The sequence below is a fragment of the Heloderma suspectum genome, chromosome 1 (genome assembly GCF_057233095.1).
Source record: "Heloderma suspectum isolate Gila_16-S chromosome 1, 16-S_ref, whole genome shotgun sequence".
Lineage (NCBI taxonomy): Eukaryota > Metazoa > Chordata > Lepidosauria > Squamata > Helodermatidae > Heloderma > Heloderma suspectum.
In genome coordinates, this window is record NC_139458.1 from 134142080 (window position 1) to 134430437 (window position 288358).

At 47.8% G+C, this 288358-nt stretch overlaps 5 protein-coding genes and 2 long non-coding RNA genes across 18 annotated transcripts; all 7 read left to right on the forward strand.

Annotated features, from left to right (window-relative positions):
• The first annotated feature begins 4579 nt into the window (after positions 1-4579).
• Positions 4580-32856, forward strand: LOC146357925 (acyl-CoA (8-3)-desaturase-like). Its single transcript, XM_084809502.1, has 12 exons — positions 4580-5181; positions 10124-10234; positions 11054-11251; positions 12016-12117; positions 12608-12736; positions 16782-16842; positions 18846-18919; positions 22771-22868; positions 23924-24020; positions 25925-26004; positions 26162-26287; positions 29794-32856. The coding sequence occupies exons 1-12, from the start codon at positions 4906-4908 to the stop codon at positions 29843-29845; spliced, it is 1404 nt and encodes a 467-aa protein (XP_084665628.1). The 5' UTR covers positions 4580-4905; the 3' UTR covers positions 29846-32856.
• A 24302-nt stretch (positions 32857-57158) lies between these two features.
• On the forward strand, positions 57159-62526 carry LOC146357926 (uncharacterized). Its single transcript, XR_014786705.1, has 3 exons — positions 57159-58807; positions 59009-59099; positions 62500-62526. It is a non-coding gene; the product is annotated as an uncharacterized LOC146357926 (long non-coding RNA).
• A 4025-nt stretch (positions 62527-66551) lies between these two features.
• Positions 66552-67988, forward strand: LOC146357927 (uncharacterized). The gene has a single exon (XM_084826914.1). It carries the CDS (start codon positions 67626-67628, stop codon positions 67986-67988), a length of 363 nt encoding a protein of 120 aa, XP_084683040.1. The 5' UTR covers positions 66552-67625.
• Positions 67755-150911, forward strand: LOC146357928 (acyl-CoA (8-3)-desaturase-like). Of its 7 annotated transcripts, none has more exons than XR_014783876.1 (13): positions 67755-68201; positions 72804-72914; positions 73734-73931; positions 74692-74793; positions 75275-75403; positions 86038-86098; positions 87605-87678; positions 91781-91878; positions 94238-94334; positions 96251-96330; positions 96488-96613; positions 147844-147974; positions 148199-150911. XR_014783876.1 is itself a non-coding variant. In XM_084860092.1 (12 exons), exons 2-12 carry the CDS (start codon positions 72852-72854, stop codon positions 147911-147913), a joined length of 1098 nt encoding a protein of 365 aa, XP_084716218.1. In that variant the 5' UTR covers positions 67755-67895; positions 72804-72851; the 3' UTR covers positions 147914-150911. The 7 variants fall into 7 exon arrangements, 5 of the variants coding, with proteins under 5 accessions (XP_084716218.1, XP_084661785.1, XP_084659581.1 ...); XR_014792492.1 differs by having other exon boundaries at positions 67755-67895; XM_084860092.1 differs by having other exon boundaries at positions 67755-67895; positions 147844-150911.
• A 30787-nt stretch (positions 150912-181698) lies between these two features.
• Positions 181699-208888, forward strand: LOC146357929 (acyl-CoA (8-3)-desaturase-like). Of its 2 annotated transcripts, XM_084807660.1 has the most exons (12): positions 181699-182045; positions 186987-187097; positions 187916-188113; positions 188879-188980; positions 189471-189599; positions 193631-193691; positions 195564-195637; positions 199294-199391; positions 201730-201826; positions 203727-203806; positions 203964-204089; positions 207592-208888. In XM_084807660.1, the coding sequence occupies exons 1-12, from the start codon at positions 181758-181760 to the stop codon at positions 207641-207643; spliced, it is 1416 nt and encodes a 471-aa protein (XP_084663786.1). In that variant the 5' UTR covers positions 181699-181757; the 3' UTR covers positions 207644-208888. The 2 variants fall into 2 exon arrangements, with proteins under 2 accessions (XP_084663786.1, XP_084664452.1); XM_084808326.1 differs by lacking the exon at positions 203964-204089.
• A 26848-nt stretch (positions 208889-235736) lies between these two features.
• Positions 235737-239753, forward strand: LOC146357930 (uncharacterized). The gene is made up of 3 exons (XR_014786691.1): positions 235737-235960; positions 236162-236252; positions 239727-239753. It is a non-coding gene; the product is annotated as an uncharacterized LOC146357930 (long non-coding RNA).
• Positions 239754-244839: 5086 nt separating this feature from the next.
• Positions 244840-284472, forward strand: LOC146357931 (acyl-CoA (8-3)-desaturase-like). Of its 5 annotated transcripts, XM_084854401.1 has the most exons (13): positions 244840-245145; positions 250086-250196; positions 251017-251214; positions 251975-252076; positions 252558-252686; positions 263321-263381; positions 264889-264962; positions 269077-269174; positions 271535-271631; positions 273162-273241; positions 273400-273525; positions 281896-281981; positions 283177-284472. In XM_084854401.1, the coding sequence occupies exons 1-13, from the start codon at positions 244852-244854 to the stop codon at positions 283182-283184; spliced, it is 1464 nt and encodes a 487-aa protein (XP_084710527.1). In that variant the 5' UTR covers positions 244840-244851; the 3' UTR covers positions 283185-284472. The 5 variants fall into 5 exon arrangements, with proteins under 5 accessions (XP_084710527.1, XP_084711142.1, XP_084712237.1 ...); XM_084855016.1 differs by lacking the exon at positions 281896-281981; XM_084856111.1 differs by lacking the exons at positions 273400-273525; positions 281896-281981.
• The last annotated feature ends 3886 nt before the right edge of the window (positions 284473-288358 follow it).

A 288358-nucleotide genomic window follows, 5' to 3' on the forward strand; every position in this document is an offset into this window, starting at 1 on the left:
GTGTAACCATTTTTTTTCCTGTGACTAAACTCAGAATGTGTTTTTGGTGAGGGTCAATATATAGGGGTAACATAGCAGATTGTGTTCTCTATGCCATTTTACAGAGCACATAGAAATGCTATTCCAAAGCCCACTTCTGCACGGACATACGCAGCCGGGGTAACCTGGTTCATATGCCTACCAGCCTGTGATCCTCTTTGCATGGTGGTGGTGCACGTTCCCCCTCCCCTTCACCTTTTGCATAATACAACACACATGGTGGACATTCTGCATGGAGGACCATATGTCCGTAAGTACAATCCCTCCCCTTTTTTGAGGTGAAACCATCATGCAAATCAGGTTTGTCCATGCTTGGAAACAACCCATCCATGAATTGGCTAGGCCATGTGGGAACATGCCCACATGCTGCCTCCTACCTAGAGTTTTAACCCAGAATTTTAACCCAGAGCTTTAACCCAACAACAAACCATGGTTCAAATTCTGGGTTGTTTAACCCTCAACAATCCAGTGTGCCAGGCCTGGTTGTCACAAGCAGCAACCCAGGAATGGGGCATTCCGGGTTTGTTTAGCAATGCAGATGCAAACCAGAAGCAGTGAATGGGCGGAAGGCAGCTCTCTTGTGCTCAGCCCCGACAACCCAGGGGTTAAACAACTTAGCGGTTGTCATTATGTGTCATCAGAGGAAAGGGCTTTCTTGGCTGTGGTGCCCTAAGGCTCCCCTGGCACCCATGTTACAGTCTTTCTGGTGTCGGGCTTTTGCTGAGAAATAAAGTTAACTACATAAAGGCAACAGAAGGAAGAAGAACATACAGAGTAAAAACACACAGTGAGCCTGCAGCCTGGTTTGCACATAATGACAACCCATCGGTTAAACAACCCGTGGATTGTCGTGCATGAGCAGGGGGGAAAGAGACAGTGCTCCTGCATGCCCACCACTTCTGCTCTTACTCCACATCTCACAACTGGCTCCTTCATAGGTTGTTGAGCATGACATATGAACCCATACTGATGGGCTGTTTAGGGGCTAAACAACCCTTGGTTAATTCATGGTTTGTTGGGTTAACGCTAAACAACCCATCAGACCGGGTTTGGACATCACACTCAGCAACCTTCGAAGGAGCCACTTCCGCTTTTAATCAATAACCTACCGTTGGTGCCCACTCCCTACCAAGACAGCTTTTGGATTCGCATTTCAAAAATGCAATCAAACATAGCTGAAAAAGCGTTAAAAATTCTTCAGCAGTTTTCTGCTACATACATTTGTGAAGTATCCTTTTCAGCGATGGCAAACTTAAAGACACTGAAACGTGGAAGCTTAAAAATGCTTGATGACGAAATGTAAGTGTCTTTATCTAATATTCCACCAAATATTGAAAAGCTGTGTTCATCCCATCAAACTCATACATCCCATTAAAATGGTAAGTAGTTATTGGTGTTATTCAGCTTTTTAAAATTCTTGCACATATTTACATACTGTTACTCATAAATGACAATAATGTATGTTATCTTACAAATCATATATTTTAAAAAATATAAATGAAAGGTTTTCATGAGATACGTTGTATCCCCATACATTTTTTTATTACAATTTATGTATGTGCCCGTATCTCTTGTAATGGGTTAGTTTAACCTCCGGTTTGCTAGTAAAACTGAATTACTGTGTCGTGAAATGATGCATGTCTAAAAAGTGTGTCACCAACATGAAAAGTTTGGAAAGCTCTGGGCTAGAGACTTGCTTAAGAGAAAGAAAGAAAGAAAGAAAGAAAGAGAGAGAGAGAGAGAGAGAGAAAGAAAGAAAGAAAGAAAGAAAGAAAGAAAGAAAGAAAGAGAAACCTTGCAATCTGGAAATTATGGCTCATCCCCAGGGGTCAATTGCCCCTCCTTGCCCCTTCCTGTGGATGCCCATGAGTGCAGATGACATTTGGAATGGCTGTCCTCATAATGTGACAGCCATCTCTCCCTTTCCCTCATGCTCCCTTTCAGCACCTTCCCAGCCTTTGTAGGAGAAAGGATAGCGTTGTAAGCTTTCACATGCAAACATTAACAGCCCGATCCTATGCATTTTTAGGGCGAGGCGGGTAAGTCACAAAAAGCCAGTGTACATAAGGAGTGTAGCTTCCCTTGCGACTCTGGGATTGTCCTTACAAGCAACACCCATGCCCACCGCCCCCACCTTCTCAGATTGGCACCTCACCGCATCTGTGAGCTGGACACAAGCTATTCCCCACTTAAAGTGAACAGACGCAGCCAGGGGCCCGTGCCAGGTAGAACAGGATGGGGAGTCAGTGATTTGCACAGTCAGAGTCAGTGAGGGAGCCTTTACAAGGCAGGCGCTCCCACAGGCTAGCGGACTGAAGGCCAACAGGCCATGGTGCTGCCTGGCGGGGCCTGCCTGAAAGCCATCCTCACCACCCCTCCCCAGCCCACATTCTACCACTTGCACTGCAGCCGCTCTCAGCTGAGCGCAGTGGAATCTCACCCCCTCTCCCCCAGGTTTATTTGACTGACCCCTCCTGGCTGGGCCTCGCCCTCCCGTGCTGCGGGGAACTAGAGAGAAGAGATGGCTGGGGCAGGCGTGCGCAGCACGAGGCGCTGTTGCCGCGCTCAGAATGGAGCAGCTTTGTCACGGAGGAGCCTGGTTGTGCTGCTGCCTGCTACTGTTACAAAAACTGTGTTGTATCCCTGGTAGACTCATTCAGTTTGTTTACCAAGAACGAGAGGAGGCAGCAACAACACGATTTTATTCTGCAGAATAAGGCAATCTTTGGGGCTTGTGCACCAACAAAGACGGCAACCAACTAATGTAATCCAGAAGCTTATATGCACAAAGTCTTTGGGGATTGTCTGACGCCTGCTCAGGTGTACGAAACACTTACCTGGTTCTGCTGGACGGAGCGTCCCCCCACACACACTGGAATCCTCCCCGGCCGGCTCCGCTCGGCGGCAACTCCACGGAGCCAGCGGCCGGGGCCGCTCGCAGCCAGACCTCCGACCGCTGCTGGGCTATGGCCGCAAATGGCAGCCACCATAGCAGCTGCCATTTGCGTCCCTGCCATAGCTATGATAGGCTACGTATATATTTACATAACCTATCACGGCAAAAGGCAGGGATGCAAATGGCAGCCAGTATGCCATTTGCATCCCTGCCTTTCGCTGTGATAGGCTAAGTAAATATATACGTAGCCTATCACGGCTACCGCAGGGACGCAAATGGCGGCCACTATGCCATTTGCGTCCCTGCATTAGCCATGATAGGCTACGTAGATACTTACGTAGCCTATCACGGCTTGGCAGGGATGCAAATGGCGGCCAGTGTGGCTGCCGCCATTTGTGGCCACAGCCCAGCAGTGGCCAGAAGACCACCCGGAGCCGCCACCACCGCTGGAGCCACCGCTGGAGCCAGGTAGGCTCCGTCCCGGGGGAATTCCGCGGGGTGGCGGGCGGGATTGCCCCGTTCTGCCATGGACTCGGGGGGGGGGGCTGGATTCTAAAGAATCTGGCCTCACTGGAGTCCATGGCGGAATTCTCCAACATCCCTACTCTCTACTAAGTTCTTTATCTAGCTGGCACAAACAACAGCCCGCAGCACTCAAGCATGCGTAGAGAGACAGCAGAGAGAGAGTCATGGCCTCTTGGACATTCTTGACATTCTCAAGTCTCTGATCAGGCACTATATCTTTGCCAACATGGCAGTTTATACAGAGGTAGAACACACACAAAAATCGATTCTAGCTACATAGAACAGCTTAAGCTAAACTAAACATATTAAAGCTGAAATTTCTATGACACTACCACCTCTTTGCCTGATGAGGAAGTGCTCCCGCGGCACTTGCGCAACTCGAGGGCACCCGCCCTGCCGCCACGTTCAGTCCACTGATCTTCTGCACTGTCCTGAGCCTTGCCCATGCAGCTGGAAACGGAAAGGAGAGACAGGCGGCACAGGTGCAGCACAAGCAGCCGCCACCGTCGCTCTCAGAATGACGTCAGCGTTGGAATCCAGCGAGGGGGGCGCAGTCACACACCCTCGCCCTCATGTGCGGACGCCCATGAGCCACAGGGCCCTGACTTTACACCTCCCCTCTTCATCCCTGCACATCCAGGGGCATGCACGAGCAGCGTGCCGGCATTCCAGAGTAGGGGCGAATGGCGAATTTGCTTCCCTTTGCTTCAGGTCAGAATTTACCCAGTTCAAACCTCCAAGGCTTGAGCTTGGACAGGAACACAAACTGCAGTCAAAGGTCATCTATTTCTGAGCTTGTGATGCGATTCACAGACCAAAGCAAAACGAGTTTGAACATGTGTCCTTTTGAAAAATGAGCATGAACTGCTCAGGCTGCTGGGCAGCATAGAAATGTAATAAATACAAAAATGAGAAAGTGTGCACTTTTGAAAAATGCACCTGAAACTGCGCGTGCTTTTGCAAAGTGCGCACAAACACACTTTAATCAATGGGAGAAAATGCATGCCTTTCAGAAATGTGCACAACTGGGGCATACATTTGGGGAACGTACACGGAAATACACATGCAGTTTTGTGTGAACAACAACAACCACAAGCTTGCAGTCCGATAGGGGCGTGAGTCAAAACGGGTTTCGAGGCGGAATTCAGAGAACCGCGCCGACCTCCTCCTGCTGGCGAGGAACGCGGGGCCGCGTCACGCCGCCCGGCCTTTCCCGAGGCCGGGACTTCTGGGGAGCGACAGCAGCCGGCGGGCCGCGCCGACCCTCCTCCCTTCCGGGGCGCGCCGCGCGGGGCTCCGCCGCCCGGCGGGAGCGCAGGGCGCCCTTCCACCGCCCCGGCCAGCGCAGCCCGAGGGCGCGTCCCGCCCGCCCGGCGCCTTCGCCCCGCCCTCGGCGCGAGGCTGAAAAGGGCGGGCGGCGCGGCCGCTTGCTCAGGCGGCGGGAGATGGCCTCGCCGCGCGCAGCCGAGGAGGCCGGGCGAGGCCCCGGCCCCGACCCTGACCCCGGCCCCGGCCCCGGCCCTGACCCCGCCGCCGCCCGCCGCAGCCGCCCGCCGCGGCCGCTCCGCTGGGAAGAGATCGGGCTGCGCGCGGGCCAGGGGCGCCCGCCGCGGGAGCGCTGGCTGGTGATCGACAGGCGGGTCTACGACATCAGCCAGTTCCACAGGCGGCACCCGGGGGGCTCCCGCGTGATCTGCGCCTATGCGGGCCAGGACGCCACGGTGAGGCGAGGGGCGGTCGCGGGGGCGGGCGGGCTCGCTCGTCCGCTGCGCGCCGAAAGCGGCCCGGCCCGGCCCGCCTCCCGGAGGGCGTGAAATCTCCGGGAGCGGGGCGCGCCGTGCACGAGGGTGGATTGGGCCAGGGGCGCTTGCTGCAGCTCTCTTTCGGCCGGTCAGCGGAGAAGGCGCGCTTCCTTCCCTTCCCTTTCTCCAGTCAGGCACTCACCAGTACCGCCCTTCTCACGCATCGGTGAATCCGGCGGTTCTCCGCATCGCCGTGTGTACACAGCTCAAAACAATGCTTTCTTCGTAAGGTTCCATCATTTTTGCGTGTTGTTAATACATATTTGCATTACCATTTTGGAAGAAATAGACACTTTGTATTTAAACTGGTCGCATTTCTTTTGTTAAACAAAAACGGAGACTGGATCCGCTGCACACACATATGCAAATAAGTTTAAATGTATGGCTGCATCTTTTGTGGGTGGTAACTATCCCAGGATTTAGTAAAAGCAAACCACGATTCTACAAGAAGGTTGGTTTTCTGTTCACCTGCTTTAATTTGTACACAGCAGCTCTGTTTAGTCACAGTGGCATACTCCAGCAATCTTTGTTGCTAGTTTTTCGGATTTGTCCGGTTATATCAGATTTTGCTCACAATATTCATGCTACGGTCACCATATGAGCGTCGAATTATTTATTTTATATTTACTTATGCAGTTACTTAAATCCCACACTTTTCATCCTGAATGAGACCTTCAGGACAATTGCCTACCCTTTATCTTTTATGTAAGAAGAAAGAACAAGTAGCTCAGATTCAGTCTGTCTCACACAGCAGAGATAACTCTCAGTCCGGGGAGGGAAGTCATTCTGGCTGATCGAGTTAAGTTGTCATCTGATTCCTGTCCAGTAAGTAATTGCAGGAGAATATATTCAAGCCCCACGGTGTTGATCCTCAATATATGAGAAAGGCAGAAACCCCTGAGGCTTAGACGACATTGACTAGTGGGGTCTCAATGAAAGACAGCCCGGAAGCAATTGTGGGAAACAAAGGACAGCGGAGGCTGGTGGCTGCAATGTCGGTGAGGCAGTGAATGCGCTCTGGGTTTCAGTCAGAGCTAGTCAGGACTCTAAAGGAGCTATCCAAAGTGTGGCACACCTTGGATAGCTCTTTTAGAGTTCTGACAAACCTGGAATGGATCCCCGCCCCACTGACATCAGAGCCCCCGCCACCCCGATAAAAGATGACAGTTCAAAATGGCAACCTGTTAGGTGGGGAGCACTTGGCATCTGGCGTTTACTAAGCGAGGCATGGGCTTGAAATGTCATTTTGAAGGTGAACATGTTCTAAACGGTAATCCACACGTGCTAAAACAACGTAGTATATCTTTCCTTTTACGCACCCCCTTTGGGCTGAGCACTGTGCCTGCAGATGGGAGCTGCACAGTGTCGTTCCCAGCTGCGTCCATATTCTGCAGTCTGGGAGTCTAGGCGAATACCGCAAAGGGTTGTCCAGAGAGAACTGGGCTGCACGTAAACGGCTGGCTTGCTTGCTTGCTTGCTTACTTTATTTCCCGGCGCCTGGTGGGGACCCATGGCCACAGCCAGCTTTCCTCTAAGCTAGCTCAGACAAAATTGGGCTTCAATGCTGGGCACTGTGGCAAGTGAGGAGTGAAGAGTTAACCCAAATTACAGAGGCAGCGCTCAACAGCACCTTGCCTCAGAGGCAGCCAGGAAAACAATAACAAAGACTTTAGCACCAGAACGGAAGAAAATTGGGCTGACTCAAAGTTCCCTGAAACCACAAAACACTGGAGGCAGCGTTCTCTTCCCTGCGTCCTTTTAACCAAAAGGGTTTGGATTCCTTGGAACAGAGGCCGGGAGAGGGCTAGGCCGGTTTCCCCCAGAAAGGAAGCATCAGGGCTGCGGTCACCTCTGAATCCTGATGCTGTATCCACCAGCTAGACTGGGAAGGCCTCAGCTCAGCACATGCGGGCTTGGTCTCTTCCCTCTCCCCCTGCCACTCCATGCTGCTGACACCGCTTTGCTCTCTTTCATCCCTTTCATATCCCCTTTGTCTCCCCTGGATGGGGCATTGGGCTGTTCCCCCCCACCTGGGTCTTACTGGCAGCTGTGGCTATTGCTTAAGAAGCTCAGCTGCGTAGCAGCCACCTGAGGTGGGCTTCAGTGGGGCAGGGGTCGGTTGGTAAACTCAGGAGCACCTCAGAGTCATCTCCCCAGGAGGCGAGGAAAGCTGAAGGGGCTGAGCTAAAGGGGGGCTTGAGACCCCTCCCCACCCCACCACAGCCAGCATCTCGGGCTGGAAAACTGCAAGCCAGCCCCACTCAAGAAAGGTCTGACAGCTCTGAATGGTACATCCGTCTTATGGTTCGCATTTACACATTGTGATAAGCTATTAAAGATACGGCCTCTCTCTCAGATAGTTTAGTCTCTCTCAGTCCTTGAGAAAGGCAAGTTAAATATTTTTTCCAGCTGGGCCTTAAACAAGAGATAGCTGGCTCATCACAGAGGTGGATGGTTGTTTTCATGGATAGTCCTAGTCTCAGTTAGTCTCTCAAAACAAAAGCTGCCTGTCGGTTGTACGGCTTCACACACAGGACTCCTTTCCTTCCCCCACCCCTTTCTTCTGTCTTTGCTCCGTTTGTTGCTTGGGCTCATTAGCTGCGCATGGCAGCCAGCGCCCACCTCCTTTGGGAATGCCGCAATTACTTTCGCGTGGGGTAGAGAGGCTAGCCGGACTGTCACCCCCACACGGCCTCTCACACACATTTACTTCAATATGGATGTGTTCGCTTTCCGGACTATATCCACTGCTGCACTGTGTGCATTTCAGAATTTGGGGAGGGGTGTGTGTGTAAAAATGGATCGGTAAAGCCTCCTGGCTAAACCAGAAATGGAACAGAAATTGAATAAATTGCATCCGGACCCTGGTTAGTAAGCATTGATATGTCTGCAGTTTACCTCTTTAGAACTCTCGCATTATTTATTCATTATTTATTCAGCTCTTCATTTATTTGAACTCTGTTTATGCCACTGCTCAGTCAAAAGGACTCCCAGAGCAGCGTACGTATAATCAATTAAACAAGATAGTCCCCCAGGCGTACAATCGGAAAAGACACGACACAGAAGGAAAGCGGAATGGGCAGGGAAGAGCGGGGGAATAGCCCTGCTCTCCTTCTCATCTCAGCTGCTGCAATGGCTGCTGGAGGTGGCAGCTGAGGGTGGAGGAGCCTTCATGAGGGAGGCCTTCAGCGGGGCTGGTGGCATGGCCCTGCTCCCTCTCTCATCTCAGCCTCCCGTTAAGCCTTTAATCTCTTGATCTTCTTAAGAAACTGCTACTACAGACACTTCAACTCAACATGGGATAACCTGTCGCCTGAAGAAACATAGCTTATACTCAGGTCTTTACTGGAGACAGGTGTCATGGGGGATTTGTTGGAGCTGCCACGGGGTGAGGCCTGGCGTTGGCAAGCTGATTTGCTGGGTACTGGTGGGGCCAAGGGGCAAGGATACTGGCTGGCAACCTGGAGAGTTCAGGGCTAGTTGTCCGGGAAGATGTCGCTTCCCTAAGCTAGGCGTGCATCTGCTGAGTAGTCCGGGGAAAAGAGAGCCAGAAGCAGTTCTCACTAGTTGGGAGACAGTTTCACCCTCTTAGAAAAGGCCTTGGGGAGGAGGTACTGCTGGGCGCATCTCCAGTCTCCCAGACTGACATTCATACCAAGCCAGGGAACCCCCCCAACTTCTATTCCCTTCTCCCATTCCTGTCTCCCTCCCTCTTGATCTCGGCTCTTTGGCCATCTAAGCATAGGTTACTAACCCAGGAAGCCCAGCAGTTCAGATATTCTCATGCACCCATCAGCTGTTGCGTGTGCCATGCCAGGGGGTTCCAGTGTGCTGTGAGCTCCGGCACCAGGGTGATTTGAATTTCCTTGTATGAGGATTTTTAGAAGGGTGGGTGCCCAGTGGGACCTCTGCATTCCACTGGACAGTGTTGTAGATGCAGTCATGAGCCCACATCTCAACAGATGCACAGTCATGAACCCACATCTCAACAGCTGTAACATCCTCAGTTACCTTCCTCTGAAATGTGTCCGGCATTCTTGGGTGTGACTCATGTGTTAGAGGAGTCTCTGCAGTCTTCTAATACATTTGAAAAATATTCTTTCTATTCACTTTCAAGTCTCTTTATCTAATTTAAACCACTGCCGGTCTTCTTCCTTTGATGCTAGTGCATTTTAATTTGGCTGGGGGTGAGAGACTGTGAGTGATATCAAAAGATTTCCCACCTGCTCTATCCACTGTATTACGTTAAATCAGGGGAGCACAACCTTTTGAGGGGCTTTTATGGCCCCAAGGGCCACATCAGCCATGCTGGCTGGGAAGTATGGGAGTTGTAGTCCAATACATCTGGAGGGCACCAGGTTGGGGAATGCCGGTATAATGTAAAGCGCTGAGAAACAGTACTCTTCCCTCTTTGAAAGTGCACCAGTTAGTTCCGTCCAGTCAGCTGAGTCTCAATTAAAGTTCCTAGGACCAGCGGGTGGGGCAAGGTATGTGGAAAAGATCAGCCCTTAGTGTTACTCATATTCTTTCCCTCCAAGCCAGCATTTGGTTTTGGCCTGGAGAAAACAGATACAATTTCTCCAGTTCCATTCTCCACTTCAGCTTGCAAAACTCCAGAAAGTGTAGTTTTCATCTCTGATCCTAGATTGCTTTACTTGGAATTTAGTTCTATTGATTTCAATAGCTGAAGCTAAGCAGCTTTGGTACCGGGTGGAAGATCTCTGGGGACCTCTGTCTATGCTGCCTTGAGTTACATTGAAGAAAGGCAAGATATAAATGTAATAATCTCTTCAGTTTCTCTTTCTCTGAATCATCATCATCTCCGCTACTACTACTAGTATTGTGGTATTTTTTGCTTTAGGATCCTTTCACAGCATTTCACGTTGACAAAACTCTGGTAAGGAAGCACATGAAACCACTTCTGATTGGGGAACTGGCACCCGATCAACCCAGCTTAGAACCCAACAAAAACGTAAGTTTGTCTTAAAATCCACAAATGAAAACAAACTTGTGTAGTAGTGTAGGGCAAAAGATGAACCAAATTTTCATTTAATTATAGCATTGCAGGATCTCCCACCCATGGGCTTCCAGTAATATCACAATGACCTACATCAAGTTCCAGCAGCACTACACAGGAGGGATGGGAAGATGTTACAGTTTGGTAAAAAGCCAAACTGTATGGTTCTGAAATGCTTTATTTCAGAATTTAAAAAATCATGCCAAAAAAGGCCCTGCCTACAGCCATGAAGACTAGCCCAGAAGGTGGTATATGTCAACATAATTTCTCTGATTTCTATTTGTACGTATTTACTTTATTGTGGGTGGCATTCAGTTAACTCCCTACAGAATGGCTTCAATTAGTGAAATGAGGAAGCAGCAATTCCCCCCTCCCCCTGCGCCGCCCCCCCCCCCCACACACACCCATGAAATCTTCTCTGGAGGATCGGGGAACCTTCAGAACAGATTCAGGGGGCTGAAGGGGAGAGGAAAGTGCCATTGCACAAGTGGACTTATTTTTCCCTTTCCTTGTATAGTGCATTCAACTATCATGATTCTCAAAGTGGTTGACAATCAGATTTATCTAGTGCTGCTGATGGTATTGTGTGGTTTCTGGCTGTGTTCCCTTGAAAGGGGGCAGCAGCAAGGGGGATACTGCGGCGGGAGTGGAAACGCTATTTTGAAGACCTCTCTCCCAGTTCATCATGTGCTCTTACTGTTATTATGGTTGCCGCAAGACAAGTTCGTGGCATCCTTAGAGCAAACAGAGCTGCAGTGTTGGATCTTTTCATAGAAAGTGCTAGTAGAAGATTTCCAGGAGCTGCGGTCCACTGTGAAGAAACTGGGACTCTTCGTGCCAAACCAACTCTTCTTCTTTCTGATGCTTCTGCAAATCCTAATGCTGGAGGCTGCTGGCTGGTTTGTGTTGTGGTACTTCGGGACATCTGTAATGACTTTCCTTATTGCCACAACACTGCTTACCATTTCACAGGTAATTTTCATCAATCCTCTGTCTATGCCCAGATTCCTGTAGGCACCGTTACATATCCCTGTTGCATTGTCCTCCTGTAGCAAACTATCTTTCGGCCAGACTAACAGAACAGACTTTCTGCACCAGGGACATAAGAATTTGGCCCACAGGTTCCGCTGCCATGGGCCTTCATGACGAAGCCTCTGTGCTGCCTGAAGAAACCATGGGTTGCTGGAGGGCCACAAGTAGCTAGGGGCAATCCGACAGCAAACCGACGAACCCTGCAGTAGGAACATTAGATCAAGGGACCAGAAGTCCCTGTTTCGTCTGGCTGATCGGTCCCCAGAAAAAGTAGAAATGAAAGGTGTCATCTTAAGTCTCAGTTATGTCCCATACAAAAAAACAAAAACAAAACACTGCTAATGGAACTGAAGTAGAGCATTAAGGAACACCCATGTAATTTCACCTGTAATACTGTATATCTCACAGGAAGTCAGATAAATTCACGGAGAACAGACCTATCCTTGATTATGTGCCAGAATAGCTATCTTCGGTGACAGTATGCTTTTGATTACCTGAGATGCTGAGGGAAAACAATCCACCCTGGCAATTCTTATACACGTCCAACAAATACCATTGGGTGTATTGACTATACCCAGACTTAAGAGACCTGTGGTCCTAAGGAGTAACAAAGAAGGTTGGGCATGATCCTGGCTTCATTCTGATGCAGCTAACAGTAAGACGAGGCCCTTCTTTTCTGAGTTCTCATTTCTTCTCCTTTTTAGTCCCAAGCATTTTTTCTCCAGCATGACTTGGGGCACCTTTCAGTCTTCAGCAATCCGAAATGGAACCACATTCTTCATGAGTTTGTGGCGTGCCATCTCAAGGTAAGTGTATTATTCTGGGTATGTTCTGTGGAACGGGGTGAACAGATGGAGAAAGTAGATGTCCAAATGTTTGGGACTTCAGCTCCCAGCATTCCTGATCATTGGCAATGCTGGTAGCGATGTGTGGGAGTTGAAGTCCCAAACATCTGGAGATCTACCTTCTGACCACCCCTGTTCTATACAACTGGCCAGAACGGAGTTTGAAATATGGTAGTATGCTTGAAAAGGGTTCATTAAATTTCAAATATGCAAGTTTATTTCTAGCAGCAAATGGCAAATATGATATTGGGTCTGTGTTTCTCTAAGAACATGGGAAGCTACTTTATGCCAGGTCAAACTATTTGTCCATCTAGCCCAGTATTATCTAGATGCCAGGAGTGAACCCGGGGCATTCATCATGCAAAGCATGTGGTCCACCTCTAGGCTCTGGTCCCTCGCCATGTTGAAGAGTGTTGTAGCCTAACTTCTCTGCTCTTCTCTTTGTCTCTAGGGGCTTTCAGCCAACTGGTGGACTTTTCACCATTCCCAACATCATGCCAAACCCAACTGTTTCCTGAAGGACCCAGATCTTTCAATTCATCCCATCATGTTTTCTTTAGGGAAACCTCTCTCTTTAGAGGTAAGAAGCAATGGCAACTTCAAGACCGCTTGGACGAGATGGGTTTTGTGACATGTACCAATCAAGGTTCAGAACAGAAACTGCTTTGGCTGGACAGAAGGAGTGTGATTCTTCTGGACCGCTCAGCAGTGTTTGATACAACAGATCACCAAGTCCTTGTGGATGGCCTGAGACAGTTGGTGGTACTGCTTGGCACTGGTTCTGTCACTATATCTAATGGGTCAGTGTCAGAGGATAGCGCCAGGTGACTGCTGCTCTGCATCACAGGAGCTATCCGGTGGGGTACTGCAAGGTTCCATCTGGCCCACAGAGCGCTTTTCAGATAAACATGCAACCAGAAGGAGGAACTCATGGGGCAATTTGGAGTGTGATGTCATCAACACAGACACTCAGCTCTGTTTTTTGTTTCCATCAGATCCTGGAGCAGTAGTCTGAATGAATACCTGAACATGGTTATGGGCTGGATGGGGGCTAGCAAGTCAAAGCTTCAGACAAGACAGAGTTTATGGATAACAGCAAACAAAAACAAGACAGAGTTTATGGACCAGCTTAGAGCCAGAGGGTTGTCCCAGGGCAGGGACAGCCGGCCTTTTTCAGCCAAGGGCTGAATTCCCTCTTGGAGAAGCATTCAGGGGCAGCATTCCAGGGGTGGGCAGGCTGGATTTGGCCCCTGAGCCTGTGGTTCTGTACCCCTAAAAAAGAGTTGATAAATAGGGAAGAATCCAACACACGTCCTATTTAGAGTGGACCCACTGAAATGAAGGCAACTTAAGTTAGACATAACTAGCAAGTCCCATTCATTTCAATAGGCCTACTCTAAGTAGAGTTTATGTTTTGGTCTTACCCATTGTCTGGTCAGTTTGCACAACTATGCATACTGACCAGGCAATGTCCAACATTCCCTGTAAAGCTATTAATTTGTGCACATTCTCCATGCTTTCATTGTTCACATTCAGTGGTTGGGGGAAAGGGGGTGGGGCCAGGGGAAGGGGGTGTGGCTATCTGGCAAACCCCAGCAGACAGATTGGGACCCCAGGAGGGACAGATTGGGCCCCCAATCTTGAGGTTCTGCATCTGTGATTGCTTGCCTCAGACAACATATTGCCCTTGGTCATAAAAAGTGGTAAACTCTTATACTGACCATTGCAACATTCTCTGTGTGCAACTGCCTGAGAATAAAGTTTGGAAACTTCAGCTAACGGGGCCATAGGGATAATTTCTCCAATTAAATCTAGATTGGATTACTGCAATGAGCTCTCCGTGCAGCTGCCTCCAGAAACCTCCGTGGTTTCTGGTACAGACTGCGGTGGAAAGGATATTAGTGGGTGTAATGAGCGAGTTTATACTTTATTTACACTCCCTTAGCATGAAAGAGTTGGTCATTTGAGGACTCGCCCTAAAGTCACAAATGGCCTAGGCAGTTCCAGAGGCCTGTTGGTTGTAGTACAAGACATTCTCAGATCCTCCTTAAAATAAAGTTATGTGTTAAGTTATTCCTCATCCTTTAGTCTGTTTTGGACCCAGAAACATTACCTGGTGTCAAAAGAGGAGAATGAGGAGTACACTGAATTAACCGGCAGCAGTTTTCTGACTGTACTGCTACAAAGAGAAGAGAAGTGGCTTTGGGAGCCACACCCAGGGAAGGAAATAAGGCCTGTGTGTAAGTGCTTATTAAACCGGAGGGATCTTTATGAATACGGATGTGTTACCACCCCCATCAAGACTGCAGTTATCAGGGATACAGCAGATAACTGGAAAAGGTTTCGACAAAGATTTGAACTCTACCTGGCAGCAATAGGACCAGAAGTAAATACTGATAAGATCAACCCCCCACCACCACCCTTCTTCTTCATGTGGTGGGGGAGGAGGCTTTGGATATTTATAATAACGTTGCGCTTGCTGAAGGAGAAAATGTGAAACAGGAAGTAATGCTTCATAAGTTTGAAGAATACTACATGCCTAAAAAGCATGAAACTTTTGAAAGAGATGAGTGCTTCACATGCATGCACAAAACAGATCAAACCCTGGATCAATATGTAACAGAATTAAGAAGGCTGAGTAAGAATTGTGGTTGTGGTGACTTGAAAGAGACTCTGATCAGGGACAGAATTAGGGCGCGGCTGCTACATGAGGGAGATTTGTCCCTGGACAAAGCTCTTCAGATTTTCAGGGCCTCAGAAACTGTGAAAGCACAAGCCAAAGATCTGAATTCAGCAGAAGGTGTTGTCTGTGCTCCGAATGTCAGGTGAATGAGACATTTATCACATTTAAATTGGATAGTGGTACTCGTGTTAATATTTCATCTGAAAAGGATTATGAAAGTCTGCTAGTAAGGCAAAAACTAGGACCCACAAATGTCAAAGTTACCGGTTATTATGGAACAAATATCTCAGTACTGGGGAGATGTATTGCCACCATCAGGTACAAAAACGCCACATACCAGCTTCTGTTCCTTCTTGTACCCAAGAATGTGACACCCATTCTGGGTCTAGCACCCTGTGAAAAATTAAATCTGGTAAAACATGTATCTGCATTACAGGACCATACTGACCAAAGGCATGCACCACTCATAGAGGAATAGAGGATTAGTTTGTAGGGCTGGGCTGTTTGCCAGGAGAGCACTGAGCTAGGCAGGATAGTGGACTTACAAGTAATTAAGAAAATAGATGAACCATCTGACTGGGTACGCTCATGGTCCTGGTGGAAAAACACAATGGCCAGTTGCGCATATGTTTGGATCCAAGGGACCACAAGAAGGCAATCAAAAGAGAGCACTTCAAATAACCAACTAGAGAGGAAATAATGGCTCAATTTGCAAATGCACACTTTTTTCTTTCTTTTTTTAGCAAACTAGATGCTTCTTCGGGATTCTGGCAATTGAGGTTAAGCAAGGAAATTGTGTACATTCAATACTCCATTTGGACGTTATAGATTTTTGTGCCTACTGTTCAGTATTGCGTCTACCCCCAAAGTCTATCATTAAGGGCGTAATCTTATGGAGGTAGACATTCAATGAAAGAACAGCATCATCAATGACTATGGCAAGTCCTGAATGCTACTAGAGCTGCAAACCTGAAACTGAACAGGCAGAAATGTGTTTTTGCTGTTACAGAACTGACATTTGTGGGAGACATTATTTGTGCTGAAGGTGTGAAACCAGACACGAAGAAAGTAATGGCTATAAACATGATTCTATGTCCACATGCAGAGAAGGATGTTCAGTGATTTTGGGGGGTAGTGAATTATCTTGGGAAAATTATCCCTAACTTGTCCGCAGCAGCAGCCCCTCTTCAGAAGCTTCTTGAACAGAAAAATGAATGGTGCTGGGATGCTTCCTGGGAAGTTTTAAAGCAACACTTTAAAAAAAAACAGACAGTGTTAAAGTTCTGCTCCTCAACCTGACCTATCAAGATTTTGGTGGATGCCTCAAAATTGGTGGATGCCTCTTCCTCCATCTCACCACCCACGCTGTCTAGGCCAGAGCGAGGGGCAGGCGAACAAGCAGGTTGCCATGGTGAAGAGGAAGCGCAGGTCTCGGGGGCTCTTGTCAGTGGGCCCCTGCTGGGCCCCTTGGCAGGTGCCCAGCCATGCCCACCTTTGATGCCGGCCCTGCAAGCTAGCGAAGCTCCTCTTGGCTAGCAGAGGAGCACCCACCCGGTCCTAACCCCTGCAGCCAGCTGCTCTGGATTTAGCCAGACTACTCCAGTCAGTAGAACTGACGGTATAGAACTGCCCTGTCTTTCTCACATCTTTATATTTTAACATAATGTTCAAACGCTGGATGCTTCCCATGTGTCCTCTGTGTGTGTGTGTGTGTACATATATATATATATTTTAAAAAGAAGTGCAGCATCAGTGCCTGAGTCCAGCACAGTGATACCTTTTAAGTGCACAGGTTTTCCTGCTTTTCCCCCGTCATCCAACGTATTTATTTCATGGGGAGACCAGCTGCAGGGTACTCATGGAAATATGTTTCTGACAATGCATAATTACTCAGTAATGGATTAATTATTTGATTTCCACGACCTTCCTCTTTCTTTTACAGTTAGGGATGCAAAAGAAGAAGCACATGCCGTACAATTATCAGCACATATACTTTTCCATCTGTGAGTATATCTGATTTTCTCACACATCCCTTTGACCAATGACATATTGGGCAGTATCCAATAGTGTGATTCTGCAAACCCACATAGCGTCAGCAAAGCTGCTCCGAATATTTCCATTGTGCAAGCGATTGCCTGTTATGGTTGTGCAACGGGTTGCGCAAGCAGCTATGCATAACGCGTAACCACTTGCACAAGTGCGCTTGTGCAAATGTCACTTCAGCTGGATCCCCCTCTTGCACATAGTTTAAAACCTGGTTTCTGCTCGTGCAACATCGTTTGTGCTAACAGAATGGCACTGTTGAATGCTACCCACTGTTTATTTGCCAAATAACCTTCTCATGTCTCCCCCGCGCTCACCCTCATCAAAAAGCCCTGTGTCATTCTTGGCCTTTGTCTTATCCGTCTCGCTTATATTGTGGCCCTTTTGGAGAATTATGTCCTATACGACGCCTGGCACATAGTGATGAGCAGCTTATTTATGAAACACTTGTATTAATGGTAGAAAAGCAAGCGGCGGCAGCAGCAAATGATCAGACGATTTCAGAGCATGAAGAAAATCCTTTCTCAGGACAATTCCGACAACCAGTTCAGCCAGTGCTTAAAGGCAGAAAGAGCTGTGCCGGTGCCAGACCCGTATCTTCAGAGCTGGGTAGGCCAAAACACGGCAGAGCAGAGGTGAAGGTCCATTTCACGCAGATGCGGGGCAAGCAGGGTAAGGGGCTGGGCTTTCCCCCTCCAGCTCCTCCACCATTTCTTTTCTATAGCTGAAGCCCAAGGCCCTAAAGAAGCCTGACCAAGAGATAATAGGCTGGGGGAGGGATTGTGGCAGTGGGAGAGGAGCGTCTCTACCACTAGCCGCCGCTTCTACCACTTGAAATTGCCGCATCCGTCTTGCTTAGCAACTGTGCGGAGATGACCCCGCAGTTCAGGATCCGTTCTGCTGCCATCATGTCTCCTTCTGCCTCACTGCACAAAGTTCATGTCTGGCCATGACAAAGCGTTGTATGCGTTAGACTGCAAGGCACTCCAGGTGTTTTGGGCTACAACTCCCATCAGCCCAAGCCGGCATAGCCAAACGTCAGGGGATATGGAAGCTGTAGCCCAAAAGGTCTGGTTTTGGACTACAGCTTGGAGATTTCAAAGATGCCAAAGCCTCTGCTCTACCTGTCCAAGGCTGCAGTCCTGTGCATACTTAGTTTGGATCTACACTTGCAGTAGAATGAGACAGGAATCAGCTAGAGCGCAAGCAGTTACACAACCCGTTGTACAACCTGTTGCACAGTGGGTTGCACGAGTATAATGCATGCCCACCCCTGTTCTACCACCTAGCAGACAAGGGTGACACCACCGCACTCTGTGCAGTTACAACTGTATTGGCACAAGTATGTTAGGACAGCAGTGTAAGAGGTCAAATGCAGGGGTGTACAAAGCCCCCTTGCCTTGGGTCCATGGGGGTCCGCAGGGGGGAGGCAACCCGTTCCTCCCCCCCAGAGTCCTCACCAGTCCCGGCCAGCTCCGCTCCGCAGTGAGTCCGCAGAGCTGCCGGCCGGCTCCGGCCGCTGGGACACAAATGGCGTCCACGTAGCAGGCGCCATTTGCGTCCCTGTTCTTTGCAGTAATAGGCTACGTAAAGATTTACGTAGCCTATCATAGCAAACGGCAGGGACGCAAATGGCGCCCGCTATGCCGGACGCCATTCGCATCTGAAGACCGGCAGGAGCAGGCGGGACAGGCAGCAGTGGCCGGCCGGCAGAAGGTAGGTTCCAGCCCTGCGCGGATTCCCCCAGGTGGCAGGGGTTAGTCTTTCGTTCCGCCGCGGACTCGGGGGGGGGGGCGGATTCTTAGAATCGGGCCTCATTGGAGTCCGTGGCGGAATTCTCCGCCATCCCTAGTCAAATGGTTTGAGGAGAAAAGCAGATAACAGAAAATTCCCTGTTGCTTGTCGCTTGTGATCACCGTTGTGTTTAAATGAATGGATGTGCTCTTCTTGTCTCCTTCTACAGTGTTGCCCCCAATTACAATGCCCATCTTGAAGGCCTATTCGTTGTATTTCATGTTCAAACGCAAACTGTGGAGGGTGAGTGTGCCTAGAATTACCATAACACTTTCCAGCTTTAAGATGCTGAGTTGTTGCTGTTTTCCAGTGAGGGGTTTTCTAGTGTTAGAATTTCGCCCATCCAAGGTGATAGGACAAATGACGGCCCACGTTCGGGAGCATGCGTTTTCTGTCACAGTGGCACAGGCCAGCTCGGTGCAGCGAGGGTGGGAATGGCGAGAGATGGAATCCCATGGGATTTTGAATAGCAGAGTGATTTATGCTGCCGTCTGTGCAAACAAGCGATGCAAGATGAAATAGAGGAAACAGCATATGCCGACTAAGGGCTTATCCCTGGAAAGTATTATGCTACAACTGCATTTTTTTCCTTTGTAGGGTCCTCTTTCAAGACTATCATGATTTCTATATCCAGTCCTCATACTACAGGGTACACATACAGATGATGCCCGCACAATCTGTGACCTTCCAAGCTGAACACAGCCTGTCCGCCTTGCTTTGCAGTCTGCCAGCTGCTTGACAACCACTGTGTTTTTGCAGTTCAGGCACAAACAGGAGCTGGATCAAGCCACTGGCTGGCTAGCAGCTATGGCTGGGGGGTTGCATTCAGCTTGGTGGGTCAAACGTTCTGAAGTCTAATCCAGGTGAGAGCCAGTGTGGAGTGCTGGATTGGGACTCTGGAGCCCCAGGCTCTAGTGCCCACTTGACCAGGAAGCTCGCTGGGTGACTTTGGGTCAGTCACTGACTCGCAGCCTAACCTGCCTCACAAGGTTGTTGTGAGGGTCACATGGAGAAGAACAGGATCATGTACTCCACCTTGGGTTCCTTACAAAGAGCGGGAAAGGTGAGATATAAATGTAAGAAACAAACCAGTAGGCGATGCCCTTGCAGTAGAGTTTTGTCCGTGCCACCAGCTGGGCAGGTGAAATTGACAGTGGTCTGTGGCTTTAATGTTAGGAGGGGATGTGTGCTGTGGCATGTCGGAAAGGGGAAGCACACGTTCTCTGACGTATATTTTAAAGAAAAGGGGAAAAGGTCTGTAAATGGAGGGTACGGTGATGCAGAGCAAAGGGGTAGCTTTGCTGGTGCTTGCTATTTATTAATGAATTTGCATTTGTCTAAAGTGCTAGATCAGCCTTCCGCAACCTCCAAATGTGTTGAATTACACTGGCCATCCTTCCCAACCAGCATGACTGGCAGGGGCATGCTGGGAGTTGTAGTCCAACACATCTGGAGGGCACCATGGGGGGAAAACAGTGCTAGGTCAGCACTTCTGCCACTTTCCAGATTCTGCAGGGAAGTGCTCAGCCTCAAAAGATATTAAAATCTTAAGGGAAAAACCAAAGCTCTTTAACAGAACAACAAAAATACTTGCCATGGGAGTGGAGCTGTTGCTAGTAATGTCTTTGTTGACGTCACCGGAAATCACATGACCTCTACCCAGTCCTCTGGCACTCAGCCATAGGCCATGCCAGGGATGCTGAAGAAATTTGAGACGGACTAAAATGAGCTGCTTAGAAATGAGGATTTCTAAGAATCCGACCTGCGGAATCGACTGCGGAGTGCCCCCCTCAGGCCACTTGGAGTCCATGGACTGCCAGATGATTTTTTTACTTTCCCAAAATGTATGCATATAAATTTGTAAGAAAATACGTAAGTTTCTGCTGAAACGTTGAATGGAATAGGGGACAATACGCTAAATGTGATGTACTAAGGTAAATTATGTAAATAATTATGTAAATACTTACATAAATAATTACGTATCTTTCAGCGTAACGAAAAAAAATGTCCGCATCTGCCTGTGAGCAGACGATGCAATGAAGGGCACCTGACAATCCGCGAAACACAGACAGAGCGGATTCTGCACCGTCTGTACATCCCTAGTCCATGCAGCACTGATCTCACTGGAAGTGCGAGCTGAAGGGAAGGGGGCAGGCAGGGAGTTACACTTTCCCACACAATGAAATATTTTGGCTTGTTGCTGGGAGAAGTATACAATTTCTCAGCAATGTAAGTGCTCCTCTGAGGAAAGATGTCTGGAACAGATCCCCCTCAAAGACTGGGGCAATGTGCATTTGTGTTTTAAAGTGATGAGCTGGAAAAGCCCTGAAAGGCAGTTTAGATGATGCAGTTTTCTAGGTGCATTTTCAGGTCCACATTGGCAGACGAATGTGCATTTTTACAAAACCTTTGTATTTGCAACACAATGATAACAACAACAAACTTTTTTTAAAAAGCCCCCCCACCGCCCCACGCCAAACACCTTCATATCAAAAAACATATCAATATACAGTCATCATTGACTATAGGGAAGAGGGGGAGGGGAGAAAAAGAAAAAAGAAAACACAAGGAGGGGGAGAAAAAGATTAACATTTCCATTTCAAATATAGACGTTAATATAAGTAGTCCGTATATCTAAATAAGCATCCATACGACTTTGATGGTTGTAGGAAATGTGCTCAAGCATAGCAAGAGCAGTAAGATCTTCAGTGCGTTGAGTGGTAGGTGGTGGGTATTGTTCCTTCCGAGCTTGAAGTAGAAGTCTCTGTGCAACTGTAACGGCTCCCAGTATCCACTTTTGCTGTCCATCTGTTAATCCCCACTTCGCAGGGATGTCGTTTAAAAGTGTGTGTACATCCTCTATTATGACAGATTTTTCCAGAACAAAAATTATACAACTAATGACTTCCAGCCAAAAAGAAGCCACTACAGGACATGCCCACATCATACGCTTCAGTGAGGCATTGTCTGCATTACATCGCCAGCATCGAGCAGAGCTGGCCAGCGTCTTCTTTACAAGCCTCTCTGGTGTCCAGTATACATGAAACGTTGGTTTTGGTTGAATCAATCTCAATTTGAAATCTACAGAAATAGCACGTATGGAAGCTAAGGCAACTTTCCATTGATTAAACTGCAAAGAGCATCCCAGTTCCTTATTCCTAATTTGCACGTGGCCAAACAGCCCTTCTCCACAAGCACATATCACTGGCAATTTTATGATGCTCAAGGTGGCGGTTTTGCACACAGGTCCTCACAGGATGACGAACTATAGGAACCCCTAGAGCAGCCTTCCCCATCTTGGCGCCCTCCGGATGTGTTGGACTACAACTCCCATAATCCTCAGCCAGCATTGCCCCTGTCCAAGTTGGCTGGGCATGGTGGGAGTTGAAGTCCAACACATCTGAAGGGTGCCAGATAGGGAAAGAGTGCTCTAGGTCAAGAACTGCTCTGAGGAATGGTCATCATGCACAAAGTGGCTCGATGGTTTCTGTGACCCGCTGAAAACAAAATGGGTCTGCTCAGGTAGCATGAACAGGGCCTCCGGACAGACAAGGGGCTGCGTGGAACCTCTTGTGCTTCAGGGTTGGTTCTTTAACTCTGAGCTGGGCTCATGGGAAGAAATCTCCCCCTTGGAAGTGGGTAGGTAGGAGTCATAGACCAGTGGAGGCTGGTCACCCCAATGTCAGGGGGCAACGACTCCGCTCTGGGTTTCAGTCAGAACTCTGAAGGAGCTATGCAAGGTGTGAACCCTGTCCCCAAACTAGGTTCAGCACCTCGGATAGCTCCGTTAGAGTTCTGACTGGAGCCCAGAGCAGATTCGCTGCTCCGCGACATCGGAGCAACCAGCCTCCGCTGTTATGGGCCACAATGCTGTGCCAAGGTTGGACTTGCTGGGAATACAGACAACGTGCCCTTCCCTGCAGATGGGCCAGTGCAGAGGCTGGTTGGTTTTCAAGAGTACAGAGTACCCCCACCTACTCTGTACGTGACAAGATATGTGGGCATTGTGTTCACCTTCCTTGGAAATATATGTTTACCTGGGTCAAGGGGAGGTGATACTGTAACGGATCCATTCCTTTCATTCTCTTTTCTAGGAAGCTGCATGGACCGTGGCATACTTTGTCCGATTCTTTCTTGCCTTTGTGCCAATTCTGGGAGTGAGAGGCGCCTTCGGATTATTTCTCCTGTTCAAGTACTGCGCATTGGATTTCCTTGCTCTCTTTGTCTGGTCTCATCACGTGCCTGGTCCCCAAATTACCCTTTCTCAGGATTAGTTTGGGGGCCCACACACCCCTTATCATCTCCTCTGCTGAGGGCTGGTACACACACATCCACCTCTTGGTGATTGTGGCATCCAGCGACAACTTCCCTGTGTGAATGAGCCATCATCGATGCAGCACCACAGATACTCGTGGTCAGAGGGACAGAGAAATCACAGGATACGTGTACATGCATGTGTGACCCTGCCCTCAGTCACTATTTTGACTTTGAAATCATACATTTTTGCTTTCTCTTTCTTGTCTGCATCTTTGTATCTAACCTGAGTAGGCTCTTCACAATATTGAAAATGAAAGCAATGGGTTGGATACAGACAAATTTAAGGAAACAATTATATGGTCCCTAGAAGACAATCCCAGGGGCCATAGAATGTGTTAGATTTGTCTCTCAATGAGGGTGGAGAAAGAGGTCTACCCTTGCAGAGGGGCACCTGTCCTAGCAAGCCTCCTCCATGAGGCTGCGGAAAGGTCTGCAGCCTGTACTACACTGATGTTCAAACTCCTGTGTAGTTCATGGGCATCAACGGGAAAGAAACTGTTCAAGAAAGAAAAAGGGGAGGGGAAGAAAAATATGGCTCATCTCTCTCTTCAACCCTGTGGAAATGTAGCGGGGCTTTGGATTTGTCACAGCCTCCAGCATCAGTGCTCCCAACCTGATCAGTAGGGTTGTTCTTAGTTTAGTCACAGTTTAGTCCCATTGAAATCAATGGGGGATTATGTCAATCACAAGTAACTTGCCCCATTTATTTGAATGGGACTAAAGCATGATTAACTTAGTCTGGGTCCAACCTAATGTGTGTGTTTGTTCAGCTGGACGGATACCGGTTTAGACAAGAAGGCATTGATCCGGTGGACTTGGCTGCCCTTCCAAAGCTAGCAAATAAAGACCGGGTCAGGGAAGTGACCCACTCTTCAGCTTGTGGGTGGGGCTTCCTTTACGCCCTGAGTTTTTGTCATTTCTGTCTCTCAGCGTTACAGACAGTATCTTATTTACATGGATAACACAGCTGAACCATATTCCTATGCACATTGATTATGATACAAACATGGACTGGGTCTCTACCCAGGTAAGAAATAACCCCTTGTTTTTTTCATTTTCCCCCTCTCCCCAGAAAAAGCGGGGGCATGTGGGATTAGACTCCTTACTGGAGGCTGTGTGTGTTTTGTGTGTCCTTGTATGTGTGAGCTGGTTCACACATACACAATTGTCGAATTACCATAGCATCAAGCTACAATTTGCTTGTGTGAAAGTTGTGTTAGTTTTTGTATGTTGTTTTTATTTGTATTTCATTGGGTAATGATTGTTTCTCTATATTTTATAAACCGCCCCACGTAAGTAAGTAAATGTCAGTGACAAAGAGCTTCCAGGGAGAACCTTGCCTGAACACACATGGTTTTATATGCCTTTATTATCCTAGTTCTTCTCTAGCCGTTATATGGTACTTTAAAAAACACACACACCAAACCACATCAGATGAGCAGAGCAGTAATATTTTGATCTCACTTCAGGACAGGAGCGTTAAACAAACAAGAACCTGGCCGAGGCAGAACTTAAGTATCTCATTTCCCAGCATTCCTTTTCCACCCAAGGATTTTTTGGAAAAACCATCCCTTTTTAGGAAGAGAGGCCTATCATTCCCAACATTCCCCGGTGTCCTGGTGCAGTCTGAAAGAAGGCCAAACTGAATCAGAACTGAAAAGAAATACTGCACAAATTGAAAATTTAAGCATCTTTTCAGAATTCAGTTTGGGGTTCCTGAATTTTGGAATCACTAAAATCATGCGTTTCAAATTTGACTTTGAGAGAAAGATTGTCCAGAAGGGTTTTGTGATGAACCTTTAGGACAGGGGTGGGAAACTGGGATGTGCCAAATGTTGTTGGACTCCAACTCCCATCAGCCACAAACAGGATGGGCCATGGTCAGGGATGATAAGAGTTGCAATCCAACAACATATGGGGCAGTATCCAATAGAGACTGCCCGCGAGCAGCCAGTCCCACCAATCCCCTTCTGCAAGCAGTGCCCACCACTTGTGGAACGGAGAGTTAGTGCTTCTGGGGACAACTGGAGTGGGGAATTCTAGAACAGGGCAGGCCAGCAGAACTCACAGAAGGCACTTCTGCCAACCTGCCCCATTCCAGAAACGGGCATTGCCACTGATTTCGGGGCTTGCCCCCAGAAGCAATAAATCTCCATTACTCAAGTGGTGAGTGCCGCTTGCGGAAGGGAATTGATGGGGCTGGCCGCTCATGGAATGGAAGCGGCAGTGAGCCCTGCTGGTGGACAGGCAGCACTGGATACTGCCCATGGAAGGCCACAGGTTTCCCTGGTTAGGCAAAACTCTTAAAACCTTCCAAAACTGGAATGCAACTCATGCTGTCCATGGCACAATCTACCTCAAAGAGAAAAGGACATCCTGGATTCTCTGGCCAGTAACTCCAGCGTCATTATTAAACAGCAGACAAGGGCGGGCTCATAGTACTTCTGGACAAAAAAGATGATTGCCGGGAAGTACAATGTCATTACGATGATTCCAGTAATCATCTACCTTTAAGTGTAGATCCCCCTGCTAATACCAATTCATTATCAAGGTTGCAGCGCCGGAGGATCACCTTTAGGCTACGTAGATGCAAGTATCCATACATTTCTTGTGAAAGGGTCTCCCAGAACACCCATGTTCCATATTCTCCCTGAAATCCACAAAGAAGGCTTTCCGCCTCCTGGCAGACCAGTCATTTCAAGATCAGGCTCCTTGTTGGAACCATTAGCCACACACGCACGCACACGCACACACACGCACACAATTGGTAGTGCTGGAGAGGGAAAAATAAAAGAGGAGAATCTGTGTTAGAATTCTGAATTCGAAATACTTGCTTAAGAATTTGCTCCCATAATGCATCCCAGCTGTCTTGGCCTGATGGAGCGTCCGTGGACCCACCGCACTCCTGTTTCTCTCTTCGTTTTTCACCAGGTGCAGGCAACGTGCAATGTGAGCCAATCTTTTTTCAACGACTGGGTGACAGGGCACCTGAATTTCCAAATCGAGCACCAGTGAGTACAGATGTAGGGCAGTGGGAAAGATCCCTAAAAACACCATGGGAAATTGCCCTGTCTGTGGTGGGCAGGTGCTCCAGCAGAGTCACAGGCCCTGTGAGAAGAAAGGGGGCCTAATATCACCTCCTCACCTTTCTCTCTCTCGCTGTCTCAGCCTTTTCCCTACAATGCCGCGACACAATTTCTGGAAGGTGGCCCCTTTGGTTAAGTCTCTGTGTGCCAAGCATGGCATTGAGTACCAAAGCAAGCCCCTGCTCGCTGGCTTTGCCGACATCTTGCGGTAAGTATCCCGTGACAAGCTGTATCGAGGTAGGGAGATGTGCTGAGGAATGGAGATGGAGAAAGCATCTGGGACTTGGGGATGCACACGGATATGAAAGTCAACAGAATTCTGAATAGAATACATTTATGTCATGAAGGGTAACGGAGGGAGAATCAGTGAGATGACACTTTCTCTTGGACATACATACAGGGGGCTGGTTTCCCATCCCTGTCTTTCCCAGCAAAAACGTGTGTGTCTACTTAGAAGTAACTCCCATCGTGGTCAATGAGGCTTGTTCCCGAAATGCACGCTCCAGAAGTTACTGAGATTCCCATGCATTGAAATAACATTTAGGAGCCTCAGTGTCAAAGCTGTGTGTCTTTGATGTTTGCTTCCTTGCTTTTCGAAAGTAATTAATTTGCAGCTTCAGTCCTTTGCAGCATCAGGAGCTTTAGTGGAAAGGAGAAAGGGGTTAAAATGGGGGCTGGTTGGAGCCACGGTGCTTTCAGTATTCAGAGGGCTAGCTCTCCTAAAGGCTGTGAAGCCCTATGTCGAAGCTGTTTTCTCAGCTGTAAGGGGGTAATTAATGCGAAGCTTCGATCCTTCACAGCGTTGTCAGCTGTAAGGAAGGACAGGGTAAGCCTCTCACATTGGTGGACCAGCCCCTGCCAGTCTGATGACGTTCAGTCCAACCCCCCTACCCCACCTGGAAGTATGGTCCTGTGGATGGACTTAGAATGGTGCAGTGCACTAGTTTGCGGAGCCCTGCGCAGACCAATGCCGGCTGCTTGAAAAATCTGGGTAAGCCACCATGGGCTTCTCCTTCCATTGTCATGGAGACGGGCTGCTAAACAGTCCCTATTAAATCACAAGTCACAGAACACGTCACCCATTTCCCCAGGACTTTTTTTCATATGCTGTCCCCAGCATGTTGATGCTGATGATGGGAGAAGGAGAGGAGGCAGAAGCCACAGACTTGTTGGATCAGATTAAGGATCTACCGTGGCCCGCATTCCACTTCCAACCAGATTTGGGACGCTTTCAAGAAGTCATAATTTCTGGCACAATAACTGTACCCTGCTGTTAGCAAGGAATGTACATACAATCACAACAGAAGCACAGCATCATAACTAGAGATGAAAAAAGCACCAGGAACAAAATTCATGCCCAATGCCTGCTAACTCCATTGGGTCATGATATCAACAGAGAAGCCCATGCATGTCAGTGGATATATTCTGCCAGAGGGTTTTGGAATCCAGTTGTGCTCATAAATCTCCTGGGCCAAACTAACCTCTTTATATATGAGACTGAGGATGAGAGGGCAGTGATCCAGCAATAGTAATAAAATCTTGTTAGCTGTTGTAATAATGGGGAGGGTTCAGAACTGGCCAGTTATTATCTGAAGCCCTGAGGAAATGAAGATTTAGGCTGCAACCCTATGTACATTTACCTGACCACAGTGGGACTGATTTCTGAGTGAGCATGCCTAGGATTGCATGGCAAGAGTCTATCTGCTCTTGCATCTGCATCATCATCATTGCCATGACTTGTTCTGCAAAAGCACGGCTCTGTCTAAAGCAGGAAATGTGATGGAGGATGGCCCTGCATCCGCACTTCGTGTGGTCTAGCGTAGACACGGGGTTAACCCTACTCAGAGGAGACTGGTGGCTCTGATTTCATTGGGGCTGTGGATCCACTCTGGGTTTCAGTCAGAACCAGCCAGAATTCTAAAGGAGCTATTCAGTGTGCTGAACCTATTTGTGGCATAGGGTTTAGCCCCATGGATAGCTTAGAGTTCTGGCTGGTTCTGACTGAACCCCACAATGGATGCACAGCCCCACCAAAATCGGAGCCCCTGGCCTCCACTGGTCCTACCAGTGACTGAAATGAATGAGACTTGCGTTAGACTAACATTGAATACAACACATTGGATACAACCCACTGCTACTAAAATTGGCTGCAATCAGGTCGTGTATCCAATGAACAAGAGTTTCACAAATTTGTGAAAGAAACACTGGGAGTTGCTGCCTTGCCAGAATAATTTTTGTTCTCTACCAACAACACTACCAAGACTTTGTTTTGTATGGGCTTCTTTTGTACATGGCTGGTGAGCTGTGTTTGGCTTGGCAAGTCACAAATTGTGGTTAATAGGGAGTCAAGAACGCTAAAACGATCGCTATTATAGCTGTGTTTACATATGTCTCTTGCAATCTGCCCGATGTACACGGACACAGTATAAAGAGCACCATCCCAGTTATATTGGGAAATATAGTATTAATTGCTGGCTGGCAGATTCTTCACATTTGTGCAGTTACACACAATAACGAGCTTCCTGATCACACATCTTAACGCGATTGCGATAAAAACTAGCATTTGCAGGCAATTTTGAACAACTTGTTAATGCTGGCAAAAACACTTGGAATAACAGGAAGATGCCCAGTATTTAGAATTTATTTAGGCTCGTTCACAACAGATTGACTCCAGAGCAATCCAATTCAAGTCAATGGGAGTGCTTCAGAGGAGGCAGGGTGTGGATTGTGGCCACTCAGACCTGTCTGGAACGTAACTGCAGAAAAAGAATGAGTGCCACATAAATAAATCATAGAGCTGTAGGGCAGCCTGTCCATCCACCCTGTCCAGCTTCTGCTTGAAGGCCTCCAACGAGGGAGAGCCCACCACCCTTCCAGGCAATTGGCTCCATTGCTGAACTGCTCTTACGTTTTGTCCAAGGACAACATGGACGCGTGAATCAGGAAGTCAAGTTCCCTGCACCAAAGCAATTGAGTTATCCCAAGCTCTTCTTCTGTTGAAAAGAAAATATGAAAGGCGTGGGGCTAGACACCACTGCTCCTGAACTTGCCACAACCTGCTACAAGGGGACATTCATTCAGATATTTGCATCGTCGCCTCAGTGCCATTGGCTGTTTCAGCTGAAGGCTCTGACCACAAAATGCATGCTTAACATGCAAAGCTTCCGATACCTATACCGAGTCAGACCATAGACCAGGGGTGGGCAGCATCCCTCACCGGTGGCTATGCTGGCAGGGTGGATGGGAATCGTAGGCCAAAGCATCTGGAGGGCCACAGGTTGCCCACCCCTGTTCTAGACCAGTACAGACTGGGATTCCAACTCGTAGCAGCCCCCCAAGACCTCTGAGATCCTTTTTTAACTGGAAATGCCAGCGACTGCCCTGGAGACCTTCTACGTGCCTACCGTGTGCTCCACCGCTGGGCCAGGGCTTCTCTCTCTCAAAAGAGCACCTGCCCTCCGCACCAGGTTTGGTTGCTCTGACAACATAGTGCCATTGAACCGTGGCCCTGTTGGTCAGAAAACATCAAGGTGTGGAAGATCTGGGAGGAGAAGCAGCGTGTAGAGACAGTTGACACCGAAAGCGGCCTGCTGCCCCCTCTCCTCTAAATTCACTGCTTGATACCTCTCCTTTTCTTGAATCAAACGCATGTGCTTTCCGTGTCTTCTGTCCCATAGCCATCAACCAGGCTCTTTTTTCCCCTCTTCTTTGCAGTTCCTTGAAGGAGTCAGGCAAGATCTGGCTCGAAGCATACAATCATGGATAAGAAGCATACCCTCCCCAAGTGCATCACCGCAGGAAGCATATAAAGCTAGAGGGCAGACGGAGATGGGACTGAGCTAGCCTTCTGGGATATGAAAGCTAAGGTCATTCACAGCGGGGAAGAGGATGCGGGAATAGATACGCCTTTGCTCTGATCCAGGGGGACTCTTACGATGTCCTTATGAATGTCTATGAATATGAGGATAATACAGTCATATACTCTGTTTTGCCTTTCTGGGGCTTGGGTGCAGCATTAATATGGGTATGGCAAGATTTCTCAGAATTGCTCTTTAAAATGATAAGGGGGCTTTTAGCCATAGCCTCCCCCCCCCCCCGTTGATAACTCTCTTACTGTGGTTATGGAAATGAACTTTCTCTCTCTTACTCTCTGACTGGGCGGGCGGGGGCAGGATGCTACACCATTTCTTCGTAACGTGGTAGCTAGAAGTAGTGTATGGAAAATAACGAAGAATACTAGGAGAAAGGGGAAGAATCAAGACAAGCTCCAAAGGAGTAGCTGAATTAAAGAAACCCGGTTACGGTTTGAGGACAAGACTAAAGATAAAGCAGAAGAAGAGTATGGAGCATAGACCGCAGGGAGCAAACCACTGAGATACAAGCAGGAGCAGAGAGGTTGTAAGTACCATGTTGTGGAGCTCGCTCTGAGAACAGGCAGCTTGATACAGGTAATACCTGTGACTAGCTGGACAATGTGAACCAAGAAAAATAGGGGTGGGGAACGCCTACTGACATGATACGCAGTTCTGAAAGGAGGCTGGGGAAATCAGCTAAGTTTGAATAAACATGTTTCACAAATAGACCATCGCTGCAATCTAGGTGTGTTTACTCAAAACGTCCCACTATATTCAGCGGGCTTCCTCCCAGGTAAGTGTGTATCAGGGTGGAACCTTCGGTTTCCTTTCGAAGCACACTTACTAGGGGGTAAGTCCCATTGAACCAGGGGGCTTTTGTGAGTAAACAGGCTTGGGATTGTGCTGCACATGTAGTATTGTCATTGCCACTGTTTCCTCCTTCTTCAAACCTTTCTAAACTGTTAGTAATTTTACTGTTAAGGTGTTACTAAGCTCTGCCTGGTTCCTCATAGTACCAAGATATCAGAACTTTTGGGGAAAGGATCTGATTCATTTTGGTAGGGATGAGTGTGTGTGTGAGAGAGAGAGAGAGTAGGGCATGTATGTTCTAGGCTTAAATTGTACTAACCTGAATAAACCCTATAATGAGAGCACGCTTGAGTCTGCCTGTTTGTCTGTCGGTCAGTGCCATGGCACCAAGACCGTGGAACCTAGACACTGCAGGCTTGGCACCCAGACGAAGGGGATCCTCGGGGTGTGCTCCTCTGGTCATTTTGCTGTTACAACGCACGAATTGCTAAGGTGGCCCCCTTGGTTTTGAAGCCTGCAGTGCCCCTGTTGGTCACTAGGTGGCAGATGCCCCTCACCTTCGCCTAGCTTTGCAGGCAACGCAGGTCGAGGCCAGGGGCGTCCAAGGAGCTGAGCGACACTCCTGCCCCGTCCCCCCTGCTCAGGGCAACGTGGTGGCCGGAGCCCTCCGCTGGGGCTATAGGGACACACCACGGCAGGGGCTTTGCCTAGGGGTGCTAGCAGGCAGGGGTTCCCTCAGACAGGGTGGGCACAATCCAGCAGCTGCATAGGCTTGGTCCATACCCCAGCCGGAGAGGGAAGAGCTGCAGGGAGCTCGCTCCACCCCCCTGCTGGGAAGAACACGCAGCTCCACCTGGCAGCTGCCTGGGCCTGCAGACTGGCCTCGTCCCTCAGCCAGAGAACCAAGGGCCGCTGGGAGGCTGCACCCCCCGCCTCCCGGGAAGAACACCTTGACCAGCGGGAGGCCAAGCTGGCCCGGTACATCGGCCAGCGGTGCATGTGCTTTCTTTCCCCTCCTCCCTCCCTCCCCCTTTTCCTTTTGTGTCGTGTCTTTTAGACTGTGAGCCTGAGGGCAGGGACTCCCTTTAAAGATTAGCCTTTGTAAGCCACTCTGGGAGCCTTTTAAGAGCGGGGTAAAAATGCTCAAAATAAATAAAATAAATAAGGCTTTGCTGTTTCAAAGTACGGGACATTCCGTTTTTTCTCCTGTTTTTTTGTCGAAGCAATAAAACTAAGAGCTATTCCACCCCGTGCAACGCCAGGTTCGACGCTATATAATACAAGAGTTTGTAGACATGAGGGTTTCACCTTTAAAACAGCACCACGTTCAAGGAGGTGTTGGATTCCAATGTGCGATGTCCCACGTGCGTATCTGAGCTGGTGGCCAGGTGCAAAAGAGGACAGGGCTTCTGCACCTGTAATAGTTGTGTGGAAATGGAATTTCAGCCATGTATCCAATTCTAGCAAAAGTGGATACATTTAAGAAATGGCTCTGGTCCCAAAGCACGAATAGCGCATTTCTGAAATCTGTTTTTTTAAAGAACTTTTACATGGAACTACTTCTTTTAAGGAACGTCTGAAGTGAGGTTTATCCTTGGATTGACGGACAGGAACCGTAATCCAGCATTGCACTGGTGGTTTAATTCTTTTTTAAACAAAGTCGGTTCCCTACATTGGACACACGAGGGCGGCAAAAACCCCATGATTGCTGTATAGTCATATTGTGGGGTCCCTCTGGAAACACGAACTCAATACTTCTCAAAGCCCAAAACAACCAGGAGAGATTATTCCAGTTCTGTACATGCAATCAGGGACACAGAGGGGACTCCTCAAGCAAGTTCAAAAATAGTCTCTGTTGATTATAATCATCACTGGCACCTTGTGAATTTTGGATGTGTGTCCTATATTATTTGCACACATAGTTCATGCCACTTCAGCACATCTGTGCCTTTTTCTTGTGCCTTTTTATGCCTCTGTCCAGGGAATAATCATAGCCATCCCCCACCCCCAGCCCTCAGGGATTGTATGGACCAAATCTCTGCCTGCATCAGCATTACCTGGCACATGCAGATATGCCATACCTGTCCTTGCTCAAGGTTGAGAGGACACCAATGAGAAGAACAACTTGATTGGTTAATGGAGTAAATACCCTTCTTTGAGTGTGCAGCCTTGTGAAGCCAAAATGGTACCATCCATACACAAGAGGGAGATAGCAGGCTTGGGGAACCCCAAGATTTGAAGAAGTACAAAAATCTTTAGGGGGAAAAAGCCTAAAGGGGAGGGGTAACCAGATGAGGACTGAGTATTTCCAGTGGGCATTGAATGCTGACTGGCTGTTGGGGAGGGGAGGTGGAGGAGAGAAGGGAAGGGAAGGGAAGGGAATGGAATGGAATGGAATGGGATCGAGTCTCCTTGACAAGGGCATGGCTGGCTGAATTCTCCAACAGGCAAGCTCCCGGTTGTAATATATTGTTGGAGGCCTGCTTGTAATATTTGATCCCCTCCTTGCTAGAGTCTGAAAAAGAGGCAGCACAGCAGTAGGGGGGGCAGGGGAGCCTTCGGTTAAGGATATGTTAACAGAAGACTCTTTAAGGGCACAATCCTATGCATGCCATCAGATGAAGTGGACAGTGTCCATGAAAGCTCTTGCCAGAATAAGGGCGCAATCCTATGGGGATAGGCGCCCGCCTCCAAACTTGGAGGCAACCAACCGCCTATCCAATGCAGGGCAGAGCAGCGCGGAGGGGATCTTGCCCTCCACGCTTCAGGCGCCCTGCATTTGTGGCTAGACAGCCGAGGCAGCCAGGAAGTCAGAGCGGTAGTCGACACCAGACGACACATAGGAAGCATCGGAACGGCACATCTGCGCTCCCATCCCGGCCCCCGGAGCGCCCTGTTTTTGCAGAGTACAGGGCTATCCGCGCTGCCTATGAGGCAGGGGGTGGAGGTCAGCTCTCCGGGAACCGACCTCAGAGCGTGGGCTCCGAGGTCGGTTCCCAGAAACCAACCTATCCTATGGCCGTCTAGACGCTGACTAGCAGCCATAGGATTGCACTCTAAATTTGTTAGTCTTTGAGGTGCACGAGACTCGCCAAAGAAGTTGACAGTGTTGATACCACTTTCCACAAGAGAGAGCTCCAGCCACACTAGTCCTGCTGTATCTTACTTGCCATAGTTGTGTCGTGGATGTCCCTCATTCAGGTCCTAATCCAGGGAGGGCACCACACACTTACAATAAAGTTCTTAAAAAGGTAGTAGCAGCTCACTGTAGTTGAGCCTGCAAGCACCCTCCAAGCAAAGAGTGCTTTTGTCTCCAACTGGGGTGAGAATGAACCTGTTCTAAACCTTGGTGGGCAGCAGCTTTTGTCATTTCTGAGCAGCACCCAGTCCAACTTTAAAGGGAAACACTGTTCTGCTGGTTTCCACCCAAAAGATGCTGATTGGAAAAGGGGGTGGGTGGGAAGGAGAAGCCCCCAGACGTGCCTCTGCCTCGACAAGTAAGAGCAGGTTTCTGCCCTTGGTTGAACAGAGGGTGGGTGACTGGAAAAGTGCCCCAGCTTTGTAAAACATATCAACACCTCCCCCACACGACTTTACATGGCTTGCCTTCCTCCACAGAACCAGCCCTACCCATTATCCCCAGCATAAACTCTTCCTGGGTCCTTGCTGCTGGCAGCTACGCGTGAAGAGGCAAGGGGACCAGGGAGAAAGAAATTTCCCAGAGCGCAGCTAACATCTTGTGCAAGCCTGGGTGTGTTCCTGACCTCACAGAGCACGGTAAAGGGCTTTGTCCTGCTTCTCTATTACGTTTTCCAGTAATGGGAATTGTTGCAGACCCCACCTTGCCGGGATGCCCACGACATTCTCACATAACGCAAAGCTGCCATGGATGAATTTCCCTGCGGCGTTTCTTGTTGTGGTAGCCGCCACCATTTTGAATATTCGGGGCATGGTGGGGTGTGTGGCAGAGGCACGCTGTAGCTTCTCGTTATGTGCGAACCTGGGGAAGGTGGATTGTTGGAGTGGTTGACAAGCCACCTAGAATCCATGGGATGTTTTAGGGTTGCAGATGGCTTGTCAACCACCCCAACAACCCACCCTCACCAGGTTCGCACAGAATGAGAAGCTATGCCACATTACAACATTGGAAGTACAAACGCTCACCTCCTGTAATACAATGGATTGAGGACCTAACAGTGTTATCAACATTTGAACAGGTGATTTATCGCCACCACTCACGGGTAGACAAATATATGGATATTTGAAGCTTTTCTTGAGCTTACACATAATTTCTTGTCTTTTTTTAGATGGTTGTATTTCATAGAATATTGATATTTTTATGTATGGAATTTCTTGTGCCCCCCCCTTTTTCTTCTTTTATTTCTTTTCACGATTTGTTTTCTTAAAATCACAACAAAAGATTAATTTTTAAGAAGAAGCTACGCTGCGGCCCTGCCATGCCCGAAATATTCAAAACGGCCACCACCAACACAACAAGAAGCCCTGTGGGGAAATTCACCCATGGTGGCTTCTCATTACATGTGAAGCAGGTCAGTGACTTGTGTTAAACCAAAGCCAAACCTCCATTAAGAGTCAAGATCTGTTTTCTGATATGCTACAGTTGGGAAATCACCCCTCCCGCCCCGCAGCTCATCCCAGCCTTCCTCATCTGCACGTTCACAGGCAAGCAACTTCCTGAGACGCCATCTCCTAACAATAAACTATCTGTCATTTACAAATAGACCTTCTTCATCTGAGCCACCAAACAGGACTATGAGTAACTGATTTTATTCACAATGAATCACTTTTATCCCACCCCAGCAATCAGCGACCTCTGTGTGAGGAAGCACAACCCAGCCTTAGCACTGGCAGCTCCCTCTTCGCGGATCCCGGGACAAAGGCTGATTTTGCAGTGAGGTTCTCAGTCTGCTTCCTGGCAAAGGGAGCACCTCAAGGGACATATTCCAGCAACACAGATGCTGCTGCCGCCGCTCTCCTGCAGGTGTGGGGTTTTCTTTTTAAAATTGAGAATTTCACATGTCTGATTTTTAGCAATATGAATACTCATTATGGAAAGAACCAGTGATACGGGGCAGAAAAGATCTGCTTCATTTTTCTATGGAAAATTTTCCGTTGCATAAGTTAATTCATTCATAAAAATGAACAGATGCCAACTGTGAATGCAGTATTGGACAACAGTTAATCACTGTTCAACGATTCACTGCGAAAGGGCGCGAAGGGAGGGGCTTGTGTGTGCAGGCCACAGAGCCAGTCCTCCTTTTTTGTTCCTTCCCGGTGAATTTACTTGGAAGTCATTCCCATTGAACCCGGGGACTTGCTTCGGAGTGAACATGCACGGGCTCGGTTGCAATAACCCCAGGTGGAGGCGGCGGAGGGGCCGCTAGAGCTCAACGTCTGGAGGTCGAAGCGAAGGCGTTACCGTAGGCCTGGCAGGCCGGGCCGGGCCGGGGGACGGCCACGGTTTAGCAGGAGCCAAAGGGGAGGCTCCCGCTGGCCCACCGCCGCCTGGCCAGCGCTTGCGCCACCTCGCTCCCCGCCAGCCCCACCGCCAGTCCCTTCAGCTTCCCGAGCCGCGCTCCCCCAGAGAGGGGCTCCGGCAGAGCCGCTCCGTGCTCCACCCCGGCGCGGCGCTCCTGCACTGCCTCCTCCTCTCGCTCCGCCGCCGCATTCCCGTCCTCCAGCCAGCAGCGCTCCCCGCCTCTCCCACGGGCAGCCGGAGCTCAGTGGGGCTGCGCGCGGACCGGGCGGCCTCCTGGGTCCAGGCCACGTCTGCGGCGCAAGAGGAGAGGCTGAGCTGCGGGCTGCTGCAGGGGCGCAGCACGCAGCCGCTTCCTCTGAACCACGCTGAGCGTCAGTCCGGCTCAGGGGTCACCGCGCGGAGCCGTTACCCTGCTGTGGAGAAGGCTCCCTCACGGCGCTTTGCGGGCGCTTTGGATGATGCGTTGCCGCCAGGGTGCCTCCCGCCATTTCCCCCAGCCCTTCCCGTCTTTTCCCCAAAGGCGAAAAATGTGGTATCTTTCCCAGCCCACGGAACATTAGCGCCGTGACCCTCCCCGTGAAATTCTCCCATAGCGGGAGAAACCGCTGTGTCTGCCTGCTGCGGGTGCGGTCAGGATGAGGATGGCATCAAGGACGGGGAAAGGTTGCAGCCTGCCAGGAGGGAGATTTGTAGGGATGTACGAAAGTCACTTACCTTTTCACAGATTCTGTTCATGGGGGGGGGGAGGTGTTCCGTCCCTCCCCCCGGAATCCTCGACGGGGGGGTATGCGATCCGGTCCTCCCCCCTGGAATCCTCGACGGCCGGCTGTACTCCATGGCGGCTCCGCAGAGCAGCCAGCCAGGCCCAGGCCAGGGCCGTCTGCAGCCAGATTTCCGGCCACGGAGGGCTCTGGGCAAAAAAAAAAAATGTGTATGCAAATGGCGGCGACTATGGCCGCCGCCATTTGCGTTCCTTATTTTTCGCAGTCTTAGTCTACGTAAATACTTAAGTATTTACGTAGACTAAGATGAAGAAAAGAAAGGGGAACGCAAATAGCGTACTGGGCGCTATTTGCGTTCCCCTTTCTTGTCTTCGTCTTAGTTTAGATAAATATTTATGTAGACTAAGACGGCAAAAAATAAGGAATGCAAATGGCAGCGGCCGTAGCCGCCACCATTTGCATACGCATGTTTTTTTGTGGTTTTTTTTTTTACCCAGACGTGATAGGTTACGTAAGTCTTTACGTAGCCTATCACATCTATGCGGGGGAGGGAAAGAAAAAAACACAAACTGCAAATGGCGGTGGCGGCAGCCAGTCGGAAGATCAGCCGCCACCGCTGTCGAAGCTACCGCTGGAGCCGCCGCCGTCCGAAACATCCGCCCCAGGTAAGTCTCGTCCAGGGGGGGATCTGCGGGGGGCAGGGTGTGGCAGGCCGTTCCGCGATGGATTTCGGGGGGCCGAATGCACTGGCATTCGGCCTCACCGAGATCCGTCGCGGAATTCTCTGACATCCCTAGAGATTTGACAGGCACCAGGGCAAGAATCGCCTGCCGATTGCGTCTCCTGCCTCAGTCGGAGGGAGAAGAGGGTAAAGTGCCTCCCTGCAATGAAGGGAGACACATCTGATCCCCCAGCACCCCCCCCCCAAGCTCAGGAGCAATGTCCTCTGTTGTTTCAGAGCACCCTATTAACTTAAGTTCAATGGGGCTTACTCCCAAGTAAATGTGCCGAGGGTTACAGACTTGTACCGTGGCATTATCTCTACTCAGAAGTCAGGCTGCGAGAAAGCAATACAGCGGAAGTTGAGCTATGAAAACAAGACTCCCCACCCCCTTGCACACATGCCAGGGAGGGGGAAGGCATTCCCTCAGTTCAAACCGCATGGCTGCTGTGTAAAGAAGCCCTTGCTAATCCCGCAAAGAAACAAAGCAGGAACCTCCAGAAAGGATGTGGGGGTTTTGCAGGGGGGTTCTTATCGTAGAAACACCCTGAGATAAAGCAGCTAGCCAGCCAAGAGTTTCCAAACCGGACAGCGAATGGGCTTCTTTTTTCTTGGAATGAAAACGCAGTGTGCTTCAAAAACCCCAGTTAAACCCCAGACACTGGGCGGGGTGGCTGCTCTCTCTTCAGAAGGTTCCCGCTTTCTCTTGGGTGGGGATGGCAGCAGTGGTGAGCCAGAAGGGAACCAGTAGCCCTCTGGAGTCCTGGGGTAGGGGGAAGAGTGATGGCCCAACATGGTGGTTCCATGCAGTTCTAAGAGCGGAGAGGGTCACCCCTCCTCATCACCAGCCGCGGCTTTCTCACGGGTCAGGGGGCAGTGGCAGACAGCCGCACAATGAGTTGAAGAGGCTAGGCCGGGCTGGGTGGCAGGGTGGCTAGCCAAGGGGGGCAAGAACAGCAGTAGTAAAGGAGGGGGGTTCACATCAACCTCTAAACCACGCCCCATTTTCGATGGTGACTGTTGTGCCACCCCCTGTTGAGATGGGAAGTCCCGCCCTAGCCGGAAGCCCCACATATGCGATCAGCTGACCCTGTCATATGACCTTCAGGGTCACCTGACGAGGGTCAAGTGACCCCTCTACGAACTCATCACGCTGCTGTGGACCAATAGGAATTGGTTTTAGAGCCCTAGTGGGTACAGGCGCGGAGATGGCCCGCGGGGCCTTTTCCAAGCCGCGCCCGGATTGGTCCTGCGGGGTCATGTGACCCCTCTATGGACTCGTCACCCCACTATGGACCAATAGGAATTGGTTTTAGAGCCCTAGCAGGTATGGGTGTGGAGACGGCCCATGGGGCCTTTTCCAAGCCACGCCTGGATTGGTCCAGTGGGGTCATGTGACCCCTCTACGAACTCACCATGCCACCACAGCCCAATAGGATGAGGTCTTAGAGCCTAGCCCTGTAAGGTCACTCCCCACAACCCCACTGACCGATAGGGACAGCCTTGCCCCCAGAAAAACAGCCTTTCATCATGTCCAGACACATTTTCTGCACAGAGAATGTGGCACGGCCAACAGTGACTAAAGGACCTTCGGGTTTTACTCATCCCCCAGTACCCTTGTGCATTCAGCCCAGAAAGATGGAAACTGCACCTATGACACCTGGAGTCATAAACATTAAACCAGGGAAGGGCGCTGTTGTCACAGCGACTGTAACAGAGAGCTTACCTTTAGCTGTATTTCCCATGGGGCAAAGAACTTTTCCTGAAACCGAGTTACATGCCGCTTGGAGTATGGATAGCACTGAGGTAGGGATGTACGAAAGTCACTTACCTGGTCTCACAGCTTGCTTCGCGGTGGGGGGGAGGCGCTTCGCTTCTCCCCCCGAAGTTCAGGCGAAGGGGGGAGCTGTCCCGCCTCTCCCGGCCGAAATTCAGGCCAGGGGGGGAGGCTTCCCGCCTCGCCCGGCCGAAATTCAGCCTGGGAGAAGCGCCCCGTCTCCCCGGCCGCGAACTACGAAAGTAAAAAAAAAAGACCCCGTGATAGGCTATGTAACGATTAACGTAGCCTATCATGGCTAGATTTGCAAAGTCAGCCGTGATAGGCTACGTTAATTGTTACGTAGCCTATCACGGGTGACTTTGGAAAAAAAAAAAAAGCACGTACGCAAATGGCGGCCCCCATGGGGCGCCGCCATTTGAGTTCCTTATTTGGTCCCGGTAGTCTACGTAAAGATTTACGTAGACTATGGCAAAAATAAGGGCAACGCCTCACAAGTTGTGAGAGGAAAGAGGTGTCAGAAGCAACGTGTTGTAAGAAAGAAGAGACGTCCAGCTGCGTTAAAAAGAGATATATTTTAGACTCAATCATGGCTTTTATCCACTGCGGCTGTGAAGAATGCACTAAATCTGAATTGGATCTATTCAGCATTGGTCCTACGCAGACCAGTATTGAGAGAAGTTTGTTTATCGAAGTACCCCGCTTGTCAGCCCTGACAGAATCTGCACCCCTAGACTTCTTAATCGCAGGAAATGAAGATATGGATCTAAATAACACCTTGCTCTATGTGTGCTGCAAAACTGTCAATGAAGATGGAAGCAACATTGCTGCAGATGCGGCAGTAGGCCTGGTGAATTACCCCATAGCATCCATCTTTAGTCAACTGGATGTAACGGTGGGGGATCGACTTATAAGTCAGAGTAATAATTCTTACCCTTATCGTGCTTTCATTGAATCTGTGCTGAACTATAGTGAGGATACTCTAGCAACACAATTCTCAGCAGGCCTATTTTACAAAGATACAGCTGGGGAACACAAAACTGCGGGTCTGGACGGAAACAATCAAGGCTTCATTAAAAGAGCAAACCTAGCAGCTCAAAGCCGAAAAATAGAGCTAGTGGGACATCTTCACACTGATCTGTTTTTTCAGGAAAAACTGCTGTTAAATGGAGTTGATGTGAAAATTGAACTTACACGCAGCAAAGATGCTTTCTGCTTAATGACAGAAAGCGCAGCAAGACTGCAAGTTTTGTCAGCCTCCCTTTTTGTGAAAAAAGTGAGGGTGGCCCCTGGTGTTCACTTAGGCCATGCAGAGGCTCTGTTGACAGCCAATGCCAAATACCCCGTGGATCGTGTGAGTATGAAAGTGTTTAGCATTCCAAGAGGAAGCCGCATTGCCAATCAGGAAAACCTGTTTTGGGGGCAACTGCCTAAACAGGTTGTTATAGGCCTAGTGGATAATGATTCCTTCAGCGGAGCTTTCAATAAAAATCCATTTAATTTTCAGCATTATGATATTAATTTCGCAGCTCTTTACCTGGATGGAGAGCAAATCCCCACGAAGCCACTCCAACCCAATTTTGAAGATGGAAACTGTGTAAGAGAATACATGAGTCTGGTACAAACAGCCGGCAAACATATGAAAGATAGGGCCCTTTTAATTAACCGTGAGGAGTATGCGAACGGTTACACACTTTTTGCATTCGACCTGACGCCAGACCAAGAATGCGGAGATCACTATTCTTTGATTAAAACTGGGAACCTGAGAGCAGAATCCCGTTTTGCTAAAGCCCTGGCTGCCACGGTCAACATGACTGTGTACGGTGTTTTTGACAATGTGACAGAAATAAATCACAGGAGAAATGTCCTGTTTGACTATATGTAACATGGACAACGTGCGGCTAACTTGTGTGCTGTCTTCAAGCTCCTACACCAGAAAGATTTTCTATGGCGTGTTTCCTTGTGACATGCTTCCCAGTGGGAGGGTACACCAAAGGCCTGTGGGGTTAGTAGTCAATACCCACCCCCACAACCTACCTGGAGAGCGCTGGCTGGCCATCTACTTGAGAGAGGATAAAAGTGGAGAGTTTTTTGATTCCTATGGGCACCTGCCCAACCACCGCCTCTTCCCTAAAACCGTCATGAATTTGTTAAGAAAAAATGCCAGGAAGACTGTGTTTCAACCCAGGCAACTCCAAGCTGATGAGTCCGTGGTTTGTGGCTACCACTGTGTATTCTTCCTGCAGCAGCGTTGTAAAGGGCTAACATTAAAACAGATTCAAGAACTGTATTCTCACAATTTAGAAAGAAATTGTCAAATGGTGGAACATTTTGTGAAAAACAAGAACACGTCCAGGCATGCCTTAGACATGTTCCAACCTGCCCAACGCTGTAGCTCATGCCGTGATTTTCATAGCCGCATTTCCCAATAAAGCACCCTCTATTGGGGTTTTTTAAAACAAAGGATTTCTTGTCTGTATGTTTTCTAACTATTTACCCTATTCTTACAATTTAGAAAGAAATGATCAAATGGTGGATCATTTTGTAAAAAACAAGAAGAACATGCCCAGGCATGCCTTAGACATGCTCCAACCTGCCCAGGCATGCCTTAGACATGTTCCAACTTGCCCAACGCTGTAGATCATACCGTGATTTTCATAGCCGCATTTCCCAATAAAGCATCCTCTACTGGGTTTAAAAGAAGAAGAAAAAATCTTATCTGTATGTTTTCTAACCATTTACCCTTAAAGTAGACAGGCACAGCACAGATTAAGTTTTTTTATAAATACTAATTTATTTTTAGTCCTGATAAAACAAAAACCACAAAAGGTTATTTCATAAGCTGAACCAGGTAAGAGCATCAGAACGCTTTTGTTTTTTAGCACTCATAGAGGTGTGCAACAACATTGGCGTCGTGCCTTTGGGGGTCTTTAGGTAGTCCAAGGTTTCTCTGTGGGTAGGATTACCCACTACAGATGCTGGGACATTTACTTCAGCCAGAGCACTCATAAAAACATCCCATCCTTTTGGGGCACACTTGGTTTTCAGGGTCTGTGTGATCCCCTTCACCAAATCCAGAATATTGGAACCAGGTACAGCCACCCCCTTGTACACAAAGGCTCCTTTCTCATCCCACCAAGAAATGTCTCTGTTTTGCTGCATTTTGATCAATAGGAGCCTTGCATTGTTCTTATATAATCTGGCAGGAAGACTGTCCAGTACTTCTTGGAAGACATTGTCAGAGTTTACTGATGCTTTTCCACAGAGGCTTGTTGTGGCTGAGGTAGAAACAGGTTTAGGTTTTCTTTCTCCGCCTCCCTCTGTCTTACATGGGTTAGATATTTTTGAAGCAAAGAAGCATAACGTTTAACTTTTTCATATTCTGTTAAGTCAAATATGCAAATGCCTCCATGAAGAATTGACTGTTTTGTGGGTACATTTGACGAGCTACAATCACAATTTGTAATTTATCCCTGGGGTTTTTGAACAGCACCATATATTTTGCATTTAGGCTGATGGTGCGGTTGCTTGTTCCCTTGCAGAAAATATTCTGCATGATGAAAAAAATACTCAAGTTCCTGTGGTGTACATACTGAGTAAAGGCCTTTTCGACTTCACAGCTCTCAGATGCTGACAACATCAGATCGTCTATCACGAAAAAAATTACTTTATTGAGGGGTAACAAATCATTATCATCAAATTTTGCAGGCAAACCCTCCACAAACTGAATAAATGGGTATTTACATAGCAGATCTTTGTACAGAGGCTGGCAGCAACCATAACACCACACAATATTTTCAGGTACAACCGAGAACACACTGTGAGCATTGTCCAGCATATTTTTGATGAAAAAGCTTTTCCCACAGTTGCTAGGCCCCGCTAGAATGGCTGAAAAGGGGTGTTGCCAGCGTGTATTCATAGTCAAAATCCGTAAGGCAGTGTGTTAAACCCTTCAGTAATAACTCTTTTATCATATACCACCTTTTGAGTTTTCCTGAGAGTCTTAGTTTCCAGAGTCCAATGGCTTTTGTTCCTTACAATACCTGGCTGCTGTACGACAATCTCACAAGGCGGTCTGCGCTCCCTGTCTGAGACGTAGGCAAAAACTAAGTCTTTGAGACTGTTGAAATTAATTTTTTCACAGTTAGTGAAGTTCAATGTAATGCCTTTGTCCTTCAAAAAAACCTTTCCCTTCTCCTGAAAGTTTAAAACCATAAGACTTAGGACCAGCCGACACAAACTCTGTGATAAATTCATCTGCGGGGATTTCGCTTGTGAGGTCTCCTAAGTAATCTCTGAGAGGGGGCATCCACTGCCCCTTCCTACTCACAAATATCACAGAATCTGTATCGTGATATAAACAGCGCTCTTGCAAGCCGTCTAGCAAAGCGTAGAGCTTCAGCCGAGCATATGCTGTTGGAAAGGCAGCTATGAACACATTCTTCCTACCTAGATTTATCATGCGGATTAATGAATCCGTTCCCCATTTCAGGTTTTTCATACAGACAGACCGCATTAGTACGCCCCCCAAAGAGAGCGTCTCTAGGTTCTAGAGGGTCTGGAAAATGAGCACCAGCAAGAAAACTCTTGAGGTCCTCATCTGTTTTTAACATATGCCTCCACTCGTGTTCTTTAGGCAGCGGCCCACATAGTCCCAATTCTCAGGTCTGTTAAAATAATGTGGGAAGTAGCCCTTGGTGCCGGTAAAACCCAAGGCTTTTGGTAGCTTTGAGAGGGCCATGGGTAGATGACACAGTGAATCGATAAATTTCATATCTAGCCCCTTCACTGTGATACACAGCAATTTTTCCCCTTGAGTAATAAGATCTACACTCAGTTTCTCTTTTATCAGCTGGCTGAGAATAAAGTAACCATCATACCCCTTTGAGTTATGGGCTATAAAAGTGCACCCTTTGAACTGCGCACTGTCTGTGAAGGTCTTGATTAATTCAGAGAGACAGGAATCACCCTTAAACGCCCACGTTTTGCCAGCCATGGCCCACAGGCTTACATCCCCATGTGCTTTCGCACGCCGCTTTCTCTTCTTCTTGCCCTCACCTGGTTTATCCTTAAAGTTTCACCCGCGAACACTTTTGCAAAACAGAATTGGGAACATGAAATCCTGAAGACTGGTGTGCTTCAAAGCCATAAAGCACATATTTCACAGACACTTCGGGCTCCTTAAGACACCCCATATAGCACTCATGCTTATCACCACATATGATAAACCCCCAACAGACAGCGCACCGCCTTCCTGGACAACGCTCAAAGTCACGATCACCTTTCTGGAAAGTCTGACAGTATTCACAATAGTCTCTGAAGACACATTTTACTTTACCCTCTAAGGCCAATTCTCTATGTCTATTTAAGCAGGCGCTGGATCTGCAGTTCATCTGACAATGTCCGCACCTCTTCATTTTACCGACATTTACAGCACAATCTGCACTCAAGCAGAGCCTGCACATATATAGACAGCTGTGACTGTGGGTAAAGATTGTACTGCATATTTCACAAAATGGTGGCTGCCATTTGCGTGGCTGCCTTTGCCATGATAGGCTACGTAAATACTTACGTAGCCTATCATGGCAGCCTGGCAGGACGCAAATGGCGGCCGCTACAGCGGCCGCCATTTGCATCCGCAGCAGCCTGCCAAAAGACCAGCCGCCGCCGCCAGAACATCCACCCCAGGTAAGCTTCGTCCCGGGGGAGATTCCGCGGGGGGGGGGCGGGGGGGCTGTTCCACCACGGGTTTCAGGGGGGTGAATGCCAGTGCATTCAGCCTCACTGAAATCCATGGCGGAATTCTCCGCCATCCCTAACTTGGACTCCCACCACCCTGTGGAGCCCTCACAATTGTAACAATCAGCCTCAGCGTAACATCCCCATGTATTTCAGTACGGCTTTGCAGGAGATTACTGATATGGGATAGAAAATCTTCGACATGTAAAACATCCCTATGTCTTTTAACTAGGGATGGCCGTGAATTTCTCTACGAATCTCGGGGAGGCCAAATGCCAACGCATTCAGCCGCCCGAAATTGTTGGTGAAATTCTCCGCCACCCCCCCCGGGATGGGACTTACCTCCCTCGAATGTCCCTCTCGGCGGCGGGTCCCGGCGGCGTTTCGGCGGCGTTTTGGCAGCGTTTCGGCGGGGGCGGTGGCCGGTCTTCCGACTGGCTGCCGCCGCCGCCATTACAAAATAAAGTAAAAAAAAACAAAACACCCGTGATAGTCTACGTAACGATTAACATAGCCTATCACAGCTAGATTTCCAAAGTCAGCCGTGATAGGCTACATTAAGTTACATAGCCTATCACGGGTGACTTTGGGGGGGGTAAAAAAGCGCGTACGCAAATGGCGGCACCCATGGGCGCCGCCATTTGCATTCCTTATTTGGGCCCGGGTAGTCTACGTAAAGATTTACGTAGACTACAGCGAAAATAAGGGCAACGCTATTTGTGTTGTATTAAAAACGCCATTACAAAGTGTAAAAAAACAAACAAACCCCGTGACGAAATCTTTACGTAGACTACCGGGACCAAATAAGGAACGCAAATGGCAGCGCCCATAGGCCGCCGCCATTTGCGTACGCGCTTTTTTTTTTCAAAGTCACCCGTGATAGGCTACGTAACGATTAACGTAGCCTATCACGGCTGACTTTGGAAATCTAGCCGTGATAGGCTACGTTAATCGTTACGTAGCCTATCACGGGGTGTGTTTTTTTGTTTTTGTTTTTTACACTTTGTTTCGCAGCCGGGGAGACGGGGCGCTTCTCCCCGGCCTGAATTTCGGCCGGGCGAGTCAGGAAGCCTCCCCCCCCAGCCTGAATTTCGGCCGGGTGAGGCAGGACGGCTCCCCCCCCCTCGCCTGAACTTCAGGGGGAGAAGCGAAGTGCCTCCCCCCCACCGCGAAGCACCCCTGCGAAAAGGTAAGTGACTTTTGTACATCCCTAGTATCTGCACCCATCTACATTAGCTGGCAGAAGGAAAAAGAGTTAAGGTATACTCACATGTAGGCAGGCTTCCAGGTCCTTCCCTTCAGGTTTGGGGGGTGTAAAGACACAGAGAAGTGTGGGCTCTTTTTATCAGCACTAGTCCTATTGTGTGAATTCTGGTACTGTGATTGGATAAAGCTAAGGATCCCCCCGCCCCCGAGGTTGGCCTCCAACCCATCACTAAAAGTTAGTACCACCCTACTCAAAAACACGTAATGGGGTTTCAGATCCCCTGTAATCTACCCCCCCCCCATCTGGAGACAAGTGGCATGAGACATTTTGGGTCCCACCCCCTCTACCTTGTAATGGAAACTAGTGATAGAAGTTGATTCTTTCAAAAACAATTCTGACAAAAATAAAATAATAATAATAATAATAATAATAATAATAATAATGGGAATAGTTTTCCCCTACATATAAATGCACAAAGTCGGGGGTGTCCCCTGCCACCCCATCATGTTTATTTTTTAAAAATGGATACCTATGCATCCATAATTTTAAAGACAGTTATTGAGATTTTTTTTTCTCTCCAACATCAGATGTTTACATTAATGCTTTTTTACCAAGCTGCTAACAGCAAATGTGAGAGGACTAGACCACTGCCCCCCCCCCCGCTCTCTTCTAAAGGGCAGGCCATGTAGGATTTTTACAAAATCCAAGTGGCATGTAAGGAATGTTTTACTTTTCTTTTTTTTTTAAGACGCTTGAAGGTTTTACTTGCAGCCCTTGTGTTCTCTATGTTTAATGATTCTTTCAAAAACAATTCTGACAAAAATAAAATAATAATAATTTTAAAAGAAAAGAAAAGGAGGGAATAGTTTTCCCCTACATATAAATGTGTAAAGATTAGATTAGAACACTGGTTGTTTTCCCAACACTGAAATTTAGAAACACCCTACTCAAAAAACACGTAATGCGGTTTCAGGGCCCATGTAATCTACCCCCATCTGGAGACATGCGGCATGAGCCTTTCGGAACCAGCCCTCTGACCTGTATTGGAAGCTAGTGATAAAAAGCTGAGTCCTAAAATTTAGTTTAGCAACACCCTGCCCAAAGCACGTAATGGGATTTCAGGACCCATCTCAAAAATGGGAATTAAGGCTACAAAGTCATTTACAGGGGTGAACTTAGTTTTGGGGAAACCTAGCAGCATTTTTAAAGGTGTCTAGGGTGATGGGTCAATTGCAGGTAGGCTTATAGTAGGTTTTAAACATAAGACACAAGTGCTCTGCAGAAAGAACATAAAACTTTCTAACAACAGAGGGGAATGTTGTGGTTGGATCCTGATATTCTGTGGACTCCTTTGCTTGATCTGTGTCTTCTTCATCTCAAAAGTCACTTTACAGGGGTGATCATAGTTTTTTTTGGGGGGGCTAGCTAGGGTATTTTTTAGAAAATCTAAGTGGTGCTTAAGGAATGTTTGACTTTTTAAAGACTCTTGAAGGTTTTACTTGCAGCCCTTGTGATTTCTATGTTTAATGATTCTTTCAAAAACGATTCTGACAAAACAAAACAAAAAATGCAGCAGTTTTCAAATGAGCCATTTTATTCAGAGTTTTGCTTTACAGATGTAAGAAAATATTTATAGGACCTGTTTCTAATCACTTGCATTACATGATTTAAAAATACATGATTGGTATTTTTCCGGGTTTTATCCAGTAGTTTAAGGGCTTTGTGTGAACGACCAATTTTAGTCACCAAAATTTAGGGATGTACGAAACACTTACCTGGTTTCGTCCAGGGACATCCACAGTGGGGGGGAGGCGCTCTGTCCCTCCCCCCGAAATCCTCGACGGGGGGGAGGCGATCCGTTCCTCCCCCCAGAACCCTGCCCAGCCAGCTCCGCTCCGCGGCCAGGTTGCAGTGCCGCCGGCCAGGCCAACCCGCAGCAGGGCCTCCAGCTGCTGCCAGGCTGCTGAGGACGCAAATGGCGTCCTGAGTAGGGGACGCCATTTGCGTCCCTATGGTAGCCCGTGATAGGCTATGTAAATATTTACATAGCCTATCACGGCTAAAGCGGGGATGCAAATGGCGTCCCCTACACCATTTGCGTTCCCGCTTTGGCTGTCCTAGGTTACGTAAATATTTATATAGCCTATCACGGAGAAAACTGGAACGCAAATGGCATAGGGGACACCATTTGCGTCCCCGCTTTAGCCGGGATAGGCTACGTAAATATTTACGTAGCCTATCACGGGCTACCATAGGGATGCAAATGGCGTCACCTACTCAGGACGCCATTTGCGTCCACAGCAGCCCGGCAGTGGCCGGAGCCGCCGCCAGAGCTGCAGCCGCAGCCGGACCCACCACCAGGTAGGCTCCGTTCTGGGGGGATTTCACGGGGTGGGGGTGGGGCGGGCTGCTCCATTCCGCCAAGGATTCCGGGGTCCGAATTCACTGGAATTCGCCCCCCCCAGGATCCGTGGTGGAATTCTCTAACATCCCTACCAAAATTAAAACTTTATCAACACACTCTTGTGTTAGCACGAGGCAATTTAAGCTGTATCCAATTAGAGTAATAAAATACAGTATACTTTTAAAACATATTTTCCCACATACAATTCTCAGCTTTCTAGAGATGACACTCTTTGGCCAAGATAAGCATTCATGTGAGGATTGTCCTGGTGCTTGGATTATACATCCAATACATGCATCATGTAGATATTCAATTAAGCAGTGCTTCAGAATTCCAAAAACCGTGGTTCTGACAATGCACTGCATTGCTCTGCGGTGCTTTCTGGGTGACCTGAAGCTTGTTTCATCCGCTTCCAGGCCTAGAATACTTTTCAGGATGACATGGCCTGGCTGCTCCGTTGACAGATCAGCACAACCCTAAAAAGAAATTAAGAAAATACTTTGGTGTCTCCTAAACACACACAGCATGTCTTTAATAGTGATGCTACAAATAATCACATGTACCTGTATCTGAAAGTTTCCTGTTGAGGCCACCTTCCATAATGCCACCGGCGATGGCCCTTTTGCTTTAATTTCAACAGTTTTTCCAGGGCCTTCTGCACCAATATTATTTAGACAGGGGTCCTGGAAAATGGAACAATCCATTATGAAGCTGTATCCTGCCTGTAACTCTTTTACCAACTTTGGAAACCACCACAAAATATCCCCTCCAACCATCCATCCATATGCATAGATAGAAACATTGAGATCTTACCTGTGCTACAAGGTTCTCTAGTGAAATGGCTTCCAACATATTCTGACACATTTGGGAAACCTCGGCTTCCTTCTCACGTAGAAGTAGGGATGGCAGAGAATTCCGCCACAGATCTCGGTGAGGCCGAATGCCAGTGCATTCGGCCCCCCGAACTCTGTGGCGGAATGGCCTGCCACCCCCCCACCCCCCCGCAGATCCCGCCCCGGGATGAGACTTACCTGGGGCGGATCTACCGGGCGGCAGCGGCTGCGGCGGCGGTGGCCAGTCTTCCGACCAGCTGCCAACACCACCATTTCAAGTGTTAAAAAAAAAAAAAAGACGTGATAGGCTATGTGAAGATTTACGTAACCTATCATGGCTAGGTTAAAAAAAAACAACAAAAATGACATGATAGGCTACGTAAATCTTTACGTAGCCTATCATGTCTGACTTTTTTTAAAAAATGCGCGTACCTTATTTTGGCCCATCTTAGTCTACGTAAATATTTACGTAGACTAAGGCGGCGAAAATAAGGGGCAACGCAAATAGCATGCGCTACGCTACTTGTGTTCCCCTTATTTTCGCCATCTTAGCCTACGTAAATATTTACGTAGACTAAGATGGGCCAAAATAAGGAACGCAAATGGCGGTGGCCATAGCTGCCGCCATTTGTGTACGCGCGTTGTTGTTGTTTTTTTAAGTCAGACGTGATAGGCTACATAAAGATTTACATAGCCTATCACAGCTGACTACAGGGACGCAAACGGCGGTGGCTATGGCCGAAGCCATTTGCGTCCCTGCTAGCCAGCGGCCGGATGTCCGGCTGCTGGCGGAGCCGGCCGGCAGCTCTGTGGAATCCCCACAGAGCAGAGCCGGCCGGCCAGGATTCCGGGGGGAGGGACGGAGTGTCTCCCCCCCCCCCAAGCGGAACCCGGCGGAGCCAGGTAAGGCCAATTTCGTACATCCCTACATAGGAGTTTAGGTGGTGGAAAAGCAGAGTCATCAGAACTGGTACTGATATACCGTTTTCGGGGGTCACGTTCTGCAGCCGGTGGAGGAATAGCAGACGGCCCCGGAGGGGTGCTTGGCCGCGCCATGTTCTCTGTGCAGAAAATGTGTCTGGGCATGATTGCTGTTTTTCTGGTGGCAAGGCTGTCCCTATTGGTCAATGGGGTTGTGGGGCGTGAACTTACAGAGCTAGGCTCTAAGACCTCTTCCTATTGGGCCGCGGTGGTGTGGCGAGTTCATAGAGGGGTCACATGACCCCGCAGGACCAATCCGGGCGCAGCTTGGAAAAGGCCCCGAGGGCCATCTCCACACCCATACCTGCTAGGGCTCTAAAACCAATTCCTATTGGTCCACAGCGGCATGATGACTTCGTAGAGGGGTCACATGACCCTGCAGGACCAATCCGGGTGCAGCTTGGAAAAGACCCCGCGGGCCATCTCCGCGCCCGTACGTGCTAGGGCTCTAAAACTAATTCCTATTGGTCCACAGCGGCATCCCTTTTTGATTTGCTGCTTTAGCCTACGTAAATATTTACGTAGGCTAAAACAGTGAATCAAAAAGGGACGCAAATAGCGCCCGCTATGCTATTTGCGTTCCCCTTTATTTTCGCCGTCATAGTCTACATAAATATTTACGTAGACTAAGACGGCGAAAAATAAGGAACACAAATGGCAGTGGCTGTAGCGGCTGCTATTTGCGTACGTGGTTTTTTGTTTGTTTGTTTTTACCCAGAGCCCTCCGCAGCCGGAAATACGGCTGCAGAGGGCTCTGGCCTGGGCCTGGCCGGCTGCTCCGCGGAGCTGCCACGGAGCACAGCCGGCCGTGGAGGATTCCGGGGGTGGAGGAACAGATCGGCTCCCTCCCCGTCGAGGATTCCAGGGGGAGGGACAGAACGTCTCCCCCCCCCATCAACATAATCCGTGGAAAGGTGACTTTCGTACATCCCTACGTCAAACACATACTTTGCTATTGCCAACATCTCCACACTATTTTCCTGCCACCCTGGCTGGTGTTCCCTGAAATATTTTTGAATATCAGGAGCGGCTTGCTCCACAAACATACCTACTATCAGGGCAGCATGCCTTGCCTCATCAGGGGCAATGCCCCCATACATGCGCAGAGCGCAAGTCAAACAAACCAGCGGGGGATTCTGGTTTTTTTTTTCTTTGAGTCACAGCCCGCACCTTAGACCAGTTTACAGTGTTCTGACCCATTTGTTGTTGAACGGTGCGCATTCGTTCTTGGTACTGAGTTACGACTGTCCAATCGGCTGCATCATTCAGATTTAATGGGGGACAGGGGTCGGGGTAGGCGTTCAAAACCCCTATTTGACCCATTTGTGTGCCGACACTTTGAATTTGGTTTATAACTGGATATATCTCTTGGGATGGTGCCAGATCTTGGTTCTCTGGGTAGGGGAGCAGTGGACAAGGCGGCGGAGGCGCATGGATGGTACACTTGCGAAGGACACTGCTTTACTTCTTGCCTGCCTTTTCTCAGCCACGTCGGCCCAGAGAAACCAATAATCCATATTTTCGGGCACCCTGTCCTCTAGAACAAGGCGGAGATGTCTTAAGATGTTTTGGTTGAAGGATCCTTTGGGTAGCCATGAGTGACTAAAAACTGGCCATTTTTCTGTGCACAACAGAACCAAGTGCTTTTTACTCAAACCCGCCATGCTTGGCAGAGTATTCCATTGCTTAAGCATAACACCTAGAGATGACCCCGTCGGGACACTCCAACCCCTACCCATATTGTCTCCTTCAACCAGTTAAGGTTGTCCTGTATATAACTTTCAATACTTAATGAACATCACCTTAAACAAAGGAAACCAACAGGGGGTCTTACCTTTTTTTACCAGTGAATCTTACCCTACTTGGAGTTGGCCTTGGTTTTGAAGGACACCCGTCCCGCCCGTTCAAGAAGACCCCAAGGTGAACTCACCTAGTGCTGGCTGGGTTGTTCAGGCATTGGGCGGGGCGTGATTGTGCTGCAAAGCTGGGCCCTCCGGGCTGGCTCACTAGATTGTGGTAGAAGTCCAAACTGGACTTGGAGGTCCGTGCCCAGCTGCCCTCCAATTAAGCTCTGGACACGCAGGTAAGATTCAACTTGAGTTTATTTGTGTACAACAAAGGCAGCTCTGTCAACCCAGAGGCAGCCCGGATCAACACTCACCAGTTACATTTATAATCATAATGTGGCTAAATAAATGACATCAGCCAAGCCTAGCACGCATGTCTGCTCATTATCAACTGAACCTTTACTGAACCACCACCCCCAGCTTCTTCTCTTAGAGCCCTGTAACTTTTTGCAAGGACAATGATTCATAGGTCTGCAGTGAGTTGCTGTGGAAACAAGATAACTTATCTCTACTGTCCTAGCAGTTTCTTCTTCAGTACGGAAGAAACAAAGACAACAGTTGTAGGTTTTGAGGAATCTGCCACACAGGCATGAAGAAGCCGAGACGACATGGCCTTGCCTTAGTTATTTTCCATATTCATAGGCAAGAAATTTCATTCCACCTAAGTAACTCATCCCTAAAGATAAGGCCACTGTGCTGATAAGACTGTGCTGAGCACTAATTGGTTTCTGAGCATGCGTAGTATGTTTTTCTTTGTTCTCCAACTTTCAGTCTGTATAAACGCATCCTGTTTTCTTCTGGGGAGAGAGACACAGTTTCGTCTGTCTCTTCCACAGCCGTGATGTGCTTTAATAAATTTCTGACTGTTCAGCCTAACCTGCCTTGGATATTTCCTTAACACATATATAGTGATAGGCATGGATTTTAGAATATTTGGCAGAAAAAGAAGGTAGATAACCTCGTATTAGCTTCTTGGTCTACTGTCCAAAACTGAGGAGACCAATGGTTTCCATCATCCTGGATAAGGAATTCTTGAAGGAAGTAATCCTTTGCCAGCAAATATTTGTGTTTACTATTCCTTCTTTTTATCTTTATATTGAGGGTATATGGTATGTGAGTGTGTGCATCTATGAAATTGTCTTTCAGGTTAATAAAAGCAAACTGCACTCCTTCTATCCCAGTGATGGGCAACCTTTTGAGCTTGGTGTGTCAAAATTAGCCAAAAAACCGAGCATAACTCGGGTGGTGTGTCACTTCGAGAAAAAAACCGTAATTTTGGGATATTTATAGTTTAAATAACAAAAATGTATAATTTTAATATATAAATGTATTTAATAAACCAAAAACTAATTATTTAACTTACCTGCTTAGTGACTTCTTTGTTCATCTGTCAGTCGGTTTCTTTTGTTGGTCTTGATATTATTTAACTTGTGTGGGGTGCCGTGAACTAAGGTAAGTGAGGGGGAGGGGGAATTCTTTAACTAACCTGCCTATTAGTGACTTTTTTGTTGCTGAATTTCATTGGCTAAACCTTCAATTGAAGGTTGGTATTTTGTACACTTCAAGCCCAAGCAAGAGCTACTAACTTCATCTGTCAATCTGTTTCTTTTGTTGGTTTTGATATTATTTAACGCTGAGAATAAGGTCTCACAAAAGTACATAGGGGGAAAAATTGTGAGTAAAGCCATTGCTATATTTTTCAGGGTGCTAAAAGTGTCTGGTAATCGGTTCCAGGCACTCCAAATTTCCTGTTCGTAGTGGCACTCCTCTTGATTCTCCAAGCGGCACCTTTCCAGGTTCTCAAGCTTTGACCTCAAGTCAACAAACACCTGAGCCCAGATGCCGTCTTGAAATTCTGCAAGTTGCATCTCCAAATCATCAATTTGCATCCATTGGAAACCATTTAATTCCAAACTACTGTAGACTACTACATCAGGATACTTAATTATTTTTATGGTCTGTTCTAAGCTTCTCAGTTGATTAAATCTATCACTGAACTGGTCAAGTAACAAGTCTAAAACATGCTGGTACTTTATATGCAAGGGTTCCATTTCATTTTGTACAGCTGCACTGGCCTTCTCAAAATACTTTGTTACTCAAGGAAAATACTTATAAGTTTTAGTTTCTACATCTCGCTTGAAAATTTTAAGTTTACTTTCAAAAGCTTTTATGTATCCAAACATAACGTCAATACTTTTGCCAAAACCTTGTAACTTTAAGTTCAGTTCATTAATATGAACAGAGAGATCTGTAAAAAATATCAGGGTGTTGACCCACTTATCATCATTGAGCTGAGAAAAGTTTCCCAGATCCTTATCCTCAAGAAATACCTTAATTTTTTCAAAGCACTCCACAAAGCGCTCAAGAACTTTGCCTCGGCTCAGCCATCTTACATTATTGTACATCAGCAGTCCACTGTAGGTGGAATCAACCTCCAGTAAAAGTGCAGAAAATTCTCGCTTGTGAAGGGGGCGAGCAGCTATTAAATTAACTATTTTTGTAACAACTGACATTAAGTCGTTTAAGTCGGTGAATCCTGCCTTGGCACATAAAACCTCCTGATGGATAATACAATGAAAAGGCACAATCGGATGTCCAATAGCTTCTGTAAACAATTTGACAAATCCGACTTTTTTCCCCACCATGTTTGGTGCCCCATCTGTCGTCACTGACACAACTTTAGAGATATCAATGCTTAGGTCACGGAATGTTTGTATAACAACCTTACATATTTCGCTTCCTGATGTACTTGTTGGCACTGATACTAACTTTATCAACTCTTCTCTCATTGTGAGACCATCAGAATATCGACCAATAATGGCCAACTGAGCATGTGACGTGACATCAGTAGTTTCATCAAGAGAGATCAAAAAATATTTACAATTACTTACGTCTCTCTTTAATTGATGTTGTACGTTTGTGGTCAGTCTCATTATTCAGTCTTTTATGATATTTCTACTGAGTGGTAACTCAGATATTCTCTTAATAATTGCATCTTTATTCTGCATATCGTGAAGTAGAACTGGTGCACATCTTAGGAGAGTTTCTTTAATAAATTCTCCCTCTCTGAGTGCTTTTCCATGCTGAGCTATGGAGTGAGCAATGCTCAAACTTGCAGATGTTAAATTTGTAGAGCCTTTTATAAATTTAAGGATGGAATTAGATTGGCTCTTATAAAGGTGTAGCTGCCTGGAAATGTATTCCTTCCTTTCATCCTCACTTTTTTTCAAGAGCTGGGAATGATTAGTTTCAAAATGTCTATTTATATTCCACGTTCTGCTTACTACCATTTCAGTACATAGAACGCAAAATGATCTGCCATTTTTTTCTATAATGCCATACATCTCGGTCCATGTCTCTTGAAAGGGTCGGCTACTGCTACTACCACTTCCTTTACTTAACCTTGGTTTTTTATTTTTTGGGTTCTCCATCAGGGGGGCAGTGACAGAATTATAGATAGCCTGTTAGATCTGCAGGCAATTAGGGGTTAACTAGCCTAACTGACCACAAGATGGCACATGTAACTGTCTTTTAGGAAAGGGCAGGGTTAATAAGCAGAAATAGGGGTTAATAAGGATGCACAACAGTAATAGTGGTGAAATGGAGTCTGCACTATGCTGCAAAATGGCGTTCCTTATATAAATTAAGATGGCTGCCGCTATTTCTAATGGTGGGAAACGGCACCCATAGCACAGGCCCTCGCCTCTCCCAGCCTCCCCCTCACTTATATCAGTAATGATGGTCAATTAGAAATCCACGACACCCCAGAACAGTAGATTGGATGATGGTTGCTGTGGTTATGTGGTTGCTGGTAATGGCGATCACAGGGCCCCCAGAGATGCGTCCCCCGCGGCATTCCGCTGCTCCATGCTCCGCCGGCCGGAAGTGAGGTCAAAGATCCCCTAACGGCCTAACCGGAAGTCCCAGAACTAGACGCTCTGTGCCGGAGTTCTGTTGTTTTGACCTACAGACCTCCGGCACAGAGTGTCTACACTACACTACAGCAAATGTTTCATCCTCGGCTACTGCACCTGGCCGTGCAGTAGCCGAGGATGAAACGTCCTTCTCGGCATGCGGCCCCATACTTCTGTGCATGCGGCCCCATACTTCTGTGCATGCGGCCCCATACTTCTCAGCATGCGGCCCCATACTTCTCAGCATGCGGCCCCATACTTCTCTGTATGCGACCGCATGCGGCCGCGTGTCATCGAAAATGGCTACGCGTGTCAGTGCTGACACGCGCGTCATAGGTTCGCCATCACGGTTCTATCCAGTTGTTTGATTGTGGTTCAATACTTTCTAATACCAGAGACAAGACACACCCTAAAACCTTAAGCCAGTCATAGCAGGTGGAGTGTAATGACCTGTTGTAATTCTAAAGTAGCTTCTGGATTAATCAGTGGTACTCTAGTTACCTTTTAAATTATTACATTGCCATATAATTGAGCAAGGGTGATTTAGTTCCCTTTTAAATTGTTGTGTGACATATTGGGCAAGGGATCATTCTATGTTCCCTTTAAATTAAACAACAGTATTAATTGGGCAAGTATCTAAAGGGCAATCCTATGCATGTTTAGAGAGGGAAAAGGCCTACAACTCCCAGCATTCCTAGCATGCTGGCTGGGGAATGCTGGGAGTTGTAGGCCTTTTCCCTCTCTAAACATACATAGGATTGCGCCCTAACTCCGTTTATTGAAACATTCAAAGTGTTACATCTTTTACCCTTACAAAACTTCCTTAATTACAATGTCTTTGGTGTAAACTCCAGGGCAGCCACTGTAATGTCCTTGCTCTGGCCCCTCGAAGACTCGAATCTTGAGGTTTGCCAACGAGCACACTTTTTTTTAATTATTTGTTCTATGTACCTACCAAGTTATCCCATTTTTGCTTAATGATTTTACTTTTAGACATGTCACCTTGTTAGATAAAAAGTTCTTGCTTTCGGTTTAGAAGAAAAGGATGCCAGGAAGGCAGCAGTGGATCCAGCACTATTTTATTGAACGTTTTGCAAAACGGGTGCAGAGCAGTCTGGACCCCGAGACACGTGTGCAAAAACCTTTTATACCATATCACTTCTATTGTTCTTGACAGTAACCAATGAAACAGTATCAGCTTACCAAGTCAATAGCCAATAAACAGTCAGTATCAGCTTACCAAGCCGTTAGTCATGAGCGCGTCATTATGGTTCTCCTTTTGGCTTCACCCACATTCTTCCCGCCACTCGGGCTCCTACGTAACTGAGGCGCCAACGGTTATGGAGTCTCTTTTTTTCTAACAACCTTCACTCTATAAATCCAGGACAATAAGAAGAGGGGAGGAGGGAATCTAAATGGGAGGGAATGGTGTAGGAGTTTTATTCCAAGGTAGGAAAAGTTGGATAAATGGGAATAAATTGAAGGACACTTCAATTTCCTTCATGATTTGTTTACAGGCTGTGTGTTAGTGTCATATCATGATACTTTGGCCTGCACTTGCATTTATAAAGGTGTACAGAGACTTTTAAATGTTCTTTGGTTAAATTTACCAGCTAGAGACTTCTTTTCTGACCAATAACTAAACTTTGACTGGGTTACTTTTAACTGCAGGTGTCTCTTAATCCCTTAATGAACTGTTTACAGGTCATATGTTAGTGTTACTGGCACAAATTTAAAGCACAAATTGATTCCCTAAAGGCTGTAAAGCCTGTGTTTGAGGCCCTGATTCTCCACTGTTTGGTTTATTGCCTTAGGAAGTCATTACTTCACAGGTTCATTATAGGGATCCTGTGCAGCATCAGGTTAGAAAGGGGGCTGGTTTCCTATCCCTATGTTACCCCCACACACACCAACTGTCCCAGCACAAGCGCGTGTGTGTCTACTCGGAAGTAATTCCCTTTGTGCTCAGTGAGGCTTGTCCTCTAAATCCACATTCTAGGAAGTCACCGAGATTCCCATGAATCGAAATAAGGCATTTAGGAGCCTTAATGTCAAAGCTTTGAACACAAAACGCTGTTCCTCCTCTACTGTTTAGTTGACAAAGTAATGTGCGGGAGGAGGGGGAGAGAGGGAAGGAGATTGTTCTGCAGGGAGAACACTCTGCTCTTAATAATTGTCGCTTTAAGAACCTACTTAGTGCAGGTGTAGGGAGCGGAGAGAGAGAAGGAAGGGGTGATTTTTATCAAGACAAAAGGTGTTTCCCATTTCCCAGCACAAACATATGTGGCTTTGGATAGGGGTGAATGCTCCTTCCTTGTTCTCCTCGACCTCTCAGCGGCTTTTGATACCGTTGACCACAGTATCCTCCTGGACCGCCTGGAGGGGTTGGGCGTTGGAGACACCGTATCCTCTCCGGCAGGTACCAGAGGGTAGCACTGGGAGAGGAGGTTTCGGACCCGTGGCCGCTCACTTGTGGGGTGCCAAAGGGTTCCATCCCCTCCCCAATGCTATTTAACATCTCTGTGAAGCCACTGGGGGCTATCATCAGGAGGTTTGGGGTGCGGTGTCATCAATATGCGGATGACACGCAGCTCTACCTCTCGTTCAAATCTTCACCAAGGTTGGCTGTAGAATCCCTGTCCAAATGTCTGGAGACGGTGAGTGGCTGGATGCAGAGGAATAAGCTGAAGCTGAACCCTGACAAGACTGAGGTACTTTTGGTGGGAGACAAGAGGGATGTTGGGGGATATTGATAAAGGATAAAGACAACTAGCATAGTCATCCCATTACAGAACTGAAATTAAAATTATATAAGACGAGGACCAAAGATTAAGTATGCAGCAGCTGTGTCTGTTAGTGATAATCCTAAGGCTAAACCTAGCTGCAGGAGAAAACAGCATGCTGTTTCTAGCCGAAGCTGTAGCCAGATACCTGAACCTCTCAAACTGCTGGGTTTGCATACAGGCCGAGAATGAGGGAAAGGTAGGCACATGGATCCCTCATCCTCTGAACCTTGTTCAAGTATTGAACAAGTATTACTTGTTGTTCAGTCGTTAAGTCGTGTCTGAGATTGGTTATAGGATTAACAATTGCTCTTTCTTGTCTTCTTGAAATCCTTTTAAACATTCAGAACATCTCACCATATCCCCCAATATTGTTTTTCCTTGGCCAAGTATCCCTAGCCCCTTCAGCAGGCTTCCATGCAATTTGGGGAAACAATGCTTTCCCTTCTGAATTCTGGCCATCACAGTGGGTGGCTCATGTTCAATGGTTGCCCATGACATCCCATACATCATTTTTGTTGGCTTGTTTACAAATCAGTAATTCCACCAGCATAAAAGATCTAGATCTTGTGCCTTCTATTACACATAATCCCTAATATAAACACTTCCCAGTCACAGCTTGCACACATCTGCAAGTGTATCTAATATACATATTGGCTTAATAACTGCAGAACAAAGCTCCTCAGCCTTCACACAACTTGTTTTAGGACCATGGGAAACTACTACAAATGTAGGAACCACATTTACGTATATCTGTTCTGCAAATCCAACTTCTTGGCAATTCTGTGTTGGTTTTTGCAGCTTGACTTCTATTCTCCGCGGGTGCATTCATTTTAAGAATGAATAACAAATGAAACAAATGAGCCCCATTAGTTTCATTTGTGTTTATACTTTCATTTCTTTACTTACGCCATTTCTCAGTTGCCCAGTAAACAAAGTTCTCTGGGTGACATACAGATTCCATCTTGTGACACAAGAATAGTGTGTGTTTTCCTGTGAGACCCAGTAGCTAGATAGCGTTCAGAATTGCTTTTAAAATATTATCTAACTCCTGCCCAACCCTAATTTAAGCAACAAGTCCAAAACTGTGCCTGATTCTTGTTGAGAACGCCCATCCGCCATCTGAAATGATGCTCCGGGTTTGAAAATTAGGGATGGCGGAGAATTTCTCCCCGAAACTTCAGGGGGCCGAGCACCAACGTGTTCGGCCCCCCAAACAAGTTTCGGGGAGAAATTCTCCGCCCCCCCCGCCCCCCGCACGCCCCCCGGGACGGGACTTACCTTTTGCGAATGTCCCTCCCGGCTGTGGGTCCGGCCGGCGGTTCGTCGGGTCTTCGTCCGGGGCGGGAGCGGCAGCCGGTCTTTTGACCGGCTGCCGCCACCACCGCCATTCCAATAAAAGAAAAAAAACACGCCCCCGTGATAGGCTACGTGACGATTAACGTAGCCTATCACGGCTAGATTTGCAAAGTCAGCCGTGATAGGCTACGTAAATCGTCATGTAGCCTATCACGGGTGACTTTAAAAAAAAAAAGCGCGTACGGATAATGGCGGCCCCCATAGGGAGCCGCCATTCACGTTCCTTATTTGGTCGCTGTAGTCTATGTAAAGATTTACGAGGCGCCTCCTCCCCGGCCTGAATTTCGGCCGGGCGAGGCGGGAAGCCTCCCCCCCGGCCTGAACTTCGCGGGGAGAGCAGCGAAGCGCCTCCCCCCCACCGCGAAAAGCTGCGAGACCAGGTAAGTGACTTTCGTGCACCCCTATTGAAAATAGAGACCTGCTTGCTTGTGATTTCTGTGTAGTATCCAACCAGGCTATAATGTTGCAACTGGCATGCCTTTCCTTTCACCATTTCTTAACAACTGGCACGTTTTTCTTTTAATCAAGTCCAGTGTCTGCCTTTGTTTCTTCATTTTGCACAACCCATCTGCTGTCTCTGCTATTGTCTTCCTCTATAGACAAATTCACTTCTTGGCTGACCAGTCACCTCCTAGCTGCTTTAATGACGGCTAGGCCTGGTTCATATGAGAGATTGAGAGAGAGGCCCAATCTGCATGGGGAATTTACTGCGGTGCTACTGCACCTCACGGATAGATGTGACATATGTTGTTCAGTTGTTAAGTCATGTCCGACTCTTCGTGACCCTATGGACCATAGCACGCCAGGCCTTCCTGTCCTCCGCTCTCTCCCAGAGCGTGATCAAGTTCATATTCATTGCATCGGTGATGCTATCTAGCCATCTCATCCTCTGCCGTCCCCTTCTCCTTTTGCCTTCAATCTTTCCCAGCATCAGGGTCTTTTCCAGGGAGTTTTCTCTTCGCATTAGGTGGCCAAAATATTTGAGCTTTAGCTTCAGTATCTGTCCTTCCAATGAGCACTCAGGCTTGATTTCCTTTAGGATGGACTGATTTGACCTCCTTGCAGTCCAGGGGACTCGTAAGGGTCTTCTCCAGCACCACAGTTCGAAAGCATCAATTCTTCGGCACTCAGCCTTCCTTATAGGCCAGCTCTCACAGCCATACGTTACTACTGGGAAAACCATAGCTTTGATTATATGGACCTTTGTCGGCAAGGTGATGACTCTGCTTCTGACTATGCTGTCTAGGTTTGCCATAGCTTTCCTCCCAAGGAGCAAGCATCTTTTAATTTCATGGCTACAGTCACCATCTGCAGTGATCTTGGAGCCCAAGAAAATAACATCTGTCACTGCTTCCATTTCTTCCCCTCCTATAGGCCAGGAAGTGATGGGGCCAGATGCCATGATCTTAGTTTTTTACTGTTGAGTTTCAAACCAGCGTTTGCACTCTCCTCTTTCACCCTCAACAAGATCCTCTTCGCTTTCTGCCATTAGGGTGGTATCATCTGCCTATCTGAGGTTGTTGATGATTCTCCCAGCAATCTTAATTCCGACCTGTGATACATGACATTACCCCTAATGTGTATCAGTCCCAGATTTTCTTGCCATAAAAATCACATTTTCGCAAAGTCCTGTCGTGACTGATTTTCCCTTTTTCCGCAAGTTCCCTGCATTTTGGGACTCAGCGTGTCCTAAACTTGCAGTACTGCTCTGCGGGGAGGAGGAACGGCTTCAGCACCAGCTGGGGAAAGTGGTGCTGCAAGAAGAACGGAAAGTTGTGTCAGCCAAGGGTGGACCTGACAGAAATGTGTTAACCCTTCTCATGGAGGAGAGGAGTTGCAGGGTTTTGGATTCTGTAATAGTGTTTGCTAATGCACGCCTGTGGAGGTGTGAATCTGTGAATAACACACACTCACATTTCTGCTGGTTTCTCTCCTGCTCTCTCTCATCGCCCTGCCCGGTGAACTGAAGAGTGAATGCAGTGCTACTTCCCCTCCCCTCGCCTTTGAAAAAAAATAAAGTTTGGATGTGTTCTGAAACTGCATCAGTGTCGGAAGACGCCTCTGCGTAGACTGGGCCAGAGAGAATTTTATTTGCTTGCTATAAGCCATTGCAATCATGAAGACATTCAAATTTGGACCACAGATTTGGCTCTCAGTTTCCTAACTGCCAACACAAATAAAGAACCACGCATTGTAACATAATTATCCTTGTCTAATAATAAAAAGCATACAAACTCAGTTGGTGTAACCATTTTTTTTTCTGTGACTAAACTCAGAATGTGTTTTTGGTGAGGGTCAATATATAGGGGTAACATAGCAGACTGTGTTCTCTATAGCCATTTTACAGAGCACATAGAAATGCTATTCCAAAGCCCACTTCTGCACGGACATACGCAGCCGGGGTAACCTGGTTCATATGCCTACCAGCCGGGGTAACCTGGTTCATATGCCTACCTCTTTGCATGGTGGTGGTGCACGTTCCCCCTCCCCTTCACCTTTTGCATAATACAACACACATGGTGGACATTCTGCATGGAGGACCATATGTCCGTAAGTACAATCCCTCCCCTTTTTTGAGGTGAAACAATCATGCAAATCAGGTCTCTCCATGCTTGGAAACAACCCATGAATTAACTAGGCTATGTGGGAACGTGCCCACATGCTGCCTCCTACCTAGAGTTTTAACACAGAATTTTAACCCAGAGCTTTAACCCAACAACAAACCATGGTTCAAATTCTGGGTTGTTTAACCCTCAACAATCCAGTGTGCCAGGCCTGGTTGTCACAAGCAGCAACCCAGGAATGGGGCATTCCGGGTTTGTTTAGCAAAGCAGATGCAAACCAGAAGCAGTGAATGGGCGGAAGGCAGCTCTCTTGTGCTCAGCCCCGACAACCCAGGGGTTAAACAACTTAGCGGTTGTCATTATGTGTCATCAGAGGAAAGGGCTTTCTTGGCTGTGGTGCCCTAAGGCTCCCCTGGCACCCATGTTGCAGTCTTTCTGGTGTCGGGCTTTTGCTGAGAAATAAAGTTAACTACATAAAGGCAACAGAAGGAAGAAGAACATACAGAGTAAAAACACACAGTGAGCCTGCGGCCTGGTTTGCACATAATGACAACCCATCGGTTAAACAACCCGTGGATTGTCGTGCATGAGCAGGGGGGAAGAGAGAGTGCTCCTGCATGCCCATCACTTCTGCTCTTACTCCACATCTCACAATTGGCTCCTTCATAGGTTGTTGAGCATGACATATGAACCCGTACTGATGGGCTGTTTAGGAGCTAAACAGCCCTTGGTTAATTCATGGTTTGTTGGGTTAATGCTAAACAACCCATCAGACCAGGTTTGGACATCACACTCAGCAACCTTCGAAGGAGCCACCTCCGCTTTTACTCAATAGCCTACCGTTGGTGCCCACTCCCTACCGCTCGTCCCCAACAGCCCATGGTTTGTTTAACCGGTGGACTGCTGCTACGTGCAAACAGGCTCTGTGACTGAACCAAAGTTTGAATGAGGGTCCACCTCACTCACAGCTCACAGCCATTACACTTGACACGTCAGAAAATACTAAGGCTGTTCAAGGAAAAACAAGTATTGGGGTTGCATTCATTTTTGTTTTCCCATTGATTTCAATGAGAGAACCAATTTTCTGTTGCCTGTCTATTTGGTGTTTTCCATCCAAACAATAAGTAATCTGCAAGCTTTCTACTAACCCCACCCCAGGCATCACACTTGCCAGAGTTCAGACAGATCAGTAAATTATAAGGGTCACTGTTAGAAGCAATTAAAAATGGTCATATCCAATAAGCTTCCCATTGCTTTCAATGGGAGACCAAGTCAGTATTCTCTTGCCTATAACTTTTGTGTTCTACATCCTATTGGCACAAAGGTTTCAAGCTTTCTGCTACTCCCCCATAGTACAGTTCTGGTCTCCACACTTAAAAATGGATATTGTAGAGTGGGACAAGCGCAGAAGGGGCAACCAAAATGATCAAGGGGCTGGAGCAACTTCCCTATGAGGAAAGGTTACAACGGCTGGGACTGATGAGCTTCAGAAAAAAGCAAGTAAGGGGAGACATGATAGAGGTGTGCAAAATTAGTCATGGTGTGGAGAAAGCGGATAGGGAGACATTTTTCTCCCTCTCTCAAAATACTAGAACCCAGTGGGGTCATCCCATGAAGCTAATGGTGGGAGATTCAGGAGAGAGAAAAGGAAGTACTTCTTCACACAGTGCATAAACTATGACATTCGCTACCACAAGATGTAGTGATGGCCACCAGGTTGGATAGGTTTAAAAGGTGATTAGACAAATTCATGGAGAATAAGCCTATCAATGGTTACATAGGGATGTACGAAAGGCACTTACCTTTCGCGGATTATGTTGATGGGGGGGGAGTCGCTCTGTCCCTCCCCCCGGAATCCTGGACGGGGGGGGAGGCGCTCCGTTCCTCCCCCCCCCCCCCCGGAATCCTGGCCGGCCGGCTGTGCTCTGCAGCAATTCTGCGGAGCCGCCAGCCGGCTCCGCCAGCAGCCGGACATCTTGCGACTGGCTAGCAGGGACGCAAATGGCTACTTGCGTTCCCCTTATTTTCTCCGTCTTAGTCTACGTACATCTTGACGTAGACTAAGATGTGCCAAAATAAGGAACGCAAATGGTGGCGGCCGGGGCTGCCGCCATTTGCGTATGCGCGTTGTTGTTGTTGTTGTTTTAAGTCAGCTGTGATAGGCTACGTAAACATTTACGTAGCCTATCACGGTTTTTTTTTTTAAACCTAGCCGTGATAGGCTATGTAAATGTTTACGTAGCCTATCACGTCTTTTTTTAAAAAAAAACTGGAAATGTCGGCGGCGGCATCCGGTCAGAAGACCGGCCACCGCAGCCGCCACTGCCAGGAAGATCCACCCCAGGTAAGTCTCGTCCGGGGGGGGGGGGGTTGGGCGGGGGGGCAGACTGTTCCGCCACCAATTTCGGGGGGCCGAATGCGCTGGCATTCGGCCTCCCCGAGATCCGTGGCGGAATTCTCTGACATCCCTAGTTGTCCTGATGGCTATATGCTACCGCTAGAGGCAGTATCAGAGGCAGTACGCTTATATATGCCAGTTGCTGGAGGCCACAAGTGGGTGGGTTCCCATTCAACAGCTGGTTGGCCACTGTGTGAACAGAATGCTGGACTATATGAACCCTTGGTTTGATCCAGCAAGGCTTTCCCCATGTTCTTATCTGTTATGCTCTTAAAAGCACCTCTGCTAAGATTCAGATATATAATTAGCAAATTTCTTCGTTTCTTCAGTGATTTTGATTTTTTACTCTGTATGTTCTTCTTCCTTCTGTTGCCTTTGTTTAGTTAACTTTATTTCAAATAAAATATCTTTTCATGAGAATAAAGCACCTTTGCATTTGTTTCTTGGTTGCACAAGGAGAAGTCTGAAAAATCTGCTATACCACATGGCTGACCTGCTGTCATGCCCTTGAAAGCTCTTCTGCCTTGACTTTCAAGCTAAGACGCTATTCTTCAGTTTACCTACGCATTGCTTAAGTGTACTTAGACCTTGCAAGCGCATACAAAACTTGCCTAACTGGCCTCAAAGTCAACAATGCTTCTTTAAAAAAGAAAAAAAACAAAGGGATTGGAAGAACGGGAAGAAAAAGAATATGAAAAGAAGACAGGAGCTAAAGGGATGTTGAAAGAAAGTCAATCACAATAAAGGTCAGATGGAATTTAAACCTGAACAGCATGTGAAATGAAAATGCAGAAGAAGCAAAATAGGGATTAACGTGTGCTAAAAGTGTCATCCCTGATGCTTTGATGAGGGAGGGAAGTCATTCTGGTTGATAGATCTCATGGGAATTATCCAAACTGCAGGCTAAAGCTCTTACAGGGGAGTCTCCTAGTTCTTGCTGGGTATTGAGAAACCCATTGACCTCTATCGAGAGACTCGAATTGGGCGGGGTAGCTAATACCTTGGAAGACCGAAACAAAATTCAAAGTGACCTTGATAGACTGGAGCGCTGGGCAGAAAGCAACAGAATGAAGTTTAATAGTGATAAATGCCAAGTTCTGCACCTAGGAAAAAGAAACCAAATGCACAGTTACAAGATGGGGGATACGTGGCTCAACAACACTACAAGGCAAAAGGATCTTGGAATTGTTGTCGATCACAAGCTGAATATGAGCCAGCAATGTGATGTGGCTACAAAAAAGGCAAATGCTATTTGGGGCTGTGTTAATAGAAGCATAGCTTCCAAATCCCGGGAAGGACTAGTTCCCCTCTACTCAGCACTGGTTAGGCCTCACCTGGAGTACTGCGTCCAGTTCTGGGCACCACACTTTAAGCAGGATGCAGACAAACTGGAGAGGGTTCAGAGGAGGGCAACAAAGATGATCAGGGGACTGGAAACAAAGCCCTGTGAGGAGAGAGTGAAAGAACTGGGCCTGTTTAGCCTTGAGAAGAGAGGGCTGAGGGAGACAGGATCGCTCTCTTCAAGTACTTGAGAGGTTGTCCCAGAGAGGAAGGCCAGCATCTCTTCTCAGTCATCCCAGAGTGCAAGACCCGGAATAATGGGCTCAGGCGGCAGGAAGCCAGATTCCGACTGAACATCAGCAAAAGCTTCCTGACGGTCAGAGGAACAGACAATGCGGCCAGTTACCTACGGAGGTGGTGGGCTCTGCCACCTGTCAGGGACGCTCCGACTTGGGCTCCTGCGCTGAGCAGGGGGTTGGGCTCGGTGGCCTGAAGGCCTCTTCCAACGCACTAGTCCATGATGCTATGAATACACGTCCCTAGCGGGCTTCGCCCTCGCCCGCCCCAGCCCCCTCCTGCTGGCGAGGAACGCGGGGCCGCGTCACGCCGCCCGGCCTTTCCCGAGGCCGGGACTTCTGGGGAGCGACAGCAGCCGGCGGGCCGCGCCGACCCTCCTCCCTTCCGGGGCGCGCCGCGCGGGGCTCCGCCGCCCGGCGGGAGCGCAGGGCGCCCTTCCACCGCCCCGGCCAGCGCAGCCCGAGGGCGCGTCCCGCCCGCCCGGCGCCTTCGCCCCGCCCTCGGCGCGAGGCTGAAAAGGGCGGGCGGCGCGGCCGCTTGCTCAGGCGGCGGGAGATGGCCTCGCCGCGCGCAGCCGAGGAGGCCGGGCGAGGCCCCGACCCTGACCCCGGCCCCGGCCCCGGCCCTGACCCCGCCGCCGCCCGCCGCAGCCGCCCGCCGCGGCCGCTCCGCTGGGAAGAGATCGGGCTGCGCGCGGGCCAGGGGCGCCCGCCGCGGGAGCGCTGGCTGGTGATCGACAGGCGGGTCTACGACATCAGCCAGTTCCACAGGCGGCACCCGGGGGGCTCCCGCGTGATCTGCGCCTATGCGGGCCAGGACGCCACGGTGAGGCGAGGGGCGGTCGCGGGGGCGGGCGGGCTCGCTCGTCCGCTGCGCGCCGAAAGCGGCCCGGCCCGGCCCGCCTCCCGGAGGGCGTGAAATCTCCGGGAGCGGGGCGCGCCGTGCACGAGGGTGGATTGGGCCAGGGGCGCTTGCTGCAGCTCTCTTTCGGCCGGTCAGCGGAGAAGGCGCGCTTCCTTCCCTTCCCTTTCTCCAGTCAGGCACTCACCAGTACCGCCCTTCTCACGCATCGGTGAATCCGGCGGTTCTCCGCATCGCCGTGTGTACACAGCTCAAAACAATGCTTTCTTCGTAAGGTTCCATCATTTTTGCGTGTTGTTAATACATATTTGCATTACCATTTTGGAAGAAATAGACACTTTGTATTTAAACTGGTCGCATTTCTTTTGTTAAACAAAAACGGAGACTGGATCCGCTGCACACACATATGCAAATAAGTTTAAATGTATGGCTGCATCTTTTGTGGGTGGTAACTATCCCAGGATTTAGTAAAAGCAAACCACGATTCTACAAGAAGGTTGGTTTTCTGTTCACCTGCTTTAATTTGTACACAGCAGCTCTGTTTAGTCACAGTGGCATACTCCAGCAATCTTTGTTGCTAGTTTTTCGGATTTGTCCGGTTATATCAGATTTTGCTCACAATATTCATGCTACGGTCACCATATGAGCGTCGAATTATTTATTTTATATTTACTTATGCAGTTACTTAAATCCCACACTTTTCATCCTGAATGAGACCTTCAGGACAATTGCCTACCCTTTATCTTTTATGTAAGAAGAAAGAACAAGTAGCTCAGATTCAGTCTGTCTCACACAGCAGAGATAACTCTCAGTCCGGGGAGGGAAGTCATTCTGGCTGATCGAGTTAAGTTGTCATCTGATTCCTGTCCAGTAAGTAATTGCAGGAGAATATATTCAAGCCCCACGGTGTTGATCCTCAATATATGAGAAAGGCAGAAACCCCTGAGGCTTAGATGACATTGACTAGTGGGGTCTCAATGAAAGACAGCCCGGAAGCAATTGTGGGAAACAAAGGACAGCGGAGGCTGGTGGCTGCAATGTCGGTGAGGCAGTGAATGCGCTCTGGGTTTCAGTCAGAGCTAGTCAGGACTCTAAAGGAGCTATCCAAAGTGTGGCACACCTTGGATAGCTCTTTTAGAGTTCTGACAAACCTGGAATGGATCCCCGCCCCACTGACATCAGAGCCCCCGCCACCCCGATAAAAGATGACAGTTCAAAATGGCAACCTGTTAGGTGGGGAGCACTTGGCATCTGGCGTTTACTAAGCGAGGCATGGGCTTGAAATGTCATTTTGAAGGTGAACATGTTCTAAACGGTAATCCACACGTGCTAAAACAACGTAGTATATCTTTCCTTTTACGCACCCCCGTTGGGCTGAGCACTGTGCCTGCAGATGGGAGCTGCACAGTGTCGTTCCCAGCTGCGTCCATATTCTGCAGTCTGGGAGTCTAGGCGAATACCGCAAAGGGTTGTCCAGAGAGAACTGGGCTGCACGTAAACGGCTGGCTTGCTTGCTTGCTTTATTTCCCGGCGCCTGGTGGGGACCCATGGCCACAGCCAGCTTTCCTCTAAGCTAGCTCAGACAAAATTGGGCTTCGATGCTGGGCACTGTGGCAAGTGAGGAGTGAAGAGTTAACCCAAATTACAGAGGCAGCGCTCAACGGCACCTTGCCTCAGAGGCAGCCAGGAAAACAATAACAAAGACTTTAGCACCAGAACGGAAGAAAATTGGGCTGACTCAAAGTTCCCTGAAACCACAAAACACTGGAGGCAGCGTTCTCTTCCCTGCGTCCTTTTAACCAAAAGGGTTTGGATTCCTTGGAACAGAGGCTGGGAGAGGGCTAGGCCGGTTTCCCCCAGAAAGGAAGCATCAGGGCTGCGGTCACCTCTGAATCCTGATGCTGTATCCACCAGCTAGACTGGGAAGGCCTCAGCTCAGCACATGCGGGCTTGGTCTCTTCCCTCTCCCCGCTGCCACTCCATGCTGCTGACACCGCTTTGCTCTCTTTCATCCCTTTCATATCCCCTTTGTCTCTCCTGGATGGGGCATTGGGCTGTTCCCCCCCACCTGGGTCTTACTGGCAGCTGTGGCTATTGCTTAAGAAGCTCAGCTGCATAGCAGCCACCTGAGGTGGGCTTCAGTGGGGCGGGGGTCGGTTGGTAAACTCAGGAGCACCTCAGAGTCATCTCTCCAGGAGGCGAGGAAAGCTGAAGGGGCTGAGCTAAAGGGGGGCTTGAGACCCCTCCCCACCCCACCGCAGCCAGCATCTCGGGCTGGAAAACTGCAAGCCAGCCCCACTCAAGAAAGGTCTGACAGCTCTGAATGGTACATCCGTCTTATGGTTCGCATTTACACATTGTGATAAGCTATTAAAGATACGGTCTCTCTCAGTCCTTGAGAAAGGCAAGTTAAATATTTTTTCCAGCTGGGCCTTAAACAAGAGATAGCTGGCTCATCACAGAGGTGGATGGTTGTTTTCATGGATAGTCCTAGTCTCAGTTAGTCTCTCAAAACAAAAGTTGCCTGTCGGTTGTACGGCTTCACACACAGGACTCCTTTCCTTCCCCCACCCCTTTCTTCTGTCTTTGCTCCGTTTGTTGCTTGGGCTCATTAGCTGCGCTTGGCAGCCAGCGCCCACCTCCTTTGGGAATGCCGCAATTACTTTCGCGTGGGGTAGAGAGGCTAGCCGGACTGTCACCCCCACACAGCCTCTCACACACATTTACTTCAATATGGATGTGTTCGCTTTCCGGACTAAACCCACTGCTGCACTGTGTGCATTTCAGAATTTGGGGAGGGGTGTGTGTGTAAAAATGGATCGGTAAAGCCTCCTGGCTAAACCAGAAATGGAACAGAAATTGAATAAATTGCATCCGGACCCTGGTTAGTAAGCATTGATATGTCTGCAATTTACCTCTTTAGAACTCTCGCATTATTTATTCATTATTTATTCAGCTCTTCATTTGTTTGAACTCTGTTTATGCCACTGCTCAGTCAAAAGGACTCCCAGAGCAGCGTACGTATAATCAATTAAACAAGATAGTCCCCCAGGCGTACAATCGGAAAAGACACGACACAGAAGGAAAGCGGAATGGGCAGGGAAGAGCGGGGGAATAGCCCTGCTCTCCTCATCTCAGCTGCTGCAATGGCTGCTGGAGGTGGCAGCTGAGGGTGGAGGAGCCTTCATGAGGGAGGCCTTCAGTGGGGCTGGTGGAATGGCCCTGCTCCCTCTCTCATCTCAGCCTCCCGTTAAGCCTTTAATCTCTTGATCTTCTTAAGAAACTGCTACTACAGACGCTTCAACTCAACATGGGATAACCTGTCGCCTGAAGAAACATAGCTTATACTCAGGTCTTTACTGGAGACAGGTGTCATGGGGGATTTGTTGGAGCTGCCACGGGGTGAGGCCTGGCGTTGGCAAGCTGATTTGCTGGGTACTGGTGGGGCCAAGGGGCAAGGATACTGGCTGGCAACCTGGAGAGTTCAGGGCTAGTTGTCCGGGAAGATGTCGCTTCCCTAAGCTAGGCGTGCATCTGCTGAGTAGTCCGGGGAAAAGAGAGCCAGAAGCAGTTCTCACTAGTTGGGAGACAGTTTCACCCTCTTAGAAAAGGCCTTGGGGAGGAGGTACTGCTGGGCGCATCTCCAGTCTCCCAGACTGACATTCATACCAAGCCAGGGAACCCCCCCAACTTCTATTCCCTTCTCCCATTCCTGTCTCCCTCCCTCTTGATCTCGGCTCTTTGGCCATCTAAGCATAGGTTACTAACCCAGGAAGCCCAGCAGTTCAGATATTCTCATGCACCCATCAGCTGTTGCGTGTGCCATGCCAGGGGGTTCCAGTGTGCTGTGAGCTCCGGCACCAGGGTGATTTGAATTTCCTTGTATGAGGATTTTTAGAAGGGTGGGTGCCCAGTGGGACCTCTGCATTCCACTGGACAGTGTTGTAGATGCAGTCATGAGCCCACATCTCAACAGATGCACAGTCATGAGCCCACATCTCAACAGCTGTAACATCCTCAGTTACCTTCCTCTGAAATGTGTCCGGCATTCTTGGGTGTGACTCATGTGTTAGAGGAGTCTCTGCAGTCTTCTAATACATTTGAAAAATATTCTTTCTATTCACTTTCAAGTCTCTTTATCTAATTTAAACCACTGCCGGTCTTCTTCCTTTGATGCTAGTGCATTTTAATTTGGCTGGGGGTGAGAGACTGTGAGTGATATCAAAAGATTTCCCACCTGCTCTATCCACTGTATTACGTTAAATCAGGGGAGCACAACCTTTTGAGGGGCTTTTATGGCCCCAAGGGCCACATCAGCCATGCTGGCTGGGAAGTATGGGAGTTGTAGTCCAATACATCTGGAGGGCACCAGGTTGGGGAATGCCGGTATAATGTAAAGCGCTGAGAAACAGTACTCTTCCCTCTTTGAAAGTGCACCAGTTAGTTCCGTCCAGTCAGCTGAGTCTCAATTAAAGTTCCTAGGACCAGCAGGTGGGGCAGGGTATGTGGAAAAGATCAGCCCTTAGTGTTACTCATATTCTTTCCCTCCAAGCCAGCATTTGGTTTTGGCCTGGAGAAAACAGATACAATGCCAGTTCCATTCTCCACTTCAGCTTGCAAAACTCCAGAAAGTGTAGTTTTCATCTCTGATCCTAGATTGCTTTACTTGGAATTTAGTTCTATTGATTTCAATAGCTGAAGCTAAGCAGCTTTGGTACCGGGTGGAAGATCTCTGGGGACCTCTGTCTATGCTGCCTTGAGTTACATTGAAGAAAGGCAAGATATAAATGTAATAATCTCTTCAGTTTCTCTTTCTCTGAATCATCATCATCTCCGCTACTACTACTAGTGTTGTGGTATTTTTTGCTTTAGGATCCTTTCACAGCATTTCACGTTGACAAAACTCTGGTAAGGAAGCACATGAAACCACTTCTGATTGGGGAACTGGCACCCGATCAACCCAGCTTAGAACCCAACAAAAACGTAAGTTTGTCTTAAAATCCACAAATGAAAACAAACTTGTGTAGTAGTGTAGGGCAAAAGATGAACCAAATTTTCATTTAATTATAGCATTGCAGGATCTCCCACCCATGGGCTTCCAGTAATATCACAATGACCTACATCAAGTTCCAGCAGCACTACACAGGAGGGATGGGAAGATGTTACAGTTTGGTAAAAAGCCAAACTGTATGGTTCTGAAATGCTTTATTTCAGAATTTAAAAAATCATGCCAAAAAAGGCCCTGCCTACAGCCATGAAGACTAGCCCAGAAGGTGGTATATGTCAACATAATTTCTCTGATTTCTATTTGTACGTATTTACTTTATTGTGGGTGGCATTCAGTTAACTCCCTACAGAATGGCTTCAATTAGTGAAATGAGGAAGCAACAATTCCCCCCTCCCCCTGCCCCCCCCCACACACACCCATGAAATCTTCTCTGGAGGATCGGGGAACCTTCAGAACAGATTCAGGGGGCTGAAGGGGAGAGGAAGAGAGGAAAGTGCCATTGCACAAGTGGACTTATTTTTCCCTTTCCTTGTATAGTGCATTCAACTATCATGATTCTCAAAGTGGTTGACAATCAGATTTATCTAGTGCTGCTGATGGTATTGTGTGGTTTCTGGCTGTGTTCCCTTGAAAGGGGGCAGCAGCAAGGGGGATACTGCGGCGGGAGTGGAAACGCTATTTTGAAGACCTCTCTCCCAGTTCATCCTGTGCTCTTACTGTTATTATGGTTGCCGCAAGACAAGTTCGTGGCATCCTTAGAGCAAACAGAGCTGCAGTGTTGGATCTTTTCATAGAAAGTGCTAGTAGAAGATTTCCGGGAGCTGCGGTCCACTGTGAAGAAACTGGGACTCTTCATGCCAAACCAACTCTTCTTCTTTCTGATTCTTCTGCACATCCTACTGCTGGAGGCTGCTGGCTGGTTTGTGTTGTGGTACTTCGGGACATCTGTAATGACTTTCCTTATTGCCACAACACTGCTTACCATTTCACAGGTAATTTTCATCAATCCTCTGTCTATGCACAGATTCCTGTAGGCACCGTTACATATCCCTGTTGCATTGTCCTGTAGCAAACTATCTTTCGGCCAGACTAACAGAACAGACTTTCTGCACCAGGGACATAAGAATTTGGCCCACAGGTTCCGCTGCCATGGGCCTTCATGACGAAGCCTCTGTGCTGCCTGAAGAAACCATGGGTTGCTGGAGGGCCACAAGTAGCTAGGGGCAATCTGACAGCAAACCGACGAACCCTGCAGTAGGAACATTAGATCAAGGGACCAGAAGTCCCTGTTTCGTCTGGCTGATCGGTCCCCAGAAAAAGTAGAAATGAAAGGTGTCATCTTAAGTCTCAGTTATGTCCCATACAAAAAAACAAAAACAAAACACTGCTAATGGAACTGAAGTAGAGCATTAAGGAACACCCATGTAATTTCACCTATAATACTGTATCTCACAGGAAGTCAGATAAATTCACGGAGAACAGACCTATCCTTGATTATGTGCCAGAATAGCTATCTTCGGTGACAGTATGCTTTTGATTACCTGAGATGCTGAGGGAAAACAATCCACCCTGGCAATTCTTATACACGTCCAACAAATACCATTGGGTGTATTGACTATACCCAGACTTAAGAGACCTGTGGTCCTAAGGAGTAACAAAGAAGGGTGGGCATGATCCTGGCTTCATTCTGATGCAGCTAACAGTAAGACGAGGCCCTTCTTTTCTGAGTTCTCATTTCTTCTCCTTTTTTAGTCCCAGGCAGGTTTTCTCCAGCATGACTTGGGGCACCTTTCAGTCTTCAGCAATCCAAAATGGAACCACATTCTTCATGAGTTTGTGATGTGCCATCTCAAGGTAAGTGTATTATTCTGGGTATGTTCTGTGGAACGGGGTGAACAGATGGAGAAAGTAGATGTCCAGATGTTTGGGACTTCAGCTCCTGATCATTGGTGATGCTGGTAGCGATGTGTGGGAGTTGAAGTCCCAAACATCTGGAGATCTACCTTCTGACCACCCCTGTTCTATACAACTGGCCAGAACGGAGTTTGAAATATGGTAGTATGCTTGAAAAGGGTTCATTAAATTTCAAATATGCAAGTTTATTTCTAGCAGCAAATGGCAAATATGATATTGGGTCTGTGTTTCTCTAAGAACATGGGAAGCTACTTTATACCAGGTCAAACTATTTGTCCATCTAGCCCAGTATTAACTAGATGCCAGGATTGAACCCGGGGCATTCAGCATGCAAAGCATGTGCTCCACCACTAGGCTCTGGTCCCTCGCCATGTTGAAGAGTGTTGTAGCCTAACTTCTCTGCTCTTCTCTTTCTCTCTAGGGGCTTTCAGCCAACTGGTGGACTTTTCAGCATTCCCAACATCATGCCAAACCCAACTGTTTCCTGAAGGACCCAGATCTTGCATTTCATCCCATCATGTTTTCTTTAGGGAAACCTCTCTCTTTAGAGGTAAGAAGCAATGGCAACTTCAAGACCGCTTGGACGAGATGGGTTTTGTGACACGTACCAATCAAGGTTCAGAACAGAAACTGCTTTGGCTGGACAGAAGGAGTGTGATTCTTCTGGACCGCTCAGCAGTGTTTGATACAACAGATCACCAAGTCCTTGTGGATGGCCTGAGACAGTTGGTGGTACTGCTTGGCACTGGTTCTGTCGCTATATCTAATGGGTCAGTGTCAGAGGATAGTGCCAGGTGACTGCTGCTCTGCATCACAGGAGCTATCCGGTGGGGTCCTGCAAGGTTCCATCTGGCCCACAGAGCACTTTTCAGATAAACATGCAACCAGAGGGAGGAAATCGTGGGTAGGGATGCTGGAGATTGAGATGGATTAAAATGAGCTCGGATTTCTAAGAATCCAACCTGCGGAATCTGCTGCGGAGCGACCCGCTCCGGCCATGCGGAGTCGGTGGACTTTCAGATGATTTTTTTACTTTCCCGAAATTTAGAAACCAGAAAAGTTTCTGCTGAGAAAATGTAGAGTGCAGTGGGGGACAATACACTAAATGCTACGTACTGGAGTAAATTATGTAAATACTTACATAAATACGTAAATTCTTAGGTAATTATTTCCGTATTTTTCCACGTGACAGAAAAAAAAAATTCACATCCGTCTGTGGGTGGATGAAGGAACAAAAGATACCTGACAATCTGCAAAATACAGACGGAGCGGATCTTACACAATCCATACATCCCTACTTGTGGGGCAATTTGGAGTGTGATATCATCAACACAGACACCCAGTTCTGTTTTTTGTTTCCATCAGATCCTGGAGCAGCAGTCTGAATGAATACCTGAACATGGTTATGGGCTGGATGGGGGCTAGCAAGTCAAAGCTTCAGACAGGACAGAGTTTATGGACCAGCTTAGAGCTGGAGGGTTGTCCCAGGGCAGGGACAGCCGGCCTTTTTCAGCCAAGGGCCGAATCCCATCTTGGAGAAGCATTCAGGGGTGGCATTCCAGCGGTGGGCAGGGCTGGATTTGGCCCCTGAGCCTGTGGTTCTGTACCCCTGATCTAAAAGAGTTGATAAATAGGGAAGAATCCAACACACGTCCTATTTAGAGTAGACCCACTGAAATGAAGGCAACTTAAGTTAGACATAACTAGCAAGTCCCATTCATTTCAATAGGTCTACTCTAAGTAGGGTTTATGTTTTGGTCTTACCCATTGTCTGGTCAATTTGCACAACTATGCATACTGACCAGGCAATGTCCAACATTCCCTGTAAAGCTATTAATTTGTGCACATTCTCCATGCTTTCATTGTTCACATTCAGTGGTTGGGGGAAAGGGGGTGGGGCCAGGGGAAGTGGGTGTGGCTATCTGGCGACAGATTGGGACCCCAGGAGGGACAGATTGGGCCCCCAATCTTGAGGTTCTGCATCTGTGATTGCTAGCCTCAGACATCATATTGCCCTTGGTCATTCAAAGTGGTAAACTCTTATACTGACCATTGCAACGTGCTCTGTGTGCGACTGCCTGAGAATAAAGTTTGGAAACTTCAGCTAACGGGGCCATAGGGATAATTTCTCCAATTAAATCTAGATTGGATTACTGCAATGAGCTCTCCGTGCAGCTGCCTCCAGAAACCTCCGTGGTTTCTGGTACCGACTGCGGTGGAAAGGACGTTAGTGGGTGTAATGAGCGAGTTTATACTTTATTTACACTCCCTTAGCATGAAAGAGTTGGTCATTTGAGGACTCGCCCTAAAGTCACAAATGGCCTAGGCAGTTCCAGAGGCCTGTTGGTTGTAGTACAAGACATTCTCAGATCCTCCTTAAAATAAAGTTATGTGTTACGTTATTCCTCATCCTTTAGTCTGTTTTGGACCCAGAAACATTACCTGGTGTCAAAAGAGGAGAATGAGGAGTACACTGAATTAACCGGCAGCAGTTTTCTGACTGTACTGCTACAAAGAGAAGAGAAATGGCTCTGGGAGCCACACCCAGGGAAGGAAATAAGGCCTGTGTGTAAGTGCTTATTAAACCGGAGGGATCTTTATGAATACGGATGTGTTACCACCCCCATCAAGACTGCAGTTATCAGGGATACAGCAGATAACTGGAAAAGGTTTCGACAAAGATTTGAACTCTACCTGGCAGCAGTAGGACCAGAAGTAAATACTGATAAGATCAACCCCCCACCACCACCCTTCTTCTTCATGTGGTGGGAGAGGAGGCTTTGGATATTTATAATAACGTTGCGCTTGCTGAAGGAGAAAATGTGAAACAGGAAGTAATGCTTCATAAGTTTGAAGAATACTACATGCCTAAAAAGCATGAAACTTTTGAAAGAGATAAGTGCTTCACATGCATGCACAAAACAGATCAAACCCTGGATCAATATGTAACAATTAAGAAGGCTGAGTAAGAATTGTGGTTGTGGTGACTTGAAAGAGACTCTGATCAGGGACAGACTTAGAGTGTGGCTACATCAGGGAGATTTGTCCCTGGACAGAGCTCTTCAGATTTTCAGGGCCTCAGAAACTGTGAAAGCACAAGCCAAAGATCTGAATTCAGCAGAAGGTGTTGTCTGTGCTCTGAATGTCAAGGAACAGTGTGTAAGAAAGCCAGTTTCAAAAGTGGAAAAACGTTCTTCTCAAGCAGTTGTGAGAGTGGGAATGCAAAAGAGACAAGTGTCCAAAAACTGTAGAAGGCAGCATAGTCCTAAACGGTGTAGTGCATTTGGAAAAATGTTCTAACTGCGGGAAGCATAATCATTTTGCAAGATGTTGCCAATTCAAACCACAAAAAAGGTCAGGTGAACACTGTTGATGATACTTTAGATCAGGAGTTTTATGTTGATGTAGTAGAAGCCAGAAGGACTAGTGAACGGGACTGGATCCTCCAAGTGCAGGTGAATGAGACATTGATAACATTTAAATTGTAGTGGTGCTCACGTTAATATTTCATCTGAAAAGGATTATAAAAGTCTGCTAATAAGGCAAAAACTAGGACCCACAAATGTCAAAGTTACTGGTTATTATGGAACAAATATCTCAGTACTGGGGAGCTGTGTTGCTAGCATCAAGTACAAAAACGCCACATACCTAGGGATGTCAGAGAATTTCTCCACGAATCTCGGGGAGGTCGAATGCCAGCGCATTCAGCCCCCCGAAATTGGTGGAGAAACGGTCTGCCACCACCACCCCCCGGGACGGGACTTACCTTGTTCGAATGTCCCTGGCGGCGGCGGCTTCGGCGGCAGCGGCAGCCGGTCTTCTGACCAGCTGCCGCCACCGCCATTTCCAAGTAAAACAAACAAACAAACGTGATAGGCTACGTAAAGATTTACGTAGCCTATCACGGCTAGATTTTTAAAAAACACCGTGATAGGCTACGTAAATCTTTATGTAGCCTATCACGGCTGACTTGGGGGGGGGGAGCGCGTATGCAAATGGCGGCGCCCATGGGCGCCGCCATTTGCGTACGCGCTTTTTTTTTTTTCAAAGTCAGCCATGATAGGCTATGTAAAAATTTACGTAGCCTATCACGGCTGACTGCAGGGACGCAAACGGCGGTGGCTATGGCCGCCGCTATTTGTGTCCTGGCAGGAGACGCGGTTTCGCGGCCGGAGGGATGGGGCGCCTCCCCCCGGCCAGAATTTTGGCGGGGAGGGACGGGGCGCCTCCCTCCGGCCAGAGTTTCGGGGGGGGGGAACCGAGCGCCTCCCCCCCACTGCGAAGCAAGCTTCGGGATCAGCTAAGGGACTTTCGTCCATCCCTACATACCAGCTTCTGTTCCTTCTTGTACCCAAGAATGTGACACCCATTCTGGGTCTAGCACCCTGTGAAAAATTAAATCTGGTAAAACATGTATCTGCATTACAGGACCATACTGACCAAGGGCATGCACCGCTCATAGAGGAATAGAGGATTTGTTTGTAGGGCTGGGCTGTTTACCAGGAGAGCACTCTATCCAGATTACTCCAGTTCTTTACCCATGCAGGAAAGTGCCATTTGCTCTTTGGGTTAAACTACAAACTGAGCTAGGCAGGATGGTGGACTTACAAGTAATTACGAAAATAGATGAACGATCTGACTGGGTAAGCTCATGGTCCTGGTGGAAAAATACAATGGACAGTTGTGCATATGTTTGGATCCAAGGGACCTCAAGAAGGCAATCAAAAGAGCACTTCAAATAACCACTAGAGAGGAAATAATGGCTCAGTTTGGAAATGCACACTTTTTTTCTTTTCTTTTCTTTTTAGCAAACTAGATGCTTCTTCAACATTCTGGCAATTGAGGTTAAGAGAGGAAATTATGTACATTCAATAATCCATTTGGATGTTATAGATTTTGCATCTACCCCCAAAGTCTGTCATTAAGGGTGTAATCTTATGGAGATAGACATTCAATGAAAGAATAGCATGATCAATGACTGTGACAAGTCCTGAATGCTACTAGAGCTGCAAACCTGAAACTGAACAGGGAGAAATTTGTAGGGATGTACAGATTCCCCACTGTCCGTTCCGGTGGGGAATCTGCGGGGGGGGGAGGCGATCCGTCCCTCCCCCCAGAATCCTCGCGGACCAGCTCCGCTCCACAAGGATTCCGCAGAGCCGAGGGCTGCCCCGTTCTGCCGTCCGCATGCCCCAGATTTCCCCATTTTTCCGGCTCCCTGAACTTATGTAAACAATTCCGCAAGTACCACCGAAAAATACTTTTCGCACGCCCGCTGTCGGTCTCCGTAAGCCTATTTATTTTCATAAAAAGGGTAAAGCCCTTCGCAGGGATTCCCCACGTAACTTCCAGTCACCTGACCTCACCTCGCCAGACCTGTCCTGACCTCACCTCACCGGACCTGGCCTGACCTCACCTCACCTGACCTCATTGGACTCACTGGACCTGTCCGGACCGGACCTGTCCTGACCTGACTGGACCTCACCTCACATCCGCAGACTATAAAGAGAAAAGATGGAGGATTTCCATGGACTTTAAGACTCAGCCCCAGCGAAAGAAAGCCTCAGGTCATAGGGAAAATGCCTTGTAAAAAGGGTAAAGCCATCCGCGTTCTTCTTCCTCCATTTCTGATTTATGGATTTCTTTCCGTAATTATTTTCGTAAAATCCGCCATTCGGCGGACAAAAAAAGGGGTGTCCTTGTGAGTTCCAGTCCGGGTTGACCGGGCTGCCCCGTTCCGAGGAGGATTCCGCGGACCGGATGTCAGAATTCGATCCCATTTAAAATTCGGGCGGAATTCTCTGACATCCCTAGAAATTTGTTTTTGCTGTTACAGAACTGACATTTGTGGGAGTTTTTATTTCTGCTGAACGTGTGAAACCAGACATGAAGAAAGTAATGGCTATAAACATGATGCTATGTCCACACGCAAAGAAGGATGTTCAGTGATTTTGGGGGGTAGTGAATTATTAGGAAAATTATCCCTAACTTGTCCATAGCAGCAGCCCCTCTTCAGAGGCTTCTTGTACAGAAAAATTAATGGTGCTGGGATGCTTCCTGGAAAGTTTTAAAGCAACACTTAAAACAACAAACAGTGTTAAAGTTCTTCTCTCCAACCTGACCTATCAAGATTTTGGTGGATGCCTCACAATCTGGCTTGGGTGCTGTGCTCTTACAAAAACATGAAGACGGTTGGCAACCAGTAGCATATGCGTCCAAGTCCCTCACTGATGCTGAAACCAGATATGCACAGATTGAGAAAGAGTTACTGAATATATTGTTTGCTTTTGAAAGATTTACCCAATATAGTTATGGATGGACAGTGACTGTGGAAACAGATCGTAGGCCCCTCATAGTTTTGTTCAGCAAACCATTGAATGACTGTACACTACGGGTCGTATGAATGGTCAGTAAACTACAGAGATATGATTTGACTGTGACCTACATACCAGGCTAACTTTTGTTCACTGTGGATGCACTTTCAAGAGCTGTTCCCCCCACTACTGTAGCAGAAAAGACGTTGGAGACAGAAATGCAAGCTTATGTGGACATGCTTTTCCATCCCCATGTCAAATAGAGAACTGCAACAAATCAAAGAGGAAACGGATATCAACCCTTCACTGCAGGTCCTGAAATAACTGGTGGCTCGCGACTGGCCTGAGACTAAGAAAGTTGTGATCCAAATATCAGAGGCTACTGGAATTGTAGGGCATCATCACACAGAGCTTTTATCCTACAGTTGAGATTGCTCACTTAGGTAGGTTTGCTAATTTACGGAAGTTTCATGACATTGTCAACCTCCAAGGCACATTGAGAGGTATTTCCTGGTTTTTCCATCTCAAAAAGATCTGGAAATAATGAAGTATCTATTTAAGTCAGGATGTTGCGCTGTTAAAATGGCCACTAGATGGTGCTGTTTCATTGAGTTCTATGGAACCTTGAAAATTAAAAGCTTCCCTTCTCAGCAATCACATGGTTGCCACTGTAAACATGGGAAGGCTCCACAACAGGAGGACTGCGGGGGGTTTCTTTAATGTAAAGGCAGCCTTAGACATGAGCTCATGGTGATGGGTGGCCTGATCTTCAAGCAGAGCAAAGTGGTGATACCTAGAAGCCTCCTTAAGGAAATGCTGCAGAAAATCCACGAGGATCATCTAGGTGTTGAGAAATATAAAAAAAAAGCAAGCACAGGAGGTGATTTATTGGCCTAGAATTAATCAAGATATAACAGCTATGGTAGAAGGTTGTTTCACTTGTTTAAAATACAAGTCATGTCAACAACCAGAGCCATTAAACCTACATACCTTGCAGACAAACTGGAGAGAGTTCAGAGGAGGGCAACGAAGATGATCAGGGGACTGGAAACAAAGCCCTATGAGGAGAGACTGAAAGAACTAGACATGTTTAGCCTTGAGAAGAGAAGACTGAGGGGAGATATGATAGCACTGTTCAAGTACTTGAGAGGTTGTCCCAGAGAGGAAGGCCAGCATCTCTTCTCAGTCATCCCAGAGTGTAGGACACAGAATAATGGACTCAAGTTACAGGAAGCCAGATTCCAGCTGAACATCAGGAAAAACTTCCTGACTGTCAGAGCAATACAACAATGGAACCAATTACCTAGGGAGGTGGTGGGCTCTCCCACACTGGAGGCATTCAAGATGAGGCTGGACAGCCACCTGTCAGGGATGCTCTGACTTGGATTCCTGCACTGAGCAGGGGGTTGGACTTGATGGTCTTATAGGCCCTTTTCAACCCTGCTATTCTGTGATTCTATCCTGTCCCCAAAGGGGCTACCAGGAGGCATGAACTGACTTATTCACATGGCATTCCAAGGATTGCTTAATAGTCACCAACTATTATTCTCTCTATCGAGAAATATGCACATTGCAAAGTACCAGCAGTAAATCAGTGATCACCAGCCTGAAAGGGATCTTTGCCAGCATGGTATTCCAGAAGAAGTCTTCAGTGACAATGCCCCACAGTTCTCATGTGCTGAATGCATTGAGCAGGGTATTGGACTCAATGATCTTATAGGCCTCTTCCAACGCTACTGTTCTATGATTCCATGAATTCAGATAGTTTGCCAAAGACTGGGATTTTCAGCACACTACATCTAGCCCTCACTACCCTCAGTCAAATGTACCTGTAAAAAGGTCTGTCCATTCCATCAAATTCTGATGAAGAAAGTCGTTGATGGTGGTGGTGATTTGTACCACTCCCTGTTAATTTACAGGAGCACTCCATTGGTTGGTCTCCTGCTCAGCTCTTAATGAGAAGGCGCGTTAGAGCTAATTTTCCTATAACTAATGATTCATTGCAATCTAACACCAATAACAGTCCCAGAGGATGAAGGAAATTCAGAAGCTAAAACAAAAATAGTATTTTGATAAGATAGCCGGTGCCAGAACTTAAACCAGGAGTCAAGGTTTGCCTGATAAATTATTCCACTAGTACGTGGGACCAAAAGGGTATCGTTGCAGAACAGCCATATCCAAAGCCTTATATAATACAAATGGACGATAGAAACTTCTTGCACTGTAACTGCCGTGACCTAAGCACCATCCCAGGATGTTGCTCAGATGTATCAGGAGGTCCTAATCCCAGCTGCAATCAATCAACAAATAACTTCTCCTGTCAAGGGGAACCTGATCATCAACAGCAGGACCCACGAGATACCCATGATGATACCCATGATGAACAAACACTGAGGCGTCCTTAAAGGAAGTTAAAACCTCCAGAATGACTTACAGAACTATGTAACATGACAGTGAAATTAACCAGCGAAGGAACTTTTTTTCCAGGGATAACACAGCTTATACAGTAATTTCAATTTGTATGTATTATAGTAATTCTTTGATTTTATTTTATTGTTGTTCAGTCATTCAGTCGTGTCCAACTCTTCGTGACCCCATGGACCATAGCACGCCAGGCCTTCCTGTCCTGCGCTTTCTCCTGGAGCGTGCTCAAGTCCATATTCATTGCATCAGTGATGCTATCTAGCCATCTCATCCTCTGCCATCCCCTTCTCCTTTTGCCTTCAGTCTTTCCCAGCATCAGGGTCTTTTCCAAAGAGTTTTCTCTTCGCATTAGGTGGCCAAAATCAGCTTCAGTATCTGTCCTTCCAATGAGCAGTCAGGGTTGATTTCCTTTAGGATGGACTGATTTGACCTCCTTGCAGTCCGGGGGACTCGTAAGAGTCTTCTCCAGCACCACAGTTTGAAAGCATCAATTCTTCGGCACTCAGCCTTCCTTATAGTCCAGCTCTCACAGCCATACGTTTCCTACTATGGGAAAACCATAGCTTTGATTAGATGGACCTTTGTCGGCAAGGTGATGTCTCTGCTTCTTACTATGCTGTCTAGGTTTGCCATAGCTTTCCTCCCAAGGAGCAAGCGTCTTTTAATTTCATGGCTACAGTCACCATCTTTATTTTATTATCATTTAATAATTTGGGGGAAGATGCAATGATAGAGTTTATACTTTATTGACACTCCCTTAGTATTAGGGAGTTGGTAATTTGAGGACTTCCCCTAAAGCCACATGGTCTGGGTGGTTCCAGAGGCCTGTAGGTTGTGATACAAGAGATTCGTAGATGCTCCTTAAAATAAAGTTATATTTTTAAGTTATTTCTCATTCCCTTAGTCTGTTTTGGACCCAGAAACATCACAGTGGGTATTTGTCCCTGGGAGCATTTACACCCATCTTAAATTCCAGTTCATTTCTGAGTACAATTTAGAAGTGCTGGTTACCTTTAAAACCCTGAATGGCTCGGGTCTAGGATATTGAAAGGGCTGCCTCCTCCATGGCAGCCTGCCCGTTCCTTAAGATCTGTTGAGGGCTCTCCTCTGCATCCTGATGACTAGCTAGGGCCTCTCCTAAATTCTGGTACATCCCGCCTTGGGAAATCCATCCCCCCCCCCCTTTTCTGGCCTTCTGCGGCCTAGTTAAAAAGTTTCATTCTGGCAGGTTTTTCACCAGCCTGGCCAAAAAGGTTTTGTGCTGACCCCTTGCTTTTAAGCTGCTTTTCTCTGCTGTACCTGTCTCGAATGTAGTTAGTGTTTTCATTCTATTGCTGAAATGGTGTGATTTGTTTTGTAGTTTTAAACTCTTTGTGCATCACCCTGAGCACCTTAACTATGGCATAATGGTAGACTATAAATCAGCTTGATTCAAATAAATAAGGGAAGTTGCTGTAGTCCGGACAAAGAAGATAGGTCACGGAGGGAACATATCACTCCAGCCCTGGCACAGCTGCTCGGGCTCCCTGTTAGCTTTTGGACCTAGGTCAAAGCGCTGTACATGACCTTTGCAGCATAATCCTGTGGATGTGTGCTCGGAAGTAAGCCCTGTTGAGTCCAGTGGGAATTACTCCTACATAAGTGTGTATAGGGCAGCAGCCTGGGACCTGTGCAACTCAACACATGCCGCTTGAGAGATGTTGGCCGCAGCTACAGCTTTCTTTCTTTTTTCCTCTGGAGTCCACCGTTGCCACCAGCTGCTCTTGCTCTTTCTCCTCCCTCACATCATTGCTTCCACTCGCTTGCCAGTAGGCCAGTCGGCCAGTCGGCAGCGGCATCCATTGCTCCTCCGTCTCACCACCCCCGCTGTCTAGGCCAGAACGAGGGGCAGGTGAACAAGCAGGTTGCCATGGCGAAGAGGAAGCGCAGGTCTCAGGGGCTCTTGTCAGTGGGCCTCTGCTGGGCCCCTTGGCAGGTTCCCAGCCATGCCCACCTTTGACGCCGGCCCTGCAAGCTGGCGAAGCTCCTCTTGGCCGGCAGAGAAGCACCCACCTGGTCCTAACCCCTGCAGCCAGCTGCTCTGGATTTAGCCAGACTACTCCAGTCAGTAGAACTGACGGTATAGAACTGCCCTGTCTTTCTCACATCTTTATATTTTAACATAATGTTCAAACGCTGGATGCTTCCCATGTGTCTTGTGTGTGTGTGTACATATATATATATTTTAAAAAGAAGTGCAGCATCAGTGCTTGCAGTCCAGCACAGTGATACCTTTTAAGTGCACAGGTTTTCCTGCTTTTCCCCCATCATCCAACGTATTTATTTCATGGGGAGACCAGCTGCAGGGTACTCATGGAAATATGTTTCTGACAATGCATAATTACTCAGTAATGGATTAGTTAATTGATTTCCACGACCTTCCATGACCTTCCTCTTTCTTTTACAGTTAGGGATGCAAAAGAAGAAGCACATGCCGTACAATTATCAGCACATATATTTTTCCATCTGTGAGTATATCTGATTTTCTCACACATCCCTTTGACCAATGACATATTGGGCAGTATCCAATAGTGTGATTCTGCAAACCCACATAGCGTCAGCGAAGCTGCTCCGAATATTTCCATTGTGCAAGCGATTGCCCATTATGGTTGCGCAATGGGTTGCGCAAGCAGCTACGCATAACGCGTAACCACTTGCACAAGTGCGCTTGTGCAAATGTCACTTCGGCTGGATCCCCCTCTTGCACATAGTTTAAAACCTGGTTTCTGCTCGTGCAACATCGTTTGTGCTAACAGAATGGCACTGTTGAATGCTACCCACTGTTTATTTGCCAAATAACCTTCTCATGTCCCCCCGCGCTCACCCTCATCAAAAAGCCCTGTGTCATTCTTGGCCTTTGTCTTATCCGTCTCGCTTATATTGTGGCCCTTTTGGAGAATTATGTCCTATACGACGCCTGGCACATAGTGATGAGCAGCTTATTTATGAAACACTTGTATTAATGGTAGAAAAGCAAGTGGCGGCAGCAGCAAATGATCAGACGATTTCAGAGCATGAAGAAAATCCTTTCTCAGGACAATTCCAACAACCAGTTCAGCCAGTGCTTAAAGGCAGAAAGAGCTGTGCCGGTGCCAGACCTGTATCTTCAGAGCTGGGTAGGCCGAAACACGGCAGAGCAGAGGTGAGGGTCCATTTCACGCAGATGTGGGGCAAGCAGGGTAAGGGGCTGGGCTTTCCCCCTCCAGCTCCTCCACCATTTATTTTCTATAGCTGAAGCCCAAGGCCCTAAAGAAGCCTGACCAGGAGATAATAGGCTGGGGGAGGGATTGTGGCAGTGGGAGAGGAGCATCTCCACCACTAGCTGCCGCTTCTACCACTTGAAATTGCCGCATCTGTCTTGCTTAGCAGCTGTGCAGAGATGACCCCGCAGTTCAGGATCCGTTCTGCTGCCATCATGTCTCATTCTGCCTCACTGCACAAAGTTCATGTCTGGCCATGACAAAGCGTTGTATGCGTTAGACTGCAAGGCACTCCAGGTGTTTTGGGCTACAACTCCCATCAGCCCAAGCCGGCATAGCCAAACGTCAGGGGATATGGAAGCTGTAGCCCAAAAGGTCTGGTTTTGGACTACAGCTTGGAGATTTCAAAGATGCCAAAGCCTCTGCTCTACCTGTCCAAGGCTGCAGTCCTGTGCATACTTAGTTTGGATCTACACTTGCAGTAGAATGAGACAGGAATCAGCTAGAGCGCAAGCAGTTACACAACCCGTTGCACAATGGGTTGTACAAGTATAATGCATGCCCACCCCTGTTCTACCACCTAGCAGACAAGGGTGACACCACCGCACTCTGTGCAGTTACAACTGTATTGGCACAAGTATGTTAGGACAGCAGTGTAAGAGGTCAAATGGTTTGAGGAGAAAAGCAGGTAACAGAAAATTCCCTGTTGCTTGTCGCTTGTGATCACCGTTGTGTTTAAGTGAATGGATGTGCTCTTCTTGTCTCCTTCTACAGTGTTGCCTCCAATTATAACACCTATCTTTCAGGCTTACTCGTTGTATTTCATCTTCAAACGCAAACTATGGAGGGTGAGTGTGCCTAGAATTACCATAACACTTTCCAGCTTTAAGATGCTGAGTTGTTGCTGTTTTCCAATGAGGGGTTTTCTAGTGTTAGAATTTTGCCCATCCAAGGTGATAGGACAAATGATGGCCCACGTTCGGGAGCATGCGTTTTCTGTCACAGTGGCACAGGCCAGCTCGGTGCAGCGAGGGTGGGAATGGCGAGAGATGGAATCCCATGGGATTTTGAATAGCAGAGTGATTTATGCCGCCATCTGTGCAAACAAGCGATGCAAGATGAAATAGAGGAAACAGCATATGAAGACTAAGGGCTTATCCCTGGAAAGTTATTTTCTTTCTTTCTTTCTTTCTTTCTTTCTTTCTTTCTTTCATTTCTATACCGCCCAATAGCCGAAGCTCTCTGGGCGGTTCACAAAAATTAAATCCAAGCAATACACAATAAAACAATTTAAAATATACAGAACATTAAAACCACAATATAACAATACAATCACAATAAAACCTAGCAGCAGTGCAGGAGTTTAAAATATAGATTTAAAACAGCAAAGATAAAAATTTAGAAAGCTAAAATGTTATGCTACAACTGCATTTTTTTCCTTTGTAGGGTCCTCTTTCAAGGCTATCATGATTTCTACATCCAGTCCTCATACTACAGGGTACACATACAGATGATGCCCGCACAATTTGTGACCTTCCAAGCTGAACACAGCCTGTCCGCCTTGCTTTGCAGTCTGCCAGCTGCTTGACAACCACTGTGTTTTTGCAGTTCAGGCACAAACAGGAGCTGGATCAAGCCACTGGCTGGCTAGCAGCTATGGCTGGGGGGTTGCATTCAGCTTGGTGGGTCAAACATTCTGAAGTCTAATCCAGGTGAGAGCCAGTGTGGAGTGCTGGATTGGGACTCTGGAGCCCCAGGCTCTAGTGCCCACTTGACCAGGAAGCTCGCTGGGTGACTTTGGGTCAGTCACTGACTCGCAGCCTAACCTGCCTCACAAGGTTGTTGTGAGGGTAACATGGAGAAGAACAGGATCATGTACTCCACCTTGGGTTCCTTACAAAGAGCGGGAAAGGTGAGATATAAATGTAAGAAACAAACCAGTAGGCGATGCCCTTGCAGTAGAGTTTTGTCCGTGCCACCAGCTGGGCAGGTGAAATTGACAGTGGTCTGTGGCTTTAATGTTAGGAGGGGATGTGTGCTGTGGCATGTCGGAAAGGGGAAGCACACGTTCTCTGAAGTATATTTTAAAGAAAAGGGGAAAAGGTCTGTAAATGGAGGGTACGGTGATGCAGAGCAAAGGGGTAGCTTTGCTGGTGCTTGCTATTTATTAATGAATTTGCATTTGTCTAAAGTGCTAGATCAGCCTTCCGCAACCTCCAAATGTGTTGAATTACACTGGCCATCCTTCCCAACCAGCATGACTGGCAGGGGCATGCTGGGAGTTGTAGTCCAACACATCTGGAGGGCACCATGGGGGGAAAACAGTGCTAGGTCAGCACTTCTGCCACTTTCCAGATTCTGCAGGGAAGTGCTCAGCCTCAAAAGATATTAAAATCTTAAGGGAAAAACCAAAGCTCTTTAACAGAACAACAAAAATACTTGCCATGGGAGTGGAGCTGTTGCTAGTAATGTCTTTGCTGACGTCACCGGAAATCACATGACCTCTACCCAGTCCTCTGGCACTCAGCCATAGGCCATGCCAGGGATGCTGAAGAAATTCGAGACGGACTAAAATGAGCTGCTTAGAAATGAGGATTTCTAAGATTCTGACCTGCGGAATCGACTGCGGAGTGCCCCCCTCAGGCCACTTGGAGTCCATGGACTGCCGGATGATTTTTTTACTTTCCCAAAATGTATGCATATAAATTTGTAAGAAAATACGTAGGTTTCTGCTGAGGAAACGTTGAATGGAATGGGGGACAATACGCTAAATGTGATGTACTAAGGTAAATTATGTAAATAATTATGTAAATACTTACGTAATTATTTATGTATCTTTCAGCGTAACGAAAAAAAATGTCCGCATCTGCCTGTGAGCAGACGATGCAATGAAGGGCACCTGACAATCCGCAAAACACAGAGCAGATTTTACACCGTCCGTACATCCCTAGTCCATGCAGCACTGATCTCACTGGAAGTGCGAGCTGAGGGGAAGGGGGCAGGCAGGGAGTTACACTTTCCCACACAATGAAATATTTTGGCTTGTTGCTGGGAGAAGTATACAATTTCTCAGCAATGTAAGTGCTCCTCTGAGGAAAGATGTCTGGAACAGATCCCCCTCAAAGACTGGGGCAATGTGCATTTGTGTTTTAAAGTGATGAGCTGGAAAAGCCCTGAAAGGCAGTTTAGATGATGCAGTTTTCTAGGTGCATTTTCAGGTCCACATTGGCAGACGAATGTGCATTTTTACAAAACCTTTGTATTTGCAACACAATGATAACAACAAACTTTTTTTAAAAAGCCCCCCCACCGCCCCAAGCCGAACACCTTCATATCAAAAAACATATCAATATACAGTCATCACTTGACTATAGGGAAGAGGGGGAGGGGAGAAAAAGAAAAAAGAAAACACAAGGAGGGGGAGAAAAAAATTAACGTTTCCATTTCAAATATATACGTTAATATAAGTAGTCCGTATATCTAAATAAGCATCCATACGACTTTGATGGTTGTAGGAAATGTGCTCAAGCATAGCAAGAGCAGTAAGATCTTCAGTGCATTGAGTGGTAGGTGGTGGGTATTGTTCCTTCTGAGCTTGAAGTAGAAGTCTCTGTGCAACTGTAACGGCTCCCAGTATCCACTTTTGCTGTCCATCTGTTAATCCCCACTTCGCAGGGATGTCGTTTAAAAGTGTGTGTACATCCTCTATTATTACAGATTTTTCCAGGACAAAAATTATACAACTAATGACTTCCAGCCAAAAAGAAGCCACTACAGGACATGCCCACATCATACGCTTCAGTGAGGCATTGTCTGCATTACATCGCCAGCATCGAGCAGAGCTGGCCAGCGTCTTCTTTACAAGCCTCTCTGGTGTCCAGTATACATGAAACATTGGTTTTTGTTGAATCAATCTCAATTTGAAATCTACAGAAATAGCACGTATGGAAGCTAAGGCAACTTTCCATTGATTAAACTGCAAAGAGCATCCCAGTTCCTTATTCCTAATTTGCACGTGGCCAAACAGCCCTTCTCCACAAGCACATATCACTGGCAATTTTATGATGCTCAAGGTGGCGGTTTTGCACACAGGTCCTCACAGGGTGACGAACTATAGGAACCCCTAGATCAGCCTTCCCCATCTTGGCGCCCTCCGGATGTGTTGGACTACAACTCCCATAATCCTCAGCCAGCATTGCCCCTGTCCAAGTTGGCTGGGCATGGTGGGAGTTGAAGTCCAACACATCTGAAGGGTGCCAGATAGGGAAAGAGTGCTCTAGGTCGAGAACTGCTCTGAGGAATGGTCATCATGCACAAAGTGGCTCGATCGTTTCTGTGACCCGCTGAAAACAAAATGGGTCTGCTCAGATAGCATGAACAGGGCCTCCGCATAGATAAGGGGCTGCGTGGAACCTCTTGTGCTTCAGGGTTGGTTCTTTAACTCTGAGCTGGGCTCATGGGAAGAAATCTCCCCCTTGGAAGTGGGTAGGTAGGAGTCATGGACCAGTGGAGGCTGGTCACCCCAATGTCAGGGGGCAACGACTCCGCTCTGGGTTTCAGTCAGAACCAGTCAGAACTCTGAAGGAGCTATGCAAGGTGTGAACCCTGTCCCCAAACTAGGTTCAGCACCTCGGATAGCTCCGTTAGAGTTCTGATTGGAGCCCAGAGCAGATTCGCTGCTCCGCAACATCGGAGCAACCAGCCTCCGCTGTTATGGGCCACAATGCTGTGCCAAGGTTGGACTTGCTGGGAATACAGACAATGTGCCCTTCCCTGCAGATGGGCCAGTGCAGAGGCTGGTTGGTTTTCAAGAGTACAGAGTACCCCCACCTACTCTGTACGTGACAAGATATGTGGGCATTGTGTTCACCCTCCTTGGAAATATGTGTTTACCTGCGTCAAGGGGAGGTGATACTATAACGGATCCTTTCCTTTCGTTCTCTTTTCTAGGAAGTCGCATGGACCATGGCATACTTTGTCCGATTCTTTCTTGCCTTTGTGCCAATTCTGGGAGTGAGGGGCGTCTTCGGATACCTTCTTCTGCTCAAGTAGTGTGCATTGGATTTCCTTGCTCTCTTTGTCTGGTCTCACCACATGCCTGGTCCCCAAATTACCCATTTCTCACCTGCAGAGGTTAGTTTTGGGGCCCACACACCCCTTATCATCTCCTCTGCTGCGGGCTGGTACACACACATCCACCTCTTGGTGACTGTGGCATCCAGTGACAACTTCCATGTGTGAATGAGCCATCATCGATCCAGCACCACAGATACTCATGGTCAGAGGGACAGAGAAATCACAGGATGCATGTACATGCATGTGTGACCCTGCCCTCAGTCACTATTTCGTCTTTGAAATCATACATTTTGCTAATCTCTTTCTTGTCTGCATCTTTGTATCTAACCTGAGTAGGCTTTTCACAATATTGAAAATGAAAGCACTGGGTTGGATACAGATGAATTTCAGGGAACAATTATATGGTCCCTGGAAGACAATCCCGGGGCCATAGAATGTGTTAGATGTGTCTCTCAATGAGGGTGGAGAAAGAGGTCTACCCTTGCAGAGGGAGACCTGTCCTAGCAAGCCTCTTCCATGAGGCTGAGGAAAGGTCTGCAGCCTGTACTACACTGATGTTCAAAGTCCTGTGTAGTTCATTTCTAGGGATGTCAGAGAATTCCACTGCGGGCTCAAATGAGGCCTGATTCCAAAGAATCCGACCTCCAGGTTCTGCGGCGGAACGGCTTCTCTTACCTCCAGCTCTGGAGGATTTCGTGCGGAGCGGCTCTCTGGAAGGCCATACGTTAATGGCAGCTGCCATTAGCCTATCGCTGGGACAAATACAGACAAATGCCTGCCGATTGCGTCTCCTGCCTTGGCATTTCTCAATCAGAGGGAGAAGAGGGTAAAATGCCTCCCTGCAATGAAGGGAGACACATCTGATCCCCCAGCCCACCAAGCTCAGAAGCAACGTCCTCTGTTGTCTCAGAGCACCTTATTAAGTTCCAAGGGGCTTACTCGAAGGTTGCATACTTGCAGGGTGATCTTATGTCTACTCAGAAGTAAGTCCCATTGAGTTCAATGTGGCTTACTGCCAAGTAAGTGAATGCCCAGGATTGGGGCCACAAGAAAACCGCTACACCAGAAGTTAAGCTACGGGGGGGGGGGGTGATAAGGGAGTGTGTGTAAAGGCAGTCACTTGTGATCCTGCATTTAAAACGGACTTAGAAAACCCCATTTTAAATGCAGGATTGTAGGCTGGTGGCAGATGCATTTTTTTTTTTTTTACTTCAGTCAGTGGAGGGAGATGTGCTCTGTGATTGGACACTGGTTTTGTGGGTCTCCCCTTTAAAAATCATATGAAATTATGAGGATCCCTTTTTGGATTTTATGTGCCCTTGTTTTACCCAGTACCTCCCTACACATTGGCTCCCTGGGTGGATGGGGGAGTCTTCTTTTTCAGCCAAGCAGGAGAAAGCCTTCAAAGTTTGGATTTCACTGGCTATTTAGGGCACAATGCAATGCATGTTTAGACAGAAAAAAAGTCCCACAACTCCCAGCATTCCCCAGCCAGCATGGCTGGCTGGGGAATGCTGGGAGTTGTGGGACTTTTTAAACATGCATAGGATTGTGCCATGCAATTCATCTGGCAGAGTTTGGCATCTTTTAAGATATTTTTAAAGCAGTTGCTTTAGGTGGGAAAGCAGTGCTTCGGTGGGAAAGCAGTGCCTGTCACCTCCAAATCGGAAGGCAATTTGCTTTCAATGGGATTTCCCTCCCTTCTTGAAAAGAGGCAGACACAGGCAAACCTCTGGAGTTTGCAAACGGTGAACCGGAAAACACAGACCGAATTCAATACACTTTCTCAAATCACTGCGGGTGACGGAACGAAAGATCCCTAACAAGCTACAAAAAAGAAACAACGGATTTCATAACATTCGTACATCACTATATTTCTCTCCCATGGGTATCACTGGGAAGGAAACTGTTCAAGAAAGAAAAAGGGGAGGGGAAGAAAAATATGGCTCATCTCTCCCTTCAACCCTGTGGAAATGTAGCAGGGCTTTGGATTTGTCATGGCCTCCAGCATCAGTGCTCCCAACCTGATCAGTAGGGTTATCTTAGTCACAGTTTAGTCCCACTGAAATCAATTGGGGATTATGTCAATCTCAAGTAACTTGCCCCATTTATTTGAATGGGGCTAAAGCATGACTAACTTAGTCTGGGTCCAACCTAATGTGTGTGTTTGTTCAGCTGGTCAGCTACCGGTTTAGACAAGAAGGCACTGATCTGGTGGGCCTGGCTGCCCTTCCAAAGCTAGCAAATAAAGACCGGGTCAGGGAAGTGACCCACTCTTCAGCTTGTGGGTGGGGCTGCCTTTACGCCCTGACTTTTTGTCGTTTCTCTCAGCATTACAGAGAGTATCTTATTTACATGGGTGTCACAGCTGAGCCATATTCCTATGCACATTGATTATGATACAAACATGGACTGGGTCTCTACCCAGGTAAGAAATAACCCCTTGTTTTTTCATTTTCCCCCTCTCCTCAAAAAACGTGGGGGCATGTGGGATTAGACTCCTTACTGGAGGCTGTGTGTGTTTTGTGTGTCCTCGTATGTGCGAGCTCGTTCACACATACACAATTAACGAATTACCATAGCATCAAGCTACAATTTGCCTGTGTGAAAGTTGTGTTAGTTTTTGTAAGTTGTTTTTATTTGTATTTCCTTGGGTAATGATTGTTTCTCTATGTTTTATAAACCGCCCTACGTAAGTAAGTAAATGTCAGTGACAAAAAGCTTCCAGGGAGAACCTTGCCTGAACACACGTGGTTTGATATGCCTTTATTATCCTAGTTCTTCTCTAGCTGTTATATGGTACTTTAAAAAACACACACACCAAACCACGTCAGATGAGCAGAGCAGTAATATTTTGATCTCTTTTCAGGACAGGAGCGTTAAACAAACAAGAACCTGGCCAAGGCAGAAATTAAGTATCTCATTTCCCAGCATTCCTTTTCCACCCAAGGATTTTTTGGAAAAATCATCCCTTTTTAGGAAGAGAGGCCTATCATTCCCAACATTCCCCGGTGTCCTGGTGCAGTCTGAAAGAAGGCCGAACTGAATCAGAACTGAAAAGAAATACTGCACAAATGGAAAGTTTAAGCATCTTTTCAGAATTCAGTTTGGGGTTCCTGAATTTTGGAATCACTATAATCATGCATTTCAAATTTGACTTTGAGAGAAAGATTGTCCAGAAGGGTTTTGTGATGAACCTTTAGGACAGGGGTGGGAAACTGGGACATGCCAAATGTTGTTGGACTCCAACTCCCATCAGCCACAAACAGGATGGGCCATGGTCAGGGATGATAAGAGTTGTAATCCAACAACATATGGGGCAGTATCTAATAGAGACTGCCCGTGAGCAGCTAGCCCCACCAATCCCCTTCTGCAAGCAGTGCCCACCACTTGCGGAATGGAGATTTAGTGCTTCTGGTGGCAACTAATTCTGGGGAATTCTAGAACAGGGCAGGCCAGCAGAACTCACAGAAGGCACTTCTGCCAACCTGCCCCATTCCAGAAACGGGCATTGCCACTGATTTCGGGGCTTGCCCCCAGAAGCAATAAATCTCCATTACTCAAGTGGTGAGTGCCGCTTGCGGAAGGGAATTGATGGGGCTGGCCGCTCATGGAATGGAAGCGGCAGTGAGCCCTGCTGGTGGACAGGCAGCATTGGATACTGCCCATGGAAGGCCACAGGTTTCCCTGGTTAGGCAAAACTCTTAAAACCTTCCAAAACTGGAATGCAACTCATGCTGTCCATGGCACAATCTACCTCAAAGAGAAAAGGACATCCTGGATTCTCTGGCCAGTAACTCCAGCGTCATTATTAAACAGCAGACAAGGGCGGGCTCATAGTACTTCTGGACAAAAAAGATGATTGCCGGGAAGTACAATGTCATTACGATGATTCCAGTAATCATCTACCTTTAAGTGTAGATCCCCCTGCTAATACCAATTCATTATCAAGGTTGCAGCACCGGAGGATCACCTTTAGGCTACGTAGATGCAAGTATCCATACATTTCTCGTGAAAGGGTCTCCCAGAACACCCATGTTCCATATTCTCCCTGAAATCCACAAAGAAGGCTTTCCGCCTCCTGGCAGACCAATCATTTCAAGATCAGGCTCCTTGTTGGAACCATTAGCCACGCACGCACGCACGCACACGCACACACGCACGCACACGCACACAATTGGTAGTGCTGGAGAGGGAAAAATAAAAGAGGAGAATCTGTGTTAGAATTCTGAATTCGAAATACTTGCTTAAGAATTTGCTCCCATAATGCATCCCAGCTGTCTTGGCCTGATGGAGCGTCCGTGGACCCACCGCACTCCTGTTTCTCTCTTCGTTTTTCACCAGGTGCAGGCAACGTGCAATGTGAGCCAATCTTTTTTCAACGACTGGGTGACAGGGCACCTGAATTTCCAAATCGAGCACCAGTGAGTACAGATGTAGGGCAGTGGGAAAGATCCCTAAAAACACCATGGGAAATTGCCCTGTCTGTGGTGGGCAGGTGCTCCAGCAGAGTCACAGGCCCTGTGAGAAGAAAGGGGGCCTAATATCACCTCCTCACCTTTCTCTCTCTCGCTGTCTCAGCCTTTTCCCTACAATGCCGCGACACAATTTCTGGAAGGTGGCCCCTTTGGTTAAGTCTCTGTGTGCCAAGCATGGCATTGAGTACCAAAGCAAGCCCCTGCTCACTGGCTTTGCCGACATCTTGCGGTAAGTATCCCGTGACAAGCTGTATCGAGGTAGGGAGATGTGCTGAGGAATGGAGATGGAGAAACCATCTGGGACTTGGGGATGCACACGGATATGAAAGTCAACAGAATACTGAATAGAATACACCATTTGCCCATTTATGTCATGAAGGGTAAAGGGGAGGGAGAATCAGTGAGATGACACTTTCTCTTGGACATACATTTGTGGGCATGCAAATTGCATCTGATCAGATCTAGGCAACTCTAGGCAGAGACCTCAAAAGAAGCCTTGTGCAAGTGTATAAGGAAACATGATGATTCATGTCAATAAGGAAAAGGGTGTTAAATGCAGGTTATTTTAGGACATTTTTCCCCATGTTTTCCAGCACAAACCAATTAGAGCCATGTGAGCCAATCTTTTTACTACTCAGTCTACTCAGAAGTAACTCCTATTGTGGTCAATGAGGCTTGTCCCCTGAATGCACACACCAGAATTTACAGAGAGCCCCCTCAATTGATAGCACATTTTAAAGCACTAATTCCAAAGCTGTGGTTCTCCGTTGTTTGGTTTATTGTCGTTTCGAGGTAACTAATTCACACCTTCAACCCTGCGCTGCATCGGGTTAGAAAGGGGGCTGGTTTCCCCTCCCTCTGTTTCCTGTCCCTGTCTTTCCCAGCACAAACATATGTGTGTCTGCTTAGAAGTAACTCCCATTGTGGTCAATGAGGCTTGTCCCCTGAATGCACACTTCAGAATTTACAGAGAGCCCCCTCAATCGAAATAGCACATTTTAAAGCACTAATTCCCTAAAGGCTGTAAAGCTCTATCTCAAAGCTGTGGTTCTCCATTGTTTGGTTTATTGTCGTTTGGAGGTAACTAATTCGCACCTTCGACCCTGCGCTGCATCGGGTTGGAAAGGGGGCTGGTTTCCCATCCCTGTCTTTCCCATCCCTGTCTTTCCTGGCACAAACATATGTGTGTCTACTTAGAAGTAACTCCCATTGTGGTCAATGAGGCTTGTTCCCGAAATGCACGCTCCAGAAGTTACTGAGATTCCCATGCATTGAAATAACACATTTAGGAGCCTCAGTGTCAAAGCTGTGTGTCTTTGATGTTTACTTCCTTGCTTTTTGGAAGTAATTAATTCGCAGCTTCAATCCTTTGCAGCATCTGGAGCTTCAGTGGAAAGGAGAAAGGGGATTAAAAAGGGGGCTGGTTGGAGCCACGGTGCTTTCAGTATTCAGAGGGCTAGCTCTCTTAAAGGCTGTGAAGCCCTATGTCGAAGCTGCTTTCTCAACTGTAAGGGGGTAATTAATGCAAAGCTTCGATCCTTCACAGCGTTGTCAGCTGTAAGGAAGGACAGGGTAAGCCTCTCACATTGGTGGACCAGCCCCTGCCAGTCTGATGACATTCAGTCCAACCCCCCTACCCCACCTGGAAGTATGGTCCTGTGAAGGGACTTAGAATGGTGCAGTGCACTAGTTTGTGGAGCTCTGCGTAGACCAAAGCCGGCTGCTTGAAAAATCTGGGCAAGCCACCATGGGCTTCTCCTTCCATTGTCATGGAGACGCCCCCCAGGCTGCTAAACAGTCCCTATGAAATCACAAGTCACAGAACCCGTCACCCATTTCCCCAGGACTTTTTTTCATATGCTGTCTCTAGCATGATGATGGTGATGCTGATGATGGGAGAAGGAGAGGAGGCAGAAGCCACAGACTTGTCGGATCAGATTAAGGATCTACCGTGGCCCGCATTCCACTTCCAACCAGATTTGGGACGCTTTCAAGAAGTCATAATTTCTGGCACAATAACTGTACCCTGCCTGTTAGCAAGGAATGTACATACAGTCACAACAGAAGCACAGCATCATAACTAGAGATGAAAAAAGCACCAGGAACAAAATTCATGCCCAGTGCCTGCTAACTCCATTGGGTCATGATATCAACAGAGAAGCCCATGCATGTCAGTGGATATATTCTGCCAGAGAGTTTTGGAATCCGGTTGTGCTCATAAATCTCCTGGGCCAAACTAACCTCTTTATATATGAGACTGAGGATGGGAGGGCAGTGATCCAGCAATAGTAATAAAATCTTGTTAGCTGTTGTAATAATGGGGAGTGTTCAGATCTGGCCAGTTATTATCTGAAGCCCTGAGGAATGTAGAAGATTTAGGCTGCAACCCTATGTACATTTACCTGAGAATAAGACTCATTGACCACAGTGGGGCTGACTTCTGAGTGAGCATGCCTAGGATTGCATGGCAAGAGTCTATCTGCTCTTGCATCTGTGTCATCATTGCCATGACTTGTTCTGCAAAAGCACGGCTCTGTCTAAAGCAGGAAATGTGATGGAGAATGGCCCTGCATCCGCACTTCATGTGGTCCAGTGTAGACACGGGGTTAGTCCTACTCAGAGGAGACTGGTGGCTCCGATTTCGTTGGGGCTGTGAATCCACTCTGGGTTTCAGTCAGAACCAGCCAGAATGCCAAAGGAACTATCCAGTGTGCTGAACCTATTTGGGGCATAGGGCTTAGCCCCATGGATAGCTTAGAGTTCTGGCTGGTTCTGACTGAACCCCACAATGGATGCACAGCCCCACCAAAATTGGGGGCCCCGGCCTCCACTGGTCCTACTTAGGGTAGACGGACTGAAATGAATGAGACTTGCGTTAGACTAACATTGAATACAACACAGTGGATACAACCCACTGCTACTAAAATTGGCTGCAATCAGGTCATCTATCCAGTGAACAAGAATTTCACAAATTTGTGAAAGATACACTGGGAGTTGCTACCTTGCCAGAATAATTTTTGTTAAGACCCATTGACCACAGTGGGACTTACTGAGTAGGATTGCATGGCAAGAGTATACCTGCTCTTGCATCTCTGGGTTTCAGTCAGAACCAGCCAGAATTCTAAAAGAGCTATCCATTGTGCTGAACCTATTTGGGACATAGGGTTTAGCCTGCTGCATTAATAGAAAGCACCGAGAAAGAGTCAAGAACGCTAAAACAATCGCTATTATAGCTGTGTTTACATATGTCTTTTGCAATCTGCCCAATGAACACGGACACAGTATAAAGAGCACCATCCCAGTTATATTGGGAAATATAGTATTAATTGCTGGCTGGCAGATTCTTCACATTTGTGCAGTTACACACAATGATTGCGATAAAAACTAGCATTTGCAGGCAATTTTGAACAACTTGTTAATGCTGGCAAAAACTCTTGGAATAACAGGAAGATGCCCAGTATTTAGAATTTATTTAGGCTCGTTCACAACAGATTGACTCCAGAGCAATCCAATTCAAGTCAATGGGAGTGCTTCAGAGGAGGCAGGGTGTGGATTGTGGCCACTCAGACCTGTCTGGAACGTAACTGCAGAAAAAGAATGAGTGCCACATAAATAAATCATAGAGCTGTAGGGCAGCCTGTCCATCCACCCTGTCCAGCTTCTGCTTGAAGGCCTCCAACGAGGGAGAGCCCACCACCCTTCCAGGCAATTGGCTCCATTGCTGAACTGCTCTTACGTTTTGTCCAAGGACAACATGGACGCGTGAATCAGAAAGTCAAGTTCCCTGCACCAAAGCAATTGAGTTATCCCAAGCTCTTCTTCTGTTGAAAAGAAAATATGAAAGGCGTGGGGCTAGACACCACTGCTCCTGAACTTGCCACAACCTGCTACAAGGGGACATTCATTCAGATATTTGCATCGTCGCCTCAGTGCCATTGGCTGTTTCAGCTGAAGGCTCTGACCACAAAATGCATGCTTAACATGCAAAGCTTCCGATACCTATACCGAGTCAGACCATAGACCAGGGGTGGGCAGCATCCCTCACCGGTGGCTATGCTGGCAGGGTGGATGGGAATCGTAGGCCAAAACATCTGGAGGGCCACAGGTTGCCCACCCCTGTTCTAGACCAGTACAGACTGGGATTCCAACTCGTAGCAGCCCCCCAAGACCTCTGAGATCCTTTTTTAACTGGAAATGCCAGCGACTGCCCTGGAGACCTTCTACGTGCCTACCGTGTGCTCCACCGCTGGGCCAGGGCTTCTCTCTCTCAAAAGAGCGCCTGCCCTCCGCACCAGGTTTTGGTTGTTCTGACAACATAGTGCCATTGAACCGTGGCCCTGTTGGTCAGAAAACATCAAGGTGTGGAAGATCTGGGAGGAGAAGCCGCGTGTAGAGACAGTTGACACCGAAAGCGGCCTGCTGCCCCCTCTCCTCTAAATTCACTGCTTGATACCTCTCCTTTTCTTGAATCAAACGCATGTGCTTTCCGTGTCTTCTGTCCCATAGCCATCAACCAGGCTCTTTTTTCCCCTCTTCTTTGCAGTTCCTTGAAGGAGTCAGGCAAGATCTGGCTCGAAGCATACAATCATGGATAAGAAGCATACCCTCCCCAAGTGCATCACCGCAGAAAGCATATAAAGCTAGAGGGCAGACGGAGATGGGACTGAGCTAGCCTTCTGGGATATGAAAGCTAAGGTCATTCACAGCGGGGAAGAGGATGCGGGAATAGATACGCCTTTGCTCTGATCCAGGGGGACTCTTACGATGTCCTTATGAATGTCTATGAATATGAGGATAATACAGTCATATACTCTGTTTTGCCTTTCTGGGGCTTGGGTGCAGCATTAATATGGGTATGGCAAGATTTCTCAGAATTGCTCTTTAAAATGATAAGGGGGCTTTTAGCCATAGCCTCCCCCCCCCCCCCGTTGATAACTCTCTTACTGTGGTTATGGAAATGAACTTTCTTACTCTCTGACTGGGCGGGCGGGGGCAGGATGCTACACCATTTCTTCGTAACGTGGTAGCTAGAAGTAGTGTATGGAAAATAACGAAGAATACTAGGAGAAAGGGGAAGAATCAAGACAAGCTCCAAAGGAGTAGCTGAATTAAAGAAACCCGGTTACGGTTTGAGGACAAGACTAAAGATAAAGCAGAAGAAGAGTATGGAGCATAGACCGCAGGGAGCAAACCACTGAGATACAAGCAGGAGCAGAGAGGTTGTAAGTACCATGTTGTGGAGCTCGCTCTGAGAACAGGCAGCTTGATACAGGTAATACCTGTGACTAGCTGGACAATGTGAACCAAGAAAAATAGGGGTGGGGAACGCCTACTGACATGATACGCAGTTCTGAAAGGAGGCTGGGGAAATCAGCTAAGTTTGAATAAACATGTTTCACAAATAGACCATCGCTGCAATCTAGGTGTGTTTACTCAAAACGTCCCACTATATTCAGCGGGCTTCCTCCCAGGTAAGTGTGTATCAGGGTGGAACCTTCGGTTTCCTTTCGAAGCACACTTACTAGGGGGTAAGTCCCATTGAACCAGGGGGCTTTTGTGAGTAAACAGGCTTGGGATTGTGCTGCACATGTAGTATTGTCATTGCCACTGTTTCCTCCTTCTTCAAACCTTTCTAAACTGTTAGTAATTTTGCTGTTAAGGTGTTACTAAGCTCTGCCTGGTTCCTCATAGTACCAAGATATCAGAACTTTTGGGGAAAGGATCTGATTCATTTTGGTAGGGATGAGTGTTTGTGTGTGTGTGTGTGTGTGTGTGAGAGAGAGAGAGAGTGAGAGAGTAGGGCATGTATGTACTAGGCTTAAATTGTACTAACCTGAATAAACCCTATAATAATGAGAGAGCACTTGAGTCTGCCTGTTTGTCTGTCGGTCAGTGCCATGGCACCAAGACCGTGGAACCTAGACACTGCAGGCTTGGCACCCAGACGAAGGGGATCCTCGGGGTGTGCTCCTCTGGTCATTTTGCTGTTAAAACGCACGAATTGTTAAGGTGGCCCCCTTGGGTTTGAAGCCTGCAGTGCCCCTGTTGGTCACTAGGTGGCAGATGTCCCTCACCTTCACCTAGCTTTGCAGGCAACGCAGGTCGAGGCCAGGGGCATCCAAGGAGCTGAGCGACACTCCTGCCCCGTCCCCCCTGCTCAGGGCAATGCGGTGGCCAGAGCCCTCTGCTGGGGCTATAGGGATGCACCACGGCAGGGGCTTTGCCTAGGGGTGCTAGCAGGCAGGGGTTCCCTCAGACAGGGTGGGCACAATGTGTCCACCTCCAGCAGCTGCATAGGCTTGGTCCATACCCCAGCTGGAGAGGGAAGAGCTGCAGGGAGCTCGCTCCACCCCCCTGCTGGGAAGAACACGCAGCTCCACCTGGCAGCTGCCTGGGCCTGCAGACTCTGGCCTCGTCCCTCAGCCAGAGAACCAAGGGCCGCTGGGAGGCTGCACCCCCCGCCTCCCGGGAAGAACACCTTGACCAGCGGGAGGCCAAGCTGGCCCGGTACATCGGCCAGCGGTGCATGTGCTTTCTTTCCCCTCCTCCCTCCCTCCCCCTTTTCCTTTTGTGTCGTGTCTTTTAGATTGTGAGCCTGAGAGCAGGGACTGCCTTTAAAGATTAGCCTTTGTAAGCCACTCTGGGAGCCTTTTAAGAGTGGGCTAAAAATGCTCAAAATAAATAAAATAAATAAGGCTTTGCTGTTTCAAAGTATGGGACATTCCGTTTTTTCTCCTCTGTTTTTTTGTCGAAGCAATAAAACTAAGAGCTATTCCACCCCATGCAACGCCAGGTTCGCCACTATATAATAAAAGAGTTTGTAGACATGAAGGTTTCACCTTTAAAACAGCACCACGTTCAAGGAGGTGTTGGAATGGATTCCAATGTGCGATGTCCCATGTGCGTATCTCAGCTGGTGGCCAGGTGCAAAAGAGGACAGGGCTTCTGAACCTTTAATGGAAATGGAAATGTGGAAATGGAATTTCAGCCATGTATCCAATTCTAGCAAAAGTGGATACATTTAAGAAATGGCTCTGGTCCCAAAGCACGAATAGCGCATTTCTGAAATCTGTTTTTTTAAAGAACTTTTACATGGAACTACTTCTTTTAAGGAACGTCTGAAGTGAGGTTTATCCTTGGATTGACGGACAGGAACCGTAATCCAGCATTGCACTGGTGGTTTAATTCTTTTTTAAACAAAGTCGGTTCCCTACATTGGACACACGAGGGCGGCAAAGAACCCCATGATTGCTGTGTATTCATTTTGTGTCTCCTCATACACCCACTGGCCGGGGGATCGTAAGAGTTGTTATACAACATGTCTGGAGGGCACCAGGTTGAGGAAGGCTGATATATACTCTGCATATTTTCTTTTAAGTTTATAAATCTATATCTTACCTTACTGGATGACAGACAGACAGATCTTGACATTTTCCAGAGAGATAACTGTGTTGGTTTGCAGCAAAACAACAAAGAGATTTGTGGCATCTTGGTGACCAACAAACACTTTTGTGGCATTTTGTTTGGTCCTAATAAAGCTATTGCCCGACGGTGGATTGGGGGGGGTGTCTCATGGACCAGCATGGCTACTTCGGAGCTTGTTGGTTTTTAATACAACCGTGTTAGTCACTGAGGTGCCAGCAGACTCTGTTGTTTTTACATTAGTCCACCGTTTCCCAAATGGTTTGAATTTCGTTCCTACTGTCAGGGATGAGTCCAAGCAATGTGAGGTGTCTGGCAGCTCAGATTCTGAATCAGAGTTGGAACTGCTAGATCGGGGGCTGGGGGAGGGACCCTCCCTAGTGAGCCAAGATGCTAAGAGAGATTCCTCTGAAGACCTTGCCAAACAGATGCCCAGGCTGAGTCCTTGCCCCTCCCTCCACTGTCGGGAACTCAAGTTTCCGAGGAGGAGGAGGAAGAGGGGCATGACTTGAGAGATGCTAGGGCGCATCACAAAGCAAAACGGGAAGAGCTAGGGGCAGGGCTCAGATGCCCAGCCAGGAAGCCACTCCTGGAAGCCAACGTAGCATGAAGCCACCCTAAGGGAGGGGCATCACTGCAAAGCAAGTCTGGCCATGAGGTTCACGCCCAAACTGTCCACAACTTCACTACCCTCCAGTTGGTCTCCTCTAATCAGGGATCACAGATTAGTTGTTCAGGGGCTTGAGGCAGTCTGAGAGTTTCCTGGAATCTGCATTTGCAAAGAGGCTAGTTTCTAGCAAAATGAAGTAGTATTCGCCTGAAGCTTTGTCTCCTTGTGGTATTGATTGCGAAGGAGGCAGGACGATCCATCTCTGACCCCTACATCATTCCAAGTTCCTGGTTCTCTACAAACCCCAGGCCAACCACCCATTAAGAGTCTTCTGTGCTGAGATTCTTGTGCCCAGGACTGTATGATAATTTAGCAGGTGTGCTGGTCATTTCCACCCCAGCCCTGTCACGCCCAGTCTCTTGTCTGATCAGGGTTGAGTTGGAGATAGTGCCGTCAGCTCTCTCATACCTGTGGAACAGGGTGGGATATAAGTATCATAAACGTATGAACAGGAGAGCCTCCTGTATCCATGGAGGCTCTCCATGTGATTAAGAACGCTGGAAATTCCATTTCAGGCTGCTGCCTTCCATGCATACACAGTGACGGAAGTGGCTATGGAGGGGAACAGGGCTGGAGCGCTCCTCGCGCGTTCTTTCAGCACAGGAGGAAGAACACCTGGAAAAGGCTCGTGTAAGTTTTCACTGCTTCTCATCTCCAGCTACTCCAGAAAGGAGAAGCATTAATTCCCCCCCAACCCGCTTGCTCCCACTCCCTTTCAGAGCAGTTACTGCGTTCCAGCAGTAACTTAAAGAAACCCCTGAGAAGCAGCTGCTTGGGATGGACTGAATGGAGCCCCATGGGGTGGGGGGTAGTGTAAATACTGCTGGTGCAGACACCCCATTTGCTCCATCCCATCCAGCCACCTTCTAAAGCTTTTTTAAAAACCACTGGGAGCATTTGCGCAAATTTAAGGGCTAGGATGTAAATGAGGGGGAATGTCCACACCTGCGGTAACTGCTCCATTGCTGCAGGTGCGCACATTTCTCCACTGTCGGGGATTTGCGCCCATCCGCTGAATGCAGTAACCACAGCAGTAACTGCTCTGAAAAGGAGCAGTGAGAAGGCTGGGGGAGTTAATATCCCCCCTTTGTGGAGTAGCTGGAGACTCTGGGAAGTGTTGAGAATGTGGAGGACACCGAGAAGTACGCGCTTTTTTTTTCCAAAGTCACCCGTGATAGGCTATGTGACGATTTACGTAGCCTATCACGGCTGACTTTGGAAATCTAGCCGTGATAGGCTACGTAAATCGTTACGTAGCCTATCACGTGTTTGTTTGTTTTTTTAACTTTGTTTTGTAATGGCGGCGGTGGCAGCCGGTCAGGAGACCGGCCGCTGCCCCCGCCCCCGCCGAAACGCCACCGGGACCCACCGCCAAGAGGGACATTCGCTGAAGGTAAGTCCCATCCCGGGGGGGGGGGCCGGCGGAGAATTTCCCTAACACTTTCGGGGGGCCGAATGCGTCGGCACTCGGCCTTCCATAGATTCGTGGAGAAATTCTCCACCATCCCTATCTCTGACCATTCAAATGTGTAATGAAAACAAGCTCTTCCCCAATCCACACTTCCATGCTAGGTCAAAAGTTGTTTTATTGTTCTTACCCTTGGTGCGTGGTAAACATTTTGGATGTAGACGCACCATTCTCAATACCAGCCTGCTGGGTTGCTTCACTAGAACAAATTGAAAAGAGCTCCTAAGAAGCCTCCAATTACAGAGTTAGCGAGGCCTGCTCAGAGTTGACACACCACCACCACCGCTTAACCACTTACAGGCATACACAAAGCTCACTTTAGCTCATGCTCCGAAAGCAGTTAATTCACAAATCTAAGTGCCTGGACCATTTCTTCTCTTGCATTCACGCTAGGCTTCAATTTCTCAATCTACACAGCCTTCTTGATCTTCCTCTTGTGTACATTTGATTCATTTGCCAAAATGGATGTCTTGACTTTGATTTTTTGCCTACGTGTTCTTCTCTTGTGTGCTGAGCATATGGCTTATTTCTGCTCTTGTTATACTTGATAGATCTGCCAGATGAACACATACATCTTTGCAAATTACCAATTTATTTAATTTTATTAAGAATATATTTCTAATGTTTTTAATCATAATAATTGTATTGTTTATGGTTATGCAACTTGCTTATTTCATCCTTGCCAAGTGTTTCTTTTTTTAATTCTCTAAGATTGCTTGAGTCGACCTTGGGGGAGCTGGGGGTGGCAACGGCCGACAGCCTTTGACAGGCGCCAGGGCAAGAATCGCCTGCCAATTGCGTCTCCTGCCTCAGTCGGAGGGAGAAGAGGGTAAAGTGCCTCCCTGCAATGAAGGGAGACACATCTGATCCCCCAGCACCCCCCCCCAAGCTCAGGAGCAATGTCCTCTGTTGTTTCAGAGCACCCTATTAACTTAAGTTCAATGGGGCTTACTCCCAAGTAAATGTGCCGAGGGTTGCAGACTCATACTGTGGCATTATCTTTACTCAGAAGTAAGTCAGAGGTTTCCTGGGGGCTGCGAGAAAGCAGTACAGCGGAAGTTGAGCTATGAAAACAAGACTCCCCACCCCCTTTGCACACATGCCAGGGAGGGGGAAGGCATTCCCTCAGTTCAAACCGCGTGGCTGCCGTGTAAAGAAGCCCTTGCTAATCCCGCAAAAAAAATGAAAGCAGGAACCTCCAGAAAGGATGTGGGGTTTTGCAGGGGGTTTGCTTACCGTAGAAACACCCTGAGATAAAGCAGCTAGCCAGCCAAGAGTTTCCAAACCGGACAGCAAATGGAATTCTTTTTTCTTGGAATGAAAACAGCACGCTTCAAAAACCCCAGTTAAACCCCCGACACTGGGCGGGGTGGCTGCTCTCTCTTCAGAAGGTTCCCGCTTTCTCTTGGGTGGGGATGGCAGCAGTGGTGAGCCAGAAGGGAACCAGTAGCCCTCTGGAGTCCTGGGGTAGGGGGGAGAGTGATGGCCCAACATGGTGGTTCCATGCGGTTCTAAGAATGGAGAGGGTCACCCTTCCTCATCACCAGCCGTGGCTTTCTCACGGGTCAGGGGGCAGTGGCAGACAACTGCACAACGAGTGGAAGAGGCTAGGCCGAGCAGGGTGGTAGGGTGGCTGGCCGAGGGGGGCAAGAACAGCAGTAGTAAAGGAGGGGGGTTCGCATCAAACTCTAAACCACGCCCCATTTTCGACGGTGACAGTTGCGCCGTCCCCTGTTGAGATGGGAAGTCCCGCCCTAGCCGGAAGCCCCAGATATGCGATCAGCTGACCCTGTCATACAACCTTCAGGGTCACCTGACGGGGGTCATGTGACCCCTCTATGAACTCGCCACGCCACCGCAGCCCAATAGGAAGAGGTCTTAGAGCCTAGCCCTGTAAGGTCACGCCCCACAACCCCATTGACCAATAGGGACAGCCTTGCCCCCAGAAAAACAGCCTTTCATCATGTCCAGACACATTTTCTGCACAGAGAATGTGGCGCGGCCAAGAGTGACTGAGTAAAACTGATGGGTTTTACTCATCCCCCGGTACCCTTGTGCATTCAGCCCAGAAAGATAGAAACTGCACCTATGACAACTGGAGTCATAAACATTAAACCAGGGAAGGGTGCTGCTGTCACAGCGACTGTAACAGAGAGCTTACCTTTAGCTGTATTTCCCATGGGGCAAAGAACTTTTCCTGAAACCGAGTTACATGCCACTTGGAGTATGGATAGCACTGAGGTGAAGCCTGTTGAAGACATGGATGGCGGGGTGCTTATAAAAATAGCCACCTCGCCTTTAGAGAAAATGGAGCTGGGGGATCCTGACACAACCTGTTCTACTTATTGCACACCCCTTGAGGATCTGGAAGAGGAGATGGAAGTTGTGGCAGAGAAAGGAGGCACACCGGTAAGTGTTTATTTCTGAGATTTGTTCTTAATAGTATTTAGAGAGCAATTCCGGGGGTGGGGGAGGGGGTACATGCTGCTGCCTCTTAAGCTTTTCATTGTGTTACACAGGAACATGGAATGTGTGGTGATATAAAGAACCTGAAAATTGAGAGTTCACCGACAGTCAGCATTTCCTGCCTGTCATGTATTTCCCCAGTTATGGGCATAGAAAAATAATGCTTTCTGTGGTGGTGGTTTCTTTTGCACCAATAAAAATGCTTTGTAGTAACCCTATGCATCCATTCTTGTGTTAACCTACAAAATGTCAGAGCATGAAGAAATCCTAAAGAAGATTTATTATACCCCGGTGACGTTGGGAGTTTGGGTGGAGGGAATCCCTTATTTCAGGAGGCAAAGAAACAGAGCAAAACACTGGTCAGAAGAGAGGTTACCAAGTGGCTCTCAGATCAGGAGGCTTACACACTGCATGAACCAGCCAGGATCCATTTTAAATGAAATAGGGCCATAGTGTCTGAAGTGGATGCACAATGGCAAGCCGATTTAGTCGACATGAAGCAATTTTCTCAATACAACAACGGTTACAAGTATATTTTAACAGTGATAGACATTCTGTCTAAATATGCCTGGGCTTGCGCTCTAAAAGGCAAAATGGGCAGGGAGGTGTCTGGAGCTTTTAAAGCGGTTTTCACACAAGACAGAAGGCAGCCTATCAAAATACAGATGAACAAAGGAACGGAGTTCCTAAACAAGGATGTGGGTCGTCTATTCAAAAAACATGGGGTACACCTAGGGATGTTGGAGAATTTCTCCATGAATCTCCAGGAGGCCGAATGCCAATGCATTCGGCCCCCCGAAATTGGTGGGGAAATTCTCCGACACCCCCCGGGATGGGACCTCGTGCGAATGTCCCTCTCGGCAGCGGGTCCCGGCGGCGTTGCGGCAGCCGCGGCAAGTCTTCCGACCGGCTGCCACCGCCGCCATTTCCCAGTAAAGTTAAAAAAAACAACAACAACGTGATAGGCTACGTAACGATTTACGTAGCCTATCACGGCTAGATTTTCAAAGTCAGCTGTGATAGGCTACATAAATCTTTACGTAGCCTATCACGGCTGACTTTGAAAAGAAAAAAAAAAGCACGTACGCAAATGGAGGCGCCCATGGGCGCCGCCATTTGTGTTCCTTATTTGGGCACGGGTAGTCTACATAAAGATTTACGTAGACTACAGCGAAAATAAGGGCAATGCTATTTGCGTTGCCCTTATTTTCGGCGTAGTCTACGTAAATCTTTTCGTAGACTACCCGTGCCCAAATAAGGAACGCAAATGGCGCCCATGGACGCCGCCATTTGCATACACGTTTTTTTTCCCCAAAGTCGGCCGTGATAGGCTACTTAAAGATTTACGTAGCCTTTTCACAGCTGACTTTGAAAATCTAGCCGTGATAGGCTACGTAAATCGTTACGTAGCCTATCACATTGTTTTTTGGTTTTTTTACATAACTTTTTTCTTTCACAGCCGGAGTGCCGGGGTGCTCCCCCCCGGCCAGAATTTTGGCAGAGAGGGATGGGGGGCCTCCCCCCTAGCCAGAATTTCAGCGGGGAGGGGCAGGGTGCCTCCCCCCCGCCAAGAATTTCAGGGGGAGAAACAGAGCGCCTCCCCCCCTCACACCAAAAACAGCTGTGGGACCAGGTAAGGGACTTTCATCCATCCTTAGGTACACCATTTTGTTTCCAATAGTGAGGTCAAAGCTGGGGTTGTTGAGAGGTTCAACAGGATTTTAAAAACAAAAATGTGGCGGTATTTCACAGCCAACAATACCTTCACTTATATGGACGTGCTACCGCAATTCCTAAAAAGTTATAACCATAGCTTTCACAGAACCATCAAAGCTAGACCTGTGGATGTTAATCAGTCTAACTCCCTGGCCATTTGGTAAGTAGTCTATGGGAGCTCTGTAAATAGGAAATATGAAGCACCCCTGCTCAGAAAAGGGGACCATGTGTGGATTTCTAAAAGCAAGGGTGTCTTTGCAAAGAGTTACGAACAGAATTTCACCACACAGTTATTTATAGTGGATCAAGTCATCCAAAGAGCAAAGAGACCTGTCTACCAGTTAAATGATTATGAAGGAGACACAGTAGTGGGGACCCTCTATCCTGAAGAATTACAGAAGGTTAATGCCACGGAGGATAGGGTGTACAGGATCGAAGAAGTCCTGGCTACAAAAGGTAGGGGTAGGAGAAAGTATCACCTAGTGAAATGGTTAGGCTGGCCTAGCAAGTTCAACAGTTGGGTGCTCGCTTCTGATCTTTGTGAACCTGTATAGAAGGGCAGAACCGGATGGGTGACAGTGGGTTTTACATTACCCTGCCTAGTAACTCCTATGCAGAGGTTTTCCCACAGAACACCGTCTCTGCATTTACTATGTGCCTAGCAAGATCTCTGGACCTTCCAGGGTCATGGGAAGTGGGTCTGGTTGAGATACAATACCCGCACAGCTGGTACATTCTAACTAGCGATGCACACATTGAAATTCATCAAGGGAAAAGCAAGTGGACCTTTTTTCTGCACAGTGGCTATTATGCGAGCATTCCTGATCTGGTTGAAAACATAAACAAGCTTATACTAGATAAACCAGGTGGCCCGGAAGCGATTATGCACTACGATGCGGTGTCTGGAAAAATTGTTGTTAAAGCCACACCACCGTATAGCATAGTAGCCAGTACAGAGCTGATCCACATATTGGGGCTGTTAACTGGAAATTCTGACATTACCGGTGGCTTTAACACCTTTCACATCTACACAGACATTGTGGAGCACCAGATCGTTGGGGACTTTTATGTACCTTTACTGTGCTGTGTGCCAGTGCATGGACAGAACAAGGAATGTGTCAACATTGGGTATGACAAGCCTCAGTACATACCTGTGAGAAAGCATCACATTGACACCATCACTGTTGAAAGAAAGACGGATCAGAACAAAAGTGTACCATTTCATTTTGGTAAGGTGGTTGAGAAGCTGCACTTTTGCCCCCGGAGATCCCAGGTATTTGAAACTTAAAATGGTCATCCTAAAAACATACGGGGAACCTACCCTGTATAGGGGATATTATAGGGCACAGGCCGGAAATGCGCTGCCAGGATTCCATGGTGCCCCTGTTATGTACGGGGTGGGGATCGGTGGGATTTTCAGGAGCCTTTTCCGAAAAGCAGTTCCCCTTTTGAGAAGAGGCTTGGACATCATCAAACCCTACGCGAAGACTGCTGCACATAATATTGCTAAAGATGTGGCTGGTCACGTTACTCAAGCAGTTCTGAATAGAGTGAACAATCCACTTTCTCCAGAGGGGTCAGGTGTAATGTACATTAAAAGGAAAAGGAGCTGAAAAAGAAAAGCATCACAGGTGAGATTGATTGGACCACCCCACCCCCTTAAAAGGAAAGTTGTGAGAGGAAAGAGATATCAGAAGCGACGTGTCATAAGAAAGAAGAGACATCCAGCTGCATCAAAAAGAGATATATTTTAGACTCAATCATGGCTTTTATCCACTGCGGCTCTGAAGAATGCACTAAATCTGAATTGGATCTATTCAGCATTGGTCCTAGGCAGACCAGTATTGAGAGAAGTTTGTTTATCGAAGTACCCCGCTTGTCAGCCCTGACAGAACCTGCACCCCTAGACTTCTTCATCGCAGGAAATGAAGATTATATGGATCTAAATAACACCTTGCTCTATGTGTGCTGCAAAATTGTCAATGAAGATGGAAGCAACATTGCTGCAGATGCGGCAGTAGGTCCGGTGAATTACCCCATAGCATCCATCTTTAGTCAACTGGATGTAATGGTGGGGGATCGACTTATAAGTCAGAGTAATAATTCTTACCCTTATCATGCTTTCATTGAATCTGTGCTGAACTACAGTGAGGATACTCTAGCAACACAATTCTCAGCAGGCCTATTTTGCAAAGATACAGCTGGGGAACACGAAACTGCGGGTCTGGACGGAAACAATCAAGGCTTCATTAAAAGAGCAAACCTAGCAGCTCAAAGCTGAAAAATAGAGCTATTGGGACATCTTCACACTGATCTGTTTTTTCAGGAAAAACTGCTGTTAAATGGAGTTGATGTGAAAATTAAACTTACACGCAGCAAAGATGTTTTCTGCTTAATGACAGAAAGCGCAGCAAGACGTTACAGACTGCAAGTTTTGTCAGCCTCCCTTTTTGTGAAAAAAGTGAGGGTGGCCCCTGGCGTTCACTTAGGCCATGTAGAGGCTCTGTTGACAGCCAACGCCAAATACCCCATGGATCGTGTGAGTATGAAAGTGTTTAGCATTCCAAGAGGAAGCCGCATTGCCAATCAGGAAAACCTGCTTTGGGGGCAACTGCCTAAACAGGTCATTATAGGCCTAGTGGATAATGATTCCTTCAGCGGAGCTTTCAATAAAAATCCATTTAATTTTCAGCATTATGATATTAATTTCGCAGCTCTTTACCTGGATGGAGAGCAAATCCCCACGAAGCCACTCCAACCCAATTTTGAAGATGGAAATTGTGTAAGAGAGTACATGAGTCTGGTACAAACAGCCGGCAAACATATGAAAGATAGGGCCCTTTTAATTAACCGTGAGGAGTATGCGAACAGTTACACACTTTTTGCATTCGACCTGACGCCAGACCAAGAATGCGGAGATCACTATTCTTTGATTAAAACTGGGAACCTGAGAGCAGAATCCCGTTTTGCTAAAGCCCTGGTCGCCACGGTCAACATGATTGTTTATGGTGTTTTTGACAATGTGATAGAAATAAATCACAGGAGAAATGTCCTTTTTGACTATATGTAACATGGACAGCGTGCAGCTAACTTGTGTGCTATCTTCAAGCTCCTACACCAGAAAGATTTTCTGCGGCATGTTTCCTTGTGACATGCTTCCCAGTGGGAGGGTACACCAAAGGCCTGTGGGGTTAGTAGTCAATACCCACCCCCACAACCTACCTGGAGAGCACTGGCTGGCTATCTACTTGAGAGAGGATAAAAGTGGAGAGTTTTTTGTAGGGATGTCAGAGAAATCCACTCGAAAGTCAAATGGGACCAAATTCAAACACATTCGGCCCACCGACCAACCCCCCCCAGGACGGGGCGCCCCGGTCTACTCAAACCAGAGCTCACGTGGTACTTTTTTTTCTTTCTCTGCCGAAAATTTTATGAAGGTATTTACGAAGGAAACTTTGCAAATTGGGATGAAAGATGGCGAAAGGGATTTTAGGAAACTAATAAATATGCAGTTTCCTGCTACGATGCGGCTTTCTTTCACTGGGAGGGACGGGGTCACGAAGTGCACGTAGCCTGCCTGAGGCTGAGTCACGAACTGCGCATAGCCTCATCTTTTGTTTTATTGTCTGTGTGTGAAGGTGAGGTCAGGTTCAGGTCAGGTGAGGTCAGGTGAGCGAGATCTCTCCAGGCCACCCCCCCACCCCACCAGGAAGATAACGTCATTGAGGGGAGGGAACTCATTGACCATTTATCCCGTGGATTCCCGCCTTCATAGGATGGCAGTGTATGTCCAGCAGCCTCAGTTGCTCTAGTCCAGACTCCAGAGTCCAGACTAGAACAGATGCGCCACTGCTGCAGACAGAGTGTCCGTCCCAGCAGCTGCAAGGAGTGTGTTTCTGCATCCCCCTGTTCTATGGCACTGCAGTTCAACCTTTATTACAGTGAAGGTATGTTTACTTTACCTGAATGTGCCCCTATGCTTAGTGATTTTGGGGTGGGTTGGAGGAGCAGGGGGAACTGGGTGGGAAGGCATCCTCCCTCCAGCAGCCTTTATTAGTCTGCCGGGCCCGGGAAGGGCTCCATCCCCCATCCTCCTGGGCTTTCCAGGATTAATCCATGTGCCTATGTATTTCTGAGTGGGTTGGGGCGGGGGGAACTGGGTGGGAGGGAAGGCATCCTCCAGCAGCCATTGTTAGTCTGCTGGGCCCAGCAAGGTCTCCATCCCCCATCCTCCTGGGCTTTCCAGGATTAATCCATGTGCTTATGCATTTCTGAGTGGGTTGGGGTGGGGGGAACTGGGTGGGAGGGAAGGCATCCTCCAGCAGCCATTGTTAGTCTGCAAGGACTCCATCCCCCATCCTCCTGGGCTTTCCAGGATTAATCCATGTGCCTATGTATTTCTGAGTGGGTTGGGGCGGGGGGAGCTGGGTGGGAGGGAAAGCATCCTCCAGCAGCCATTGTTGGTCTGCCAGGCCTGGGAAGGACTCCATCCTCCAGCATCCTGTGTGTACTGTAGGCTTGTGTTTTTCAGGCCGCATGGATGGACTACATCCTCCATTCTGGGCTTTTCAGCCTAATCTGCTGTACAATATGCCCCTATTTAGTTAGCATTGAATGGCTGGATTGGTGGGTAACTACTTCTACACTGTACTATATCTGCGACTGTAGGCTGTTCACATGATTTCAGCTTTGCCACATGCATTTATGTCTCCTTCTGCCCAGAGACATGAACATGGGGAAAAAAGGAACCCGTGGTCAATCCAGCACTCAAAAGAGGCATGGATACCCCGTGAGAACATACACTGCTGAGGTTGCATTTCAGCAGTATTTTAAGAATGAGCTGGAAGCGGAGGAAGCCCAAGGTGTGACCAGCAGTGACAGCAGCCCCAGCCCCAGTCCACCCCGCACCCGTAAGCAGCACACACCACCAATTTCCGCTACAGAAAGTGGCACAGGCACAGCCGGCCACAACTCCAGAGGAAGAGGAAGAAAGTTCATGGATGGTGAGCGGAAGGGCAGTGTCTCCAAACCCAAAGCAGATGAAAATGTTCCCAAGGAGACTCTACAGCGGCAGAATGAAAGTCAAGATATCTACCTCATTCCAAAGGATGAATCTGGTAAGACTCTGTCATCACAGGTGCTTGTAAATATCTGGATACAAATAAATATCTTCGAATATCTGAATAGTCCCTACATTAGCCTTCTGCAACCTGCAGCCTTCCAGATGTTTTGGGCTACAACTCCCAGCATTATTGACCATTGGTCATGCCGGCTGGGCCTGATGGGAGTTGAAGTCCAAAACCTTTGGAGGGGACCATTTGGGGAAGGGATCTTCTTCTTCAACATGACAAAACATACACGACTGTTTTACATTCATTCATATTCATTGCTGTGAACGATTTCATATTATTTAAATGTTACATGGTACTCCAGTCTGACTCTGTTCTCCACTTCCAGCCTTCTGGGTTCTTTGGGAGCAATCCCAAACCTCAGGAACAAACATCCCCTGCTAAGCACTGGTCAGCGCCATCAACAGCACCAACAACAACACCATCCACAGATGAGCAGAAACGTGCAGCTCCCGATGCCACCTCATCTGGAACCGATACCCCCACTCCCCAAAGAAGAAATGATGGTGGCAGGGTGAGCTCCTATGTGTGGCGCTTCTTCAAATATGCAGAGAACGACGGCTATGTCGTGATTTGCGATATTTGTAGAAGCCGTGTGTGGCTAGGAAAAGAAGGGGGCTGTGCACGAGTGGGCATGTCTGCCATGAGGCAACACATGGAGGTGCATCATCCGCTTCTTGTGCCCAAAGATAGCAACGGGAAGCCACAACCATCCAAAAAGAACAGTACCGCCTTCTTTGCCTCATCTTCCAAAGACCTCACGCAAAGTAGTCTGGGTGAGAAGGGCATAGAAGGCAGCTTCGCTAAGAGGCAGGCGTCACTGGAGAAATGCCTCATGCTGACACAGAAATTCCCCTCTGACAGCGTCCAGGCACGAAGGTTGAATCAGGACCTGACAGTGGTCATTGCAAAATGTATGCTTCCCTTCTCCCTGGTGGAAGATGAAGACTTTGTGCACTTCATGAAGAGATTGTGCCCTCGGTGGGATGTCCCCTCTCGTCACGACATTAGTGGCATAGCCATTCCAGCCCTGGCTTCTGCAATCAGATGGGTGCTCCAACAGGATTTGAAATGTGCAGTTGGAGGAAGTGTACATTCAACGAGTGACACATGGACAAGTAACCAAGCAAAGTCTTATCTGTGTGTCACCGCGCACTGGGTATCCATCAGTGCGAGCAGCCGACTGACTCGTAGAACAGCGACATTGTCCCTCACAATGCTCTCAGGGAAACACACAGCGGAAAACATCAGCAGTATCATCAGTGGTGTTGTTCAGTCCTGGTTGGCCCCCTTAAATCTTACAGTGGGCTGTGTAGCAACAGACAATGCCTCAAACTACCTAAAAGCAGCCCGCATCGCACAGCTAAACCACGTTCAGTGCATTGCACACTGTTTGAACCTTGTGGTGCGTTCCGGATTGAGCAACGCATCTCCTAAAATAGGCAAGCTACTTAAGGTGGCCCGATCCATTTGCAGAGCCCAAAGCACTTGCGATATGTGGCGGAGCTTTATAATACCTCACATGCAGAGTCCAGTTGCGCTACCCGACTGTGTGTGGCAGACTATGCAACAGCGTACATCCCTACTACCTACACACACACACACACACACACAGAGTTCTCTATGCATTCCAGTGTACTTTGCTATCGACTGTATATGTGTGTCTTTTACCCCTCTGAATGTTAGTATGATTCTGATTCCCCAAATGTATGTATAGTTGTAATTCTCTTGATGTTGATGTGTGCTTTTAATTCATTTAAAATTCTTTCATAAATCAAGGAATTGCTTTCAAAGACCTTGTTGTGTTCTCTCCCTGGACTCCCTCAGCTTTTGGGTTTTCCTAAGCACTGAGAGTTCTATGTGAAAAGATCCCTCTGGTATGCGTCCAGTTTACATGTATGTGATATGCACCTCCACGTAAAACAAAGCATACTTCATAGAATCGTAGAGCCACAGAATCATAGGGGTGGAAGGGGCCTACAAAGCCATCGAGTCCAACCCCCTGCTCAATGCAGGAATCCAAGTCAGAGCATCCCTGACAGATGGCTGTCCAGCCTCGTCTTGAATGCATTCATTCATAACATCAGGGATGCTGACTGACCATCTCCCTATGAGGGAAGCTTACAGCAGCTGTTCTTGTTTGGCCGGGATTCTGGGGAGGCATTGTTGTTGCGGTTAACAGTAAGCAAACACAGAGGTCATTGTGTACAATGATCTAGATTTAAAAAATTATATCTGTGGACTTGAACCAAGGAATTGTTACCTTTTTTTTAGAAAGAACTTTATATACAAACAGAACAGATCAAAACAAAACACAGAAACAATTGTAATGTTGGGCTGGGCACTGGCTGGCTGCAGGCCTCAGCTCGTAGTAGGAGGATGCCTTTCCCGCTCCAGGGCCTCCACCCTTCTTTGAAGGTCGTCACCTGTGTGTAGAAAGAGAAGAATAAAGCACAATGGTAATATGCATCTTGCAGGCAGAGTTGTTAGCTCAGTTCAGGTGCCATTCTGTAGTACTACTTACAGGTCCTCCTGAGCATCCGGACGTCTCTCATCAGACGCATCAGGAGCACAAGAGGAGGGGCTTGATCTGTGGAAGAAGGGTGGCCTTCATCCACAGATGCTGCTCCTCTTGCTGCTGGCTCTTCCTCCTCCTCCTCTTCCTCCTCCTACTCCTCCTCTGTCCTCTGTCCTCTCCCTCTCCGTGGCCCTCAGTGTCTCCTCCACCAGCAAGGCACGATGCGCAGCTGTGGGATGTCACAGTAACAGAATGAATGCATTTATATATGTGGTGAGTGAACAAAACCACAGTCATTGATTGATCTGTCTATCACCATCCCAAATACCATAACAACCACTGATTCTGTCCTCCCACCACAAGGTCTAATGATGAGGGGATAATTAGGGAGGCAGATTATACAGTACTGACATTTTTGGTGTGATGGGGACTGTTGGACTTCTGTAAACATGCACAGGATTGCACTTCTAGTCACCCCATTTCTACATTTCCAATGCCATGGTATCTGTTTATTCTATTGATGCATTGCATAAATGCCACCTTCTTTCCTAGCGCAAGGAACCCAAGGCGGCTCACATTAGCCTCTTCCTCTCCATTTAACGCTGACAACAACAACACTGAGGTAGGCTGGGGCTTTCTGACTGGGCCAAAGTCACCCAGCGAGCTTCCATGGCTGAGTGGACTATACGCAGATCTCCAAGCTCTCAGATGAACACTTGCTCATGAGTTGACTTGAGTGCCAATGTCTTGGTAGAAAGGTGGGGTGGGTGGGGTGCAAAAATTCAGCAATCGCTACATGAAGAAGGATGACGTGCACACACCGAGAGGCTGGTCCTGTTGCTGCTGGGCTGGTGCCAGTCCCCCTGTGTGCACTGTGCAGAGACCAGCAGCAGCAGCATTTCCCTGGAAATGGACAGTGTGTCAGTGTGTAATATGAGTTGTAGCCAGGCCCGCATAATCCTATGCATGTGGTTGTACAGGAAAAAGCAATGCAGTACCCAGCATCCCTTCAACCAGCCAAAGTGGCCGGAAGATGATGGGACCTTTTTCTGTCCAAGTTCAACAAGCATAGGATTGCAGGCTAAATGTCAGGATTTGTTTGTTTCTCCATGAGAGAGACCACAAAGAGATAGCTTCATTTTCGGTACACATCCTTGTCTTCATATTTAGTTAAGCTTGATGATGGGATGGGATAACTATAACTTACCAGGCATATACCTCTGCAAAAATGGGGGCTGGCCTGCCTTGACCCACACTCTGTGGATGCGCCAGTAGTAGGCGGGGCGGTTGGACAGCGGTGCCCTCCTCTGGGCAGCAGCAATCCCCTCTCTGACGAAGGACTGCTTGAGTGACTTCCATTTGGACCTCAATTGTCCAATTGTGCGATGGTGGCCTGCTCACTCCATCCTCCTCTTTATCTGGGCCCAATAAAGTTCATTGCAGCAGGAGGAGCTGCCAAACAGCACTGCCACCGCCTCGCTGCTCTTAATGTTGATGAGGAGGGCCTTGGTCTCCTCATGGTCCCACCTCCTGCCACGCACTGGTGCAGCCATTTTAGAGCAGCCACACTACTACTACACACAAACACACACACACCAAGACAGCCACGCACAACCACTACCTAACTACACACACACAGACCAAACCAGACAAAAACACCACAATGCACAACTACACACACACACACAGACCAGACAAAACCACCACAATGCACAAACAACAGGAAATCCACTAAGCACCACCACTAACACACCACCACCACCACACAACAGAATTCCACCCACAATTCCCCACACAGACGCAAGCGCAAATGCAGACGACATTCAGGAAGTTAGCAGGAAGTTGACGACAGATTTTGCGGAAGCGGAGCTGCAGCCCCATTTTTTTTTATTGTGAGGCGGTTAGGTTAACAAGACCAGTAAACGCGAGGATCATCAAGCACAAATACACAGAAAGTAATAAAATCACAGTCCCTGTCCCTGTCTGAGAAAACAAGACAGTGGGGGAGCATACATTTTCATGGTGGGAAAAATTTCGGGCAGCAACGAAAAAAATACGTAAATAATTATGGAAATAGCGGGAAAGTTCTGGCCAAGGCAATCCACAATGGCGAGAGTGCGGTGGAAGCTACAGGGGGATTCCCCCCTAGGGAGGAAATACGTAAGCAATCCCAACAATGGCGAGAGTGTGGCGGAAGTTACATAGGGTCAGCATACTCCATCACTGATTGGCTAAAAACCCGGTGACCAGGGGGACTGCAAAACTTAGTAACGGTCCAAGAAACCCACCAGATTGTCTCACCAGATGCTTCTTTCTTCTCCGAGAGACTTTCTTGTTACTCAGGCTTTTAATAAGGCTACGTTTCTTTCTTAATATACGTACCTGTTGGGGAGATAGAGGAATGTTGCCTTTTAAAGTATTGAGTGCCATTTCTGAGATGGCCACAATCAGATCATCAGAAGCTGCACATAAAATGGCTTTCCTCTGGCATGGCGGTGCCTTAATAAGAATGTTTAAGAGTGCCAAATTTCTCTTTACACGGTTAGACATGTTGCCTTGCAGAGGAGCTGGGCGTCAATAGAGGGGCCAGCACTAAAGGCGAAGCCTTTTGTAACCAGATGGAGCTTTTTTCATGGTGTACACTACAGGCCAGTCTGGTGGAAAAAGACCTGTTCTTAACCTGTAAGTTTCTGGGGTAGATGCATTTAAATCTACCACCAGATAACCATAAGGTTTGCTTGTAGAACCTGCAAACGCCTCCATGAAGAATTGACTGTTTTGTGGGTACATTTGATGAGCTACAATCGCAATTTGTAATTTATCCCTGGGGTTTTTGAACAGCACCATATATTTTGCATTTAGGCTGATGGTGCGGTTACTTGTTCCCTTGCAGGAAATATTCTGTGTGATGAAAAAAATACTCAAGTTCCTGTGGTGTACATACTGAGTAAAGGCCTTTTCGACTTCACAGCTCTCAGATGCCGACAACATCAGATCGTCTATCACCAAAAAATTTACTTTATTGAGGGGTAATAAATAATTATCATCAAATTTTGCAGGCAAACCCTCCACAAACTGAATAAATGGGTATTTACATAGCAGATCTTTGTACAGAGGCTGCCAACAACCATAACACCACACAATATTTTCAGGTACAACCGAGAACACACTGTGAGCATTGTCCAGCATATTTTTGATGAAAAAGCTTTTCCCACAGTTGCTAGGCCCCGCTAGAATGGCTGAAAAGGGGTGTTGCCAGCGTGTATTCATAGTCAAAATCCGTAAGGCAGTGTGTTAAACCCTTCAGTAATAACTCTTTTATCATATAAAATTTATCATTTATCATACCACCTTTTGAGTTTTCCTGAGAGTCTTAGTTTCCAGAGTCCAATGGCTTTTGTTCCTTACAATACCTGGCTGCTGTACGACTATCTCACAAGGCGGTCTGCGCTCCCTGTCTGAGACGTAGGCAAAAACTAAGTCTTTGAGACTGTTGAAATTAATTTTTTCACAGTTAGTGATGTTCAATGTAATGCCTTTGTCCTTCAAAAAAACTTTCCCTTCTTCTGAAAGTTTAAAACCATAAGCCTTAGGACCAGCCGACACAAACTGTGATAAATTCATCTGCGGGGATTTCGCTTGTGAGGTCTCCTAAGTAATCTCCGAGAGGGGACATCCACTGCCCCTTCCTACTCACAAATATCACAGAATCTGTATCGTGATATAAACAGCGCTCTTGCAAGCCGTCTAGCAAAGCGTAGAGCTTCAGCCGAGCATATGCTGTTGTAAAGGCAGCTATGAACACATTCTTCCTACCTAGATTTATCATGCGGTCTTCAGAATGTTTCCAGGACATGCATGCTGTATCAGTATCGATAAATTCACACATTGAAACCTCATAAGCATCAGAAAACAGAATCTGAAATAACTCATCAGGGTCTCTCACCACTTGTGCGTTAGGCAGGTTTGTCCTCTGGCCAAATTTCCCCCACAGAGAATTTAAAAATAATTTTGCAAATGCCAGTGCATTCAGCCTCACTGAAATCCGTGGCGGAATTCTCCGCCATCCCTAACTTGGATTCCCACCACCCTGTGGAGCCCTCACAATTGTAACAATCAGCCGCAGCGTAACATCCCCACGTATTTCAGCACAGCTTTGCAGAAGATTACTGATATGGGATAGAAAATCTTCGACATATAAAACATCCCTATGTCTTTTAACTGAAAAAAGAGGATAAGCTAATCCTCCGTGGTCCAAACATAGTTGGACAAAATCTTGAGGAGAGATTCTCCTATTCACATCATCCAGGATTTGCTGGATCGTTGTGTATAATGCAGTCACAGCCTGTGAGAATGATGTTACATGTTCTAAATTAACAAATCTAAATGCTTCACCTATGTGCATTGACCTGTAACGCTCATGTTCCCACTCCCACCTATGCACAAGTTCTGCATATACTTGCGGGGGTTGGTCCGCATTTGTGTTATTTGTGGGTGGGGTTTGGTCCAACCCTGAAGCATCCCTGGAAGCTTCAGAAGACTGTGAGGTATCTTGAGACACCACCTCTGGAGGGTCACCCTCTATGCATGCTTCACAAATTTTGAGGCATCCTGAGAATCTGTCATTGGAGAGCAGCTTTTCTTAGGAGACTTTTGATTTTTACAGGCAGAGAGAGTTTTGTTAGCCCTGTTTAATATTTTACTAACCCTCCTCCGCCAGCAAAAACGTACTTTGTTGAATGTGTTCTTCCTATGCCGCCTTTTCCAACACCTCCGGCGTGGTTTAACACCCTCAACTTGTACGTGTTTAAAGAATTTGTTGCCATGTGCAGGATACTTTTTATGCATTTTAATATTCTGAAAAGAGCTTACTTCAGATACCCCATCATTTGTTTTTGTTCAGTCGTTCAGTCATGTCCGACTCTTCGTGACCCTATGGACCATAGCATGCCAGGCCTTCCTGTCCTCCGCTCTCTCTCGGAGTGTGCTCAAGTCCATATTCATTGCATCAGTGATGCTATCTAGCCATCTCGTCCTCTGCTGTCCCCTTCTCCTTCTGCCTTCAGTCTTTCCCAGCATCAGGGTCTTTTCCAAGGAGTTTTCTCTTTGCATTAGGTTACCCCAACATTATCAGCACTTAACTTGCATATGGCTGCTTCGATCTCTGTACAGCGCTTCATGAGCTCATAGCCTTCTTTCAGTCTTTTAGAAGTATGTTCAAGGCAATTCACAAGCCCCCTCCCTGGTTTAGAGATTGCAGATGCTGGGTGCCCTTCATATCTTGAACTCTTTGCCATTGGTCCTGTGGCTTCTTGTGGAAATCGGTGGCGGAACGGCCCCCCGCCCCCTACCCCCCCAGGATGGGACTTACCTGGAGAGGATCTTCCTGGCGGCGGTGGCTCCAGCGGCGGCTCTGGCGGTGGCTCTGGAGGCAGTTCAGCGGCGGTGGCGGCGGTGGCCGGTCTTCTGACCGGCTGCCGCCACCGCCATTTCCAAGTTTAAAAAAACAAAAAACAAAAAAAAAGTGATAGGCTACGTAAAGATTTATCTAGCCTATCATGGCTAAATTTTAAAAAAACACCGTGATAGGCTTCATAAATGTTTACGTAGCCTATCACGGCTGATTAAAACAAAAAAACAAAAAATGCGCGTACGCAAATGGCTGCGCCCATGGGCACCGCCATTTTTGTTCCTTATTATGGCACGTCTTAGTCTACGTAAACATTTACGTAGACTATGGCGAAAATAAGGAGAACGCAAATAGCGTAGCGTCTACGCTATTTGCGTTCCCCTTATTTTCGCCGTCGTCTACGTAAATGTTTACATAGACTAAGACTTGCCAAAATAAGGAATGCAAATGGTGGCGCCCATTGGCGCCGCCATTTCCATACACGCGGTTTTTGTTTTTGTTTTTTAATCAGCCATGATAGGCTATGTAAACATTTACGTAGCCTATCACGGCTGTCTGCAGGGCTGTCAAATCACGACTGTCATTTGCATCCCTGCTAGCCAGCGGCCGGATGTCCGGCGGCTGGCGGAGCCAGCCGGCAGCTGCGCAGAATCCCTACGGAGCAGAGCCGGCCAGCCAGGATTTGGGGGAGGGAGGGATGGAGCGCCTCCCCCCCTGGCCAGAATTTCGTGGGGAGGGACGGAGCACCTCCCCCCCAGCATCAGCATAATCCGTGAACAGGTAAGTGACTTTCGTACATCCCTAAGAAGTAGGGCGCATCCTTATTAATTAGGTACAAACCTCTCTCTCTCTCTCTCTCACACACACACACACACACACACACACACACAGAGTCAATACCTTACCCTTGCCTGCTGGCAGTCTGGTAGCCTTTGGTTTTTTAAAAGGCGCTCTAACAGGTGTCATGTTCATTGTCTTGGCCTTTGGACCTGTGGCTTCTTGTGGTTCTGCAGAGGCACTTTTCACAGTTGCAGGTTTCAGGTCTAAAACCAAAAAACGGGAAGGGGTAGGGCACATCCTTATTATTAGGTACAAACCTCTCCCTCTCTCACACACACACACAGTCAATGCCTTACCCTTGCCTGCTGGCGGTCTGGTAGCCTTTGGTTTTTTATAGGGATGTCAGAGAATTCTGCCACGGATCTCAGTGGCAGAAAGAAGCCCCACCCCTCCACCCCACAAAAGCCATGTGAAACAGAGCACTTACCTGCTGCTGTCCGCGCTGACTTGCGAATGGCAGCCGCCCTGCGGCCGCCATTCGCTTCTTCATCATAGCCGTGATAGGCTACGTAAGTGTCAAGGGCTCCTTGGAGGCCTCTCTCAGTCTAATCCAGTAGCTAAGTCCAGACACAGACAAAGGGATTCCTTTCAAAGCTTTATTCTTCTTTTACAACTTAACAACTCTACTGTTTGCAACTAGATCTGGGCAGCACAGTACCTATGCCCTAAGTTGGAACAGTTGGTCCCCGTTTGAAAGGGAATTACTGGCAGACCCCTGAACTTAAGGACTAGGGAGAGTCCCTCCCCTTTTCCCTTGGATCCTCTGGGTGCAGCCGTAGTCTGCGCGCCAACCGGGCACTACGCCTCCTTTCTGCGCCCTCCATTTGGCGCCGCTCTCTGCATCAGCATCATGCGTCCACCAAGTCTGCTATCCGTGCTCTGTCATTCCCTGGACTGCTATCTAAGCTAGGAATGCTGGTGGGAGGAATCTCCGTCAGCTGTTGGCCCTGGGAAAGAGGAGCACGCTCCTCTCCCAGGAGCGACTGCTCTTCCTCAGAATCAGAACTACTTTGGGATTCTATGGGCTCAGTGTCCACCCTGACATCATCCCCGCTCCCATGAGGCCCCCCCTCATGCTCCTCCCCTGGGGCCCCAGGTTTGTGGGGGTACAGCTGGTGGAAGCGCCTCAGCAGCAACGGAGTATGCACATTTTCCGCGGGTTCCCAGGATCGCTCATCAGGCCCGTACCCCTTCCAGTCCACCAGATATTGCAAGCAGCCACGAGAAAGGCAGGAGTCCAGAATCTCCGCGACCTCAAACTCCTCCTCCCCCTCCACCAGCACTGGCGGTGGCGGGGAGCCGACTGAGCGATGAAGGTCACCAGAAACCAGGGGTGACAGCAAAGACTGATGAAAAATGGGATGGATCTTCATGGAGGGTGGGAGAGCCAGGCGAAAAGCAACAGGGTTAATCTGGGCCGTACTCTGGAAAGGCCCCGTGCAGCGAGGCGCAAGCTTCCTTGCGGGCGAGTGAGAGGCGAGGTATTGGGTGGACAACCAAACCCAGTTCCCCGGTTGCAGAGACGGACCCAGCTGGCGCCGCCGGTCTGCAGAGGCCTTGTAGGCTGTCTTGGCTTGCTCGAGGGAGTCCCATAACGGGTGGTGTACCGCTCGCAACTCTTCTAAAAAGTCCTGGGCCGCCGGCACCAAAGAGGGAGCTAGGGTGGACGGGAAGGCCTTGGGGTGGTAACCAAAATTGGCAAAAAATGGAGTTTGGTGGGTGGAAGCATTGCTGGCATTGTTATAAGCAAATTCTGTGAGAGGCAGCAAGGAAAACTAGTCATCCTGCTGGTAATTTACATAACAGCGCAGATATTGCTCCAGAGTCGCATTGGTGCACTCGGTCTGACCGTCCGTCTGTGGATGGTGGGTGGAGGAAAGACGGAGCGTCACATGGAGCAATGCCAGTAGCTCCCTCCAGAAGTGGGCAGTGAATTGGGCCCCCCTATTGGAAATGAGACCCTCGGGCCATCCGTGGAGGTGGAAAACATGCACCACGAACAGCTCTGCCGTCTCCCTGGCTGTGGGCAACCCAGAGCAGGAGATGAAATGGGCCATCTTAGAAAACAAATCCACCACCACCAGAATAGTGGTCTTACTGTGTGAGCAAGGCAAGTCAGTGATGAAGTCAAGGGAGAGCAGTTTCCAAGGTCCTGAGGGGGTAGGCAGGGGGTGAAGCAAGCCTGTGGGCTTGCCTGAGGGGGCCTTCACCCGCTGGCAGGTTGGGCAGGAGGCGACATAGGACTTGACGTCCTGACACACACGAGGCCACCAAAAATCCCTCGTCACTCCATGCAAGGTCTTGGCGACGCCAAAATGCCCAGTGGTGGGGGAGTTGTGGCACTGATGGAGGACCTTTTCACGGAGGGGTCTAGAAGGCACATAGACCCAGCCAGAATGGTAAAGCAGGCCATCTCTCAAAGAGAAGGGGGTAGAGTGGGGGGGACAGAGGCTAGCCCCAATTCCTCCACCTTTGTGCGAACAAAAGCATCCTGAGCCTGTGCAGAGAGAAGGAGCTCCTCCCAAGAATGAGGCACCGCAGCTGCCGCCAGGCCTTGGGGGGAAAGAATCAGAGGGGGGAGAATTTTCCTCACTCCCTGGCTGGAGGTCAGGCTTACGAGAAAGAGCATCCACTTGTAGGTTGTCTGAGGCCTTCACATGGCAAATCTTAAGGTGGAACCGAGAAAAAAAAAGCGACCACCTAATCTGCCACTGGTTTAAGGCACGGGCTGTCTGAAGATGTTTGAGGTTGCGATGGTCGGTTCTAACTTCGACTGGGTGCTGCGCCCCCTCCAGGAGATGATGCCAGGTCTCCAAAGCGGACTTCATGGCCAACAGTTCCTTCTCCCAGATGGTATAATTCCTCTCAGACATGGTCAGTTTCCTGGAGTGGTAGGCGCAGGGTTGCAGCCCGCTGCCCTCCCGGTCTGGCTGAAAGAGCACCGCCCCCACTGTGAAGTCAGAGGCATCAGTTTGCACTACAAAAGGCTTCCTCGGGTCGGGATGTAACAGGATCGGCTCAGAACTGAAAAGCTTCTTAAGTTCCTCGAAAGCCTGTTGGGCAGATGCCATCCAATGAAAAGGAGATTTCTTGCCCTTAAGGAGGTCCATGAGAGGAGAAGTGAGCCGAGCAAAACTGGGCAGGAACTTTCTGTAAAAATTAGCAAAACCCAGAAACCGTTGCAAGTCCTTCTTGGTGGATGGAGCCTGCCAGGAGAGGACAGCCTGGACCTTATCCATCCTGATACTGTCAGGCGAAATAATGTAGCCAAGAAAGTCCAAAGAGGTTAGGTCAAACACACATTTCTCCAGCTTGGCATAAAGATGGTTCTCGCGGAGGCGCTGGAGGATGGCAGAGACATGAAGCTGATGGGCATCAGAGTCCTCAGAAAATATAAGTAAATCATTGAGATAAACAATGAGGAAAGTGTCCAAATAGTCCCTGAAGATGGCATTCATAAAACACGAAAAAGTGGGGGGAGCGCAGGCGAGCCCAAAAGGCATTACTAGGTATTCATATGCTCCGTACCGGGTCCTGAAACAGGTCTTCCACTCATCCCCCTCCCAGATGCGAATGAGATTGTATGCGTTACGCAGGTCCAACTTTGTGAAAATCTTGGCTCGCCCCAGGCGCTCCATCATCTCAGGTATGAGGGGGAGGGGGTACTTGTCAGGGATGGAAACAGAATTTAGATTTCTGAAGTCGTGCACCGGGCAGAGCTCTCCAGATCTCTTGGCCACAAAGAAGGTAGGAGCGCAGGCGGGGGAGGAGGAGGGGCGAATGAAACCGCATTTGAGATTTGTGTCCAAAAACTCCCGCAGAGCTCGAAGTTCCGGCTCCAACATCGGATACAGCCGGCCAGCGGGGATGGTCGCCCCCGGAATGAGGTTAATGGCACAGTCAAAAGGGCGGTGGGGGGGAAGCCGGTCAGCCTCCTTCTTGTCAAACACATCCCGAAAAGCTGCATACTTCTCTGGGAGGATGACGGTAGCTGAAGGACTGCCATAAGCAGACAAGGAAGGGGAGGAAAGGGTTAAGGCCTGGGCTGGGACTGGCGCCTCCTCCGGGAGGCAATGCTCCTGGCAGTAGGGAGACGCAAACTCCACTTGCTAAAGCCCCCAAGAAATCTGAGGGTTTTAGGGATGTCAGAGAAATTCTCTTGAAAGTGAAATGGGCCCGAAATTAAACACATTCAGCCCGCCGAACCCTCTCCCGGAGCGGGGCGCCCCGGTCTACCTGAACCGGAGCTCACGCAGTATTTTTTTTTTTTCCCTCTGCCAAAAATTTTATGAAGGTATTTACGAAGGAAACTTCGCAAATTTGGATGAAAGATGGCAAAAGGGATTTTACGAAACTATTTAATAAACATGCAGTTTCCTGCTATGATGCGGCTTTCGTTCACTGGGAGGGACGGGGTCACGAAGTGCACATAGCTTGCCTGCCCTGAGGCTGAGTCATGACCTGCATGTAGCCTCATCTTTTGTTTTATTGTCTGTGTGAGGTCAGGTTCAGGTCAGGTGAGGTCAGGTGAGTGAGATCCCTCCAGGCCACCCCCCCCACCCCACCAGGAAGATAATGTCATTGAGGGGAGGGAACTCATCGACCATTTATCCCCTGGATTCCCACCTTCAGTTCACATAGGACGGCGGTCGTGTATGTCCAGCAGCCTCACTTGCTCCAGGCCAGACTCCAGAGTCCAGACAGACTAGAACAGGCGCTGCTGCTGCAGACAGAGTGTCCGTCCCAGCTGCTGCAAGGAGTGTGTTTCTCTGCATCCCCGCGTTCTACGGCACTGCAGTTCAACCTTTATTACAGTGAAGGTATGTTTACTTTACCTGAATGTGCCCCAATGCTTAGTGATTTTGGGGTGAGATGGAGGAGCAGGGGGAACTGGGTGGGAAGGCATCCTGCAAGGACTCCATCCCCCATCCTCCTGGGCTTTCCAGGATTAATCCATGTGACTGCCTATGTATTTCTCTGAGTGGGTTGGGTTGGGGGGACTGGCCTGGGAGGGGGGGGAGGCATGCTCCAGCAGCCATTGTTATTGCTAGTCTGCGAGGCAAGGATTCCATCCCCCATCCTCCTGGGCTTTCCAGGATTAATCCATGTGCCTGACTATGTATTTCTCTGAGTGGGTTGGGTTGGGGGGAATGGCCTGGGAGGGGGGGGAAGGCATGCTCCAGCAGCCATTGCTATTGCTAGTCTGCAAGGCAAGGATTCCATCCCCCATCCTCCTGGGCTTTCCAGGATTAACCCATGTGCCTGCCTATGTATTTCTTTCTGGGGCGGGGGGAGGGGGGGACTGGCCTGGCCTGGCCTGGCCTGGCCTGGCCTGGGTGGGGGGGAAGCCATGCTCCAGGCAGCAGCCATTGCTAGTCTGCAAGGCAAGGATTCCATCTCCCATGCTCCTGGGCTTTCCAGGATTAACCCATGTGCCTGCCTATGTATTTCTTTCTGGGGCGGGGGGAGGGGGGGAAGTGGCCTGGCCTGGCCTGGCCTGGCCTGAGGGGGGAAGCCATGCTCCAGGCAGCAGCCATTGCTAGTCTGCAAGGCAAGGATTCCATCCCCCATCCTCCTGGGCATGGATGGACCACATCCTCCGTCCTGGGCTTTTCAGCCTAATCTGCTGTACAATATGCCCCTATTTAGTTAGCATTAAATGGCTGGATTGGTGGGTAACTACTTCTACACTGTGCTATATCTGTGACTGTAGGCTGTTCACATGATTTCAGCTTTGCCACATGCATTTATGTCTCCTTCTGCCCAGAGACATGAACATGGAGAAAAGAGGAACCCGTGGTCAATCCAGCACTCAAAAGAGGCGTGGACGCCCCGCGAGAACATACACCGCTGAGGTTGCATTTCAGTGGTATTTTAAGAATGAGCTGGAAGCGGAGGAAGCCCAAGGTGTGACCAGCAGCCCCAGCCCCAGTCCACCCCGCACCCGTAAGCAGCGCACACCACCAATTTCCAGTACAGAAAGTGGCACAGGCACAGCCGGCCACAACTCCAGAGGAAGAGGAAGAAATTTCTTGGATGGTGAGCGGAAGGGCAGTGTCTCCAAACCCAAAGCAGATGAAAATGTTCCCAAGGAGACTCTACAGCGGCAGAATGAAAGTCAAGATATCTACCTCATTCCAAAGGATGAATCTGGTAAGACTCTGTCATCACAGGTGCTTGTGAATATCTGGATACAAATAAATATCTTCGAATATCTGAATAGTCCCTACATTAGCCTTCTGCAACCTGCAGCCTTCAAGATGTTTTGGGCTACAACTCCCAGCATTATTGACCATTGGTCATGCCGGCTGGGCCTGATGGGAGTTGAAGTCCAAAACCTTTGGAGGGGACCATTTGGGGAAGGGATCTTCTTCTTCAACACAACAAAACATACACGACTGTTTACATTCATTCATATTCATTGCTGTGAACATAGTTCATATTATTTAAATGTTACATGGTGCTCCAGTACTAAAGAAAACCCCAAGTCTTTAAAAGAACTGCAATACTTTCTCAAATGATACACCTTTTTGGTGGGAAAACACTTCAGTGTTTTGTGCTTGCTTTGTTTCCAAAGCCATTCATCATAGTTTGCTGTCTTGTTTGGCCTTGATGTCTTTTAACTAGAGCTGCGATGTGAATTGATTAAGCAATTACATTTCTGAGGATGGTTTTTAAAATGTTGTGGAAATCTGAGTCAGAGACTTATTTAGTCTCTTTAGTCTGACCCCCGATATGGCTACTACATTCCCCCCTTAAATGCATAATTTTATTACAATTATAGCATTTCTGATAAGCGAATGCTCATAATACTCTGCGAAGCACAATACAAAACTTTTTATAACAGACATATCACTTGACCTTCTGTTGGGCTATTAGAGCATGGAGGGCAGCAGTTTTATTAGCTGAGACATAAAACAGATTGGTTAAACAGTGCATAAGACAAGGAGTGCAAAGGCATAACAGTATTTTTAAGAACAACACTGGTAGAATTAGGATGAACAATGTCTTGAGCCAGCTGAAATTTGGGAGCCAGGAGGTTAACTAATTTAGCCAATTGTTTTGTCCCATTGTTATGTCAGCCACTATATTATGCAGATTATTGATCTGAACATCTACAGCAATACTATTATCAGTCCAATTAAAACAACAAAGCGTCTGGTGAACTTCACAGCTTAAATGATGGAGGAGAAAAAGATAAAAAACCTGTTTGCAGGTATATCTCTTGGCAAACAAAAATGCTTTACTCCAGTGATGTTAGCTAGATGAAGCCAGTAATTAATTGTCAGCGAATTGCTGGCACAGATTTCCCTCTCTAGGGGCAGACCCCCCTTAAGTACATGTTATTAAGGAAACACAATGCAATAGTACTAACACTACAACATTTATGTTTGGTTTTCTTTGGGATCTGACCATACGCCGGGCAGCTATTCACCTGGCTAGCTGCAGTAGGGTCTATTCCCCTTCTTCAATTCTCTCCAGTTGCAGGTCTGACCGTACGCAGGGTGGACAGTCTCCCGGTGTGCCCACAGTAAGGTCTAGCCTGAGTCTTCTTACTGCTTTTTCAGAATGATTTTTAAGGGATTTTTAGCTACAGTCTACTCCGCCCTTTGCTTTCTTGACTTGTGTCCAATGTATCCAGGGTTTAACTCCAGCTACTTTCAGAGCTCTGGGGGTGGAAAGTATGACAATTTGGGGTCCTCTCCACCTGGGAGTTAAAGGGTCATTTTTCCATTCTTTAACCCATACTTCATCTCCCGGTTGGAAAGGATGAACTTCTGTGATGGGAATTGAGGGCCTGTTTTCTAAGACAAAGCGACGCTGGGCTTGAAGAATTTTGCCCAGTGTTTGGACTTCTTGTTTAAGGCTAATGTTCACTTGCTCTTGATGCTGCTCCAGTGTCAATCATGAAGTCAATGTCATGGCCCCTCACAGTGGCAGTGACCAGGGGCTTCACGGGGCCGAGATTAAGGGGGCCCGGTCTGTCTTATTTAAGACTTTTGGCTTTAGCCATTTTAATGAAGGAGGCTTCTTTATACATTTTTATAGACCCCTGCTTTTGCCAGTTTGGTTGCTAACTAAGCTGTATCTTCTCTCGCCCGTTCTGGCCTCTTTGGTTCTCTCCTTTGTGTATTTGATTCATTTTATTTGGGCATTCACACCACAATGTCCATCTTGTCTGCACTGGGCACACTGACTCTTTCTCAAGAATCCTCCGCCTCTGCCGGGTCTTCTTCTTTTCCTCTTCCACGTCTTCGACCCCTCTGGGTCGAGGGGGGTATACTGGCGATAGGCATTTAAAAGACGCTCCAAGTATGCTCTGGGGGCTTCAGTGGCACCTTGCAGCACTTCAGACACTTCAGTCATATTAACTGACTTCTTCATTTCTGCCCTCATGGCTTCTTACAGCAGGGTTTGATACTGGGTGAGGCGCTCTAGTCCCGCTTGTGTGTTGGGAGAAAGAAATCTCTCTCTCCCTCTCTTGCTTTTTCTCTCTTTTGCTGATCTGCCAGTATTGCAGATGATGTTTTAAACTTTCTATATAAAACCCTCCGCTCTATGCACCAGCCTTGTCTCTTTGCAATTTAACACAATGAATGGAAAACACTTCTTGCATGGTAAGGCACGATGGAGCAGATCCAGCAATCATACTGCTCCTCTGGCTGAAAGCTCAGGGCCCATCAAAATCAAGGGACGGGCATACCCACACACTCAAAGAGTTCTAGGTCACCATTTTTGCATCGGCAACTCTATTGTTTTTATAGACATTGTGACACATAGGAAAATGCTCCCCCTCCCCTCTCTGTGTGGTTTTGCAGTATTCAGTATGTCCTCTTTAAACACAATTGTTTATAGCCCAGGACATGGGTTATAGGACATGATAAGGAGAGAACAGCAGAGAACACCAGAGAACATGATACCCCGTTCTGGCCTCGGTCGTATTGACAAGAAATGAAATTCCTGCGTCTAGTCAGCTTACAAACATATATTCAAGAGAGAAAGGGCTCAGCAAGAACATGAAGCATGAGGCTATTTAGTCTGACCCCCAATATGGCTACTACAAAAAGAGGGCCTGACTAATCAGGCACTGCTCCCGGGGGACCACAAATGCACCCTGGAAAAAGGCAGTGGGATTTGCCAAGTATGTGCTCAGGTCAGGACCAGCCCTATCGTTAGGGAGCAGCGAGGTGTTGTGGCACAGAACTGGGGGTGCTCCTCAGACTGCCTTGTAGCTCCTCAGCCAGCTTGTTGTCCTCTGGTGTGGTGGAAGAGGCTCTCCCATTGTCACTGTTCAAGTAAGATTCAGCTATCGCTCTATGTAGGATGGAGGGGTGCCATTTTACCCTTTGCCTCAGGAAGCAAAACACTTTGGGCCAGCCCTGTAGGTGATGAGTCCCACACAATGATATAATAGAGCTGATGAAAGGAGTGGACCTTGCAAGGGAGCCAGATATCTCCTCCCCCATGCTTTTCAGACTTTCACCAGTGAGGACACATTTAGATAACTCTCGTTGAGTTTCCAAGTCTGTACAGTACATTTTTTTTTGCACCTAATGTGTTTTCTCAGTGCTCGCTAGTGCAGGAGTAGCTTACATCTGCACCTTGTGTCATGTGGATTGATTGCAATTCCTCCAAGCTATGTTTCATAGATTTCTACAACTACACAGTTTTATTCTCTTGGCTATTACTCATGTGTAAAAGTTGCATTTCTCATGAAACTCCGCTTCTATCTATTTTGAATCTTTACAGAGACTCCCACAACCGTCCTCCCTGCGTCAGACAGCGGAAGTGGGACAGGTGAACCAGGTCCACAGCTGCCTGCTGATAATCACCTCATGGGCGGCAGCTCAGGTGATTTTGAAAAAAAGCCCGGAGGACTTAGCGCCATCAGTGATCCGGACGGCGAAGATGATGAGGAGCTCTTCTATATCAATGATGTCCCTGCTGAGACTGGGTCTGACTCTGTTCTCCACTTCCAGCCTTCTGCGTTCTGCGGGACCAATCCCAAACCTCAGGAACAAACGTCCCCTGCTAAGCACTGGTCAGCGCCATCAACAACACCATCAACAACACCATCCACAGATGAGTGGAAACATGCAGCTCCAGATGCCACCTCATCTGGAACCGATACCCCCCTTCCCCAAAGAAGAAATGGTGGTGGCAGGGTGAGCTCCTATGTGTGGCGCTTCTTCAAATATGCAGAGAACAACGACTATGTCGTGATTTGCGATATTTGTAGAAGCCGTGTGTGGCTAGGAAAAGAAGGGGGCTGTGCACGAGTGGGCACGTCTTCCATGAGGCGACACATGGAGGTGCATCATCCGCTTCTTGTGCCCAAAGATAGCAACAGGAAGCCACAACCATCCAAAAAGAACAGTACCGCCTTCTTTGCCTCATCTTCCAAAGACCTCACGCAAAGTAGTCTGGGTGAGAAGGGCACAGAAGGCAGCTTCGCTAAGAGGCAGGTGTCACTGGAGAAATGCCTCGCGCTGACACAGAAATTCCCCTCTGACAGCGTCCAGGCACGAAGGTGGACCCACCACCTGACAGTGGCCATTGCAGCACGTATGCTTCCCTTCTCCCTGGTGGAAGATGAAGACTTTTTGACCTTCGTTAAGAGCATGTGCCCTCGGTGGGATGTCCCCTCTCGTCACTACATTAGTGGTGTAGCCATTCCAGCCCTGGCTTCTGCAATCAGACGGGTGCTCCAACAGGATTTGAAATGTGCAGTTGGAGGAAGTGTACATTTAACGAGTGACACATGGACAAGTAACCAAACAAAGTCTTATCTGTGTGTCACCGCGCACTGGGTATCCATCAGTGCGAGCAGCCGACTGACTCGTAGAACAGCGACATTGTGCCTCACAATGCTCTCAGGGACACACACAGTGGAAAACATCAGCAGCAGCATCAGTGGTGTTGTTCAGTCCTGGTTGCCCCCCTTAAATCTAACAGTGGGCTGTGTAGCAACAGACAATGCCTCAAACTACCTAAAAGCAGCCCGCATCACATGGCTAAACCACATTTCGTGCTTTGCGCACTGCTTGAACCTTGTGGTGCGTTCCGGATTGAGCAATGCATCTCCTAAAATAGGCAAGCTACTTAAGGTGGCCCGATCCATTTGCACCCACTTCAGGCAGTCCTGCTCAGCAATGGAGGCAATCGGCGCCATCCAACGTAGCCGTGGCCTTCCAGAACACAAATTCATTTTGGATGTGTGCACACACTGGAACAGCACATTGCATATGCTTCAGAGACTCTGTGAGCAGAGACCAGCTATAAATGACTACATCACTGAGAAACAACACCACTCCAAATTTTTCGTCACACCACATCAGTGGCTCTGGATGCAAGACCAGGTGGACATTTTAAAAATTTTCGATGAATGCACAGCGGTACTGAGTGCAGACTATGCCACACTGGGCCAAGTGCTACCTGTGCTGAGGATCATAGAGGGGGTGCTGAGAAAACACCATGCTGAGCTTTGTGAGCGCAGCAGTGCTGGAGGCAGTCAATTCCCCAATCCTGCAGTTAGGCTTGCAGAATTCCTTCTGCAGGAGCTGGGCACCAACAAACACATCATTTTGATGAGGGGGGACATGAAATACGTTGCTGCTGCATTCCTTGAACCACGGTTCAGGGCTAGCACAACAAGGGCGGTGCCTCCAAACGACAACCCTGACTTCCAAAGTGTAAAAACATATTTGACTTAGAAAGTCATGGAGTGCTGCCAGAGAGATGGGCTGGATGAGAAGGAGCTGGGGAAGAGTGAGGCTAGTCGGACTATTACCTCCCCTGAAGATAATATCTGCAGCAGTAGCACCATCACCAGCAGGAGGGGCGATGATGACGCCACAGCAGCTGCACCACCAACACAACAAACAGAGTCAGACACAGGGGCATCTTGTCTCAAGTTCAGCTTTTACTCCTCAATGGCAGTGGAGCTTGGTGTAAGTGGGCGCAGGCAGGGGGAATGTGCCAAAGCAGCCAGGAAAGGATCAGCCTATGATGTGGCTGTCCAGGAACTGGAAGGTTGTTCAAGAGAGAGTTTCTCGGGAGCGCAGATCAGCCCAGAGAGTGATCCTCTCCTATACTGGGATACAAAACGTGGCGTTTGGCCACAGCTGACCAAAGTCACCATTTGGCATCTATCTTGCCCTCCCTCGAGTGTGGCCTCTGAAAGGCTTTTCTCCACCACTGGCAACATTGTCACCACCTACCGAAGCAGACTCACACCACAACATGTCTCCACCCTCGCCTTCATACGCTCCAACAGGGGATGGATTCCCAAGGAGCACCTCCCCCCACCACCACCAGCTGTCAGCAGAGTGGAGCAGTCATCAAGTGACGAGGAGGACCCCTGGGATGATGACATTGCTGCTAATGTGAGCCAGAGTTCTGAGGGACAATGAGGCAGAATGATATAATTTGTGAGTGTGGTCACACTGAGGTGTCCCTCAGAACTTTGTCCAAACAAGCAGTCCCTGTCTGGCCTGGGCAGAGCCCAAAGCACTGGCGATATGTGGCAGAGCTTTATAATACCTCACATGCAGAGTCCAGTTGCGCTGCCCGACTGTGTGTGGCAGACTATGCAACAGCGTACATCCCTACTACCTACACACACACACACACACACACACACACACACACAGTTCTCTATGCATTCCAGTGTACTTTGCTATCGACTGTATATGTGTGTCTTTTACCCCTCTGAATGTTAGTATGATTCTGATTCCCCAAATGTATGTATAGTTGTAATTCTCTTGATGTTGATGTGTGCTTTTAATTCATTTAAAATTCTTTCATAAATCAAGGAATTGCTTTCAAAGACCTTGTTGTGTTCTCTCCCTGGACTCCCTCAGCTTTTGGGTTTTCCTAAGCACTGAGAGTTCTATGTGAAAAGATCCCTCTGGTATGCATCCAGTTTACATGTATGTGATATGCACCTCCACGTAAAACAAAGCATACTTCATAGAATCGTAGAGCCACAGAATCATAGGGGTGGAAGGGGCCTACAAAGCCATCGAGTCCAACCCCCTGCTCAATGCAGGAATCCAAGTCAGAGCATCCCTGACAGACGTGGCTGTCCAGCCTCGTCTTGAATGCATTCATTCATAACATCAGGGATGCTGACTGACCATCTCCCTATGAGGGAAGCTTACAGCAGCTGTTCTTGTTTGGCCGGGATTCTGGGGAGGCATTGTTGTTGCGGTTAACAGTAAGCAAACACAGAAATCATTGTGTACAATGATCTAGATTTAAAAAATTATATCTGTGGACTTGAACCAAGGAATTGTTACCTTTTTTTTTAGAAAGAACTTTATATACAAACAGAACAGATCAAAACAAAACACAGAAACAGTTGCAACGTTTGGCTGCAGGCCTCAGCTCGTAGTAGGAGGATGCCTTTCCAGCTCCAGGGCCTCCACCCTTCTTTGAAGGTCATCACCTGTGTTTAGGGATGGGGGAGAATTTCTCCCCGAAACTTCGGGGGGCCGAGTGCCAACGCATTCGGCCCCCGAAATCGGCGGTGAAATTCTCCGCCCCGCCCCCAGGATGGGACTTACCTTTGACGAATGTCCCTCCCGGCGGCAGGTCCCGGCGGCGGTTCAGCGGGTTTTCATCAAGGGCGGGGGCGGCAGCCGGTCTTTCGACCGGCTGCCGCCGCCGCCATTACAAGTGAAGTAACAAAAAAAACACCCCGTGATAGGCTACGTAACGATTAACGTAGCCTATCACGGCTAGATCTCCGAAGTCAGCCATGATAGGCTACGTTAATCATTACATAGCCTATCACGGGTGACTTTGGAAAAAAAGAAAAAGCGCGTACGCAAATGGCGGCCCCCATGGGGCGCTGCCATTTGCGTTCCTTATTTGGTCCCTGTAGTCTACGTAAAGATTTACGCAAATAGCGTTGCCCTTATTTTCGGCGTAGTCTACGTAAATCTTTACATAGACTACAGGGACCAAATAAGGAACGCAAATGGTGGCGCCCTATGGGGGCCGCCATTTGCGTACGCGCTTTTTTTTTTCAAAGTCACCCGTGATAGGCTACGTGACGATTTACGTAGCCTATCACGGCTGACTTCGCAAATCTAGCCGTGATAGGCTACGTAAATCATTACGTAGCCTATCACGGGGGGGGTGTTTTGGGGGGTTTTTTTACTTTTCTTTTGCGGCCGGGTAGACGGGGCGCTTCTCCCCGGCCTGAATTTCGCCGGCGAGGGATGGGGCGCCTCCCCCCTGGCCTGAATTTCGGCCGGGCGGGGCGGGGCGCCTCCCCCCCCTCGCATGAACTTCGGGGGGAGAAGCGAAGCGCCTCCCCCCCACCACGAAGCAAGCTTCGAGGACAGGTAAGGGACTTTCGCCCATCCCTACCTGTGTGTAGAAAGAGAAGAATAAAGCACAATGGTAATATGCATCTTGCAGGCAGAGTTGTTAGCTCAGGTCAGGTGCCATTCTGTAGCACTACTTACAGGTCCTCCTGAGCATCCGGACGTCTCTCATCAGATGCATCAGGAGCACAAGAGGAGGGGCTTGATCTGTGGAAGAAGGCTGGCCTTCCACAGATGCTGCTCCTCTTGCTGCTGGCTCTTCCTCCTCCTCCTCCTCTTCCTCCTCCTCCTCCTCCTCTTCCTCTTCCTCTTCCTCTTCCTCCTCCTCTGTCCTCTCCCTCTTCGCGGCCCTCAGTGTCTCCTCCGTCAGCAAGGCACGATGCGCAGCTGTGGGATGTCACAGTAACAGAATGAATGCATTTATATATATGGTGAGTGAACAAAACCACAGTCTCTGATTGATCTGTCTATCACCATCCCCACTACCATAAGAACCACTGATTCTGTCCTCCCACCACAAGGTCTAATGATGACGGGATAATTAGGGAGGCAGATTATACAGTACTGACAGTTTTGGTGTGAATGGGACTGTTGGACTTCTGTAAACATGCACAGGATTGCACTTCTAGTCACCCCATTTCTACATTTCCAATGCCATGGTATCTGTTTATTCTATTGATGCATTGCATAAGTGCCACCTTCTTTCCTAACACAAGGAACCCAAGGCGGCTCACATTAGCCTCTTCCTCTCCATTTAATGCTCACAACAACAACACTGAGGTAGGCTGGGGCTTTCTGACTGGGCCAAAGTCACCCAGCGAGCTTCCATGGCTGAGTGGACTATACGCAGATCTCCAAGCTCTCAGATGAACACTTGCTCATGAGTTGACTTGAGTGCCAATGTCTTGGTAGAAAGGTGGGGTGGGTGGGGTGCAAAAATTCAGCAATCACTACATGAAGAAGGGAGACGACACCGAGAGGCTGGCCCTGTTGCTGCTGGGCTGGTGCCAGTCCCCCTGTGTGCACTGCAGAGACTGGCAGCAGCAGCATTTCCCTGGAAATGGACAGCGTGTCAGTGTGTAATATGAGTTGTAGCCAGGCCCGCATAATCCTGTGCATGTGGTTGTACAGGGAAAAACAACGCAGTTCCCAGCATCCCTTCTTCAACCAGCCAAAGTGGCCGGAAGATGATGGGACCTTTTTCTGTCCAAGTTCAGCAAGCATAGGATTGCAGGCTAAATGTCAGGATGTGTTTGTTTCTCCATGAGAGAGACCACAAAGAGATAGCTTCATTTTCGGTACACATCCTTGTCTTCATATTTAGTTAAGCTTGATGATGGGATGGGATAACTATAACTTACCAGGCATATACCTCTGCAAAAATGGGGGCTGGCCTGCCTTGACCCACACTCTGTGGATGCGCCAGTAGTAGGCGGGGCGGTTGGACAGCGGTGCCCTCCTCTGGGCAGCAGCAATCCCCTCTCTGACGAAGGACTGCCTGAGTGCCTTCCATTTGGACCTCAGTTGTCCAACTGTGCGATGGTGGCCCGCTCGCTTCATCCTCCTCTTTATCTGGGCCCAATAAAGTTCATTGCGGCAGGAGGAGCTGCCAAACAGCACTGCCACCGCCTTGCTGGCTGCTCTTAATGTTGATGAGGAGGGCCTTGGTCTCCTCATGGTCCCACCTCCTGCCACGCACTGGTGCAGCCATTTTGCACACAAACACACACACACCAAGACAGCCACGCACAACCACCACTTAACTACACACACACAGACCAAACCGGACAAAAACACCACAATGCACAACTACACACACACACACAGATACCAGACAAAACCACCACAATGCACAAACAACAGGAAATCCACTAAGCACCACCACTAACACACCAGCACCACCACACAACAGAACTCCACCCACAAATCCCCACGCAGACGCAAGCGCAAATGCAGACGACATTCAGGAAGTTAGCAGAAAGTTGACGACAGATTTTGCGGAAGCAGAGCTGCAGCGCCGTTTTTTTTTTATTGTGAGGCGGTTAGGTTAACAAGACCAGTAAACGCGAGGATCATCAAGCACAAATACACAGAAATTAATAAAATCACAGTCCTTGTCCCTGTCCGAGAAAACAAGACAGCGGGGGAGCGCACAGAAGGCAGGAAACATATTTCGGGCAGCAACGAAAAAAAAAACATAAATAATTACGAAAATAGTGGGAAAGTTCTGGCCAAGGCAATCCACAATGGCGAGAGTACGGCGGAAGCAACGGGGGGATTCCCCCCTACGGAGGAAATACGTAAGCAATCACAACGTAATATTTACAATCACGTTGTGATGGTTAGTATTTACGCAGACTAAATATTTACGTAGACTACCCCTGCCCAAATAAGAAACGCAAATGGTGGCGCCCATGCCATGCCATTTGCATGCCATTTGCGTACTCGCTTTCCCCCCCCCAAAGTCAGCCGTGATAGGCTACGTAAGGATTTACGTAGCCTATCACGGCTGACTGAAAAATCTAGCTGTGATAGGCTATGTAAATCTTTACATAGCCTATCACGTTGTGTTTTTTTTACTTCCTCGCTCTTCCCGGAAGAAGAACTTTCGCGGCCGGGGAGACGGGGCGCTCCACCCTGGCCAGAATTTTGGCAGCGAGGGACGGGGCGCCTCCCCCCTGGCCTGAATTTCAGCCGGGCGGGGAGGGGCGCCTCCCCCCCGTTGCCTGAACTTCGGGGGAGAACTGAAGCGCCTCCCCCCCACCACGAATGTCACCCTTCGAAAAGGTAAGTGACTTTCGTATATCCCTAGTTGTGCTTAGAGAGCCAGGAAACACCCAGCACAACTGGGTATAAGGGAACCTTGGCTAAGTGAAACTGAATCTGCTCAACGTGGGACTGGGTGCGCAGAGTGAGTAATACAGGTCACCGCGCCCGAAGAGAGAGGACACCCATCAATGGTCTCCACTGCCAAGGGGGCAGGAAGGTGCAGGGTAGAAATCTTGTGGAAGAGGGCGAAGGTCTCATCCATGAAACTGGTCATAGCCCCCGAGTCCACTAAAGCTAGGGCCTCCACCCCACCCCACTGAGAGGAGCGGAGGTGAACATGCAAGAGCAGATGGGAGGGTGGGGGGTTGGGGAAAGCACCCACCCGGTGGGGAACTGACCCCCACACTGGAGGCCCCCAACAAGCTTGGGGGCAGTCTAGTCAGGCCTGGGGACGAGGAGGAGGGGGAAGGAGAGGAGGAGGAGGCAGCAGAGCTGTGGATTTCATTCGGCAGGTCTTGGCAAAATGCCCCAACTTTCCACATCGAAAACATCGGCGCTCAGCACGCTGGCGCTCAAACTCCTCTGGCGGCAGCGAGGCTCAGGTAGCTCCCAGCTGCATCGGGGTCTCCTCCACCCCCAGCGCCGGAGCAGGGGGTGGGGGAGGAGGCAGGAAACATGGGGGAATGGGAGGAGGGAAATCCCGGCCCCTGGCACCCCGCCAGGTCTGCCAGCGCCCCTCCAGCCGACTATCCATCTGAAGGCAGGTCTGGATGAGGTCCTCCAAAGTAGGCAGGCTGGGCGTGCACGCCAACTCATCCAAGATCTCGTCATTCAAACCATCCAAAAACTGAGCCACTAGCGCGGCATCATTCCACTGTAAATCCTGCATCAGCAAGTGAAAGGTTGTCGAGTAGCTGGAAACTGAGTCCTTGCCCTGCCAGAGGTGGCGAATCTCCCAAGAAGCCGTCTGTGTGCGCAGGGGGTCACCGAAAAAACGTGCCATGGCTGTCATGAAACCTTGATAGTCCCCGAGCAGGGGGTCATTAGCGAGCAGGAGCCCCGAAGCCCATTTAGCTGCCATGCCTGACAGTAGGTTAATGATGAAACCCACACGAACCTGTTCCGTCTGGAAATCCTCAGGCTTAAGACGGATGTACAGCTCTGATTGGGCCCTGAAAATCTGAAAAAGTCCTTTCTCACCAGAAAACTTCTCTGGCAACGCCACCGGGCACTTGCGGCGTGGGGGAATCGGAGGTGGGGGGGGTTGAACCACAGCCTGTAGATTTTGCATGGCAGCCGTCAGTTGAGCCATCTGATCATGGAGCATCTGGTTCTCTTGCGCCAGAGCTTGCACCGCTGGGTCCCCAGCACCCTCCATAAGGCAATAGGAGAAGAGAGAGAGAGAGGAGAGAGAGAAAAAAAAAGAGGAACGGGGACCAAGCTGTCAAGGGCTCCTTGGAGGCCTCTCTCAGTCTAATCCAGTAGCTAAGTCCAGACACAGACAAAGGGATTCCTTTCAAAGCTTTATTCTTCTTTTACAACTTAACAACTCTACTGTTTGCAACTAGATCTGAGCAGCACAGTACCTATGCCCTAAGTTGGAACAGTTGGTCCCCATTTGAAAGGGAATTACTGGCAGACCCCTGAACTTAAGGACTAGGGAGAGTCCCTCCCCTTTTCCCTTGGATCCTCTGGGCGCAGCCGTTGTTTGCGCGCCAACCGGGCACTACGCCTCCTTTCTGCACCCTCCATTTGGCACCGCTCTCTGCGTCGGCGTCGCGCGTCCACCAAGTCTGCTATCCGCGCTCTGTCACTCCCTGGACTGCTATCTAAGCTAGGAATGCGGGTGGGAGGAATCTCCGTCAGCTGTGGGCCCTGGGAAAGAGGAGCACGCTCCTCTCCCAGGAGCAACTGCTCTTCCTCAGAATCAGAACTACTCTGGGATTCTATGGGCTCAGTGTCCACCCTGACAGTAAGTATTTATGTAGCCTATCACGGCAAGCCCCCCAAAAAACAGAGTACGCAAATGGCGGCGGCTACGGCGGCTACCCCCTTCATGGATCACTGCCTTGTTGTGGCGAAGGGGCTTGCGTAACTCAGTGAAGCCATAAGCTATGCCGTGCAGGGCCACCCAAGACGGACAGGTCATGGCAGAGGGTTCTGACAAAATGTGGTCCACTGGAGAAGGAAATGGCAACCCACTCCAGTATTCTTGCCAAGAAAACCCCATGGAACGTATCACAAGGCTAAAAGATATGACGCCGGAAGATGAGCCCCTCAGGTCGGAAGGTGTCCAATATGCTACTGGGGAAGAGCAGAGGGTATTTCCAAGTAGCGCCAGAAAGAGTGAAGCGGCTGGGCCAAACCCGAAAGGACACTCAGCTGTGGATGTGTCTGGCGGTGAAAAGAAAATCCGATGCTGTAAAGAACAATATTGTTTAGGAACCTGGAATGTCAGATCAATGAATCAAGGTAAGCTGGAGGTGGTCAAACATGAGATGACAAGATTGAACATCGACATCTTGGGAATCAGTGAACTAAAATGGACAGGCATGGGCGAATTTAATTCAGGTGACCATCATATCTACTATTGTGGGCAAGAATCCCTTAGAAGAAATGGAGTAGCACTCATAGTCAACAAAAGGGTGGGAAAAGCAGTACTGGGGTACAATCTGAAAAATGATAGAATGATCTCAGTACGAATCCAAGGCAAACCATTCAACATCACAGTAATTCAAGTCTATGCCCCAACCACTGAGGCCGAAGAAGCTGAGGTTGATCAGTTCTATGAAGACCTACAACACCTTCTAGAACTAACACCAAAAAAAGATGTCCTCTTCATCATAGGGGATTGGAATGCTAAAGTAGGAAGTCAAGAAATCACCGGGATAACAGGCAGGCATGGCCTTGGTGTACAAAATGAAGCAGGACAAAAGCTAATAGAGTTTTGCCAAGAGAACATGCTGATCATAGCAAACACTCTTTTCCAACAGCACAAGAGGCGACTCTACACATGGACGTCACCAGATGGTCAATATCGAAATCAGATTGATTATGTCCTTTGCAGCCAAAGATGGAGAAGCTCCATACAGTCAGTAAAAACAAGACCTGGAGCTGACTGTGGCTCAGATCATGAGCTGCTTCTTGCAAAATTTCGGCTTAAATTGAAGAACGTCGGGAAAACCACTAAACCGTTCAGGTATGACCTCAGTCATATCCCCTCTGAATATACAGTGGAGGTGAGGAATAGATTTCAGGGATTAGACCTGATAGACAGAGTGCCTGAGGAACTATGGACGGAGGTCCGTAACATTGTTCAGGAGGCAGCAACGAAATCCGTCCCAAAGAAAAAGAAATGCAAGAAAGCCAAGTGGCTGTCTGATGAGGCTTTACAAGTAGCTCACAAAAGAAGGGAAGCGAAAAGCAAGGGAGAAAGGGGAAGATATACCCAACTGAATGCAGAGTTCCAGAGAATAGCAAGGAGAGACAAGAAGGCCTTCTTAAATGAACAATGCAAAGAAATCGAGGAAAACAACAGAATGGGGAAGACTAGAGATCTCTTCAAGAAAATTGGAGATCTCAAGGGAACGTTTTGTGCAAAGACGGGCATGATAAAGGACAAAGAAGGCAAGGACCTAACAGAAGCAGATGAGATTAAGAAGAGGTGGCAAGAATACACAGAAGAACTATACAGGAAAGATCTGAATGTCCCTGATAGCCATGATAGTGCGGTCACTGAACTTGAGCCGGACATCCTCGAGAGTGAAGTCAAGTGGGCCTTAGGAAGCATTAGTAACAACAAAGCTAGCGGAGATGACAGTATTCCAGCCGAGCTATTTAAAATCCTAAAAGATGATGCTGTTAAAGTGCTGCATTCAATATGCCAACAAATCTGGAACACTCAACAGTGGCCACAAGACTGGAAAAGGTCAGTTTACATTCCAATTCCAAAGAAGGGCAACGCCAAAGAGTGTTCAAACTACCGCACAATTGCGCTCATTTCACATGCCAGCAAGGTGATGCTCAAAATCCTACAAGCTAGGCTTCAGCAGTATGCGAACCGAGAACTACCAGAAGTACAAGCTGGGTTTCGAAGAGGCAGAGGAACTAGAGATCAAATCGCCAACATTCGCTGCATCATGGAGAAAGCAAGAGAATTCCAGAAAAACGTCTATTTCTGCTTCATTGACTACGCTAAAGCCTTTGATTGTGTGGATCACAACAAACTGTGGCAAATTCTGAAAGTGATGGGAATACCAGACCACCTTACCCGTCTCCTGAGAAACCTGTACGAGGGTCAAGAAGCAACAGTAAGAACCAGACATGGAACAACCGATTGGTTCAAAATTGGGAAAGGAGTACGACAAGGCTGCATATTGTCACCCTGCTTATTTAACTTATATGCAGAGTACATCATGAGAAATGCCGGGTTGGATGAATCACAGGTCGGAATTAAGATTGCCGGGAGAATTATCAACAACCTCCGATATGCAGACGATACCACCCTAATGGCAGAAAGCGAAGAGGATCTCAAGAGCCTCTTGTTGAGGGTGAAAGAGGAGAGTGCAAAAGCTGGTTTGAAACTCAACGTTAAAAAAACGAAGATCATGTCATCTGGCCCTATCACTTCCTGGCATATAGAAGGGGAAGAAATGGAAGCAGTGACAGATTTTACTTTCTTGGGCTCCAAGATCACCGCAGACGGTGACTGTAGCCATGAAATTAAAAGACGCTTGCTCCTTGGGAGGAAAGCTATGGCCAACCTAGACAGCATAGTAAGAAGCAGAGACATCACCTTGCCGACAAAGGTCCGTCTAATCAAAGCTATGGTTTTCCCAGTAGTAATGTATGGCTGTGAGAGCTGGACTATAAGGAAGGCTGAGCGCCGAAGAATTGATGCTTTCGAACTGTGGTGCTGGAGAAGACTCTTACGAGTCCCCTGGACTGCAAGGAGGTCAAATCAGTCAATCCTAAAGGAAATCAACCCTGAGTGTTCATTGGAAGGACAGATACTGAAGCTGAAGCTCCAATATTTTGGCCACCTAATGCGAAGAGAAAACTCCCTGGAAAAGACCCTGATGCTGGGAAAGACTGAAGGCAAAAGGAGAAGGGGACGGCAGAGGATGAGATGGCTAGATAGCATCACGGATGCAATGAATATGAACTTGAGCACGCTCCGGGAGACAGCGCAGGACAGGAAGGCCTGGCGTGCTATGGTTCATGGGGTCACGAAGAGTCGGACACGACTGAACGACTGAACAACAACAACAACGGCGGCTACGGCGGCCGCCATTTGAGTCCCTATTTTTAGCCGTTTTAGCCTACGTAAATATTTATGTAAGTTATTATGGCAAAAAAAAAGGGGAACGCAAAGAGCGTAGTGGCCGCCATTTTCGTTCCTTCCCCCCCCCCCCCGTTTTAGCCTATGTAAATATTTACGTAAGCTATTATGGCGAGGGGAACGCTATTTGCGTTCTCCTTTTTTTCCTCGTAATAGCCTACGTGATAGGCTACATAAATACTTACATAGCCTATCACAGCAGCTTCGCTGGATGCAAATGGCGGCCGGTACGGCGGCCACCATTTGCGTCCGCAGCAGCCCGTCCGCGGCTGGAACTCCGGCTGCGGATGGCCCTGGCCGGTAGCTCCACAGTGCCACCGCAGAGCGGAGCCAGCCAGGCAGGATTCCGGGGGAAGGGACGGAGCGCCTCCCCCCCGCCGCGGATGTCCCTGGACGAAACCAGGTAAGTGTTTCGTACATCCCTAGTTTTTTAAAAGGAGCTCTAACAGGCGTCACTGCAAAAAGCAATAACCGCTTTAGTAGATTCCTACTTTCGATATGACCCCCCCAATCCCTTACCAACATTAACTTTTTACCTATTTTATCATCAGAAGGCGGTGAGTCTATGTGCTTGGTTTTTCTTGCGGCCTTCTTTGGGGGGTTAATCACAGCAGCCTCCTGAATACTGGTTGTGGTTTCTAAAAAAGAAAACACACACACACTGCTTTCAGCTTTACAGGAAACCTTAAAAACCACATGACAATTATTAGAACAATTCTGTTTTATCTGCGCTACCAGATGCCGGTGTGAGTGCTGTCCTGGGCCTTTTCTTGCTAAAAGGATGGCTGGCCATAAAGTCTTCTGTAAAAATATATATATATAAAATAAAACATTATACACATAGCCAGTACTTTCAGAAACAGCATGTTGTTGTTGTTTTTACATTAAAAATACCCCCACCCCAGTTCTTTATCGTTTGACTTTATTTTGGTGCATCTCTGTCAGGTGTGTGATTTCATGAGATAGTAAACAAGGAGAAGGTGCTCGTTTGATCACTCAAAGGCATGTAGAGTCTTGCCTCAAGCTTTTGCTCCGCCCCCCGCACTACGTATGGTGTGAGAGCCTTTTGACCATTTCTAGCAGACCCCTTGAGAAGAATGGAGGGGGAAATGGCTATGCTAGTTCATGCTTATTTAAGCACAGCTTGTGGACAAATACCCCATAAAATAGCAAAATGCAAAATGCTCTTAATTTTGCAAAAAACACTTTCTACAGTTCAAGACGATATTGAACAGCAGTTAACCCCCCTCATCCTTGATCTCCAAATTCATAGTCTGGCTGATGCATTCAACACTTTTACTGTGGTGATGCAGTCTGAGTTTGCTGATGGAAAAATCAACTGGGGGCAGATTTTAACCATTTTTCTGTTTGGAGGTATAATTGTACAGAAGCTACAGACACACGATGGGGCTCTAACAAGACAGAATATAGAAGAACTTGCTAATTTTATCACTGCCTATGTCATAAACACCAAAGCAAATTGGATCATGGATCATGATGGATGGGTAAGTTTGAAACCCCCCACCACACTGAGATCCATATCCCTTGCTACCGATGTGTGTTCTCTTAATATTTATTATGGGGCGGGGGGGATATCACGGTTGGGTGTGGGTTCTAAGATGATAAAGAAGCTATACTGCTCTTGTATTAAAAACAAGACCCCCCTGTAATGCTTTACCTTCCATAAAAAATAGGGCATGATAAAGCTACTATTTTCTATTTATTGCAGGAAAAAGGATTTGTAAGGACGTTTGAAGACAGAGACGCCTGGATTCCTACACATTCCTACAATATGAAGACAAAAATCAAAGCTGCTTGCATGCACTATTTTTCCCTAAAATGGCTGTTGTTCTATGCATAGAAATTGCAGCAACAGCTCTGAATGAAAATATAAATTTTGAAAGTATAAAAAATAAAAATTAAAAATGGTTAACCTATCAGTAGTAAGTAGGGATGTCAGAGAATTCTGCCATGGATCTCGGTGAGGCCGAATGCCAGTGCATTCGGCCCCCCAAAATCCGTGGCGGAATGAAGCCCCCCGCCCCCCCACCCCACGAAAGGCGCGCAAAACGGAGCACTTACCTGCTGCCGTCCGTGCTGACTTGCGAATGGCGGCCGTGTCTGCAGCCGCCATTCACTTCCTCATTATAGCCGTGATAGGCTATGTAATTATTTATCACGGCTAACGCAGGGATGCTATTTGCGTCCCTGCGGAGGTCGTGATAGGCTACGTAAGTATTTACGTAGCCTATCACGGCAAAAAAAAAAAAAACAGCGGACACAAATGGCAGCGGCTATGGCAGCCACCATTTGCATTCCCTTCTTTTTTGCTGTTTTAGCCTACGTAAATATTTACGTAGGCTATTATGGCAAAAAAACGGGAACGCAAATGGCGGCGGCTATAGCAGCTGCCATTTGCATCCCTGCAGGCTGCCCAGCAGCAGCCAGATGTCCGGCTGTGGGTGGCCCCGGCCAGCAGCTCTGCGGAATCTCGGCAGAGCGGAGCCGGCCGGAGAGAATTTGGGGGGGAGGGACGGAGCACCTCTCCCCCAACGCGAATGTCACCCTTCGAAAAGGTCAGTGACTTTCAAAGGTCCCTGAAGAGACCTATTTGTGATCCTGCATCGCCACCTACTGGCGCTCCCTGGTCATGCAGATTCATTTTTACCAATAGCAGCAGGCGGATAGCAGCAGGTGGTTCCCCCCCACACACACACACACACAAGCCCCCCCCCCTTAAAACATACAAATTAACTAGAAAATACATGCCTTCTTGATAGACCTGTGACATCAAGACTGCTTTTGGGGACTGCTCTACGGATAAGAAAGAAAAAAAAGACAGACCAGTTTTAGAGAAAGAGCCTTTTTTTTTTTTACAATATAACAACCCCAGAAAGGGGGAGAGAGAGAGAGAGAGAGAGAGAGAGATAATGAACTTGCCTGCAGGCATACTGCGCCTCTTTTAGAATACTGAAGGGTGTTTCAGCTTTTCTGCAGGGGTAAATTGGGAAAAGAAGCATAAACTGTATTGCATTTTATTTTAGTTTATCTGCACCCATCTACATTAGCTGGCAGAAGGAAATATACTTATATACTCACATGTAGGCAGACTTCCAGGTCCTTCTCTTCAGGTTGGGGGGGTGTAAAGACACAGAGAATTGCGGGCTCTTTTTATCAGCGCTAGTCCTATTGTGTGAATTCTGGTACTGTGATTGGATAAAGCTAAGGATCCCCCTGCCCCCGAGGTTGGCCTCCAACCCATCACTAAAAGTTAGTACCACCCTACTCAAAAACACGTAATGGGGTTTCAGGTCCCCTGTAATCTACCCCCCCCATCTGGAGACAAGCGGCATGAGACATTTTGGGGCCCACCCCCTCTACCCTGTAATGGAAACTAGTGATAGAAGTTGATTCTTTCAAAAACGATTCTGACAAAAATAAAATAAAATAAAATAATAATAATAATAATAATAATGGGAATAGTTTTCCCCTACATATAAATGCACAAAGTCGGGGGTGTCCCCTACCACCCCATCATGTTTATTTTTTAAAAATGGATACCTATGTATCCATCATTTTAAAGACAGTTATTGAGATTTTTTTTTCTCTCCAATATCAGATGTTTACATTAATGCTTTTTTACCAAGCTGCTAGCAGCAAATGTGAGAGGACTAGACCATTACCACCCCCACCCCCCGCTCTCTTCTAAAGGGCAGGCCATGTAGGATTTTTACAAAATCCAAGTGGCACGTAAGGAATGTTTTACTTCTTTTTTTTTTAAAGACTCTTGAAGGTTTTACTTGCAGCCCTTGTGTTCTCTATGTTTAATGATTCTTTCAAAAACAATTCTGACAAAAATATAATAATAATAATTTAAAAAGAAAAGAAAAGGAGGGAATAGATTTCCCCTACATATAAATGTGTAAAGATTAGATTAGAACACTGGTTGTTTTCCCAACACTGAAATTTAGAAACACCCTACCCAAAAAACACGTAATGTGGTTTCAGGGCCCATGTAATCTACCCCCATCTGGAGACATGTGGCATGAGCCTTTTTGGGACCAGCCCTCTGACCTGTAATGGAAGCTAGTGATAAAAAGCTGAGTCCTAAAATTTAGTTTAGCAACACCCTACCCAAAGCATGTATTGCGGTTTCAGGACCCATCTCAAAAATGGGAATTTATGCTACAAAGTCATTTACAGGGGTGAGCATAGTTTTTGGGAAACCTAGCAGCATTTTTAAATGTGTCTAGGGTGTAGGGGTGCACGAAAGTCACTTACCTGGTCTCGCAGCTTTTCGCGGTGGGGGGGAGGCGCTTCGCTGCTCTCCCCGCGAAGTTCAGGCCGGGGGGGGAGGCTTCCCGCCTCGCCTGGCCGAAATTCAGGCCAGGGAGGAGGCGCTTCGCCTTGCCCGGCCACGAAATTAAAAGTTAAAAAAAAAAAACGCCCCCGTGATAGGCTACGTGACGATTAACGTAGCCTATCACGGCTAGATCTGCAAAGTCAGCCGTGATAGGATACGTAAATCGTCACGTAGCCTATCACGGGTGACTTAAAAAAAAAAAGCGCGTACGCAAATGGCGGCCCCCATAGGGAGCCGCCATTCGCGTTCCTTATTTGGTCGCTGTAGTCTACGTAAACATTTACGTAGACTACAGCGACCAAATAAGGAACGCGAATGGCGGCTCCCTATGGGGGCCGCCATTAGCCGTACGCGCTTTTTTTTTTTTTAAGTCACCCGTGATAGGCTACGTGACGATTTACGTATCCTATCACGGCTGACTTTGCAAATCTAGCCGTGATAGGCTACGTTAATTGTCACGTAGCCTATCACGGGGGCGTTTTTTTTTAGTTTTATTGGAATGGCGGCGGCGGCAGCCAGTCGAAAGATCGGCTGCCGCCCCCGCCCCTGACGAAGATCTGTGTCTTCTTCATCTCAAAAGTCACTTTACAGGGGTGATCATAGTTTTTTGGGGGGGCCTAGCTAGGGTATTTTTTAGAAAATCTAAGTGGCGCTTAAGGAATATTTGACTTTTTAAAAACTCCTGAAGGTTTTACTTGCAGCCCTTGTGATTTCTATGTTTAATGATTCTTTCAAAAACGATTCTGACAAAACAAAAAATGCAGCAGTTTTCAAATGAGCCATTTTATTCAGAGTTTTGCTTTACAGATGTAAGAAAATATTTATAGGACCTGTTTCTAATCACTTTCATTACATGATTTAAAAATACATGATCGGTGTTTTTCAAGGTTTTATCCAGTTGTTTCAGGGCTTTGTTTGAACGACCAATTTTAGTCACCAAAATTAAAACTTTATCGGCACACTCTTGTGTTAGCTCGAGGCAGTTAAAACTGTATCCGATTAGAGTAATAAAATAGAGTATACTTTTAAAACATATTTTCCCACATACAATTCTCAGCTTTCTAGGGATGACACTCTTTGGTCAAGATAAGCATTCATGTGAGGATTGTCCTGGTGCTTGGATTATACATCCAATACATGTATCATGTCGATATGCAATTAAGCAGTGCTTCAGAATTCCAAAAACCGTGGTTCTCACAATGCACTGCATTGCTCTGCGGCGCTTCCTGGGTGAGCTGAAGCTTGTTTCATCTGCTTCCAGGCCTAGAATACTTTTCAGGATGACAGATCAGCACAACCCTAAAAAGAAATTAAGAAAATACTTTGGTGTCTCCTAAACACACACAGCATGTCTTTAACAGCGATGCTACAAATAATCACACGTACCTGTATCTGAAAGTTTCCTGTTGAGGCCAGCTTCCATAATGCCACTGGCAATGGCCCCTGTGCTTTAATTTCAACAGCTTTTCCAAGGCCTCCTGCACCAACATTATTCACACAGGGGTCCTGGAAAATGGAACACTCTATTATGAAGCTGTATCCTGCCTGCAACCCTTTTGCAAATGTCGGAAACCACCACAGAATATCCCCTCCAACCATCCATCCATACACATAGATAGAAACATTGAGATCTTACCTGTGCTACAAGGTTCTCTAGCAAAATGGCCTCCAACATGTTCTGCCACATTTGGGAAACCTCGGCCTCCTCCTCGCGTAGAAGTTTAGGTGGTGGAAAAGCAGAGTCATCAGAACTGGTACTGATATGCCGTTTTCGGGGGTCACATTCTGCAGCCAGTGGAGGAACAGCAGATGGCCCTGGAAGGGTGCTTGACCGCACCACGTTCTCTATGCAGAAAACGTGTCTGGGCATGATAAAAGGCTGTTTTTCTGGGGGCAAGGATGTCCCTATTGGTCATTGGGGTTGTGGGGCGTGACCTTACAGGGCTAGGCTCTAAGACCTCTTCCTATTGGGCCGCGGTGGTGTGGCGAGTTCATAGAGGGGTCACATGACCCCGCAGGACCGATCCGGACGCGGCTTGGAAAAGGCCCCGCGGGCTATCTCTGTGCCTGTACCCGCTAGGGCTCTAAAACCAATTCCTATTGGTCCACGGCAGTGTGACGGGTTCGTAGAGGGGTCACATGACCCTGCAGGACCAATTTGGGTGTGGCTTGGAAAAGGCCCCGCGGGCCATCTCCGCGCCCGTACCTGCTAGGGCTCTAAAACCAATTCCTATTGGTCCATGGCGACGAGATGAGTTTGTAGAGGGGTCACATGACTCCCATCAGGTGACCCTGAAGGTCATATGACAGGGTCAGCTGATCGCATACGTGAGGCTTCCGGCTAGGGCAGGACTTCCCGTCTCAACGGGGGGCGGTGCAACTGTCACCTTCGAAAATGGGCCGTGGTTTAGAGTTTGATGCGAACCCCCCTCCTTTACTACTAACAGTGCACAGGAAAGGTCAGAGCATTAGCAGTGGCACTGGATTCCCAAGCGCTGCAAGCACCGCTTCTTTGCAAGGCAAGCAATGAGCCCCAGCTCACCTGTGTGGTGGCTGGGAGAGTGCCGTGGTGGGGAGGCCCTGATCCGCCGCTCTTCCAGGTCCGCCGCCTGAGCAGATGCGTCACTTTGCCTCGTGGAAGGGCTGACCTTGAGAGGAAGAAGGTGGCCAGCCCAGCCCAGGGTGAGGAAGCCTAGCAGCAGAGCTGGCCTGAAAGGTGGCAAGAACTGGCCTTGCTTAAATGGACTGGTCTCATGCTGAAGAGTCACATGTAGAACAGGAAATACCGAGGCGAGACACAAATAGCTGAGTTGAACTAGGGCCAGTAGTGTGGTTAGGGCCAAAGTCCAGGGCCCTACAGCGGGGGGGGGGGGATAACCACCCAGACAGCAGCAGATGATGAGGCATCAGGGTAGCAGAAGCAAACTCCATTTTGTTCCTGCAGTCATAATGGTGGCACGATTTAATTGCGCATAAAACGTAAACCTGCACCTGCTCAGAATATTTTCCCCCCAGGTTGGTAAACAGCAATGGTATTCCCCGTAGTAACCTATGGCTGCGAGAGCTGGACCATAAGGAAGGCTGAGCGAAGGAAGATAGATGCTTTTGAACTGTGGTGTTGGAGGAAAATTCTGAGAGTGCCTTGGACTGCAAAAAGATCAAACCTGTCCATACTCCAGGAAATAAAGCCAGACTGCTCACTTGAGGGAATGATATTAAAGGCAAAACTGAAGTACTTGGCCACATAATGAGAAGACAGGATATCCTGGAGAAGATGCTGATGCTAGGGAAAGTGGAAGGCAAAAGGAAGAGGGGCAGACCAAGGGCAAGATGGATGGATGATATTCTGGAGGTGACGGACACGACCTTGGGGGAGCTGGGGGTGGTGACGGCCGACAGGAAGGTCTGGCATGGGCTGGTCCATGAAGTCACGAAGAGTCGGAAGCGACTGACCAAATAAACAACAACAGGGCTGGTAAACATTCTAACGTATCAGGAATGCAGGAGCCGTTGTAAAGCATGGAACAGCGGTGGGGGGTGGGAGAGGGAATTGTTCACTGTGTGCTCCACAACAAAAGTAATAGCCAAGGCCATCTAAACCAGGGCCCATAAGACCATTAAGCCCAGAGTCTAAAATGACCTAGCTGCACCACTGCATAGGGCTACATTGATTGAACTTGCAAGCAGAGGGCTTCTCCACATGAGCGATTTATTGCACACTCGTGATTGGCCACTCATGGAAGTTTGTGGGTCCTTTGCACAACGTTGTCAACCTCCAGGATGTCTCCCGCGCCTTCCCCCGGTAATGTCTTTTTAAAAAAGGTTGGAGATCATGCACTATTTAAAATTATTGCGGGATATCCCCAGTGTGTAAAGTTGGTGTTGTGCTATAATAGAGCCACTAGATGGCGATGTTTCATTGAACCTTATGGAGCATTGCCAAGAGGGGATGCTTTCAATTACAAATCGCTTGGTCGCCATCTAAATGACCCCGTAATGAACACAGGAAGACTCAGCTCCAGAAGAAGAAAGCCAAAATCTGGAGAGGTGACTCGTGGTGCAGGGAGCAAACTTACAAGGCTCCTGCAGGTGACTAGCCTGCTAATTATTTGGCTGTGCCTGCCCAGGAAGAAGGCTGTAAATCATCTCCACCCTCTTCCGCATTGCAGATGAGTAGGGAGGTCTTCGTACATCACCCTCCCAGGGCCCTACAATGAGTAAGTGAGACCGGTTAGCCCCAATCTTTATCCTGCCCCCTGGTCCCACAGCCCCCAGCACCAAGACTCGGGAATTGCCATTCACCGTAAAGGTGCCTTGGGGTGCTGCTCACCAATATCATTCCTCCCTGATAAATTCCCCTCCCGTGCCTGTTGAACGTGAGCTGTTACCCTAGTTGGCCAGCCCCTCGCCATCACTTGTGCCTCCTGTTATCAGGGTGGGGGCAGAACTTGCTGGTCAGGCCAGGTTGTCACAAGCTAAAAAATACTCCTTAGCCCTGAAGGAAATCAGCTCAATTTGCATGGGGGGGGGAGTGGCTAGGTGCCAAAAATGGGATGAGGCCTGTGCCAAGAGTGAGTCCGGCTTCTGTATCCGCCTCCGCCTCAGGCCTTCTCAGCAGGGAGGTAAAGTGTGTGTGCTCATGACAGCACCATGCTTGCCTCACCTCTCTCTGGCCCATCCACAATTATATCCCTGCCTGAAGCCTGTAAGGCTGGGATGGCGTAATTGAAGTAGACCCAGCAGCCGGGTTCCTTTGAAGCCAACTAAAGAGGAGGCAGGGCCAGCCCTACCATCAGGCAGAGTTAGGCAGTCGCCTCGGGCAGCTGTGGTGGCATCAAGGTGCTGGAGGAGACATCTGTGTGCCACACAGCTTGGTCTGTGTCCTACAGAGCTACTTTATTGGTGCTGGAAGAAGTTGTCCCATTGCTGGTGCTGAAGAAAGATCCAGCTGCTGGACCAGTCAGCTTTTGGGCATGGAATGAGATCTTGTTCTTCGTCTCAGCTGGCAAAATGTCTTGCACAAGCCCTGGGAGGAGGACGTGGGCTCTGGGGAGAGTGCGAATCGGTGCTCAGTGGTTCAGTAAATGTATTGTTCTTGTTGTTCTTGTTGTTCACAGATTTAGGGTTTTTTTTCCATTTTCCAATACAGTACAATACAAAAGAAACAGAAAACCATCCCCCCGCCCCCATCGAAGGGGGTATAGATGTGTAATTGCTTATCAAGGCAAAGGTCATGAAGGCCCACCATAGTGGCTTAGGTAAGGTTAAGAACATAAGAGCAGCCATGCTGGATCAGACCAAGGGCCCATCTAATCCAGCATTCTGTTCACACAGTGGCCAACCAGCTGCCCATGGGAAACCCACAGCAGGACATGAGTGCAACAGCACCCTCCCACCCATGTTCCCCAGCAACTGGTGTACATAGGCTCACTGCCTCTGGTAGCACATAGCCATCAGGACTAGTAGCCATTGACAGCCTTCTCCTCCAGGAATTTTCTAACCCCCTTTTAACGCCATCCAAATCGGTAGCCATCACTAAGTCCTGTGGTAGCAAATTCCATAGTTTCACACTTGTTCCCATTGTATTGATGAAACAAGTCTGTTTGGGGGCCTTGAAGTAGAAAAGCTGCCTCAAGTCAAAAGTTGTTTATGTCTTAGAAGGGCTAGTGTACAAAATCACATTAAGAACAGTACAAGAGGAACTAGACTGGAAGCAACCGTGGGTTCTGCTCTATGAAAAAAGACACAGACAGTACCAGAAAAACCTCAGGGAACAGTTGAAGAGCATTTCTATACCAGCCTAAAATCCTGCATTTAAAATGGGGCTTTCTGCGTCTGTTTTAAATGCAGGATCACGACAGACTCCCTTTACATGCACTTCTCCCCCCTCCTCTTTCCCTTATCTGAGTCTTTGACATGTTTCATTATAGAACCACTGGATGGTGCTGTGGTCTAGCTCTTATTGCACGTTTTTCTCTTTTCAGGAGGGAACTCAAGGGGAACTCAAGCACTGTAATTTGATAGTTCATTATCTCCGATCTTTTAAAAAATGGAATAAAGGTCATTTAGGGCGCAATCCTATGCATGTTTAGACAGAGAAAAGGCCTACAACTCCCAGCATGGCTGCCTGGGGAATGCTGGGAGTTGTAGGCCTTTTCTCAGTCTAAACATGCATAGGATTGCTCCCTTAGCGCGGGAGATGACCTGGAGGTTGACAACATCATCTAAAGGACCCACAAACAGGGATGTCAGAGAATTCCGCCACGAATCTCGGGGAGGCCGAATGCCAGCGCATTTGGCCCCCCGAAATCGGTGGCTGAATGGTCTGCCACCCCCCCACCCCCACCCCTGGGACGGGATTTACCTTGGGCGGATCTTCCTGGAGGCGGTGGCGGCGGTGGCTCCGGCGGCGGTTCGGCGGCGGTTCGGCAGCAGCGGCGGCTGTGGCGGCCGATCTTCCGACCAGCTGCCACCGCCGCCATTTCCAGTTAAAAAAAACAAAAAACAAAAAAACATGATAGGCTACGTAAAGATTTACGTAGCCTATCATGGCTAGATTTTTAAAAAACACCGTGATAGGCTACGTAAAGGTTTACATAGCCTATCACGGCTGATTTAAAAGGAAAAAAAAATGCGCGTACACAAATGGCGGCGCCCATTTGCGTTCCTTATTTTGGCACGTCCTAGTCTACATAAACATTTACGTAGACTAAGACGGCGAAAATAAGGGGAACGCAAATAGCGTAGACGCTACGCTATTTGCGTTCCTTATTTTCACCGTCTTAGTCTACATAAATGTTTACATATACTAAGACGTGCCAAAATAAGGAACGCAAATGGCGGCGCCCATGGGCGCCGCCATTTGCATACACACATTTGTTTGTTTGTTTTTTAAATCAGCCGTGATAGGCTACGTAAACATTTACGTAGCCTATCATGGCTGACTGCAGGGACGCAAACGGCGGCAGCTATGGCCGCCGCCATTTGAGGAGCCGGCTGGCCTGGATTCGGGGGGGAGGGATGGAGCGCCTCCCCCCCCCGGCCAGAATTTCGGAGGAAGGGACGGAGCGCCTCCCCCCCACCACAAATGTCACCCTTCGAAAAGATAAGTGACTTTCGTACATCCCTACCCACAAACTTCTGTGAGTAACAAATCTCAATAGCAGGATAAAAGCTCTGTGTGGAGAAGCCCTAAGAAATTACAGGGATTTCTTTAGAATAAAAATAGTACATCACTCAGAAAAGGTGTGGCCCTAAGAACTGAGGAAAGTCCCCAATAGAGCTAGATTCTGCAGAGGAACCAAATATTAGAATATTAAGGTTTCTAAGTGTGAAAGTAGGCCTGACTAGGCCTTGTAAGTAGTTTGGTTCAGGCAAGGTGCGTGATGGGATTGATTGAATGTGGGTGTGTGGGGGGTGGCCATGAGAAGGTAATTGTAACTTTCTCATAAGCAAGAAATTCCGATCCACCTAAGTAACTCATCCCTAAAGATAAGAAGGCCGCTATGCTGATAAGACTGTGCTGAGCACTAATTGGTCTCTGAGCATGCGTAGTGTGTTTTTCTTTGTTCTCCAACATTCAGTCTGTATAAATGCATCCTGTTTTCTTTTGGGGAGCGAGACACAGTTTTGTCTGTCTCTCCCACAGCCGTGATGTGCTTTAATAAATTTCTGACTGTTCAACCTAACCTGCCTTGGATATTTCCTTAACAAGTTGGTGCTGTGACTCAGATCTAGGGATGTACAAAAGTCACTTACCTGTTCCAGAAAGCTGATTCGAGGTGGGCGGGAGGCGCCCCGTCCCTCCCCCCTGAAATTCTGGCCGGGGGGGAGGCGCCCCGTCCCTCCCCCCCCGAAATTCTGGCCGGGCGGGAGGCGCCCCGTCCCTCCCGCTGCAAATCCCAGCCAGCCGGGAATGCAAATGGCGGCAGCCGTAGCCGCCGCCGTTTGCGTCCCTGCAGTCAGCCATTATAGGCTACGTAAATGTTTACGTAGCCTATCATGACTGAGTGAAAAAAAAAACCACGCGTACACAAATGGCGGCGCCCATGGGCGCCGCCATTTGCGTTCCTTATTTTGGCACATGTAGTCTACGTAAACATTTACGTAGACTACGGCAAAAATAAGGGGAACGCAAATAGCGTAGCGTGTACGCTGTTTGCGTTCCCCTTATTTTCTCCGTAGTCTACGTAAATATTTACGTAGACTAGACGTGCCAAAATAAGGAAAGCAAATGGCGGCGCCCATGGGCGCCACCATTTCCATACACACTGTTGTTGTTGTTGTTTTACTCAGCCATGATAGGCTACGTAAACATTTACGTAGCCTATCACGGTAAATTTTTAAAACCTAGCCGTGATTGGCTACGTAAATCTTTACGTAGCCTATCACTTTTTTTGGTTTGTTTTTTTTTTACTGGAAATGCTGCCGCCAAACCGCCGCCGCCAGGAAGATTCGCCCCAGGTAAGTCCCGTCCCGGGGGTGGGGGCAGACCGTTTCTCCACCGATTTCGGGGATTCCCGAGATTTGTGGAGAAATTCTCTGACATCCCTACTCAGATCTGTGAGTCAGATTTCCTTAACAAGTTTGTGCTGTGACTCAGATCCTAAATGCTGAGGAGAATCGAACCAATTTGGACCACCATTCACTGAATATCCCAGAAGTGCATAGCAAGGTAAGAGACCTTTTGAAATCTCCAAGTCTGGGCCTCAGTGTGAGGCTGCCCGTGGGATGATTCTGCCTTGGCTGATGGGATACCGCCTTAAAAGAGACAGTCAGTACTTTAAGCACTTGGTAAGTTTTTGTTTTTGTTTGTTTGGGGGGGTTACAGAGGTCCGTGGGATATGTCATCAGGTGAATGTAAGTTGCCTTGTGTGAACTGAGGAAAAGAACAGAAGGAGAGTTGCCTGGTATGAATTGAGATAAAAACAAGGAGCAGGGCAAATTATCGTCACTGGAACCTTGTGTGAGTGAGTTTTCCTCCTCCCCTCCATGGTGTGAGCCGGCTGAAAAGGCACGGACCTCATTACTGAATGAACAGAGATTGGAGTGAGCAGCCCGACCTTTCCCTCACTCCCTGCCATGGTATGAGCTCCCTAGACCGTGAGTGACTGATCGTGCCTAGAATTCAGTGAGAGTCGGTCTCTGACTGTACCTCGGAATCTGGCAGTGCCTTTCGCTTCTCACAACCTGCGGAGACCTCCTGATGGTTTTCCTGTGTGCTCTTGTGTGAATTGAGGATGGTGTCAGATTCTTCCAAAGAAATTCCGTAGCCCCAAAAGGGATGCCTTCAATGTACATGTACAATAACTTTAGACCTAAGACTTGCAAGTTTTTGGATGAATGGACATTTTTGACTAGGGATGACCCGTCCAAACAATTTCCCTTGATTGGGACTTTTGATTTGGACGGAATTGTGCATTTAAAGGGAGCCTTGGAATCTCGAGGTCCAAGGTGGCACAGGGTCAATGAGAATGCATTCTTTGATTGGTATGTTGAGACATTAAAAACAAAAAAAGGTCACCTAAGTCCCGGGGAGGACTCCCCAGAAAAACTGAAAGACCAGGTCAAATGTTGAAACGTCAGAGAAAAGCCACAGAAATTTAGAAAAGAATTGTAAACAGCGATCACTTGTTAAGATCCTAATTGTGCTAGCATGAACCAACTCATGCGAGTTATTTTGCCCCAAGAAGTGTGCACTAGATTAAAGGAACAAGCAAACTGGCCAAAGCAAGAACCAGCTGATCTTAACACTTTAGACCAAGCACACATCAGATGCTGCAGAAAACTGATTAGGCTAAAAAAAATCATCAATTGTAAGCAAAACAGAAGTGAGACTACAGCAGACTGCATGGATTGTCTAAAGACGTTGTTGAAAAAAATATTCAAGCATTGTTGCCACTTTTCTGTAGCCAAGCTGAGCATTAGAAAAATAAGTGTCCCCACCAGCCTGGCCAGCTGATGGAAACACTTCACACCTCCCAGCCGCTTCCCCCTCCTCCTCAAAACTTCTAAGACAGCTGAGAGGTTTGTAACTTTTTCTTTCTATTGACCAGAGACCTTTTGTGTCAGCTTGGTTGCACCGTCTTTGTTCCCTGACAGAGTATATTCAGATATTCCTGAGCCCCTTGCCTGGTCTTCTGAGGCTGAATCTGCTTCCACTGCTCCAAAACAAGCACTGTTCTAAAACAACTTGGGCTCTTTTGTTATAATAAAATTCTTGTGCTCTTAGCGTGTTTTCCTAAAAGCATGGAAATAAAAACTGACCAGTAACTGACCTCCTCCTACCCATCATTCCGACGTACCAACACTTTCTGCTCCCTGGTAATTGGCGGGCCCTTGCCCCTGCCACTGCGCAGTCTACTGACCTTCTTGCCTTTGATTCCCCTTCTGGGGACACTCATTTTTCCAGTGACCAGATTGCTTGCAATAATGGCACACATCCCAGTCATAACCACTTCTCTGTCCTCATTTGTCTAGGCATGGCGGAGAATTCCGCCACGGATCTCGGTGAGGCCGAATGCCAGTGCATTCGGCTCCCCGAAATCTGTGGCAGAACGAAGCCCCCCCACACACCCCGCCCCCGCGAAATGGGCCCGGAATGGAGCACCTACCTGCTGCCATCCGCGCTGCATTGAGAATTTGCGAATGGCGGCCGCGTCTGCAGCCGCCATTCGCTTCTTCCATATAGCTGTGATGGGCTACGTAAATACTTACATATCCTATAACGGCTAACGAAGGGACGCCATTTGCATTCCATTTTTTAGCTGTGATAGGCTACGTAAATATCATGGTGGGAAAAAAAGGAAACGCAAATGGCAGCCACCGTAGCCGCCGCCATCATTTGCGTTCCCTTTTTTTTTGCCGTGATAGGCTATGTAAATTACGTCCCTGCGTAAGCTGTGATAGGCTACGTAAGTATTTACATAGCCTATCACGGCAATACTAAGGGAATGCAAATGGCAGCGGCTACGGCCGCCGCCATTTGCGTTCCCTTTTTTCCCCACCGTGATAGGCTACGTAAATATTTACATAGCCTATCACAGCTAAAAAAGGGAACGCAAATGGCAGCTGCCAGAGCCGCAGCCATTTGCGTTCACTTTTTTTTTTCTCGTGATAGGCCACGTAAATATTTACGTAGCCTATCACGGCTAAAGCGGGAATGCAAATGGCATAGAGGACCCCATTTACGTACCTGCTTTAGCCGTGATAGGCTACTTAATATTTACGTAGCCTATCACAGGCCAGCATAGGGAGGCCCCGCTGCGGCTTGGCCGGCGGCTCCTCAGCCTGGCCACGGAACGGAGCCAGCCAGGCAGGATTCCGGGGGGGAGGAATGGATCACCTCCCCCCACCTGCGGAACCTGGCGGAGCCAGGAGCCAGGGGTTTCATACACCCCTACATTTGTCCCTGCACTTGCTCCTCTACCACGTCCTTTCTGTCCACATCCACAACCAAACTCTCGTCTTCTCCCTCGACCACGCCCCGGGAACCTTGTTTCCGTAATGGCTGCCGCCAACAACTTTGCCTCTAACTCTTTCTCCTTCTGCGCCTTCTCCTCCCTTCCATCGAACACATACTTTGCTATTGCCAACATCTCCACACTATTTTCCTGCCACCCTGGCTGGTGTTCCCTGAAATATTTTTGAATATCAGGAGCGGCTCGCTCCACAAACATACCTACTATCAGGGCATCATGCCTTGCCTCATCAGGGGCAATGCCCCCATACATGCGCAGAGCGTGAGTCAAACAAACCAGCGGGGGATTCTGGGGGTTTTTCTTTTAGTCACAGCCCGCACCTTAGACCAGTTTATGGTTTTCTGACCCATTTGTTGTAGAACGGTGCACATCCGTTCTTGGTACTGAGTTACGACTGTCCAATCGGCCGCATCATTCAGATTTAATGGGGGACAGGGGTCGGGGTAGGCGTTTAAAACCCCTATTTGACCCATTTGTGTGCCGACACTTTGAATTTGGTTTATAACTGGATATTTCCCTTCGGATGGCACCAGATCTTGGTTCTCTGGGTAGGGGAGCAGTGGACAAGGCGGTGGAGGCGTGTGGATGGTACGCTCGCGAAGGACACTGCTTTACTTCTTGCCTGCCTTTTCTCAGCCACGTCGGCCCAGAGAAAACAATAATCCATATTTTCAGGCACCCTGTCCTCTAGAACAAGGCGGAGATGTCTTAAGATGTTTTGGCTGAAGGATCCTTTGGGTAGTCATGAGTGACTAAAAACTGGCCATTTTTCTGTGCACAACAGAACCAAGTGCTTTTTACTCAAACCAGCCATGCTTGGCAGAGTATTCCATTGCTTAAGCATAACACCTAGAGATGACCCCGTCAGAACACTCCGACCCCCACCCATATTGTCTCCTTTAACCAGTTAAGGCTGTCCTGTATATAACTTTCAATACTTAATGGCCATCACCTTAAACAAAGGAAACCAACCAGGGGTCTTACCTTTTTTTTTTACCAGTGAATCTTACCCTACTTGGAGTTGGCCTTGGTTTTGAAGGACACCCATCCCGCCCGTTCAAGAAGACCCCAAGGTGAACTCACCTAGTGCTGGCTGGGTTGTTCAGGCATCGGGCGGGGCGTGATTGTGTTGCAAAGCTGGGCCCTCCGGGCTGGCTCACCACATTGTGGTAAAAGTCCAAACTGGACTTGGAGGTCCGTGCCCAGTTGCCCTCAAATTAAGCTCTGGACATGCGGGTAAGATTCAACTCGAGTTTATTCGTGTACAACGAAGGCAGCTCTGTCAACCCAGAGGCAGCCCAGATCAACACTTACTAGTTATATTTATAATCATAATGTGGCTAAATAAGTGACATCACCCAAGCCTAGCACGCATGTCTGCTCATTATCAACTGAACCTTTACTGAACCACCACCCCCAGTTTCTTCTCTTAGAGCCCTGTAACTTTTTTCAAGGATGATGATTCATAGGTCTGCAGTGAGTTGCTGTGGAAACAAGATAACTTACCTCTACTGTCCTAGCAGTTTCTTCTCCAGTACAGAAGAAACAAAGACAACAGTTGTAGGTTTTGAGGAATCTGCCACATAGGCATGAAGAAGCCGAGACCACATGGCCTTGCCTTAGTTATTTCCACATTCATAGGCAAGAAATTTCATTCCACCTAAGTAACTCATCCCTAAAGATAAGGCCGCTGTGCTGATAAGACTGTGCTGAGCACTAATTGGTTTCTGAGCATGCGTAGTATGTTTTTCTTTGTTCTCCAACTTTCAGTCTGTATAAACGCATCCTGTTTTCTTCTGGGGAGAGAGACACAGTTTCGTCTGTCTCTTCCACGGCCGTGATGTGCTTTAATAAATTTCTGACTGTTCAGCCTAACCTGCCTTGGATATTTCCTTAACACATATATAGTGATAGGCATGGATTTTAGAATATTTGGCAGAGAAAGAAGGTAGATAACCTCGTATTAGCTGCTTGGTCTACTGTCCAAAACTGAGGAGACCAATGGTTTCCATCATCCTGGATAAGGAATTCTTGAAGGAAGTAATCCTTTGCCAGCAAATATTTGTGTTTACTATTCCTTCCTTTTATCTTTATATTGAGGGTATATGGTATGTGAGTGTGTGCATCTATGAAATGGTCTTTCAGGTTAATAAAAGCAAACTGCACTCCTTCTATCCAGTTGATTGATTGTGGTTCAATACTTTCTAATACCAGAGACAAGACACACCCTCAAACCTTAAGCCAGTCATAGCAGGTGGAGTGTAATGACCTGTTGTAATTCTAAAGTAGCTTCTGGATTAAGCAGTGGTACTCTAGATACCTTTTAAATTATTACATTGCCATATAATTGAGCAAGGGTGATTTAGTTCCCTTTTAAATTGTTGGGTGACATATTGGGCAAGGGATCATTCTATGTTCCCTTTAAATTAAACAACAGTATTAATTGGGCAAGTATCTAAAGGGCAATCCTATGCATGTTTAGAGAGGGAAAAGGCCTACAACTCCCAGCATTCCCAGCATGCTGGCTGGGGAATGCTGGGAGTTGTAGGCCTTTTCCCTCTCTAAACATGCATAGGATTGTGCCCTAACTGTGTTTATTGAAACATTCAAAGTGTTACATCTTTTACCCTTACAAAACTTCCTTAATTACAATGTCTTTGGTGTAAACTCCAGGGCAGCCACTGTAATGTCCTTGCTCTGGCCCCTCGAAGACTCGAATCTTGAGGTTTGCCAATGAGCACACACTTTTTTTAATTATTTGTTCTATGTAACTACCAAGTTATCCCATTTTTGCTTAATGATTTTACTTTTAGACATGTCACCTTTACTCTATAAATCCAGGACAATAAGAAGAGGGGAGGAGGGAATCTAAATGGGAGGGAATGGTGTAGGAGTTTTATTCCAAGGTAGGAAAAGTTGGATAAATGGGAATAAATTGAAGGACACTTCAATTTCCTTCATGATTTGTTTACAGGCTGTGTGTTAGTGTCATATCATGGTACTTTGGCCTGCACTTGCATTTATAAAGGTGTACAGAGACTTTTAAATATTCTTTTGTTAAATTTACCAGCTAGAGACTTCTTTTCTGACTAATAACTAAACTTTGACTGGGTTACTTTTAACTGCAGGTGTCTCTTCATCCCTTAATGAATTGTTTACAGGTCATATGTTACTGGCACAAATTTAAAGCACAAATTGATTCCCTAAAGGCTGTAATGCCTGTGTTCAGGGCTCTGATTCTGCACTGTTTGGTTTATTGCCTTAGGAAGTCATTACTTCACAGGTTCATTATAGGGATCCTGTGCAGCATCAGGTTAGAAAGGGGGCTGGTTTCCTATCCCTATGTTCCCCACCACCACCAGCTGTCCCATCACAAGCGTGTGTGTGTCTACTCAGAAGTAATTCCCTTTGTACTCAGTGAGACTTGTCCTCAAAATGCACATTCTAGGAAGTCACCGAGATTCCCATGAATCGAAATAAGGCATTTAGGAGCCTTAATGTCAAAGCTTTGAACACAAAACGCTGTTCCTCCTCTACTGTTTAGTTGACAAAGTAAGTAATGTGTGGGAGGAGAGGGAGAGAGAGATTGTTCTGCAGGGAGAACACTCTGCTCTTAATGATTGTCGCTTTAAGAACCTACTTAGTGCAGGTGCAGGGAGCGCGGGGGGGGGGAGAGAGAGAAGGAAGGGGTGATTTTTATCAAGACAAAAGGTGTTTCCCATTTCCCAGCACAAACGTATGTGGCTTTGGATAGGGGTGAATGCTCCTTCCTTGTTCTCCTCGACCTCTCAGCGGCTTTTGATACCGTTGACCACGGTATCCTCCCAGACCGCCTGGAGGGGTTGGGCGTTGGAGACACCATATCCTCTCTGGCAGGTACCAGAGGGTAGCACTGGGAGAGGAGGTTTCGGACCCGTGGCCGCTCACTTGTGGGGTGCCAAAGGGTTCCATCCCCTCCCCGATGCTATTTAACATCTCTGTGAAGCCACTGGGGGCTATCATCAGGAGGTTTGGGGTGCAGTGTCATCAATATGCGGATGACACGCAGCTCTACCTCTCGTTCAAATCTTCACCAAGGTTGGCCGTAGAATCCCTGTCCAAATGTCTGGAGACGGTGAGTGGCTGGATGCAGAGGAATAAGCTGAAGGTGAACCCTGACAAGACCGAGGTACTTTTGGTGGGAGACAAGAGGGAGGTTGGGGGATGTTGATCAAGGATAAAGACAAATGGCATAGTCATCCCATGCCAGAACTGAAATTAAAATTATATAAGATGAGGACCAAAGATTAAGTATGCAGCAGCTGTGTCTCTTAGTGATAATCCTAAGGCAAAACCTAGCTGCAGCAGAAAACAGCATGCTGTTTCTAGCCGAAGCTGTAGCCAGATACTTGAAACTCTCAAACTGCTGGGTTTGCATACAGGCCAAGAATGAGGGAAATGTAGGCACATGGATCCCTCATCCTCTGAACCTGAATGAATTACTTGATGTTCAGTCATTAAGTCGTGTCTGATTCTTTGTGACCCCATGGACCATAGCACACCAGGCTTTCCTGTCCTCCGCTCTCTCCCCGAGTGTGCTCAAGTTCATATTCATTGCATTGGTGATGCTATCTAGCCATCTCATCCTCTGCCGTCCCCTTCTCCTTTTGCCTTCAATCTTTCCCAGCATCAGGGAGTTTTCTCTTCGCATTAGGTGGCCAAAATATTTGAGCTTTAGCTTCAATATCTGTCCTTCCAATGAGCACTCAGGGTTGATTTCCTTTAGGAGGGACTGATTTGACCTCCTTGCATTCCAGGGGACTCGTAAGAGTCTTCTCTAGCACCACAGTTCGAAAGCATCCATTCTTCGGCGCTCAGCCTTCCTTATAGGCCAGCTCTCACAGCCATACATTACTACTGGGAAAACCATAGCTTTGATTAGACGGACCTTAGTCGGCAAGGTGATGTCTCTGCTTCTGACTATGCTGTCTAGGTTTGCCATAGCTTTCCTCCCAAGGAGCAAGCGTCTTTTAATTTCATGGCTACAGTCACCGTCTGCGGTGATCTTGGAGCCCAAGAAAATAAAATCTGTCACTGCTTCCATTTCTTCCCCTTCTATATGCCAGGAAGTGATGGGCCCAGATGCCATGATCTTGGTTTTTTTAATGTTGAGTTTCAAACCAGCTTTTGCACTCTCCACTTTCACCCTCAACAACGGGCTCTTTAGATCCTCTTTGCTTTCTGCCATTAGGGTGGTATCATCTGCGTACCTGAGGTTGTTGATAATTCTCCCAGCAATCTTAATTCCGACCTGTGATTCATCCAACCCGGCATTTCTCATGATGTACTCTGCATATAAGTTAAATAAGCAGGGCGACAATATGCAGCCTTGTCGTACTCCTTTCTCAATTTTGAACCAATCGGTTGTTCCATGTCTGGTTCTTACTGTTGCTTCTTGACCCTCGTACAGGTTTCTCAGGAGACAGGTAAAGTGGTCTGGTACTCCCATCTCTTTAAGAATTTGCCACAGTTTGTTGTGATCCATACAATCAAAGGCTTTAGCGTGGTCAATGAAGCAGAACTAGACGTTTTTGTGGAATTCTCTTGCTTTCTCCATGATCCAGCAAATGTTGGCGATTTGATCTCTAGTTCCTCTGCCTCTTCGGAACCCAGCTTGTACTTCCGGTAGTTCTCGGTTCACATAGTGCTGAAGCCTAGCTTGTAGGATTTTGAGCATAACCTTGCTGGCATGTGAAATGAGCACAATTGTACGGTAGTTTGAACACTCTTTGGCATTGCCCTTCTTTGGAATTGGAATGTAAACTGACCTTTTCCAGTCTTGTGGCCACTGTTGAGTGTTCCAAATTTGTTGGCATATTGAGCGCAGCACTTTATCAGCATCATCACACACTGATTATAGAATACATAAGCAAACCAATGTTACTTGGGAAGATGATTTTATCTTAAGTCAAACTCCATCATGGGAAGTGCGGCCCCAATTAGGAGAATGGTGTTTCATGCAAAACAGGTCTGACACACATACACACTTTGTAGGAAATGGCAGCTGCAGGAATTATATAATAAAGGGAGGTGCATAGTACAACAATCACACCTCGAAGAGAACGTTTTGTGCAGAATATGCAGGCTTCCTCACCCTTCGACCCAAGGTTTTAAGGGTGATAGGTGGCCACAAATGTGTGTTGTGGTCAATCCCTCATAGTAGCTCACAATCCTTGTTCTATTGCATTCGAAACCAGAAGATCAAAATACTAGAGCTTGTTATATAAATGGAACTCTCAGCTCACGTGGAAATTCAACCATATACTTGGGATATTATAATCAGTATTTGGATCCCCCAAAATATTATAATCAGTATTTGGATCCCCCTAGCAGACAAGTCTTGGCCTGCTTTGACCGGCCATTATTGGATCTGTGGGACTCACACATATAGCCAGTTGCCCGCCCACTGGACTGGCGTGTGCTATCCCGGGATATTAAGGCCCCCATTCACACTATTGCCTTGAAGGGCCTCAGTGCTCAAACGACTATACGGAGTAGATAAAAGATCCCTGAGCATGAAAGACTTGTCTGCTTCACAAAGATGGGGAAATGACGAGTGGCCGGCAGAAAGGATAATAAGGTATTATGGGCCTGCCACTTGGGAACCCAACGTGGTGGGGAGAGAACCCACATACCTCACTAACCGCATAATCCGGCTTCAGGCAATAGTGGAAATCTTTGCAAACGAGACTGCAAAGGTCATAGATTTAGTGGCCACACAACACAGCTAACCCAACTCCGCAATGCTGTCACCCAAAATCGGATGGGGCTTGATTACGTGTTGGCAGCAGAGGGGGGCCTTTGTCAAAAGTTCCATTGGACAGATTGTTGTTTACAGATTGATGACAATGGTGATATCCTGAGAGATATCGCAACCAAAATTAGAAAAGTAACTCACATCCCAGTGCAAACCTGGAATGGGTGGAGTACTGACTGGCTGACTTCGTGGCTGCCAAACTTTCGCTGGCTAAAAAAACTGGATTTATGATATTCTGCTTAGTTAAGATAATTTTTTGTTTATTACCCTGCATACCACCCTGCATTATAGCCCTCGTTAGACGCACGGTAGAATCTGTAGTCAGCAGGGAAATGTTTGTACATTACCAGAGATTAGCGATGGCTGAAATAAATTAAGTGTTATAAGAAGAAAGCATCTTGAGGGGGGAATTGTGGTAAAAAAATGTAACCTAATGCCACTGTATGCGCCTTAAGCAGGCGCAGCATTGTAAGAGCTGCGCATGCCTGGAATGAGCGGACAGTAACCCTAGATAAAGTTGCTAGGCAAACCGCTGGCAACCAATCAAAAGTAACACGCTGGCTGAGGAATGCAAGCTAAGTGATAAAACTGTAGCGCGGGGGTTGCCCAGGGTCGACTCTGCTTTTGAGCGTGAGCTCCTTTGTCGAACTATTTGCAAAGAATAAAATCGAGTTGGACCCAGCCTGAAGTTGACTCTCCTCTTTGGGGCAAATTGGACTAGCCTCCAGGGGGTGAAACTAGCATTTTGTGCAACAAGGCTGCTGAGCAGTATAAAAATGTAATAAATAAAAAAATGAGAAAGTGTGCACTTTTGAAAAATGCACATGAAACTGCGTGCTTTTGAAAAATGTGCACAAACACATTTTAATCAATGGGAGAAAATGCATGCTTTTCAGAAATGTGCACAATTGGGGCATACATTTGGGGAACATACACTGAAATACACATGCAGTTTTGTGTGAACAACAACAAGCTTGCAGTGTGATAGGGGCATGAGTCAAAACGAGTTTCGCGGTGGAATTCAGAGAACCTCAACGAGCTTGAGTTTTGCTGATTCATAGAATCATAGAATAGTAGGGTTGGAAGGGGCCTATAAGACCATCGAATCCAACCCCCTGCTCAACGCAGGAATCCAAGTTAGACATCCCCGACAAGTGGCTGACCAGCTTCATCTTGAATGCCTCCAGTGTGGGAGAGCCCACCACCTCCCTAGGTAATTGGTTCCATTATTGTATTGCTCTGACAGTCAGGAAGTTTTTCCTGATGTTCAGCTGGAATCTGGCTTCCTGTAACTTGAGCCCATTATTCCATGTCCTGCACTCTGGGATGATCAAAAAGAGATCCTGTGACAACCTTTCAAGTACCTGAAGAACACTATCCTATCTCCTCAGTCTTCTCTTCTCAAGGCTAAACATGCCCAGTTCTTCAGTCTCTCCTCACAGGGCTTTGTTTCCAGTTCCCTGATCATCTTTGTTGCCCTCCTCTGAACCCTCTCGCTTGTCTGCATCCTTCTTAAAGTGTGGTGCCCAGAACTGGACACAGCACTCAAGAGTAGGCCGAACCAGTGCTAAGTAGAGGGAAACTAGTACTTCATGGGATTTGGAAGCTATACTTCTATTAATGCAGCCCCAAACAGCATTTGCCTTTTTTACAGCCACATCACATTGTTGGCTCATATTCAGCTTGTGATCTACAGTTCCAAGATCCTTCTCGCTTGTAGTATTGTTGAGCCAAGTATCCCCCATTTTGTAGCTGCATTTGGTTTCTTTTTCCTAGGTGCAGAACTTGGCATTTATCCATATTAAATGGCATTCTGTTGTTTTCTGCCCAGCACTCCAGCCTATTAAGATCACTTTGAATTTTGTTTCTGTCTTCAAAGGTATTAGCTATCCTGCCCAATTTTGTGTCATTTGCAAATTTGATCAGCATTCCCTGCACCTCCTCCTCCAAGTCATTAATAAAAATGTTGAAGAGTACTGAGCTCAGGATTGAGCCCTGCGGTACCCCACTCATTACCTGTCCCCAGTTTGAGAAGATCCCATTGATAAGCACTCTTTGAGTCCCATTCTGTAGCCAACTGTGGATCCACCGGATCATTATTTCATCCAGCCCACTTTGAGATAGTTTGCTCATCAGCATATCATGGGGCACTTTGTCAGAAGCTTTGCTGAAGTCAAGGTACATTATGTCCACAGCATTCTCAGTCCACAAGGGAGGTTACCTGATCAAAAAACGAGATCAGATTCATCTGGAAGGATTTGTTCTTGACAAATCCGTGTTGGCTTCAAGTAATCACTGCATAGTTTTCATGGTGCTTACAGACTGATTGCATTATAATCCGCTCCAGAATTTTCCCAGGGATTGATGTCAGACTGACTGGTGTGTAGTTCCCAGGTTCCTCCTTTTCGCCCTTTTTGAAGACAGGGACAAAATTAGCCCTCCTCCAGTCATCTGGCACTTCACCCGTCCTCCATGATTTCTCAAAGATAATAGACAGTGGTTCTGAGAGTTTTTCTGCGAGTTTCTTTATTACTCTAGGATGCAGTTCATCTGGTCCTGGCATTAAATAGCAGCACTGCAATCCAGTTAAATTATCCCATATCCCAGTCAACCTCAACAGATGCCTATTCAATATTTCCTGAAAATCATCTAACAGCTTCCTTATATATCTTCTTCTTTTGCTAAATTCTTCTTGCAGCTGGGAGGTTTCACACACACGCACACACACACACACTACAATTTAGCTTAATTTATGAAGCCTCCTTACCCTAAGTGAAACCACCATTCTATCTAATTCACTTTTGTCTATGGTCCTTTAAATGGAGGGCCAAGGACAAACTAGGCATGAAGATTGCATGATTGCAATTAATGTGTATAGTTTATAACTAAAAGCCGCAGGGGAGGCAGGGGAGGCAGGTCTGAGGCCAGGGTGTGTGTGTGAAGGGGGGTGGAATGTTATTTATTTCTATGCCTCCCAATTAGGGATGTACGAAAGTCACCTGTTCGTGGATGTGATTCGCGGTGGGGGGGGAGGAACTCCTCCCTCCCCCCGGAATCCTCGATGGGGGGGGAGGCGATCCGGTCTTCCCCCCCAGAATCCTGCCCAGCTGGCTCCGCTCTGCGACGGCTCCGCAGAGCAGACGGCCAGGGCCGTCCGTAGCTGGAGTTCTGGCCGCGGACGGGCTGCTGCGGAGACAAATTTGTGTCCAGCCAGGCTGCTGTGATAGGCTACGTAAGTATTTACGTAGCCTATCACAGCAAGCCAAAAAAAAAAATCAGCATACACAAATGGCGGCTATGGCGGCCACCATTTGCGTTCCCTATTTTTTGCCGTTTTATCTTACATAAATATTTACATTGGCTATTACGGCGGGGGGGAAAGGGGAACGCAAATAGCGCCCACTACGTTATTTGCATTCCCTTTTTTTTCGCCATAATAGCCTACGTAAATATTTACGTAGGATAAAACGGCAAAAAATAGAGAACGCAAATGGTGGCCACCGTAGCCGCTGCCATTTGCGTACGCTGGGGGGTTGGGGGTTTTTTTGGCTTGCCATGATAGGCTACGTAAATACTTATGTAGCCTATCATGGCCAAGAGCAGGACAACAACGGCGGCCACGGCAGCCGGTCGAAAGACCAGCTGCCATTGGAGCCACTGCCGCCGGAACATCCGCCCCAAGTAAGCTTCGTCCTGGGGGGGATTCTGCGGGGGGCGGGGGGCCGTTCCACCATGGTTTTCGGGTTGCCGAATGCCAGTGCATTCGGCCTCACTGAAATCCGCGGCGGAATTCTCCGCCATCCCTACGCCCAATAGCCGAAGCTTTCTGGACAGTTCACAAAAATTAAAACCACAAAGTACATCATAAACCAATATAAAGTCTGAAAGCTTAAAACTACAATATAAAACTACAACCAGAATAAAACCTACCAGCAATGCAAAGATCTAAAATGCAGCTTTAGAACAGCAGAGCTCAAAGGCTAGAGTGCTCAAACTGGGAATGCAGCCTATCACAGCAGCCTGGCTGGACACTGGGACAATAAAAAGGTCTTCACCTGGCGCTGAAAGGAGCACAACGTAGGTGCCAAGTGAGCCTCTCTAAGGAGCTCACTCCACAGCAGAAAAGGCCCCCTACCTGGTAGCCACCCACCTCCCTCCTTTTGGCAGGGGGTCCCAGAGAAAGACCGCTGAAGATGATCTTAGGGTCCAGGCAGGTATGTATGGGAGGAGGCGAACCTTCAGGTAACCTGGCCGCAAGCCATTAACCAATGCTCAAGTCTCAGTGAAAATTCTAGGGATGTACGAATCCCTTACCTGGCTCCACGCCGGGGCATCTGCGGTGGGGGGGAGGCGCTCCGTCCCTCCCCCCGGAATCCTCCCCGGCCGACTCCGCTCTGCGGCCGCGGCTGGGCTGCTGCGGCCGCAAATGGCGGCCATCGTAGCAGCCGCCATTTGTGTCCTTGCAAGCAGCCGTGATAGGCTACGTAAGTATTTACGTAGCCTATCACGGCAAAGAGGGATGCAAATGGCGGCCGCTACGCCATTTGCGCCCCTGCTCTTTGCCGTGATAGGCTGCGTAAGTATTTACGTAGTCTATCACGGTAAAGGCAGCCATGAAATGGCGGCTGCTACTTCATTTGCATGGCTGCCTTTACCGTGATAGGCTACGTAAATACTTACGTAGCCTATCACGGCAGCAACAACGCAAATGGCAGCCGCAGCAGCCCAGCCGCAGCCAGCCGAGAGACAGCCGGAGCCGCCGCTGCCGGAGCCGCCGCTGCCGGGGCCGCATCCGCCCCAGGTAAGTTCCATCCCGGGGGGATTCCGCGGGGTGGCAGGGGGGGCCATTCCACCACGGATTCCAGGGAAATCCATCGTGGAATTCTCTGACATCCCTAGAAAATTCCACCACCACCCTCAGAAGCTGCAGCTCCACCACTGGGCTTTGGGGCCCTGCCTTTATCTTTTCCGTAACTTAAACCTATGGCCTCCTGCCCAATCTTTCCCACTGCCCTAATGCTGAGATTGGTTATAGGATTAACAGTTACTCTTTCTTGTCTTCTTGAAATCCTTTTAAACATTCAGAACATCTCACCATATCCCCCAATATTGTTTTTCCTTGGCCAAGTATCCCTAGCCCCTTCAGCAGGCTTCCATGCAATTTGGGGAAACAATGCTTTCCCTTCTGAATTCTGGCCATCACAGTGGGTGACTCATGTTCAATGGTTGCCCATGACATCCCATACATCATTTTTATTGGCTTGTTTACAAATCAGTAATTCCACCAGCATAAAAGATCTAGATCTTGTGCCTTCTATTACACATAATCCCTAATATAAACATTTCCCAATCACAGCTTGCACACATCTGCAAGTGTATCTAATATACATATTGGCTTAATAACTGCAGAACAAAGCTCCTCAGCCTTCACACAACTTGTTTTAGGACCATGGGAAACTACTACAAATGTAGGAACCACATTTACGTATATCTGTTCCGCAAATCCAACTTCTTGGCAATTCTGTGTTGGTTTTTGCAGCTTGACTTCTATTCTCCGCGGGTGCATTCATTTTAAGAATGAATAACAAATGAAACAAATGAGCCCCATTAGTTTCATTTGTGTTTATACTTTCATTTCTTTACTTACTCCATTTCTCAGTTGCCCAGTAAACAAAGTTATCTGGGTGACATTCAGATTCCATCTTGTGACACAAGAATAGTGTGTGTTTTCCTGTGAGACCCAGTAGCTAGATAGCGTTCAGAATTGCTTTTAAAATATTATCTAACTCCTGCCCAACCCTAATTTAAGCAACAAGTCCAAAACTGTGCCTTTGATTCTTGTTGAGAATGCCCATCCGCCATCTGAAATGATGCTCCAGGTTTGAAAATAGAGACCTGCTTGCTTGTGATTTCTGTGTAGTATTCAACCAGGCTATAATGTTGCACCAGGCATGCCTTTCCTTTCACCATTTCTTAACAACTGGCACAACATTTTTCTTTTAATCAAGTCCAGTGTCTGCCTCTATTTCTTCATTTTGCACAACCCATCTGTTGTCTCTGCTATTGTCTTCCTCTATAGACAAACTCACTTCTTGGCTGACCAATCACCTCCTAGCTGCTTTAATGACCAGCTGCTAGGCCTGGTTCATATGAGAGATTGAGAGAGAGGCCCAATCTGCATGGGGAATTTACTGTGGTGCTACTGCACCTCACAGATAGATGTGACACATGTTGTTCAGTCGTTCAGTCGTGTCCGACTCTTTGTGACCCCATGGACCATAGCACGCCAGGCCTTCCTGTCCTCCGCTGCCTCCTGGAGCGTGCTCAAGTTCATATTCATTGCATCGGTGCTGCTATCTAGCCTTCTCATCCTCTGCCGTCCCCTTCTCCTTTTGCCTTCAATCTTTCCCAGCATCAGGGTCTTTTCCAGGGAGTTTTCTCTTCGCATTAGGTGGCCAAAATCTTTCAGCTTCAGTATCTGTCCTTCCAATGAGCACTCAGGGTTGATTTCCTTTAGGATGGACTGATTTGACCTCCTTGCAGTCCAGGGGACTCGTAAGAGTCTTCTCCAGCACCACAGTTCGAAAGCATCCATTCTTCGGCGCTCAGCCTTCCTTATAGGCCAGCTCTCACAGCCATACATTACTACTGGGAAAACCATAGCTTTGATTAGACGGACCTTAGTCGGCAAGGTGATGTCTCTGCTTCTGACTATGTTGTCTAGGTTTGCCATAGCTTTCCTCCCAAGGAGCAAGCGTCTTTTAATTTCATGGCTACAGTCACCGTCTGCGGTGATCTTGGAGCCCAAGAAAATAACATCTGTCACTGCTTCCATTTCTTCCCCTTCTATATGCCAGGAAGTGATGGGGCCAGATGCCATGATCTTCGTTTTTTTAATGCTGAGTTTCAAACCAGCGTTTGCACTCTCCTCTTTCACCCTCAACAAGAGGCTCTTTAGATCCTCTTCGCTTTCTGCCATTAGGGTGGTATCATCTGCCTATCTGAGGTTGTTGATGATTCTCCCAGCAATCTTAATTCCGACCTATGACACATGACATTACCCCTAATGTGTATCAGTCCCAGATTTTCTTGCCATAAAAATCACATTTTCGCAAAGTCCTATCGTGACTGATTTTCCCTTTTTCTGCAAGTTCCCTGCATTTTGGGACTCAGCGTGTCCTAAACTTGCAGTACTGCTCTGCGGGGAGGAGGAGCGACTTCAGCACCAGCTGGGGAAAGTGGTGCTGCAAGGAAGAACGGAAAGTTGTGTCAACCAAGGGTGGACCTGACAGGAATGTGTTAACCCTTCTCATGGAGGAGAGGAGTTGCAGGGTTTGGGATTCTGTAATAGTGTTTGCTAATGCACGCCTGTGGAGGTGTGAATCTGTGAATAACACACACTCACATTTCTGCTGGTTTCTCTCCTGCTCTCTCTCATCGCCCTACCCGGTGAACTGAAGAGTGAATGCAATGCTACTTCCCCTCCCCTCGCCTTTGAAAAAAAATAAAGTTTGGATGCGTTCTGAAACTGCATCGGCGACGTCGGAAGACGCCTCTGTGTAGACTGGGCCAGAGAGAATTTTATTTGCTTGCTATAAGCCATTGCAATTATGAAGACATTCAAATTTGGACCACAAATTTGGCTCTCAGTTTCCTAGCTGCCAACACAAATAAAGAACCACGCATTGTAACATAATTATCCTTGTCTAATAATAAAAAGCATACAAACTCAGTTGGTGTAACCATTTTTTTTCCTGTGACTAAACTCAGAATGTGTTTTTGGTGAGGGGCAATATATAGGGGTAACATAGCAGACTGTGTTCTCTATAGCCATTTTACAGAGCACATAGAAATGCTATTCCAAAGCCCACTTCTGCACGGACATACGCAGCCGGGGTAACCTGGTTCATATGCCTACCAGCCTGTGATCCTCTTTGCATGGTGGTGGTGCACGTTCCCCCTCCCCTTCACCTTTTGCATAATACAACACACATGGTGGACATTCTGCATGGAGGACCATATGTCCGTAAGTACAATCCCTCCCCTTTTTTGAGGTGAAACCATCATGCAAATCAGGTCTCTCCATGCTTGGAAACAACCCATCCATGAATTGGCTAGGCCATGTGGGAACATGCCCACATGCTGCCTCCTACCTAGAGTTTTAACCCAGAATTTTAACCCAGAGCTTTAACCCAACAACAAACCATGGTTCAAATTCTGGGTTGTTTAACCCTCAACAATCCAGTGTGCCAGGCCTGGTTGTCACAAGCAGCAACCCAGGAATGGGGCATTCCGGGTTTGTTTAGCAATGCAGATGCAAACCAGAAGCAGTGAATGGGCGGAAGGCAGCTCTCTTGTGCTCAGCCCCGACAACCCAGGGGTTAAACAACTTAGCGGTTGTCATTATGTGTCATCAGAGGAAAGGGCTTTCTTGGCTGTGGTGCCCTAAGGCTCCCCTGGCACCCATGTTACAGTCTTTCTGGTGTCGGGCTTTTGCTGAGAAATAAAGTTAACTACATAAAGGCAACAGAAGGAAGAAGAACATACAGAGTAAAAACACACAGTGAGCCTGCAGCCTGGTTTGCACATAATGACAACCCATCGGTTAAACAACCCGTGGATTGTCGTGCATGAGCAGGGGGGAAAGAGACAGTGCTCCTGCATGCCCACCACTTCTGCTCTTACTCCACATCTCACAACTGGCTCCTTCATAGGTTGTTGAGCATGACATATGAACCCATACTGATGGGCTGTTTAGGGGCTAAACAACCCTTGGTTAATTCATGGTTTGTTGGGTTAACGCTAAACAACCCATCAGACCGGGTTTGGACATCACACTCAGCAACCTTCGAAGGAGCCACTTCCGCTTTTAATCAATAACCTACCGTTGGTGCCCACTCCCTACCAAGACAGCTTTTGGATTCGCATTTCAAAAATGCAATCAAACATAGCTGAAAAAGCGTTAAAAATTCTTCAGCAGTTTTCTGCTACATACATTTGTGAAGTATCCTTTTCAGCGATGGCAAACTTAAAGACACTGAAACGTGGAAGCTTAAAAATGCTTGATGACGAAATGTAAGTGTCTTTATCTAATATTCCACCAAATATTGAAAAGCTGTGTTCATCCCATCAAACTCATACATCCCATTAAAATGGTAAGTAGTTATTGGTGTTATTCAGCTTTTTAAAATTCTTGCACATATTTACATACTGTTACTCATAAATGACAATAATGTATGTTATCTTACAAATCATATATTTTAAAAAATATAAATGAAAGGTTTTCATGAGATACGTTGTATCCCCATACATTTTTTTATTACAATTTATGTATGTGCCCGTATCTCTTGTAATGGGTTAGTTTAACCCCCGGTTTGCTAGTAAAACTGAATTACTGTGTCGTGAAATGATGCATGTCTAAAAAGTGTGTCACCAACATGAAAAGTTTGGAAAGCTCTGGGCTAGAGACTTGCTTAAGAGAAAGAAAGAAAGAAAGAAAGAAAGAAAGAAAGAGAGAGAGAGAGAGAGAGAGAGAGAGAAAGAAAGAAAGAAAGAAAGAAAGAAAGAGAGAAACCTTGCAATCTGGAAATTATGGCTCATCCCCAGGGGTCAATTGCCCCTCCTTGCCCCTTCCTGTGGATGCCCATGAGTGCAGATGACATTTGTAATGGCTGTCCTCATAATGTGACAGCCATCTCTCCCTTTCCCTCATGCTCCCTTTCAGCACCTTCCCAGCCTTTGTAGGAGAAAGGATAGCGTTGTAAGCTGCTTTCACATGCAAACATAACAGCCCGATCCTATGCATTTTTAGGGCGAGGCGGGTAAGTCACAAAAAGCCAGTGTACATAAGGAGTGTAGCTTCCCTTGCGACTCTGGGATTGTCCTTACAAGCAACACCCATGCCCACCGCCCCCACCTTCTCAGATTGGCACCTCACCGCATCTGTGAGCTGGACACAAGCTATTCCCCACTTAAAGTGAACAGACGCAGCCAGGGGCCCGTGCCAGGTAGAACAGGATGGGGAGTCAGTGATTTGCACAGTCAGAGTCAGTGAGGGAGCCTTTACAAGGCAGGCGCTCCCACAGGCTAGCGGACTGAAGGCCAACAGGCCATGGTGCTGCCTGGCGGGGCCTGCCTGAAAGCCATCCTCACCACCCCTCCCCAGCCCACATTCTACCACTTGCACTGCAGCCGCTCTCAGCTGAGCGCAGTGGAATCTCACCCCCTCTCCCCCAGGTTTATTTGACTGACCCCTCCTGGCTGGGCCTCGCCCTCCCGTGCTGCGGGGAACTAGAGAGAAGAGATGGCTGGGGCAGGCGTGCGCAGCACGAGGCGCTGTTGCCGCGCTCAGAATGGAGCAGCTTTGTCACGGAGGAGCCTGGTTGTGCTGCTGCCTGCTACTGTTACAAAAACTGTGTTGTATCCCTGGTAGACTCATTCAGTTTGTTTACCAAGAACGAGAGGAGGCAGCAACAACACGATTTTATTCTGCAGAATAAGGCAATCTTTGGGGCTTGTGCACCAACAAAGACGGCAACCAACTAATGTAATCCAGAAGCTTATATGCACAAAGTCTTTGGGGATTGTCTGACGCCTGCTCAGGTGTACGAAACACTTACCTGGTTCTGCTGGACGGAGCGTCCCCCCACACACACTGGAATCCTCCCCGGCCGGCTCCGCTCGGCAGCAACTCCACGGAGCCAGCGGCCTGGGCCGCTCGCAGCCAGACCTCCGACCGCTGTTGGGCTATGGCCGCAAATGGCAGCCACCATAGCAGCTGCCATTTGCGTCCCTGCCATAGCCATGATAGGCTACGTATATATTTACATAACCTATCACGGCAAAAGGCAGGGATGCAAATGGCAGCCAGTATGCCATTTGCGTCCCTGCCTTTCGCTGTGATAGGCTAAGTAAATATATACGTAGCCTATCACGGCTACCGCAGGGACGCAAATGGCGGCCACTATGCCATTTGCGTCCCTGCATTAGCCATGATAGGCTACGTAGATACTTACGTAGCCTATCACGGCTTGGCAGGGATGCAAATGGCGGCCAGTGTGGCTGCCGCCATTTGTGGCCACAGCCCAGCAGTGGCCAGAAGACCACCCGGAGCCGCCACCACCACTGGAGCCACCGCTGGAGCCAGGTAGGCTCCGTCCCGGGGGAATTCCGCGGGGTGGCGGGCGGGATTGCCCCGTTCTGCCATGGACTCGGGGGTGGGGGGCTGGATTCTAAAGAATCCGGCCTCACTGGAGTCCATGGCGGAATTCTCCAACATCCCTACTCTCTACTAAGTTCTTTATCTAGCTGGCACAAACAACAGCCCGCAGCACTCAAGCATGCGTAGAGAGACAGCAGAGAGAGAGTCATGGCCTCTTGGACATTCTTGACATTCTCGAGTCTCTGATCAGGCACTATATCTTTGCCAACATGGCAGTTTATACAGAGGTAGAACACACACAAAAATCGATTCTAGCTACATAGAACAGCTTAAGCTAAACTAAACATATTAAAGCTGAAATTTCTATGACACTACCACCTCTTTGCCTGATGAGGAAGTGCTCCCGCGGCACTTGCGCAACTCGAGGGCACCCGCCCTGCCGCCACGTTCAGTCCACTGATCTTCTGCACTGTCCTGAGCCTTGCCCATGCAGCTGGAAACGGAAAGGAGAGACAGGCGGCACAGGTGCAGCACAAGCAGCCGCCACCGTCGCTCTCAGAATGACGTCAGCGTTGGAATCCAGCGAGGGGGGCGCAGTCACACACCCTCGCCCTCATGTGCGGACGCCCATGAGCCACAGGGCCCTGACTTTACACCTCCCCTCTTCATCCCTGCACATCCAGGGGCATGCACGAGCAGCGTGCCGGCATTCCAGAGTAGGGGCGAATGGCGAATTTGCTTCCCTTTGCTTCAGGTCAGAATTTACCCAGTTCAAACCTCCAAGGCTTGAGCTTGGACAGGAACACAAACTGCAGTCAAAGGTCATCTATTTCTGAGCTTGTGATGCGATTCACAGACCAAAGCAAAACGAGTTTGAACATGTGTCCTTTTGAAAAATGAGCATGAACTGCCCAGGCTGCTGGGCAGCATAGAAATGTAATAAATACAAAAATGAGAAAGTGTGCACTTTTGAAAAATGCACCTGAAACTGCGCGTGCTTTTGCAAAGTGCGCACAAACACACTTTAATCAATGGGAGAAAATGCATGCCTTTCAGAAATGTGCACAACTGGGGCATACATTTGGGGAACGTACACGGAAATACACATGCAGTTTTGTGTGAACAACAACAACCACAAGCTTGCAGTCCGATAGGGGCGTGAGTCAAAACGGGTTTCGAGGCGGAATTCAGAGAACCGCGCCGACCTCCTCCTGCTGGCGAGGAACGCGGGGCCGCGTCACGCCGCCCGGCCTTTCCCGAGGCCGGGACTTCTGGGGAGCGACAGCAGCCGGCGGGCCGCGCCGACCCTCCTCCCTTCCGGGGCGCGCCGCGCGGGGCTCCGCCGCCCGGCGGGAGCGCAGGGCGCCCTTCCACCGCCCCGGCCAGCGCAGCCCGAGGGCGCGTCCCGCCCGCCCGGCGCCTTCGCCCCGCCCTCGGCGCGAGGCTGAAAAGGGCGGGCGGCGCGGCCGCTTGCTCAGGCGGCGGGAGATGGCCTCGCCGCGCGCAGCCGAGGAGGCCGGGCGAGGCCCCGGCCCCGGCCCCGGCCCTGACCCCGGCCCCGGCCCCGGCCCCGGCCCTGACCCCGCCGCCGCCCGCCGCAGCCGCCCGCCGCGGCCGCTCCGCTGGGAAGAGATCGGGCTGCGCGCGGGCCAGGGGCGCCCGCCGCGGGAGCGCTGGCTGGTGATCGACAGGCGGGTCTACGACATCAGCCAGTTCCACAGGCGGCACCCGGGGGGCTCCCGCGTGATCTGCGCCTATGCGGGCCAGGACGCCACGGTGAGGCGAGGGGCGGTCGCGGGGGCGGGCGGGCTCGCTCGTCCGCTGCGCGCCGAAAGCGGCCCGGCCCGGCCCGCCTCCCGGAGGGCGTGAAATCTCCGGGAGCGGGGCGCGCCGTGCACGAGGGTGGATTGGGCCAGGGGCGCTTGCTGCAGCTCTCTTTCGGCCGGTCAGCGGAGAAGGCGCGCTTCCTTCCCTTCCCTTTCTCCAGTCAGGCACTCACCAGTACCGCCCTTCTCACGCATCGGTGAATCCGGCGGTTCTCCGCATCGCCGTGTGTACACAGCTCAAAACAATGCTTTCTTCGTAAGGTTCCATCATTTTTGCGTGTTGTTAATACATATTTGCATTACCATTTTGGAAGAAATAGACACTTTGTATTTAAACTGGTCGCATTTCTTTTGTTAAACAAAAACTCATATAACGGAGACTGGATCCGCTGCACACACATATGCAAATAAGTTTAAATGTATGGCTGCATCTTTTGTGGGTGGTAACTATCCCAGGATTTAGTAAAAGCAAACCACGATTCTACAAGAAGGTTGGTTTTCTGTTCACCTGCTTTAATTTGTACACAGCAGCTCTGTTTAGTCACAGTGGCATACTCCAGCAATCTTTGTTGCTAGTTTTTCGGATTTGTCCGGTTATATCAGATTTTGCTTACAATATTCATGCTACGGTCACCATATGAGCGTCGAATTATTTATTTTATATTTACTTATGCAGTTACTTAAATCCCACACTTTTCATCCTGAATGAGACCTTCAGGACAGTTGCCTACCCTTAATCTTTTATGTAAGAAGAAAGAACAAGTAGCTCAGATTCAGTCTGTCTCATACAGCAGAGATAACTCTCAGTCCGGGGAGGGAAGTCATTCTGGCTGATCGAGTTAAGTTGTCATCTGATTCCTGTCCAGTAAGTAATTGCAGGAGAATATTTTCAAGCCCCACGGTGTTGATCCTCAATATATGAGAAAGGCAGAAACCCCTGAGGCTTAGACGACATTGACTAGTGGGGTCTCAATGAAAGACAGCCGGGAAGCAATTGTGGGAAACAAAGGAGGCTGGTGGCTGCAATGTCGGTGAGGCAGTGAATGCGCTCTGGGTTTCAGTCAGAGCTAGTCAGGACTCTAAAGGAGCTATCCAAAGTGTGGCACACCTTGGATAGCTCTTTTAGAGTTCTGACAAACCTGGAATGGATCCCCGCCCCACTGACATCAGAGCCCCCGCCACCCCGATAAAAGATGACAGTTCAAAATGGCAACCTGTTAGGTGGGGAGCACTTGGCATCTGGCGTTTACTAAGCGAGGCATGGGCTTGAAATGTCATTTTGAAGGTGAACATGTTCTAAACGGTAATCCACACGTGCTAAAACAACGTAGTATATCTTTCCTTTTACGCACCCCCTTTGGGCTGAGCACTGTGCCTGCAGATGGGAGCTGCACAGTGTCGTTCCCAGCTGCGTCCATATTCTGCAGTCTGGGAGTCTAGGCGAATACCGCAAAGGGTTGTCCAGAGAGAACTGGGCTGCACGTAAACGGCTGGCTTGCTTGCTTGCTTGCTTACTTTATTTCCCGGCGCCTGGTGGGGACCCATGGCCACAGCCAGCTTTCCTCTAAGCTAGCTCAAACAAAATTGGGCTTCGATGCTGGGCACTGTGGCAAGTGAGGAGTGAAGAGTTAACCCAAATTACAGAGGCAGCGCTCAACAGCACCTTGCCTCAGAGGCAGCCAGGAAAACAATAACAAAGACTTTAGCACCAGAACGGAAGAAAATTGGGCTGACTCAAAGTTCCCTGAAACCACAAAACACTGGAGGCAGCGTTCTCTTCCCTGCGTCCTTTTAACCAAAAGGGTTTGGATTCCTTGGAACAGAGGCTGGGAGAGGGCTAGGCCGGTTTCCCCCAGAAAGGAAGCATCAGGGCTGCGGTCACCTCTGAATCCTGATGCTGTATCCACCAGCTAGACTGGGAAGGCCTCAGCTCAGCACATGCGGGCTTGGTCTCTTCCCTCTGCCCCTGCCACTCCATGCTGCTGACACCGCTTTGCTCTCTTTCATCCCTTTCATATCCCCTTTGTCTCCCCTGGATGGGGCATTGGGCTGTTCCCCCCCACCTGGGTCTTACTGGCAGCTGTGGCTATTGCTTAAGAAGCTCAGCTGCGTAGCATCCACCTGAGGTGGGCTTCAGTGGGGCGGGGGTCGGTTGGTAAACTCAGGAGCACCTCAGAGTCATCTCCCCAGGAGGCGAGGAAAGCTGAAGGGGCTGAGCTAAAGGGGGGCTTGAGACCCCTCCCCACCCCACCACAGCCAGCATCTCGGGCTGGAAAACTGCAAGCCAGCCCCACTCAAGAAAGGTCTGACAGCTCTGAATGGTACATCCGTCTTATGGTTCGCATTTACACATTGTGATAAGCTATTAAAGATACGGCCTCTCTCTCAGATAGTTTAGTCTCTCTCAGTCCTTGAGAAAGGCAAGTTAAATATTTTTTCCAGCTGGGCCTTAAACAAGAGATAGCTGGCTCATCACAGAGGTGGATGGTTGTTTTCATGGATAGTCCTAGTCTCAGTTAGTCTCTCAAAACAAAAGTTGCCTGTCGGTTGTACGGCTTCACACACAGGACTCCTTTCCTTCCCCCACCCCTTTCTTCTGTCTTTGCTCCGTTTGTTGCTTGGGCTCATTAGCTGCGCTTGGCAGCCAGCGCCCACCTCCTTTGGGAATGCCGCAATTACTTTCGCGTGGGGTAGAGAGGCTAGCCGGACTGTCACCCCCACACGGCCTCTCACACACATTTACTTCAATATGGATGTGTTCGCTTTCCGGACTATACCCACTGCTGCACTGTGTGCATTTCAGAATTTGGGGAGGGGTGTGTGTGTAAAAATGGATCGGTAAAGCCTCCTGGCTAAACCAGAAATGGAACAGAAATTGAATAAATTGCATCCGGACCCTGGTTAGTAAGCATTGATATGTCTGCAGTTTACCTCTTTAGAACTCTCGCATTATTTATTCATTATTTATTCAGCTCTTCATTTATTTGAACTCTGTTTATGCCACTGCTCAGTCAAAAGGACTCCCAGAGCAGCGTACGTATAATCAATTAAACAAGATAGTCCCCCAGGCGTACAATCGGAAAAGACACGACACAGAAGGAAAGCGGAATGGGCAGGGAAGAGCGGGGGAATAGCCCTGCTCTCCTTCTCATCTCAGCTGCTGCAATGGCTGCTGGAGGTGGCAGCTGAGGGTGGAGGAGCCTTCATGAGGGAGGCCTTCAGCGGGGCTGGTGGCATGGCCCTGCTCCCTCTCTCATCTCAGCCTCCCGTTAAGCCTTTAATCTCTTGATCTTCTTAAGAAACTGCTACTACAGACACTTCAACTCAACATGGGATAACCTGTCGCCTGAAGAAACATAGCTTATACTCAGGTCTTTACTGGAGACAGGTGTCATGGGGGATTTGTTGGAGCTGCCACGGGGTGAGGCCTGGCGTTGGCAAGCTGATTTGCTGGGTACTGGTGGGGCCAAGGGGCAAGGATACTGGCTGGCAACCTGGAGAGTTCAGGGCTAGTTGTCCGGGAAGATGTCGCTTCCCTAAGCTAGGCGTGCATCTGCTGAGTAGTCGGGGGAAAAGAGAGCCAGAAGCAGTTCTCACTAGTTGGGAGACAGTTTCACCCTCTTAGAAAAGGCCTTGGGGAGGAGGTACTGCTGGGCGCATCTCCAGTCTCCCAGACTGACATTCATACCAAGCCAGGGAACCCCCCCAACTTCTATTCCCTTCTCCCATTCCTGTCTCCCTCCCTCTTGATCTCGGCTCTTTGGCCATCTAAGCATAGGTTACTAACCCAGGAAGCCCAGCAGTTCAGATATTCTCATGCACCCATCAGCTGTTGCGTGTGCCATGCCAGGGGGTTCCAGTGTGCTGTGAGCTCCGGCACCAGGGTGATTTGAATTTCCTTGTATGAGGATTTTTAGAAGGGTGGGTGCCCAGTGGGACCTCTGCATTCCACTGGACAGTGTTGTAGATGCAGTCATGAGCCCACATCTCAACAGATGCACAGTCATGAGCCCACATCTCAACAGCTGTAACATCCTCAGTTACCTTCCTCTGAAATGTGTCCGGCATTCTTGGGTGTGACTCATGTGTTAGAGGAGTCTCTGCAGTCTTCTAATACATTTGAAAAATATTCTTTCTATTCACTTTCAAGTCTCTTTATCTAATTTAAACCACTGCCGGTCTTCTTCCTTTGATGCTAGTGCATTTTAATTTGGCTGGGGGTGAGAGACTGTGAGTGATATCAAAAGATTTCCCACCTGCTCTATCCACTGTATTACGTTAAATCAGGGGAGCACAACCTTTTGAGGGGCTTTTATGGCCCCAAGGGCCACATCAGCCATGCTGGCTGGGAAGTATGGGAGTTGTAGTCCAATACATCTGGAGGGCACCAGGTTGGGGAATGCCGGTATAATGTAAAGCGCTGAGAAACAGTACTCTTCCCTCTTTGAAAGTGCACCAGTTAGTTCCGTCCAGTCAGCTGAGTCTCAATTAAAGTTCCTAGGACCAGCGGGTGGGGCAGGGTATGTGGAAAAGATCAGCCCTTAGTGTTACTCATATTCTTTCCCTCCAAGCCAGCATTTGGTTTTGGCCTGGAGAAAACAGATACAATGCCAGTTCCATTCTCCACTTCAGCTTGCAAAACTCCAGAAAGTGTAGTTTTCATCTCTGATCCTAGATTGCTTTACTTGGAATTTAGTTCTATTGATTTCAATAGCTGAAGCTAAGCAGCTTTGGTACCGGGTGGAAGATCTCTGGGGACCTCTGTCTATGCTGCCTTGAGTTACATTGAAGAAAGGCAAGATATAAATGTAATAATCTCTTCAGTTTCTCTTTCTCTGAATCATCATCATCTCCGCTACTACTACTAGTGTTGTGGTATTTTTTGCTTTAGGATCCTTTCACAGCATTTCACGTTGACAAAACTCTGGTAAGGAAGCACATGAAACCACTTCTGATTGGGGAACTGGCACCCGATCAACCCAGCTTAGAACCCAACAAAAACGTAAGTTTGTCTTAAAATCCACAAATGAAAACAAACTTGTGTAGTAGTGTAGGGCAAAAGATGAACCAAATTTTCATTTAATTATAGCATTGCAGGATCTCCCACCCATGGGCTTCCAGTAATATCACAATGACCTACATCAAGTTCCAGCAGCACTACACAGGAGGGATGGGAAGATGTTACAGTTTGGTAAAAAGCCAAACTGTATGGTTCTGAAATGCTTTATTTCAGAATTTAAAAAATCATGCCAAAAAAGGCCCTGCCTACAGCCATGAAGACTAGCCCAGAAGGTGGTATATGTCAACATAATTTCTCTGATTTCTATTTGTACGTATTTACTTTATTGTGGGTGGCATTCAGTTAACTCCCTACAGAATGGCTTCAATTAGTGAAATGAGGAAGCAGCAATTCCCCCCTCCCCCTGTGCCCCCCCCCCCCACACACACACCCATGAAATCTTCTCTGGAGGATCGGGGAACCTTCAGAACAGATTCAGTGGGCTGAAGGGGAGAGGAAAGTGCCATTGCACAAGTGGACTTATTTTTCCCTTTCCTTGTATAGTGCATTCAACTATCATGATTCTCAAAGTGGTTGACAATCAGATTTATCTAGTGCTGCTGATGGTATTGTGTGGTTTCTGGCTGTGTTCCCTTGAAAGGGGGCAGCAGCAAGGGGGATACTGCGGCGGGAGTGGAAACGCTATTTTGAAGACCTCTCTCCCAGTTCATCCTGTGCTCTTACTGTTATTATGGTTGCCGCAAGACAAGTTCGTGGCATCCTTAGAGCAAACAGAGCTGCAGTGTTGGATCTTTTCATAGAAAGTGCTAGTAGAAGATTTCCAGGAGCTGCGGTCCACTGTGAAGAAACTGGGACTCTTCGTGCCAAACCAACTCTTCTTCTTTCTGATGCTTCTGCACATCCTACTGCTGGAGGCTGCTGGCTGGTTTGTGTTGTGGTACTTCGGGACATCTGTAATGACTTTCCTTATTGCCACAACACTGCTTACCATTTCTCAGGTAATTTTCATCAATCCTCTGTCTATGCACAGATTCCTGTAGGCACCGTTACATATCCCTGTTGCATTGTCCTCCTGTAGCAAACTATCTTTCGGCCAGACTAACAGAACAGACTTTCTGCACCAGGGACATAAGAATTTGGCCCACAGGTTCCGCTGCCATGGGCCTTCATGACGAAGCCTCTGTGCTGCCTGAAGAAACCATGGGTTGCTGGAGGGCCACAAGTAGCTAGGGGCAATCCGACAGCAAACCGACGAACCCTGCAGTAGGAACATTAGATCAAGGGACCAGAAGTCCCTGTTTCGTCTGGCTGATCAGTCCCCAGAAAAAGTAGAAATGAAAGGTGTCATCTTAAGTCTCAGTTATGTCCCATACAAAAAAACAAAAACAAAACACTGCTAATGGAACTGAAGTAGAGCATTAAGGAACACCCATGTAATTTCACCTGTAATACTGTATATCTCACAGGAAGTCAGATAAATTCACGGAGAACAGACCTATCCTTGATTATGTGCCAGAATAGCTATCTTCGGTGACAGTATGCTTTTGATTACCTGAGATGCTGAGGGAAAACAATCCACCCTGGCAATTCTTATACACGTCCAACAAATACCATTGGGTGTATTGACTATACCCAGACTTAAGAGACCTGTGGTCCTAAGGAGTAACAAAGAAGGGTGGGCATGATCCTGGCTTCATTCTGATGCAGCTAACAGTAAGACGAGGCCCTTCTTTTCTGAGTTCTCATTTCTTCTCCTTTTTTAGTCCCAGGCAGGTTTTCTCCAGCATGACTTGGGGCACCTTTCAGTCTTCAGCAATCCGAAATGGAACCACATTCTTCATGAGTTTGTGGCGTGCCATCTCAAGGTAAGTGTATTATTCTGGGTATGTTCTGTGGAACGGGGTGAACAGATGGAGAAAGTAGATGTCCAAATGTTTGGGACTTCAGCTCCCAGCATTCCTGATCATTGGCAATGCTGGTAGCGATGTCTGGGAGTTGAAGTCCCAAACGTCTGGAGATCTACCTTCTGACCACCCCTGTTCTATACAACTGGCCAGAACGGAGTTTGAAATATGGTAGTATGCTTGAAAAGGGTTCATTAAATTTCAAATATGCAAGTTTATTTCTAGCAGCAAATGGCAAATATGATATTGGGTCTGTGTTTCTCTAAGAACATGGGAAGCTACTTTATGCCAGGTCAAACTATTTGTCCATCTAGCCCAGTATTATCTAGATGCCAGGATTGAACCCGGGGCATTCATCATGCAAAGCATGTGGTCTACCTCTAGGCTCTGGTCCCTCGCCATGTTGAAGAGTGTTGTAGCCTAACTTCTCTGCTCTTCTCTTTGTCTCTAGGGGCTTTCAGCCAACTGGTGGACTTTTCACCATTCCCAACATCATGCCAAACCCAACTGTTTCCTGAAGGACCCAGATCTTTCAATTCATCCCATCATGTTTTCTTTAGGGAAACCTCTCTCTTTAGAGGTAAGAAGCAATGGCAACTTCAAGACCGCTTGGACGAGATGGGTTTTGTGACACGTACCAATCAAGGTTCAGAACAGAAACTGCTTTGGCTGGACGGAAGGAGTGTGATTTTTCTGGACCGCTCAGCAGTGTTTGATACAACAGATCACCAAGTCCTTGTGGATGGCCTGAGACAGTTGGTGGTACTGCTTGGCACTGGTTCTGTCGCTATATCTAATGGGTCAGTGTCAGAGGATAGTGCCAGGTGACTGCTGCTCTGCATCACAGGAGCTATCCGGTGGGGTACTGCAAGGTTCCATCTGGCCCACAGAGCGCTTTTCAGATAAACATGCAACCAGAAGGAGGAACTCATGGGGCAATTTGGAGTGTGATGTCATCAACACAGACACTCAGCTCTGTTTTTTGTTTCCATCAGATCCTGGAGGAGCAGTCTGAATGAATACCTGAACATGGTTATGGGCTGGATGGGGGCTAGCAAGTCAAAGCTTCAGACAAGACAGAGTTTATGAATAACAGCAAACAAAAACAAGACAGAGTTTATGGACCAGCTTAGAGCCGGAGGGTTGTCCCAGGGCAGGGCAGGGACAGCGAGCCTTTTTCAGCCAAGGGCTGAATTCCCTCTTGGAGAAGCATTCAGGGGCAGCATTCCAGGGGTGGGCAGGCTGGATTTGGCCCCTGAGCCTGTGGTTCTGTACCCCTAATCTAAAAGAGTTGATAAATAGGGAAGAATCCAACACACGTCCTATTTAGAGTAGACCCACTGAAATGAAGGCAACTTAAGTTAGACATAACTAGCAAGTCCCATTCATTTCAATAGGCCTACTCTAAGTAGGGTTTATGTTTTGGTCTTACCCATTGTCTGGTCAGTTTGCACAACTATGCATACTGACCAGGCAATGTCCAACATTCCCTGTAAAGCTATTAATTTGTGCACATTCTCCATGCTTTCATTGTTCACATTCAGTGGTTGGGGGAAAGGGGGTGGGGCCAGGGGAATGGGGTGTGGCTATCTGGCAAACCCCAGCAGACAGATTGGGACCCCAGGAGGGACAGATTGGGCCCCCAATCTTGAGGTTCTGCATCTGTGATTGCTTGCCTCAGACAACATATTGCCCTTGGTCATTCAAAGTGGTAAACTCTTATACTGACCATTGCAACATTCTCTGTGTGCGACTGCCTGAGAATAAAGTTTGGAAACTTCAGCTAACGGGGCCATAGGGATAATTTCTCCAATTAAATCTAGATTGGATTACTGCAATGAGCTCTCCGTGCAGCTGCCTCCAGAAACCTCCGTGGTTTCTGGTACAGACTGCGGTGGAAAGGATATTAGTGGGTGTAATGAGCGAGTTTATACTTTATTTACACTCCTTTAGCATGAAAGAGTTGGTCATTTGAGGACTCGCCCTAAAGTCACAAATGGCCTAGGCAGTTCCAGAGGCCTGTTGGTTGTAGTACAAGACATTCTCAGATCCTCCTTAAAATAAAGTTATGTGTTAAGTTATTCCTCATCCTTTAGTCTGTTTTGGACCCAGAAACATTACCTGGTGTCAAAAGAGGAGAATGAGGAGTACACTGAATTAACCGGCAGCAGTTTTCTGACTGTACTGCTACAAAGAGAAGAGAAGTGGCTTTGGGGGCCACACCCAGGGAAGGAAATAAGGCCTGTGTGTAAGTGCTTATTAAACCGGAGGGATCTTTATAAATACGGATGTGTTACCACCCCCATCAAGACTGCAGTTATCAGGGATACAGCAGATAACTGGAAAAGGTTTCGACAAAGATTTGAACTCTACCTGGCAGCAATAGGACCAGAAGTAAATACTGATAAGATCAACCCCCCACCACCATCCTTCTTCTTCATGTGGTGGGGGAGGAGGCTTTGGATATTTATAATAACGTTGCGCTTGCTGAAGGAGAAAATGTGAAACAGGAAGTAATGCTTCATAAGTTTGAAGAATACTACATGCCTAAAAAGCATGAAACTTTTGAAAGAGATGAGTGCTTCACATGCATGCACAAAACAGATCAAACCCTGGATCAATATGTAACAGAATTAAGAAGGCTGAGTAAGAATTGTGGTTGTGGTGACTTGAAAGAGACTCTGATCAGGGACAGAATTAGGGCGCGGCTGCTACATGAGGGAGATTTGTCCCTGGACAAAGCTCTTCAGATTTTCAGGGCCTCAGAAACTGTGAAAGCACAAGCCAAAGATCTGAATTCAGCAGAAGGTGTTCTCTTTGCTCCAAATGTCAGGTGAATGAGATATTTATCACATTTAAATTGGATAGTGGTACTCGTGTTAATATTTCATCTGAAAAGGATTATGAAAGTCTGCTAATAAGGCAAAAACTAGGACCCACAAATGTCAAAGTTACCGGTTATTATGGAACAAATATCTCAGTACTGGGGAGACGTATTGCTAGCATCAGGTACAAAAACGCCACATACCAGCTTCTGTTCCTTCTTGTACCCAAGAATGTGACACACATTCTGGGTCTAGCACCCTGTGAAAAATTAAATCTGGTAAAACATGTATCTGCATTACAGGACCATACTGACCAAAGGCATGCACCACTCATAGAGGAATAGAGGATTAGTTTGTAGGGCTGGGCTGTTTGCCAGGAGAGCACTGAGCTAGGCAGGATGGTGGACTTACAAGTAATTAAGAAAATAGATGAACCATCTGGTGGAAAAACACAATGGCCAGTTGCGCATATGTTTGGATCCAAGGGACCACAAGAAGGCAATCAAAAGAGAGCACTTCAAATAACCAACTAGAGAGGAAATAATGGCTCAATTTGCAAATGCACACTTTTTTCTTTCTTTTTTTAGCAAACTAGATGCTTCTTCGGGATTCTGGCAATTGAGGTTAAGCAAGGAAATTGTGTACATTCAATACTCCATTTGGACGTTATAGATTTTTGTGCCTACTGTTCAGTATTGCATCTACCCCCAAAGTCTATCATTAAGGGCGTAATCTTATGGAGGTAGACATTCAATGAAAGAACAGCATCATCAATGACTATGGCAAGTCCTGAATGCTACTAGAGCTGCAAACCTGAAACTGAACAGGCAGAAATGTGTTTTTGCTGTTACAGAACTGACATTTGTGGGAGACATTATTTGTGCTGAAGGTGTGAAACCAGACACGAAGAAAGTAATGGCTATAAACATGATTCTATGTCCACATGCAGAGAAGGATGTTCAGTGATTTTGGGGGGTAGTGAATTATCTTGGGAAAATTATCCCTAACTTGTCCGCAGCAGCAGCCCCTCTTCGGAAGCTTCTTGAACAGAAAAATGAATGGTGCTGGGATGCTTCCTGGGAAGTTTTTAAAGCAACACTTTAAAAAAAACCAGACAGTGTTAAAGTTCTGCTCCTCAACCTGACCTATCAAGATTTTGGTGGATGCCTCAAAATTGGTGGATGCCTCTTCCTCCATCTCACCACCCACGCTGTCTAGGCCAGAGCGAGGGGCAGGCGAACAAGCAGGTTGCCATGGTGAAGAGGAAGCGCAGGTCTCGGGGGCTCTTGTCAGTGGGCCCCTGCTGGGCCCCTTGGCAGGTGCCCAGCCATGCCCACCTTTGATGCCGGCCCTGCAAGCTGGCGAAGCTCCTCTTGGCTAGCAGAGAAGCACCCACCCGGTCCTAACCCCTGCAGCCAGCTGCTCTGGATTTAGCCAGACTACTCCAGTCAGTAGAACTGACGGTATAGAACTGCCCTGTCTTTCTCACATCTTTATATTTTAACATAATGTTCAAACGCTGGATGCTTCCCATGTGTCCTGTGTGTGTGTGTGTGTACATATATATATATTTTTTAAAAAGAAGTGCAGCATCAGTGCTTGCAGTCCAGCACAGTGATACCTTTTAAGTGCACAGGTTTTCCTGCTTTTCCCCCGTCATCCAACGTATTTATTTCATGGGGAGACCAGCTGCAGGGTACTCATGGAAATATGTTTCTGACAATGCATAATTACTCAGTAATGGATTAATTATTTGATTTCCACGACCTTCCTCTTTCTTTTACAGTTAGGGATGCAAAAGAAGAAGCACATGCCGTACAATTATCAGCACATATACTTTTCCATCTGTGAGTATATCTGATTTTCTCACACATCCCTTTGACCAATGACATATTGGGCAGTATCCAATAGTGTGATTCTGCAAACCCACATAGCGTCAGCAAAGCTGCTCCGAATATTTCCATTGTGCAAGCGATTGCCTGTTATGGTTGTGCAACGGGTTGCGCAAGCAGCTATGCATAACGCGTAACCACTTGCACAAGTGCGCTTGTGCAAATGTCACTTCAGCTGGATCCCCCTCTTGCACATAGTTTAAAACCTGGTTTCTGCTCATGCAACATCGTTTGTGCTCATTGTTTATTTGCCAAATAACCTTCTCATGTCTCCCCCGCGCTCACCCTCATCAAAAAGCCCTGTGTCATTCTTGGCCTTTGTCTTATCCGTCTCGCTTATATTGTGGCCCTTTTGGAGAATTATGTCCTATACGACGCCTGGCACATAGTGATGAGCAGCTTATTTATGAAACACTTGTATTAATGGTAGAAAAGCAAGCGGCGGCAGCAGCAAATGATCAGACGATTTCAGAGCATGAAGAAAATCCTTTCTCAGGACAATTCCGACAACCAGTTCAGCCAGTGCTTAAAGGCAGAAAGAGCTGTGCCGGTGCCAGACCCGTATCTTCAGAGCTGGGTAGGCCAAAACACGGCAGAGCAGAGGTGAAGGTCCATTTCACGCAGATGCGGGGCAAGCAGGGTAAGGGGCTGGGCTGGGAGAGGAGCGTCTCTACCACTAGCCGCCGCTTCTACCACTTGAAATTGCCGCATCCGTCTTGCTTAGCAACTGTGCGGAGATGACCCCGGGGTTCAAGATCCATTCTGCTGCCATCATGTCTCCTTCTGCCTCACTGCCCAAAGTTCATGTCTGGCCATGACAAAGCGTTGTATGCGTTAGACTGCAAGGCACTCCAGGTGTTTTGGGCTACAACTCCCATCAGCCCAAGCCGGCATAGCCAAACGTCAGGGGATATGGAAGCTGTAGCCCAAAAGGTCTGGTTTTGGACTACAGCTTGGAGATTTCAAAGATGCCAAAGCCTCTGCTCTACCTGTCCAAGGCTGCAGTCCTGTGCATACTTAGTTTGGATCTACACTTGCAGTAGAATGAGACAGGAATCAGCTAGAGCGCAAGCAGTTACACAACCCGTTGTACAACCTGTTGCACAGTGGGTTGCACGAGTATAATGCATGCCCACCCCTGTTCTACCACCTAGCAGACAAGGGTGACACCACCGCACTCTGTGCAGTTACAACTGTATTGGCACAAGTATGTTAGGACAGCAGTGTAAGAGGTCAAATGCAGGGGTGTACAAAGCCCCCTTGCCTTGGGTCCATGGGGGTCCGCAGGGGGGAGGCAACCCGTTCCTCCCCCCCAGAGTCCTCACCAGTCCCGGCCAGCTCCGCTCCGCAGTGAGTCCGCAGAGCTGCCGGCCGGCTCCGGCCGCTGGGACACAAATGGCGTCCACGTAGCAGGCGCCATTTGCGTCCCTGTTCTTTGCAGTAATAGGCTACGTAAAGATTTACGTAGCCTATCATAGCAAACGGCAGGGACGCAAATGGCGCCCGCTATGCCGGACGCCATTCGCATCTGAAGACCGGCAGGAGCAGGCGGGACAGGCAGCAGTGGCCGGCCGGCAGAAGGTAGGTTCCAGCCCTGCGCGGATTCCCCCAGGTGGCAGGGGTTAGTCTTTCGTTCCGCCGCGGACTCGGGGGGGGGGCGGATTCTTAGAATCGGGCCTCATTGGAGTCCGTGGCGGAATTCTCCGCCATCCCTAGTCAAATGGTTTGAGGAGAAAAGCAGATAACAGAAAATTCCCTGTTGCTTGTCGCTTGTGATCACCGTTGTGTTTAAATGAATGGATGTGCTCTTCTTGTCTCCTTCTACAGTGTTGCCCCCAATTACAATGCCCATCTTGAAGGCCTATTCGTTGTATTTCATGTTCAAACGCAAACTGTGGAGGGTGAGTGTGCCTAGAATTACCATAACACTTTCCAGCTTTAAGATGCTGAGTTGTTGCTGTTTTCCAGTGAGGGGTTTTCTAGTGTTAGAATTTCGCCCATCCAAGGTGATAGGACAAATGACGGCCCACGTTCGGGAGCATGCGTTTTCTGTCACAGTGGCACAGGCCAGCTCGGTGCAGCGAGGGTGGGAATGGCGAGAGATGGAATCCCATGGGATTTTGAATAGCAGAGTGATTTATGCCGCCGTCTGTGCAAACAAGCGATGCAAGATGAAATAGAGGAAGCAGCATATGCCGACTAAGGGCTTACCCCTGGAAAGTATTATGCTACAACTGCATTTTTTTCCTTTGTAGGGTCCTCTTTCAAGACTATCATGATTTCTATATCCAGTCCTCATACTACAGGGTACACATACAGATGATGCCCGCACAATCTGTGACCTTCCAAGCTGAACACAGCCTGTCCGCCTTGCTTTGCAGTCTGCCAGCTGCTTGACAACCACTGTGTTTTTGCAGTTCAGGCACAAACAGGAGCTGGATCAAGCCACTGGCTGGCTAGCAGCTATGGCTGGGGGGTTGCATTCAGCTTGGTGGGTCAAACGTTCTGAAGTCTAATCCAGGTGAGAGCCAGTGTGGAGTGCTGGATTGGGACTCTGGAGCCCCAGGCTCTAGTGCCCACTTGACCAGGAAGCTCGCTGGGTGACTTTGGGTCAGTCACTGACTCGCAGCCTAACCTGCCTCACAAGGTTGTTGTGAGGGTAACATGGAGAAGAACAGGATCATGTACTCCACCTTGGGTTCCTTACAAAGAGCGGGAAAGGTGAGATATAAATGTAAGAAACAAACCAGTAGGCGATGCCCTTGCAGTAGAGTTTTGTCCGTGCCACCAGCTGGGCAGGTGAAATTGACAGTGGTCTGTGGCTTTAATGTTAGGAGGGGATGTGTGCTGTGGCATGTCGGAAAGGGGAAGCACACGTTCTCTGACGTATATTTTAAAGAAAAGGGGAAAAGGTCTGTAAATGGAGGGTACGGTGATGCAGAGCAAAGGGGTAGCTTTGCTGGTGCTTGCTATTTATTAATGAATTTGCATTTGTCTAAAGTGCTAGATCAGCCTTCCGCAACCTCCAAATGTGTTGAATTACACTGGCCATCCTTCCCAACCAGCATGACTGGCAGGGGCATGCTGGGAGTTGTAGTCCAACACATCTGGAGGGCACCATGGGGGGAAAACAGTGCTAGGTCAGCACTTCTGCCACTTTCCAGATTCTGCAGGGAAGTGCTCAGCCTCAAAAGATATTAAAATCTTAAGGGAAAAACCAAAGCTCTTTAACAGAACAACAAAAATACTTGCCATGGGAGTGGAGCTGTTGCTAGTAATGTCTTTGCTGACATCACCGAAAATCACATGACCTCTACCCAGTCCTCTGGCACTCAGCCATAGGCCATGCCAGGGATGCTGAAGAAATTCGAGACGGACTAAAATGAGCTGCTTAGAAATGAGGATTTCTAAGAATCCGACCTGCGGAATCGACTGCGGAGTGCCCCCCTCAGGCCACTTGGAGTCCATGGACTGCCAGATGATTTTTTTACTTTCCCAAAATGTATGCATATAAATTTGTAAGAAAATACGTAAGTTTCTGCTGAAACGTTGAATGGAATAGGGGACAATACGCTAAATGTGATGTACTAAGGTAAATTATGTAAATAATTATGTAAATACTTACGTAATTATTTATGTATCTTTCAGCGTAACGAAAAAAAATGTCCGCATCTGCCTGTGAGCAGACGATGCAATGAAGGGCACCTGACAATCCGCGAAACACAGACAGAGCGGATTCTGCACCGTCCGTACATCCCTAGTCCATGCAGCACTGATCTCAGTGGAAGTGCGAGCTGAAGGGAAGGGGGCAGGCAGGGAGTTACACTTTCCCACACAATGAAATATTTTGGCTTGTTGCTGGGAGAAGTATACAATTTCTCAGCAATGTAAGTGCTCCTCTGAGGAAAGATGTCTGGAACAGATCCCCCTCAAAGACTGGGGCAATGTGCATTTGTGTTTTAAAGTGATGAGCTGGAAAAGCCCTGAAAGGCAGTTTAGATGATGCAGTTTTCTAGGTGCATTTTCAGGTCCACATTGGCAGACGAATGTGCATTTTTACAAAACCTTTGTATTTGCAACACAATGATAACAACAACAAACTTTTTTTTAAAAGCCCCCCCACCGCCCCAAGCCTAACACCTTCATATCAAAAAACATATCAATATACAGTCATCATTGACTATAGGGAAGAGGGGGAGGGGAGAAAAAGAAAAAAGAAAACACAAGGAGGGGGAGAAAAAAATTAACGTTTCCATTTCAAATATATACGTTAATATAAGTAGTCCGTATATCTAAATAAGCATCCATACGACTTTGATGGTTGTAGGAAATGTGCTCAAGCATAGCAAGAGCAGTAAGATCTTCAGTGCATTGAGTGGTAGGTGGTGGGTATTGTTCCTTCTGAGCTTGAAGTAGAAGTCTCTGTGCAACTGTAACGGCTCCCAGTATCCACTTTTGCTGTCCATCTGTTAATCCCCACTTCGCAGGGATGTCGTTTAAAAGTGTATGTACATCCTCTATTACAGATTTTTCCAGAACAAAAATTATACAACTAATGACTTCCAGCCAAAAAGAAGCCACTACAGGACATGCCCACATCATACGCTTCATTGAGGCATTGTCTGCATTACATCGCCAGCATCGAGCAGAGCTGGCCAGCTTCTTCTTTACAAGCCTTTCTGGTGTCCAGTATACATGAAACGTTGGTTTTGGTTGAATCAATCTCAATTTGAAATCAGCCTTCCCCATCTTGGCGCCCTCCGGATGTGTTGGACTACAACTCCCATAATCCTCAGCCAGCATTGCCCCTGTCCAAGTTGGCTGGGCATGGTGGGAGTTGAAGTCCAACACATCTGAAGGGTGCCAGATAGGGAAAGAGTGCTCTAGGTTGAGAACTGCTCTGAGGAATGGTCATCATGCACAAAGTGGCTTGATGGTTTCTCTGACCCGCTGAAAACAAAATGGGTCTGCTCAGGTAGCATGAACAGGGCCTCCGGACAGACAAGGGGCTGCGTGGAACCTCTTGTGCTTCAGGGTTGGTTCTTTAACTCTGAGCTGGGCTCATGGGAAGAAGTCTCCCCCTTGGAAGTGGGTAGGTAGGAGTCATGGACCAGTGGAGGCTGGTCACCCCAATGTCAGGGGGCAACGACTCCGCTCTGGGTTTCAGTCAGAACCAGTCAGAACTCTGAAGGAGCTATGCAAGGTGTGAACCCTGTCCCCAAACTAGGTTCAGCACCTCGGATAGCTCCGTTAGAGTTCTGACTGGAGCCCAGAGCAGATTCGCTGCTCCGCGACATCGGAGCAACCAGCCTCCGCTGTTATAGGCCACAATGCTGTGCCAAGGTTGGACTTGCTGGGAATACAGACAACGTGCCCTTCCCTGCAGATGGGCCAGTGCAGAGGCTGGTTGGTTTTCAAGAGTACAGAGTACCCCCACCTACTCTGTACGTGACAAGATATGTGGGCATTGTGTTCACCTTCCTTGGAAATATATGTTTACCTGGGTCAAGGGGAGGTGATACTGTAACGGATCCATTCCTTTCATTCTCTTTTCTAGGAAGCCGCATGGACCGTGGCATACTTTGTCCGATTCTTTCTTGCCTTTGTGCCAATTCTGGGAGTGAGAGGCGCCTTCGGATTATTTCTCCTGTTCAAGTACTGCGCATTGGATTTCCTTGCTCTCTTTGTCTGGTCTCATCACGTGCCTGGTCCCCAGATTACCCTTTCTCAGGATTAGTTTGGGGGCCCACACACCCCTTATCATCTCCTCTGCTGAGGGCTGGTACACACACATCCACCTCTTGGTGATTGTGGCATCCAGCGACAACTTCCCTGTGTGAATGAGCCATCATCGATGCAGCACCACAGATACTCGTGGTCAGAGGGACAGAGAAATCACAGGATACGTGTACATGCATGTGTGACCCTGCCCTCAGTCACTATTTTGACTTTGAAATCATACATTTTTGCTTTCTCTTTCTTGTCTGCATCTTTGTATCTAACCTGAGTAGGCTCTTCACAATATTGAAAATGAAAGCAATGGGTTGGATACAGACAAATTTAAGGAAACAATTATATGGTCCCTAGAAGACAATCCCAGGGGCCATAGAATGTGTTAGATGTGTCTCTCAATGAGGGTGGAGAAAGAGGTCTACCCTTGCAGAGGGGCACCTGTCCTAGCAAGCCTCCTCCATGAGGCTGCGGAAAGGTCTGCAGCCTGTACTACACTGATGTTCAAAGTCCTGTGTAAGTTCATTTCTAGGGATGTCAGAGAATTCCACTGCGGGCTCAAATGAGGCCTGATTCCAAAGAATCCGACCTCCAGGTTCTGCGGCGGAACGGCTTCTCTTACCTCCAGCTCTGGAGGATTTCGTGCGGAGCGGCTCTCTGGAAGGCCATACGTTAATGGCAGCTGCCATTAGCCTATCGCTGGGACAAATACAGACAAATGCCTGCCGATTGCGTCTCCTGCCTCGGCATTTCTCAATCAGAGGGAGAAGAGGGTAAAATGCCTCCCTGCAATGAAGGGAGACACATCTGATCCCCCAGCCCACCAAGCTCAGAAGCAACGTCCTCTGTTGTCTCAGAGCACCTTATTAAGTTCCAAGGGGCTTACTCGAGGGTTGCATACTTGCAGGGTGATCTTATGTCTACTCAGAAGTAAGTCCCATTGAGTTCAATGTGGCTTACTGCCAAGTAAGTGAATGCCCAGGATTGGGGCCACAAGAAAACCGCTACACCAGAAGTTAAGCTACGGAGGGCGGGGGGGTGATAAGGGAGTGTGTGTAAAGGCAGTCACTTGTGATCCTGCATTTAAAACGGACTTAGAAAACCCCATTTTAAATGCAGGATTGTAGGCTGGTGGCAGATGCATTTTTTTTTTTTTTTTACTTCAGTCAGTGGAGGGAGATGTGCTCTGTGATTGGACACTGGTTTTGTGGGTCTCCCCTTTAAAAATCATATGAAATTATGAGGATCCCTTTTTGGATTTTATGTGCCCTTGTTTTACCCAGTACCTCCCTACACATTGGCTCCCTGGGTGGATGGGGGAGTCTTCTTTTTCAGCCAAGCAGGAGAAAGCCTTCAAAGTTTGGATTTCACTGGCTATTTAGGGCACAATGCAATGCATATTTAGACAGAAAAAAAGTCCCACAACTCCCAGCATTCCCCAGCCAGCATGGCTGGCTGGGGAATGCTGGGAGTTGTGGGACTTTTTAAACATGCATAGGATTGTGCCATGCAATTCATCTGGCAGAGTTTGGCATCTTTTAAGATATTTTTAAAGCAGTTGCTTTAGGTGGGAAAGCAGTGCCTGTCACCTCCAAATCGGAAGGCAATTTGCTTTCAATGGGATTTCCCTCCCTTCTTGAAAAGAGGCAGACACAGGCAAACCTCTGGAGTTTGCAAACGGTGAACTGGAAAACACAGACCGAATTCAATACACTTTCTCAAATCACTGCGGGTGACGGAACGAAAGATCCCTAACAAGCTACGAAAAAGAAACAATGGATTTCATAACATTCGTACATCACTATATTTCTCTCCCATGGGTATCACTGGGAAGGAAACTGTTCAAGAAAGAAAAAGGGGAGGGGAAGAAAAATATGGCTCATCTCTCCCTTCAACCCTGTGGAAATGTAGCAGGGCTTTGGATTTGTCATGGCCTCCAGCATCAGTGCTCCCAACCTGATCAGTAGGGTTATCTTAGTCACAGTTTAGTCCCACTGAAATCAATTGGGGATTATGTCAATCACAAGTAACTTGCCCCATTTATTTGAATGGGGCTAAAGCATGACTAACTTAGTCTGGGTCCAACCTAATGTGTGTGTTTGTTCAGCTGGTCAGCTACCGGTTTAGACAAGAAGGCACTGATCTGGTGGGCCTGGCTGCCCTTCCAAAGCTAGCAAATAAAGACCGGGTCAGGGAAGTGACCCACTCTTCAGCTTGTGGGTGGGGCTGCCTTTACGCCCTGACTTTTTGTCGTTTCTCTCAGCATTACAGAGAGTACCTTATTTACATGGGTGTCACAGCTGAGCCATATTCCTATGCACATTGATTATGATACAAACATGGACTGGGTCTCTACCCAGGTAAGAAATAACCCCTTGCTTTTTCATTTTCCCCCTCTCCCCAAAAAACGTGGGGGCATGTGGGATTAGACTCCTTACTGGAGGCTGTGTGTGTTTTGTGTGTCCTTGTATGTGTGAGCTTGTTCACACATACACAATTGTTGAATTACCATAGCATCAAGCCACAATTTGCCTGTGTGAAAGTTGTGTTAGTTTTTGTACGTTGTTTTTATTTGTATTTCATTGGGTAATGATTGTTTCTCTATATTTTATAAACCGCCCTACGCAAGTAAGTAAATGTCAGTGACAAAGAGTTTCCAGGGAGAACCTTGCCTGAACACACATGGTTTGATATGCCTTTATTATCCTAGTTCTTCTCTAGCTGTTATATGGTACTTTAAAAGACACACACACCAAACCACATCAGATGAGCAGAGCAGTAATATTTTGATCTCACTTCAGGACAGGAGCGTTAAACAAACAAGAACCTGGCCATGGCAGAAATTAAGTATCTCATTTCCCAGCATTCCTTTTCCACCCAAGGATTTTTTGGAAAAATCATCCCTTTTTAGGAAGAGAGGCCTATCATTCCCCGGTGTCCTGGTGCAGTTTGAAAGAAGGCCGAACTGAATCAGAACTGAAAAGAAATACTGCACAAATGGAAAATTTAAGCATCTTTTCAGAATTCAGTTTGGGGTTCCTGAATTTTGGAATCACTATAATCATGCGTTTCAAATTTGACTTTGAGAGAAAGATTGTCCAGAAGGGTTTTATGATGAACCTTTAGGACTGGGGTGGGAAACTGGGAGGTGCCAAATGTTGTTGGACTCCAACTCCCATCAGCCACAAACAGGATGGGCCATGGTCAGGGATGATAAGAGTTGCAATCCAACAACATATGGGGCAGTATCCAATAGAGACTGCCCGCGAGCAGCCAGTCCCACCAATCCCCTTCTGCAAGCAGTGCCCACCACTTGCGGAACGGAGAGTTAGTGCTTCTGGGGACAACTGGAGTGGGGAATTCTAGAACAGGGCAGGCCAGCAGAACTCACAGAAGGCACTTCTGCCAACCTGCCCCATTCCAGAAATGGGCATTGCCACTGATTTCGGGGCTTGCCCCCAGAAGCAATAAATCTCCATTACTCAAGTGGTGAGTGCCGCTTGCGGAAGGGAATTGATGGGGCTGGCCGCTCATGGAATGGAAGCGGCAGTGAGCCCTGCTGGTGGACAGGCAGCATTGGATACTGCCCATGGAAGGCCACAGGTTTCCCTGGTTAGGCAAAACTCTTAAAACCTTCCAAAACTGGAATGCAACTCATGCTGTCCATGGCACAATCTACCTCAAAGAGAAAAGGACATCCTGGATTCTCTGGCCAGTAACTCCAGCGTCATTATTAAACAGCAGACAAGGGCGGGCTCATAGTACTTCTGGACAAAAAAGATGATTGCCGGGAAGTACAATGTCATTACGATGATTCCGGTAATCATCTACCTTTAAGTGTAGATCCCCCTGCTAATACCAATTCATTATCAAGGTTGCAGCGCCGGAGGATCACCTTTAGGCTACGTAGATGCAAGTATCCATACATTTCTCGTGAAAGGGTCTCCCAGAACACCCATGTTCCATATTCTCCCTGAAATCCACAAAGAAGGCTTTCCGCCTCCTGGCAGACCAATCATTTCAAGATCAGGCTCCTTGTTGGAACCATTAGCCACGCACGCACGCACGCACACACGCACGCACACGCACACAATTGGTAGTGCTGGAGAGGGAAAAATAAAAGAGGAGAATCTGTGTTAGAATTCTGAATTCGAAATACTTGCTTAAGAATTTGCTCCCATAATGCATCCCAGCTGTCTTGGCCTGATGGAGCGTCCGTGGACCCACCGCACTCCTGTTTCTCTCTTCGTTTTTCACCAGGTGCAGGCAACGTGCAATGTGAGCCAATCTTTTTTCAACGACTGGGTGACAGGGCACCTGAATTTCCAAATCGAGCACCAGTGAGTACAGATGTAGGGCAGTGGGAAAGATCCCTAAAAACACCATGGGAAATTGCCCTGTCTGTGGTGGGCAGGTGCTCCAGCAGAGTCACAGGCCCTGTGAGAAGAAAGGGGGCCTAATATCACCTCCTCACCTTTCTCTCTCTCGCTGTCTCAGCCTTTTCCCTACAATGCCGCGACACAATTTCTGGAAGGTGGCCCCTTTGGTTAAGTCTCTGTGTGCCAAGCATGGCATTGAGTACCAAAGCAAGCCCCTGCTCACTGGCTTTGCCGACATCTTGCGGTAAGTATCCCGTGACAAGCTGTATCGAGGTAGGGAGATGTGCTGAGGAATGGAGATGGAGAAACCATCTGGGACTTGGGGATGCACACGGATATGAAAGTCAACAGAATTCTGAATAGAATACATTTATGTCATGAAGGGTAACGGAGGGAGAATCAGTGAGATGACACTTTCTCTTGGACATACATACAGGGGGCTGGTTTCCCATCCCTGTCTTTCCCAGCAAAAACGTGTGTGTCTACTTAGAAGTAACTCCCATCGTGGTCAATGAGGCTTGTTCCCGAAATGCACGCTCCAGAAGTTACTGAGATTCCCATGCATTGAAATAACATTTAGGAGCCTCAGTGTCAAAGCTGTGTGTCTTTGATGTTTGCTTCCTTGCTTTTCGAAAGTAATTTGCAGCTTCAGTCCTTTGCAGCATCAGGAGCTTTAGTGGAAAGGAGAAAGGGGTTAAAATGGGGGCTGGTTGGAGCCACGGTGCTTTCAGTATTCAGAGGGCTAGCTCTCCTAAAGGCTGTGAAGCCCTATGTCGAAGCTGTTTTCTCAGCTGTAAGGGGGTAATTAATGCGAAGCTTCGATCCTTCACAGCGTTGTCAGCTGTAAGGAAGGACAGGGTAAGCCTCTCACATTGGTGGACCAGCCCCTGCCAGTCTGATGACGTTCAGTCCAACCCCCCTACCCCACCTGGAAGTATGGTCCTGTGGATGGACTTAGAATGGTGCAGTGCACTAGTTCGTGGAGCCCTGCGCAGACCAATGCCGGCTGCTTGAAAAATCTGGGTAAACCACCATGGGCTTCTCCTTCCATTGTCATGGAGACGGGCTGCTAAACAGTCCCTATTAAATCACAAGTCACAGAACACGTCACCCATTTCCCCAGGACTTTTTTTCATATGCTGTCCCCAGCATGTTGATGCTGATGATGGGAGAAGGAGAGGAGGCAGAAGCCACAGACTTGTTGGATCAGATTAAGGATCTACCGTGGCCCGCATTCCACTTCCAACCAGATTTGGGACGCTTTCAAGAAGTCATAATTTCTGGCACAATAACTGTACCCTGCTGTTAGCAAGGAATGTACATACAATCACAACAGAAGCACAGCATCATAACTAGAGATGAAAAAAGCACCAGGAACAAAATTCATGCCCAATGCCTGCTAACTCCATTGGGTCATGATATCAACAGAGAAGCCCATGCATGTCAGTGGATATATTCTGCCAGAGGGTTTTGGAATCCAGTTGTGCTCATAAATCTCCTGGGCCAAACTAACCTCTTTATATATGAGACTGAGGATGAGAGGGCAGTGATCCAGCAATAGTAATAAAATCTTGTTAGCTGTTGTAATAATGGGGAGGGTTCAGAACTGGCCAGTTATTATCTGAAGCCCTGAGGAAATGAAGATTTAGGCTGCAACCCTATGTACATTTACCTGACCACAGTGGGACTGATTTCTGAGTGAGCATGCCTAGGATTGCATGGCAAGAGTCTATCTGCTCTTGCATCTGCATCATCATCATTGCCATGACTTGTTCTGCAAAAGCACAGCTCTGTCTAAAGGAGGAAATGTGATGGAGGATGGCCCTGCATCCGCACTTCGTGTGGTCTAGCGTAGACACAGGGTTAACCCTACTCAGAGGAGACTGGTGGCTCTGATTTCATTGGGGCTGTGGATCCACTCTGGGTTTCAGTCAGAACCAGCCAGAATTCTAAAGGAGCTATTCAGTGTGCTGAACCTATTTGTGGCATAGGGTTTAGCCCCATGGATAGCTTAGAGTTCTGGCTGGTTCTGACTGAACCCCACAATGGATGCACAGCCCCACCAAAATCAGAGCCCCTGGCCTCCACTGGTCCTACCAGTGACTGAAATGAATGAGACTTGCGTTAGACTAACATTGAATACAACACATTGGATACAACCCACTGCTACTAAAATTGGCTGCAATCAGGTCGTGTATCCAATGAACAAGAGTTTCACAAATTTGTGAAAGAAACACTGGGAGTTGCTGCCTTGCCAGAATAATTTTTGTTCTCTACCAACAACACTACCAAGACTTTGTTTTGTATGGGCTTCTTTTGTACATGGCTGGTGAGCTGTGTTTGGCTTGGCAAGTCACAAATTGTGGTTAATAGGGAGTCAAGAACGCTAAAACGATCGCTATTATAGCTGTGTTTACATATGTCTCTTGCAATCTGCCCGATGTACACGGACACAGTATAAAGAGCACCATCCCAGTTATATTGGGAAATATAGTATTAATTGCTGGCTGGCAGATTCTTCACATTTGTGCAGTTACACACAATAACGAGCTTCCTGATCACACATCTTAACGCGATTGCGATAAAAACTAGCATTTGCAGGCAATTTTGAACAACTTGTTAATGCTGGCAAAAACACTTGGAATAACAGGAAGATGCCCAGTATTTAGAATTTATTTAGGCTCGTTCACAACAGATTGACTCCAGAGCAATCCAATTCAAGTCAATGGGAGTGCTTCAGAGGAGGCAGGGTGTGGATTGTGGCCACTCAGACCTGTCTGGAACGTAACTGCAGAAAAAGAATGAGTGCCACATAAATAAATCATAGAGCTGTAGGGCAGCCTGTCCATCCACCCTGTCCAGCTTCTGCTTGAAGGCCTCCAACGAGGGAGAGCCCACCACCCTTCCAGGCAATTGGCTCCATTGCTGAACTGCTCTTACGTTTTGTCCAAGGACAACATGGACGCGTGAATCAGGAAGTCAAGTTCCCTGCACCAAAGCAATTGAGTTATCCCAAGCTCTTCTTCTGTTGAAAAGAAAATATGAAAGGCGTGGGGCTAGACACCACTGCTCCTGAACTTGCCACAACCTGCTACAAGGGGACATTCATTCAGATATTTGCATCGTCGCCTCAGTGCCATTGGCTGTTTCAGCTGAAGGCTCTGACCACAAAATGCATGCTTAACATGCAAAGCTTCCGATACCTATACCGAGTCAGACCATAGACCAGGGGTGGGCAGCATCCTCACCGGTGGCTATGCTGGCAGGGTGGATGGGAATCGTAGGCCAAAGCATCTGGAGGGCCACAGGTTGCCCACCCCTGTTCTAGACCAGTACAGACTGGGATTCCAACTCGTAGCAGCCCCCCAAGACCTCTGAGATCCTTTTTTAACTGGAAATGCCAGCGACTGCCCTGGAGACCTTCTACGTGCCTACCGTGTGCTCCACCGCTGGGCCAGGGCTTCTCTCTCTCAAAAGAGCGCCTGCCCTCCGCACCAGGTTTTGGTTGTTCTGACAACATAGTGCCATTGAACCGTGGCCCTGTTGGTCAGAAAACATCAAGGTGTGGAAGATCTGGGAGGAGAAGCAGCGTGTAGAGACAGTTGACACCGAAAGCGGCCTGCTGCCCCCTCTCCTCTAAATTCACTGCTTGATACCTCTCCTTTTCTTGAATCAAACGCATGTGCTTTCCGTGTCTTCTGTCCCATAGCCATCAACCAGGCTCTTTTTTCCCCTCTTCTTTGCAGTTCCTTGAAGGAGTCAGGCAAGATCTGGCTCGAAGCATACAATCATGGATAAGAAGCATACCCTCCCCAAGTGCATCACCGCAGGAAGCATATAAAGCTAGAGGGCAGACGGAGATGGGACTGAGCTAGCCTTCTGGGATATGAAAGCTAAGGTCATTCACAGCGGGGAAGAGGATGCGGGAATAGATACGCCTTTGCTCTGATCCAGGGGGACTCTTACGATGTCCTTATGAATGTCTATGAATATGAGGATAATACAGTCATATACTCTGTTTTGCCTTTCTGGGGCTTGGGTGCAGCATTAATATGGGTATCGCAAGATTTCTCAGAATTGCTCTTTAAAATGATAAGGGGGCTTTTAGCCATAGCCTCCCCCCCCCCCACCCCGTTGATAACTCTCTTACTGTGGTTACGGAAATGAACTTTCTTACTCTCTGACTGGGCGGGCGGGGGCAGGATGCTACACCATTTCTTCGTAACGTGGTAGCTAGAAGTAGTGTATGGAAAATAACGAAGAATACTAGGAGAAAGGGGAAGAATCAAGACAAGCTCCAAAGGAGTAGCTGAATTAAAGAAACCCGGTTACGGTTTGAGGACAAGACTAAAGATAAAGCAGAAGAAGAGTATGGAGCATAGACCGCAGGGAGCAAACCACTGAGATACAAGCAGGAGCAGAGAGGTTGTAAGTACCATGTTGTATGGTAAGTGGGGCTCACTCTGAGAACAGGCAGCTTGATACAGGTAATACCTGTGACTAGCTGGACAATGTGAACCAAGAAAAATAGGGGTGGGGAACCCCTACTCGCATGATACGCAGTTCTGAAAGGAGACTGGGGAAATCAGCTAAGTTTGAATAAACATGTTTCACAAATGGACCATCGCTGCAATCTAGGTGTGTTTACTCAGACGTCCCACTATATTCAGTGGGCTTCCTCCCAGGTAAGTGTGTATCAGGGTGGAACCTTCGGTTTCCTTTCGAAGCACACTTACTAGGGGGTAAGTCCCATTGAACCAGGGGGCTTTTGTGAGTAAACAGGCTTGGGATTGTGCTGCACATGTAGTATTGTCATTGCCACTGTTTCTTCCTCCTTCAAACCTTTCTAAACTGTTAGTAATTTTGCTGTTAAGGTGTTACTAAGCTCTGCCTGGTTCCTCATAGTACCAAGATATCAGAACTTTTGGGGAAAGGATCTGATTCATTTTGGTAGGGATGAGTGTGTGTGTGTGAGAGAGAGAGAGTAGGGCATGTATGTTCTAGGCTTAAATTGTACTAACCTGAATAAACCCTATAATGAGAGCACGCTTGAGTCTGCCTGTTTGTCTGTCGGTCAGTGCCATGGCACCAAGACCGTGGAACCTAGACACTGCAGGCTTGGCACCCAGACGAAGGGGATCCTCGGGGTGTGCTCCTCTGGTCATTTTGCTGTTACAACGCACGAATTGCTAAGGTGGCCCCCTTGGGTTTGAAGCCTGCAGTGCCCCTGTTGGTCACTAGGTGGCAGATGCCCCTCACCTTCGCCTAGCTTTGCAGGCAACGCAGGTCGAGGCCAGGGGCGTCCAAGGAGCTGAGCGACACTCCTGCCCCGTCCCCCCTGCTCAGGGCAATGCGGTGGCCAGAGCCCTCCGCTGGGGCTATTGGGACGCACCACGGCAGGGGCTTTGCCTAGGGGTGCTAGCAGGCAGGGGTTCCCTCAGACAGGGTGGGCACAATGTGTCCACCTCCAGCAGCTGCATAGGCTTGGTCCATACCCCAGCCGGAGAGGGAAGAGCTGCAGGGAGCTCGCTCCACCCCCCTGCTGGGAAGGACACGCAGCTCCACCTGGCAGCTGCCTGGGCCTGCAGACTGGCCTCGTCCCTCAGCCAGAGAACCAAGGGCCGCTGGGAGGCTGCACCCCCCGCCTCCCGGGAAGAACACCTTGACCAGCGGGAGGCCAAGCTGGCCCGGTACATCGGCCAGCGGTGCATGTGCTTTCTTTCCCCTCCTCCCTCCCTCCCCCTTTTCCTTTTGTGTCGTGTCTTTTAGACTGTGAGCCTGAGGGCAGGGACTCCCTTTAAAGATTAGCCTTTGTAAGCCACTCTGGGAGCCTTTTAAGAGCGGGGTAAAAATGCTCAAAATAAATAAAATAAATAAGGCTTTGCTGTTTCAAAGTACGGGACATTCCGTTTTTTCTCCTGTTTTTTTGTCGAAGCAATAAAACTAAGAGCTATTCCACCCCGTGCAACGCCAGGTTCGACGCTATATAATACAAGAGTTTGTAGACATGAGGGTTTCACCTTTAAAACAGCACCACGTTCAAGGAGGTGTTGGATTCCAATGTGCGATGTCCCACGTGCGTATCTGAGCTGGTGGCCAGGTGCAAAAGAGGACAGGGCTTCTGCACCTGTAATAGTTGTGTGGAAATGGAATTTCAGCCATGTATCCAATTCTAGCAAAAGTGGATACATTTAAGAAATGGCTCTGGTCCCAAAGCACGAATAGCGCATTTCTGAAATCTGTTTTTTTAAAGAACTTTTACATGGAACTACTTCTTTTAAGGAACGTCTGAAGTGAGGTTTATCCTTGGATTGACGGACAGGAACCGTAATCCAGCATTGCACTGGTGGTTTAATTCTTTTTTAAACAAAGTCGGTTCCCTACATTGGACACACGAGGGCGGCAAAAACCCCATGATTGCTGTATAGTCATATTGTGGGGTCCCTCTGGAAACACGAACTCAATACTTCTCAAAGCCCAAAACAACCAGGAGAGATTATTCCAGTTCTGTACATGCAATCAGGGACACAGAGGGGACTCCTCAAGCAAGTTCAAAAATAGTCTCTGTTGATTATAATCATCACTGGCACCTTGTGAATTTTGGATGTGTGTCCTATATTATTTGCACACATAGTTCATGCCACTTCAGCACATCTGTGCCTTTTTCTTGTGCCTTTTTATGCCTCTGTCCAGGGAATAATCATAGCCATCCCCCACCCCCAGCCCTCAGGGATTGTATGGACCAAATCTCTGCCTGCATCAGCATTACCTGGCACATGCAGATATGCCATACCTGTCCTTGCTCAAGGTTGAGAGGACACCAATGAGAAGAACAACTTGATTGGTTAATGGAGTAAATACCCTTCTTTGAGTGTGCAGCCTTGTGAAGCCAAAATGGTACCATCTATACACAAGAGGGAGATATCAGCAGGCTTGGGGAACCCCAAGATTTGAAGAAGTACAAAAATCTTTAGGGGGAAAAAGCCTAAAGGGGAGGGGTAACCAGATGAGGACTGAGTATTTCCAGTGGGCATTGAATGCTGACTGGCTGTTGGGGAGGGGAGGTGGAGGAGAGAAGGGAAGGGAATGGAATGGAATGGGATCGAGTCTCCTTGACAAGGGCATGGCTGGCTGAATTCTCCAACAGGCAAGCTCCCGGTTGTAATATATTGTTGGAGGCCTGCTTGTAATATTTGATCCCCTCCTTGCTAGAGTCTGAAAAAGAGGCAGCACAGCAGTAGGGGGGGCAGGGGAGCCTTCGGTTAAGGATATGTTAACAGAAGACTCTTTAAGGGCACAATCCTATGCATGCCATCAGATGAAGTGGACAGTGTCCATGAAAGCTCTTGCCAGAATAAGGGCGCAATCCTATGGGGATAGGCGCCCGCCTCCAAACTTGGAGGCAACCAACCGCCTATCCAATGCAGGGCAGAGCAGCGCGGAGGGGATCTTGCCCTCCACGCTTCAGGCGCCCTGCATTTGTGGCTAGACAGCCGAGGCAGCCAGGAAGTCAGAGCGGTAGTCGACACCAGACGACACATAGGAAGCATCGGAACGGCACATCTGCGCTCCCATCCCGGCCCCCGGAGCGCCCTGTTTTTGCAGAGTACAGGGCTATCCGCGCTGCCTATGAGGCAGGGGGTGGAGGTCAGCTCTCCGGGAACCGACCTCAGAGCGTGGGCTCCGAGGTCGGTTCCCAGAAACCAACCTATCCTATGGCCGTCTAGACGCTGACTAGCAGCCATAGGATTGCACTCTAAATTTGTTAGTCTTTGAGGTGCACGAGACTCGCCAAAGAAGTTGACAGTGTTGATACCACTTTCCACAAGAGAGAGCTCCAGCCACACTAGTCCTGCTGTATCTTACTTGCCATAGTTGTGTCGTGGATGTCCCTCATTCAGGTCCTAATCCAGGGAGGGCACCACACACTTACAATAAAGTTCTTAAAAAGGTAGTAGCAGCTCACTGTAGTTGAGCCTGCAAGCACCCTCCAAGCAAAGAGTGCTTTTGTCTCCAACTGGGGTGAGAATGAACCTGTTCTAAACCTTGGTGGGCAGCAGCTTTTGTCATTTCTGAGCAGCACCCAGTCCAACTTTAAAGGGAAACACTGTTCTGCTGGTTTCCACCCAAAAGATGCTGATTGGAAAAGGGGGTGGGTGGGAAGGAGAAGCCCCCAGACGTGCCTCTGCCTCGACAAGTAAGAGCAGGTTTCTGCCCTTGGTTGAACAGAGGGTGGGTGACTGGAAAAGTGCCCCAGCTTTGGAAAACATATCAACACCTCCCCCACACGACTTTACATGGCTTGCCTTCCTCCACAGAACCAGCCCTACCCATTATCCCCGGCATAAACTCTTCCTGGGTCCTTGCTGCTGGCAGCTACGCGTGAAGAGGCAAGGGGACCAGGGAGAAAGAAATTTCCCAGAGCGCAGCTAACATCTTGTGCAAGCCTGGGTGTGTTCCTGACCTCACAGAGCACGGTAAAGGGCTTTGTCCTGCTTCTCTATTACGTTTTCCAGTAATGGGAATTGTTGCAGACCCCACCTTGCCGGGATGCCCACGACATTCTCACATAACGCAAAGCTGCCATGGATGAATTTCCCTGCGGCGTTTCTTGTTGTGGTAGCCGCCACCATTTTGAATATTCGGGGCATGGTGGGGTGTGTGGCAGAGGCACGCTGTAGCTTCTCGTTATGTGCGAACCTGGGGAAGGTGGATTGTTGGAGTGGTTGACAAGCCACCTAGAATCCATGGGATGTTTTAGGGTTGCAGATGGCTTGTCAACCACCCCAACAACCCACCCTCACCAGGTTCGCACAGAATGAGAAGCTATGCCACATTACAACATTGGAAGTACAAACGCTCACCTCCTGTAATACAATGGATTGAGGACCTAACAGTGTTATCAACATTTTAACAGGTGATATATCGGCACCACTCACGGGTAGACAAATATATGGATATTTGAAGCTTTTCTTGAGCTTACACATAATTTCTTGTCTTTTTTTAGATGGTTGTATTTCATAGAATATTGATATTTTTATGTATGGAATTTCTTGTGCCCCCCCCTTTTTCTTCTTTTATTTCTTTTCACGATTTGTTTTCTTAAAATCACAACAAAAGATTAATTTTTAAGAAGAAGCTACGCTGCGGCCCTGCCATGCCCGAAATATTCAAAACGGCCACCACCAACACAACAAGAAGCCCTGTGGGGAAATTCACCCATGGTGGCTTCTCATTACATGTGAAGCAGGTCAGTGACTTGTGTTAAACCAAAGCCAAACCTCCATTAAGAGTCAAGATCTGTTTTCTGATATGCTACAGTTGGGAAATCGCCCCTCCCGCCCCGCAGCTCATCCCAGCCTTCCTCATCTGCACGTTCACAGGCAAGCAACTTCCTGAGACGCCATCTCCTAACAATAAACTATCTGTCATTTACAAATAGACCTTCTTCATCTGAGCCACCAAACAGGACTATGAGTAACTGATTTTATTCACAATGAATCACTTTTATCCCACCCCAGCAATCAGCGACCTCTGTGTGAGGAAGCACAACCCAGCCTTAGCACTGGCAGCTCCCTCTTCGCGGATCCCGGGACAAAGGCTGATTTTGCAGTGAGGTTCTCAGTCTGCTTCCTGGCAAAGGGAGCACCTCAAGGGACATATTCCAGCAACACAGATGCTGCTGCCGCCGCTCTCCTGCAGGTGTGGGGTTTTCTTTTTAAAATTGAGAATTTCACATGTCTGATTTTTAGCAATATGAATACTCATTATGGAAAGAACCAGTGATACGGGGCAGAAAAGATCTGCTTCATTTTTCTATGGAAAATTTTCCGTTGCATAAGTTAATTCATTCATAAAAATGAACAGATGCCAACTGTGAATGCAGTATTGGACAACAGTTAATCACTGTTCAACGATTCACTGCGAAAGGGCGCGAAGGGAGGGGCTTGTGTGTGCAGGCCACAGAGCCAGTCCTCCTTTTTTGTTCCTTCCCGGTGAATTTACTTGGAAGTCATTCCCATTGAACCCGGGGACTTGCTTCGGAGTGAACATGCACGGGCTCGGTTGCAATAACCCCACGTGGAGGCGGCGGAGGGGCCGCTAGAGCTCAACGGCTGGAGGTCGAAGCGAAGGCGTTACCGTAGGCCTGGCAGGCCGGGCCGGGCCGGGGGACGGCCACGGTTTAGCAGGAGCCAAAGGGGAGGCTCCCGCTGGCCCACCGCCGCCTGGCCAGCGCTTGCGCCACCTCGCTCCCCGCCAGCCCCACCGCCAGTCCCTTCAGCTTCCCGAGCCGCGCTCCCCCAGAGAGGGGCTCCGGCAGAGCCGCTCCGTGCTCCGCCCCGGCGCGGCGCTCCTGCACTGCCTCCTCCTCTCGCTCCGCCGCCGCATTCCCGTCCTCCAGCCAGCAGCGCTCCCCGCCTCTCCCACGGGCAGCCGGAGCTCAGTGGGGCTGCGCGCGGACCGGGCGGCCTCCTGGGTCCAGGCCACGTCTGCGGCGCAAGAGGAGAGGCTGAGCTGCGGGCTGCTGCAGGGGCGCAGCACGCAGCCGCTTCCTCTGAACCACGCTGAGCGTCAGTCCGGCTCAGGGGTCACCGCGCGGAGCCGTTACCCTGCTGTGGAGAAGGCTCCCTCACGGCGCTTTGCGGGCGCTTTGGATGATGCGTTGCCGCCAGGGTGCCTCCCGCCATTTCCCCCAGCCCTTCCCGTCTTTTCCCCAAAGGCGAAAAATGTGGTATCTTTCCCAGCCCACGGAACATTAGCGCCGTGACCCTCCCCGTGAAATTCTCCCATAGCGGGAGAAACCGCTGTGTCTACCTGCTGCGGGTGCGGTCAGGATGAGGATGGCATCAAGGATGGGGAAGGGTTGCAGCCTGCCAGGAGGGAGATTTGTAGGGATGTACGAAAGTCACTTACCTTTTCACGGATTCTGTTCATGGGGGGGGGGAGGTGTTCCGTCCCTCCCCCCGGAATCCTCGACGGGGGGGTATGCGATCCGGTCCTCCCCCCTGGAATCCTCGACGGCCGGCTGTACTCCATGGCGGCTCCGCAGAGCAGCCAGCCAGGCCCAGGCCAGGGCCGTCTGCAGCCAGATTTCCGGCCACGGAGGGCTCTGGGCAAAAAAAAAAAATGTGTACGCAAATGGCGGCGACTATGGCCGCCGCCATTTGCGTTCCTTATTTTTCGCAGTCTTAGTCTACGTAAATACTTAAGTATTTACGTAGACTAAGATGAAGAAAAGAAAGGGGAACGCAAATAGCGTACTGGGCGCTATTTGCGTTCCCCTTTCTTGTCTTCGTCTTAGTTTACATAAATATTTATGTAGACTAAGACGGCGAAAAATAAGGAATGCAAATGGCAGCGGCCGTAGCCGCCACCATTTGCATACGCATGTTTTTTTGTGGTTTTTTTTTTTACCCAGACGTGATAGGTTACGTAAGTCTTTACGTAGCCTATCACATCTATGCGGGGGAGGGAAAGAAAAAAACACAAACTGCAAATGGCGGTGGCGGCAGCCAGTCGGAAGATCAGCCGCCACCGCTGTCGAAGCTACCGCTGGAGCCGCCGCCGTCCGAAACATCCGCCCCAGGTAAGTCTCGTCCAGGGGGGGATCTGCGGGGGGCAGGGTGTGGCAGGCCGTTCCGCGATGGATTTCGGGGGGCCGAATGCACTGGCATTCGGCCTCACCGAGATCCGTCGCGGAATTCTCTGACATCCCTAGAGATTTGACAGGCACCAGGGCAAGAATCGCCTGCCGATTGCGTCTCCTGCCTCAGTCGGAGGGAGAAGAGGGTAAAGTGCCTCCCTGCAATGAAGGGAGACACATCTGATCCCCCAGCACCCCCCCCCAAGCTCAGGAGCAATGTCCTCTGTTGTTTCAGAGCACCCTATTAACTTAAGTTCAATGGGGCTTACTCCCAAGTAAATGTGCCGAGGGTTACAGACTTACAGGTTACAGCCAAGGGGGGCAAGAACAGCAGTAGTAAAGGAGGGGGGTTCACATCAACCTCTAAACCACGCCCCATTTTCGATGGTGACTGTTGTGCCGCCCCCTGTTGAGATGGGAAGTCCCGCCCTAGCCGGAAGCCCCACATATGCGATCAGCTGACCCTGTCATATGACCTTCAGGGTCACCTGACGAGGGTCAAGTGACCCCTCTATGAACTCATCACGCTGCTGTGGACCAATAGGAATTGGTTTTAGAGCCCTAGTGGGTACAGGCGCGGAGATGGCCCGCGGGGCCTTTTCCAAGCCGCGCCCGGATTGGTCCTGCGGGGTCATGTGACCCCTCTATGGACTCGTCACCCCACTATGGACCAATAGGAATTGGTTTTAGAGCCCTAGCAGGTATGGGTGTGGAGACGGCCCATGGGGCCTTTTCCAAGCCACGCCTGGATTGGTCCAGTGGGGTCATGTGACCCCTCTACGAACTCACCATGCCACCACAGCCCAATAGGATGAGGTCTTAGAGCCTAGCCCTGTAAGGTCACTCCCCACAACCCCATTGACCGATAGGGACAGCCTTGCCCCCAGAAAAACAGCCTTTCATCATGTCCAGACACATTTTCTGCACAGAGAATGTGGCACGGCCAACAGTGACTAAAGGACCTTCGGGTTTTACTCATCCCCCAGTACCCTTGTGCATTCAGCCCAGAAAGATGGAAACTGCACCTATGACACCTGGAGTCATAAACATTAAACCAGGGAAGGGCGCTGTTGTCCCAGCGACTGTAACAGAGAGCTTACCTTTAGCTGTATTTCCCATGGGGCAAAGAACTTTTCCTGAAACCGAGTTACATGCCGCTTGGAGTATGGATAGCACTGAGGTAGGGATGTACGAAAGTCACTTACCGGGTCTCACAGCTTGCTTCGCGGTGGGGGGGAGGCGCTTCGCTTCTCCCCCCGAAGTTCAGGCGAAGGGGGGAGCTGTCCCGCCTCTCCCGGCCGAAATTCAGGCCGGGGGGGGGAGGCTTCCCGCCTCGCCCGGCCGAAATTCAGCCGGGGAGAAGCGCCCCGTCTCCCCGGCCGCGAACTACGAAAGTAAAAAAAAAAGACCCCGTGATAGGCTATGTAACGATTAACGTAGCCTATCATGGCTAGATTTGCAAAGTCAGCCGTGATAGGCTACGTTAATTGTTACGTAGCCTATCACGGGTGACTTTGGGAAAAAAAAAAAAAGCACGTACGCAAATGGCGGCCCCCATGGGGCGCCGCCATTTGAGTTCCTTATTTGGTCCCGGTAGTCTACGTAAAGATTTACGTAGACTATGGCAAAAATAAGGGCAACGCCTCACAAGTTGTGAGAGGAAAGAGGTGTCAGAAGCAACGTGTTGTAAGAAAGAAGAGACGTCCAGCTGCGTTAAAAAGAGATATATTTTAGACTCAATCATGGCTTTTATCCACTGCGGCTGTGAAGAATGCACTAAATCTGAATTGGATCTATTCAGCATTGGTCCTACGCAGACCAGTATTGAGAGAAGTTTGTTTATCGAAGTACCCCGCTTGTCAGCCCTGACAGAATCTGCACCCCTAGACTTCTTAATCGCAGGAAATGAAGATATGGATCTAAATAACACCTTGCTCTATGTGTGCTGCAAAACTGTCAATGAAGATGGAAGCAACATTGCTGCAGATGCGGCAGTAGGCCTGGTGACTTACCCCATAGCATCCATCTTTAGTCAACTGGATGTAACGGTGGGGGATCGACTTATAAGTCAGAGTAATAATTCTTACCCTTATCGTGCTTTCATTGAATCTGTGCTGAACTATAGTGAGGATACTCTAGCAACACAATTCTCATCAGGCCTATTTTACAAAGATACAGCTGGGGAACACAAAACTGCGGGTCTGGACAGAAACAATCAAGGCTTCATTAAAAGAGCAAACCTAGCAGCTCAAAGCCGAAAAATAGAGCTAGTGGGACATCTTCACACTGATCTGTTTTTTCAGGAAAAACTGCTGTTAAATGGAGTTGACGTGAAAATTGAACTTACACGCAGCAAAGATGCTTTCTGCTTAATGACAGAAAGCGCAGCAAGACTGCAAGTTTTGTCAGCCTCCCTTTTTGTGAAAAAAGTGAGGGTGGCCCCTGGTGTTCACTTAGGCCATGCAGAGGCTCTGTTGACAGCCAATGCCAAATACCCCGTGGATCGTGTGAGTATGAAAGTGTTTAGCATTCCAAGAGGAAGCCGCATTGCCAATCAGGAAAACCTGTTTTGGGGGCAACTGCCTAAACAGGTTGTTATAGGCCTAGTGGATAATGATTCCTTCAGCGGAGCTTTCAATAAAAATCCATTTAATTTTCAGCATTATGATATTAATTTCGCAGCTCTTTACCTGGATGGAGAGCAAATCCCCACGAAGCCACTCCAACCCAATTTTGAAGATGGAAACTGTGTAAGAGAATACATGAGTCTGGTACAAACAGCCGGCAAACATATGAAAGATAGGGCCCTTTTAATTAACCGTGAGGAGTATGCGAACGGTTACACACTTTTTGCATTCGACCTGACGCCAGACCAAGAATGCGGAGATCACTATTCTTTGATTAAAACTGGGAACCTGAGAGCAGAATCCCGTTTTGCTAAAGCCCTGGCTGCCACGGTCAACATGACTGTGTACGGTGTTTTTGACAATGTGACAGAAATAAATCACAGGAGAAATGTCCTGTTTGACTATATGTAACATGGACAACGTGCGGCTAACTTGTGTGCTGTCTTCAAGCTCCTACACCAGAAAGATTTTCTATGGCGTGTTTCCTTGTGACATGCTTCCCAGTGGGAGGGTACACCAAAGGCCTGTGGGGTTAGTAGTCAATACCCACCCCCACAACCTACCTGGAGAGCGCTGGCTGGCCATCTACTTGAGAGAGGATAAAAGTGGAGAGTTTTTTGATTCCTATGGGCACCTGCCCAACCACCGCCTCTTCCCTAAAACAGTCATGAATTTGTTAAGAAAAAATGCCAGGAAGACTGTGTTTCAACCCAGGCAACTCCAAGCTGATGAGTCCGTGGTTTGTGGCTACCACTGTGTATTCTTCCTGCAGCAGCGTTGTAAAGGGCTAACATTAAAACAGATTCAAGAACTGTATTCTCACAATTTAGAAAGAAATGATCAAATGGTGGAACATTTTGTGAAAAACAAGAACACGTCCAGGCATGCCTTAGACATGTTCCAACCTGCCCAACGCTGTAGATCATGCCGTGATTTTCATAGCCTCATTTCCCAATAAAGCACCCTCTATTGGGTTTTTTTTAAAACAAAGGATTTCTTGTCTGTATGTTTTCTAACTATTTACCCTATTCTTACAATTTAGAAAGAAATGATCAAATGGTGGATCATTTTGTAAAAAACAAGAAGAACATGCCCAGGCATGCCTTAGACATGCTCCAACCTGCCCAGGCATGCCTTAGACATGTTCCAACTTGCCCAACGCTGTAGATCATACCGTGATTTTCATAGCCGCATTTCCCAATAAAGCATCCTCTACTGGGTTTAAAAGAAGAAGAAAAAATCTTATCTGTATGTTTTCTAACCATTTACCCTTAAAGTAGACAGGCACAGCACAGATTAAGTTTTTTTATAAATACTAATTTATTTTTAGTCCTGATAAAACAAAAACCACAAAAGGTTATTTCATAAGCTGAACCAGGTAAGAGCATCAGAACGCTTTTGTTTTTTAGCACTCATAGAGGTGTGCAACAACATTGGCGTCGTGCCTTTGGGGGTCTTTAGGTAGTCCAAGGTTTCTCTGTGGGTAGGATTACCCACTACAGATGCTGGGACATTTACTTCAGCCAGAGCACTCATAAAAACATCCCATCCTTTTGGGGCACACTTGGTTTTCAGGGTCTGTGTGATCCCCTTCACCAAATCCAGAATATTGGAACCAGGTACAGCCACCCCCTTGTACACAAAGGCTCCTTTCTCATCCCACCAAGAAATGTCTCTGTTTTGCTGCATTTTGATCAATAGGAGCCTTGCATTGTTCTTATATAATCTGGCAGGAAGACTGTCCAGTACTTCTTGGAAGACATTGTCAGAGATTACTGATGCTTTTCCACAGAGGCTTGTTGTGGCTGAGGTAGAAACAGGTTTAGGTTTTCTTTCTCCGCCTCCCTCTGTCTTACATGGGTTAGATATTTTTGAAGCAAAGAAGCATAACGTTTAACTTTTTCATATTCTGTTAAGTCAAATATGCAAATGCCTCCATGAAGAATTGACTGTTTTGTGGGTACATTTGACGAGCTACAATCACAATTTGTAATTTATCCCTGGGGTTTTTGAACAGCACCATATATTTTGCATTTAGGCTGATGGTGCGGTTGCTTGTTCCCTTGCAGAAAATATTCTGCATGATGAAAAAAATACTCAAGTTCCTGTGGTGTACATACTGAGTAAAGGCCTTTTCGACTTCACAGCTCTCAGATGCTGACAACATCAGATCGTCTATCACGAAAAAAATTACTTTATTGAGGGGTAACAAATCATTATCATCAAATTTTGCAGGCAAACCCTCCACAAATTGAATAAATGGGTATTTACATAGCAGATCTTTGTACAGAGGCTGGCAGCAACCATAACACCACACAATATTTTCAGGTACAACCGAGAACACACTGTGAGCATTGTCCAGCATATTTTTGATGAAAAAGCTTTTCCCACAGTTGCTAGGCCCCGCTAGAATGGCTGAAAAGGGGTGTTGCCAGCGTGTATTCATAGTCAAAATCCATAAGGCAGTGTGTTAAACCCTTCAGTAATAACTCTTTTATCATATACCACCTTTTGAGTTTTCCTGAGAGTCTTAGTTTCCAGAGTCCAATGGCTTTTGTTCCTTACAATATCTGGCTGCTGTACGACAATCTCACAAGGCGGTCTGCGCTCCCTGTCTGAGACGTAGGCAAAAACTAAGTCTTTGAGACTGTTGAAATTAATTTTTTCACAGTTAGTGAAGTTCAATGTAATGCCTTTGTCCTTCAAAAAAACCTTTCCCTTCTCCTGAAAGTTTAAAACCATAAGACTTAGGACCAGCCGACACAAACTCTGTGATAAATTCATCTGCGGGGATTTCGCTTGTGAGGTCTCCTAAGTAATCTCTGAGAGGGGGCATCCACTGCCCCTTCCTACTCACAAATATCACAGAATCTGTATCGTGATATAAACAGCGCTCTTGCAAGCCGTCTAGCAAAGCGTAGAGCTTCAGCCGAGCATATGCTGTTGGAAAGGCAGCTATGAACACATTCTTCCTACCTAGATTTATCATGCGGATTAATGAATCCGTTCCCCATTTCAGGTTTTTCATACAGACAGACCGCATTAGTACGCCCCCCAAAGAGAGCGTCTCTAGGTTCTAGAGGGTCTGGAAAATGAGCACCAGCAAGAAAACTCTTGAGGTCCTCATCTGTTTTTAACATATGCCTCCACTCGTGTTCTTTAGGCAGCGGCCCACATAGTCCCAATTCTCAGGTCTGTTAAAATAATGTGGGAAGTAGCCCTTGGTGCCGGTAAAACCCAAGGCTTTTGGTAGCTTTGAGAGGGCCATGGGTAGATGACACAGTGAATCGATAAATTTCATATCTAGCCCCTTCACTGTGATACACAGCAATTTTTCCCCTTGAGTAATAAGATCTACACTCAGTTTCTCTTTTATCAGCTGGCTGAGAATAAAGTAACCATCATACCCCTTTGAGTTATGGGCTATAAAAGTGCACCCTTTGAACTGCGCACTGTCTGTGAAGGTCTTGATAAATTCAGAGAGACAGGAATCACCCTTAAACGCCCACGTTTTGCCAGCCATGGCCCACAGGCTTACATCCCCATGTGCTTTCGCACGCCGCTTTCTCTTCTTCTTGCCCTCACCTGGTTTATCCTTAAAGTTTCACCCGCGAACACTTTTGCAAAACAGAATTGGGAACATGAAATCCTGAAGACTGGTGTGCTTCAAAGCCATAAAGCACATATTTCACAGACACTTCGGGCTCCTTAAGACACCCCATATAGCACTCATGCTTATCACCACATATGATAAACCCCCAACAGACAGCGCACCGCCTTCCTGGACAACGCTCAAAGTCACGATCACCTTTCTGGAAAGTCTGACAGTATTCACAATAGTCTCTGAAGACACATTTTACTTTACCCTCTAAGGCCAATTCTCTATGTCTATTTAAGCAGGCGCTGGATCTGCAGTTCATCTGACAATGTCCGCACCTCTTCATTTTACCGACATTTACAGCACAATCTGCACTCAAGCAGAGCCTGCACATATATAGACAGCTGTGACTGTGGGTAAAGATTGTACTGCATATTTCACAAAATGGTGGCTGCCATTTGCGTGGCTGCCTTTGCCATGATAGGCTACGTAAATACTTACGTAGCCTATCATGGCAGCCTGGCAGGACGCAAATGGCGGCCGCTACAGCGGCCGCCATTTGCATCCGCAGCAGCCTGCCAAAAGACCAGCCGCCGCCGCCAGAACATCCACCCCAGGTAAGCTTCGTCCCGGGGGAGATTCCGCGGGGGGGGGGCGGGGGGGCTGTTCCACCACGGGTTTCAGGGGGGCGAATGCCAGTGCATTCAGCCTCACTGAAATCCATGGCGGAATTCTCCGCCATCCCTAACTTGGACTCCCACCACCCTGTGGAGCCCTCACAATTGTAACAACCAGCCTCAGCGTAACATCCCCATGTATTTCAGTACGGCTTTGCAGGAGATTACTGATATGGGATAGAAAATCTTCGACATGTAAAACATCCCTATGTCTTTTAACTAGGGATGGCCGTGAATTTCTCTACGAATCTCGGGGAGGCCAAATGCCAACGCATTCAGCCGCCCGAAATTGTTGGTGAAATTCTCCGCCACCCCCCCCGGGATGGGACTTACCTCCCTCGAATGTCCCTCTCGGCGGCGGGTCCCGGCGGCGTTTCGGCGGCGTTTTGGCAGCGTTTCGGCGGGGGCGGTGGCCGGTCTTCCGACTGGCTGCCGCCGCCGCCATTACAAAATAAAGTAAAAAAAAACAAAACACCCGTGATAGTCTACGTAACGATTAACATAGCCTATCACAGCTAGATTTCCAAAGTCAGCCGTGATAGGCTACATTAAGTTACATAGCCTATCACGGGTGACTTTGGGGGGGGTAAAAAAGCGCGTACGCAAATGGCGGCGCCCATGGGCGCCGCCATTTGCATTCCTTATTTGGGCCCGGGTAGTCTACGTAAAGATTTACGTAGACTACAGCGAAAATAAGGGCAACGCTATTTGTGTTGTATTAAAAACGCCATTACAAAGTGTAAAAAAACAAACAAACCCCGTGACGAAATCTTTACGTAGACTACCGGGACCAAATAAGGAACGCAAATGGCAGCGCCCATAGGCCGCCGCCATTTGCGTACGCGCTTTTTTTTTTCAAAGTCACCCGTGATAGGCTACGTAACGATTAACGTAGCCTATCACGGCTGACTTTGGAAATCTAGCCGTGATAGGCTACGTTAATCGTTACGTAGCCTATCACGGGGTGTGTTTTTTTGTTTTTGTTTTTTAAACTTTGTTTCGCAGCCGGGGAGACGGGGCGCTTCTCCCCGGCCTGAATTTCGGCCGGGCGAGTCAGGAAGCCTCCCCCCCCGGCCTGAATTTCGGCCGGGTGAGACAGGACGGCTCCCCCCCCCTCGCCTGAACTTCAGGGGGAGAAGCGAAGTGCCTCCCCCCCACCGCGAAGCACCCCTGCGAAAAGGTAAGTGACTTTTGTACATCCCTAGTATCTGCACCCATCTACATTAGCTGGCAGAAGGAAAAAGAGTTAAGGTATACTCACATGTAGGCAGGCTTCCAGGTCCTTCCCTTCAGGTTTGGGGGGTGTAAAGACACAGAGAAGTGTGGGCTCTTTTTATCAGCACTAGTCCTATTGTGTGAATTCTGGTACTGTGATTGGATAAAGCTAAGGATCCCCCCGCCCCCGAGGTTGGCCTCCAACCCATCACTAAAAGTTAGTACCACCCTACTCAAAAACACGTAATGGGGTTTCAGATCCCCTGTAATCTACCCCCCCCCATCTGGAGACAAGTGGCATGAGACATTTTGGGTCCCACCCCCTCTACCTTGTAATGGAAACTAGTGATAGAAGTTGATTCTTTCAAAAACAATTCTGACAAAAATAAAATAATAATAATAATAATAATAATAATAATGGGAATAGTTTTCCCCTACATATAAATGCACAAAGTCGGGGGTGTCCCCTGCCACCCCATCATGTTTATTTTTTAAAAATGGATACCTATGCATCCATAATTTTAAAGACAGTTATTGAGATTTTTTTTTCTCTCCAACATCAGATGTTTACATTAATGCTTTTTTACCAAGCTGCTAACAGCAAATGTGAGAGGACTAGACCACTGCCCCCCCCCCCCGCTCTCTTCTAAAGGGCAGGCCATGTAGGATTTTTACAAAATCCAAGTGGCATGTAAGGAATGTTTTACTTTTCTTTTTTTTTTAAGACGCTTGAAGGTTTTACTTGCAGCCCTTGTGTTCTCTATGTTTAATGATTCTTTCAAAAACAATTCTGACAAAAATAAAATAATAATAATTTTAAAAGAAAAGAAAAGGAGGGAATAGTTTTCCCCTACATATAAATGTGTAAAGATTAGATTAGAACACTGGTTGTTTTCCCAACACTGAAATTTAGAAACACCCTACTCAAAAAACACGTAATGCGGTTTCAGGGCCCATGTAATCTACCCCCATCTGGAGACATGCGGCATGAGCCTTTCGGAACCAGCCCTCTGACCTGTATTGGAAGCTAGTGATAAAAAGCTGAGTCCTAAAATTTAGTTTAGCAACACCCTGCCCAAAGCACGTAATGGGATTTCAGGACCCATCTCAAAAATGGGAATTAAGGCTACAAAGTCATTTACAGGGGTGAACTTAGTTTTGGGGAAACCTAGCAGCATTTTTAAAGGTGTCTAGGGTGATGGGTCAATTGCAGGTAGGCTTATAGTAGGTTTTAAACATAAGACACAAGTGCTCTGCAGAAAGAACATAAAACTTTCTAACAACAGAGGGGAATGTTGTGGTTGGATCCTGATATTCTGTGGACTCCTTTGCTTGATCTGTTCCTTCTTCATCTCAAAAGTCACTTTACAGGGGTGATCATAGTTTTTTTGGGGGGGGCTAGCTAGGGTATTTTTTAGAAAATCTAAGTGGTGCTTAAGGAATGTTTGACTTTTTAAAGACTCTTGAAGGTTTTACTTGCAGCCCTTGTGATTTCTATGTTTAATGATTCTTTCAAAAACGATTCTGACAAAACAAAACAAAAAATGCAGCAGTTTTCAAATGAGCCATTTTATTCAGAGTTTTGCTTTACAGATGTAAGAAAATATTTATAGGACCTGTTTCTAATCACTTGCATTACATGATTTAAAAATACATGATTGGTATTTTTCCGGGTTTTATCCAGTAGTTTAAGGGCTTTGTGTGAACGACCAATTTTAGTCACCAAAATTTAGGGATGTACGAAACACTTACCTGGTTTCGTCCAGGGACATCCACAGTGGGGGGGAGGCGCTCTGTCCCTCCCCCCGAAATCCTCGACGGGGGGGAGGCGATCCGTTCCTCCCCCCAGAACCCTGCCCAGCCAGCTCCGCTCCGCGGCCAGGTTGCAGTGCCGCCGGCCAGGCCAACCCGCAGCAGGGCCTCCAGCTGCTGCCAGGCTGCTGAGGACGCAAATGGCGTCCTGAGTAGGGGACGCCATTTGCGTCCCTATGGTAGCCCGTGATAGGCTATGTAAATATTTACATAGCCTATCACGGCTAAAGCGGGGATGCAAATGGCGTCCCCTACACCATTTGCGTTCCCGCTTTGGCTGTCCTAGGTTACGTAAATATTTATATAGCCTATCACGGAGAAAACTGGAACGCAAATGGCATAGGGGACACCATTTGCGTCCCCGCTTTAGCCGGGATAGGCTACGTAAATATTTACGTAGCCTATCACGGGCTACCATAGGGATGCAAATGGCGTCACCTACTCAGGACGCCATTTGCGTCCACAGCAGCCCGGCAGTGGCCGGAGCCGCCGCCAGAGCTGCAGCCGCAGCCGGACCCACCACCAGGTAGGCTCCGTTCTGGGGGGATTTCACGGGGTGGGGGTGGGGCGGGCTGCTCCATTCCGCCAAGGATTCCGGGGTCCGAATTCACTGGAAGTCGCCCCCCCCAGGATCCGTGGCGGAATTCTCTAACATCCCTACCAAAATTAAAACTTTATCAACACACACTTGTGTTAGCACGAGGCAATTTAAGCTGTATCCAATTAGAGTAATAAAATACAGTATACTTTTAAAACATATTTTCCCACATACAATTCTCAGCTTTCTAGAGATGACACTCTTTGGCCAAGATAAGCATTCATGTGAGGATTGTCCTGGTGCTTGGATTATACATCCAATACATGCATCATGTAGATATTCAATTAAGCAGTGCTTCAGAATTCCAAAAACCGTGGTTCTGACAATGCACTGCATTGCTCTGCGGTGCTTTCTGGGTGACCTGAAGCTTGTTTCATCCGCTTCCAGGCCTAGAATACTTTTCAGGATGACATGGCCTGGCTGCTCCGTTGACAGATCAGCACAACCCTAAAAAGAAATTAAGAAAATACTTTGGTGTCTCCTAAACACACACAGCATGTCTTTAATAGTGATGCTACAAATAATCACATGTACCTGTATCTGAAAGTTTCCTGTTGAGGCCACCTTCCATAATGCCACCGGCGATGGCCCTTTTGCTTTAATTTCAACAGTTTTTCCAGGGCCTTCTGCACCAATATTATTTAGACAGGGGTCCTGGAAAATGGAACAATCCATTATGAAGCTGTATCCTGCCTGTAACTCTTTTACCAACTTTGGAAACCACCACAAAATATCCCCTCCAACCATCCATCCATATGCATAGATAGAAACATTGAGATCTTACCTGTGCTACAAGGTTCTCTAGTGAAATGGCTTCCAACATATTCTGACACATTTGGGAAACCTCGGCTTCCTTCTCACGTAGAAGTAGGGATGGCAGAGAATTCCGCCACAGATCTCGGTGAGGCCGAATGCCAGTGCATTCGGCCCCCCGAACTCTGTGGCGGAATGGCCTGCCACCCCCCCACCCCCCCGCAGATCCCGCCCCGGGATGAGACTTACCTGGGGCGGATCTACCGGGCGGCAGCGGCTGCGGCGGCGGTGGCCAGTCTTCCGACCAGCTGCCAACACCACCATTTCAAGTGTTAAAAAAAAAAAAAGACGTGATAGGCTATGTGAAGATTTACGTAACCTATCATGGCTAGGTTAAAAAAAAACAACAAAAATGACATGATAGGCTACGTAAATCTTTACGTAGCCTATCATGTCTGACTTTTTTTAAAAAATGCGCGTACCTTATTTTGGCCCATCTTAGTCTACGTAAATATTTACGTAGACTAAGGCGGCGAAAATAAGGGGCAACGCAAATAGCATGCGCTACGCTACTTGCGTTCCCCTTATTTTCGCAATCTTAGCCTACGTAAATATTTACGTAGACTAAGATGGGCCAAAATAAGGAACGCAAATGGCGGTGGCCATAGCTGCCGCCATTTGTGTACGCGCGTTGTTGTTGTTTTTTTAAGTCAGACGTGATAGGCTACGTAAAGATTTACATAGCCTATCACAGCTGACTACAGGGACGCAAACGGCGGTGGTTATGGCTGAAGCCATTTGCGTCCCTGCTAGCCAGCGGCCGGATGTCCGGCTGCTGGCGGAGCCGGCCGGCAGCTCTGTGGAATCCCCACAGAGCAGAGCCGGCCGGCCAGGATTCCGGGGGGAGGGACGGAGTGTCTCCCCCCCCCCCAAGCGGAACCCGGCGGAGCCAGGTAAGGCCAATTTCGTACATCCCTACATAGGAGTTTAGGTGGTGGAAAAGCAGAGTCATCAGAACTGGTACTGATATACCGTTTTCGGGGGTCACGTTCTGCAGCCGGTGGAGGAATAGCAGACGGCCCCGGAGGGGTGCTTGGCCGCGCCATGTTCTCTGTGCAGAAAATGTGTCTGGGCATGATTGCTGTTTTTCTGGTGGCAAGGCTGTCCCTATTGGTCAATGGGGTTGTGGGGCGTGAACTTACAGAGCTAGGCTCTAAGACCTCTTCCTATTGGGCCGCGGTGGTGTGGCGAGTTCATAGAGGGGTCACATGACCCCGCAGGACCAATCCGGGCGCAGCTTGGAAAAGGCCCCGAGGGCCATCTCCACACCCATACCTGCTAGGGCTCTAAAACCAATTCCTATTGGTCCACAGCGGCATGATGACTTCGTAGAGGGGTCACATGACCCTGCAGGACCAATCCGGGTGCAGCTTGGAAAAGACCCCGCGGGCCATCTCCGCGCCCGTACGTGCTAGGGCTCTAAAACTAATTCCTATTGGTCCACAGCGGCATCCCTTTTTGATTTGCTGCTTTAGCCTACGTAAATATTTACGTAGGCTAAAACAGTGAATCAAAAAGGGACGCAAATAGCGCCCGCTATGCTATTTGCGTTCCCCTTTATTTTCACCGTCATAGTCTACATAAATATTTACGTAGACTAAGACGGCGAAAAATAAGGAACACAAATGGCAGTGGCTGTAGCGGCTGCTATTTGCGTACGTGGTTTTTTGTTTGTTTGTTTTTACCCAGAGCCCTCCGCGGCCGGAAATACGGCTGCAGAGGGCTCTGGCCTGGGCCTGGCCGGCTGCTCCGCGGAGCTGCCACGGAGCACAGCCGGCCGTGGAGGATTCCGGGGGTGGAGGAACAGATCGGCTCCCCCCCCGTCGAGGATTCCAGGGGGAGGGACAGAACGTCTCCCCCCCCCATCAACATAATCCGTGGAAAGGTGACTTTCGTACATCCCTACGTCAAACACATACTTTGCTATTGCCAACATCTCCACACTATTTTCCTGCCACCCTGGCTGGTGTTCCCTGAAATATTTTTGAATATCAGGAGCGGCTTGCTCCACAAACATACCTACTATCAGGGCAGCATGCCTTGCCTCATCAGGGGCAATGCCCCCATACATGCGCAGAGCGCAAGTCAAACAAACCAGCGGGGGATTCTGGTTTTTTTTTTCTTTGAGTCACAGCCCGCACCTTAGACCAGTTTACAGTGTTCTGACCCATTTGTTGTTGAACGGTGCGCATTCGTTCTTGGTACTGAGTTACGACTGTCCAATCGGCCGCATCATTCAGATTTAATGGGGGACAGGGGTCGGGGTAGGCGTTCAAAACCCCTATTTGACCCATTTGTGTGCCGACACTTTGAATTTGGTTTATAACTGGATATATCTCTTGGGATGGTGCCAGATCTTGGTTCTCTGGGTAGGGGAGCAGTGGACAAGGCGGCGGAGGCGCATGGATGGTACACTTGCGAAGGACACTGCTTTACTTCTTGCCTGCCTTTTCTCAGCCACGTCGGCCCAGAGAAAACAATAATCCATATTTTCGGGCACCCTGTCCTCTAGAACAAAGCGGAGATGTCTTAAGATGTTTTGGTTGAAGGATCCTTTGGGTAGCCATGAGTGACTAAAAACTGGCCATTTTTCTGTGCACAACAGAACCAAGTGCTTTTTACTCAAACCAGCCATGCTTGGCAGAGTATTCCATTGCTTAAGCATAACACCTAGAGATGACCCCGTCGGGACACTCCAACCCCTACCCATATTGTCTCCTTCAACCAGTTAAGGTTGTCCTGTATATAACTTTCAATACTTAATGAACATCACCTTAAACAAAGGAAACCAACAGGGGGTCTTACCTTTTTTTACCAGTGAATCTTACCCTACTTGGAGTTGGCCTTGGTTTTGAAGGACACCCGTCCCGCCCGTTCAAGAAGACCCCAAGGTGAACTCACCTAGTGCTGGCTGGGTTGTTCAGGCATTGGGCGGGGCGTGATTGTGCTGCAAAGCTGGGCCCTCCGGGCTGGCTCACTAGATTGTGGTAGAAGTCCAAACTGGACTTGGAGGTCCGTGCCCAGCTGCCCTCCAATTAAGCTCTGGACACGCAGGTAAGATTCAACTTGAGTTTATTTGTGTACAACAAAGGCAGCTCTGTCAACCCAGAGGCAGCCCGGATCAACACTCACCAGTTACATTTATAATCATAATGTGGCTAAATAAATGACATCAGCCAAGCCTAGCACGCATGTCTGCTCATTATCAACTGAACCTTTACTGAACCACCACCCCCAGCTTCTTCTCTTAGAGCCCTGTAACTTTTTGCAAGGACAATGATTTATAGGTCTGCAGTGAGTTGCTGTGGAAACAAGATAACTTATCTCTACTGTCCTAGCAGTTTCTTCTTCAGTACGGAAGAAACAAAGACAACAGTTGTAGGTTTTGAGGAATCTGCCACACAGGCATGAAGAAGCCGAGACGACATGGCCTTGCCTTAGTTATTTTCCATATTCATAGGCAAGAAATTTCATTCCACTAAGTAACTCATCCCTAAAGATAAGAAGGCCACTGTGCTGATAAGACTGTGCTGAGCACTAATTGGTTTCTGAGCATGCGTAGTATGTTTTTCTTTGTTCTCCAACTTTCAGTCTGTATAAACGCATCCTGTTTTCTTCTGGGGAGAGAGACACAGTTTCGTCTGTCTCTTCCACAGCCGTGATGTGCTTTAATAAATTTCTGACTGTTCAGCCTAACCTGCCTTGGATATTTCCTTAACACATATATAGTGATAGGCATGGATTTTAGAATATTTGGCAGAAAAAGAAGGTAGATAACCTCGTATTAGCTTCTTGGTCTACTGTCCAAAACTGAGGAGACCAATGGTTTCCATCATCCTGGATAAGGAATTCTTGAAGGAAGTAATCCTTTGCCAGCAAATATTTGTGTTTACTATTCCTTCTTTTTATCTTTATATTGAGGGTATATGGTATGTGAGTGTGTGCATCTATGAAATTGTCTTTCAGGTTAATAAAAGCAAACTGCACTCCTTCTATCCCAGTGATGGGCAACCTTTTGAGCTTGGTGTGTCAAAATTAGCCAAAAAACCGAGCATAACTCGGGTGGTGTGTCACTTCGAGAAAAAAACCGTAATTTTGGGATATTTATAGTTTAAATAACAAAAATGTATAATTTTAATATATAAATGTATTTAATAAACCAAAAACTAATTATTTAACTTACCTGCTTAGTGACTTCTTTGTTCATCTGTCAGTCGGTTTCTTTTGTTGGTCTTGATATTATTTAACTTGTGTGGGGTGCCGTGAACTAAGGTAAGTGAGGGGGAGGGGGAATTCTTTAACTAACCTGCCTATTAGTGACTTTTTTGTTGCTGAATTTCATTGGCTAAACCTTCAATTGAAGGTTGGTATTTTGTACACTTCAAGCCCAAGCAAGAGCTACTAACTTCATCTGTCAATCTGTTTCTTTTGTTGGTTTTGATATTATTTAACGCTGAGAATAAGGTCTCACAAAAGTACATAGGGGGAAAAATTGTGAGTAAAGCCATTGCTATATTTTTCAGGGTGCTAAAAGTGTCTGGTAATCGGTTCCAGGCACTCCAAATTTCCTGTTCGTAGTGGCACTCCTCTTGATTCTCCAAGCGGCACCTTTCCAGGTTCTCAAGCTTTGACCTCAAGTCAACAAACACCTGAGCCCAGATGCCGTCTTGAAATTCTGCAAGTTGCATCTCCAAATCATCAATTTGCATCCATTGGAAACCATTTAATTCCAAACTACTGTAGACTACTACATCAGGATACTTAATTATTTTTATGGTCTGTTCTAAGCTTCTCAGTTGATTAAATCTATCACTGAACTGGTCAAGTAACAAGTCTAAAACATGCTGGTACTTTATATGCAAGGGTTCCATTTCATTTTGTACAGCTGCACTGGCCTTCTCAAAATACTTTGTTACTCAAGGAAAATACTTATAAGTTTTAGTTTCTACATCTCGCTTGAAAATTTTAAGTTTACTTTCAAAAGCTTTTATGTATCCAAACATAACGTCAATACTTTTGCCAAAACCTTGTAACTTTAAGTTCAGTTCATTAATATGAACAGAGAGATCTGTAAAAAATATCAGGGTGTTGACCCACTTATCATCATTGAGCTGAGAAAAGTTTCCCAGATCCTTATCCTCAAGAAATACCTTAATTTTTTCAAAGCACTCCACAAAGCGCTCAAGAACTTTGCCTCGGCTCAGCCATCTTACATTATTGTACATCAGCAGTCCACTGTAGGTGGAATCAACCTCCAGTAAAAGTGCAGAAAATTCTCGCTTGTGAAGGGGGCGAGCAGCTATTAAATTAACTATTTTTGTAACAACTGACATTAAGTCGTTTAAGTCGGTGAATCCTGCCTTGGCACATAAAACCTCCTGATGGATAATACAATGAAAAGGCACAATCGGATGTCCAATAGCTTCTGTAAACAATTTGACAAATCCGACTTTTTTCCCCACCATGTTTGGTGCCCCATCTGTCGTCACTGACACAACTTTAGAGATATCAATGCTTAGGTCACGCAATGTTTGTATAACAACCTTACATATTTCGCTTCCTGATGTACTTGTTGGCACTGATACTAACTTTATCAACTCTTCTCTCATTGTGAGACCATCAGAATATCGACCAATAATGGCCAACTGAGCATGTGATGTGACATCAGTAGTTTCATCAAGAGAGATCAAAAAATATTTACAATTACTTACGTCTCTCTTTAATTGATGTTGTACGTTTGTGGTCAGTCTCATTATTCAGTCTTTTATGATATTTCTACTGAGTGGTAACTCAGATATTCTCTTAATAATTGCATCTTTATTCTGCATATCGTGAAGTAGAACTGGTGCACATCTTAGGAGAGTTTCTTTAATAAATTCTCCCTCTCTGAGTGCTTTTCCATGCTGAGCTATGGAGTGAGCAATGCTCAAACTTGCAGATGTTAAATTTGTAGAGCCTTTTATAAATTTAAGGATGGAATTAGATTGGCTCTTATAAAGGTGTAGCTGCCTGGAAATGTATTCCTTCCTTTCATCCTCACTTTTTTTCAAGAGCTGGGAATGATTAGTTTCAAAATGTCTATTTATATTCCACGTTCTGCTTACTACCGTTTCAGTACATAGAACGCAAAATGATCTGCCATTTTTTTCTATAATGCCATACATCTCGGTCCATGTCTCTTGAAAGGGTCGGCTACTGCTACTACCACTTCCTTTACTTAACCTTGGTTTTTTATTTTTTGGGTTCTCCATCAGGGGGGCAGTGACAGAATTATAGATAGCCTGTTAGATCTGCAGGCAATTAGGGGTTAACTAGCCTAACTGACCACAAGATGGCACATGTAACTGTCTTTTAGGAAAGGGCAGGGTTAATAAGCAGAAATAGGGGTTAATAAGTATGCACAACAGTAATAGTGGTGAAATGGAGTCTGCACTATGCTGCAAAATGGCGTTCCTTATATAAATTAAGATGGCTGCCGCTATTTCTAATGGTGGGAAACGGCACCCATAGCACAGGCCCTCGCCTCTCCCAGCCTCCCCCTCACTTATATCAGTAATGATGGTCAATTAGAAATCCACGACACCCCAGAACAGTAGATTGGATGATGGTTGCTGTGGTTATGTGGTTGCTGGTAATGGCGATCACAGGGCCCCCAGAGATGCGTCCCCCGTGGCATTCCGCTGCTCCCTGCTCCGCCGGCCGGAAGTGAGGTCAAAGATCCCCTAACGGCCTAACCGGAAGTCCCAGAACTAGACGCTCTGTGCCGGAGTTCTGTTGTTTTGGCCTACAGACCTCCGGCACAGAGTGTCTACACTACACTACAGCAAATGTTTCATCCTCGGCTACTGCACCTGGCCGTGCAGTAGCCGAGGATGAAACGTCCTTCTCGGCATGCGGCCCCATACTTCTGTGCATGCGGCCCCATACTTCTGTGCATGCGGCCCCATACTTCTCAGCATGCGGCCCCATACTTCTCTGTATGCGACCGCATGCGGCCGCGTGTCATCGAAAATGGCTACGCGTGTCAGTGCTGACACGCGCGTCATAGATTCGCCATCACGGTTCTATCCAGTTGTTTGATTGTGGTTCAATACTTTCTAATACCAGAGACAAGACACACCCTAAAACCTTAAGCCAGTCATAGCAGGTGGAGTGTAATGACCTGTTGTAATTCTAAAGTAGCTTCTGGATTAATCAGTGGTACTCTAGTTACCTTTTAAATTATTACATTGCCATATAATTGAGCAAGGGTGATTTAGTTCCCTTTTAAATTGTTGTGTGACATATTGGGCAAGGGATCATTCTATGTTCCCTTTAAATTAAACAACAGTATTAATTGGGCAAGTATCTAAAGGGCAATCCTATGCATGTTTAGAGAGGGAAAAGGCCTACAACTCCCAGCATTCCCAGCATGCTGGCTGGGGAATGCTGGGAGTTGTAGGCCTTTTCCCTCTCTAAACATGCATAGGATTGCGCCCTAACTCCGTTTATTGAAACATTCAAAGTGTTACATCTTTTACCCTTACAAAACTTCCTTAATTACAATGTCTTTGGTGTAAACTCCAGGGCAGCCACTGTAACGTCCTTGCTCTGGCCCCTCGAAGACTCGAATCTTGAGGTTTGCCAACGAGCACACGTTTTTTTAATTATTTGTTCTATGTACCTACCAAGTTATCCCATTTTTGCTTAATGATTTTACTTTTAGACATGTCACCTTGTTAGATAAAAAGTTCTTGCTTTCGGTTTAGAAGAAAAGGATGCCAGGCAGGCAGCAGTGGATCCAGCACTATTTTATTGAACGTTTTGCAAAACGGGTGCAGAGCAGTCTGGACCCCGAGACACGTGTGCAAAAACCTTTTATACCATATCACTTCTATTGTTCTTGACAGTAACCAATGAAACAGTATCAGCTTACCAAGTCAATAGCCAATAAACAGTCAGTATCAGCTTACCAAGCCGTTAGTCATGAGCGCGTCATTATGGTTCTCCTTTTGGCTTCACCCACATTCTTCCCGCCACTCGGGCTCCTACGTAACTGAGGCGCCAACGGTTATGGAGTCTCTTTTTTTCTAACAACCTTTACTCTATAAATCCAGGACAATAAGAAGAGGGGAGGAGGGAATCTAAATGGGAGGGAATGGTGTAGGAGTTTTATTCCAAGGTAGGAAAAGTTGGATAAATGGGAATAAATTGAAGGACACTTCAATTTCCTTCATGATTTGTTTACAGGCTGTGTGTTAGTGTCATATCATGGTACTTTGGCCTGCACTTGCATTTATAAAGGTGTACAGAGACTTTTAAATGTTCTTTGGTTAAATTTACCAGCTAGAGACTTCTTTTCTGACCAATAACTAAACTTTGACTGGGTTACTTTTAACTGCAGGTGTCTCTTAATCCCTTAATGAACTGTTTACAGGTCATATGTTAGTGTTACTGGCACAAATTTAAAGCACAAATTGATTCCCTAAAGGCTGTAAAGCCTGTGTTTGAGGCCCTGATTCTCCACTGTTTGGTTTATTGCCTTAGGAAGTCATTACTTCACAGGTTCATTATAGGGATCCTGTGCAGCATCAGGTTAGAAAGGGGGCTGGTTTCCTATCCCTATGTTACCCCCACACACACCAACTGCCCCAGCACAAGCGCGTGTGTGTCTACTCGGAAGTAATTCCCTTTGTGCTCAGTGAGGCTTGTCCTCTAAATCCACATTCTAGGAAGTCACCGAGATTCCCATGAATCGAAATAAGGCATTTAGGAGCCTTAATGTCAAAGCTTTGAACACAAAACGCTGTTCCTCCTCTACTGTTTAGTTGACAAAGTAATGTGCGGGAGGAGGGGGAGAGAGGGAAGGAGATTGTTCTGCAGGGAGAACACTCTGCTCTTAATAATTGTCGCTTTAAGAACCTACTTAGTGCAGGTGCAGGGAGCGGAGAGAGAGAAGGAAGGGGTGATTTTTATCAAGACAAAAGGTGTTTCCCATTTCCCAGCACAAACATATGTGGCTTTGGATAGGGGTGAATGCTCCTTCCTTGTTCTCCTCGACCTCTCAGCGGCTTTTGATACCGTTGACCACAGTATCCTCCTGGACTGCCTGGAGGGGTTGGGCGTTGGAGACACCGTATCCTCTCCGGCAGGTACCAGAGGGTAGCACTGGGAGAGGAGGTTTCGGACCCGTGGCCGCTCACTTGTGGGGTGCCAAAGGGTTCCATCCCCTCCCCAATGCTATTTAACATCTCTGTGAAGCCACTGGGGGCTATCATCAGGAGGTTTGGGGTGCGGTGTCATCAATATGCGGATGACACGCAGCTCTACCTCTCGTTCAAATCTTCACCAAGGTTGGCTGTAGAATCCCTGTCCAAATGTCTGGAGACGGTGAGTGGCTGGATGCAGAGGAATAAGCTGAAGCTGAACCCTGACAAGACTGAGGTACTTTTGGTGGGAGACAAGAGGGATGTTGGGGGATATTGATAAAGGATAAAGACAACTAGCATAGTCATCCCATTACAGAACTGAAATTAAAATTATATAAGACGAGGACCAAAGATTAAGTATGCAGCAGCTGTGTCTGTTAGTGATAATCCTAAGGCTAAACCTAGCTGCAGGAGAAAACAGCATGCTGTTTCTAGCCGAAGCTGTAGCCAGATACTTGAACCTCTCAAACTGCTGGGTTTGCATACAGGCCGAGAATGAGGGAAAGGTAGGCACATGGATCCCTCATCCTCTGAACCTTGTTCAAGTATTGAACAAGTATTACTTGTTGTTCAGTCGTTAAGTCGTGTCTGAGATTGGTTATAGGATTAACAATTGCTCTTTCTTGTCTTCTTGAAATCCTTTTAAACATTCAGAACATCTCACCATATCCCCCAATATTGTTTTTCCTTGGCCAAGTATCCCTAGCCCCTTCAGCAGGCTTCCATGCAATTTGGGGAAACAATGCTTTCCCTTCTGAATTCTGGCCATCACAGTGGGTGACTCATGTTCAATGGTTGCCCATGACATCCCATACATCATTTTTGTTGGCTTGTTTACAAATCAGTAATTCCACCAGCATAAAAGATCTAGATCTTGTGCCTTCTATTACACATAATCCCTAATATAAACACTTCCCAGTCACAGCTTGCACACATCCGCAAGTGTATCTAATATACATATTGGCTTAATAACTGCAGAACAAAGCCCCTCAGCCTTCACACAACTTGTTTTAGGACCATGGGAAACTACTACAAATGTAGGAACCACATTTACGTATATCTGTTCCGCAAATCCAACTTCTTGGCAATTCTGTGTTGGTTTTTGCAGCTTGACTTCTATTCTCCGCGGGTGCATTCATTTTAAGAATGAATAACAAATGAAACAAATGAGCCCCATTAGTTTCATTTGTGTTTATACTTTCATTTCTTTACTTACGCCATTTCTCAGTTGCCCAGTAAACAAAGTTCTCTGGGTGACATACAGATTCCATCTTGTGACACAAGAATAGTGTGTGTTTTCCTGTGAGACCCAGTAGCTAGATAGCGTTCAGAATTGCTTTTAAAATATTATCTAACTCCTGCCCAACCCTAATTTAAGCAACAAGTCCAAAACTGTGCCTGATTCTTGTTGAGAACGCCCATCCGCCATCTGAAATGATGCTCCGGGTTTGAAAATTAGGGATGGCGGAGAATTTCTCCCCGAAACTTCAGGGGGCCAAGCACCAACGTGTTCGGCCCCCCGAACAAGTTTCGGGGAGAAATTCTCCGCCCCCCCCGCCCCCCGCACGCCCCCCGGGACGGGACTTACCTTTTGCGAATGTCCCTCCCGGCTGTGGGTCCGGCCGGCGGTTCGTCGGGTCTTCGTCCGGGGCGGGAGCGGCAGCCGGTCTTTTGACCGGCTGCCGCCACCACCGCCATTCCAATAAAAGAAAAAAAACACGCCCCCGTGATAGGCTACGTGACGATTAACGTAGCCTATCACGGCTAGCTTTGCAAAGTCAGCCGTGATAGGCTACGTAAATCGTCATGTAGCCTATCACGGGTGACTTTAAAAAAAAAAAGCGCGTACGGATAATGGCGGCCCCCATAGGGAGCCGCCATTCACGTTCCTTATTTGGTCGCTGTAGTCTATGTAAAGATTACGTAGACTACGGTGAAAATAAGGGCAACGCTATTTGCGTTGCCCTTATTTTCACCGTAGTCTACGTAAAGATTTACGAGGCGCCTCCTCCCCGGCCTGAATTTCGGCCGGGCGAGGCGGGAAGCCTCCCCCCCGGCCTGAACTTCGCGGGGAGAGCAGCGAAGCGCCTCCCCCCCACCGCGAAAAGCTGCGAGACCAGGTAAGTGACTTTCGTGCACCCCTATTGAAAATAGAGACCTGCTTGCTTGTGATTTCTGTGTAGTATCCAACCAGGCTATAATGTTGCAACTGGCATGCCTTTCCTTTCACCATTTCTTAACAACTGGCACGTTTTTCTTTTAATCAAGTCCAGTGTCTGCCTTTGTTTCTTCATTTTGCACAACCCATCTGCTGTCTCTGCTATTGTCTTCCTCTATAGACAAATTCACTTCTTGGCTGACCAATCACCTCCTAGCTGCTTTAATGACGGCTAGGCCTGGTTCATATGAGAGATTGAGAGAGAGGCCCAATCTGCATGGGGAATTTACTGCGGTGCTACTGCACCTCACGGATAGATGTGACATATGTTGTTCAGTTGTTAAGTCATGTCCGACTCTTCGTGACCCTATGGACCATAGCACGCCAGGCCTTCCTGTCCTCCGCTCTCTCCCAGAGCGTGATCAAGTTCATATTCATTGCATCGGTGATGCTATCTAGCCATCTCATCCTCTGCCGTCCCCTTCTCCTTTTGCCTTCAATCTTTCCCAGCATCAGGGTCTTTTCCAGGGAGTTTTCTCTTCGCATTAGGTGGCCAAAATATTTGAGCTTTAGCTTCAGTATCTGTCCTTCCAATGAGCACTCAGGCTTGATTTCCTTTAGGATGGACTGATTTGACCTCCTTGCAGTCCAGGGGACTCGTAAGGGTCTTCTCCAGCACCACAGTTCGAAAGCATCAATTCTTCGGCACTCAGCCTTCCTTATAGGCCAGCTCTCACAGCCATACGTTACTACTGGGAAAACCATAGCTTTGATTATATGGACCTTTGTCGGCAAGGTGATGACTCTGCTTCTGACTATGCTGTCTAGGTTTGCCATAGCTTTCCTCCCAAGGAGCAAGCATCTTTTAATTTCATGGCTACAGTCACCATCTGCAGTGATCTTGGAGCCCAAGAAAATAACATCTGTCACTGCTTCCATTTCTTCCCCTCCTATAGGCCAGGAAGTGATGGGGCCAGATGCCATGATCTTAGTTTTTTACTGTTGAGTTTCAAACCAGCGTTTGCACTCTCCTCTTTCACCCTCAACAAGATCCTCTTCGCTTTCTGCCATTAGGGTGGTATCATCTGCCTATCTGAGGTTGTTGATGATTCTCCCAGCAATCTTAATTCCGACCTGTGATACATGACATTACCCCTAATGTGTATCAGTCCCAGATTTTCTTGCCATAAAAATCACATTTTCGCAAAGTCCTGTCGTGACTGATTTTCCCTTTTTCCGCAAGTTCCCTGCATTTTGGGACTCAGCGTGTCCTAAACTTGCAGTACTGCTCTGCGGGGAGGAGGAACGGCTTCAGCACCAGCTGGGGAAAGTGGTGCTGCAAGAAAAACGGAAAGTTGTGTCAGCCAAGGGTGGACCTGACAGAAATGTGTTAACCCTTCTCATGGAGGAGAGGAGTTGCAGGGTTTTGGATTCTGTAATAGTGTTTGCTAATGCACGCCTGTGGAGGTGTGAATCTGTGAATAACACACACTCACATTTCTGCTGGTTTCTCTCCTGCTCTCTCTCATCGCCCTGCCCGGTGAACTGAAGAGTGAATGCAGTGCTACTTCCCCTCCCCTCGCCTTTGAAAAAAAATAAAGTTTGGATGTGTTCTGAAACTGCATCAGTGTCGGAAGACGCCTCTGCGTAGACTGGGCCAGAGAGAATTTTATTTGCTTGCTATAAGCCATTGCAATCATGAAGACATTCAAATTTGGACCACAGATTTGGCTCTCAGTTTCCTAACTGCCAACACAAATAAAGAACCACGCATTGTAACATAATTATCCTTGTCTAATAATAAAAAGCATACAAACTCAGTTGGTGTAACCATTTTTTTTCCTGTGACTAAACTCAGAATGTGTTTTTGGTGAGGGTCAATATATAGGGGTAACATAGCAGACTGTGTTCTCTATAGCCATTTTACAGAGCACATAGAAATGCTATTCCAAAGCCCACTTCTGCACGGACATACGCAGCCGGGGTAACCTGGTTCATATGCCTACCAGCCGGGGTAACCTGGTTCATATGCCTACCTCTTTGCATGGTGGTGGTGCACGTTCCCCCTCCCCTTCACCTTTTGCATAATACAACACACATGGTGGACATTCTGCATGGAGGACCATATGTCCGTAAGTACAATCCCTCCCCTTTTTTGAGGTGAAACAATCATGCAAATCAGGTCTCTCCATGCTTGGAAACAACCCATGAATTAACTAGGCTATGTGGGAACGTGCCCACATGCTGCCTCCTACCTAGAGTTTTAACACAGAATTTTAACCCAGAGCTTTAACCCAACAACAAACCATGGTTCAAATTCTGGGTTGTTTAACCCTCAACAATCCAGTGTGCCAGGCCTGGTTGTCACAAGCAGCAACCCAGGAATGGGGCATTCCGGGTTTGTTTAGCAAAGCAGATGCAAACCAGAAGCAGTGAATGGGCGGAAGGCAGGTCTCTTGTGCTCAGCCCCGACAACCCAGGGGTTAAACAACTTAGCGGTTGTCATTATGTGTCATCAGAGGAAAGGGCTTTCTTGGCTGTGGTGCCCTAAGGCTCCCCTGGCACCCATGTTGCAGTCTTTCTGGTGTCGGGCTTTTGCTGAGAAATAAAGTTAACTACATAAAGGCAACAGAAGGAAGAAGAACATACAGAGTAAAAACACACAGTGAGCCTGCGGCCTGGTTTGCACATAATGACAACCCATCGGTTAAACAACCCGTGGATTGTCGTGCATGAGCAGGGGGGAAGAGAGAGTGCTCCTGCATGCCCATCACTTCTGCTCTTACTCCACATCTCACAATTGGCTCCTTCATAGGTTGTTGAGCATGACATATGAACCCGTACTGATGGGCTGTTTAGGAGCTAAACAGCCCTTGGTTAATTCATGGTTTGTTGGGTTAATGCTAAACAACCCATCAGACCAGGTTTGGACATCACACTCAGCAACCTTCGAAGGAGCCACCTCCGCTTTTACTCAATAGCCTACCGTTGGTGCCCACTCCCTACCGCTCGTCCCCAACAGCCCATGGTTTGTTTAACCGGTGGACTGCCGCTACGTGCAAACAGGCTCTGTGACTGAACCAAAGTTTGAATGAGGGTCCACCTCACTCACAGCTCACAGCCATTACACTTGACACGTCAGAAAATACTAAGGCTGTTCAAGGAAAAACAAGTATTGGGGTTGCATTCATTTTTGTTTTCCCATTGATTTCAATGAGAGAACCAATTTTCTGTTGCCTGTCTATTTGGTGTTTTCCATCCAAACAATAAGTAATCTGCAAGCTTTCTACTAACCCCACCCCAGGCATCACACTTGCCAGAGTTCAGACAGATCAGTAAATTATAAGGGTCACTGTTAGAAGCAATTAAAAATGGTCATATCCAATAAGCTTCCCATTGCTTTCAATGGGAGACCAAGTCAGTATTCTCTTGCCTATAACTTTTGTGTTCTACATCCTATTGGCACAAAGGTTTCAAGCTTTCTGCTACTCCCCCATAGTACAGTTCTGGTCTCCACACTTAAAAAAGGATATTGTAGAGTGGGACAAGCGCAGAAGGGGCAACCAAAATGATCAAGGGGCTGGAGCAACTTCCCTATGAGGAAAGGTTACAACGGCTGGGACTGATGAGCTTCGGAAAAAAGCAAGTAAGGGGAGACATGATAGAGGTGTGCAAAATTAGTCATGGTGTGGAGAAAGCGGATAGGGAGACATTTTTCTCCCTCTCTCAAAATACTAGAACCCAGTGGGGTCATCCCATGAAGCTAATGGTGGGAGATTCAGGAGAGAGAAAAGGAAGTACTTCTTCACACAGTGCATAAACTATGACATTCGCTACCACAAGATGTAGTGATGGCCACCAGGTTGGATAGGTTTAAAAGGTGATTAGACAAATTCATGGAGAATAAGCCTATCAATGGTTACATAGGGATGTACGAAAGGCACTTACCTTTCGCGGATTATGTTGATGGGGGGGGAGGCGCTCTGTCCCTCCCCCCGGAATCCTGGACGGGGGGGGAGGCGCTCCGTTCCTCCCCCCCCCCCCGGAATCCTGGCCGGCCGGCTGTGCTCTGCAGCAATTCTGCGGAGCCACCAGCCGGCTCCGCCAGCAGCCGGACATCTGGCGACTGGCTAGCAGGGACGCAAATGGCTACTTGCGTTCCCCTTATTTTCGCCGTCTTAGTCTACGTACATCTTGACGTAGACTAAGATGTGCCAAAATAAGGAACGCAAATGGTGGCGGCCGGGGCTGCCGCCATTTGCGTATACGCGTTGTTGTTGTTGTTGTTTTAAGTCAGCTGTGATAGGCTACGTAAACATTTACGTAGCCTATCACGGTTTTTTTTTTTAAACCTAGCCGTGATAGGCTATGTAAATGTTTACGTAGCCTATCACGTCTTTTTTTAAAAAAAAACTGGAAATGTCGGCGGCGGCATCCGGTCAGAAGACCGGCCACCGCAGCCGCCACTGCCAGGAAGATCCACCCCAGGTAAGTCTCATCCGGGGGGGGGGGGTGTTGGGCGGGGGGGCAGACTGTTCCGCCACCAATTTCGGGGGGCCGAATGCGCTGGCATTCGGCCTCCCCGAGATCCGTGGCGGAATTCTCTGACATCCCTAGTTGTCCTGATGGCTATATGCTACCGCTAGAGGCAGTATCAGAGGCAGTACGCTTATATATGCCAGTTGCTGGAGGCCACAAGTGGGTGGGTTCCCATTCAACAGCTGGTTGGCCACTGTGTGAACAGAATGCTGGACTATATGAACCCTTGGTTTGATCCAGCAAGGCTTTCCCCATGTTCTTATCTGTTATGCTCTTAAAAGCACCTCTGCTAAGATTCAGATATATAATTAGCAAATTTCTTCGTTTCTTCAGTGATTTTGATTTTTTACTCTGTATGTTCTTCTTCCTTCTGTTGCCTTTGTTTAGTTAACTTTATTTCAAATAAAATATCTTTTCATGAGAATAAAGCACCTTTGCATTTGTTTCTTGGTTGCACAAGGAGAAGTCTGAAAAATCTGCTATACCACATGGCTGACCTGCTGTCATGCCCTTGAAAGCTCTTCTGCCTTGACTTTCAAGCTAAGACGCTATTCTTCAGTTTACCTACGCATTGCTTAAGTGTACTTAGACCTTGCAAGCGCATACAAAACTTGCCTAACTGGCCTCAAAGTCAACAATGCTTCTTTAAAAAAGAAAAAAAACAAAGGGATTGGAAGAACGGGAAGAAAAAGAATATGAAAAGAAGACAGGAGCTAAAGGGATGTTGAAAGAAAGTCAATCACAATAAAGGTCAGATGGAATTTAAACCTGAACAGCATGTGAAATGAAAATGCAGAAGAAGCAAAATAGGGATTAACGTGTGCTAAAAGTGTCATCCCTGATGCTTTGATGAGGGAGGGAAGTCATTCTGGTTGATAGATCTCATGGGAATTATCCAAACTGCAGGCTAAAGCTCTTACAGGGGAGTCTCCTAGTTCTTGCTGGGTATTGAGAAACCCATTGACCTCTATCGAGAGACTCGAATTGGGCGGGGTAGCTAATACCTTGGAAGACCGAAACAAAATTCAAAGTGACCTTGATAGACTGGAGCGCTGGGCAGAAAGCAACAGAATGAAGTTTAATAGTGATAAATGCCAAGTTCTGCACCTAGGAAAAAGAAACCAAATGCACAGTTACAAGATGGGGGATACGTGGCTCAACAACACTACAAGGCAAAAGGATCTTGGAATTGTTGTCGATCACAAGCTGAATATGAGCCAGCAATGTGATGTGGCTACAAAAAAGGCAAATGCTATTTGGGGCTGTGTTAATAGAAGCATAGCTTCCAAATCCCGGGAAGGACTAGTTCCCCTCTACTCAGCACTGGTTAGGCCTCACCTGGAGTACTGCGTCCAGTTCTGGGCACCACACTTTAAGCAGGATGCAGACAAACTGGAGAGGGTTCAGAGGAGGGCAACAAAGATGATCAGGGGACTGGAAACAAAGCCCTGTGAGGAGAGAGTGAAAGAACTGGGCCTGTTTAGCCTTGAGAAGAGAGGGCTGAGGGAGACAGGATCGCTCTCTTCAAGTACTTGAGAGGTTGTCCCAGAGAGGAAGGCCAGCATCTCTTCTCAGTCATCCCAGAGTGCAAGACCCGGAATAATGGGCTCAGGCGGCAGGAAGCCAGATTCCGACTGAACATCAGCAAAAGCTTCCTGACGGTCAGAGGAACAGACAATGCGGCCAGTTACCTACGGAGGTGGTGGGCTCTGCCACCTGTCAGGGACGCTCCGACTTGGGCTCCTGCGCTGAGCAGGGGGTTGGGCTCGGTGGCCTGAAGGCCTCTTCCAACGCACTAGTCCATGATGCTATGAATACACGTCCCTAGCGGGCTTCGCCCTCGCCCGCCCCAGCCCCCTCCTGCTGGCGAGGAACGCGGGGCCGCGTCACGCCGCCCGGCCTTTCCCGAGGCCGGGACTTCTGGGGAGCGACAGCAGCCGGCGGGCCGCGCCGACCCTCCTCCCTTCCGGGGCGCGCCGCGCGGGGCTCCGCCGCCCGGCGGGAGCGCAGGGCGCCCTTCCACCGCCCCGGCCAGCGCAGCCCGAGGGCGCGTCCCGCCCGCCCGGCGCCTTCGCCCCGCCCTCGGCGCGAGGCTGAAAAGGGCGGGCGGCGCGGCCGCTTGCTCAGGCGGCGGGAGATGGCCTCGCCGCGCGCAGCCGAGGAGGCCGGGCGAGGCCCCGGCCCCGGCCCCGGCCCCGGCCCTGACCCCGGCCCCGGCCCCGGCCCCGGCCCTGACCCCGCCGCCGCCCGCCGCAGCCGCCCGCCGCGGCCGCTCCGCTGGGAAGAGATCGGGCTGCGCGCGGGCCAGGGGCGCCCGCCGCGGGAGCGCTGGCTGGTGATCGACAGGCGGGTCTACGACATCAGCCAGTTCCACAGGCGGCACCCGGGGGGCTCCCGCGTGATCTGCGCCTATGCGGGCCAGGACGCCACGGTGAGGCGAGGGGCGGTCGCGGGGGCGGGCGGGCTCGCTCGTCCGCTGCGCGCCGAAAGCGGCCCGGCCCGGCCCGCCTCCCGGAGGGCGTGAAATCTCCGGGAGCGGGGCGCGCCGTGCACGAGGGTGGATTGGGCCAGGGGCGCTTGCTGCAGCTCTCTTTCGGCCGGTCAGCGGAGAAGGCGCGCTTCCTTCCCTTCCCTTTCTCCAGTCAGGCACTCACCAGTACCGCCCTTCTCACGCATCGGTGAATCCGGCGGTTCTCCGCATCGCCGTGTGTACACAGCTCAAAACAATGCTTTCTTCGTAAGGTTCCATCATTTTTGCGTGTTGTTAATACATATTTGCATTACCATTTTGGAAGAAATAGACACTTTGTATTTAAACTGGTCGCATTTCTTTTGTTAAACAAAAACGGAGACTGGATCCGCTGCACACACATATGCAAATAAGTTTAAATGTATGGCTGCATCTTTTGTGGGTGGTAACTATCCCAGGATTTAGTAAAAGCAAACCACGATTCTACAAGAAGGTTGGTTTTCTGTTCACCTGCTTTAATTTGTACACAGCAGCTCTGTTTAGTCACAGTGGCATACTCCAGCAATCTTTGTTGCTAGTTTTTCGGATTTGTCCGGTTATATCAGATTTTGCTTACAATATTCATGCTACGGTCACCATATGAGCGTCGAATTATTTATTTTATATTTACTTATGCAGTTACTTAAATCCCACACTTTTCATCCTGAATGAGACCTTCAGGACAATTGCCTACCCTTTATCTTTTATGTAAGAAGAAAGAACAAGTAGCTCAGATTCAGTCTGTCTCACACAGCAGAGATAACTCTCAGTCCGGGGAGGGAAGTCATTCTGGCTGATCGAGTTAAGTTGTCATCTGATTCCTGTCCAGTAAGTAATTGCAGGAGAATATATTCAAGCCCCACGGTGTTGATCCTCAATATATGAGAAAGGCAGAAACCCCTGAGGCTTAGACGACATTGACTAGTGGGGTCTCAATGAAAGACAGCCCGGAAGCAATTGTGGGAAACAAAGGACAGCGGAGGCTGGTGGCTGCAATGTCGGTGAGGCAGTGAATGCGCTCTGGGTTTCAGTCAGAGCTAGTCAGGACTCTAAAGGAGCTATCCAAAGTGTGGCACACCTTGGATAGCTCTTTTAGAGTTCTGACAAACCTGGAATGGATCCCCGCCCCACTGACATCAGAGCCCCCGCCACCCCGATAAAAGATGACAGTTCAAAATGGCAACCTGTTAGGTGGGGAGCACTTGGCATCTGGCGTTTACTAAGCGAGGCATGGGCTTGAAATGTCATTTTGAAGGTGAACATGTTCTAAACGGTAATCCACACGTGCTAAAACAACGTAGTATATCTTTCCTTTTACGCACCCCCGTTGGGCTGAGCACTGTGCCTGCAGATGGGAGCTGCACAGTGTCGTTCCCAGCTGCGTCCATATTCTGCAGTCTGGGAGTCTAGGCGAATACCGCAAAGGGTTGTCCAGAGAGAACTGGGCTGCACGTAAACGGCTGGCTTGCTTGCTTGCTTTATTTCCCGGCGCCTGGTGGGGACCCATGGCCACAGCCAGCTTTCCTCTAAGCTAGCTCAGACAAAATTGGGCTTCGATGCTGGGCACTGTGGCAAGTGAGGAGTGAAGAGTTAACCCAAATTACAGAGGCAGCGCTCAACGGCACCTTGCCTCAGAGGCAGCCAGGAAAACAATAACAAAGACTTTAGCACCAGAACGGAAGAAAATTGGGCTGACTCAAAGTTCCCTGAAACCACAAAACACTGGAGGCAGCGTTCTCTTCCCTGCGTCCTTTTAACCAAAAGGGTTTGGATTCCTTGGAACAGAGGCTGGGAGAGGGCTAGGCCGGTTTCCCCCAGAAAGGAAGCATCAGGGCTGCGGTCACCTCTGAATCCTGATGCTGTATCCACCAGCTAGACTGGGAAGGCCTCAGCTCAGCACATGCGGGCTTGGTCTCTTCCCTCTCCCCGCTGCCACTCCATGCTGCTGACACCGCTTTGCTCTCTTTCATCCCTTTCATATCCCCTTTGTCTCTCCTGGATGGGGCATTGGGCTGTTCCCCCCCCCGGGTCTTACTGGCAGCTGTGGCTATTGCTTAAGAAGCTCAGCTGCATAGCAGCCACCTGAGGTGGGCTTCAGTGGGGCGGGGGTCGGTTGGTAAACTCAGGAGCACCTCAGAGTCATCTCCCCAGGAGGCGAGGAAAGCTGAAGGGGCTGAGCTAAAGGGGGGCTTGAGACCCCTCCCCACCCCACCGCAGCCAGCATCTCGGGCTGGAAAACTGCAAGCCAGCCCCACTCAAGAAAGGTCTGACAGCTCTGAATGGTACATCCGTCTTATGGTTCGCATTTACACATTGTGATAAGCTATTAAAGATACGGCCTCTCTCTCAGATAGTTTAGTCTCTCTCAGTCCTTGAGAAAGGCAAGTTAAATATTTTTTCCAGCTGGGCCTTAAACAAGAGATAGCTGGCTCATCACAGAGGTGGATGGTTGTTTTCATGGATAGTCCTAGTCTCAGTTAGTCTCTCAAAACAAAAGTTGCCTGTCGGTTGTACGGCTTCACACACAGGACTCCTTTCCTTCCCCCACCCCTTTCTTCTGTCTTTGCTCCGTTTGTTGCTTGGGCTCATTAGCTGCGCTTGGCAGCCAGCGCCCACCTCCTTTGGGAATGCCGCAATTACTTTCGCGTGGGGTAGAGAGGCTAGCCGGACTGTCACCCCCACACGGCCTCTCACACACATTTACTTCAATATGGATGTGTTCGCTTTCCGGACTAAACCCACTGCTGCACTGTGTGCATTTCAGAATTTGGGGAGGGGTGTGTGTGTAAAAATGGATCGGTAAAGCCTCCTGGCTAAACCAGAAATGGAACAGAAATTGAATAAATTGCATCCGGACCCTGGTTAGTAAGCATTGATATGTCTGCAGTTTACCTCTTTAGAACTCTCGCATTATTTATTCATTATTTATTCAGCTCTTCATTTGTTTGAACTCTGTTTATGCCACTGCTCAGTCAAAAGGACTCCCAGAGCAGCGTACGTATAATCAATTAAACAAGATAGTCCCCCAGGCGTACAATCGGAAAAGACACGACACAGAAGGAAAGCGGAATGGGCAGGGAAGAGCGGGGGAATAGCCCTGCTCTCCTCATCTCAGCTGCTGCAATGGCTGCTGGAGGTGGCAGCTGAGGGTGGAGGAGCCTTCATGAGGGAGGCCTTCAGCGGGGCTGGTGGCATGGCCCTGCTCCCTCTCTCATCTCAGCCTCCCGTTAAGCCTTTAATCTCTTGATCTTCTTAAGAAACTGCTACTACAGACGCTTCAACTCAACATGGGATAACCTGTCGCCTGAAGAAACATAGCTTATACTCAGGTCTTTACTGGAGACAGGTGTCATGGGGGATTTGTTGGAGCTGCCACGGGGTGAGGCCTGGCGTTGGCAAGCTGATTTGCTGGGTACTGGTGGGGCCAAGGGGCAAGGATACTGGCTGGCAACCTGGAGAGTTCAGGGCTAGTTGTCCGGGAAGATGTCGCTTCCCTAAGCTAGGCGTGCATCTGCTGAGTAGTCGGGGGAAAAGAGAGCCAGAAGCAGTTCTCACTAGTTGGGAGACAGTTTCACCCTCTTAGAAAAGGCCTTGGGGAGGAGGTACTGCTGGGCGCATCTCCAGTCTCCCAGACTGACATTCATACCAAGCCAGGGAACCCCCCCAACTTCTATTCCCTTCTCCCATTCCTGTCTCCCTCCCTCTTGATCTCGGCTCTTTGGCCATCTAAGCATAGGTTACTAACCCAGGAAGCCCAGCAGTTCAGATATTCTCATGCACCCATCAGCTGTTGCGTGTGCCATGCCAGGGGGTTCCAGTGTGCTGTGAGCTCCGGCACCAGGGTGATTTGAATTTCCTTGTATGAGGATTTTTAGAAGGGTGGGTGCCCAGTGGGACCTCTGCATTCCACTGGACAGTGTTGTAGATGCAGTCATGAGCCCACATCTCAACAGATGCACAGTCATGAGCCCACATCTCAACAGCTGTAACATACTCAGTTACCTTCCTCAGTTACCTTCCTCTGAAATGTGTCTGGCATTCTTGGGTGTGACTCATGTGTTAGAGGAGTCTCTGCAGTCTTCTAATACATTTGAAAAATATTCTTTCTATTCACTTTCAAATCTCTTTATCTAATTTAAACCACTGCCGGTCTTCTTCCTTTGATGCTAGTGCATTTTAATTTGGCTGGGGGTGAGAGACTGTGAGTGATATCAAAAGATTTCCCACCTGCTCTATCCACTGTATTACGTTAAATCAGGGGAGCACAACCTTTTGAGGGGCTTTTATGGCCCCAAGGGCCACATCAGCCATGCTGGCTGGGAAGTATGGGAGTTGTAGTCCAATACATCTGGAGGGCACCAGGTTGGGGAATGCCGGTATAATGTAAAGCGCTGAGAAACAGTACTCTTCCCTCTTTGAAAGTGCACCAGTTAGTTCCGTCCAGTCAGCTGAGTCTCAATTAAAGTTCCTAGGACCAGCGGGTGGGGCAAGGTATGTGGAAAAGATCAGCCCTTAGTGTTACTCATATTCTTTCCCTCCAAGCCAGCATTTGGTTTTGGCCTGGAGAAAACAGATACAATGCCAGTTCCATTCTCCACTTCAGCTTGCAAAACTCCAGAAAGTGTAGTTTTCATCTCTGATCCTAGATTGCTTTACTTGGAATTTAGTTCTATTGATTTCAATAGCTGAAGCTAAGCAGCTTTGGTACCGGGTGGAAGATCTCTGGGGACCTCTGTCTATGCTGCCTTGAGTTACATTGAAGAAAGGCAAGATATAAATGTAATAATCTCTTCAGTTTCTCTTTCTCTGAATCATCATCATCTCCGCTACTACTACTAGTGTTGTGGTATTTTTTGCTTTAGGATCCTTTCACAGCATTTCACGTTGACAAAACTCTGGTAAGGAAGCACATGAAACCACTTCTGATTGGGGAACTGGCACCCGATCAACCCAGCTTAGAACCCAACAAAAACGTAAGTTTGTCTTAAAATCCACAAATGAAAACAAACTTGTGTAGTAGTGTAGGGCAAAAGATGAACCAAATTTTCATTTAATTATAGCATTGCAGGATCTCCCACCCATGGGCTTCCAGTAATATCACAATGACCTACATCAAGTTCCAGCAGCACTACACAGGAGGGATGGGAAGATGTTACAGTTTGGTAAAAAGCCAAACTGTATGGTTCTGAAATGCTTTATTTCAGAATTTAAAAAATCATGCCAAAAAAGGCCCTGCCTACAGCCATGAAGATTAGCCCAGAAGGTGGTATATGTCAACATAATTTCTCTGATTTCTATTTGTACGTATTTACTTTATTGTGGGTGGCATTCAGTTAACTCCCTACAGAATGGCTTCAATTAGTGAAATGAGGAAGCAACAATTCCCCCCTCCCCCTGCCCCCCCCCCACACACACCCATGAAATCTTCTCTGGAGGATTGGGGAACCTTCAGAACAGATTCAGGGGGCTGAAGGGGAGAGGAAGAGAGGAAAGTGCCATTGCACAAGTGGACTTATTTTTCCCTTTCCTTGTATAGTGCATTCAACTATCATGATTCTCAAAGTGGTTGACAATCAGATTTATCTAGTGCTGCTGATGGTATTGTGTGGTTTCTGGCTGTGTTCCCTTGAAAGGGGGCAGCAGCAAGGGGGATACTGCGGCGGGAGTGGAAACGCTATTTTGAAGACCTCTCTCCCAGTTCATCCTGTGCTCTTACTGTTATTATGGTTGCCGCAAGACAAGTTCGTGGCATCCTTAGAGCAAACAGAGCTGCAGTGTTGGATCTTTTCATAGAAAGTGCTAGTAGAAGATTTCCGGGAGCTGCGGTCCACTGTGAAGAAACTGGGACTCTTCATGCCAAACCAACTCTTCTTCTTTCTGATTCTTCTGCACATCCTACTGCTGGAGGCTGCTGGCTGGTTTGTGTTGTGGTACTTCGGGACATCTGTAATGACTTTCCTTATTGCCACAACACTGCTTACCATTTCACAGGTAATTTTCATCAATCCTCTGTCTATGCACAGATTCCTGTAGGCACCGTTACATATCCCTGTTGCATTGTCCTGTAGCAAACTATCTTTCGGCCAGACTAACAGAACAGACTTTCTGCACCAGGGACATAAGAATTTGGCCCACAGGTTCCGCTGCCATGGGCCTTCATGACGAAGCCTCTGTGCTGCCTGAAGAAACCATGGGTTGCTGGAGGGCCACAAGTAGCTAGGGGCAATCTGACAGCAAACCGACGAACCCTGCAGTAGGAACATTAGATCAAGGGACCAGAAGTCCCTGTTTCGTCTGGCTGATCGGTCCCCAGAAAAAGTAGAAATGAAAGGTGTCATCTTAAGTCTCAGTTATGTCCCATACAAAAAAACAAAAACAAAACACTGCTAATGGAACTGAAGTAGAGCATTAAGGAACACCCATGTAATTTCACCTATAATACTGTATCTCACAGGAAGTCAGATAAATTCACGGAGAACAGACCTATCCTTGATTATGTGCCAGAATAGCTATCTTCGGTGACAGTATGCTTTTGATTACCTGAGATGCTGAGGGAAAACAATCCACCCTGGCAATTCTTATACACGTCCAACAAATACCATTGGGTGTATTGACTATACCCAGACTTAAGAGACCTGTGGTCCTAAGGAGTAACAAAGAAGGGTGGGCATGATCCTGGCTTCATTCTGATGCAGCTAACAGTAAGACGAGGCCCTTCTTTTCTGAGTTCTCATTTCTTCTCCTTTTTTAGTCCCAGGCAGGTTTTCTCCAGCATGACTTGGGGCACCTTTCAGTCTTCAGCAATCCAAAATGGAACCACATTCTTCATGAGTTTGTGATGTGCCATCTCAAGGTAAGTGTATTATTCTGGGTATGTTCTGTGGAACGGGGTGAACAGATGGAGAAAGTAGATGTCCAGATGTTTGGGACTTCAGCTCCTGATCATTGGTGATGCTGGTAGCGATGTGTGGGAGTTGAAGTCCCAAACATCTGGAGATCTACCTTCTGACCACCCCTGTTCTATACAACTGGCCAGAACGGAGTTTGAAATATGGTAGTATGCTTGAAAAGGGTTCATTAAATTTCAAATATGCAAGTTTATTTCTAGCAGCAAATGGCAAATATGATATTGGGTCTGTGTTTCTCTAAGAACATGGGAAGCTACTTTATACCAGGTCAAACTATTTGTCCATCTAGCCCAGTATTAACTAGATGCCAGGATTGAACCCGGGGCATTCAGCATGCAAAGCATGTGCTCCACCACTAGGCTCTGGTCCCTCGCCATGTTGAAGAGTGTTGTAGCCTAACTTCTCTGCTCTTCTCTTTCTCTCTAGGGGCTTTCAGCCAACTGGTGGACTTTTCAGCATTCCCAACATCATGCCAAACCCAACTGTTTCCTGAAGGACCCAGATCTTGCATTTCATCCCATCATGTTTTCTTTAGGGAAACCTCTCTCTTTAGAGGTAAGAAGCAATGGCAACTTCAAGACCGCTTGGACGAGATGGGTTTTGTGACACGTACCAATCAAGGTTCAGAACAGAAACTGCTTTGGCTGGACAGAAGGAGTGTGATTCTTCTGGACCGCTCAGCAGTGTTTGATACAACAGATCACCAAGTCCTTGTGGATGGCCTGAGACAGTTGGTGGTACTGCTTGGCACTGGTTCTGTCGCTATATCTAATGGGTCAGTGTCAGAGGATAGTGCCAGGTGACTGCTGCTCTGCATCACAGGAGCTATCCGGTGGGGTCCTGCAAGGTTCCATCTGGCCCACAGAGCACTTTTCAGATAAACATGCAACCAGAGGGAGGAAATCGTGGGTAGGGATGCTGGAGATTGAGATGGATTAAAATGAGCTCGGATTTCTAAGAATCCAACCTGCGGAATCTGCTGCGGAGCGACCCGCTCCGGCCATGCGGAGTCGGTGGACTTTCAGATGATTTTTTTACTTTCCCGAAATTTAGAAACCAGAAAAGTTTCTGCTGAGAAAATGTAGAGTGCAGTGGGGGACAATACACTAAATGCTACGTACTGGAGTAAATTATGTAAATACTTACATAAATACGTAAATTCTTAGGTAATTATTTCCGTATTTTTCCACGTGACAGAAAAAAAAAATTCACATCCGTCTGTGGGCGGATGAAGGAACAAAAGATACCTGACAATCTGCAAAATACAGACGGAGCGGATCATACACAATCCATACATCCCTACTTGTGGGGCAATTTGGAGTGTGATATCATCAACACAGACACCCAGTTCTGTTTTTTGTTTCCATCAGATCCTGGAGCAGCAGTCTGAATGAATACCTGAACATGGTTATGGGCTGGATGGGGGCTAGCAAGTCAAAGCTTCAGACAGGACAGAGTTTATGGACCAGCTTAGAGCTGGAGGGTTGTCCCAGGGCAGGGACAGCCGGCCTTTTTCAGCCAAGGGCCGAATCCCATCTTGGAGAAGCATTCAGGGGTGGCATTCCAGCGGTGGGCAGGGCTGGATTTGGCCCCTGAGCCTGTGGTTCTGTACCCCTGATCTAAAAGAGTTGATAAATAGGGAAGAATCCAACACACGTCCTATTTAGAGTAGACCCACTGAAATGAAGGCAACTTAAGTTAGACATAACTAGCAAGTCCCATTCATTTCAATAGGTCTACTCTAAGTAGGGTTTATGTTTTGGTCTTACCAATTGTCTGGTCAATTTGCACAACTATGCATACTGACCAGGCAATGTCCAACATTCCCTGTAAAGCTATTAATTTGTGCACATTCTCCATGCTTTCATTGTTCACATTCAGTGGTTGGGGGAAAGGGGGTGGGGCCAGGGGAAGTGGGTGTGGCTATCTGGCGACAGATTGGGACCCCAGGAGGGACAGATTGGGCCCCCAATCTTGAGGTTCTGCATCTGTGATTGCTAGCCTCAGACATCATATTGCCCTTGGTCATTCAAAGTGGTAAACTCTTATACTGACCATTGCAACGTGCTCTGTGTGCGACTGCCTGAGAATAAAGTTTGGAAACTTCAGCTAACGGGGCCATAGGGATAATTTCTCCAATTAAATCTAGATTGGATTACTGCAATGAGCTCTCCGTGCAGCTGCCTCCAGAAACCTCCGTGGTTTCTGGTACCGACTGCGGTGGAAAGGACGTTAGTGGGTGTAATGAGCGAGTTTATACTTTATTTACACTCCCTTAGCATGAAAGAGTTGGTCATTTGAGGACTCGCCCTAAAGTCACAAATGGCCTAGGCAGTTCCAGAGGCCTGTTGGTTGTAGTACAAGACATTCTCAGATCCTCCTTAAAATAAAGTTATGTGTTACGTTATTCCTCATCCTTTAGTCTGTTTTGGACCAAGAAACATTACCTGGTGTCAAAAGAGGAGAATGAGGAGTACACTGAATTAACCGGCAGCAGTTTTCTGACTGTACTGCTACAAAGAGAAGAGAAGTGGCTCTGGGAGCCACACGCAGGGAAGGAAATAAGGCCTGTGTGTAAGTGCTTATTAAACCGGAGGGATCTTTATGAATACGGATGTGTTACCACCCCCATCAAGACTGCAGTTATCAGGGATACAGCAGATAACTGGAAAAGGTTTCGACAAAGATTTGAACTCTACCTGGCAGCAGTAGGACCAGAAGTAAATACTGATAAGATCAACCCCCCACCACCACCCTTCTTCTTCATGTGGTGGGAGAGGAGGCTTTGGATATTTATAATAACGTTGCGCTTGCTGAAGGAGAAAATGTGAAACAGGAAGTAATGCTTCATAAGTTTGAAGAATACTACATGCCTAAAAAGCATGAAACTTTTGAAAGAGATAAGTGCTTCACATGCATGCACAAAACAGATCAAACCCTGGATCAATATGTAACAATTAAGAAGGCTGAGTAAGAATTGTGGTTGTGGTGACTTGAAAGAGACTCTGATCAGGGACAGACTTAGAGTGTGGCTACATCAGGGAGATTTGTCCCTGGACAGAGCTCTTCAGATTTTCAGGGCCTCAGAAACTGTGAAAGCACAAGCCAAAGATCTGAATTCAGCAGAAGGTGTTGTCCGTGCTCTGAATGTCAAGGAACAGTGTGTAAGAAAGCCAGTTTCAAAAGTGGAAAAACGTTCTTCTCAAGCAGTTGTGAGAGTGGGAATGCAAAAGAGACAAGTGTCCAAAAACTGTAGAAGGCAGCATAGTCCTAAACGGTGTAGTGCATTTGGAAAAATGTTACAACTGCGGGAAGCATAATCATTTTGCAAGATGTTGCCAGTTCAAACCACAAAAAAGGTCAGGTGAACACTGTTGATGATACTTTAGATCAGGAGTTTTATGTTGATGTAGTAGAAGCCAGAAGGACTAGTGAACGGGACTGGATCCTCCAAGTGCAGGTGAATGAGACATTGATAACATTTAAATTGTAGTGGTGCTCACGTTAATATTTCATCTGAAAAGGATTATAAAAGTCTGCTAATAAGGCAAAAACTAGGACCCACAAATGTCAAAGTTACTGGTTATTATGGAACAAATATCTCAGTACTGGGGAGCTGTGTTGCTAGCATCAAGTACAAAAACGCCACATACCTAGGGATGTCAGAGAATTTCTCCACGAATCTCGGGGAGGCCGAATGCCAGCGCATTCAGCCCCCCGAAATTGGTGGAGAAACGGTCTGCCACCCCCCCCCGGGACGGGACTTACCTTGTTCGAATGTCCCTGGCGGCTTCGGCGGCAGCGGCAGCCGGTCTTCTGACCAGCTGCCGCCACCGCCATTTCCAAGTAAAACAAACAAACAAACGTGATAGGCTACGTAAAGATTTACGTAGCCTATCACGGCTAGATTTTTAAAAAACACCGTGATAGGCTACGTAAATCTTTATGTAGCCTATCACGGCTGACTTTGGGGGGGGGGGAAGCGCGTATGCAAATGGCGGCGCCCATGGGCGCCGCCATTTGCGTACGCACTTTTTTTTTTTTCAAAGTCAGCCATGATAGGCTATGTAAAGATTTACGTAGCCTATCACGGCTGACTGCAGGGACGCAAACGGCGGTGGCTATGGCCGCCACTATTTGTGTCCTGGCAGGAGACGCGGTTTCGCGGCCGGAGGGATGGGGCGCCTCCCCCCGGCCAGAATTTTGGCGGGGAGGGACGGGGTGCCTCCCTCCGGCCAGAGTTTCGGGGGGGGAACCGAGCGCCTCCCCCCCACTGCGAAGCAAGCTTCGGGATCAGCTAAGGGACTTTCGTCCATCCCTACATACCAGCTTCTGTTCCTTCTTGTACCCAAGAATGTGACACCCATTCTGGGTCTAGCACCTTGTAAAAAATTAAATCTGGTAAAACATGTATCTGCATTACAGGACCATACTGACCAAGGGCATGCACCGCTCATAGAGGAATAGAGGATTTGTTTGTAGGGCTGGGCTGTTTACCAGGAGAGCACTCTATCCAGATTACTCCAGTTCTTTACCCATGCAGGAAAGTGCCATTTGCTCTTTGGGTTAAACTACAAACTGAGCTAGGCAGGATGGTGGACTTACAAGTAATTACGAAAATAGATGAACGATCTGACTGGGTAAGCTCATGGTCCTGGTGGAAAAATACAATGGACAGTTGTGCATATGTTTGGATCCAAGGGACCTCAAGAAGGCAATCAAAAGAGCACTTCAAATAACCACTAGAGAGGAAATAATGGCTCAGTTTGGAAATGCACACTTTTTTTCTTTTCTTTTCTTTTTAGCAAACTAGATGCTTCTTCAACATTCTGGCAATTGAGGTTAAGAGAGGAAATTATGTACATTCAATAATCCATTTGGATGTTATAGATTTTGCATCTACCCCCAAAGTCTGTCATTAAGGGTGTAATCTTATGGAGATAGACATTCAATGAAAGAATAGCATGATCAATGACTGTGACAAGTCCTGAATGCTACTAGAGCTGCAAACCTGAAACTGAACAGGGAGAAATTTGTAGGGATGTACAGATTCCCCACTGTCCGTTCCGGTGGGGAATCTGCGGGGGGGGGAGGCGATCCGTCCCTCCCCCCAGAATCCTCGCGGACCAGCTCCGCTCCACAAGGATTCCGCAGAGCCGAGGGCTGCCCCGTTCTGCCGTCCGCATGCCCCAGATTTCCCCATTTTTCCGGCTCCCTGAACTTATGTAAACAATTCCGCAAGTACCACCGAAAAATACTTTTCGCACGCCCGCTGTCGGTCTCCGTAAGCCTATTTATTTTCATAAAAAGGGTAAAGCCCTTCGCAGGGATTCCCCACGTAACTTCCAGTCACCTGACCTCACCTCGCCAGACCTGTCCTGACCTCACCTCACCGGACCTGGCCTGACCTCACCTCACCTGACCTCATTGGACTCACTGGACCTGTCCGGACCGGACCTGTCCTGACCTGACTGGACCTCACCTCACATCCGCAGACTATAAAGAGAAAAGATGGAGGATTTCCATGGACTTTAAGACTCAGCCCCAGCGAAAGAAAGCCTCAGGTCATAGGGAAAATGCCTTGTAAAAAGGGTAAAGCCATCCGCGTTCTTCTTCCTCCATTTCTGATTTATGGATTTCTTTCCGTAATTATTTTCGTAAAATCCGCCATTCGGCGGACAAAAAAAGGGGTGTCCTTGTGAGTTCCAGTCCGGGTTGACCGGGCTGCCCCGTTCCGAGGAGGATTCCGCGGACCGGATGTCAGAATTCGATCCCATTTAAAATTCGGGCGGAATTCTCTGACATCCCTAGAAATTTGTTTTTGCTGTTACAGAACTGACATTTGTGGGAGTTTTTATTTCTGCTGAACGTGTGAAACCAGACATGAAGAAAGTAATGGCTATAAACATGATGCTATGTCCACACGCAAAGAAGGATGTTCAGTGATTTTGGGGGGTAGTGAATTATTAGGAAAATTATCCCTAACTTGTCCATAGCAGCAGCCCCTCTTCAGAGGCTTCTTGTACAGAAAAATTAATGGTGCTGGGATGCTTCCTGGAAAGTTTTAAAGCAACACTTAAAACAACAAACAGTGTTAAAGTTCTTCTCTCCAACCTGACCTATCAAGATTTTGGTGGATGCCTCACAATCTGGCTTGGGTGCTGTGCTCTTACAAAAACATGAAGATGGTTGGCAACCAGTAGCATATGCGTCCAAGTCCCTCACTGATGCTGAAACCAGATATGCACAGATTGAGAAAGAGTTACTGAATATATTGTTTGCTTTTGAAAGATTTACCCAATATAGTTATGGATGGACAGTGACTGTGGAAACAGATCGTAGGCCCCTCATAGTTTTGTTCAGCAAACCATTGAATGACTGTACACTACGGGTCGTATGAATGGTCAGTAAACTACAGAGATATGATTTGACTGTGACCTACATACCAGGCTAACTTTTGTTCACTGTGGATGCACTTTCAAGAGCTGTTCCCCCCACTACTGTAGCAGAAAAGACGTTGGAGACAGAAATGCAAGCTTATGTGGACATGCTTTTCCATCCCCATGTCAAATAGAGAACTGCAACAAATCAAAGAGGAAACGGATATCAACCCTTCACTGCAGGTCCTGAAATAACTGGTGGCTCGCGACTGGCCTGAGACTAAGAAAGTTGTGATCCAAATATCAGAGGCTACTGGAATTGTAGGGCATCATCACACAGAGCTTTTATCCTACAGTTGAGATTGCTCACTTAGGTAGGTTTGCTAATTTACGGAAGTTTCATGACATTGTCAACCTCCAAGGCACATTGAGAGGTATTTCCTGGTTTTTCCATCTCAAAAAGATCTGGAAATAATGAAGTATCTATTTAAGTCAGGATGTTGCGCTGTTAAAATGGCCACTAGATGGTGCTGTTTCATTGAGTTCTATGGAACCTTGAAAATTAAAAGCTTCCCTTCTCAGCAATCACATGGTTGCCACTGTAAACATGGGAAGGCTCCACAACAGGAGGACTGCGGGGGTTTTCTTTAATGTAAAGGCAGCCTTAGACATGAGCTCATGGTGATGGGTGGCCTGATCTTCAAGCAGAGCAAAGTGGTGATACCTAGAAGCCTCCTTAAGGAAATGCTGCAGAAAATCCACGAGGATCATCTAGGTGTTGAGAAATATAAAAAAAAAGCAAGCACAGGAGGTGATTTATTGGCCTAGAATTAATCAAGATATAACAGCTATGGTAGAAGGTTGTTTCACTTGTTTAAAATACAAGTCATGTCAACAACCAGAGCCATTAAACCTACATACCTTGCAGACAAACTGGAGAGAGTTCAGAGGAGGGCAACGAAGATGATCAGGGGACTGGAAACAAAGCCCTATGAGGAGAGACTGAAAGAACTAGACATGTTTAGCCTTGAGAAGAGAAGACTGAGGGGAGATATGATAGCACTGTTCAAGTACTTGAGAGGTTGTCCCAGAGAGGAAGGCCAGCATCTCTTCTCAGTCATCCCAGAGTGTAGGACACAGAATAATGGACTCAAGTTACAGGAAGCCAGATTCCAGCTGAACATCAGGAAAAACTTCCTGACTGTCAGAGCAATACAACAATGGAACCAATTACCTAGGGAGGTGGTGGGCTCTCCCACACTGGAGGCATTCAAGATGAGGCTGGACAGCCACCTGTCAGGGATGCTCTGACTTGGATTCCTGCACTGAGCAGGGGGTTGGACTTGATGGTCTTATAGGCCCTTTTCAACCCTGCTATTCTGTGATTCTATCCTGTCCCCAAAGGGGCTACCAGGAGGCATGAACTGACTTATTCACATGGCATTCCAAGGATTGCTTAATAGTCACCAACTATTATTCTCTCTATCGAGAAATATGCACATTGCAAAGTACCAGCAGTAAATCAGTGATCACCAGCCTGAAAGGGATCTTTGCCAGCATGGTATTCCAGAAGAAGTCTTCAGTGACAATGCCCCACAGTTCTCATGTGCTGAATGCATTGAGCAGGGTATTGGACTCAATGATCTTATAGGCCTCTTCCAACGCTACTATTCTATGATTCCATGAATTCAGATAGTTTGCCAAAGACTGGGATTTTCAGCACACTACATCTAGCCCTCACTACCCTCAGTCAAATGTACCTGTAAAAAGGTCTGTCCATTCCATCAAATTCTGATGAAGAAAGTCGTTGATGGTGGTGGTGATTTGTACCACTCCCTGTTAATTTACAGGAGCACTCCATTGGTTGGTCTCCTGCTCAGCTCTTAATGAGAAGGCGCGTTAGAGCTAATTTTCCTATAACTAATGATTCATTGCAATCTAACACCAATAACAGTCCCAGAGGATGAAGGAAATTCAGAAGCTAAAACAAAAATAGTATTTTGATAAGATAGCCGGTGCCAGAACTTAAACCAGGAGTCAAGGTTTGCCTGATAAATTATTCCACTAGTACGTGGGACCAAAAGGGTATCGTTGCAGAACAGCCATATCCAAAGCCTTATATAATACAAATGGACGATAGAAACTTCTTGCACTGTAACTGCCGTGACCTAAGCACCATCCCAGGATGTTGCTCAGATGCATCAGGAGGTCCTAATCCCAGCTGCAATCAATCAACAAATAACTTCTCCTGTCAAGGGGAACCTGATCATCAACAGCAGGACCCACGAGATACCCATGATGATACCCATGATGAACAAACACTGAGGCGTCCTTAAAGGAAGTTAAAACCTCCAGAATGACTTACAGAACTATGTAACATGACAGTGAAATTAACCAGCGAAGGAACTTTTTTTCCAGGGATAACACAGCTTATACAGTAATTTCAATTTGTATGTATTATAGTAATTCTTTGATTTTATTTTATTGTTGTTCAGTCATTCAGTCGTGTCCAACTCTTCGTGACCCCATGGACCATAGCACGCCAGGCCTTCCTGTCCTGCGCTTTCTCCTGGAGCGTGCTCAAGTCCATATTCATTGCATCAGTGATGCTATCTAGCCATCTCATCCTCTGCCATCCCCTTCTCCTTTTGCCTTCAGTCTTTCCCAGCATCAGGGTCTTTTCCAAAGAGTTTTCTCTTCGCATTAGGTGGCCAAAATCAGCTTCAGTATCTGTCCTTCCAATGAGCAGTCAGGGTTGATTTCCTTTAGGATGGACTGATTTGACCTCCTTGCAGTCCGGGGGACTCGTAAGAGTCTTCTCCAGCACCACAGTTTGAAAGCATCAATTCTTCGGCACTCAGCCTTCCTTATAGTCCAGCTCTCACAGCCATACGTTTCCTACTATGGGAAAACCATAGCTTTGATTAGATGGACCTTTGTCGGCAAGGTGATGTCTCTGCTTCTTACTATGCTGTCTAGGTTTGCCATAGCTTTCCTCCCAAGGAGCAAGCGTATTTTAATTTCATGGCTACAGTCACCATCTTTATTTTATTATCATTTAATAATTTGGGGGAAGATGCAATGATAGAGTTTATACTTTATTGACACTCCCTTAGTATTAGGGAGTTGGTAATTTGAGGACTTCCCCTAAAGCCACATGGCCTGGGTGGTTCCAGAGGCCTGTAGGTTGTGATACAAGAGATTCGTAGATGCTCCTTAAAATAAAGTTATATTTTTAAGTTATTTCTCATTCCCTTAGTCTGTTTTGGACCCAGAAACATCACAGTGGGTATTTGTCCCTGGGAGCATTTACACCCATCTTAAATTCCAGTTCATTTCTGAGTACAATTTAGAAGTGCTGGTTACCTTTAAAACCCTGAATGGCTCGGGTCTAGGATATTGAAAGGGCTGCCTCCTCCATGGCAGCCTGCCCGTTCCTTAAGATCTGTTGAGGGCTCTCCTCTGCATCCTGATGACTAGCTAGGGCCTCTCCTAAATTCTGGTACATCCCGCCTTGGGAAATCCATCCCCCCCCCGCCCCCTTTTCTGGCCTTCTGCGGCCTAGTTAAAAAGTTTCATTCTGGCAGGTTTTTCACCAGCCTGGCCAAAAAGGTTTTGTGCTGACCCCTTGCTTTTAAGCTGCTTTTCTCTGCTGTACCTGTCTCGAATGTAGTTAGTGTTTTCATTCTATTGCTGAAATGGTGTGATTTGTTTTGTAGTTTTAAACTCTTTGTGCATCACCCTGAGCACCTTAACTATGGCATAATGGTAGACTATAAATCAGCTTGATTCAAATAAATAAGGGAAGTTGCTGTAGTCCGGACAAAGAAGATAGGTCACGGAGGGAACATATCACTCCAGCCCTGGCACAGCTGCTCGGGCTCCCTGTTAGCTTTTGGACCTAGGTCAAAGCGCTGTACATGACCTTTGCAGCATAATCCTGTGGATGTGTGCTCGGAAGTAAGCCCTGTTGAGTCCAGTGGGAATTACTCCTACATAAGTGTGTATAGGGCAGCAGCCTGGGACCTGTGCAACTCAACACATGCCGCTTGAGAGATGTTGGCCGCAGCTACAGCTTTCTTTTTTCCTCTGGAGTCCACCGTTGCCACCAGCTGCTCTTGCTCTTTCTCCTCCCTCACATCATTGCTTCCACTCGCTTGCCAGTAGGCCAGTAGGCCAGTCGGCCAGTCGGCAGCGGCATCCATTGCTCCTCCGTCTCACCACCCCCGCTGTCTAGGCCAGAACGAGGGGCAGGTGAACAAGCAGGTTGCCATGGCGAAGAGGAAGCGCAGGTCTCAGGGGCTCTTGTCAGTGGGCCTCTGCTGGGCCCCTTGGCAGGTTCCCAGCCATGCCCACCTTTGACGCCGGCCCTGCAAGCTGGCGAAGCTCCTCTTGGCCGGCAGAGAAGCACCCACCTGGTCCTAACCCCTGCAGCCAGCTGCTCTGGATTTAGCCAGACTACTCCAGTCAGTAGAACTGACGGTATAGAACTGCCCTGTCTTTCTCACATCTTTATATTTTAACATAATGTTCAAACGCTGGATGCTTCCCATGTGTCTTGTGTGTGTGTGTACATATATATATATTTTAAAAAGAAGTGCAGCATCAGTGCTTGCAGTCCAGCACAGTGATACCTTTTAAGTGCACAGGTTTTCCTGCTTTTCCCCCATCATCCAACGTATTTATTTCATGGGGAGACCAGCTGCAGGGTACTCATGGAAATATGTTTCTGACAATGCATAATTACTCAGTAATGGATTAGTTAATTGATTTCCACGACCTTCCATGACCTTCCTCTTTCTTTTACAGTTAGGGATGCAAAAGAAGAAGCACATGCCGTACAATTATCAGCACATATATTTTTCCATCTGTGAGTATATCTGATTTTCTCACACATCCCTTTGACCAATGACATATTGGGCAGTATCCAATAGTGTGATTCTGCAAACCCACATAGCGTCAGCGAAGCTGCTCCGAATATTTCCATTGTGCAAGCGATTGCCCATTATGGTTGCGCAATGGGTTGCGCAAGCAGCTACGCATAACGCGTAACCACTTGCACAAGTGCGCTTGTGCAAATGTCACTTCGGCTGGATCCCCCTCTTGCACATAGTTTAAAACCTGGTTTCTGCTCGTGCAACATCGTTTGTGCTAACAGAATGGCACTGTTGAATGCTACCCACTGTTTATTTGCCAAATAACCTTCTCATGTCTCCCCCGCGCTCACCCTCATCAAAAAGCCCTGTGTCATTCTTGGCCTTTGTCTTATCCGTCTCGCTTATATTGTGGCCCTTTTGGAGAATTATGTCCTATACGACGCCTGGCACATAGTGATGAGCAGCTTATTTATGAAACACTTGTATTAATGGTAGAAAAGCAAGTGGCGGCAGCAGCAAATGATCAGACGATTTCAGAGCATGAAGAAAATCCTTTCTCAGGACAATTCCAACAACCAGTTCAGCCAGTGCTTAAAGGCAGAAAGAGCTGTGCCGGTGCCAGACCTGTATCTTCAGAGCTGGGTAGGCCGAAACACGGCAGAGCAGAGGTGAGGGTCCATTTCACGCAGATGTGGGGCAAGCAGGGTAAGGGGCTGGGCTTTCCCCCTCCAGCTCCTCCACCATTTATTTTCTATAGCTGAAGCCCAAGGCCCTAAAGAAGCCTGACCAGGAGATAATAGGTTGGGGGAGAGATTGTGGCAGTGGGAGAGGAGCATCTCCACCACTAGCTGCCGCTTCTACCACTTGAAATTGCCGCATCTGTCTTGCTTAGCAGCTGTGCAGAGATGACCCCGCAGTTCAGGATCCGTTCTGCTGCCATCATGTCTCATTCTGCCTCACTGCACAAAGTTCATGTCTGGCCATGACAAAGCGTTGTATGCGTTAGACTGCAAGGCACTCCAGGTGTTTTGGGCTACAACTCCCATCAGCCCAAGCCGGCATAGCCAAACGTCAGGGGATACGGAAGCTGTAGCCCAAAAGGTCTGGTTTTGGACTACAGCTTGGAGATTTCAAAGATGCCAAAGCCTCTGCTCTACCTGTCCAAGGCTGCAGTCCTGTGCATACTTAGTTTGGATCTACACTTGCAGTAGAATGAGACAGGAATCAGCTAGAGCGCAAGCAGTTACACAACCCGTTGCACAATGGGTTGTACAAGTATAATGCATGCCCACCCCTGTTCTACCACCTAGCAGACAAGGGTGACACCACCGCACTCTGTGCAGTTACAACTGTATTGGCACAAGTATGTTAGGACAGCAGTGTAAGAGGTCAAATGGTTTGAGGAGAAAAGCAGGTAACAGAAAATTCCCTGTTGCTTGTCGCTTGTGATCACCGTTGTGTTTAAGTGAATGGATGTGCTCTTCTTGTCTCCTTCTACAGTGTTGCCTCCAATTATAACACCTATCTTTCAGGCTTACTCGTTGTATTTCATCTTCAAACGCAAACTATGGAGGGTGAGTGTGCCTAGAATTACCATAACACTTTCCAGCTTTAAGATGCTGAGTTGTTGCTGTTTTCCAATGAGGGGTTTTCTAGTGTTAGAATTTTGCCCATCCAAGGTGATAGGACAAATGATGGCCCACGTTCGGGAGCATGCGTTTTCTGTCACAGTGGCACAGGCCAGCTCGGTGCAGCGAGGGTGGGAATGGCGAGAGATGGAATCCCATGGGATTTTGAATAGCAGAGTGATTTATGCCGCCATCTGTGCAAACAAGCGATGCAAGATGAAATAGAGGAAACAGCATATGAAGACTAAGGGCTTATCCCTGGAAAGTTATTTTCTTTCTTTCTTTCTTTCTTTCTTTCTTTCTTTCTTTCTTTCTTTCTTTCATTTCTATACCGCCCAATAGCCGAAGCTCTCTGGGCGGTTCACAAAAATTAAATCCAAGCAATACACAATAAAACAATTTAAAATATACAGAACATTAAAACCACAATATAACAATACAATCACAATAAAACCTAGCAGCAGTGCAGGAGTTTAAAATATAGATTTAAAACAGCAAAGATAAAAATTTAGAAAGCTAAAATGTTATGCTACAACTGCATTTTTTTCCTTTGTAGGGTCCTCTTTCAAGGCTATCATGATTTCTACATCCAGTCCTCATACTACAGGGTACACATACAGATGATGCCCGCACAATTTGTGACCTTCCAAGCTGAACACAGCCTGTCCGCCTTGCTTTGCAGTCTGCCAGCTGCTTGACAACCACTGTGTTTTTGCAGTTCAGGCACAAACAGGAGCTGGATCAAGCCACTGGCTGGCTAGCAGCTATGGCTGGGGGGTTGCATTCAGCTTGGTGGGTCAAACATTCTGAAGTCTAATCCAGGTGAGAGCCAGTGTGGAGTGCTGGATTGGGACTCTGGAGCCCCAGGCTCTAGTGCCCACTTGACCAGGAAGCTCGCTGGGTGACTTTGGGTCAGTCACTGACTCGCAGCCTAACCTGCCTCACAAGGTTGTTGTGAGGGTAACATGGAGAAGAACAGGATCATGTACTCCACCTTGGGTTCCTTACAAAGAGCGGGAAAGGTGAGATATAAATGTAAGAAACAAACCAGTAGGCGATGCCCTTGCAGTAGAGTTTTGTCCGTGCCACCAGCTGGGCAGGTGAAATTGACAGTGGTCTGTGGCTTTAATGTTAGGAGGGGATGTGTGCTGTGGCATGTCGGAAAGGGGAAGCACACGTTCTCTGAAGTATATTTTAAAGAAAAGGGGAAAAGGTCTGTAAATGGAGGGTACGGTGATGCAGAGCAAAGGGGTAGCTTTGCTGGTGCTTGCTATTTATTAATGAATTTGCATTTGTCTAAAGTGCTAGATCAGCCTTCCGCAACCTCCAAATGTGTTGAATTACACTGGCCATCCTTCCCAACCAGCATGACTGGCAGGGGCATGCTGGGAGTTGTAGTCCAACACATCTGGAGGGCACCATGGGGGGAAAACAGTGCTAGGTCAGCACTTCTGCCACTTTCCAGATTCTGCAGGGAAGTGCTCAGCCTCAAAAGATATTAAAATCTTAAGGGAAAAACCAAAGCTCTTTAACAGAACAACAAAAATACTTGCCATGGGAGTGGAGCTGTTGCTAGTAATGTCTTTGCTGACGTCACCGGAAATCACATGACCTCTACCCAGTCCTCTGGCACTCAGCCATAGGCCATGCCAGGGATGCTGAAGAAATTCGAGACGGACTAAAATGAGCTGCTTAGAAATGAGGATTTCTAAGATTCTGACCTGCGGAATCGACTGCGGAGTGCCCCCCTCAGGCCACTTGGAGTCCATGGACTGCCGGATGATTTTTTTACTTTCCCAAAATGTATGCATATAAATTTGTAAGAAAATACGTAGGTTTCTGCTGAGGAAACGTTGAATGGAATGGGGGACAATACGCTAAATGTGATGTACTAAGGTAAATTATGTAAATAATTATGTAAATACTTACGTAATTATTTATGTATCTTTCAGCGTAACGAAAAAAAATGTCCGCATCTGCCTGTGAGCAGACGATGCAATGAAGGGCACCTGACAATCCGCAAAACACAGAGCAGATTTTACACCGTCCGTACATCCCTAGTCCATGCAGCACTGATCTCACTGGAAGTGCGAGCTGAGGGGAAGGGGGCAGGCAGGGAGTTACACTTTCCCACACAATGAAATATTTTGGCTTGTTGCTGGGAGAAGTATAAAATTTCTCAGCAATGTAAGTGCTCCTCTGAGGAAAGATGTCTGGAACAGATCCCCCTCAAAGACTGGGGCAATGTGCATTTGTGTTTTAAAGTGATGAGCTGGAAAAGCCCTGAAAGGCAGTTTAGATGATGCAGTTTTCTAGGTGCATTTTCAGGTCCACATTGGCAGACGAATGTGCATTTTTACAAAACCTTTGTATTTGCAACACAATGATAACAACAAACTTTTTTTAAAAAGCCCCCCCACCGCCCCAAGCCGAACACCTTCATATCAAAAAACATATCAATATACAGTCATCACTTGACTATAGGGAAGAGGGGGAGGGGAGAAAAAGAAAAAAGAAAACACAAGGAGGGGGAGAAAAAAATTAACGTTTCCATTTCAAATATATACGTTAATATAAGTAGTCCGTATATCTAAATAAGCATCCATACGACTTTGATGGTTGTAGGAAATGTGCTCAAGCATAGCAAGAGCAGTAAGATCTTCAGTGCATTGAGTGGTAGGTGGTGGGTATTGTTCCTTCTGAGCTTGAAGTAGAAGTCTCTGTGCAACTGTAACGGCTCCCAGTATCCACTTTTGCTGTCCATCTGTTAATCCCCACTTCGCAGGGATGTCGTTTAAAAGTGTGTGTACATCCTCTATTATTACAGATTTTTCCAGGACAAAAATTATACAACTAATGACTTCCAGCCAAAAAGAAGCCACTACAGGACATGCCCACATCATACGCTTCAGTGAGGCATTGTCTGCATTACATCGCCAGCATCGAGCAGAGCTGGCCAGCGTCTTCTTTACAAGCCTCTCTGGTGTCCAGTATACATGAAACATTGGTTTTTGTTGAATCAATCTCAATTTGAAATCTACAGAAATAGCACGTATGGAAGCTAAGGCAACTTTCCATTGATTAAACTGCAAAGAGCATCCCAGTTCCTTATTCCTAATTTGCACGTGGCCAAACAGCCCTTCTCCACAAGCACATATCACTGGCAATTTTATGATGCTCAAGGTGGCGGTTTTGCACACAGGTCCTCACAGGGTGACGAACTATAGGAACCCCTAGATCAGCCTTCCCCATCTTGGCGCCCTCCGGATGTGTTGGACTACAACTCCCATAATCCTCAGCCAGCATTGCCCCTGTCCAAGTTGGCTGGGCATGGTGGGAGTTGAAGTCCAACACATCTGAAGGGTGCCAGATAGGGAAAGAGTGCTCTAGGTCGAGAACTGCTCTGAGGAATGGTCATCATGCACAAAGTGGCTCGATCGTTTCTGTGACCCGCTGAAAACAAAATGGGTCTGCTCAGATAGCATGAACAGGGCCTCCGCATAGATAAGGGGCTGCGTGGAACCTCTTGTGCTTCAGGGTTGGTTCTTTAACTCTGAGCTGGGCTCATGGGAAGAAATCTCCCCCTTGGAAGTGGGTAGGTAGGAGTCATGGACCAGTGGAGGCTGGTCACCCCAATGTCAGGGGGCAACGACTCCGCTCTGGGTTTCAGTCAGAACCAGTCAGAACTCTGAAGGAGCTATGCAAGGTGTGAACCCTGTCCCCAAACTAGGTTCAGCACCTCGGATAGCTCCGTTAGAGTTCTGATTGGAGCCCAGAGCAGATTCGCTGCTCCGCAACATCGGAGCAACCAGCCTCCGCTGTTATGGGCCACAATGCTGTGCCAAGGTTGGACTTGCTGGGAATACAGACAATGTGCCCTTCCCTGCAGATGGGCCAGTGCAGAGGCTGGTTGGTTTTCAAGAGTACAGAGTACCCCCACCTACTCTGTACGTGACAAGATATGTGGGCATTGTGTTCACCCTCCTTGGAAATATGTGTTTACCTGCGTCAAGGGGAGGTGATACTATAACGGATCCTTTCCTTTCGTTCTCTTTTCTAGGAAGTCGCATGGACCATGGCATACTTTGTCCGATTCTTTCTTGCCTTTGTGCCAATTCTGGGAGTGAGGGGCGTCTTCGGATACCTTCTTCTGCTCAAGTAGTGTGCATTGGATTTCCTTGCTCTCTTTGTCTGGTCTCACCACATGCCTGGTCCCCAAATTACCCATTTCTCACCTGCAGAGGTTAGTTTTGGGGCCCACACACCCCTTATCATCTCCTCTGCTGCGGGCTGGTACACACACATCCACCTCTTGGTGACTGTGGCATCCAGTGACAACTTCCATGTGTGAATGAGCCATCATCGATCCAGCACCACAGATACTCATGGTCAGAGGGACAGAGAAATCACAGGATGCGTGTACATGCATGTGTGACCCTGCCCTCAGTCACTATTTCGTCTTTGAAATCATACATTTTGCTAATCTCTTTCTTGTCTGCATCTTTGTATCTAACCTGAGTAGGCTTTTCACAATATTGAAAATGAAAGCAATGGGTTGGATACAGATGAATTTAAGGGAACAATTATATGGTCCCTGGAAGACAATCCCGGGGCCATAGAATGTGTTAGATGTGTCTCTCAATGAGGGTGGAGAAAGAGGTCTACCCTTGCAGAGGGAGACCTGTCCTAGCAAGCCTCTTCCATGAGGCTGAGGAAAGGTCTGCAGCCTGTACTACACTGATGTTCAAAGTCCTGTGTAGTTCATTTCTAGGGATGTCAGAGAATTCCACTGCGGGCTCAAATGAGGCCTGATTCCAAAGAATCCGACCTCCAGGTTCTGCGGCGGAACGGCTTCTCTTACCTCCAGCTCTGGAGGATTTCGTGCGGAGCGGCTCTCTGGAAGGCCATACATTAATGGCAGCTGCCATTAGCCTATCGCTGGGACAAATACAGACAAATGCCTGCCGATTGCGTCTCCTGCCTCGGCATTTCTCAATCAGAGGGAGAAGAGGGTAAAATGCCTCCCTGCAATGAAGGGAGACACATCTGATCCCCCAGCCCACCAAGCTCAGAAGCAACGTCCTCTGTTGTCTCAGAGCACCTTATTAAGTTCCAAGGGGCTTACTCGAGGGTTGCATACTTGCAGGGTGATCTTATGTCTACTCAGAAGTAAGTCCCATTGAGTTCAATGTGGCTTACTGCCAAGTAAGTGAATGCCCAGGATTGGGGCCACAAGAAAACCGCTACACCAGAAGTTAAGCTACGGGGGGGGGGGGGTGATAAGGGAGTGTGTGTAAAGGCAGTCACTTGTGATCCTGCATTTAAAACGGACTTAGAAAACCCCATTTTAAATGCAGGATTGTAGGCTGGTGGCAGATGCATTTTTTTTTTTTTTACTTCAGTCAGTGGAGGGAGATGTGCTCTGTGATTGGACACTGGTTTTGTGGGTCTCCCCTTTAAAAATCATATGAAATTATGAGGATCCCTTTTTGGATTTTATGTGCCCTTGTTTTACCCAGTACCTCCCTACACATTGGCTCCCTGGGTGGATGGGGGAGTCTTCTTTTTCAGCCAAGCAGGAGAAAGCCTTCAAAGTTTGGATTTCACTGGCTATTTAGGGCACAATGCAATGCATGTTTAGACAGAAAAAAAGTCCCACAACTCCCAGCATTCCCCAGCCAGCATGGCTGGCTGGGGAATGCTGGGAGTTGTGGGACTTTTTAAACATGCATAGGATTGTGCCATGCAATTCATCTGGCAGAGTTTGGCATCTTTTAAGATATTTTTAAAGCAGTTGCTTTAGGTGGGAAAGCAGTGCTTCGGTGGGAAAGCAGTGCCTGTCACCTCCAAATCGGAAGGCAATTTGCTTTCAATGGGATTTCCCTCCCTTCTTGAAAAGAGGCAGACACAGGCAAACCTCTGGAGTTTGCAAACGGTGAACCGGAAAACACAGACCGAATTCAATACACTTTCTCAAATCACTGCGGGTGACGGAACGAAAGATCCCTAACAAGCTACAAAAAAGAAACAACGGATTTCATAACATTCGTACATCACTATATTTCTCTCCCATGGGTATCACTGGGAAGGAAACTGTTCAAGAAAGAAAAAGGGGAGGGGAAGAAAAATATGGCTCATCTCTCCCTTCAACCCTGTGGAAATGTAGCAGGGCTTTGGATTTGTCATGGCCTCCAGCATCAGTGCTCCCAACCTGATCAGTAGGGTTATCTTAGTCACAGTTTAGTCCCACTGAAATCAATTGGGGATTATGTCAATCTCAAGTAACTTGCCCCATTTATTTGAATGGGGCTAAAGCATGACTAACTTAGTCTGGGTCCAACCTAATGTGTGTGTTTGTTCAGCTGGTCAGCTACCGGTTTAGACAAGAAGGCACTGATCTGGTGGGCCTGGCTGCCCTTCCAAAGCTAGCAAATAAAGACCGGGTCAGGGAAGTGACCCACTCTTCAGCTTGTGGGTGGGGCTGCCTTTACGCCCTGACTTTTTGTCGTTTCTCTCAGCATTACAGAGAGTATCTTATTTACATGGGTGTCACAGCTGAGCCATATTCCTATGCACATTGATTATGATACAAACATGGACTGGGTCTCTACCCAGGTAAGAAATAACCCCTTGTTTTTTCATTTTCCCCCTCTCCTCAAAAAACGTGGGGGCATGTGGGATTAGACTCCTTACTGGAGGCTGTGTGTGTTTTGTGTGTCCTCGTATGTGCGAGCTCGTTCACACATACACAATTAACGAATTACCATAGCATCAAGCTACAATTTGCCTGTGTGAAAGTTGTGTTAGTTTTTGTAAGTTGTTTTTATTTGTATTTCCTTGGGTAATGATTGTTTCTCTATGTTTTATAAACCGCCCTACGTAAGTAAGTAAATGTCAGTGACAAAAAGCTTCCAGGGAGAACCTTGCCTGAACACACGTGGTTTGATATGCCTTTATTATCCTAGTTCTTCTCTAGCTGTTATATGGTACTTTAAAAAACACACACACCAAACCACGTCAGATGAGCAGAGCAGTAATATTTTGATCTCTTTTCAGGACAGGAGCGTTAAACAAACAAGAACCTGGCCAAGGCAGAAATTAAGTATCTCATTTCCCAGCATTCCTTTTCCACCCAAGGATTTTTTGGAAAAATCATCCCTTTTTAGGAAGAGAGGCCTATCATTCCCAACATTCCCCGGTGTCCTGGTGCAGTCTGAAAGAAGGCCGAACTGAATCAGAACTGAAAAGAAATACTGCACAAATGGAAAGTTTAAGCATCTTTTCAGAATTCAGTTTGGGCTTTCTGAATTTTGGATCACTATAATCATGCATTTCAAATTTGACTTTGAGAGAAAGATTGTCCAGAAGGGTTTTGTGATGAACCTTTAGGACAGGGGTGGGAAACTGGGACGTGCCAAATGTTGTTGGACTCCAACTCCCATCAGCCACAAACAGGATGGGCCATGGTCAGGGATGATAAGAGTTGTAATCCAACAACATATGGGGCAGTATCTAATAGAGACTGCCCGTGAGCAGCTAGCCCCACCAATCCCCTTCTGCAAGCAGTGCCCACCACTTGCGGAATGGAGATTTAGTGCTTCTGGTGGCAACTAATTCTGGGGAATTCTAGAACAGGGCAGGCCAGCAGAACTCACAGAAGGCACTTCTGCCAACCTGCCCCATTCCAGAAACGGGCATTGCCACTGATTTCGGGGCTTGCCCCCAGAAGCAATAAATCTCCATTACTCAAGTGGTGAGTGCCACTTGCGGAAGGGAATTGATGGGGCTGGCCACACATGGAATGGAAGCGGCAGTGAGCCCTGCTGGTGGACAGGCAGCATTGGATACTGCCCATGGAAGGCCACAGGTTTCCCTGGTTAGGCAAAACTCTTAAAACTCTTTCAAGATCAAGCTCCTTGTTGGAACCATTAGCCACACACACGCACACACGCACACGCACGCACGCACACGCACACAATTGGTAGTGCTGGAGAAGGAAAAATAAAAGAGGAGAATCTGTGTTAGAATTCTGAATTCGAAATACTTGCTTAAGAATTTGCTCCCATAATTCATCCCAGCTGTCTTGGCTTGATGGAGCTTCCATGGACCCACCGCACTCCTGTTTCTCTCTTCGTTTTTCACCAGGTGCAGGCAACGTGCAATGTGAGCCAATCTTTTTTCAACGACTGGGTGACAGGGCACCTGAATTTCCAAATCGAGCACCAGTGAGTACAGATGTAGGGCAGTGGGAAAGATCCCTAAAAACACCATGGGGAAATTGCCCTGTCTGTGGTGGGCAGGTGCTCCAGCAGAGTCACAGGCCCTGTGAGAAGAAAGGGGGCCTAATATCACCTCCTCACCTTTCTCTCTCTCGCTGTCTCAGCCTTTTCCCTACAATGCCGCGACACAATTTCTGGAAGGTGGCCCCTTTGGTTAAGTCTCTGTGTGCCAAGCATGGCATTGAGTACCAAAGCAAGCCCCTGCTCACTGGCTTTGCCGACATCTTGCGGTAAGTATCCCGTGACAAGCTGTATTGAGGTAGGGAGATGTGCTGAGGAATGGAGATGGAGAAACCATCTGGGACTTGGGGATGCACACAGATATGAAAGTCAACAGAATACTGAATAGAATACATTTATGTCATGAAGGGTAAAGGGGAGGGAGAATCAGTGAGATGACACTTTCTCTTGGACATACATTTGTGGGCATGCAAATTGCATCTGATCAGATCTAGGCAACTTTAGGCAGAGACCTCAAAAGAAGCCTTGTGCAAGTATATAAGGAAACATGATGATTCATGTCAATAAGGAAAAAGGTGTTAAATGCAGGTTATTTTAGGACATTTTTCCCCATGTTTTCCAGCACAAACCAATTAGAGCAATGTGAGCCAATATTTTTTCTACTCAGTCTACTCAGAAGTAACTCCCATTGTGGTCGATGAGGCTTGCCCCCTGAATGCACATGCCAGAATTTACAGAGAGTCCCCTCAATCGATAGCACATTTTAAAGCACTAATTCCCTAAAGGCTGTAAAGCTCTATCTCAAAGCTGTGGTTCTCCGTTGTTTGGTTTATTGTTGTTTCGAGGTAACTAATTCGCACCTTCCACCCTGCTCTGCATCGGGTTAGAAAGGGGGCTGGTTTCCCCTCTCCCTCTTTCCTGTCCCTGTCTTTCCCAGCACAAACATATGTGTGTCTACTTAGAAGTAACTCCCATTGTGGTCAATGAGGCTTGTCCCCTGAATGCACACTTCAGAATTTACAGAGAGCCCCCTCAATCGAAATAGCACATTTTAAAGCACTAATTCCCTAAATTAGTGATTGAGATAAATTCTACTTAGAAGTAACTCCCATTGTGGTCAATGAGGCTTGTTCCCAAAATGCACGCTCCAGAAGTTACTGAGATTCCCATGCATTGAAATAACACATTTAGGAGCCTCAGTGTCAAAGCTGTGTGTCTTTGATGTTTGCTTCCTTGCTTTTCGAAAGTAATTAATTCGCAGCTTCAATCCTTTGCAGCATCTGGAGCTTCAGTGGAAAGGAGAAAGGGGATTAAAAAGGGGGCTGGTTGGAGCCACGGTGCTTTCAGTATTCAGAGGGCTAGCTCTCTTAAAGGCTGTGAAGTCCTATGTCGAAGCTGCGTTCTCAACTGTAAGGGGGTAATTAATGCAAAGCTTCGATCCTTCACAGCGTTGTCAGCTGTAAGGAAGGACAGGGTAAGCCTCTCACATTGGTGGACCAGCCCCTGCCAGTTGGATGACATTCAGTCCAGCCCCCCTACCCCACCTGGAAGTATGGTCCTGTGAAGGGACTTAGAATGGTGCAGTGCACTAGTTTGTGGAGCTCTGCATAGACCAAAGCCGGCTGCTTGAAAAATCTGGGCAAGCCACCATGGGCTTCTCCTTCCATTGTCATGGAGACGCCCCCCAGGCTGCTAAACAGTCCCTATGAAATCACAAGTCACAGGACACGTCACCCATTTCCCCAGGACTTTTTTTCATATGCTGTCTCTAGCATGATGATGGTGATGCTGATGATGGGAGAAGGAGAGGAGGCAGAAGCCACAGACTTGTCGGATCAGATTAAGGATCTACCGTGGCCCGCATTCCACTTCCAACCAGATTTGGGACGCTTTCAAGAAGTCATAATTTCTGGCACAATAACTGTACCCTGCTGTTAGCAAGGAATGTACATACAGTCACAACAGAAGCACAGCATCATAACTAGAGATGAAAAAAGCACCAGGAACAAAATTCATGCCCAGTGCCTGCTAACTCCATTGGGTCATGATATCAACAGAGAAGCCCATGCATGTCAGTGGATATATTCTGCCAGAGAGTTTTGGAATCCGGTTGTGCTCATAAATCTCCTGGGCCAAACTAACCTCTTTATATATGAGACTGAGGATGGGAGGGCAGTGATCCAGCAATAGTAATAAAATCTTGTTAGCTGTTGTAATAATGGGGAGTGTTCAGAACTGGCCAGTTATTATCTGAAGCCCTGAGGAAATGTAGAAGATTTAGGCTGCAACCCTATGTACATTTACCTGAGAATAAGACCCACTGACCACAGTGGGGCTGACTTCTGAGTGAGCATGCCTAGGATTGCATGGCAATCATCATCATTGCCATGACTTGTTCTGCAAAAGCACGGCTCTGTCTAAAGCAGGAAATGTGATGGAGAATGGCCCTGCATCCGCACTTCATGTGGTCCAGTGTAGACACGGGGTTAGTCCTACTCAGAGGAGACTGGTGGCTCCGATTTCGTTGGGGCTGTGAATCCACTCTGGGTTTCAGTCAGAACCAGCCAGAATGCCAAAGGAGCTATCCAGTGTGCTGAACCTATTTGGGGCATAGGGCTTAGCCCCATGGATAGCTTAGAGTTCTGGCTGGTTCTGACTGAACCCCACAATGGATGCACAGCCCCACCAAAATTGGGGGCCCCGGCCTCCACTGGTCCTACTTTGGGTAGACGGACTGAAATGAATGAGACTTGCGTTAGACTAACATTGAATACAACACATTGGATACAACCCACTGCTACTAAAATTGGCTGCAATCAGGTCATCTATCCAATGAACCCCTTCATGGATCACTGCCTTGTTCTGGCGAAGGGGCTTGCGTAACTCAGTGAAGCCATAAGCTATGCCGTGCAGGGCCACCCAAGACGGACAGGTCATGGCAGAGAGTTCTGACAAAATGTGGTCCACTGGAGAAGGAAATGGCAACCCACTCCAGTATTCTTGCCAAGAAAACCCCATGGAACGTATCACAAGGCTAAAAGAGATGACGCCGGAAGATGAGACCCTCAGGTCGGAAGGTGTCCAATATACTACTGGGGAAGAGCAGAGGGTATTTCCAAGTAGCGCCAGAAAGAGTGAAGCGGCTGGGCCAAAGCCGAAAGGACACTCAGCTGTGGATGTGTCTGGTGGTGAAAAGAAAATCCGATGCTGTAAAGAACAATATTGTTTAGGAACCTGGAATGTCAGATCAATGAATCAAGGTAAGCTGGAGGTGGTCAAACATGAGATGGCAAGACTGAACATCAACATCTTGGGAATCAGCGAACTAAAATGGACAGGCATGGGCGAATTTAATTCAGGTGACCATCATATCTACTACTGTGGGCAAGAATCCCTTAGAAGAAATGGAGTAGCACTCATAGTCAACAAAAGGGTGGGAAAAGCAGTACTGGGGTACAATCTTAAAAATGATAGAATGATCTCAGTACAAATCCAAGGCAAACCATTCAACATCACAGTAATTCAAGTCTATGCCCCAACCACTGAGGCCGAAGAAGCTGAGGTTGATTGGTTCTATGAAGACCTACAACACCTTCTAGAACTAACACCCAAAAAAGATGTCCTCTTCATCATAGGGGATTGGAATGCTAAAGTAGGAAGTCAAGAAATCACCGGGATAACAGGCAGGCATGGCCTTGGTGTACAAAATGAAGCAGGACAAAAGCTTTTGCCAAGAGAACACGCTGATCATAGTAAACACTCTTTTTCAACAGCACAAGAGACGACTCTACACATGGACATCACCAGATGGTCAATATCGAAATCAGATTGATTATGTCCTTTGCAGCCAAAGATGGGGAAGCTCTATACAGTCAGTAAAAACAAGACCTGGAGCTGACTGTGGCTCAGATCATGAGCTTCTTGTTGCAAAATTTCGGCTTAAATTGAAGAACGTAGGGAAAACCACTAAACCATTCAGGTATGACCTAAATCATATCCCTTATGAATATACAGTGGAGGTGAGGAATAGATTTCAGGGATTAGACCTGATAGACAGAGTGCCTGAGGAACTATGGACGGAGGTCCGTAACATTGTTCAGGAGGCAGCAACTCAATCCATCCCAAAGAAAAAGAAATGCAAGAAAGCCAAGTGGCTGTCTGATGAGACTTTACAAGTAGCTGAGGAAAGAAGGGAAGCGAAAAGCAAGGGAGAAAGGGGAAGATATATCCAACTGAATGCAGAGTTCCAGAGAATAGCAAGGAGAGATAAGAAGGCCTTCTTAAATGAACAATGCAAAGGGAGGAAAACAACAGAATGGGAAAGACTAGAGATCTCTAGGGGTGGACGAAAGTCCCTTACCTTTCACCGAAGCTTGTTCGCGGTGGGGGGGAGGCGCTTCGCTGCTCCCCCCGCGAAGTTCAGGCCAGGGGGGAGGCTTCCCGCCTCGCCCCGGCCGAAATTCAGGCCGGGGAGGAGGCTTCCCGCCTCGCCCGGCCGCGAACTCGAAAGTTAAAAAAAAACAAAAACGCCCCCGTGATAGGCTACGTGACGATTAACGTAGCCTATCACGGCTAGATCTGCAAAGTCAGCCATGATAGGCTACGTTAATCGTCACGTAGCCTATCACGGGTGACTTTAAAAAAAAAAAAAAGCGCATACGCTATTGGCGGCCCCCATAGAGAGCCGCCATTCCCGTTCCTTATTTGGTCGCTGTAGTCTACGTAAATCTTTACGTAGACTACAGCGACCAAATAAGGAACGGGAATGGCGGCTCCCTATGGGGGCCGCCATTATCCATACGTGCTTTTTTTTTCTTTTTTTTTCACAGTCAGCTCCAGGTCTTGTTTTGGCTGACTGAATAGAGCTTCATCATCTTTGGCTGCAAAGTACATAATCAATCTGATTTCAATATTGACCATCTGGTGATGTCCATGTGTAGAGTCGCCTCTTATGCTGTTGGAAAAGAGTAGGGGTGCACAAAAGCCACTTACCTGGTGTCGCAGCTTGCTTCGCGGTGGGGGGGAGGTGCTTCGCTGCTCCCCCCGAAGTTCAGGCTGGGTGGGGGGAGGCTTCCCGCCTCTCCCGGCCGAAATTCAGGCCGGGGAAGAGGTGCCTCGCCTCGCCCGGCCGCAAAATAAAAAGTTAAAAAAAAAACGCCCCTGTGATAGGCTACGTGACGATTAACGTAGCCTATGACAGCTAGATCTGCAAAGTCAGCCATGATAGGCTACGTTAATCGTCACGTAGCCTATCACGGGTGACTTAAAAAAAAAAAGTGCGTACGCAAATGGCGGCCCCCATAGGGAGCCGCCATTCGCGTTCCTTATTTGGTCGCTGTAGTCTACGTAAATCTTTACGTAGACTACGGCGAAAATAAGGGCAACACAAATAGCGTTGCCCTCATTTTCGCCGTAGTCTACGTGATCTTTACGTAGACTACAGCGACCAAATAAGGAACGTGAATGGTGGCTCCCTATGGGGCCCGCCATTAGCCGTACGCGCTTTTTTTTTTTTTTAAGTCACCTGTGATAGGCTACGTAACGATTTATGTAGCCTATCACGGCTGACTTTGCAGATCTAGCCGTGATAGGCTATGTTAATCGTCACGTAGCCTATCATGGGGGCGTTTCTTTTTTTTTTCTTTTGTTGGAATGGCAGCGGCGGCAGCCGGTCGAAAGACCAGCTGCCGCTCCCGCCCCGCACGAACAGCTGCCAAACCGCTGGCCGGACCCGCCGCCGGGAGGGACATTCAGCGAAGGTAAGTCCCGTCCCGGGGGTTTGCGGGGGGCGGGGGGGTGCGAAGGATTTCTCCCCGAAACTTTTTTGGGGGGCCGAACACGTTGGCGCTCGGCCCCCCGAAGTTTCGGGGAGAAATTCTCCGCCATCCCTAGAGATCTCTTCAAGAAAATCGGAGATCTCAAGGGAACGTTTTGTGCAAAGACGGGCATGATAAAGGACAAAGAAGGCAGGGACCTCACAGAAGCAGATGAGATTAAGAAGAGGTGGAGAGAATACACAGAAGAACTATACAGGAAAGATCTTAATGTCCCTGATAGCCATGATAGTGCGATCACTGAACTTGAGCCGGACATCCTAGAGAGTGAAGTCAAGTGGGCCTTAGGAAGCATTAGTAACAACAAAGCTAGCGGAGATGACAGTATTCCAGCTGAGCTATTTAAAATCCTAAAAGATGATGCTGTTAAAGTGCTGCATTCAATATGCCAACAAATTTGGCACACTCAACAATGGCCGCAAGACTGGAAAAGGTCAGTTTACATTCCAATTCCAAAGAAGGGCAATGCCAAAGAGTGTTCAAACTACCGCACAATTGCGCTCATGCCAGCAAGGTGATGCTCAAAATCCTACAAGCTAGGCTTCAGCAGTATGTGAACCGAGAACTACTGGAAGTACAAGCTGGGTTTCGAAGAGGCAGAGGAACTAGAGATCAAATCGCCAACATTCGCTGCATCATGGAGAAAGCAAGAGAATTCCAGAAAAATGTCTATTTCTGCTTCATTGACTACGCTAAATCCTTTGATTGTGCGGATCACAACAAACTGTGGCAAATTCTTAAAGTGATGGGAGTACCAGACCACCTTACCTGTCTCCTGAGAAACCTGTACGAGGGTCAAGAAGCAACAGTAAGAACCAGACATGGAACAACCGATTGGTTCAAAATTGGGAAAGGAGTACGACAAGGCTGCATATTGTCACCCTGCTTATTTAACTTATATACAGAGTACATCATGAGAAACGCCGGGTTGGATGAATCACAGGTCGGAATTAAGATTGCCAGGAGAATTATCAACAACCTCCGATATGCAGATGATACCACCCTAATGGCAGAAAGCGAAGAGGATCTCAAGAGCCTCTTGTTGAGGGTGAAAGAGGAGAGCTGGTTTGAAACTCAACATTAAAAAAACGAAGATCATGGCATCTGGCCCCATCACTTCCAGGCATATAGAAGGGGAAGAAATGGAAGCAGTGACAGATTTTACTTTCTTGGGCTCCAAGATCACCGCAGACGGTGACTGTAGCCATGAAATTAAAAGACGCTTGCTCCTTGGGAGGAAAGCTATGGCAAACCTAGACAGCATAGTCAGAAGCAGAGACATCACCTTGCCGACTAAGGTCCGTCTAATCAAAGCTATGGTTTTCCCAGTAGTAATGTATGGCTGTGAGAGCTGGACTATAAGGAAGGCTGAGCGCCGAAGAATTGATGCTTTCGAACTGTGGTGCTGGAGAAGACTCTTACGAGTCCCCTGGACTGCAAGGAGGTCAAATCAGTCCATCCTAAAGGAAATCAACCCTGAGTGCTCATTGGAAGGACAGATACTGAAGCTGAAGCTCAAATATTTTGGCCACCTAATGCGAAGAGAAAACTCTCTGGAAAAGACCCTGATGCTGGGAAAGACTGAAGGCAAAAGGAGAAGGGGACGGCAGAGGATGAGATGGCTAGATAGCATCACCGATGCAATGAATATGAACTTGAGCATGCTCCGGGAGAGAGCGCAGGACAGGAAGGCCTAGCGTGCTATGGTCCATGGGGTCACGAAGAGTCGGACACGACTGAACAACAACAATCCAATGAACAAGAATTTCACAAATTTGTGAAAGATACACTGGGAGTTGCTATCTTGCCAGAATAATTTTTGTTAAGACCCATTGACCACAGTGGGACTTACTGAGTAGGATTGCATGGCAAGAGTATATCTGCTCTTGCATCTCTGGGTTTCAGTCAGAACCAGCCAGAATTCTAAAAGAGCTATCCAGTGTGCTGAACCTATTTGGAGCATAGGGTTTAGCCTGCTGCATTAATATGAAGCACCGAGAAAGAGTCAAGAATGCTAAAACAATCGCTATTATAGCTGTGTTTACATATGACTTTTGTAATCTGCCCGATGTACACGGACACAATATAAAGAGCACCATCCCAGTTATATTGGGAAATATAGTATTAATTGCTGGCTGGCAGATTCTTCACATTTGTGCAGTTACACACAATAACGAACTTCCTGATCACACATCTTAATGCAATTGCTATAAAAACTAGGGATGTCGGAGAATTTCTCCACGAATCTCCGGGAGGCCGAATGCCAATGCATTCGGCCCCCGAAATTGGTGGGGAAATTCTCCGACACCCCCCTGCCCCCCCCCCAGGATGGTACTTACCTCACGCGAATGTCCCTCGCTGGTGGCGGTTTGGCGGCGGCGGCCGGTCTTCCTACCAGCTGCCGCCACCGCCATTTCCAAGTAAAGTGTAAAAAAAAAATAAAAGTGATAGGCTACGTAAAGGTTTACGTAGCCTATCACGGCTGACTTTGGGGGGGGGGGGAAAAGTGCATACGCAAATGGCGGGGGCCATGGTGTTGCCCTTATTTTCACCATAGTCTACGTAAATCTTTACGTAGACTACCCGTGCCAATAAGGAACGCAAATGGCGGCGCCCATGGGCGCCGCCATTTGCATACGCGCTTTTTTTTTTCTTCAAAGTCAGCCGTGATAGGCTACGTAAAGATTTACGTAGCCTATCACGGCTGACTTTGAAAATCTAGCCGTGATAGGCTACATAAATCTTTATGTTGCCTATCACGTTTTTTTTTTTTTTTTTACACTTTACTTTTTTCTTTCGCGGCAGGGGAGATGGGGTGCTCCCCCCCGGCCAGAATTTCGGCGGGGAGGGATGGGGTGCCTCCCCCCCCCTGAAAACAGCTGCGGGACCAGGTAAGGGACTTTCGTCAATCCCTAATAAAAACTAGCATTTGCAGGCAATTTTGAACAACTTGTTAATGCTGGCAAAAACACCTGGAATAACAGGAAGATGCCCAGTGTTTAGAATTTATTTAGGCTAGTTCACAACAGATTGACTCCAGAGCAATCCAATTCAAGTCAATGGGAGTGCTTCAGAGGAGGCAGGGTGTGGATTGTGGCCACTCAGACCTGTCTGGAACGTAACTGCAGAAAAAGAATGAGTGCCACATAAATAAATCATAGAGCTGTAGGGCAGCTTGTCCATCCACCCTGTCCAGCTTCTGCTTGAAGGCCTCCAACGAGGGAGAGCCCACCACCCTTCCAGGCAATTGGCTCCATTGCTGAACTGCTCTTACGTTTTGTCCAAGGACAACATGGACGCGTGAATCAGAAAGTCAAGTTCCCTGCACCGAAACAATTGAGTTATCCCAAGCTCTTCTTCTGTTGAAAAGAAAATATGAAAGGCATGGGGCTAGACACCACTGCTCCTGAACTTGCTACAACCTGCTACAAGGGGACATACATTTAGATATTTGCATCATCGCCTCAGTGCCATTGGCTGTTTCAGCTGAAGGCTCTGACCACAAAATGCTTAACATGCAAAGCTTCCGATACCTATACCGAGTCAGACCATGGGTCTGTCTAGACCAGGGGTGGGCAGCATCCCTCACTGGTGGCTATGCTGGCAAGGTGGATGGGAATCGTAGGCCAAAACATCTGGAGGGCCACAGGTTGCCCACCCCTGTTCTAGACCAGTACAGACTGGGATTCCAACTCGTAGCAGCCCCCCAAGACCTCTGAGATCCTTTTTTAACTGGAAATGCCAGCGACTGCCCTGGAGACCTTCTACGTGCCTACCGTGTGCTCCACCGCTGGGCCAGGGCTTCTCTCTCTTAAAAGAGCGCCTGCCCTCCGCACCAGGTTTGGTTGCTCTGACAACATAGTGCCATTGAACCGTGGCCCTGTTGGTCAGAAAACATCAAGGTGTGGAAGATCTGGGAGGAGAAGCAGCGTGTAGAGACAGTTGACACCGAAAGCGGCCTGCTGCCCCCTCTCCTCTAAATTCACTGCTTGTTACCTCTCCTTTTCTTGAATCAAACGCATATGCTTTCCGTGTCTTCTGTCCCATAGCCATCAACCAAGCTCTTTTTTCCCCTCTTCTTTGCAGTTCCTTGAAGGAGTCAGGCAAGATCTGGCTCGAAGCATACAATCATGGATAAGAAGCATACCCTCCCCAAGTGCATCACCGCAGAAAGCATATAAAGCTAGAGGGCAGACGGAGATGGGACTGAGCTAGCCTTCTGGGATATGAAAGCTAAGGTCATTCACAGCGGGGAAGAGGATGCGGGAATAGATACGCCTTTGCTCTGATCCAGGGGGACTCTTACGATGTCCTTATGAATGTCTATGAATATGAGGATAATACAGTCATATACTCTGTTTTGCCTTTCTGGGGCTTGGGTGCAGCATTAATATGGGTATCGCAAGATTTCTCAGAATTGCTCTTTAAAATGATAAGGGGGCTTTTAGCCATAGCCTCCCCCCCCCCACCCCGTTGATAACTCTCTTACTGTGGTTACGGAAATGAACTTTCTTACTCTCTGACTGGGCGGGCGGGGGCAGGATGCTACACCATTTCTTCGTAACGTGGTAGCTAGAAGTAGTGTATGGAAAATAACGAAGAATACTAGGAGAAAGGGGAAGAATCAAGACAAGCTCCAAAGGAGTAGCTGAATTAAAGAAACCCGGTTACGGTTTGAGGACAAGACTAAAGATAAAGCAGAAGAAGAGTATGGAGCATAGACCGCAGGGAGCAAACCACTGAGATACAAGCAGGAGCAGAGAGGTTGTAAGTACCATGTTGTATGGTAAGTGGGGCTCACTCTGAGAACAGGCAGCTTGATACAGGTAATACCTGTGACTAGCTGGACAATGTGAACCAAGAAAAATAGGGGTGGGGAACCCCTACTCGCATGATACGCAGTTCTGAAAGGAGACTGGGGAAATCAGCTAAGTTTGAATAAACATGTTTCACAAATGGACCATCGCTGCAATCTAGGTGTGTTTACTCAGACGTCCCACTATATTCAGTGGGCTTCCTCCCAGGTAAGTGTGTATCAGGGTGGAACCTTCGGTTTCCTTTCGAAGCACACTTACTAGGGGGTAAGTCCCATTGAACCAGGGGGCTTTTGTGAGTAAACAGGCTTGGGATTGTGCTGCACATGTAGTATTGTCATTGCCACTGTTTCTTCCTCCTTCAAACCTTTCTAAACTGTTAGTAATTTTGCTGTTAAGGTGTTACTAAGCTCTGCCTGGTTCCTCATAGTACCAAGATATCAGAACTTTTGGGGAAAGGATCTGATTCATTTTGGTAGGGATGAGTGTGTGTGTGTGAGAGAGAGAGAGTAGGGCATGTATGTTCTAGGCTTAAATTGTACTAACCTGAATAAACCCTATAATGAGAGCACGCTTGAGTCTGCCTGTTTGTCTGTCGGTCAGTGCCATGGCACCAAGACCGTGGAACCTAGACGCTGCAGGCTTGGCGCCCAGACGAAGGGGATCCTCGGGGTGTGCTCCTCTGGTCATTTTGCTGTTACAACGCACGAATTGCTAAGGTGGCCCCCTTGGGTTTGAAGCCTGCAGTGCCCCTGTTGGTCACTAGGTGGCAGATGCCCCTCACCTTCGCCTAGCTTTGCAGGCAACGCAGGTCGAGGCCAGGGGCGTCCAAGGAGCTGAGCGACACTCCTGCCCCGTCCCCCCTGCTCAGGGCAATGCGGTGGCCAGAGCCCTCCGCTGGGGCTATTGGGACGCACCACGGCAGGGGCTTTGCCTAGGGGTGCTAGCAGGCAGGGGTTCCCTCAGACAGGGTGGGCACAATGTGTCCACCTCCAGCAGCTGCATAGGCTTGGTCCATACCCCAGCCGGAGAGGGAAGAGCTGCAGGGAGCTCGCTCCACCCCCCTGCTGGGAAGGACACGCAGCTCCACCTGGCAGCTGCCTGGGCCTGCAGACTGGCCTCGTCCCTCAGCCAGAGAACCAAGGGCCGCTGGGAGGCTGCACCCCCCGCCTCCCGGGAAGAACACCTTGACCAGCGGGAGGCCAAGCTGGCCCGGTACATCGGCCAGCGGTGCATGTGCTTTCTTTCCCCTCCTCCCTCCCTCCCCCTTTTCCTTTTGTGTCGTGTCTTTTAGACTGTGAGCCTGAGGGCAGGGGCTGCCTTTAAAGATTAGCCTTTGTAAGCCACTCTGGGAGCCTTTTAAGAGCGGGGTAAAAATGCTCAAAATAAATAAAATAAATAAGGCTTTGCTGTTTCAAAGTACGGGACATTCCGTTTTTTCTCCTGTTTTTTTGTCGAAGCAATAAAACTAAGAGCTATTCCACCCCGTGCAACGCCAGGTTCGACGCTATATAATAAAAGAGTTTGTAGACATGAGGATTTCACCTTTAAAACAGCACCATGTTCAAGGAGGTGTTGGATTCCAATGTGCGATGTCCCACGTGCGTATCTGAGCTGGTGGCCAGGTGCAAAAGAGGACAGGGCTTCTGCACCTGTAATAGTTGTGTGGAAATGGAATTTCAGCCATGTATCCAATTCTAGCAAAAGTGGATACATTTAAGAAATGGCTCTGGTCCCAAAGCACCAATAGCGCATTTCTGAAATCTGTTTTTTTAAAGAACTTTTACATGGAACTACTTCTTTTAAGGAACGTCTGAAGTGAGGTTTATCCTTGGATTGACGGACAGGAACCGTAATCCAGCATTGCACTGGTGGTTTAATTCTTTTTTAAAAAAAAGTCGGTTCCCTACATTGGACACACGAGGGCGGCAAAGAACCCCATGATTGCTGTGTATTCATTTTGTGTCTCCTCATACACCCGCTGGCCGGGGGACTGTAAGAGTTGTTATACAACATGTCTGGAGGGCACCAGGTTGAGGAAGGCTGATATATACTCTGCATATTTTCTTTTAAGTTTATAAATCTATATCTTACCTTACTGGATGACAGACAGACAGATCTTGACATTTTCCAGAGAGATAACTGTGTTGGTTTGCAGCAAAACAACAAAGAGATTTGTGGCATCTTGGTGACCAACAAACACTTTTGTGGCATTTTGTTTGGTCCTAATAAAGCTATTGCCCGACAGTGGATTGGGGGGGGTGTCTCATGGACCAGCATGGCTACTTCAGGGCTTGCTGGTTTTTAATACAACCGTGTTAGTCACTGAGATGCCAGCAGACTCTGTTGTTTTTACATTAGTCCACCATTTCCCAAATTGTTTGAATGTCGTTCCTACTGCAGGGATGAGTCCAAGCAATGTGAGGTGTCTGGCAGCTCTGATTCTGAATCAGAGTTGGAACTGCTAGATCAGGGGCTGGGGGAGGGACCCTCCCTAGTGAGCCAAGATGCTGAGAGAGATTCCTCTGAAGACCTTGCCAAACAGATGCCCAGGCTGAGTCCTTGCCCCTCCCTCCACTGTCGGAACTCAAGTTTCCGAGGAGGAGGAGGAAGAGGGGCATGACTTGAGAGACGCTAGGGCGCATCACAAAGCAAAGTGGGAAGAGCTGGGGGCAGGGCTCAGATGCTCAGCCAGGAAGCCACTCTTGGAAGCCAACGTAGCATGGAGCCACCCTAAGGGAGGGGCATCACTGCAAAGCAAGTCTGGCCATGAGGTTCACGCCCAAACTGTCAGCAACTTCACTACCCTCCAGTTCGTCTCCTCTAATTAGGGATCGCAGATTAGTTGTTCAGGGGCTTGAGGCAGTCTGAGAGTTTCCTGGAATCTGCATTTGCAAAGAGGCTAGTTTCTAGCAAAATAAAGTAGTATTCGCCTGAAGCTTTGTCTCCTTGTGGTATTGATTGCGAAGGAGGCAGGACGATCCACCTCTGACCCCTACGTCGTTCCAAGTTCCTGGTTCTCCGCAAACCCCAGGCCAACCACCCATTAAGAGTCTTCTGTGCTGAGATTCTTGTGCCCAGGACTGTATGATAATTTAGCAGGTGTGCTTGTCATTTCCATCCCACGCCCAGTCTCCTGTCTGATTTCAGGGTTGAGTTGGAGATAGTGCCGTCAGCTCTCTCGTACCTGTGGAACAGGGTGGGATATAAGTATCATAAACGTATGAACAGGAGAGCCTCCTGTATCCATGGAGGCTCTCCATGTGATTAAGAACGCTGGAAATTCCATTTCAGGCTGCTGTCTTCCATGCATACACAGTGACGGAAGCGGCTATGGAGGGGGAGCAGGGCTGGAGCGCTCCTCGCGTGTTCTTTCAGCGCAGGAGGAAGAACACCTGGAAAAGGCTCGTGTAAGTTTTCACTGCTTCTCATCTCCAGCTACTCCAGAAAGGAGAAGCATTAACTCCCCCGCAACCTGCTTGCTCCCGCTCCCTTTCAGAGCAGTTACTGCGTTTCAGCAATAACTTAAACCCCTGAGAAGCAGCTGCTTGGGATGGACTGAATGGAGCCCCATGGGGGGGGTAGTGTAAATACTGCTGGTGCAGACACCCCATTTGCTCCATCCCATCCAGCCACCCTCTAATGCTTTCTTAAAAACCACTGGGAGCATTTGCGCAAATTTAAGGGCTAGGAAGTAAATGAGGGGGAATGTCCACACCTGCGGTAACTGCTCTGTTACTGCAGGTGCGCAAATTTCTCCATTCACTGTCGGGGATTTGCACCCATCCGCTGAATGCAGTAACCACAGTAGTAACTGCTCTGAAAAGGAGCAGTGAGAAGGCTGGGGGAGTTAATATCCCCCCTTTGTGGAGTAGCTGGAGACTCTGGGAAGTGTTGAGAATGCGGAGGACACTGAGAAGTGTCAGTTCAACACTTAAAAATGACAGGATCACATTGCCAAGGGGAGATATTCCCCCCCACCACCACTTTGGTGCACTTACTCCATTTGCCTCCCCGCCCCCACTTTCAGTGCTTCTGAATTGCACTACTGGGTCCCTCCTTTCTCTTACTGTTATTTCTCCCCCGGTCATTTGCAGCTGTGTGCAAATTAGACTATATGCAGCCTCCTCTCATCAATTTCCTGGTATGTTACCTCCTCCACTTCATGGCTCCCTTTGACAACCGAAACATACCAGGAAATTGACCGGCAAGACTGGAACTATGGGACAGCCGGAAGTGCGCGCTTGCGAAAGACTGACCAACACCCCGCAAATAATTACCACCCCATTCTTGCATTTTTGAGGCACGGAGAAAAAATTAAAGGCCAGGTTATGAAAAGGGGTAGCAATCAGAGCGGGGAGGGGCTGGGATGAGGAGACAAGACGGGTTCTGCCTGGGATATGTGCCAGAGCCGGCTGGAGGACTCAGTGGGAAGCAGAGGGAGGGCAACCCAT

Bases quoted from the DNA above. Each gene is read 5' to 3' on its own strand.
- LOC146357931 (XM_084854401.1), top strand. From the start codon at position 244,852: ATGGCCTCGCCGCGCGCAGCCGAGGAGGCCGGGCGAGGCCCCGGCCCC. The intron at 245,146-250,085 runs GTGAGGCGAGGG...TTTTTGCTTTAG, and splicing joins ATGCGGGCCAGGACGCCACG to GATCCTTTCACAGCATTTCA. The intron at 252,687-263,320 runs GTAAGAAGCAAT...TTTCTTTTACAG, and splicing joins GGAAACCTCTCTCTTTAGAG to TTAGGGATGCAAAAGAAGAA.
- LOC146357928 (XM_084860092.1), top strand. From the start codon at position 72,852: ATGAAACCACTTCTGATTGGGGAACTGGCACCCGATCAACCCAGCTTA. The intron at 87,679-91,780 runs GTGAGTGTGCCT...TCTCTTTTCTAG, and splicing joins TCAAACGCAAACTATGGAGG to GAAGTCGCATGGACCATGGC. The intron at 96,614-147,843 runs GTAAGTATCCCG...TTCTGTTTGGAG, and splicing joins GGCTTTGCCGACATCTTGCG to GTATAATTGTACAGAAGCTA.
- LOC146357927 (XM_084826914.1), top strand. From the start codon at position 67,626: ATGGCCTCGCCGCGCGCAGCCGAGGAGGCCGGGCGAGGCCCCGACCCT.
- LOC146357925 (XM_084809502.1), top strand. From the start codon at position 4,906: ATGGCCTCGCCGCGCGCAGCCGAGGAGGCCGGGCGAGGCCCCGGCCCC. The intron at 10,235-11,053 runs GTAAGTTTGTCT...ATCTTTTCATAG, and splicing joins GCTTAGAACCCAACAAAAAC to AAAGTGCTAGTAGAAGATTT. The intron at 24,021-25,924 runs GTAAGAAATAAC...GTTTTTCACCAG, and splicing joins TGGACTGGGTCTCTACCCAG to GTGCAGGCAACGTGCAATGT.
- LOC146357929 (XM_084807660.1), top strand. From the start codon at position 181,758: ATGGCCTCGCCGCGCGCAGCCGAGGAGGCCGGGCGAGGCCCCGGCCCC. The intron at 193,692-195,563 runs GTGAGTATATCT...CTCCTTCTACAG, and splicing joins GCACATATACTTTTCCATCT to TGTTGCCCCCAATTACAATG. The intron at 201,827-203,726 runs GTAAGAAATAAC...GTTTTTCACCAG, and splicing joins TGGACTGGGTCTCTACCCAG to GTGCAGGCAACGTGCAATGT.